General features: G+C 42.9%; 7 protein-coding genes and 2 long non-coding RNA genes across 34 annotated transcripts; 4 read left to right on the forward strand and 5 right to left on the reverse strand.

The window, feature by feature from the left end:
- The first annotated feature begins 27779 nt into the window (after positions 1 to 27779).
- Positions 27780 to 31113, forward strand: LOC133278887 (lactosylceramide 4-alpha-galactosyltransferase-like). The gene has a single exon (XM_061472096.1). The coding sequence runs from the start codon at positions 27792 to 27794 to the stop codon at positions 29013 to 29015; it is 1224 nt and encodes a 407-aa protein (XP_061328080.1). The 5' UTR covers positions 27780 to 27791; the 3' UTR covers positions 29016 to 31113.
- A 9437-nt stretch (positions 31114 to 40550) lies between these two features.
- LOC133278888 (lactosylceramide 4-alpha-galactosyltransferase-like) lies at positions 40551 to 45407 on the forward strand. The gene is made up of 2 exons (XM_061472097.1): positions 40551 to 41629; positions 43893 to 45407. The coding sequence occupies exon 2, from the start codon at positions 43944 to 43946 to the stop codon at positions 45000 to 45002; it is 1059 nt and encodes a 352-aa protein (XP_061328081.1). The 5' UTR covers positions 40551 to 41629; positions 43893 to 43943; the 3' UTR covers positions 45003 to 45407.
- Positions 45408 to 46838: 1431 nt separating this feature from the next.
- LOC133278889 (poly(U)-specific endoribonuclease-B-like) lies at positions 46839 to 56476 on the reverse strand. The gene is made up of 7 exons (XM_061472098.1): positions 55936 to 56476; positions 51078 to 51177; positions 50490 to 50586; positions 48740 to 48861; positions 48541 to 48653; positions 47760 to 47913; positions 46839 to 47337 (listed from the first exon to the last, which is right to left on the reverse strand). The coding sequence occupies exons 1-7, from the start codon at positions 55944 to 55946 to the stop codon at positions 47080 to 47082; spliced, it is 855 nt and encodes a 284-aa protein (XP_061328082.1). The 5' UTR covers positions 55947 to 56476; the 3' UTR covers positions 46839 to 47079.
- Positions 56477 to 60638: 4162 nt separating this feature from the next.
- On the forward strand, positions 60639 to 80693 carry LOC133278890 (NADH-cytochrome b5 reductase 3). Its single transcript, XM_061472099.1, has 9 exons — positions 60639 to 60705; positions 66022 to 66153; positions 68724 to 68796; positions 71282 to 71388; positions 72645 to 72774; positions 74456 to 74539; positions 74670 to 74755; positions 76939 to 77038; positions 78628 to 80693. Exons 1-9 carry the CDS (start codon positions 60685 to 60687, stop codon positions 78798 to 78800), a joined length of 906 nt encoding a protein of 301 aa, XP_061328083.1. The 5' UTR covers positions 60639 to 60684; the 3' UTR covers positions 78801 to 80693.
- Positions 80694 to 84203: 3510 nt separating this feature from the next.
- On the reverse strand, positions 84204 to 85062 carry REP15 (RAB15 effector protein). Its single transcript, XM_061472382.1, is given in 5 exon segments — positions 84204 to 84636; positions 84638 to 84817; positions 84819 to 84860; positions 84862 to 84927; positions 84929 to 85062. Coding segments are annotated over 5 exon segments (546 nt in total). The 5' UTR covers positions 84979 to 85062; the 3' UTR covers positions 84204 to 84428.
- Positions 85063 to 86420: 1358 nt separating this feature from the next.
- On the reverse strand, positions 86421 to 199318 carry PPFIBP1 (PPFIA binding protein 1). 20 transcript variants are annotated; one of them, XM_061472107.1, is made up of 31 exons: positions 199274 to 199318; positions 166563 to 166638; positions 136819 to 136980; positions 134616 to 134821; positions 124042 to 124128; positions 123100 to 123213; positions 122416 to 122547; positions 116203 to 116295; positions 115616 to 115708; positions 113721 to 113835; positions 112407 to 112439; positions 111047 to 111108; positions 110255 to 110330; positions 108423 to 108580; positions 107340 to 107470; positions 105674 to 105727; positions 104711 to 104771; positions 103630 to 103659; positions 102345 to 102516; positions 100874 to 100906; positions 98498 to 98639; positions 98105 to 98233; positions 97134 to 97284; positions 95831 to 95942; positions 95628 to 95716; positions 92985 to 93107; positions 92033 to 92158; positions 90981 to 91169; positions 90248 to 90427; positions 89826 to 89891; positions 86421 to 89084 (listed from the first exon to the last, which is right to left on the reverse strand). In XM_061472107.1, the coding sequence occupies exons 3-31, from the start codon at positions 136880 to 136882 to the stop codon at positions 88998 to 89000; spliced, it is 3108 nt and encodes a 1035-aa protein (XP_061328091.1). In that variant the 5' UTR covers positions 136883 to 136980; positions 166563 to 166638; positions 199274 to 199318; the 3' UTR covers positions 86421 to 88997. The 20 variants fall into 20 exon arrangements, with proteins under 20 accessions (XP_061328091.1, XP_061328092.1, XP_061328087.1 ...); XM_061472108.1 differs by having other exon boundaries at positions 104723 to 104771; positions 110246 to 110330; positions 199274 to 199317; XM_061472103.1 differs by having other exon boundaries at positions 110246 to 110330; positions 199274 to 199317.
- A 7543-nt stretch (positions 199319 to 206861) lies between these two features.
- On the reverse strand, positions 206862 to 209660 carry LOC133279033 (uncharacterized). Of its 2 annotated transcripts, none has more exons than XR_009746752.1 (3): positions 209493 to 209660; positions 209194 to 209338; positions 206862 to 207145 (listed from the first exon to the last, which is right to left on the reverse strand). It is a non-coding gene; the product is annotated as an uncharacterized LOC133279033 (long non-coding RNA). The 2 variants fall into 2 exon arrangements; XR_009746753.1 differs by lacking the exon at positions 206862 to 207145 and adding an exon at positions 207169 to 207697.
- A 12234-nt stretch (positions 209661 to 221894) lies between these two features.
- BMAL2 (basic helix-loop-helix ARNT like 2) lies at positions 221895 to 260088 on the reverse strand. 6 transcript variants are annotated; one of them, XR_009746717.1, is made up of 18 exons: positions 259823 to 260088; positions 251697 to 251844; positions 250375 to 250410; positions 247791 to 247829; positions 245410 to 245567; positions 242566 to 242645; positions 241746 to 241838; positions 239725 to 239842; positions 238749 to 238892; positions 236829 to 237069; positions 235813 to 235919; positions 235066 to 235216; positions 233843 to 233898; positions 232932 to 233040; positions 227200 to 227287; positions 225392 to 225500; positions 223709 to 224133; positions 221895 to 222295 (listed from the first exon to the last, which is right to left on the reverse strand). XR_009746717.1 is itself a non-coding variant. In XM_061472124.1 (17 exons), the coding sequence occupies exons 1-17, from the start codon at positions 260067 to 260069 to the stop codon at positions 223997 to 223999; spliced, it is 2061 nt and encodes a 686-aa protein (XP_061328108.1). In that variant the 5' UTR covers positions 260070 to 260088; the 3' UTR covers positions 221895 to 223996. The 6 variants fall into 6 exon arrangements, 5 of the variants coding, with proteins under 5 accessions (XP_061328108.1, XP_061328113.1, XP_061328109.1 ...); XM_061472124.1 differs by having other exon boundaries at positions 221895 to 224133; XM_061472129.1 differs by lacking the exon at positions 259823 to 260088 and adding an exon at positions 259459 to 259600 and having other exon boundaries at positions 221895 to 224133.
- On the forward strand, positions 259823 to 267038 carry LOC133278897 (uncharacterized). Its single transcript, XR_009746718.1, has 2 exons — positions 259823 to 259950; positions 266448 to 267038. It is a non-coding gene; the product is annotated as an uncharacterized LOC133278897 (long non-coding RNA).
- Positions 267039 to 268554: the final 1516 nt, after the last annotated feature.

Consider the following 268554-nt stretch of genomic DNA (forward strand, 5'->3'; position numbering starts at 1 on the left):
GCTGGTTTTGTTCTTACAGCTAAGGTTATTTAAAGGCTTTCAGGAAACTTTCAACTTAGATAATCTTGCCTGTGTTTGCCTGTGTTGTAGCTTAGTGGTACAAACTGCTGTGGTCATTTGAAGCTCTAAGTCAGTTGCCAAAAATAATTATTTAAATCCCAGCAGTATTACCTACATGTATCCAACCACATTAAAAAATTAAAGGAAGTTTTCAATCACAAAGTTACGCAGTGGTTACTTTCTGAAATCGACGGTGTGAATTAAAGCCTTACAACGGTGTTTGCGCTGAACCTGGGAAATGGGTTAAGTCTTTTGTCACCTTGCTGGAGTAGGATTTGAGGTTAAAAATTTGTTAAAAACATTATGCAAATTCATGGAAACCACAAAATGAAACCAGTCTGCCCTGATGAAGAAATAAAGGAAACAAAATATATCAGCAGCATGCAAATAAGTAGGGCATTTTTGAATGCTTTATGATTTGTGAGACATTATCAATTACACTGGGGGGAAATGATTTAAAATACATAAAAGCAAATGTTTGATTTTTAATTCTTTTTTTTCTCTGTACAAGACGCGCCTTATTTGTGTCATTCATCCTACCGGCATTTCTACTGAACTGCCAAGCAGTTCACCTGCCCAAGATGAGACAATACTTGATAGGCGTTGAAAAGGCATGCATGATACTTGCCTGGGCTCTAGCACCCCACTTTTGCTTGGTGAAAGTCTCATCCTATTGTGCAATGTTTTTCCTGCCCAAGACACTTCTCTGTCACCATGTGGCGTTACCGGTATCCTCTTCGTGTTCTTTCCTGGGAGGGGAGGAGGTTTGTGGAACCTATCTGGTTTTAGTTGGGTTCTTGACAGCTGCTTGTTTTCTAAATGCAAGTGCTGGGAAGTGATGGCCCTGGCGGGAGGGGCCTGCACTGCTGAGGTGGCCGGGTTGTTCTAGGCTGCCAGGGCTGGAGGGAAGAAACCCCTACGAGAAGGATGCGCCTCATCATCCCTGTGTCTGGCTGGAGTGATGCCAGGGGTGCCTGCCATGGGAGCTCCGCAGAGGAGCTTCTGGCTTGGTGCCAGGCGGTGGGAGGACCTTGGAGGGAAGGACTTTGTGCTCTGGCAGTCATTTGCAGCCTCCCTGGCAGCTCTCACGAAGCCACTGAGGGCTTCTGTCCTGCATCCCTGCCCTGGGCTTTCTGTCACAGCAAGAGCAGAGACTGTGGCTAGAAACCAGGACAGGGTGGCAAGACAGGGAAAGACCAGCAGTTTACCGTCCTTGCCTGGGAAACACAGACTGGGGCTTGAGAGCCTCTGGGCTTCAACCAGTCTCTGCCAGAAGCTGCTGAAAGGGTGACTGAGCAGAAATGTGGGAGGTGCACACACGGGCAGAAATAAGGGACAGGCACCAGCCCCCCAAACTAGACCCTCATCTCCAGAAGCAGAAAGTCCAGAAACAGCATCACAGCAAAAAATGACTTCTACAAGCTTCTTTGCTCATCATCTTTACTTTACAAGCTCTTAGTCCTTCCTGGCGGGACAGTATTAACTATGTCCTGTGTCCCTCGGAAATTTTACCTTCTCTGTCATGTTTACCCACATCACCACCTCCTCCTCTCCCCCCACGTCTTTTTTCTGTCTAGAGCTATCTGCCTGCGCCCATCTCTCAGCAATCATTTTTTCCAGTTAGGCAATACTAGCTTTTGTAGCCTCTGACCTCTTGTTCTCAGCACTTCTATCACTCATCCTTTTCTGCTTTGTTTCCTTCCCCTCAAGTGATTTGCCTTGTAGCTATTTTTAACAACATGAACCCAACCCTTTAAGGCACTGTTTGTACTTAGAGTGGTGGTTTGCTTTCTCCCATTTCTAATGACATTAATACCACTTACACAGTTTCGGTTCTGTGCTCAATTTCTCTTCATTCCCCTAGACCTAATAGATGAGTGCAAAATAGCCTCACGAAAATTGTCATCCACGGGTTTTCACAACCCTCAAGGCTGTTTCCATGGCGGCAGGAGGAGGCCTCCAGCATGTATTAGTCATAGTGACTTCCCTCCCCTCCTCTCCGTTCTAAAGATATGATGTGTTCAGTCACCCACATGGCTGGTGTAGGGTGAGATCCCGCTGAGGCTGGTGCCTCCACTGGTGGCACAGATGTAGGTGAGACCTGATGCAGAACACCAGCTCGTCCCTCTCCTATGCCCTTTGCTGGTTATTTTGATGTTACAGTGCTAGTCCTGCTGGCAGCACCAACTAATTCAAATTTATGCTCCCAGATGACCAGTTCCAGCTCCTCCACCTGCTGGGGGTGGATGGAGAACTGAGGCTCTTGGAGACTGTGGCTGTAGGAATCATTCATGCTGATGTGCACCATGGACCAGGCATTGCTGCTGGGATCTGGTTTGAGATTGACACCTCAAGTCCGTGTTTGAGCTCCCTTCACAGCTGGCAGAGACCCTAATGTTGGGCCCACGGGAGCATCTGGTGAGCTTCTGGTTGGTGTTGCCTGGATGCCTGTGGCAGGAGAAGGAGCTTGGGCACATCTGCCCCAAGTCCCACTCCCCACACGCCTTAATTTCTTCTTGCACAGCCATTAAATTGCACGGCTTTGAGCAGCAAATATTTCCAGAAGGAATTAATAAATGGGGTGCCTGGCACTGACGTGGTTTTGGCCATGATGAGACTAAGTGTGTGTCTGAGTGCAGCTGGGACATGCTGCAGCTCCCCAAGCTGTTGCTTGCTGCATCCCATCTCCCAAAATGAGCATCCCTCTGCTGCTCCTGGCTCCTTCCTGCCCATACTTCTACCCCGCTGGTAATTGCTTTTACGCTATGTACACTGGCGCTTGCTGCTGTCTGAGACCGTGTAAGCTTTGTTTTACAGCCGATGCAGTGTGCAGGAATGGAGCCATGGCATTAAGCGTGAAAGCTTTCTTGGCCAAGCTGGGCAGAGAAGAAGCCACTCAGCCTCAGGATCTCATTCCCTTGGCTTTGATGGAAAACAATGGTGGCTTCTGGAAGCGATTACAAACACAGTCTGCAGGCTTCAGATGCAAATACAATGTATTGCTTGAAATGAGACGTGATGGGCCAGCAAGGCGGGAGTGCATGCACCCAAGGCTGGAGACACTAGGGAGTGGGCAGAAATGTAAAGGAAGGCATTACTTGTGTAAATGCATAACTGAGTGACAACTGCTGTGATCAAATGTAGCTGATAGAGGAGAGCTGACACAGCCAATCAGTAGCAGGTATTTAGCTTTTTGCCTCATCTCAAGCATCGCCCTCTGGCTTCTTTCTCTTTTTCCTAAGCTTTCTAAACATCCATGGAAATACAGTTCAAGACTTTCATCTCCCCTTTCTCTCAGTGAAAGCTGTGATGCTTCACCTTTTGCAGGACCCAGCAGCAGGCTGGATCTGTGCACATCTCCCCGGGTTGCAGTGGGTTTCTGCAGCCCGGGAGGTGGATTTTAGCAGCAGTGGAGGCAGCAAGTGTGCAAGAATGCAGAGCAGCTCAGCTTTGTAAGGCCTGGGTTGCAGCCTTGGCTCTGCACCTCTCTGGATTAATGCACATTATATTCCCCTGAAGGAAGATGGGTGGTATGAAGTCCAAGACACCTCAGGCAGTGAAAAAATGATGTCTGCTCTGACTCATCCCCAGGACACACTTGCCTGTCTTCATCCATGAGAGAGGAAAAGCCACCTCACTGATTTCAAAGAGTCAATGGGATGCCATGAGTGTGTGGGAGAAAGCTGCAGCCCCCACTGCGCTGCAGGCAGAGAATGAGGTCCCGGGCTGTACGAGAAGCGTATCTGCAATGAGGGCACATATGCAGGTGTTCTTACTCCAGCTGCAGCCTGTCGTTTGGTAGCTTTAATACTGGGCAAAGGGAGGAGTTTTCTGCAACCTCACAGAATTTCAAGCAAAAGGGGGCATCACTTTGGGAAAGCATCAAAACTGTGATGGAAATGCTAATAAATACGAGTGAGTACAGACTTTTGTGGAGACGAGCGGGTCCGTCGTGCAGAGCAGTGTATATACAGCTATGTGAATAATTCCATTTTATCATTAGTTTTGGGGGAAAAAACGGAGAAGAAAAGTTTCATTCTTACTCAAAGCAATTAAAAAATATCAGGAAAGAAGAAAAAACAAAGCAGAGAAATATGTTTTGTATTACACTAAATGTGATGTTCAGCTTGCGAGACAATGTTTTCTTTCAAGTCAGAGACCTTTCAGTTGGAAGACATATCACTTAAATGAAAATCAAAAAGAGTGATCAAAACTGCTAGGAAGAAATTCTCTTTTCTCTGACTCTTTCCTAGTATTTCTCCATTTGTTTTTTTGGCATAAAGAGTCTGGAATCCACCAAATGTTTTGTGGGCATCAAATCTGTACTTTACGCTAGAAAAAGCTGCTTCTGGGTTTGGTGGGGTTGGCTTTTGTTGTTGGTTGGTTAATTTGTTATTTTTCCCTGGCCTCTCCCTTACTACATGCATGGGATAAGTTACAGCCGATTTCCCAAATTGCTTCCAGTCTTCCTCCTCCACTGGTGTAGGAGAGGAGAGATCTCCTCACGGGGGATGTCTGGAGTGAAGCAGCATCCATAACCCCAAGGGGAAAGCCCAGTATCCCCATATAGAAACACAGAGGCATACCTAAACGACATACAGACTGGGCTCCTATGCTCTGCTCCTGCCTGCTTGGGTCAGGATGGGAGCCTACACACTGCTCCAAAAAGTCTTTTACCTAATTAAAGAGCATCAGAGATGGGTGAGAGAGAAAAGAAATAACTGGGGTGCCTCAGACACGCACCAATTTAGCCATTCCCTCAGAAGCAAATAAAGGAAATCCCATCTCTCCATCTCAACCCAGGCTGGCACGAGGTCGAGTGCCTGCGCAGGTCCGCAGCCTCAGAGGTGACCTTGGCAGGAGCCACAACAATGGCATCAGATCCCTGTGCTGAGGTGCGGCTGGCCTGTGTGCACACACCTCTATTCCCTGGCACGTTAAAGCCAGCCTTTATTTGCACCGGTCAACAGTGCTGGCAGTTTCTGTTTGCTTTCAGCTCAGGCCAAACAGTGTCCACAGTGTGCCCAGGTGAGCTGGTGTTACTGTGGATATAAAGAGCTTGCCGCACCCCGACCTGAAAGGCTATTCATGCAGCACCGGCAGCTTTTCCATGCATTGCCCACCGCTGCCCTAAGGCTTTTTTTGTCTGTATTATGTCTGAGTTGCCAGAACGTTCAGCAGGGCATTTGGAGAGTAGAGGGTAATACAAACCTGACTTGAAAGAGTGTGTTATAAAGATGACTTCACCTCCTACATTTTTTGTTTCAAGGCATCCTTTTTGACAACAAAACTAATGCTTAAGAAATTCAGGCTAGAGGAATACGGTGAAGCTACACAACAGAAGCATCCAGTAAAGCATCTTTAGGGGGATTCCTGTTATCATGAGAGTATTCACACTGTGCAAAATCTAAGTTTTCACTAAAAATTAATTAAAAAACCCCAACCCTTGCACTCATAGCTAGGGAAATGACTCAAAATCTTTGTGAGTAGGGTCTTACTTCTGCCTGAGCATCTACAAAACGTGCAGCAGCAAGGATAATGTCCCAGTTCCCCACAGCTCTTCCCACTGTCCAGGTGATGAGTTGCTCCCCCTTTTGCAATGGCTGTAACCAGGGAGCCTGGATGCCCCACGGGATCTCAGATGGAAAAGAGATGTGAGAGGGGGCAACCAGCCACTGACACAGCAGATGCCCGGTTGGGTTTCTTCCTTTTTTGTCTTTCTTTCCATCGTCAGAGTGGGCAGATGGAGGGCAACTTTAAGCTTCTTCGTCACCTTCCTGGTGTGAGCATCTCCAGGTAAGAGGATGAACAGCTCTGACCCTCCAGCCTCTAATACAGGGACATGGCCACCATAGCTCACCTGAACAGCCAAAGGGTGTCCTGTCATGGAGGTCCATCAGTGGGCCCGGTGTGATTTTTGACAGGATCCTCTTGCCCTCAGCAGTGAGGTGGGTGACACCTCCACAGGAAAGCACCTCCAGCCAAAAGGCAGTGGCATGGCCAAAGCAGTGCAGGATGAGGAAGCTGTGCCTGAACCTGGGTGCCTGCAGGGGAAGGGTCCATGAAGCCAGGCAGGGCTAGAGTGGCCGCGCATCCCCAGCCACGACCACACAGGGACCTACCACTGGGTCTCTGGGGAGTAAGTGCCATGCTTCGGGCTGCTGGGGTTGGTCAGGGGCCTCCTCTGCTCCAGAAATCAGTGGTCAGTGACAGGCAAGGTCTGCCCAGGCAGGTTTTGCATGGGCTTGAATTTTGGGAGCATGCTTAGGAAGCTCTGTGGGCTGCCTGTGTTAGCTGCAGGTCTGTTGGGAGGAGCACAGTAGTGCTGCAATGCCCTGTGTAAAATGGCTTGTGCTCCCCATTTGGGTCTGAGGTTTTAAAATATTTCTGTAAAGACTTGTGTTGCAGCTGCAGCGCTCTGTTTCCTCTTTCTGATACCTGAAACCGCTGACACTTTGCATAGACAGCGTGTGTGATACACGGTCACGGAGGAGAGCAAAATTCAGCAGTTTGATAAAGCAGCAGCTTCCCCAGCCAGGCAGATGGAAATCGCTGTGCGCTGAATGGATGGGTAACATCTCCTTGCCCAGCATGGGGTTCATCACTGTTTCTCTGTAATTCGCAGAGTGTCATGACTCAAAGACCGTATTTTCCTCATCAAACACATTTTATGTTGAAATAATGGCTGTGTTGCCACACGATTTCCTACACTCTTGGAAATAATGAGGTAAACCTTCGGTGGGAAGGAAATACAGGATAAAAGAGACATTTGGTGATCCCCAGGCAGAGACATTTGGGAAGGCAGACCTGAGCTGTGGTAGGTCAGCCATATGCTCTTGTCATGTCTTTTCCATGACTATAACATTGCATCATGGAGCTGCTCTAGATAGCGCTGCAAAGTGATGCTATCGGTAAGTTTTACAAATAGAGAGCCTGGAAACATTTTGGAGATGTGCATGTACAAATATCTGCTTATCTAAAGTGAGTATTTAAGTGCCATTGATAAATTTAGGAAGCTTGTAATGAGACCTGGCCTGAACTTTATGGATTGTACTTTCCTGAAGGCAAAGGCAGGATTTTATTAAGTGGGCTACATTCAAATGGTTAATAATGCACCAAACTGCTCAGCTGAGGGGAAGGGGTTTACTTCCTGTGAGAAACTCCTTTGAAATTACCTTGTTTTGTGTCAAAAGATACATGCTTCTGAGCTGTACAGGATTTTGTGGTTGCACTGATGGGCATCCCAGCTGATGCAGAGAGAGGTGAAATGCAGCAAATTTGATTAAAGGGCTGAGGGGGAGCTTGTTCACAGTAGGGCACATCTGCTGAAGGGGCCTATAAGAAAGATGGGGAGAGACTTTTTAGCAGGGCCTGTTGCAATAGGACAAGGGGTGATGGTTTTAAACTGAAAGAGGGGAGATTCAGGCTGGCCATGAGGAAGAAATTCTTTACAATGAGGGTGGTGAAACACTGGCACAGGTTACCCAGAGGGGTGATGGATGCACCATCCCTGGAGACATTCAAGGCCAGGCCGGATGTGGTTCTGGGAGCCTGATCTAGTTGAAGATGTCCCTGCTTATTTCAGGGGCTTGCACTAGATGAGCTTGGAAGGTCCCTTCCAACCCAAACTGTTCTATGATTCTGTGATTCTACTTCAAGTGGTCCCATCTGCTCTTCAAGACTGATGAGCTCTGGAGATTAAAACCTTCAGCTCCTCAGCTTGCTGTATCAAAGCAGGGTTTTGGAGGATGGGTGAAGACCGAGTGAAGTCATTGGGTTTCTGTTATCAGCACACACATCACTGAAGGTAAGGAAACGCAGTGGCAGTGGCGGTGGTGGTGTGAAGGAGCCACTGGTAGCCACCCTCATGACAGGTGGTGGGGCTGCACATGAGCTGGTTATGTATTTCAGCCCATTCTGGATGCAGGTGGGAGTGAGAGGCTGGGCCACCCACAGATGCACTGGGGGAGCCGATGTCTCCCTTGTCTTTTGGACTACGGCTTGCCCACAACAGGGGTGCCTCAGTGTGCACAATCTTGCACCCTGCACTCTGCACTGCAGCTGGGCACATGTGTCTGGCTGGTCCTGCACCAGTGGTGGGAACACTCAACTTCTGGGGGGTGATGGTACCCCATCGGTATGGATGGGCCACCAGCCACTGGCAGCCCCTTGTTGGGCAAAGCCACGCACAGAGACAGGGGCAGAGGCATTCCACCCCCTTACAACCTTTCCTTATTTGTTTCTATCATGACAACATGATTTACTTTATCTATAAATATCCCGCTGGCACAGGGAATAACGTGCTGGATGACATTTCCCAGATGATCTCATGTTCATGGGTGAGGTGATCCCCTGGCATCATTAGAAAAGGGAAAAGAATGTGATTCGCAAACCCCGCACACCTTTTCCTGAGCAACTTAAAAATCCTTTCAGGTCCATCCCTGCTCTCAGGACAGAGCAGGAAGAGCCCATTCCCCACATTTTGACACAACTCACAATCCCCTGGCTGAGACCCAAGACTCAAAACCCATATGCTGAAAAAAACCCTGTTAGGCAGATGGCAGTGGGTGGCCTTTCTTCTGCTCCCCCCTCCCCTTACCCTTTCCTTCATTTTTCTTCAGAAAAATGTTTTTCCTTAAAGGTGTAGGGGGATTTGAGGGTTAACAAACTTAAAACATGGCTGCTGCTGTTACTTATTATGAGTTTTGGGTTTTTTAAATTTCTTAAAGAGCTATTCAAGGCATGCATTTACAAGCTACCATAGAGGTTCAAAATGCTCTGTGTATTTTCAAAGCCTTTGGAAGGAGCATCCTGACCAGGCAGCGCCAGCGGACCATGCTGTCATTAGCTGCCATGAAGTTGTTCAGAGGAAGCGATCTGCCTCCTGCAGCTGAACAAGCAGGATCACCAAAGGGTGCCGTGAAGCTCCTGGCTGGCTTCCCCAGGAGCTCAGCATCATCCCTGCAGACTGGGCTGGCTGCAGGGCCAGAGTGAGAGGCAGAGCTGGATGGGATGCCCCGGGAAGGGCTGAGCAGGATCATCCACACAAGGAACCATGTGCTTCACGGGGTGATGGACCAAGCTGTGTGCAACAGAGTGTCCTGTCCCTGCACAGTGTGCCTGGGACATGGCATTGGGCATGCAGGAGTGCTGCTGAGGTGCACTGCAGGGGTCGGTGGGTATGTCTGCCTGCCTGGAAAGAGCTTGGAGCAAACAGATCAGGTCAGTGGACAGATGTTACCCCACTGAGAAGGGACAGCCAATTGGAAAGGTGAGGAGACTCTGGATCTCGAGCAGAGGGGATAAGCAGAATTAGCAAGGTGCATCATACAGGTGTGCAGCAGGTTTGTGCTGACTGCAGGAACCCGGGGCACTAAGTGCAGCACAGTGGCCTGGCAGAATAACTAAATATTTTCTGTGAATCCAAACATGTATTTTTTTACTGTAATGATCTACTGATAGGAAGTTGCTAGCTAGGATCCAAAGACGCCTGTGCATCTGCAACGATGTAGGTATCCTCAGAGCCCCAGAAGGGGTCTTGGCTGTTATTTTTACATATTTGTGGAACATGTAAGAGCACAAGAAGGCAGCTCTGGCCTCAGTGACCATGACTAACAGCACTGGCTCCTGTACCTGACCTGCTGGCAGCTACCTCAGCGACAGCTGACGTGCACATTGGGAAGCCCCTTTTGAGCCATCATGGTTCACAGTTTGGCATCCTCAGAAGCTTCCCTGGGTCAGCTCATGTTTGCTTTAATAGATTGCTCCCTTGGGAGCTGCTTCCTAGGGTCTCCACATCCCTGTTCAGCGCAGGAGCCAGGAGCAGGTGACATGAATGCAAGGGCTGGGTCTGCAGGAGGAGAGCACTCAGACCACATGCACTGGCAGTTGGCAACCCCTCGCTTTGCTGCTGGTCTTTGTGCTATTACTTATCCTGGCTCTCTTACTGCTATCTGTGTGCAGCAGCACTAGGGGTTTTGGATGGCTCCGCAGTCACAGGGAGGTTGGCAGGGCCATTTCCAGCTGCAGGAACAGGGATGTTGTTGGGTGACCATTCCCCAGGCAGGAGCACTGACCATGGGCAGCAAGAACTGCCTGGCCACAGCATTGGTCCTGGAGTTGAACAGAGCAGAAGGGGCATAAAATACACAGAGAGGCTTTGCCTGGTACCTGTGACATTTCTGTGAAGAGGAGCCCTGAAAGTCCTTAGGGAGCGCATAAGAAGGATGGAGCAGGAGAGACTGACCTGGCTGGGCTGCAGCTGCTTGCCATCAGCACCAGGCATATTGCCATGGAATGAGTTCCACTTTGGAAAGAGCTGAAGGTGCCTTTTTTAGGGCCTGTGCCTTTACTCATGGAGTAAAAGGGCTGGGAAGAGGCAGGCACAGAGACCATGCTCTCAGCAGATGTTGGCTCCAGGGGGATCTCTAGAGCTGTGCCTCATGGTGGCGCTGGCATTTTCTGCCTTAGATGTTCTTGAGGAAAACCTGGGGAGGTATGACCCCCTCGTTGAGTCCTTTGAACCTCACCTCCTCATGACACACACAAGTGCAGCCTCTCCAGCTGACCATCCCCACACTGCTAGTACCACTGCGCTCAGCTCTGCTGGTTTTAGCTTTGCTTTATTTTAGGTTCATTTTATTTCTGTTAATCTGCTGCAGATTGGATGGTGTTTTCATTCCCAAGCCAGGGAAAGCAAAAATGTGGACTGCTTATCAAGGCTCCCCTGCCTGATGCAGCTCCCCAAGCAAGCTGTCTGTAGTGGGCGAGCACTGAGCATGGCAGCTTTGAGGAAAGTGTGAGCTCCTCCTGTTTGCACCAATCTCCTGGTGTGGGGGACATCCAACATGCAAGGGTCTCCTAAACTGACCCTAAGGCTGCACCTGCTCCAGGCTCTTAATCCTGGAAAACATTTTCCCAAGACAGGAAGAACCTGTCTTCCCAGGACTGGGAGTCCTGCAATCATGAAGGGGTGATTAACTCCTAGTCTGCCCCTGCCACTGCAAGTAAAATCTCTCTTTCTCTCTCTGTTGTTGTATCAAGGGCTTAAGGCAGACCTGCCTGATGTTACGAGTGAATATAGGAGTTATGCACCGGTCAAGAGGAGGAATAGCGCGGTCCTGACGTGTTTACTGACTCCATGACTACTGCAGAAAGCCATTCTGGTTTTTATGCCCACTCCTCCTTCCTTATCAATCCAGAGGTGGCTAGGACGAATGATAAGAGGAAATGGCAAACATTACGCATGCGCTACCAATTCCACTTTTCAAGTTAAAACCAAATGAAATTGAGCCTGACACAATGCCCAGGAAGGACACTGAGGTTGTTGAAAGACCATTAAATTTGAAGGAGAGGATGAGTTGCAGAAAACCTTATGTAATCAACATCAGCTACCCACAACCTGCTGGAGATCCGGAAACCCTCAAGAAACAGCAGCAGTTCTGTGTACGAACAAAAGGACTCTATTTCACTAGTTAAACACTTAGGCCTGATAAGTGAAGTGTGTTGGCATTGCTTGTTTCAGGGGGAGGGAAAAATCCTCCGTGACTGTGGTTTTCCCTGGCATTTCGGTTGTTCTGTTAACCCTGCTGTCACACCCCATGCTGGAGCTGGATAGATTTCACTGGGAGCCAGTAATTTCTGTGTAGGTGTAGTGAGCTTTTTGGCTTACACAGCCATGCGTAGCACGTGGCTAGGTCAGTGCTTAAGCACCTGCTAATCCTTTGGACTCTGGCTCTGGCCTCATGCTTAGGAGTCTGGAGCTCTGCTCAGCCAGACCAACAGGGACCAAGGTGGGACCAAGGAGAGATACCAGCAACAGGAAAACCAGACAAATTAGCCCAGACAAATGTCAAACCCTTTTCAGCACACAAAGAAGTGGAAAGTGTGCTCTATTACACAGTATCTCTGTGAGCTGGCTGATGAGCGTGAATGTATCCATACCTATTCTTGTACTTGAGGGTTTTTTTTTGCCTGTTTCACAAGTTAGTTTCAGTGGCTCAGATATCTCAGACACTCAGATGCTGCTTTTAAAGTTTCACACCAAAATGCTACATCTACTTCATATGAATGGTACATCTACTTGAATGGAAATGCCCACTCAGACTACACCATCCTCACTCTGGAAGGTGCGTTAGGACCTTGAGAGAGCAGCCCCAGATCAAGTAACAAGCCAGGCAGGTATTTTGAAAATGGACCTTCTGGGTCCACCCACGTTTCTAGTCTTAAATGTATTTTACTTCCAAATAGCCCCAGAGTAAAAACCCCATTTTAAATGTAATATTTAACTCAACGAATATCCTTAAAGACCTCATTGAACAAGCAGTAACAGAGGATTTTATTGATGACCTTTATTTGTGTAAGAACACAATGGTCAGTTATTTTTAGGACTATCCTCACTCTCTTAATTACAAGCACACCCCAAAGTAGATTAAGGTGTAAAAAAACAGTATTTCATTGCATGCTTCACTGGAGCTGGGAGATGCTGCAATTGCTCTCCTTACGTTAGGAAAACTCCACGTTATGCTCATGGATGGTAGTATTAGTCTGATAATTGATTAACAAACATATGTAAGCACAGGGAGAGGGGAGAGTCAGACACTGTCTGTTTGTAACTTAATCTCAGTGCCCAAATCAGAATCACTTGATTTCTGGGAACTGGCAACTCTTACCGACCACTGCTTTATAGATTAGGGCCCTTACTATTAGCTACAAAATTTGTCTAGAAATCATTGCTGTAATTGGTGAATCAGTTTGGGATTTTCCAAATGGCCTTCTGGCAGGAAGGAGTAAATTTCAGTGAATATCAAGATTAAAAGAAAATATGGTGTGGGGAAATAAAGGTGGACAAAAGATTTCCAAATTGGGCACTTTCTTAGCAAATGTTTTTCTTCCAACTTAAAGCAATTATTGCTTTTGAAACATTATTTGAATTTCAAGTTCTTTAAATACAATAGAAATTAAAATGAATCAATACAATCAGCACAAAAATTTTAAATATATTCCAACCCAGCTCGGTGGTGATTATTAATTCAGTATTCCTTTACTTTGGCCTTGGGCCAGGGAAAGCTTTTGCAATCTCAGGCTCCTATAGAGAGGGAAAAACATCCTTGATTTCTGCGTATTCCAATGTTTTCAGATCCTGCAGCTCCCCTGCTGCCAGCTGCAGATACATGGGGGTCACCCTTACCAGTTCCTGTCTCAAGTGAGCTTGGCTGCTAGAAAGCTGAATTGGAGACACACTTGGCCTGCTCTTGTGCAAAGCAGATGTCTCCTGGTCTTTAGTGCAGCTGAAAGCTCTTACACCTGTGGCAGTATATCTCCCTTTGGGTTTGAATTATGTAGCAGACATCCTGCCTTCTGCCTGAAAGTACCACGCTGTTCCAATTCCCCTCTTACCATACCTTCATTTCTAATCCACTTGCTGAATATGGCACCTATCAATATGCTTGACTCAATTGGCCAGATTTATCAGAGTGCATTCCTTGTTTGTGCATACTGATCAATACATATGGCAGTGTCCTAACAACACCAAGCTAATGCTTCTGAAATGATTTAATCATATCTGCCAACTTTATTTAAAAAAAAAAAATCTCTTGGTAGAGGCTCAGCAACTTCATTTCAAGGGGTGTCTGCTAGGAAAACCATTTAGGGGTTTTTTATTCTTCTTTCCTCTCACAGAAATTGGATAAAGAAAACCTGGCATCAGGAGCATGCTCCGGTTTTGATGGCATTGTGGCTGTCCCTTTGGCACTGTAGCACAAAAATGGCACGTGGTTTAAGGGTCTCAGTCTCCAATCTGGCTCTTCTCAGAAGACTGGATAAGGGCTGGTGGGTGAATCATGAGAGGGTTTGACCTGCTTTTCTGAAGAGAGGGTTTGCTTAAAGCCAGTGCCAGGAGAGACAGCAGGAGTGAAGCCAGCGGCTGAGCTTGAAAAGTGGGAGAAAGGAGCAGCTCTGCACCAGATGTCCCAGGGCCTGCAGGAGGCGGCCTTCAGGCAGGTTAAAACAGCCCCAAGAGCAAGAAGACTGTGCTCTCGGTTATGCCTGTCAAGGAAAAGGTACGTATAACGGCAGTAAAGCGTGAGTAATACCTGAGAGACCGATACTACAAGGGCTTAATGATGCTGCTGGCCTCCTTCCTCCTTCCTGCACTGCATGCAGGCAGCCCAAGCCTCTGGCATGTGCTTCCTCTGCATGAATGGACAAATGTCCTTCCTCCTCCACCTTGCCCAAGTTGAAGGACGTTATAATCTAATCACTAAGCGCCAGCCATGCCACACCCTTCTCCCTACCCACTTTTGATAAGTCAGGCTGAAACCAGTGCTGCGATTACACCTCTTTCATGGGAATAGTTTCTGCATAAGCTCTTTCCAGCACCAGCACCTTAGCGGCTATCACACAGACCTTTCCAGCAGCTGGTCTCAGCCTTGGTTGGCTGCTTGCTGGCTTATTTTGAAAAAGGGGTGAGGATGAAGCCACCTGTAATGTCATAGCAACCAGCTCCAGCAGCTCTCCTCTCCCATTTCAAACCAAAGCCACCTCTCTGGCTGACAGAGCAGGTAGGAAACTGCTCATCAAATCAAAACCAGGCTAAAAGTACTCGGAATCAGTTTACTCAAGTGATTTTTCAACTGCGAAATTAGCTCACAGGTGATGCTGCTCTGCTCTGCTAGGTGCTTTGGAGGAGGGTTTGCATGGTGCTATGTTCTTTATGGTGGCTGGGGGTAGGTCATTTGCCTTCTGCATCCTGACTGAGCTCCCTGAGACCAAGCATACCGCAGATCTGCTTTACAAGCAGTGCATCCTTGGGTTATTCACCAGGTCACTCACATCAGTGCTGTAAGGCAAATCCAGACCAATCCAGTGGCCATTCAGGAACTAATAATAGAGTGGCCCAGAGGCATGTGGATCATCCAAGTTCTGCTGCTTAGGTACATCTCCATGTCCAGAGACCAAGACTTCACCATCCCTGCTGTAGCAGCCCCACGGGAGCTAAATCCTGGCTCAGGCAATCTTCTGGAGACATTTCCTGGCTTCTGATCCTCCTTCCCCACTTTGTTACCATCCCGCAGGGTATCTGCATACACCAGAGCTGTGCTCACCCTGCACTCGCCCTGCCAGCTCCCAGGATGTGGCTGTTTGCCCTTGTATGCACGCAGCCCAGCTTCACAAACCCCACTGCGTCTTCCCCTGTGCTCAACATCTGCTTTCACCCAGGGATCAGATGAGGAACAGCATCCCTGGACTCAGCCATGGGCTGCTGAGGGTGCTGCTCTTGCAGCTGGGAAACACTGGGTAGGAAAGACCATCAGGAGGACCATCTAGTCCAAACCCTGGCTCCACAGAGGGTGAGTGAGTATTTACACCTTCAGTAGCAACTCTGACTTGTTAATCCAAATTCTACTCAGGGGGGCAGACAAGAATATCTTGAAATTTATTTGCTCTTCAAATTTAATTAAGACCTATTCTTAGAAATATTTTAATATCATTGGGGAAAGGGGTAGTTTCAGACTACTTAATTACAAGGAAAACACGTTTTTTGTTTAAAACAATGCAAACATTTCAAGGAAATGTCATAGGTACCCTGTTTTCTAACACATAAGTAACATACTCTACCATGGGAATTGTAAAAAAACAGGGCTGGAAGGCATCTGGAAAGAGCTTGTGTCCAACCTCTGCTCCAGGAAGGATTACCTTCCTAAACCATCACTTAACCTACCTCCCAAAATCTCTGGTGATCTTCCCATGCAGTTTACTCCACCCTGTAGTCAAAGTGCTTTTCTAAACGAGAGCCCTAATTTCTCTTCTTTATTCACGCTCATTAAGAACTTGTTAAGCCATCATTTGCCAGGAATAATTTAGGTAAAACTTCCTCCTGCCTGAGGGTAGGTATGAAACTTGCTTTGTAACATGGAAGCAGCTGATCTGCGGGTTTTAACTGAAATTTTGAGTTTCACATCTTTGGTTCACTCTTGTTAGCTTCCTAATCCTCTCCCTAATGGTGGGGAAAGCTCCCAGCCCTTCCCTGCTCCTCCTCTCCGAGGTTTACGAGCCCTTCAAGCCGTGAGGTCTCTGACCAGGGTCGATTTAATCAATCCCCTGCCAACCACCCACACGCATCGTGACTTGAGCTCCGCTTGATACATCGCAGCGTGACAAGAGGTAAAGCCGGGATGTAGAGCGTGGATCGGATTGACAGCTCCCGACCAGCCGTGGGTAGAGGAGAAATTCCCGGAGGTGGGGAGGAGAGAGCGAGGTAAAAAAAGAAACAAAAAATCCCTACAGCAGTCCGAAGCGGTACATTATGAATTAACTCCCAAACCACCTCCCTCAGGGCAGCAGTGGCCGTGCCCGGGGAGGGGCCGTTTCCCTTTGCCGTCGGGACGGGCAGTGCCGCTCCCTCCGGGGCACGGGCCAGGCCCCGCGTCTCCGGTGAGTAACGGGTTCGGTTCCCCGACGGGACTGCCCTGGAAGGAGGTGGCCTGGGCTAGGCCGGAGGCGGGACCGGCGAGGGGAGGGCGGGAGCCGCTGCTGATGCTCGGTGCTGCGGGAGGGAGCCGCGGTGCTCTGCGGACGAGGAGCGGCGACCCCGGAGGTGAGCAGGGATGGGGGGACCGGGGGCAATCGCGGGGTAACGGGAAGGGCGGTGCAGCCCCGCGACGAAGAAGCGGGTCTCTGATTGCCCGTGAGCCGAGGCTGGGTGGCTTCGTCCTCCTCGCCGCTTAGGAAAAAGTGTGTTTTTCCACGGGGAACTTTTCCATGAACAGTCCACGGCGGTGGTGGGCAGCAGCCCTTACGTGCGGATTGGAGCCGACCTGCCCGCGGTCTTGTTCCAAAACTGCTCTGGTCGCCTCCTCGGGAGCAGCGTCTGGGAGGGCTGCCAGGCTGGAGACGAATGGAATGGAATGGACAGACTAGCAGCCGTGCTGCCCTCAACCCCCGGGCATCTCTGATCTGCTCCGTCCGGCTGCCGCGCGCGGTGGGAGCTCTGCAGACAGCAGTGACCGCGGTCCCGGCAGGCGGGGAGGTCTTCCCGGTGGTAATGAGGCATTCCAGCTGAAGCTTGTAAAGGGGAGCTTCTCTTGGATCCCTGCACAGCTCTGTGAGGGTTTCTGCTGCGCAGGCAGCGCTGTCGCGGCGTGCTGGCGAAGGTGCGGTTGAATGTAGCAGCCGCGGTGAAAGGGAGTTGCTTGTACAGTGCCAGTCCCTGAAAGTGCTCCATCCCACTTGAAAATGAGAGCATCCAACTTGAGAAGGGCTCAGTCAAATGCTGATGATGTGAGTCCGGGTGGGATGGCAGCAGCACAATAGAAGGAGAAAAGAGTTGGATGGGATGGAGAAATATGGAATTCCTCTCTGACAGCAGCGACGGGCTGGCTTGGGTGAGAGGGTGGAAAAACAGCAGAAGTGGTGGCAGAGGAGGATGCAGTCGGTCGGCATGTTCCCAGGCAGACGTGCCCTGAAAAACGTCAGAGTCTGGGGTAAGGTCTGAGGAAGAAAGACCGAGACTTGCAATAGAACTGTAGAAACTCTTCCTGTGGCAAGAAGGGGAAGAAACCCCCAACGGAAGAGGTGTAAGAAAATATGTAACTCTTACAGTAGTAAGTCTCACAGTAGTAGGACTACTAAAACTACAGCTGTGGAAAGGCGGTGAATTCAGAAACTTTGACTAAGAGTGAACTATCCCAGTGAAAATAACATGTTGTTTACTAACATGCAAGAAGTTTCCCAGAATAGACTGGATATTGCTTAACCCTGAAGAAACCCTCTCTAGCTTCTGCTGAGCTCTGATGGGTTTGCACTATTTATTATTCATGGGGTTTGTTGCATGGAAGACAGAGATCTTAGGAAACTCTAATTCCTCTTTTTTGGTTCTTGTAGCAATTCAGCAGCATCTCAAGTCTCTGTAGGAGGGAGCACTGACTAGGGAGTCGTACATGAAAGCCATCCTCTTGTTCGTGCACTTGACAACACAGAAATGGCAGTCATCCTTGAGGGCCTGAGAGTGTAAAATGTTGGGTGAAGAGCAGTCTGTCTGCCATGAATTAGTTTTAGTGTGTAGTTCTGGTAGCCATGCCCCAAGTTCTCCTTCTCACAGGATTTCTACTGGCTCTCAAGGCACTGTCTTGTCTCCATCTGACAGTGGCTCTAATTAAGTTTTATCTTCTCAGAGGTATCTGGAGGCGAAGTCCAGTAGCTGCGGACTGTGAAGGCCTGTGTGCAATTTGGTGTTACCACACAACTAAGTTTCAGCAATATTAGAAGGATGCAGACCCCTGGCTGCCTGTTCTTGCATCAATCTCCCTGTGCCAGTGTTTGTGCCCGTCTCACCCTGCAGTGAAGCAAAACCAGTTCTGGGAGCTAAAGAAGTAAGAAAACCAAATTCTGCATCAGAATGGACTTCTTCATGCTTTAGCTTTCAGGGCCAGTCACAGCAGGGTCAGAGGAGCTTCAAGGAAAAGCCTGAGGAGGAAGCCCAGTGTTAGTTACCCAGTCAGTTACCCACTGCCCTGGTTTTGTTGCATCAGCAGCAGATGCTTCGGCTTGAGGTGCTTATGAGTAATTCTGCTTCCATCTTACTTTTGCTGCAGTTGTTTGGTCATTAGTATAGAGAGAAGCAACTGTGTGCCAGTCATAGTTACCATATAAAACCATGCCTATTCCATACATAGAGGGGAGACCAGAGAAGAAGTGTATAGGGCTGGATAAGCCTCGTTAACAGCACTGTTGTGGCTCCATTATGTGATGGCAGGAGAGGCTGGGGACACCCCTGTTGTCTGTTCTGGCAGGCCCTCAGTAAATTAGCCTGGCTGTACTATCATTTAGCTCCCTAAGAGCTGCAATTTCCATGCCATTAAAAGCTTGGACTCTGTCATCTGGCTTTGAGATCCCTTTCTCTGCTCTCATCTGGGGTTCGTTTTTTCTCACAGGCACTCCTGATCAAAGCAAACACTCAAACTCCTTATGTTGCTGGGCTGTTCAGATTCCATAACAGATTCACAAAGTTTATTTTGTGTAGTGCTTTCACTGGGAAACAGGTGATTCGTTACCAACTCCCTTCTTTGCTTGCAACTCACTTCTTCACTTGTCTCCTCTGGCTTTTACAATTACCTTAAACTTGGGCTGGGAACTCTGCTTAAATGAGGTCTGGTGGAACTTCAGATTATGGCATTGTGAACCAACTGCTCCCCTGCGAGCAAAGGATTAAGCATAAACATGTTAGTATTTAGATTTTTTTTCTATTAAAAAGGAAAATGTTTACATAGTGTTCACATTCTTTATTTTTGTATAACTGCACAAAATCTCCAGCAAGATATAGGGGTTAATATCTCCCAGTCTTTAATATGTTCAGCCTTGCAGTGGCTCTGTCAGATAGGAAAGCACTTCTTCCGTATTCACGGGAGGAAGGTTGTGTTAGAGACAGAAGAACAACCCCTGAGATTGTTGAAGGAATTTAGACATCAATTTCCTTATGGTTTCAAGTAGGAGGTGAGATTTATGTTTGGGTTTTAAGGGACCTGTTCCTTGGCCTGTAAGAAGGCTGTTCCAGATCATTAAAATAAATAGAAATGCCCTGAATCCATGTGTAGTCTACTGTTGGACCATCTTTCCTCTTCCAGTATGTCTCTGGATTTTAAAAACTGAAAGTGCAGTACAGATTAGAAGAAGGAAAAATCACTGTATATCAGTCTATTAGGCTTGAAGTATTTAATCATTAGTATGATCTGATATGCTGCATCTCTTCACTTGGATGCAACTGGGCATCCAGCAGCATTAACAACTGACTACCCTGTAGAAGAGGACAGCATCTTCAACACGTTTGCAAGATCCGCTATGAAGCCCTTGCATAAGCTTGTAGGCAGCAGTAATACTGGTGATTAATGGGATTTGCACACTTGCTGACCAGGTATAGTTCTGACTTCCATATTCCCACAGTCTCCTCGTATGTGCACATCATTTCAAAAAGCTGCTCCTTTTCTAGCCACGTGCCAGTGTTTTATGGAGTGGTGAGGGTTAAAATATTGTTTAGACTTAAATTTCATACATAGCTTTCAGTCCTATTATACTATGAGTGTGCATGGCTTTCTACAAATACAGTAATGGGAAACTACTATTTGAAAGCTGCTGGTGGCAAAGGGCTGTATCAGTTTGCTAGCTGATCTACTGCTAGCATCTGTCGCTTTTGTTTGTTTCTATTTTCCAGCCAAATCCTGCCTTCTATTTACTTTAAGTATTGATGAGGGGGTTATGTGGTCTGTATCTTGAATGCTAAAGGCTGTGAGGTACAAAACGTGCTCCTTTCAGTTAAAGAAGACCTAAACACTAAGCTCTACAAAAAAAAGCACTGGGAAACTTTTCTTGAAAGGGTGCTGAATAAGATGGCCCTGTAGTATTCTGGGTAAAAAGAAAGAGATCGGTCTGACTATGCACTCTAGCTGGGTTCCTGATGTTGCCAGGCTTTCCATACCCAGGTCTGTCCATAAATGCTCCTCCTCTCCTTTGTGCCACACAGTGACCCTGGCATCTTTCCTTGCTCCACTGCACTCATCGCATTGCCTTGTTCTTCCACTGGGATGTGATGCACCCTTTGGAAAGGCCACCATGTTTCCTCGTTAGGCTACGATCATGGAACATGTTGCCCAAGGGAGCTGTGAATGCTCCACACCTGGCAGTGTTCACAGCCAAGTTGGACAGAGCATTGGGTACATGGTTTAGTGTGAGGTGTCCCTGCCCATGAGATTGGAAGTAGATGATCTTAAGTTCCTTTCCAACCCTAACTATTCTATGATTCTATGAATGGCTTCATACAGACTGACCTGCATCTGCTTCCATATAATCTGTATCATGGGAGGAGAACCAAAAAGCATGGGATCAAACATGAGTCCTTTGTCCACCACTCTGCTGTATGCTGTCTTATTCCAAGTATTTCTAAAAACCAGCCTTGACCATAACTCTCCACAGCACAGCACACAGTAACAATTCAGAACATCACTTCCTACTTACTTTTCTTGGCAAATGTGGAAATGTGAAAGAGCAAAGGGATAGAAGTGGAGGGACAGTGCAGAGCAGTGTTGTGTATGGTCTTTGCACTGAGAGATGATGCACACTTTGCTTTGACAATTTGTGTAGTGTGTAGCTCTGTTTTTTTCCTACTTTGTTCCTGGTGAAAGCTTTGTAAGCTTCTGTTTTCCACTGTGCTGGAAAGGAAGGAGATTCATACCTGTAGCTGCCCTGAAACAGTAACTGGCAGCTGGGATTTATGTAAACTTTTCAGCAGCCATTTTTGGGTTTTTTGGTTATACTTAAGGGTGCCTTAACACCAAATGTATTTGATGGGAATAACCCACTGGTTATTCTAAATTCCCTTAGCTCTAGATTCATAGAATCATAAATCATAGAATCGTTAGGGTTGGAAAGGACCTTAAGATCATCAAGTTCCAACCCCCCTGCCATGAGCAGGGACACCTTACGCTAAATCATATCACTCAAGGCCTTGTCCAGCCTGGTCTTGAACACTGCCAGGGATGGAGCATTCACAACCTCCCTGGGCAACCCATTCCAGTGCCTCACCACCCTAACAGGAAAGAATTTCCGTCTTATATCCAACCTAAACTTCCCCTGTTTAAGTTTTAACCCGTTACCCCTTGTCCTGTCACTACAGTCTCTAATGAAGAGTCCCTCTCCAGCATCCCTATAGGCCCCCTTCAGATACAAACTTAATATATTTAATTTGGTACACCAAATGTTATTTAAAACTCTACCTTGACAGTTCTCCTTTGATATTAGTTTGAGACTTTAAAGATTGCATGTATTTTCTTGTGACTTTTGTTTCCAGTGCTTTTAGAGGAAAAGCTATAGGTGCATCCTCCCAAAAAAAACTTGTCATGTCTTTCTGAGATAAACAAAAGCAAGGGCTAAAATGTGTCAGCAGAGAAGAATGGAATTATGGCTTTGACCTTCTTCATGAAGCAGCAGTAGAAAGACTCTGAATCTTTTCTAATGCTAATTTGGGAGAACTTGGTATCAGGGAGCATATTTAACAAAGCATTTAAGACCAGCACTTAACCTGGCCTGTGTAGAAATGCTCTAAACTTCTGCTATACCACCTTCAATGAACTGCAGCCCAATCTGCTGTATGCAACCTCTTCAATGGCATGCTTTGTGCCTTGCTGAGCCAACAGCATATTGCTTCAGCCATGGTTAACTAACCATTGGGGCTGAATTAGGAGGTGGTATCTGTCAGCATGGGAAGGTCACTTTCTGGGATGGATGTTGTGATTGGTGCTGGGGTGTGACACACTGTCCTGCACAGAAAGTACTATACTAAAGGTACTTGAAAATAACAAGTTTATTCCATGGTGTGTGCACCACAGTAAATTAACTCGACAGATCTGGCCCCTGCCCTGTGGGACTGTGCAGTCTGGATTCCATGAGGGAGGACCTAGCTCTTGACTCTTCATTGCTGTCATACCTGTTTGTTGCTAAATCATCTCTGTGTTGTCCCAGCAAAGTCTTGAAGTGCCCCTTTCTGACAGGGCCAGGAAACTCTTTGCTCAGAGCTCATTCGTGTTTGTTTTACTTTTTAGACCCAAAGCATCTCTAAAGTAAAAACATGAGTGCATTTTAAACAAACGCAGCTGCATGTTTGCATTGGTGTGGCAGTCATTTCTGTGGTTGCAGTCATTCCTCTTGCTCTGTCTCAGCAATCAAAATCACTACATGGGACTTCAGTGGCGTATTACCATCAGCTATCTTGTAGATTCAGGTAAGACGTGATAGGAAGATGACATAATAGGAGACATGATAGAAGAAATGGAGCTTTTGCTCTAGCTCTGGAGGTGCTTTCACTGCCCTGGAGGAGCCTATGGTTTCCCTGGTGATTTTGCTGTTGCTGCTGAAAAAACAGCTGTTGTAACATGTTGCACTTATTTACTGCCTGAGATATCTCTTGTTCAGTTGCTGAGTATCTTTAAAAGAAATCAAACTCGGATGTTATTTCCTCACTGTTCATCGGAGAGAAGTGCTGAGGGAGCTCTAGTGCTCTCTTAACTACTCAGCCTCAGGTTTGTGCTTCAATTGAGCTGCTCTGTGTAAACTAAACCGCCAGAAAAGCTTCGCATTTCTCTTGTAGGTGAAATTTTCTGCCTCGGATTCTTGGAGGAATCCCCGTTTCATTGGGAACTTTTCCTTAGGTTGGCTTAGCTGCAACACAAAGCCTTGCTTTCTGAAGGATGTACGGGTAGGTGGCAGTGCTGGTGGCAGGCTTGTCCTTACCTTCCTTCTTAACGGGTAGAGCCCTTTCATGTGCTAAGCAGATGTTTAGTGTAAGCTGTCGACAGGCTTGAGCAAGTTATAAAATAAGTTCTCTGGAAGGTGAAGCCATCAGTGCATTGTTTGGGAGCCCTTTCCACTGCAAGTAGGTAAATGGTGACATGACACAGTAACTCTTTTTCTTTCTTTGTTTAAGCAATTTCTAAATCATTGTTCAGGGAACTTTTGGAAGCAGATGTTACCACACAGGGAAATAAATACATGAGTCATTCAGGAAGTCAGTAACCTTGCCCACTACAGTGTTCTATAACCAGTTTTGTTTGTGCTATGTAGTGAAGGACTGTTCACCAGTTGGTAATCCGACATTCAAATCAAGATTTCATCCTTACAGGAAAAAAACCCAACAATTTAGGGACTTCTCTGTATTTAAACATTGCAAGGTACCCTGTATTAGCCGTAGCTGGCAGGGTGTGGGCAGCAAGAAGTTGCAGGGGTAACCTGTGTGGATAGGGGCCCTGTGCAAGTTCCAGCCAACTCCAAACCAGACAAAACCAGTCCATTGCATATCAAAACTGCAACTGGTCAGAGCAGCACACAGTGCTTCTGTTCAAATGTATTGAAGAAAGCTGTTAGGGACAGGAGTCACAGAAAGGAGACGTGGGAGGAGGCACATGAGGAGTCACAGAAAGGAGACATGGGAGGAGGCACATGAGGAGACACAGAAGGGCCCACGTAAGGACTAATAAGGGAGGACAAATGTGAGGATGAAAGAACGCAGACATGAGAAGTCATGAAAAAGTGACATGGGGGAGGAGGTGCAAAAGGACGTGTGAGGACAACAAAGGAAACACAAAAGCAAAGGAGACAGGAGGAGATGTGAGAGGAGATACAAGGGAACATGCAAAAGGAGATAGGAATCATGTCTGGAGCCATGATCCTGGGACAGGGACACCCTGAGGGACTGTGACCCATGGAGAACATGTGCCAAGGCAGGCACACATGGAGGAGCTGCAGGTTGTGGGTGAACTATGCTGGAGCAGAGGAGCAGTAAGAAGCAAGGAGCAGTGGGGGAAATGCGAGATGCAAGAAGCAGCCAAAAGAAATTGTCATGCAGTGCCCCATAGCCTCCTGTGCCTGTTACCTCACTGAAGGAACTGGGACAGACTGAGTGTAACCCACAGTGAAAACAAAGGGAAGTTGAAACAGGATAGAGGTGAGGAGAGGTGTTGTGCTGAAGATGAACCTGTGGAGAGAGGAGGAAAGGTGTTTCCCAAAGTGTTGTTTAGGTTGATGTGTTCCCATCCACTACCCCCCCTCCCCCCCCCCCAGTATCTGAATTTGTAATTAAAAGTTTATGATAATTTGTAATAAATTAAATTAAGTTAAATTCTCCGAGTCAAGAATGTTTTGCCTATTGCAGTCTATTCAATATGCTGGGGTGTAATGTTTAGCAGTGGCATGGCCAAACCCCATGTTGATGTAATCTGTGCAAAGTTTCCCCAATCTCTGTGTGAGACTGGTGTTGCCTCTGTATTGCTGTGTCAGTGCTTTGGCATTTTCCCAAACAGAGCTTTCTAGAGGAGGGCCAGCACCAGCCATTTGCAGGAATTCACAGGTGGTGATCTTTGAACAAGTTGGCAAAAGCCATACAATAGATGCAGTTTTATTTCCAAAGCATTATCTTCTGGCTGTGAAAGACTCATTGTGGGGCAGAGCTGGAGCAGACATCTGCCGTTGATGGAGGGGAGATGACAGGGTCTTGCTGCTTCTTGTAACTATAAGGAAAGAACATGCGTGTCACCCTCCTAGAGTCTCAAGGAAAGTAGAGGGTACGGAAAAGAATGGCAGCTCACTGATGTGGCTGTTCCCAGGCACACAGGTGCCTGGTGCTACCAGCTGGATGATGTGTCATTGTCTACCCTCCAACGAAGTCTCTCTGAAAGACTGCAGGTATGTTGAAGACTCACAGGATGATGAAGAAAAAAACTGAGAGAGAAAAAAATATCAGTGGAGATTTTTCTTTTTTTTTTTTTTCATTTTCTTTTTTTTCCCAACTGAAGGATGATTAATTTGAAATGGAAAATTCTGTTCTGTTATTAAGCTGACCCACAGCTATCTGTAGCAGGCATAATGGAGTTCTCTCCTATATTCTGCACATTTTTGGTTTGTCTCACAAAACTTCTGGTTTCACTGTTGGATTGTATTGGTTTTATTTCTTTTAAATTATATAAACTTTTACCAAAAGGGCAACAGAGATTAAAGCAGAAAAGACACTAAAATGTTTTGCATCTTTTGGACTTTATTTTTTTTAATTATTTTATTTTCTTTAAAGAACATATTCCTTGTGAATCTTTACTGGTTTTGATTCATTAAGAGCCTGGCACCACTTTGACGATGGAGGCTTTGAGGGAGGCATCGGCACATTGATGACAGTGGCCTTCCATTAGGCTGTGCCTTGACACACCTTATTTCAGACTGTTAAAGGCTATTTCTGGGAAATAAACTCTTTATGGTTAAATCTATGTGTGGACTTCAGAGATCTAAATTTTAGGCCTGATCAGGACAGTCACACTAGGCTTGTAAAAGCAGAAATAGCACTGTGTATCCCAACTTAGCTGCCTGACAGGAGGGTACATATATAGGTGTCATCCTACACTTGGGTCTGGCACTGTGGGTGGAATAGTTGGGAAGAGAGAAGAATGTGTCTTTTGAAGATGATTGCTGTACTGAAGGCTCACCAGTCATAGTGTTCAGTTCTCTTTCACAAAGTGTGAAAGGGTTTTAAAGGGTGAAAGAAGAGAAAAAGACGTTTGGTGTTTGGTTTTGGTTTTGTTTTCCAGTGAAGAAAAGTGTTAAGTTCCCTAACCTAAAGTCTTGAATATAAAATTAATAGCAGGGTCAGGAATGGAGGTAGTGTGTAAAGGAACATAATGAACACTACCATGTTGTGGAGCTTTGTAGCAAATATGGGACACAGGGTGGTTATTGGGGAATAAATGGAAGGGAAACAAGTACCATTCTGTGATTATGGGCGATGAGACCTCTTGACAGGAACAGATGATAGCCCTGGGGTTTTATGTGACTTCTCAGTTTTGGGAAGGCTGGCTTCTCCTCTTGGGAAATGAAAAAACTCAGAAGCAGCTGTCCCACTCACTGTCTGGTGCCAGGTTCAGTAGTATGGCAGCAAACTGGAGGACAGAAGAGAATCTAAAATTACATTATCTGAGATTCTCTGTGTACAGGTCTGGTTTGAAAATAATGGACTGATGTGAAAATATAGACTAATGAAGATAAAATGGACCAACTGCTGCATTTCCTTACAAGTGGCAAATACAGTATGCACTCAGGGAACTAAGGGTCAGTCTTGGTTTGTGATAGACAAAGGAAGAGGTTTGACTGTGATTTATTTTTTTGAAGTAGAGTAATCTTTGCTAGAGGACAATGTATCATACCAGATCCAACAGCCCAAGAGAGGTGAGACTGCTGCTGCTCTGTGTCCAGACAGTAGCGAGGCTGAAGATGTATTCACCAGGCACACACACACACACAAAGCACATACATACACTGTATATGTATGTACCTATGCATGGCTGGCCGCACAGCTTGCAGGCAGACACTTGGAGCACCCACATGAACATAGGCAGCACTGACAGCCTCATCCTTCTCCCTTCTATGACTGGACAGGGTGGAAGTCCACAAGTGAGAATATACATAAGTGTTTCCCTCCAGCAGCTGGGTTTAGACCCCAGCTGTTCACACCCCAGTATGCACAAGTGTACACAGATTTGAAATCCCTCACCCAGGAAAGAGTCAGAAAGGAATTTAATAAGAAGACAAGACAGCCTGATCAGGCATAGGACATTACCAGATAAGTGTACTGACCAGCAAGCTATTTACCTGCATCTGGCCCTTGTAATCCGCTTACATCTCTATTTTCCCACTCTTGTTCCTTACAAAATCATTGAGTTAAGGTCTTGCTCAGCCTTTGGTTCCTAAATATAGTAATTCCTGTGTAATTCCAAACTGTTCTTCCCCTGCAGCCCATAATATGTCCCACCCCTAAGCTGTAACCCCCTTATTCCAAAGGGTGATCTAGAGAGCTGCTTCTGGTGATGGGTTTCATGCCTGGACAGCCCTGGGATGGGCTTAGACATGGTGCTGGTTCCTCTAGGGTCCTTAATGTGGGATCCTGCCTGCCATTTTGTGCTCCTCAAGGCTTAGGGCAGGTGGGACCTTGAGGGGCTGATGGGCCCTGTGATAGAGCTGGCAAGGTTTATTTGGGCTCCCCCTCCTGCCACTGTCCCTTTATGCATTTTGTGTGTGTGTAGATGAGCTTTGTCACATAACCTTTCAGCCTGAACATGCGCTGTTGTTTCTAACGGAGCCCTGTGGGCATGGTGGCAGCATGAAGAAGCCAGGATGCTTTTTTAAAGGTGACTTAGTTGAAGCACCCTTGCATGAAGGAGAGTTCAGCATGCGGCTCTGCCATAGCGCTGTCTCAAGGCTCGAGGTCTGTTGCCTTCCCTGTCAATATATTTTTCTTCTTTCCTCCCCTCCAGATCACGGCTGTCTTGGGAGAGCAGGCTCTGATGGGAGCAAGAATGCTCAGGATGCCCAGCTGCCTCCTAAAACTGACCAGGGTGGTGCTCAGCCACAAGCTCAGGGCTCTGTTTATCCTTGCCTTTAAGTTCATGTCCTTTGCCTCCATCATGTTGTACTGGAGAATGGCAGAGGACCCTAAGGGCAGAGGCCAGCTCTACAGCTTGCCTGTTGAAATCCACTGTGCTCACTCTGTGCCTTCTCCACACTCCATTGCTGGTGGGCCCCCTCCTTCCCCAGGGAATGTGTTTTTTGTGGAGACATCGGAGCGAACTGACCCAAGTTACCTGTTCATGTGCTCTGTGGAGTCAGCAGCGAGGACGCACCCTGGGACAAGGGTCGTGGTGCTCATGAAGGGCTTGGCAAACAGGAACGCCTCGTTACCCAAACACTGGGGCTTCTCGTTGCTGAGCTGCTTCCCCAATGTGGAAATCCAGCCCCTGGACTTGACAGAGCTTTTCTCTGGAACACCTCTGGCAAAGTGGTACTTGCAGGCTCAGCAGCGCTGGGAGCCTTATTTCTTACCTGTCCTGTCCGATGCCTGCAGAATTGCCATCATGTGGAAATTTGGTGGCATCTACCTGGACACAGACTTCATTGTGCTGAAGAACTTGAAGAACCTCACCAATGTGCTTGGTATCCAGTCCAAGTACGTACTGAATGGGGCCTTTCTGTCCTTTAAGCCCAAACACAAGTTCATGGAACTTTGCATGCAGGACTTTGTGGAGAACTACAACAGCTGGATCTGGGGACACCAGGGCCCACAGCTCCTAACACGTGTGTTTAAGAAGTGGTGCTCCATCAGGAGCCTTCGGAGTAGTACAAGCTGCAAAGGAGTGAGTGCTCTTCCCCGTGAGGCTTTTTATCCCATTCGGTGGCAGGACTGGAAGAAATACTTTGAAGTGGTCAGCTCCTCGGAGCTTCACCACCTCTTTAATAACACCTATGCAGTGCATGTATGGAACAAGAAGAGCCAAGGGACAAGATTAGAGATCACATCCCAGGCTTTGCTGGCTCAACTGCATTCTCACTTCTGCCCTGCCACCTACGATATCATGAAGAAGGACTCTGTACGGCAGTGACTCAATGGTCAGCTAAGAGATGTTGCCTGAGAGCTCACAACTCTCCCCAGCTGTTCCATCACAAATGAACTTTCTTTTGAAGTGAGGAGGTGAGAGTTGAGGATAAAAGCCATTTGTGGGGTGTAGGTAGAGCCTGAAGCTTCAGCCAGTGTCTATGCAGCTCTTTGTCTTGACTATAACTGCCTACCAGTAACATTTGTTTCTCTGAAGGACTTTTCTTCTCCTTTGGTCAGGCAAAGAAATCTCAGGAGAAGAGCAAGTACCGGTCCACTTGTGACAGCCTACATCAGCCTTTCAGAGGAATAAGGCCCCTTTCTGTGGCTGTAAACCTGCAAGAGGCCCTTGTAGAAATGCGTATCTCATTGACTGATTCATAGGATTTCTAAAGCGCAGTCCTCAGAGCAATGGAAGTGCAGAAGAGCAAAGAACAGGAATGAGGAGCAAGTTAAGGATGTGCTAGAGAAGGTGCCCTGAGAAAAATGTAGAAGAAAACAGACAAGAAAGAGCTAAGGCAGCTTCTTTTTCTTTTCTTTCCTTTCTCTTCTGAAGTTTTTGGTGGAGGAGACTTTCTCATGTCTGGTTTGAGCAGGCAGCAGGATGCTGCAATCTCTGTTTAATGTCCTAGGTCTAAAGATGTAAAAACCTGGCGCAACTCAGAACATGAGGATCTCAGTCCAGCTCGTTGTTTAGAAGGAGCTTTTGTGAAGCAATGACTGATTTTATAGTAGTGGCAAATTAACACCCTGTGATGAACAGGAAAGCTCACCTAAATCACGCCTTAAATTGTACCTGACACAGGAAAAGCTGAACTGTCTTTTACACTGAGTTTGTCTTTGTGACCAGATGTCTGTAACTGCATCTAAGAAGCACCAGATCTTTCAGCACTTGGATGGATCCTGAAAGAAATGCATTATGTTTCCAAATATTTCCAAGGTTACAGAGAGGACAGATAGGAAACCTGTACTGTCTGAATTCGTTTATGAGTCATTTATGGTGAACATCTTCAAGTAGCCTGCAGTACTCCTGCAATTCACTGTCTAGGAGTACAATTCTCTTCTAGAAGGTCTTGAGAAAGACAGTGGGAAGTTTTACTCTTCTCCCTGAGCATCTTCCTGAATTGTAGTGGAGAAAATTAACATATCTTTCACAAGATGCTGTTGTGCCTTTGAGGGTTCCCACCACAGAGGCAAGCTTGGACAAACTGTGGGAGAAATCTGCCCCTTTATGGCCAAAAGGATTTACCGATGCTCTTACTGTTCTTGTCAGAAAATAGTGGGGAAAGAGCAGTGAGAAACAAGAATATGACCAAGACCATCAGCATCGTTACATCTGGACCCCCCCACACTCTAAAGGGGATTGGTAAAGCACATGAGCTTGACACTATGATAGGCTTAATGCAGATGGGCAAAGCATTGGCCATTTCCTCTTGTACTGTAAAATACTTTCTGCCTCCAGTGTGTCTCCTATTCTTAAGCTTTGGAACAGCAGTGGGGTGGTCCAATGGCCCCTTTGATGAACATAAGTCAGTCAGATCGTCAATGTCAGCTGGCCTCAAAGTGAGAGCTCTTTCACATGGTATTTCCTGCAAACCCTCTGAGTGTGACTCAGATGATTTCTAGGGCTGCAGTTGTCTGAGGCCTCTTCTGTTTCCCAGGTTAACCAAAAGCAATGTGAGGTTTGCTCAGTTCAGCCAAAGCAGTGGTCAGAAACGTAAAAGATTGTGCATGCAACATTTCTCTGTTTTTTTCTCAGGTTTGTCTCTTCTTTGATGAGACTTTTTTATAGAAATGAGAGAGACAAATTGCCCATAATTTTTACGAAACAACTCCCTGCCCCTCAAGGAACATGGCCATGGGAGCTTAAGGAGGATGTGCACTACTTGTCAAATGCTGAGCTGTCTGGTGTCGATCGGAGGCTACTGCTGCTTTGATTGAATGCCTGCCTGTGAGCCTGGCAGGGCATGAGGCCTGTGCACATGTAGCCACTCTGGAGTGAGGGAGGTGCTGTAAACACCCCTCCAGTGGCTGGCATCACGCGTGTGTGTGTATATATATGTAGAGCTGCCCTTTCGTTCTGCCCAGTTTTATGGTATATCCTGGAGCCACTTGAATGTCTGCAGCTCTCCCAGCACTGAGTATCTTTAAGAACAAGGACTTCGTGGGGAACCAGGAGATCTTATTGACTGTATAAGCATTCTTCAACACACTAAGTGGTATAAGTGGATGCTGTTTTCACTCTCTACTCCCCCTGTCACTACTCTGTGGGTTTTTTTTTCACTGCTTTCTTTAGAAGCAGTTGCAAAGTTTACAGCCCTGTTTAGTGTGTGGTCAGTAAGGTGTGGTTTCTCATGTAGTTCCTTCTGTTTTGGGCTCTTTGGGCTAAACAACAGCAATCTTAGTAAGCTATGAACCCGTACCACAGATGGTATAATGGTGGCTGGCAATCATGAAGGTGTAACATGGGACTATACTGTGGCAATACCTTGAACTGAATATGGGAGTATTTGGGGCTCCACTGCAACGAATATCTGTCTTGATGTAGCACTGCTTATTCTAGGAAAGTGCCTTTTTGGATAAATGTACTGGTTTGTTTTTGTTTGTTTGTTTTCCCCTGTAGAGTCAATGTTCTGAGGTTTGATAAGGAGAGAATCAAACCAAAGCAGCCTTTGGCCTTTTTTCCTTTGTCTTGTGAAAGAAAAATAAATACAGCTTTTACTATTTCTTCTGTCTACCAAGATGTTCCATTTTGTTCTGTGAGGCGTTGGTGGTTAAGTCTGAGCAATCTGTTAGTTATTATGCAGAAAAGCATTTTAAAGTGTGCAGTACATCAAGGAGAGAAGCCAGGGGTGCGGGCTGAAGATGCAGAATTGGACATTGCAACAGAAGAGGAGTAAGGAAGGATCAGTAATCCTGGACCTGGTCTCCTGGGAAAGGACTGAAAGATTATTATTTCCCCTGTGCTGGCTGGGAGCTATCCTATGTCAGGAGCTCTTGTATTGTGGGGATCTAGGATGTGCAATAAGTTGTAATGCTCTGTAGGACTCTTCCCCTACCACCACATTATCCTCCTCCCTCTTCCTTCTCCCTTCTCCAAAAGTGTGTAGTCCAGGGAGCCTCTGGTACAAAGTAGTTTAAGAGCCCTTCTTGTGGGAGAGTGCAGCTACCTGCCTTAATCTTATATATTGGGAGCTGTGGTCTGCATAGGGCTGCTTTGTCCTTAGCAGGAATGAGGAGTTAAAACAAAGGTCTCCACACGATCCGTGTGGATATGCCATTTATGAACACCAGCACCCTGGTCTTCCAGGTTCATCTCTCTCAAGTATCTGAGATCATTCCCTCTATGCAGGTGGCTTGTGGTCTCTGTTATCTTCTTGCAGCCATGCCTGGAACTCAGGTGAACAGGCATAGTCCAGAAGAGAAAACTACAGGAGGAAGTCACTTCATCTGCACCATGCCATTACAGCTCAGTCTGAGATCTTGGCCTTTAAATTTGTGTATACTGATGGAGCCAACTAGCAGCTTGCCATGGCCCTGCAGTATGTTGGTAGAGGCATGACAAGTAAGAAATTTCTTTTCACGAGCTGGAATCCATATATGGGAGAAAAGTCTGGCAAGTTACATGCGAAAACGCTATAAGGCTATAGAAAACACTGTTTGGAAAACAATTTTCAAAAGATATTAAAGCTACCAATGTTGTTGTTTGTTTTTTTCCATCTGTCGTTATTTTTTTCCAAAGAGCAAGAAGCCTCCTAGAGAGGCAGAAGATCAATAGGAGGTGAGAGATTGAAAGGGAGTTTAGAGACTGGTTTGAAGCAAATCAAAATTCATTTCTACAGGTAAGAGAAATGTAGAGATGATTCTCTACATTGTAATTTCTCCTTGTGGGGGGTGCATGCCAGTCTCTTGCTCATGGCATGTCAGGACTGAATGAACAGATTGATGATTAGATAGATTTAGCTTAGACGTTAGGAAGAAATTCTTTACTGTGAGGGTGGTGAGACACTGGCACAAGTTGCCCAGAGAAGCTGTGGCTGCCCCATCCCTGGCAGTGTTCAAGGCCAGGTTGGACAAGGCTTGAAGCAACCTGGTCTAGTGGAAGGTGTCCCTGTCGATGGCAGGGGGTTGGAACCAGATGGTCTTTCAGATCCCTTCCAACCCAAACCATTCTGTGATTCTACAATAGGAGCTGATGGGATGCATCCATGAGTGCTGCGGGAGCTGGTTACTGTCATTGTCTCACAATGACATATGTGATGTGATGCTTGTAAGGTCTTACTTATTGGAGGAAGTGGAAGGAAGCAACCGTCACTCCTATCTTGCTTGTCTTCAAGATGTGCAAGGAAGAGAATCCAGAGAACTACATGCCAGTCAGTGTCACCTTGAGCCCTGGGAAGGTTATCCTCCTGGAAGTCATCAACAAATATATTGAGAACAAGAAGGTGATTAGGAGTAGCCAGCATGGATTTATAAAAGGGAAATTATGCCTGGCAAAACTGATAGGTTTCTATGATGAAATGTCCAGCCCAGTGGATAGGGGAATTGTTTACTGTGACTTTTGTAAAATTTTGACAGTGTCTCTACAACAGCCTCATAGACATACTGATTCAGTGTGGACTACATAAACACAGTGAGGTGGATCAAAAACTGTCTGAACTTCTGGAGTTGAAGGATTTTGATGAATGACACAAAGTCCAGGTTGGGGGCAGTAACTAGTGATATACTCCAAGGACCTGTGCTGGGGCCAGTACTATTTAATGTCATTATTAATGACCTTTATGACGATGGGATGGAGCACAACCTTGACAAGTTTGCAGATGATGCAAAACTGGAGGAGTGGCTGATACACAGAGTGGTCGAGCTGCCCCTCAGCAAGCTGGAGAAATGAGCCAAGAGGAATCTCACTGAGTTCAACAAGGAGAATCTTAGCTGGTGGGGAATAACTCCATGCACCTGTGGACAAGAAGTTAACCAGGAGCCAGCAGTGTGCCCTTGTGGCAAAGACAGCCAACACCCTGCTTAGGCTGCGATACGTAGAGCATCACTTGCAAGGTCAAGGGGAGCAGTCGTTCCCACTACTCAGCACTGGCGAGACACATCTGCAGTGCTGTGTCTGGTTCTGGGCTCCCCAGTTGGCTCAGGGGTTGGTGTAACACTGCGCTATCTCCTCCTAGTGTTTTTTCACAATTGATGAACTACTGGCAAGATCACTTACCTGAAATTGAGTATGCCTGGTTTGTTTTGGTTTTTTTTTTTTTGGAAGCTGTTACATCTCTTTAGCTTGGAGAAGAGGAGACTGAGGGGTGACCTCATCAATGTTTACAAATACGTAAAGGGTGAGTGTCAGGATGATGGAGCTAGGTTTTTTTCAGTGACAGTGATGTCCAGTGATAAGTCAAGGGGCAATGGGTGTAAACTGGAGCATAGGAGGTTCCATGTGAACATCAGGAAAAATTTCTTTACTGTGAGAGTGACAGATCACTGGAACAGGTTGCCCAGGGGGGTTGTGGAGTCTCCTACATTGGAGATATTCAAGGCCCGCCTGGACAAGTTCCTGTGTGATGTACTCTAGGTTACCCTGCTCTTGCAGGAGGGTTGGACTAGATGATCTTTTGAGGTCCCTTCCAACCCTTGGGATTCTGTGATTCTGTGATCTCTATCTTAATTCATTTAGCAGATTTCCTGCTCTAAGTGTAATGGCATTATTGAGCATTTTTCACTCATCTTAGACCGCTGTCTATTGTATTTAGGAAGACTGAAGCAGAACTGAAAAACTCAATGATGCTGCCATGACTGACTGCGATTTTTCTGTTTGCGGCCTTTACTTAATGTTGCAAGCAATACACAGAGGCCATACATTTTTTTCTGGATAACTTCACTGAGATCAAGCTATGGTCACTTTCTGTACAGTGATTTGGGAATCAGCAGCTATAAAAAGCCTGCAGTGTCATCTCTTCCTACAATGTGTTTTTTTTTTTTTTTTTGCAGAAACATGCTATTACCATCCTCCAACTCTTTGCTGTGGCTTGCTTTTAATTCTTCTCACCTCATGGAGTGTCTGTCCAGCACTGCATTACAGCTCTATGAGTGGATCTTTTCAATGTTCTTTCTTTTATATCAGGAGAAAAGTCAGTTCTAAAAACCATGTAAGTGAAATTGGATATTGCAGGGTTCGCTCTGGAAAGGTGAATCTGTGATTAAGCACAAAAGATGTAGTTAAGAGACAGGTACCTTAAGAGCCCTCTGTCTATAGCTGCAGTATTTTATGGCTCAATCTAATATACCCATTACGATTAGGATACTCTCAACTCACCTCATGCACACGCGCTTTGTCTGCCATTCTTTCTAGGGTCAGAAGGAGGAGCTGTTGCTTAAATGCTGAGTACTAGGGGAGTTGGTAGAGCAGAGTGATGCCAAAGAGCATGGTGACAGGGGTGAATCCATCAACTAGCTGCCCTAAACACTATATATAAATAATATACTATAAACGAAATACTATGGAAATTTGCTGGTGGATTCATCCCTATTTGTCATCGTGCTGCTCCTCCATGTCTAAAAGACTGAGGAGTCACCCACTGAATGTGGGTATTGTCAAATCCTACTTCTTCTACTCTTTGGTAATGTACATCTGAGGAAAATGTAGATCTTCAGCTGACAGGTCTCTAAAATACTCCTACCAGGCTGCTTGTAATCGGTGATATTGCTCAGGACCCTTAGCAGCTATCTTGGTATGCAGCAGCACTTTGCTGGTCCTTTTTCTTTCTCTGTTTTTTGTTCTGAATTCATAGCAAATTTCCATACCCCCTCCCAGTGCTTTTCTGTTCATATGTCCATATGCTTACTTGAAGGGACATCACTAACCTCAAGGGTACCTGGTTCATTTTCCCAAAGACAAGTGGGACTGGTGCAATCACTTCTTCCAAGGCTGATGAGAGCTATGATGCTGTCTTTCTACTTGATGTACCTTAAATGTAGCTTTAGAATAGTATAATGACATAAGGTAGTTGAAGTTGCATTAAAATTATGTGACAAAGACAAGCAATGGTAAGACAAAGAATGAAGGGAAGGTATAGCACTCTGCAGGAGTGATGGTTAAATTGGCCGTAAGAGGGCACACCTATTGCTTTAAAATGTTGGCTGTGGAAGGGACAGTTCAAAGCATCTTGCTCAGCTTAAGATACAAAACCATCTCTAACCAGTCTTTCTTGTAAATCCACATTTAAGCATGTTCTGGAGGACATGAAAGAATTACATTCTCAATCCATTTTAGTTAATAATAAAGGTAGATGTAGGTTATGTTTCTCTTACAGGTTCCCTTCTTCAAGGGAAGGCTCTGGCACTCATCCCTGTGGGTTTTGTCACTGCTGGGTGAGATGGGGCAAATGTGGGGACCAAGAAAACCAACACAAAGAACACACAAGGAGGGAGGGCAGTGGGAAGGTTTGGAGGACAGAGGATCCACGTCATCTCCTCTGACCAGAGAGCCACTAGGATTGGGTGGTCTTCCAACAACCCTAGGGATGTGCACTGCATGCAGGTAGGCTCGCAGGACAGGCACTGGTTATTTTTCTTTTAAGACCGGTTCAAAGAGCTCACAAGACTGGAAGAAGTTTCTCTCTCTACTTGGGATTATGTCAGCTGAATACTGTCACCAGGTGTAGTTCCTCTTCCTACACTGTGGGAACACTCAGTCACAATTCCAGCTTTTGCAAGGGTCCTCTTATTTGGGAGTATTGTGAATTGATCAAACATTCAAATCCTAAATTGGCTCTTCCTGCTGTTTTCTACAGCCTCAGCAGCTGCCTGCTCAGTAGTTCAGCTTCTCTCCCCACAGCCTAGAAGTGCTTCCCTGCACTCCATAGGCAGGCCAGCTTAGAAGAGAGCATCCTGGTCGTCAAGACAGAGAGTGTATTTAAGGGCAAGGATGAGCTGTGGGAGCCAAAGTTACAGACACTCAGGTGATCACCCTTCCTGGTCCCTGTGGGCAGGTGACCAGTGAGTGTCTGGGTATTTGGGATCATTTGGCTTCTGTCTGGCAGTTTTATTCTTGCACGTTAGGCAAAACAGAATCTTGTCTGTGCCTCTGTTTCTGTTGCTCTGTGTTCTCCTTCTTCTCCCCTTTTGCTCAGCAGGTACGTGTTCATAGCTAGATGATCCCTTTTGCACCTTTTTTCCTATAATTTTCTGCTTATTTGCAGGTATATCTAGCTTCATAGGTTAAATCTGCTCATTACCTAGGCATAAGCTGTATCCATTAAATCACAGAAGGAAAACAAAAAAAAAAGTCCTTGTTCACATCCTTAGTTTATATTCTACTCTGCAAACAACGCTTGCAATTCTGTAATATACATAGCCACTTGTTCCCGATCACCTCTAGCTTAGACAGTTATTTATAATGATTATACAAAAGTTTAGGCCTGGAGGTTTGAGAATCACCAGTAACGAGTAGTGTCCCTCAGGGATCGGTGTTGGGACCGGTCTTGTTCAACATCTTTGTCGCTGACATGGACAGTGGGATTGAGTGCGCCCTCAGCAAGTTTGCCGATGACACCAAGCTGTGTGGTTCGGTTGATACGCTGGAGGGAAGGAATGCCATCCAGAGGGACCCTGACACACTTGTGAGGTGGGCTGATGCCAACCTCATGAAGTTTAACCATGCCAAGTGCAAGGTCCTACACCTGGGTCGGAGCAATCCCAGGCACAGCTACAGGTTGGGCAGAGAAGAGATTCAGAGCAGCCCTGCAGAGAAGGACTTGGGGGTGTTGGTTGATGAGAAAATGAACATGAGCTGGCTTCAGTGTGCACTCGCAGCCCAGAAAGCCAACCATATCCTGGGCTGCATCAAAAGGAGGGTGACCAGCAGGTCAAAGGAGGTGATCCTGCCCCTCTACTCTTCTCTTGTGAGACCTCACTTGGAGTATTGTGTGCAGTTCTGGTGTCCTCAACATAAAAAGAACATGGAACTGTTGGAACAAGTCCAGAAGAGGGCCATAAGGATGATCAGAGGACTGGAGCACCTCCTGTATGAAGATAGGCTGAGAAAGTTGGGCTGTTCAGCCTGGAGAAGAGAAGGCTGCGTGGAGACCTCATAGCAGCCCTCCAGTATCTGAAGGGGGCCTATAGGGATGCTGGGGATGAGCTGTTCATTAGGGACTGTAGTGACAGGACAAGGGATAACGGGTTAAAACTTAAACAGAGGAAGTTTAGATTGGATATAAGGAAGAAGTTCTTTACTGTAAGGGTGGTGAGGCACTGGAATGGGTTGCCCAGTGAGGTTGTGAATGCTCCATCCCTGGCGGTGTTCAAGACCAGGTTGGACGAAGCCTTGGGTGATATGGTTTAGTGTGAGGTGTCCCTGCCCATGGCAGGGGGGCTGGAACTTGATGATCTTAAGGTCCTTTTCCACCCTAACTATTTGTCTTGGTTTAAACAAAGTCAGCCACAAATCATGCAGTCGCTCTCTCACTCCCCCCCTTTTTGCCCTCCCCCTACTCCCAGAGGGATGGGAAGGAGAATCAAAAGATGCAACTCCCACGGGTTGAGATAAGAACAGTTTAGTACCTAAGGTATAACACAGATCACTACTGCTACCACCAATAATAATAATGATAAAGGAAATAGCAAGGGAAGAGAATACAACAGCTCAGCACCAGCCAACTGATAACTCGCCCCCCCAGCCCAACCAAGCACCGACCGATACCTAGTCCAACCCTGCAGTCCACTAGCTCTTCCAGGTAACTCTCAGTTACATCCTGGGCATGATGTGCTGTGGTATGGAATACCTCTTTGGTCAGTTTGGGTCAGGTGTCCTGTCTCTGCTTCCTCCCAGCTTCCCCTCCTCCCTGGCAGGGGGTTTTGGTTTGGTTGTTTGGGGTTTTCTTGTTGGGGTTTGTTTTCCTGTTTCCAGCACTGCATTGGTTAGCTAGGATTTTAAATTTAGCGAACAAGGTTGTGAAAATCATATACAGTAGTTTGCAAATCATGTACTGTCAGAAAACATGCATTAGCAGTTTTCTTGCCTGTCCTGAGTTCAGCAGTAGCAGTCATTTTTCCCCTTCTTGGTAGCTGATGCAGTGCTATGTTTTGACTTTCAGCCTGGGAACAGAGCTGATAACAAGGATGTTTTGGTTTGGCCAAGGACTTTGTGAGCCTCATGCTCTGCCAGGGAGGAGGGGAAGCCGGGAGGAAGCAGAGACAGGACACCTGACCCAAACTGACCAAAGAGGTATTCCATACCACAGCACATCATGCCCAGGATGTAACTGGGAGCTAGCCGGAAGGGCTGGGAAACGGCAGGGTTGGAGGAGGTATGGGTCGGTGCTTGGTCGGGCTGAGGGGGGGCAAGTTATCGGTCGGCTGGTGCTGAGGTGTTGTATTCTCTTCCCTTGTTATTTCCTTTATCATTGTTATTACTGGTGGTAGCCGTAGTGATTTGTGTTATACCTTAGTTACTAAACTGTTCTTATCTCAGCCCGTGGGAGTTGCATTCTTTTCGATTCTCCTCTCCGTCCCTCCGGGAGTAGGGGAAGGGAAAGAAGGGAGGGGGGGGTGAGTGAACGAGTTACCTGACTGGGTTTAAACCACGACATTGCCCTGTAGAAGAAATTCTTGTGGCATGTGAGTGTATAAAAAGCCTTGTCAAACTCTGAGAGAGCCTCAGTATTTGCCTGTTTCTGCACTGTTATGAGAAGGAAGAGCATTACATTCCTTTCACTGGAGTATTGAACACACTGTGGAAAAACAGAGGCAGGCATGCCCACGTCAGCAGAAGGACTAGTGACCAGGCCCAGGACTAGGGCTAGTGTCCTCAGTGACTATAATAAGATGTCACTGGTGATCTAGTAAATGGATTATGCAGGGTCATTCACGCAAGCTACACAAGCAGGTAAGTGACTTCAGGCATTGCTGCCTGTAATGGGAACACAAGTGCCTGTACCATGGACTTTTAAAGTTAGGTGAGATAAAGCTGGCTGTGGCTTCTACAAAGCCTGGGCAAAGCTGATGCAGTGATAGACCTGAGAAGTACATTGGCTGACCAGCTGGAAAGCATCTTTGCAGAAAAGGACCTGGTGGTCCTGTGGGCAACAAGCTGACCAGGAGCCAGCAGTGTGCCCTTGTGGCAGAGGCAGCCAACAGCCTGCTGGCCTGCATTCTGTAGAGCAATACCAGCAAGGCCAAAGGAAGCAATCCTTCCCAACTGCTTGGCACTGGTGAGACACATCGGGAGTGCTGTGTCAGGTTCTGGGTTTCCCAGTAAAAGCGAGACACGGATACACTGGAGATTATCCAGTGAAGGGCCACTAGGATGAGAAAGGGAATGGAGTATGTGCTGTGTGACGAGTGAGAGAACTCTTGATCATTTTTCTTTAAAAAGAGCAGATTTGGGAGGGGTCTTGTCAAAGTGTATAAATACCTGATTGAAGGTGGCTGGGGCAAAGAACACAGGCCAGGCTCTGTGGAATCCAGTGATAGGATAAGACATAATGGATACAGACCAAAACACAAGAAATTAGAATGAAAGGAATGGTGGTGAACCACTGGAAGAGGTTGCATAGAGAGGTTGCAGAGTCTCTGTCCTTGGACAATGTTGAAAGCCAAGAGGACATGGTCCTGAGCAACCTGCTGTAGGTGATGCTGCTTTGAGCAGGGGAGTCAGACAAATGGTCTCCAGAGGTGCCTTACAACCCCAGCTGTTCTGTGACTTTGTGACTAGATAAGACCTGACCTGGGGCCTGGAGAGATCCATCGATGAAAGGGCTGGGAATAACATAAGATGCCTTCCACAGACCTTCCCTAGTATTGGCATCTTATGAGTCTATCCAGGGTGCTGCAGTGCTTGGAAGGATGTAGGGAGGGGAGAGTGGTCGGGACTACATAGACCTGACATTTGTTGCAGCCAACTTGGTAGAAACTGCAGTAAACGCTACACTTAGTGGCTGTATGGATAAAGGTGACATTTTGTAAATGCGTGAACATGTCTTCTGTAAGGGACAGTCAGCTGCCATTGAGTACAGGGACAAGGGGAACCTGTCAAGAAACGAGGGACACCTGAATTTGGCAAAGTCATTCAATGAAGTATCTGATGTAAGAGGGAGTATTCTCTAATGAATGACTAAATTAATTGGTCTAAAGAGTGTGTGTTCAAAGGAGCATTCAGAACTGAAGTCTTGGGGTGGGAGGAGACAGTGATGTGAAACTCAGCTCAGTTATCATGGCAGCTACCCAAACAGCATGAGCACTGGGAATTCTAAGCAAAGGAGAAAACAAAACTAACCGTTTTCCTGTCGTAGTAGAAAGCTTAATGTGTAGCGATAATGGGTTTCGATTCCCTCTTCCTTTTTGAGTGTTGGTGCTTTTTTTCCTCATCAATTTCAAACTAGACGGGTTATTCACAGCACAGCTGCCTGATCTCTGTATCAGCCACTGTAATAGCTGAAGGTATGATGTCACATCCTCCCCAGTCTGTTTGCTATCTCCATGTGTTCAGACTACATCTCTATTTCTTTTCAGAAAAAGGAAGTGCAAGAACATGGAGTTGTAGGTGCTCTCAGAGACACTAACCTCTTGAAAACCTCCAGCTGAGCAGTCACTTCTGTGGTGTCTTGAAAGCAGGAACAGGTGAGTAGTATTTGCAGTTTCTGTGCAATGGGACTTGTAATTTCAGAGGAAGGTAGAGAGCCACATTTCCTGCGTTTGTTTTGTGAAATAGATGGACTGGCTAATGCAGCGTCTAAAATGTCCTCTTATCCACTGCAAAAGCGGGTAAGAGGATTTCTGAGTGTATTGTAGTAGACGTTCTTGCTCTTACTAAAAATATGCATGTAACCTTGCAGCTTGATCACCGTTAGCGCCACTCTTTCCTGCTTCCTCTACAGCAAAGACTCTGTCCCCTCCAGCCTGTACCTCCTTTCTCTTCTAAAGCTTATCAAGCTAAAAATTATTTACATGATTTACCACAGTTGTGGTGTGGAGGGAGAAATGGGTATGTAAAAAAACAGTATTTTGTTTTCTTTGTTTTATGTTTTTTTTTTTCCTGCCTGTAACACTCACAGCACATGCTGGTGTTTTTCTTCAGGAGAAAAAAGTGTTCCGCAAATCCAGACCTGATGATTTGTGTACTGGCTGCCTCTTCTCTGTCCCCCAAGCCCCACTGCCTTGTGAAGGGAGAGTGGTGGCTGTGTGCTGTTGCACTGGAAACCTCCCAGTGTGGCTGACAAGCCATTTTCTGGCTACATGGATTGTTCAGTGTGTCACCCAGCCACAGTACTTAGGGATGAATGACAAATGGATTGTGCCAGCTTGGTTCTCTTTCCTGTCTGTTTGGTTACAGCTGGTTGATTAAAGCTTTTGCTGTATCCTGAAGCTCTCTGTTCTGGATTATGGGGATCTGGAGATGGAGCAGAGGGAGGCAGGAGAAATCATAGAATTATTTAGGTTGGAAAGGACATTTAAGATCATCAGGTCCAACTGTAAACCTAGCATTGCCAAGTACATCACAAAACCACATCCCTAAATGCCACCTCTACGTGTCTTCCGGCATAGCGACTTAACTACTTTCCTGGGCAGCTTGTTCCAATGCTTGACAATCCTTTAAGTGAATAAATATTTCCTGATAACCAGTCTAAAACTCCTCTGGTACAACTTGAAGCTGTTTCGTCTCATCCTAAATGCCTTGCTGCTTCTTCATGTGCTTTTGTGCACTGATCTTTGGGGCCGCAGTGGTGCACTCAGGAGGTGCTGGTTCTGTTTTCCTTCACTTTAAGGGAAGGCAAGGGCCGAAATACTGATGCTAATGCTGAGAATGTAGCTAGAATGACTTCTTTTTTTTGTTGTTGCTGTCAAAGAGAGAAAGTAAGGATAGGGTGGAGGTGGGATTGCATATCCATCACCTGGCAATTCCACAGGTCACAGTCAGCATGGCCTTTTCATCCTGGGTTGGTGACCATTTGGTTAGACAGCACCACCTACCAGAGGAGGTAGAAATGAGGACTTGGCAGGGGAGTAGGGTTGGGAAGCAGCCTAGAAACTCTCTCTACCTAGTCAGTTCTTATCCTTACTGTCTGCATCTGCCTTCAAAGCTGCTGCTGCTTTCTATCAATTCCCCTCCCATTATTCATCCATTTTGCTACCCTACAGTGCCATGAAAAATGGGCCAGGCTCTATGTAGGGGCAGGCGGTTGTTTTTGAAAGGCAGCAACTGCTGGATCAACAGCCTGGGAAGCTGAGGGCTCTTGATATGAACTGACAGAACTGGGGGTTTGGTATTTTTGTTTGGCTCTGGAACAGGCAGCTTGTGTATCAGGAGAAAAATACCATAATGAGAAGTTTTCATCGGAGCAGCAGATCCACACAATAGCTGTTGACAGAGCTCCAGGAATATTCATCAGGTTCATTCCTATTTCCTTGTCCTAGGGTTTTTTGCATATTTGTCTCATGTACAGAATAACCTGAAATTCTAGATGATAGATAAAGCCTCTAATGGTGTTCCCAGTTTGTTGTGCACCAACGTGAAGGCATGCCATTTGTGCATCAAATGCCATATGTCCTTCCAAGCAGCAAGCACAACTTACATGGGTAACATACATGGACAGAACTGAGGATCAGTCTGGGTTTGTGATACACAGGAAAGAGAGACTTGTATTTTATGTTTGAAACATGGGGATGCAAAGATGGGCAGTAGTTTCTGATGTGAGATCTGAAGGCCCTGTGACAATATGGAGAAGCCAGGAGACTGTTTCAGAAATGACCAAAAGGCATAATTTAGGCATGCTGCCCTGAGGTGGCAGAAGGAGAGTTCTGCTGTGCCGTGGTGTTGTCCAGAGGCTGTCCGTGGTCTGCTGCCTTTTCTGTCAGTGCCTTTTTCTTCTTTTCTCCTCTTCAGATCACGACTGTCTTGGGAGAGCAGGCTCTGGCTGGAGCAAGACTGTCCAGCATGTCCAACTGCCTGCCAAAACTGACCACAGTGCTGCTCAGCCACAGGCTCGGGGCTCTGTCTATCCTCACTGTTTCCTTTTTGTTCTTTGCTTCTGTCATGTTCTACTGGAGAACTGGAGAGGACGCTGAGAGCCAGCTCTACAGCTTGCCTACACAAAGCAGGTGTGAACTGGTTTTGCCTTCCCTTCCCCATCCTACTGCCAGTGGGCCCCCTCCTTCCCCAGGGAATGTGTTTTTTGTGGAGACATCGGAGCGAACTGACCCAAGTTACCTGTTCATGTGCTCTGTGGAGTCAGCAGCGAGGACGCACCCTGGGACAAGGGTCGTGGTGCTCATGAAGGGCTTGGCAAACAGGAACGCCTCGTTACCCAAACACTGGGGCTTCTCGTTGCTGAGCTGCTTCCCCAATGTGGAAATCCAGCCCCTGGACTTGACAGAGCTTTTCTCTGGAACACCTCTGGCAAAGTGGTACTTGCAGGCTCAGCAGCGCTGGGAGCCTTATTTCTTACCTGTCCTGTCCGATGCCTGCAGAATTGCCATCATGTGGAAATTTGGTGGCATCTACCTGGACACAGACTTCATTGTGCTTAAGAACTTGAAGAACCTCACCAATGCCCTTGGTATTCAGTCTCAAGATGTGCTGAATGGGGCTTTTCTGTCCTTTAAACCCAAGCATGGGTACATAGAGCTTTGCATGCAGGACTTCGTAGACAATTACAATGGCTGGATCTGGGCGCACCAGGGGCCAGGTCTCCTAACACGTGTGTTTAAGAAGTGGTGCTCCATCAGTAATATCCAGAGCACTATGAGCTGTAAAGGTGTGAGTGCTCTTCCCTCAGAAGCCTTTTATCCCATTCCCTGGCAGGACTGGAAGAAGTTATTTGAAGCCATCAGCCCCTCAGTGCTTCACAAGCTCCTTGAAAACACCTATGCAGTGCATGTATGGAATAAACTGAGCCATGGGACAAGGTTAGAGATCACATCCCAGGCTTTGCTGGCTCAACTCTATTCTCAGTTCTGCCCTGCTACATATGCAAAGGTGAAGAAGGACTCCTGAAGATCAGCCAGGGCCTGCGGTATGACCTGTGGACCTTTGGCTGCAGGGAAGTTCTCCAACCTGAAGGACACTCAGTGCCTTTCACCTTCCACAGAGCAGGTATTCCGTGTGACAGCTCAGTGATTTTGTACCATTTCCAGTATCTGCCTCAGACCCTACGTGCTTCAGATGAACCAGAACCTTATTTTGGACTCTTTTGCACTTCAGTAGCTCTTGGTGCTGCAGAGAAAGGTGAATTTGTTCATCAGTGCCTATCAGTTGCTGGTCTATTGCTGTTATCTCATTGTTCCTCTTGTGTATTATACCTCAAAAGCCTCTCTGTAGTTTCAACAGCTGTAGGAACCCTTGGCTTGTTCTCTGTAATGTTTCTAAGTATGTAAATAAATGCCAGGCTGTGCTATAGGACATGGGTTACTGTAGCTTAGGACCAAATTCCATGAGTGGTAAAGCCTCCTACGGCTGATGAAGTATATGGGGAGTATATGAAAAATTCTTAAAGAAAGGGAAAACATTTTAAATCCCTGCAGGGGTCTGTGTAAAGTCTTTCCTGTTTTCCAAAGGTACTTTATTTCATAGAATCATAGAATCATAGAATAGTTAGGGTTGGAAAGGACCTTAAGATCATCAAGTTCCAACGCCCCTGCCATGGGCAGGGACACCTCACACTAAACCATGCCACCCAATGCTCTGTCTAACCTGGCCTTGAACACTGCCAGGGATTGGAGCATTCACAACTTCCCTGGGCAACCCATTCCAGTGCCTCACCACCCTAACAGTAAAGAATTTCTTCATTATATCTGATTTAAACTTCCCCTGTTTAAGTTTGAACCCATTACCCCTTGTCCTGTCACTACAGTCTCTAGTGAAGAGTCCCTCCCCAGCATCCATACAGACCCCCTTCAGATACTGAAAAGCTGCTATGAGGTCTTCACGCAGCCTTCTCTTCTCCAGGCTGAACAGCCCCAACTTTCTCAGCCTGATTTTTTCCTACTGTTTTACATTCCACAGCAATAGGCCAATTTTTCTGGTCCTCTTCAGGAAAACAGACAGACAAAAGCAGTTTTTACCAGTGTGACTAAAGATCCTTGCTTTGTTGAAAAAATCTTGTGGGATGTGCATATCTAACCAGTCCTTGACACACTGAGGGTGTCAGTATATGCCTTTTTCTGCATTGCTATGGGAAGGAAAAGCATTGCATTCCTTTTCACTTGAATATTGAACACATTGTGGAAAAACAGAGGCAGGCATGTCCACATAAGCAGAAGGACCAGTGACCAGGTCCAGGACTAGGACCAGGTGTCCTCAGTGATCTCATTACTGTCACTGGGGATCTAGTAAATGGATTATGTATGGACATTCATCTAACGCTTATGCAGGTTACACAAGCAGGTAAGTGACTTCAGGCATTGCTGCCTGTAATGGGAACACAAGTGCCTGTACCATGGACTTTTAAAGTTAGGTGAGATAAAGCTGGCTGTGGCTTCTACAAAACCTGGGCAAAGCTGATGCAGTGATAGACCTGCTGTTGATCTGATGGATCTGATGACCATTCTCACAGCTGAAAGCATTTCCTATGTGTCCAAGGCACTGTAATTGTAAAAATGCATTTGAAATTAATGTTGTATTAAATGAGAAGAAAAGAACGTCTGGTTCTGTTTGTGCCAAATCAAAGTTCCTGTCGGAAGGCAACATGTAAGCAATGTGTGATTATTTCTTTTTCAGATATGCAGTAGCTAACAAATAAGAGAAATATGTATCAATTTTAATATGACCTTTCCCTAAATTCCATTATCTGTTTAAAAGTATAGGGTTATCATGCATAAAGGAAGGCTGATGTAAGTTTGATCCAGCTTTTAATATGAGCAGAAATATGTCTCAAGACTTGTCAGACACTGAGCCATGGCACACTGTTGATTAAACACTCCATTGCAGACCAAAAGCAAATGAGTCATCAATTTTTACTCAAAATCAGTTGTATAAAGCAACACCTCAACTTACTCTGCTATTTGGTCCCTATTCCTTTCCCTTCTCCTCTTTCCCTACCCCCCCAAAAAATGTTGCCTGATCACTCTAGGTACTAGTCTTCACTACCAGTGTTGAGGAGTACTGGATATGCTGTTCCAATGTGGTGACCATGGCGGCAAACAACTATCTGTAGCTTGTATTCCTCTATCATCACTGTTTCACGTGTGACCTTTCCTTCAGACAGCAGGAAAATGATGGTGTAAAGGGCAAATTCAAACTCCGGGCTGACACCAATAAAGGTGCTTCCAATTGGCTTGACTGAGCCCTTCCAGCTGAACTGGATGCTCAAAACTTGGTCATCTTTGTCAGGCTGAAAGCACAAATAGAACAATGAATTATTTCCGAAACAGCTGCAGCCAGGCAGATAGAATTTCTGACTCAAGATTTTTGAGAGCATTGTGAGATTCAGTCATCCTTGCTTTGCCAGGGTGTTATAGCTGGAGCACAGCCTTTTCCCTGTCTTCTGGAGAATGTGTGATCATTTATCTCAGTTAAGTTTCAGCAGTGTTGTGATTCTGTAACCACCATTACTACTTTTTAAAATAGGGTTTACAAAACAAAAAAAGAAGCTAGACCTGAGGGCATGCTCATATTTCTTCTTATATACACCTAGGCAAATCAGATTCAAAACACTTGAGCCTATGATGGCATTGTTGTGCCTTGATTCATTGCCACAGCTTTTATCTCCATATCCATTTGTCTTACTTGCAAAGGCACCCTGCTTGTTCTTACCCTGGTTTTGTTCTTCCGAGTGACATATCCCCTGTAATCGATTTGGTTGCGCTTTTCCTGAAGGTAAAATTGCACCCAGTTGTGCAGACCTAATATCTGTTTACCACGCCTCGTTTCTCCAACAAAAACATGTTCAAAACCACAAGAATCAGGGCTGTAATAAACCAAAGAATAAGGTTTATTTATATATAGGTCTCTCGCACTGTTTAAACATTTAAATAATTCAGATGGGCATAGGTGAAAGGTAAGATGTACAAGCTTGGTTAGGCTGATTTATGAGTAGTTTTTTTATCTGTCTGGATTTGTTAGGTTTTCTTTCTTACTTTGCACAAATATTGCAATAAAATCTAGCCACAACGTCTTAATTGGATCATGAAGGTTGCTAGTAAGTGCCACAGATGCATCACTGCTGCTTATCCAGATTTTAGCAGGGCTTCTGGCACTGTCTCCCATAACAGATTCATAGACAAACTGACAAAGTACAGATTAGAAAAGTGGATGATGTGGTAGGCTGAAAGGTGGATGGATGAATGAATATATGTCTGTGGTTGAAGGCCTGTGATTAGGGACATAAAATGCAGCTGGAGGCAATTCACCAGTTGTGTACCCCAAGGGTCAGTACTCCTAGTATCAGTAAGTCTTTAAACACAATCTCTGTGGGAGCAATGAATACCTGAGGCTGTCTTTCAGTCCTTTGTGTAACAGACAGCAGTTTGGCTTATATATTTACCTAAATCAGAGAAGTGGAGAGATTAGCAGGGGCCATATCCATTCAACATACCTGTCTCCTCTTTTCCTGGGGTAGAGCTGGAACCAGATGTCATAGAGCTGATGTTTGAAATCGGCAACGTTTGGCTTTGCTAGGTTTTTTTTAAGCAGATATTCATGAGCTAGCTGAAGGATAGAATACCAGGATATATGCAACAGTTTAGCTTTTAATTCAGTGTTTTTAGTGACTTAAAAATATCTGTGTTACTCACTTTCATTACTTTTGTCGCTAAGATAGCATCAAGAAAACGATTGTTTTCAGCTATTTCTTCTGGAGTCACTACCTCTGCTACACCAGTTGATGTCTCATAGTTGTCCAATAAGGAAATAAAGGCTGCAAAAAAAAAGAGAAACTTTCAGCATGCTCATTCTGATGAATGAAGGCTTAATAGTACCTGTGATCCAGACACTGGAGAGTGCCATAATGGAAAGATGCCACATAATATGCCTTGACAGGCCTTAGAGAACAATGCTGCTTTATTTGTCAAGTTTCATTCTTGGGTACATTGTTAGGTGTAAGCCTGGGGGTGACTACAGGCTAGAACACTGCTGGACTTCTTTTTAAGATAAACAGCTCACTATTGATCTTCTTTATGGAACCAGGTGCTGAAGCAGTAATGACCTTATTTCTGGCCATCAAAATTACAGACAACTTACAAATTTGAACTAAGCTGGTGGGAGGCTTTGTGAGCCTTAGTTCAGGAGAGGAATAATACAGCATAAACCTATACAAGATGGCTTGAGCTTGGGCATGTGGCCACTGAGCAAATGGGTTAATTTTCTCCTTTTCACCCCTTTTGCTCCCTGCCATCACTTCATCTACTCATGCTCATCACACCAAACTGATAGAAAAGTACATGAGGTCAAAAACCTAAGTAATTCCCTGCCAAGTTAGTGAGCTGAAGGAAGTTGGTGTAAGGTTTGCTGAGTACCAGAGCTGCCCTCACTTAAGGACAGGATTGTGTGGCTCAGAGAGGAGTGGGGGGAAACAGAGAAAACCAGTGCTCCCCATTATGCCGGCTGTTTGATTAAAGTAACTCTATCCGGAGAAAAGAAAATCAGGGAAGGAAACATGCATTCATAGACATGCTTGAAGTATAACCTTCCACAGAGATGCAAGCAGTAGCTGTGGACTTTGTGTTATCTGAAAGGGCTAGAAGCTGTGAGCAAAGGAGAAAAGATGACTGACATCTTTATCAATACCCAGAATAACATCAAAGCAATGGTAAGCCTCTCTTCCATTTCACTTTGTAGTGGAAGAACCACAGAGAAATTTAGATCTGGCTAAGGACAAGGATGTTCTGCCTGAGGCTACAGGTAACATCCATGCAAATGTTGTGGGAACTGGAGCACCTCCCGTATGAAGACAAGCTGAGAAAGTTGGGGCTGTTCAGCCTGGAGAAGAGAAGGCTGCGTGGGGACCTCATAGCAGCCTTCCAGTACCTGAAGGGGGCCTATAGGGATGCTGGGGAGGGACTCTTCATTAGGGACTGTAGTGATAGGAAAAGGGGTAATGGGTTAAAACTTACACAGGGGAAGTTTAGATTGGCTATAAGGAGGAAATTCTTTCCTGTAAGGGTGGTGAGGCACCTGGAATGGGTTGCCCAGGGAGGCTGGGAACGCTCCATCCCTGGAAGTATTCAAGACCAGGCTGGACGAAGCCTTGGGTGATATGGTTTAGTGTGAGGTGTCCCTGCCCACGGCAAGGGGGTTGGAACTTGATGATCTTAAAGTTCTTTCCAACCCTAACTATTCTGATTCTATGATTCTAAGTACTTTCAAATTACATAAGGCCTGATCCTCATCACCATCTAAATTAAATAGGATGTTATATATTAGCAAACACTTAAAACCCAACACAGATTCTTCATGTCATTTCCATCATTAACAAAAGAATGTTACTTTTACATTTTACATTAACAAGAATGTTAATGATTTACATCATTAACAAAAGAATCTCACTTGCAAAAGTTTTTATGCTCTTCAGGTGCTCTTCATTTACGTTGTGAAACAGACGTCTTGCTGCGCTGTCACCTTGCTGCACAGCACCTGCTTTTCCCTAGGAGAAACATTAGAGTAAGACAATGAAAGAAGTAAGATGTCCTTAGAGGAGACAGTGCCTGCCTTTATAATAATCAAAACAAACCCCATAATGCTTTTGGGATTCTTTGTTAGGAATTGTCTTCCTATGAAATTTCAACACCACAGTTTGCCATCATCTGCATAATTGGAAAGGTTGCACTCCATCTTCTCCTCCAGGCCACTGATAGAGATATAAATAGGACCCAAGTTAAAAATATATTTATAATATATAAAGATATATTACAGGACCCAAGACAGACACCTGAAAGACTTTTCCACTTGGAACCAACGCCCAGGTAGCATGGATCATTAATGTGTTCTCTGTACTGTTCCCTCTCCCATTATTAGGAAATCCTGCCTATGCATTTAATGGAAAGGATAAAGCACGGGCAAAATGATGTTTTGCCAACACATTTTCCTATAGTACCATATTGCCCTTAATCCTTATGTGACTTAGCAATTGGTTACCTGCAAATCAATTGTGTAGTCTTTCCCAGGCATAAGGCGGTTAACATCCATATCCCACAACTCATTGAAAATTGTAGAAAGTTCATGATTTAGGGCTTCCCTGTCAAGAAATACAGTGAAAAAAGATGTGTGCTGTTATTTCTGTAAATTACTTCTAGCATCTTCTGATGTCACTCTGTGTTCTGGATTTCAGCTTTACATCAGGAGAGCTTTCTCTTCTCCCCCCACCTTCCTGTCAGTGCTGCTCTAAAAAACATAGAGCTCACGGTTCATGCTCCTATCTAAAGAATGCAGGTAAGCTATAAGAAAACTTGAGCCTTCCCTCAGGTTATTTTAGAGTCCTTTTTAACAAAATTTTTGCTAATAAGCCTTCCTGCAGTTTTCCATGCACTGAAATAAATATGAGGATGGTGGTGGTGTTTCATTCAGGAGCATTCTATGTACAAACAAGCAGTGTAAAGCAAGCAGGAGACTGTTATCAACGTGTAGCAACACTACACAACAGAACAGGAAGCACAGGAAGCAAAGCATTCTGTTTTCTAGCAGCAATCTTTTATACACCCTTCCTACCTTCCTGCAAGACGCCATGCTAGAGACACTTTCCTTCACCCATATGCGTGGTTATCCCAGCAAAAAGTTAGTGATGAAGTGTGACCAAGACTCATTTTAAACACAGGGTCTGCATACAATAAAATTCTCTCATGCGCTGATCTCTGATGCACATACAAACCTACCCAGGCTGGTCCTTTCCTCATTTTAATAGAATTTTATCCTGCATAATAGCTTATAGTTTTCAGAAGTCTGTCCATCAATAAGATTAGGAAGGGTTATTATTGTGATGAACCACCCAAAAGTACCTCCAATTTCAAGGGCATTAAGTCTAAACTAATACATAAGACCAAGACAAAGAACAGAGTGAAGAAGAAAGAGAAGTAGATTAATTTTCAAATGACTCACAGTTCAATTAATCCATTACAAACCAGCACATGCACTGATGCCCAGAGAAGGATTGCTTGATGATTTTGTATTTCTCCTCCAAAGTAGATGGCAAGTAAAGAAAAAAATGTGCCAACATTTGTCAACAATGGGCATTTCTTTCAAATAATCATTTGGGCAACTTGCCATGATTTTAACTGATTCTCCCAGACTGAACCAAGGCACTTTCAAGCCCAACTCTGAACCTCCTAAGTGGTTACTGTTACATCTTCTCCTTGTGCTCTGGCCAGGATGGAGAGGCTTGCTGCATCCTCCTGCCAGTGGCAAATTCCATGCTTTTTAGCAGAAAAGAGCAAACAAATATTGTGGTAAGCTGAGAGTCTTCTGATGTGCCAGCCTTGATGTGAGCAGCTTGAGAGCCAGGAAGAGCAAAAAGCCAGCTAGGTGGGCACCTGCCCATTACTGGCAGTGAAACAGCAGAAGTCAGAGCAGAAAAGAGGGCATTAATCAAATGGGGGGAGGAGTACAGCAAGATTTTATGAGAATTCTCTTGTCCTGGATTGCACTTCATGGCTGGCTCAGAAACTACTGGTCTAAGCTGTATATCGAAAGAAACAGAACCAGAAACTATCAAACTGTGCCTGTAGAACTGAGACTTCCTCTCCTCCTTCCATTATTGAGCAATCCTTTTTCTCTGGAATTGTCTGTGTGACTGTGGGATGGAACTCATACAGCCTAAGGTTAGAAGCTCCTGAAAAGCATAAGCAATCTGCGCTTAGCTACTTGAGAGCTTGTTGCCTACAGGAATTCACATCCCTGAGGTAAGAGTCAAAAGCAGCCAGCTGACATTAATGCACCAGATGATAAGATGCAGCAGCTGAGGAGCATATGAACATATGTGGTTTTATATTATATGCAGTATTAGAGTGGGGAAAGAAACCTCCTACAGAAGGGTGGGGCAGACAACCATAACTACTTCATCTGCCACAACTCAGCCTGCCTGTACTGGAATGTGAGCCGTCATGTACCTCAGCTATGCTGGAGGCACCGACAGGCTGGTTTTGCTCAGGTTCTGTGATACTTTGAGATCATTGTTGATGGGAAATCTACAAGGCTCACTTGAATTTCGAACTGGGCTTGAATAGGTGTCAATACCTGAAAAAAGGAGAAGGACTAAAAATTCTAGTATATGGGAGCCAAAGGATATGTTTGTTGTTAGGGTTAAACATGAATATGAAGGAAGATTTTGGGTTGGAACAAGTACTTGCATGGATCTTACAGTGGAGCAGAAGGAGGCTGGCACAGAGGAGCCATATTCAGCCCTTGCCCAAACCCCAGGCTCTGCTTATACTGCAGAAGTGTGGCTTGTGGCATCACATTATCAATACTGGCTATGCAGCCCAAACGAGGCACCTGCTCAACTTCATGTGGAGTTAGCCTCAAGCTGTACCACAGAAGCCACTAACAGCAGCATTTTTATTTATTTTCAGCCATTCATTCTTTCCAAAGTCTCGAGAAGAGCCATTCCTTCTCAAAAGAGCTTACAAATCCACACTAAGCAGAAAACTGTTCATCTCACCAGCTCAGCTGAAGTCCCATCTTCAGGATCGGCAAATTCACAGAATAGGACTGGAGATGTTTTTCAAACTTCATGTCTACATTCATGTTACCTCGGACTGACCTAATTTTATTGGAACACTTTTCTCTTGTGCTCTGCACTCTCCTGCTGTCTATTCCTCTGCATCAGGCTTATTCTATCTATTGGAGTGCCACCACGTCGTGTTTAATACAGTTTTTACTTTGGAAGTAACTACCAGCAGCGGATAGGAGCCTGCTGTCTGATGAACATGCAAGGTATGTGAAACACTGGGGGCAATGTCAGTTGTTTGTTTTGGGGTGGGATGTTTTTGTTGTTGGTTTTTTTTTAAATATATATATTTTGTTCAAAATACATACTATTTTATGTACATATATTTTAGTATGTATGTATTTTGGTAAAAGCCACCTATACAGGAAATCTGTCATTCCTTCAACACCTACTGCTCATTAATTGCTCTTGGCAGATTTGTCCTGTTTTCATAAAGCCTACAAGGCCCTGTTTGATCTTTCCTCCTCTAGAAATGTTATGGAATATTGCATGAGCTTATGGAGGGAAGCTCAAGGTGTCTACTCAGGAGAGGGTTATAGCAAAAGCATACCTACAGATTTCAAACCTCATATTTGTTTAATAAGTATACTTCTACTAAATGTATTCCTGCATTCAGAAAATGTGTCCCAAACCTCTATAGTCACTTAACATTATAAAATAAAAAGCCTTTTCTCTCCTTCTTCTCTGCTGGGTGCTATCACACTATCATCATGAACTTTTCCTCTCCTTTTTGTTGACCCTTTAGTTCCCAGAGCAGAGGTCCTGTACACATTGTAACTTCAGACTGAAATAAAGAAAACTATATCTCTGCCAAAGCAAAGAACTTACTCAGTGGCTTACATACTCATCTTGTAAAAACTCTTTCTGGACAGTCTTTCTTCTAAAAATGTCCATAAACTTAGCTTACATGTAAGAGGTGAAACAACTTCAAACAGAAGCGGCCAAACGCCTTCATGCAAACCCATGACACACAGCATTTAGGTAAGATCTTCTTGGGAAAGAGTATTGTGTATTTACTCTCTGCTCTTCCATACAATTACATGTATGACTCAAACCAGAGATTTTTATCATTAATTCTCAATCCTCTCCCTGTGCTGAAATCTCTCAGTTGTTAGATCTATGCTGGATAAATTAGGGGATAAATTATTTCTTTGCAAGAAGTCTGTCCAATTGGATTTTATTCAGTTGAAGTCTTGCTTAGATGTGCTTATGTGCACAAACCACCCAACAACAAGAACACTAAGTCTGCACTTGTAAGAGATGAGAAAACTTTTTTGGGAGGCTCTTTGCAATAGTAACTCCATTGCACCAGCAATGTGGCTAGAGCAAAAGAATCTAACATCTCCATTTTGTTGCAGCTTTTGAGTGAAACATTAACATGGTGTGTCTGTTTCGTCCAAGTTATTTTCTTCTATGAAACCTTCATTCTATGCAAAACAATGCCCCAAGAAGTCTTTTATTGCTATAAATCAGAAATGACTCAAGACATGAAGCGAATTAAAAGGTCAGTGGCAAATCATGTGAGCAAGTCAACAGCGTCAAAGCAAGAAAAACATGTCTTGCAAATGGGTCAGATGAAGCCCTTCAAAGAAGGTTTGATTTAACATCTCTGAAGTAAATTTACCTTCAGCGATCCTTTGAACATCATCCAATTTTAAAAAGCCTTTAATCGTGGCATAGAGAAGAAAAGCATTTGGAAAGCCTGGTGAGCAGCCATTTACAGGAAGTTCCCAACCATTTAAAAAAATTGGTTCAAATGTTGTGAAATACATGCGTCAGCTTATATGGTTAATAGAAGATACAAACAATTATCTTGATTTTCCTCTTCTGCCAGTGTATACGTCTTTTACTTGAGTCTAGTGATATTTTTCTTAGTTTAAAGCTGGTAGATGAAATAGCAAAGGACAAATAATACAGATTTTGTAGGTGGGAAGAAAAATGTTGTCTATGGACAAAATAAGGGTAGGCAGTTACTGGGCAAACACTTTGTCAGAGCCCTGGGAAGGCACGGTCATGTTTGGAGAACCAATTCTATGTTATCAGCTATGTTTAAGCAAAATCTGATCTCAGCATGAACTTAATTTAGCTAAAGCAGCTTATGTTTCACTTCTCTCCCATTTCGTAATCTGAGTTGGTGAAATAGAATGGAAACAGGAAGTGGGGTTACTGCTGTGCTGCATTTCATGTAACTCCCTTTTATGCATCTACCAGAACAATATATCCCATCCCCGCTGCCCTTTGCATTAGAGAAGCATTAGTATGATTTTCTCTTACCCATTAGCCATGACAGGAATGAGTTATTCTCTCAGCAAACACACTGAAAAGGGATAAGGCAACTGGAAGCTCAGAAATCCTCCTGGTAGTACAAAGCATAGAGCTGTCTCCCTTTTATACTCCGTTTGCTAGCTGAGGACTGTCACTCAGACTGACAGGCAGCTCAGGAACGCAAGGGAGAGGCAGGAGGTGCCAAACCCCACAATAAGACATAGAGTGTAAGGACAAAACGACATCTCACGCCTCTCTCAGTGCAAGCATGCACAAACCAGGAAGTCAGAGCCACCACTATCAGGCTCCTGCTTAATTTTATCACTGCAGGCAATCAGTATGGTAAGGAAAACAGAAGGTGATGGCAGAGAGACACATGGTGACCACCACCTTCTCCACCTGGGTTTTCAGATACAGTTTTGAGATCCTTGTATGAACTTCAGACATGAGTCACAGCATTATATCTAGATTATTTGTTAGCAGATTTTTAGATGGCTGGAAGAATTTTGGCCCTGAAATAAACACTGCAAGTCTGAAAGCCTTGACTGAAATGGACAAGGCCATTCTTGACTTGCTGTTCTACCTACAGTTATTATTTGACAATAAAAAGGAAGATGATAATAAACAGAGGTCGCAAACATTACAGGTGGGGAAGAAAAACAATTTATGCTTGTTTATTTACAGCTTAAATTGCTAGTTACAACCTTGTAAATATTTGGAAGTATTATAATCAGGAAATATTGTATAAAGGCAGCACTTTGCATGTACCACTGGAAGCAAGTGGTGGCAGGTGCTGGCAAGTGGAGGTACCCACTCCAGTACCTGTCCTGGGATGCATGCATTCATCATATGGCTAAACTAACCTTCAGGTGGTTGAATGCTTATTTTTGTTTTATAATTTTAAAATTCTGTTCTTCGTAGCTATTAATTTCAGAAAACCACAGCTTTAGATTTAAACTGTATATATGCATACACAGAAGCCAAAATGGTTTGATGTTAGGCCACCAGTTATAGAAATGGTTGTGTACTTCTGGTCCATGTAGCCTTCAAAGAATCATATTAGAGCCAAACAAAGCTCCCAGTAGTGGAGATACCTGACACATGGAAATGTACAGGGGACAAAACACACAGCTAGCTCACTTAAAAGTGAAGATTCCTTCTTACATTGGTAGGGGATACTTATGTATCTCAAAACTGAATATCCTTAATTTTAACTGAAATTTTCTTTACCCTTTTTTGTTAGTATTTATTGCAGTTCTGGGTAAGCAAGGAGAAAAAATAACAGTTCCTGAATGCAGGAGTTATTTCTCTAGGCTTTAATTTAAAATACAAAAGCCAGTGGGTATAGTCTATCTGTAAGAAAGTTGCAGCTCCTTTATTCACACTAGCAGAAGGAGCCCTGATGGGAGCCCAGGGAATTTCCATTTACAAGCAGCAGCATCAGTGGAGTCAGCAATTTTCAGTTAATATTTGATAAAATTACAGGTCAGATCAGTAGCATCACTAGTAATTTCATAATCATGTACTTAAATCTCTTGTAAAACTTCTATCCTATGATTTAGACATTGAGCTAAGAAAAACTTAAGGATCCCAAAGAGTGTAAAATGGTGTAAACACTGCCAATAGAAACGAAGCGCTGATCAAAGGCAAATGAGATTGGTGCAGAATCTGGGTCATTCCTGGGTCTAACACAGGCTGTAAGAAAACCTGTTCAGAGAGCACCCTTGCTAACACCATGGGTTGGCTTTCTCTACTGAGAAGATCAAACAGTGCTTTGTCAAACTGGGGACACTGTTTGCTGTGCAGGAGCTAAGATCAGGTTTTGCCTGCTCTCTGTTCTTCTTGTCTGGCACAAGGGAAAGGGGAGAGTATTTAGCACTGTCTCACTCACATGTGAACAGCATTTCCAAAGAAATAGGGCAACAGACTTGTGGAAGATGCTCTGCCTGACAAAACTGCCACCTCAAGCATCAGATGCTGACCTATAGTAAGGTCAAGGATCAAGGAAACCCTGTGAATAAGACCTGTTTCTAAAGCATGTAGGCATCTATGTGCATTTCTGGCCTAAGTATTGCACTTTTCCAACCAAGGTAGCCAGTGGATAGGTGCTGGTTTTTTCACCTCTGGTCAGGTGCCTAAACTTGCCTGAAGAGGGAAGAGGCTTGTTCAGCATTAATTTAGACATCCTTGGTGGATCTAGAGAGGGTGAGTGAGGACACTGTGCTTTGCGTTCTTCCAGACCAAAGCAGCCAAGAGGGCTCACACATGCACAAAGGGCTGGAAAGGCTCACTAAGGAAGACTGAGTAAAAGCTGGCAGCTAGAACAAATACAGTGCAGATTTATAGCAGGCTCCGTCCTTTCCCCAGAGAAGCCTGAACAGGCCTTTGGGTCATGTTTTATGTGTGGATATAGGGAAAAGGAAAGTTTGTGAGACACTTGAGTTTGCTAGACATTCCTATGGGAGCTTTAGCTATTGCTTCTGAGTCTCTGCAAACTGACCAATACTGAAAAGCATCCAGACATGAGCCTGGCCTGGTTAGTGGGAACCACGCCAGGTCAGAGCTCACTGCGAGCAGGGACCGGAGAACATAAGGACTCCACCCTTCCCTAAGTGGCAGTGGTGTTATAATCCCTTTGTTTACTCAAGAGTTTCTGGTGCAGCAGCTGTCGTCAAAGCAAAAACTAAGAGGATTACATAGCCAGGCGTGTTTCTGTCATAGAAATGCCAGGAAAAAAAACTCCATTCCTGCAGCTAAATGTCTTCAGCTAGACTGTGCAGTGATTTGACTTGCTTACCTTTAGATTAGTCTGTTAACCTTCCCTGATTTGACAGTGCTAATTCCAAGGTTTAATAGGTAAACCATGGCTGACTTACAAGTGTTCCCACAGCCGCACAAGCTGCCTGCACAGTCAGCAAACCCATAGGCTAGGAGAAAGCAAGTGCTTGGAGGTGCAGGTGGCTCAGTACCCCTGTGTGAGCAGAGGGTCTAAGGCAGGATTTTTCTTATTTTTTTTATTTATTTATTTTTTTAATCCTAATGTTAGGACTGTGAAGCATGTACCTTCCTTGATTTTGTAAGCAGGAATTGTGTTTAGGAATCACTGCAGCCTGTCTACTGCAAGTAAAGATATCTTAATTACAGAGGTTTGAAGCATTTCACATTTAGCACGTTTGCTTATTAATCATTATTTTGTATACATCGATGTAAACCAGGATTTTAGGCGGTCTGGCTGAAACAGCCTGTTTTGTTGCACAGCTCAGTTCTTGTGTTTTTCAATAAATATCACCATTAATCACAGAATCACAGAATCATTAGGGTTGGAAGTGACCTCTGCAGATCACCCAGTCCAACCCCCTTCCAAGGCAGGGCCACCCAGAGCAGGTTACACAGGAATGTGTCCAGGCAGGTTTTGAATGTTTCCAGAGAAGGAAACTCCACAACTCCCTGGTCAGCCTGTTCAGTGCTCTGCCACCCTCAATGCAGGGAAGTTATTCCTCATGTTGAGGTGAAACTTACTGTGTTTTAGTTTACGGCCATTGCTCCTCATCCTGTCGCTCGGCATCACTGAAGAGAGTCTGGCACCATCTCCTTTGAGATACTGATCTGCACTAATGAGATCCCCTCTCAGTCTGCTCTTCTCTAGACTAAACAGGCCCAGCTCCCGCAGTCTCTCCTCATAAGAGATGCTCCAGACTCCTGATCATCCCTGTGGTCCTCCACTGGACCCTCTTCAGTAGCTCCTTGTCTTTCATGCACTGAGGAGCCTAGCACTGGACATAGCACTCCAGATGTGGGATCACCAGGGTCGAGTAGAGGGGGAAGATCAGCTCCCTCGACCTACTGCCACACTCCCCCCAGTGCACCTCAGGATGCTATCGTCCCTCCTGGCCGCAAGGGCAGTTAATGAATCAGGCTGTTGGCTGTCACTGGCCTAGATGAGATAAGAGTAGATTCGCAGGATTTGGAATTGCATTGCTAGTGCAGGGCATCCTGGCACCCAGGGCACCTTTCTCCTACAACTCTGTGTCATATGCAGGTGCAGGCTCTGAAGCAGTATAAGCTCGGGAAGTTAAGGCTTGAGAAATTTGTTTGATATAATAATGAATTGTGGTGCTGACATATTTATGTTACCCTCTTTTTTTTTATCTCGACAAAATAGTGGGGGCTTCGATCGCTGGTTAGAAAAGGAAGGTACTGTAATTTTATTACCCTTGGTTTCCCTATCATTATTTATGAAGTTAATAAAGGGCAAAAGGGCGTTATGCATGAGGAGTGGTGACGCAGTTGGGTCAGGGGGCACTAATAAACACCGCACGTGTGCATGCTCGCACAGCATGGGAAACCGAGACTACCGGTTTACACGTCCTTGCCACCCGCAGCGCCGCCTCAAGGGCCGGGGACCAGAGCCCGCGCTTCGGCCCAGAGCCACCGGCCCGAGGAGCACTAACAGAAACAACGGGGGCAAGCCCCCCGCCACGCCGCTCCGTACCTCCCCCAACCTCCGCAACAAGAAGTTGTCCGCCGGACGAGGGGCCCCTCCGCTAAGCCCCGGCCCCACACCTCCGGCCCCGCCTGCGGCGGCAGCGGGCCCTGGCGCTTCGGCGTGGAGCGATTTCCCCCTGGCGGTCGCACGGCGCGGCTCCGGCGGCGGCCAGCAGGGGGCGGTATGGTGGCGGCGCTGATTGGTGGGGCTCTGCGCACCGCCGAGGGGCGAGGTGCGGTGGGCGGTGCTGTCGCGGGTAGCCGGGGGTTGCGATGGGGGCGCCGCTCAGCACGGTGAGTGAGCCCTGCGCGGGTCGGGGTGGCGCCGGGCGACCGGACCTGCGGCTGCGGGCGGGGGTGGGCGGCTGCGTGGCGCTGCCTCCTGCCCGCTCCTCCCGCCGAAGTCCTGAGCGAGCTGTGTTCAGGCCCCGAGGCCTGCCCGTGGGGAAGAGGAGAGACGCGGCCTTACCGCTAGGCCTTCAGGGCGCCAGGGCGGGCTGTGTTGGTGCCGGAGCAAAGCGGGGGGCCGCTGGGCGGGGTGACAGGGTACCCCAGGCCTTTGCTGCCTCCGCTGCCGTGTGCCCAGCCGCGATGAGGTGGCCCTGGGACCTCCTCAAGGCTGGCGTGGGCTGGGGCCCGTGTTCCGATATGCGCACCCTTTGTGTGTGCGAGCTGTGATGGTGAGGGTGCTGTGTGCGGTGCTGTGGTGTGGTGTGTGTGGCTACTCTCCGTTCCGTTCTCCGAATCATTTTTCAGCACTTGTGCTGATGGCTTTAAAGCCACAAGCCTAGCTGTTGCTGCTGTAGTGGAGAGCTCTTTGGGGATCATGTCTGCCGAGCGGTGGATTTGCGGTGCTGTTAAGTGTAGCACGCATCATAGAATCAGCTAGGTTGGAAACACCCTTTAAGGGCATCATGGCCAACCGTTACCCCAGGACTGCTAAGTCTACCGTGAAAGCGTGTCACTAAGACCATCTACATCATTACCCTCTTCCTGATGCAGCCTAATATGTCATGTCTTTCCTCTGATGCGTCTGCTCAAACGTTTCTGGCTCTGGGTTTGTGAGAGGAGCAAGACAGAGCTGGACACAACATGTCCTAGTTTGGGTACAGTTGGTTACTAGGTTACATGAACAGAAGAGAATGAGGCAGATGCTAAAGCTGCAGAAGAAATGCTTGTCCGTTAATCCTTTCATCATTTTTTAAAGCAGATGAGAAGAATGTTTAAAGTACTAGAACTAAATAAACTGCTCTGTGTAGCCCTGCCTTGGTGGGGGGGTTGGACTGGATGATCTTCAAAGGTCACTTCCAACCCTAATGATTCTGTGAAAATCCCTTAAAAGTAGGGTCTAAATGAAGAAGTCGAGCCGAGGGTATAAGAGTAGTCTTGCCAAAGCAGCATTAGGTTTGTGTGTTTGTAGGGCAGTTGGGTGGTGGAGTATCCTGCCATAAGCTTACCTATTTAACTGTGTCTTGCTCACAACGCCTTAGTGGAAGGGTCTGGTGATCTCAGTGCTATGGCTTTTTTCTTAAGGCCTTTTTTGTTATACTGCAAAGGTCTGTTTCCATTAATAAAAATTCTTGCTGTATTACTGGTTTTGTGATCTCTGTTAGCAAAGATTTGTGCAGCTGGAAACTGTGAGTCACCAGATCTTCATTTAGTGATTCCTGGCCTTGAGGTCAGCCAGTTGTACCTGTGGCTGCTCTAGATCTGATGCAGCTTCCATGATTGCAGTGCAGTTATCATCATAAATGTCTTGATATGCTCTGTGATAAGAGTATATAGATCAGTTTTAACCCCAAGAATGTATTTCTTGGCACGGATAACTTTTTATAATCATTCAGCCTTCAGTTCTTTGCCTGTTTTCTGCCCATCAGTTGATACTTCCTGAGTAAGGAGCTAAAATAGCTACCTGAATTAACTGGTTTGCTGTTTCTTTACAGGCTAAATCCCATTAGGCTTTTGCATTAATTGACCATAAATAACAAATTGCCTTCCACAAGGTGAACACTGTGCTAAAAGTATTTGTCAGAATTAAACTTCATTCTGTACCAGGAGACTCAGATATAGTGCGTTGCTCCAAAAAGTGATGATGATGCTCATGTGGGGGAACAGTGTTAATGTCATTTACTGAACAGCTGTGGTAGCTTTCACTTAACAGCTGATGACCCAAAAATATTTGCAAAGATGGGAAAAGCACTTATCTGCACACAGGTGAAGAAGCTGACGTAGAGGTAGTATTTTGAAGCTGCTCTTCTCCTGTCTTCCTGATCAGCTGTTACTGGCATACATTAGTGTTGGAGTTGGGACCAAGCCTAAGTTTTTTTAATTCAGTGATTGTCAGTTTTGTTAGACCACAGCTGTGCTTCTTTGGTCTGTTTTAGATGCCTGCATCTGTAAATGAAGCTAGTTTATTTTAACATTAATGCTTTATTTTGAAGCATCATTTGCTGTGGATTCAGCTTGCTGTCTCCAACAGGTCTCATGCATCTGTTGCAGTTCTCATCAGGAAGTTTATCTGCTGCTCTGTCATTTTCTTAACTTCCCTCCCCCCTTTTTTTTGTGATTCAAAAGTTCTTTCTGGAGCTAAAGTAATCTGGTGGATCTGTATAATTAAGGAATAATATTCCTCTAAACTCCAGCTTCTTCAGGAACAACCTGTATGGAGCTGTTTCAGTATTTTCAAATAAAAGTGAAAAAGGCAGTGTGTGCACAGCATGCTGTGTCTTCAAGCTATACCAAATGTTGATACGTTTTAAGCCCGTACAGCAGCATTTTAAGAAGAGATAGCTTATGTCCCTTTTTTAATTTTACATTTGCCACAGTTTAGTAATAATAATGTTGCAGTGTTTATAGCCTCCTGAGAACTGTCACGCTCACAGAGATGAGGTTCTAAAATACTGGTCAGATCACTTGAAAACAAAAGTGAAAGTTAACCAGGCAGGGCAAAGATGTGCACTGTATACAACCTAAGTACTTTGCTCCTCACCTTGCTTCCCGTGGTCATGCTTTCCCCCTCTCTTCTGTTAAAGCATTGAATACCAAATTACAGAATTGGTGAGGAGTTTTGTAAGTAGATGATCAGTTTATTCTCCAGTCCTAAGTTAGGACCACATCTACCTACACGGGTGATTTTGTAGGTTGTTACAGCGTTTATCTAATCTGGCAGAACATGTCCCTGGGAACAGGCACTGGAAACCGAAACAAAGGCACAGGCTTGTAGCTGAGCATGGTCGTGGCAGGCTTTGCGCTTGTAGCCTGTGGGTGACCCATTTTCAGCCCTGTAGACCCACCAAGTGGCTGAGGTGTCTGGTATTGGGTGGGAAGGTGACATCTTCCTTCCATCTTGTCCACAAAGCTGTAGTTGCAGTGTTGTGGTCTCTTCTGTGCTTTCCTGGGCTGGTGTGGTCACTCAGTCTCCCAGCTAGGTAGCCTGTGCATGGTGTTGGGCATGGAGATGGTGGTGTGATGGCATAACCTATTCCCATCTTGTGGGGCTTCAGCCCCTGGGGTGAAGTTCATCCCTGCAACAGGCTATGCAATCACAGAATCATAGAATGGCTTTGGTTGGAAATGAGACCAAAGCATTAGGCCTTAGCTGAAATAACTTTACTTTTTAGCATGAGAATGACTTAGCACCTAGACATGAATGCTCACTCAACAGGGGGCCCCCTCTGAGGGTGGGAATCTGCCCTTCTGGTGAGGCATGCTAAACAATACATTAGAATTTGGGCCTGTAGATGGCTTGCATCTGGTTCTGTAAATTGCTTCTAAGCAGGGACATCTCTAATGGTAAGATACGATAACAATTTGAGCAAAGAATTAAGCATGTAGCTCCAGGTATTAGCAGTTGAAAGCTAAAAGGTGATCAATAAACTGTCACTGTAGCCCTAACTGAAATGTGCAGTAGGATAAGAGGACTACAGTTCTATAACTTACCAAATTGTATGTGTGGATGCTTTAGGTAAAATTACATCAAGATGAGAATGTAAAGTATAAAAACCCCTGAAATTTACTGTGCTTTGGAGACATGTATGGAGGTTTGAACCGCCCCGTGCTCCTGGTGCCATTAAAGGTCTGTGCTGTGAAGTGATTTCCTTGAATTAGAAAGGACCTTAAGATCATCTAGTTCCAACCCCCTGCCATGGGCATGGACACCTAAGACTAGACCTTGTTGCCCAAGGCTCTGTCTTGTTGCCTCCAGGCGCTGTGATATAAAAGGCCCAAAACAGTGGCATGAGTTAAGTGATGTGGTTGAGGAGCCTGTCTGCACATCCATGCACCAGGGAGCGCAGAGGCACAACAGTATGGGAGGAGCCTGGGTGATACCCTCACCCAGCTACTCTCGGGTCCATCACAGGAGAGCAGCCAACTCATGAAGGTTTACCTCCATACAAGTGCACACAAAGAAACACTGGCAGGCTGGGGACCTTCCTAGAGCTGTTTGGGGGAGCCATTGCCCCCTGGGTCAGGGGTGAGGCAGGCACCAGTGGGAGGCTGGCTCCCCTTGAAGGCTGGGGTAGCATGGGATTTAGGGGGTGAGTGTTTGGGGATTGTGGGACCTTTAGGGGAGGAACCAAAGGCAGGGATTGAGGCCTTTGGAGAAGTACAAATGTGAGGAAAATAAAAGGATAAAGGAACAAAAAGCGCTGACCCTGTGTAAACAGGCCTGCTCTGTAAGCAGGCTTGCCTGCCTGCGTCCTGCAACCTGTCAGCATAGTCTGTCCTGTCCTCATTAAACGCCATAGCTGCTTTTCTGGGGAAGGGATACTGCTTTGCATGCATGGATCTTTGTGGGAGTGTTAAGTGCCCGTGCCTGGAGCCAGACCATGGGCAAGAGGGCTTGTGTGTCTGTGGTGCCAGCACCCAGCACGAGTGTGTGATGGTTAGCAAAGGTCAAGCTGGACTAACCAGTAACTGGGTGAGATGTCATGGGAGCCAGGTGTGTGTGTATCTTGAAGGGTGATACCGCAGTGCATGTGATGGTGTGTGAAGGGGTCTGTGCGAGAGCAGCTCACGCTCAGATGTGAGCGACTGGGGGGACTGCAGTCTGGGGACAGCTGCTCTGGGGACTAAGCCAGCTACTGGTGAATTCACTGTGTGCACATGCCTGTGGGATGTCTTTTTTCCCTGATCAGTCAGGGAGGGGATCAGGATGACAGTCATTGGTGCTATTTGTGTGAGCCTGTCTGTGTTGATCAGTGTAGCCAGCCACATGTATATTTGGGCGTGTGTTCTGTATGTGTGCCTGTGCCTGCTGGGCGTACATACTCAGCCTTGCTAACAGCTGGATCTGGGGACCAACTGTTAGCAAGGACATGGAGCTGTGACAGCCTTGCTTCTGTCAAGCTTCCAGGTTTGGCAGGCCTCCTGGTATGCCAAGTACCTCAACGTAGGAGTAATAACACTAGGTATTTTTAAAGGAAACTATTAAAGTAGATGGTTTGTTTTTAAATACCTCCTCTTCCTTCTCATATTAGTACAAAGAAACACGTTTTCTTCTGGGGGTTAGATTGTCATGTCAAACTACTGTATTCTTTCTCACCAAAGTAAAAAATAACTTTCTCTTGTTATGCACATGTGTCTAACACTCTTTCTGTATCGCTGCAGTTGGGATGGGTTGTGACATACCCATTAAAGCTCATCTACACCATCTTCCAGAAGTTCTTCAGGAATCCCCGTCCTGCAATTACTCTGCAGGATCCTGAAGTGAAATATGCATTAAGGCTGATTGATAAGGAGGTAAGTGAATGTACAGTGCTGAGCATGCCCTCTCCATGGGTACTGTAAAATGCTTGTGGCTTCTTAAATCTTGGGTGATGTTGCAGCAGGCTGAATACTTGCATTTTAAGTAAATTGGTTATAAATGCTCATTGCCTGGTGTAACCAAGATCTGCACTTCTGCAAACAGCTTCTTTCCAAGCAAGATGAAGTGGAGAATTCTGTTTTAGAGATGACCAGACTTGGAGTTTCTGTCACGTGTCTCATGTCATGTGGTACATCAGCAGAAATTCCTACACTCTGTGCTGCTGGGTTCTCTATAAGGCAGAGTTATGCTGTCAGGCAGAGCAGGCAGATTTTTCATGGTCAGTAGTGTTCAGCATAGTAGTTGTCAGACCTATGTTGATACTGATTCCTGTTACTGGATTTGTGTATTCTAATGTGTTACAGGAAGAAAGATGTTTAAAGGTTGTAGTCATGACAGTACCTGAGCTGTTTCAGCTTCTTTTTCTCTCTGATAAAAGTAGAAGCCATTCTGTATCTCCCAGGCTCCTCAACTAGGTTTCTAGATGGAAGTCATGATGCTTTCAGGGGTGGACTCAACTTGAGGGAAGAAGGCCAAAGCCATAAAAGGTGAAAAGTCCAGATTACCCTTGGATAAACTCACCATCAAAAGCATGAGGTAGAAGTCTTGGCTTTTCTGGTGTAAAATCACACCTGAAGACATTCGTAGTGTTGACTTTTTAAATCAATGAGCTAGTCAGAAGGTTACCGGAAAAGGACTGGATCAGAGCTTTGTTTGATGTGTAGGGAGTATGCTGATAGTTTGGCTTTCATTTGTTCTGTTTGTCAAAGAAAAGGATTACTGTCATTCTGAATCCTGGGTTTTGTGGGAATTGAAAGCTTCCCTGTGGTTTGGGCTGGGTGCCATTACTGAATTTATTTCCCATGTGTACTGCAACAATGCTATTATTATATACTCCCCACTTTTTCATGAGAGCTGTAGCACCTGGTTGCAGGTACAGTCTGTCTGACCTGCAGGAGGGGAGGGCAACTTGAGGCGCTGCACATGCCTCTGAGAATCAAGCTACTTGCAGGTTTCTGCTGTAGCAGTTTATAACAGAAGGGAATTCACAGTGCACTTGATTTTTATTTTTTATTTTTTAATAAATTACTGATTTTTTTTCTCACCTTGTTGTTATTTTGATATGCCTTTTTCAAATCTTGGGAACAGCTCTTATATAGCCAGGTCAGATGCTGCTGCTTGTGGTACGTTGATCAGCTGGGAATATTTGACTCATGGGTGTTTATAAATTTTTTCCTGAATGGAAAATGTGTCCTGGAAACAGAAATTAGTTTTGAAAAATAACAACCTGGTACAATAAGTGCTAGTATCTTCTAACATCTTGCCAAAAATCTGGTGCAAATGCTCTGATCTTCAAAACTTCTGATTCCAGGCCAGGTTGGACGGGGCTTTGAGCAATGACAGCATCTTAAGATGAAGGATTTATTGGCAAAATCCAGCTTTGAAGTGGCCTACCTGATGCTGAAATCTTCATACAGAAACAGCAGTAGTCAGTGTGAGAGCAGCAGTGTTAAGTCCACTTTAGCTGTCTGGTGGATTATTCAATGGCAGTTACTGTTCCTGAATAGATACAAGTACAGAGAAACTCTTTTTAGACTGCCACTCAGTTCCTTTCTTTGTTTAGCATTTCCTTTAAAAAAGGGCTACAGTATTTTCTAGGATGTTTATGAAATTTGCTTTAGAAGGGTTATTATTTCCCATAGGGCTTTAAAGAAAGAAATTGGTGAGGAATTAGGCCGTATGTTGTCCCTTTTTCTTTTTTCTGACTTTTTCAATCCCATGAATGTCACCTGATTTTTAAGAGGTAAAACTTATACAGGATAAGAAATAGCGTTTTATTTACTCATTACCAAACTATTAATCAAGTTACAACATTCCTGGTAAAAGAACTGTCATTATTTTATAATAAAAGTACCTATCTAAATAGAGAGCTCTTTTAAATTGTAATTAAGTATTAGTTCCATTTTTATGGAATACAGTTTTCTGAAATAGTTAATTCATCTGATTTTAATACATCAAAATAATTTTTTTTGGCCTTGAACTCACGTATGTTTAAACTTAAATGAGAATTGAAGAGCTGAGTAATTTCTGTCCAGTGGCCTTCTTGCAGAAGGCAGTGTAAATGTTCATACTGTGTAGAAAGTTATAGTTCAGTCTCAATCTGCATATGAGTATGTTACTAAGTTTTGCTATTCACATGTAAATATAAAAATCGGTACTTGCATTTGTCTGCTTTATTTCTATTTTTATTTCTGTATTGCTTCTAAAATACCTTGAGATAAAATTAAGTTTTCAGGGAGTTTGAACAAAGAGTTGACCTCTGCAGGATTGCCACGTTCAGAGGAGTTTGTATTTGCGTTATGCAAAAATTTCAGTTAGGATGCTGTTCTCCCCCAAATATTCAATCCTGCAGGAAGCTAGAGCAGTGCACTGGTTTTGCAAGTGAAATCACAAGAATTAAATCTCAACAGCATAGCTGACTGTTCTGTTCATTTTCCTCTTTCAGGAAGTTAGTCATGACACAAGAAGATTTCGATTTGCTCTCCCTTCCATAGATCATGTTCTGGGCCTTCCTCTAGGTATGTGCTGTCTGTCCTTCCTGAGAATCCATGTGTGGTTAATTATATTATGAGAGGTTTTGGAGGGATTTTTTTCCCTACATTTTGAACTGTTGAATTTGGAATACTGTCCACATAGTTTGAGCTGGTATTTAGAGCTTTGCAAGATTATCCTCATGGTGTGAGTCATCTGCAGGGCCTGAACTCTTGTGTACTTACAGAGGGTGTACATCCAGCTTGTTTCTGTGAAGACAGTAGAAACAAACACTGGTCTTTACTTGTTTTTCCAGTCTCAACATTCCAGTGTGTGTTATTCCCATGGTGCTTGGCCTCAGTGGTCCCTTTCCATCCCTTGAAGCCATGTTCTCTGGAAATTCTCCTCTAACTCATGTGGTTTACCAGATGATCTAGTCACTTCTGAATTTGCAGCCAGTCTCATGGAACTTCTTAATCACCATGTAGTAGATGTTTCCTTAGGCCTTGCCATGTGGTATGTTGCCTTCCATAATAGCTTAGTGGTATTGTTTTCTACTGCTTATGTAAAGAACATTTAATTATCACTTGTGTTTAATAGGGACTTCTGCTTTAGCAACCGGTTGCAATGATCTGTGAATCAGGTGTTTCAAGGTAGTCCTATAGCACCTTTCTAGCATTACACTCCGTAGCGTTTAGGTTCCCTGTTGTTTGGGATGTATTACTTTCTTGATCCTGCTCAGTAGCCATGCGGGCAAAGCTAGTTTCCTGCCCTTGCCCCCGATGAGCATTGAGGAGCGAGCCGTCTCACCTCTCTAGTTGCTCTTGTCCTGCATACTAACAGAAAAGAAGCCATCTGGGGTGAATTTGGCCTGCTGCATGCCATGGCTTCGTCCAGTGTTTTAGTAAGGTCAGGGCAGATCAGCCAGTTACTTCAGCATTGCTCGAGAAGGCATGTCCCTGGCCCTGCGCAGTCCCAGGAGCAGCACAGTCATGCTCCCTAAGGTCCTCTGCACGGTCTGATCTGTGGGCAAGACTTGGGAAGGGAGGAGAACTAAAAGCTGGTGAGGGTGGTGAAAGCAGCTGGGAGCAGCAGGCGTGGCAGCCATGGGACAGATACTGGTGTGCACTCTGCATCTTTAGTCCAGCACCAGCATTTCGTTTCTACTGCCAGCTGGGGTGTTAACAGGAAAATAAGTGACTCACTCTGAGTAAGAGTGGGATTGTGTGTGGACCCATGGGGAGGCTGCCTACTGCTGTCCTGTCAGGGTGGGGTAGAGCTATAACAAGTAAGAGCCTAAGGCATGTTTTCCCTTTGGAAGGAGCACCTTTTTGGGATTTGCACCAATTGTTGTGAGACATGCCCCAGCAGTGGTCCTGTCTGTCTGGGTTCACTGTCTGCAGTGGTTACTATGGGGCTCTTCCTGGAGGAGGGGGTGGTGAGGTCACCCCTAGCCTGGAAGAGGAATGGGAGGTTGCTGCTGCAGCTGCCTTCAGGCCTTCCCTAGCAGGAAACATGAGTGGTACCAGATCTGTGTAGGTTTTGCTGAGAGGGTTATTTGAATCGCCTTTACATGATGTCTTCAAGTGAGCTATGGTTGCTCATTTCCCAAGTTACCAGGTAGCACGTCTTCATTCACCCACTGCTTTGCCTTACTGGTCCTGTGGGTTGGCAAACTGGTAAAATCCCCAGTTTGTGTTCCCATAGCAGGCAGATGAACTGCACCATCTTTGGAGAGCTGCATTCTATCTTAAGAGGTAGTTTGTTCTGTTGACATAGTGGTGACAAAATAACAAAGACCAAATCCTCCCCTAGGTATTCTTCACTTGGGTCTCCTCAGTATGTTGGGATTTTATAGGAAACCCTTTCGAAAGTGTTAATTCTAGGTGGGTTTTTTTCATCAAAAGCGTGGACATTGAGAAATGAAACTGTTTGTAGAGAGTTCAGTGGATGTGTGACAGATTGAAATGTGATCACTGCATTCAGATGTTAAGCTGGAGAAATAGCAGAGTTAGAAAAGCGCTTTATATCTAGGCAGCCTGAGCAATGATGGCTAGAAGACCTCCTGATAGACATGAGCCATTTGTGATCAAAGTAAGTACAGTTATAAACTCAGTTGTAACAAAACTGTTAAGAGCTTATAACTAACATGTTAATAAAGAAGCGTGAACAGAACTTGACAGTTTTCCCCTCCCGAGTCCTTTTTTCTTGCTGGCATGGGAGAGACGTGCCACATCTTTTGCAAGATCTTGCATACAGTTAGAGCTTTGGGTATTGTAAAAGCCATTAGAACAGATGTGATCGACACATAAAATCAGCAGCAGCATTGTCTGTCCTTCCAGATAGAACCTGTGCATGGTTGAATGTACAAGGTGCTACATTCCAGGAGCATGAGAGAGGGAAAAGTGGCTCCCCAAAACAAGGTTGTTAGGACAACTTTGACACAGAGTTTGCAGTCTGTACCAAATCAGTACATCTACCGAAAGAAAAATCTTTTGAAAGCCAACTGCTTTTTCTCTTCCCTCCACGCAGGACAGCATATCCACCTGTCTGCACGGATTGATGGAGCTCTGGTTGTGAGACCTTACACTCCAGTTTCCAGTGATGATGACAAGGGCTTTGTGGATCTTGTTGTTAAGGTGAGAATGTCGCAGCTTCTGACCTCACCTTTACACTTGCAGTGCTATGTGAAGTCTGATGTGCTGGCTTCTGTTCATGTACATGCCACTGCAGATTTCCACTGTTTTAATAAGTGATCTGGAGTTACCTACAATCCATATGGCATTTTGCAGGCACTTCTGCGGTGCGTGTGTCTCATGAGATGCTGTGTAATTTTCTGTATTTGCATATTGCAGTTTTCCAAAATCTGTGTAGACCTGCAGATGTGTACACACATTTTTAATCCTTCTGAAATAAGGAATTAACCCGGCCTGAGCTGCCAATTTCTTCTGAAGTGAATGTAACATGGTCACTATAACCATTAAGAATGGTGATCATTATTGTTACTGATCCAGACAGAGTAAATGACTGATTTAATTGCAAGAATGTGGTTTTGAGTCTTGTGATAATGTACTTGGGTTTTGTCTCTTGCTAGCTGGACTAAGCAGATATATTTAAAGCTGACAAAAGTTTAAAACCTGAATATCTGCATTGGATTTTTTTAGTATTTTTCTCAAGTGTTTTTTTTTTCTTCTTTACAACTAATAACAATTTATTCATTTATTGTGAAACTGGACATGAATTTGTCTTGTACTACCTACTTATCTTCATGAGCATGTTGTTGAAGACATGACAAGGGAAAAATGTAAATCTTTGACCTAAAGAGACCCTTCTTCCCAGTGTGGCTCTCCATGCATGCAAATGATGCTGTTCTTGTGAAAGCGTAGCTAGTCTCAGCTTGAACCCTTTCACATCCATGGGATTTAAAACAAAAAACCCCAGCAGAGTTCCAGCAGTGTAACTACACCCACTGATACCTGTTGATGAATGGTTGAATATTCAGTTAGTTGATGTGCACTTTTTTTTGTTACTCTAACTTCAAGATGCAAACAGTTGGCATCGCAAGAGCGATGTTTGGGTACATCCCTTTGCAACTGAGCTGTCAGGGATCTTTCTCAGAAGTTAGGTTGATTGTTTAGAGATACGTTCTATGTTACAGAAATACAGTGGAGAAATTGCCAGACTGTGTCCAACCTGATCAAAACTGGGGTAAGAGGGGCATTTTAATCCTCTTCAGAAAACGCAGCGCTTCTCTTTTGTTGTCAGTCAATTCTGCAAGTATTCCTTTATGTAGTAATTGTGTTCTTTGCACGAGGAATATGGGTACTGAAATATTTGAAGGGAAATGCTCATCTTTGAGCTGTGAGATAAATTGCTTTATTGTTATTTTTAACAGGTCTACTTCAGGGGTATCCATCCGAAGTTTCCTGATGGAGGGAAGATGTCTCAATACTTAGACAGCCTGAAAATAGGGGATACTATTGACTTCAGAGGACCAAGTGGCCTACTTGTCTATAAAGGAAAAGGTAAGGCTGACTTGGAAGATATAATTAATCCAGACTAAACCATGCAGAAAAAAAGTCATTATAAAGCAATAGTAATACTGATCATGTTTTTTTCCAGCTGGATTCAAGTCTATATAGCATCATAGAATCATAGAATGGTCCCTGGGTTGACAGGGACCTTTGAGGATCATCTAGTCCAATCCCTCTGCAATGAGCAGGAACATTTTCAACTATTTCAGATTTCTCAGAGCTCTGTCTGACCTGACCTTCAGTGTTTCCAGGGATGAGACATCTACCACCTCTCTGGGCAACCTGTGCCAGTGTTTCATCACACTCACTGTAACAAAAACGTCTTCCTTATATCTAGTCTAAATCTATCCTCTTTTAGTTTAAAACCATTACCCCTTGTCCTGTTGCAGCAGGTCCTGCTAAAAAGCCTGTCCCCATCTTTCTTATATGCCCTTTTAACTACTGAAATGCAGCAATAAGGTCTCCCTGGAGCCTTCTCTTCTCCAATCCCAACTTTTTCAGCCTCTCCTCACAGGAGAGGTGTTCCATTCCTCTCATCACTTTTACGGCCCTCCTCTGGACCCACTGGAACAGGTCCATGTCTTTCCTGTGCTGAGATCTCCAGAGCTGGTTGCAGTACTCCAGGTGGGGTCTCATGAGAGCAGAGGAGCAGAATCTCTGTTGGCTACATTTTAATTACAGATGGCGCGTGAACTGAACATTGGCTGTCACCTCTATTTATTATTTGGGCTGGTACTCTCAGTATACTTGCCCTCTCCCACTAGACGTGGGTATTCTTTGCTGTTGTTAGCATCTCTGCATAAAAGAAATTGCTAATGCCTTAATTAAGTCAATAGCCATCTTGAGGGGGGTTGTTACATGACCATGGAAGTGCTTGTTCTCAAAGAAGGCAATACTCTGCTTGCTTATATGGACATAGTTTATATGCTGATAAAAACACTTTATATTTGTGCTGTCCAGTGCTAATATCTCAAATGAAAATTAACTTTATCAGTAGGAAGTACTTTTATGTCAATATAAAATATCTCGCTTCAGCATAGTGCAGCCACAGATGTGTCACAAAAACCTTCTGGCAGCTTTGTGAGAGCAGAACTCAGACAAGTGTTTTTCCAGAGTTTGCATGTTGTGTTCATATTATCCTGGATGGAGAGAGGTGTGAATACAACAAATACAATATTTTGGGAAATTTCAAACTGTCATATTTGGCTGAAACTGGCACATAAGCTCAAAAAGAAGATATAAATATACAAAAAATACGCCCTGTGTATTTTGGTTTTCCCTTGAAATAATATGCATGGGGCAGATAAACTCTCTGAGCAGATTGATTCCTTTGTGTAGAACTGTTTTCAGAATCTGGGCTTCTGAGTATCAGTGGTGGTTTGGGACATGAATAAATAGAAATAAAGGTAGTGGTGACTTGATGCTATAGGCAGGAATAAGTAATAACCCATGTCAGTGTCTGATGTCATCATCATGTCTTTCAGGCACTGATTATCTTTCAGGATTTGTTTTAATTTGTGGCATCTTCACCTTTGTCTGTTTCCTGCTTGTGCTTTATGGAGGGAAAACAGGGTGACAGGGCTGAAACAGAGTCAATTAGCTGAACATGCTGGGAAGGGATCACAGGCACTGTGTCCTGCTTGTTTTAATGTTTTCCATCTTCTCTCTCCAGGCACATTTGCTATTCGGCCTGAAAAGAAAGCTGAACCAATTACTAAGACAGTGAAATATGTGGGGATGATTGCAGGTGGGACTGGTACGTAAGATTCATCCATGGTTTCTGGCAGCTGGGAGATGTATTTGTACCTGTTTTCTCTCACACGCTCACTTGCTTGCTCTTTTGCTCCTTTGCACTCTCACATCATTGGCCTGCCTTTCTCTTTCAGGGATAACACCTATGCTGCAGATCATTCGAGCAATCGCGAAAGACAAAGATGACCCCACCATTTGTCAGCTGCTGTTTGCTAACCAGGTAATTCTGTCCTTTGTTCTGCTTATGAAGTTTTAATTAACTAATGGAACTCCACCCAGCAAATGAAATTCTTGCTGAGAAAGCCTGGTGCAGGAATACAAACCCTGAGGGGAGAAGTGAACTGAAATGTCGGAAACTTACCCTATAAAAGGACTGTAATGAATTGTGGGTTTAGTGTTTCTCAGAAATGTCACTTTCCTCCCAGCTAATGCTCCCTTTCCTGTGTCTCGTTGTTTCTCTTTCTAATTCAGTTTATAAATGTTTCAAAACTCTGCATTCCTTTGTGCAAGTTGATAATATGTAACAGACTTTTCAGGGCTGTGTTTGTGAGTGGTGGAAACATGAAAGAGGTGGACATGTGTCTCCTTCAGCAGTCTTAACTCCCAGCTTTGCAGCAGGGTTTGTATGTGGAATCTTTCCGTTTGAGAACACCTTAGGTGAAGCTGAAGTTAACAGTTGGCTCCCTCAGCTATGGGTGTTGTGATTTTGCACGGCTGTTGCCTTTAATTTCCATTTCTTTTGTCAGTTCTTCATGTGTTTCTATTGCTCTTTGAGGTTTATCATACTGCTGTGCTTCAGTGACCAGGCAACCCAAATGGTGGTGTGCTGCTGAACTACAACACCTCTTCTTTCCCTGATATTTTTCTGATGTCAATCCTTTGCTTTTAAATTTCTGCATAATAATGAATATTTGGTTTTGGAGTATGAGCCATTTTTTGTGGTGAACCTTACTGCCTGCCTGTGGTTTATTATCTTCTTTTGGTTCTCCTCTGTCATTCCTCATTTCCTTTGCGCCGCATCTGAACTATAAACCCAGGGTTTTTCTACCCAGAAGCTATGATGCAGGTGCAAACAGGAGCCCTGTTCTGACGTTTTACTGCAGTAAAGCAGCTCTTTAAGTGGCCTGCCGGTGCCCTCTCGTGCTGGCTGGTGCTGCTGCAGCAGCAGCTGCTCTCTGTTGAGCCCTAGGAGTTGGCATAAAGTGCAGTCAGTGTCAGGGCAGGAAGACCAGGATTTGCCATGAGTAATTAAGAATGACTAATATGGGGCTAGAGCTGCTTCAGTGACATAGAAAACCTGTTGCTTCTTGCAGGGAGGACTTGGGGAATAGTTGCCTGCGTATTAGCAACAGCTTGTGTAAACATCGGTCCTTGGCTTTAAAGAGTCCTTGTACCCAGTAACTGCACAAATATAAAGCAGCCTCATGACAAATGGTCAGTCAGGAAAGCCTACAGACTAGATGGTTTTAATATTTTTAATAGTTTAAAATATGGCTGGTTTTGGGTTGTTTTTTTTTTAAGGTTGTCAAAACACAATTTATTTTGGCCCTCCTGAAAGAGCTGTGTTGGATTGCAGGTGGCAGTGTACGTGGGCTCATACAGTGCTTCTGACCAGCATGCTCTGAATTGGTCAAACCCAGTAGTAACTTTTCTGGAACATGTGCAACTGCAGAACCAGAAATAAGCACCTTCTCAGCAATAGTGGCTGGCACATTGCTCCTTACTCCCACAGTTACAGACGTGGTGGTGTCCTCAATGCCAAATTACGAAGGCTGCAGAGAATAGTGCCACTTTTAGTCTCTACCCTTTTCCCTCCTTCACAAACTGCAGCTGCTCTTAAGGGAATAAGGCCTTCTTTTGTCCTTCGGTGATGTTGCATCATGGCGGAACAGAACTTGGTACCCTGGGTAGCTTTTATTGTTCCAGTCAGAGCTCAATACTTTTCTAGTCATTTGTTCCGCATCCTGTTTAAAAAACAAGCAACCCCCAAATTCCTGACTGAATGGCATGGTATGGAGGGCTAGGGAGATACTTGTAAACAGTCATGGTTTCTTTTGTGATTAAAGTTGCTTTTGTAATAGGAGTGCTAAAAGAGGGCTTTACTCTTCTTATGCTACCACTAATTCCCTGAACAAGGCTCTGTGTTCTGTTAGAGGTTTTCCTTTGTTTTATTTTTTAGGGGGAATGCATTGCGTGATCAGGATTTGGGAATGTTATGAACCTTTTTATTAGCTCTGCCACGGGATAGTCATGGAAATAACTTGTGTTTGCTCTCTTCAGCCTGTAAAATAGAGTTGAATAATGTGTTCCATCTCACAGGGCTGTACAAAAGCTAATGCTCTGTGGTCGTCTGAGGATTGCACTTAAATGCAGAGCATAATCATTATTTTCCTTATCCTGCAGACTGAGAAGGATATCCTGTTACGGTCTGAGCTAGAGGAGATCCAGGTTCAGAATCCCGGTCGCTTTAAGTGTTGGTACACGCTGGACCGAGCACCTGAAAGTAAGAGCTACAATGCTACTTCCACTGGAGCTTAAGTTATGAGTATTAATGCATGTGTTTGCCAGGAGACATCCTATATTGTGTGCATATTTCTGAGCTCCTTTCTTGCTTAATGTATTGTGTCTGAATGCATCCAGTAGCATCATTCTTCACACAGTGATGCACAGAAACTCTCAGGTGTAATCAGGCAGTGTTTCCAAAGCTCACCTCAGGTAATGGTAGTGCAGTGTTCCTCCCATGACTTCCTCCCATGACTACACCTGAGTATTTACCATTACCTACTCTGGAAGGTGACCTTCCTTTCTCCTTCCCCACAGACATAAATGCAACATGTTATCTTACTGTCTCATTCATGTTTAAAGCATGCATTAAGACAGCTGCAGTGGAAGTGTCAGGGGCACTGTCTCACAGAGATGTGGCCAAGTGCAGACTCCTACCTAGCTGTCATTGTATGACAGGCAGTTCATTGTAGCTGATCTTCCTAGGCAGCAGAATTGCCTTTGTATTAACAGTGCTTTTCACTGAAAATACTGTTCCAGCTTGGTTCAGTTCAGTTTTAAAGATAATGAGATACAGTTGGCTGGTCTAGGTAAGAGGATGAGTGTGCTACCCTCAAGGGGTGCAAGGTTGAGGAAGAAAAGGCTAAATACTTACTGCCGTTGTGAAAAGGCCTAATAGGAAAATGACAAGGAATTACACGGAAACTGTCTTACCGTTTCTCATCATGCTCACCCACATCAGGATAGATTCACATTCCTATTCAGTGGTAGTTTGGGACAAAGAAGCAGAAGCCATATACTTTCTCTTACCTTGTGACTAAGCATACACCTTCAGTGGGGTTGGGAGAAAGGTCTTGCCTTCCCTACAGTCTGTTGCTATCATGTCATCTTCTGCAATTACTGGAGAATCCCGAAATTTCTAATTATTGTTCCCTTTCTTTGGTAAGTGTGAACTGATCTTAGCAGTTGCGATAAAACTTTCTCCTTACACCCCCCCCGCCCCAACATTGTTGTGCAGACTTTCACTGCCATATGTGGAAATGGACCTAAAAGTGGAAATTTTTGGGTAACCTGTGGGAGAAAAATGTGTCAGTCCTACTGTGTACAAAGGTTTGGGTCAGCAGCTTTTTGTATCCAGGGCTGGGATGAGAGGAGTAAACTTGAATCCTAGCATTAACCGATGGCACTGTGAGTGTTCCAACTGGGAACCACTTCATCAGCTAGATTTTCCTTAGCGGACTAGTAAACAGTGGGGTGAAGAGGGTGGATGTTACTTCATAGTGCTGAAGCTAAAAAGATTCGCATTCTGTTCACAGCTCTGCTTGAGATTTCCCTGGGGCTTTTAGCAGGTTTTATTAGAAGCTAGCTCTTGTTTTCTCCATACATCAGTTTTGTGTCTTAAAAGCGGAGGTGGCAGATTTCCTGTGTAGCATAACTTGAGGACACTTGTGCCAGTGGAGTGTATAAATGCTACAGTACAGAATGTTACTAAAAAACACCCAAGCCCCCATGCTTCATCCTAAAGTGACATATCTGTAATTTCTTCCTTTTTCCCTCATTCCCCTTCCCCTTCTTTAATTTTCTTAACAGATTGGGAGTACAGCCAAGGATTTGTGAACCAAGACATGATCAGAGAACACCTGCCCCCACCTCAGAATGATGTTCTGATCCTCATGTGTGGACCTCCTCCAATGATCCAGTATGCCTGCATTCCCAACCTGGACAAACTGGGCTACACTAAGGACATGAGGTTCTCCTTCTAAAGAAGGCTGGTCTTCTGTAGAAGAGAAATAAAAACATTTAACGGGGAACAGGGCAGAGTTACAGAGATTGCTGATGCACAGTGCTGGGAAGCTACATTTACATTAAAGATGCTTCATTTTTTCTGAATCTCTGGCAACTAAGACACCTAAGCTCAACTCTACCAAAACCTACTGGGTGCTGCACAGAAACATCTGTGTTGTGGAAAGGTGGCTGGTGCGCAGTGCTGGGCTTGCAGTGTGAACTCCATCTCGGGAGGACAGCATAGCTGCTTAGGGCAGTAAACACTCATTTACTCTTATCTCTTAAAAAATGGCAGTAATACCCTCCTTCCTAACACTGTGCACACCTAGTATTTTATTTGGGATGGAGTATGAATATATATAGAATGTACTGGATTATTCTCTTTGCTTAAGCCAAATTTTAATCCTTACAGATGATTTCACAGTATGAGGGCCAGGAGTGTTTGCCTTGATGCATAATCTTTGCAGCATCAGGAGCCTAAGAATGCTTGTTCAGTTGAAGGATAATTAACCATTTATTGCAGTTGCTCAAACTGCCTTGTTAATCAAAACAGAGAGGTAGGCAGTGATACAAAACTTGTTTCCTTTGTGTTTTGGAATAGCCTCTCGAAATTGCAGACACTTTTCCAGCTGGTCACAGTTCTCATCCCTGGGCAATGAAAGAAACTAGAGAAAGCAGATAGGCTTTCTGTAGTGTTCCACAAATAGCTGGAATTTTTTGCTTGTATGTGCGTAGAATATTGGACAAAAGATACTAATGTTTGTGTTTAAAATAGCGGATGATGCCATAGGAGTACAGAGTAGTTCTGCGTGTCCTGCGCAGTGAAAAAAAAAGCTGGGTGAGAACTGGATCTGGTTCTAGTTTCTTGTTTCCCAGAGATGGATGTGGAAGGACGGGAGCTCAGGTTTTACTGCCAGGGTGGGTTTCAGCAGGTGGGGCAGCCTCAGATGTGATATGCATACAGCTGGCGGACTCACCTGCGTGGTTTGCTCAGGCAAAGCTCCAAAGGGTTTTGCTTGGTAAGGATGCATGGGAACAGCCTTAAGTCACCAAACTGACAGCAAAGTCAAATGTCTCACTGAACCTAAACCTGTTTCTTACATGCTGTTTACTATAGCTCTGATTTTTTATTTTAATATACTTCTTTTACAGCAGCTTTTCCCCTAGTCTTTAGGAAACTTAAGGCATCTTGTGTGCGGAACCTTCCACTTCTAAGTAATGGAGATGCTGCTGAGATTAGAGCTGTCCTGCAAAGAAGGAACCTATGAAACTAAAAACCATATTCTTGTGATGAAATCAGTGATTGAAAGGATGTTTAGTCAGATATGAAGTCTTGTGGGTGCTAGTTAGCTGCTAAGTGTTGGTGTGTAATACCATTTTGTTAAAGATTCGGGTAGGTATTTGAGGTTCTAGCTTGCCAGGTTTTCTTTTGTGCCTGTACGACAGATGGGTACTGTGCAGTTAAAAGGTTAATTTTAAGCATGAATTAAGAAGAGAAAAAGATACTACAGTTAATTTAAGGAACCTCAAATGGATAATACTGTTCCTAGTTTTATTAATTAGACGCTTGCCTCTGAAGTCTTGAATTTTTGCTGTGTACTTCTGAAACTTGTTCTTTAATAAATACTGTGTTCCAAAGTTCATACTCAAGTAAGTTTCAGTCCCTTCTTAGGAGGCAACAGAAATACAAGAGAAATTATCTTGCTGCTGATTTACATCATTGTGGGATACACACAGATTTTCCTCATCAGTTTTCTTGTGAAAAAATAACTGTAACTGATCACGTCTCAACTATTTTGTGTTACTTACTCTGCTTATTCAACTACTGCCTTTTCTTTCCCATCTGTGTAAGAAATAAAGTATCTTGCAGGTAGTCACCTGTGTGTTACTGAGCACATCGTCTTTAACCTTGTAAGAGACCAACTATAATTGTAAAACACTAGAAAGGGAAGGTTCAAAAAAAGGAAACAGAAAGCCCATTTGATTTGTTTACTCAAGTGCTTCTCTCTTCCTCTGTTTTGAGTGTGATGGAAGCAGCTGTATTTGGATGGCAAGTCAAAGAGTAAGTTGTCTCAGTTTTTCTCCCTATCGCTCCAATCTCCTCTTTTTGCCTTTGTTTTGTACATCTTCCTTGTGAACATGAGGCTCTTTTAATAAATAAAAAGAGGGATTTTATATAATCTACTGAAACAAAACTGTGTCACAGTCCCTTTTGCTTATGGTCCTGCACTAGAGCATCTAAACAAGTCAGTGGTAAAAGCTGGGCTTGCATACTTAGTTATTTTCTTCGAGCCAGTTCATCTCTCTTACAGAAAAGACGAGTGTTCCTCCAGTTTTCTGACAGGAAAGGTATCACTAAGGTGTGTGTTACAAAGCAGCAGGGGAAACGGAAACCTTCCACATGAGAGGCATTTTGTGGAAAGCTTCCTGAGAGAAACAGGATGAGAAGGGCTGCTGCTGCTGCTTTGGCTTCACCAGAGATGGGTCCCCTTCACTTAACGGCTTATGGAGCTTACTTCAGTTTCCTGAGCTAACCATAGAAACTAGAGTCCTTGCAGCAGCAGAAGGGAAATGTCTGGGCAGGAGGGAATGCAGGTTTTATCCTCCCAGGGTGTGGGAGATGGAAGAGACAGCAGAAGTGCACTGGTGATGGATCATTCAAGGCGGAAGGCTCGGAACTCTGTGTGGCTGAGGGCTAGGATGGCTATAGATGAAGGCCTGTGCCAGGCAGTGTTCACACAGCTTGGGGTATGCAGACCATGCTGCACCTTTTGCCACAGGAAGGGAAGGGAGGTTTGTGCCAGCCACTATCTGGAGTAATAAAACCCTGGCACCAGGGGCCCAGATCTTCTCTGCTTGAGTTGGAAACTCCTGGTGGACCCGGGTGGGGTGGCTATCTGCATCCTGTGATAAGCTAATCATGCTTCTTAAAGTTTCTTTAAAAAGGATGGGGTGAGGTGTTCTACTGTTTCTTATTATGAAGACCTACCTGGCTAAGCTCACCAGCCAACAGCAGCAGCACTGCAAGTATCCTCTTCTGGTAGCCTTTCTTCACTTGAGCTATGCTTCCATGAGATCTTGAGCTCAATTACAGTCTAAACTATGTAAACTATACATTATACGAAACTATACATTAGCAAATGATGCCTAAAGGAAAAACAACAACAACATGACCCAACCCCTTCACTTTGGTTTTACTAACCAACCTTATTATACAAATTATGATGGGATTAAACTGCCTGAGGTCAGCACCTTGCCTGGTAAATCAGTGTGTGTGGTTACAGAAGCACATGGTATGGCTGTGACTCACATGAGCTGAGACTGCAGCTTGGCTGAATAAATGAACATTGTCAAGGTTATGTTGTTAAATACTTGGTTGTGTATCATCTTCACCATTAGCAGCCATGATACAGAGCCCGGGCTAGTTTCCACCATTGCTGAGGGCCCGGGCTCCTGATCCAAAACCCACAGGGTGAAGAGTGTAGTGCTGCCTGGGCAATGTACCCTGGCTCCCAGGAGAAAGACCAAGCCTGCATGATGTCCCCAAGGTACCAGGGATGCTTCAAAGAACATGAATCACATTAGCACCTGCCCCAGTGTGTAACTGCCATAGTTGGAACTCTACATAGTCCAGACACTTTGATTTTCCTCTTCCAATACCAAAAAAAGCATGCAAAACATCCAAAGGAAAATGCCCAACCAGTTTTCAGAGAAACAGTATTCCTGCAGAACTGAATAGCTTAAGAGACACATCCTAGTTGCAAGTAAGATATCAATTTAATGCAAAATTAAAGCTCTTTATAAACCAAGCACTCCTGCTGCAGCACTGGTTATGCTGTTACTTTAAACAGGCAAAAAAACCCCAAACCCCAAACCAATACAACTCTCCTGATTGATTGCACATATTCCCACTATCTGTTGTCTACATAAAACTATGCATGTTTTCTATGTAAAGAACTTTCCCCTTTGCCCCACCAAACCCCTGCTACAAACAAAGAAACCACAGTGATGGCAGCTCTTTAAAAACAACTGTTTTGCAATGAACTATTTTAAACCCCAAAGGCCTCCCTTCTCCATACCCAGCTACATTTAGGACTTGGCAAAAATCTCACAGTTCTACATGTGCTTATTGCAGTTCACCTTTCAGCCTCCACACCTATGCTATGGAAAGCTGTCTAAGTAATAGCCTTTATTTCTCAGCTGCTGCAGCTTCCCCATCCTAGCCCTCAGCCACACAGAGACCCTTCTCCCAGCCTTCCGCCTTGGGTGATCAATCACCAATGCACCTCTGCTGTCGCTTCCATCTCCCACACCCTGGGAGGATAAAATGTGAATAAGCTTTTGAAATTACTTTTTTTCTATTAAATAAAAGGACTAAACTTACAAGAAAACCACAGGCAGAGGAGCTTTGCAGTGACCAGACTATTCAGACCACTACAAAGTTGAGTTTTCCAATTTGACAACTGATCAGGTCTTCCTTCCCTGGCTAACAGTGGCTGAAAGAAGTAATTACAATGGTGCAATCCCAAAGTCTTACTCTATCCACTAAAAGCAGAGGGAAATGGAATAAATCAGTTGCTAAACGCAACCAGCCACTGAGCTACTCAAACCAAATTCAAAGCAACCTGATTTTGCCTCCTCCAGACTTCTGCTCTCTACCACGTGTGGTGAGGAGTTGCCGCTGCTGCCATGAGAAGTGAAAACTCCCACCCGCATCTCCAGGGCCAGGTTTTGTCTGCACTCGTTGATTTTTAACCAAGTTTTCTGTAGCACCTGCCACTGCCTTCAGCCACTCCTTGCCCTCACACAGCCACTCGGCAGGAACAGGCCTTGCAGCTGGGACTGACCCTGCCCCTGCCTTTCAGTCACAGTGCTGAAGCCCTCCAGAGCCTGGCACTGATCTACTATTAAGGGACAGGCAATAGGTTTCTCATACAGCCCATTTCTAGCCATTTCTAAGAGGAAGGGCTTTTACCTCTTAGGAACCAGCTCACGCCTCCAAACCAGCACTTCTGAGCTCTGATATTGTCCTTCAAGCTAGGTGCAAATCTTGACCATTCCATCTTATTACAGACTCAACCTCCTGTTACAGAAAAACACTTGCCACAGAGGCACCAAAGGCTGTGAGTCAGCTCTACCATGACTGCCCAAAGGCTTAGGGTGATAAAGCCTTCACCGGCTCCAGCCAACACTTAATGTCTGGTGAACAAAATGTTCTGTAAAAATGACTTGCCTTCTATAAACACATTTTTCTGGCAGGTGAGTCCTGTTGTTTCAAACCTGGAGAGACTGACTCAGCTTGGCTCCTGCAGGAGCCAAAGGAATGTGATGGTTGGAGGGGAAGGTGGGAATTCAGGGGGTGGAGGGAATGTTGTGTGAGAAGAAAAGCTGGAGGCAGCGCTGAGCCCCACGCAGCCAGGGTGCCAGGGTGCAGAGTGCCACTGCTGTACCCAGTGGTTTACAGGAAGCTTATGTACAATGCTGCCCACCTCCTTCAGTCCAGTTTTCGTGCCAAGGCAGTTTTCCAACATGCCCTTTGTGGGCAGGAAGCCGTCAGCACTGGTGCCAAATTGCCATAGCTCATCCCTGCCCGACAGGCGGTAGTTTTACTCCTCCTTGGCAATGCTGTCTAGCATGACTCCTAGGATGTCCTTGGGCTTCCCTGGCACACCAAATACGATGAACAAGCCCAGGCAGTCCTGTCCCACCAGGCGGCAGAACTCCACCAGCTTCTCAAATCTACTCCTGTTCTGGAAGTGCTCATCTGCCAGTGCAGCTTCCCAGCAGCAATCCTCCACCACCTCAGCTATGGGAAAGCTCAGCCAGCTGTAAAGCCTGCATGGCCAGTTGAAGTTTGATTTGCTTGTCAGCTCCAGACAGGGTCCAGATCCAGTCCACCCCAAACAGGGAAGACTGCTGCTTGGTCATTGTGCTAGTCGTGATGCGTTCCTCCACCCCATTTTTCAGCCAGAAGCTGATGAAGTTAACCAAAAATCTCACTCAGCGTGTTTGTGGCTGGCTGGAATTTGCTCTGGGGATCCAAAGTAGCTCTTCAGCCTTTGGGATACATGGACCACACCTCGGCTGAAGACTTCACAGATGATGAGTTTCAGCCTTGTTCTGCTGGCTGTCCTTGTGTGAGACCTTCTGGCCCATTTTCCATGCAGGAGGTCACTTCCATAGGCAGACCACCTCAGGGAAGTCCCTTCTTATTCCATCAAAGGCTATGTAGGCACTGGGTTCAGCCAGACCTATTGAGCATGCACATGGTTAACCTGCCACCCTCCTGCTGAAGGTCATGGCAGTGGCAGAGCTGAGCCCCTGTGAACCCGCTGCTGTTCTGTAGGGCAGGCAGGCTTCCTCCTATGTGTGTCTCTGCAGCTGACTGAACAGCAACCAGCCTGACAGGCCCAGTGGCTTTCACACCTACTGAATTCATCTTTGCTTGTTTCCTTGTTGTTAATTCTGGCACCATTCCTTTAGCTGATGCTATCTCATTCCAGACTGATCTTACGCCTTTGATCTCTTTCTAGGACTATTACAGTGAAGTCATTTTCATGGGCACAGGGTGTTTCCTGGACATGAAACAACCTTTTTCTTTTAATCACCCCAAGAAATGCATGCATCCAAACCTGAGGACTTCCACAGGGTGCTTGAAATGACACAGTGGTCTTTTCTGATGGGCTGTTGCCTGAATCCCAGTATTAACTGCTGCTATAGTTGTACCCTGGCAGTGCACACGGAGCAATGGCCATAAACTGAAACACGAGAGGTTTCACCTCAGCATGAGGAAGAACTTTATGCTGAGGGTGGCAGAGCACTGGAACAGGCTGCCCTGTATAAGTCCTCAGGTTTGGAGGCATGTATGTAATTTAAGCAAACAGAAAAAAAGCTGGGTTTAATTTCCATAGGCTCTTGATGGATACACATCTATCTTTTCCTCATTACTGTAAAAAAACAGACAACAACAGTTTATTATAGTCTAGGTTTCAAAGTGTTTATCCTCAGTGTTCCCAAGGAAATGTTCATCTGCTGGTTAAGAAAAGCACAGAAATTAAGGTCGCAAGAGAGGGATCCTGCATTTTCTGGTCTGTTATCTGGGCTATGCTGGGTAAAACCTTGATCATCATACATACCTTCATCCCAGCAACACAATGCAGTAGCTGGAGCTCCCATGACTGATGAGAGCTGTGAAGGCACAGGGACAGGAACGACACCTGGGACCAGAGAGACAGTAGCTGTATAAAGGTAGAAGGGCCAGAGCTGGTCTTTCCTTTGGCACCCTGTGAGGACTCCCTGAGGAGTACACACACCAAGCAACAAGAAAGCGCTTCCTCATCACACCATAGCAAACAACCCGAGATGGTTCAAATCTGATTCCAGAAATAAGTAAAAAGACTGAGGGTAGTTGATTTCTTAGCTGTTAGCTGAATCCTTCTGCAGGCACTATCGATAATCAAACTGAATCCACAAAAATGTGCAATTTTGCCCCTCTTTCTCTCCTGTGTCTTTTAAATAGAACAAAATAAGCTTCCTATGGAAACAAAATGGGAAAAAAAAGGATATTATATTAAAAAGGAACCAGCTTTCAGAAACACTTGGCATTTTCCACAGACTTTATTGGATTTTACGTGGCAATACACAATAGTTATGTTGCCCTCTTCAAACACACACAAATTTAAATACCCCAACAGTATCATTGTGTGCACATGCACATATAAACTTCCTGACTTGATCACTTGCTTTCATATTCCAGCCCCATAAAATAACCAAGGTTCAGAGGACAGGCAGCTTTGAAGCGATGACCTGACTTCCAACTGGTGAATGCAGGAATGGGGTTGTTGGGAGCAGAATGCTGCTTACACTGGACTTACTTAAACCATCATCTGCCTTTGTTGATAGGCTAGCACTGGATTGAAGAGAAATCAGAGACTATTTGTGCCTATTTCAGCACATAATATTGTGTCAATGGGTCCCCTTATTTTTTCCTGTGAACGTTCAGTCATATTCACTAGTGAGATCGACCCTGGAGGAATACTTTAGCTCAGAGGCCTGCACCATGTCTTCTCAGTGCTGCTGCAGCATTTGGGAGAGCAGGGTCTTAAGCTCAACTTACACATGAGTAATAACCATATTACAGAGTATTCACAGAAAGCGAGCCCTGAATTCCCATCCCAAGCATCTGCACGCTAAAGCTGAGAGCAGGCGTTCCACAATGGGGTCTTTTCGCCTGAATAAAATGGCTCAAACACCCCCAAGACTGCAGAGGAATAATCAACAGTCAGCAAATTATTTACAGACAGGAATTCGTCAGGAATACTGAATAAAGCTTCAGTTGGGATCTGTTTGTCGATAACTGTTAAGCAGCACAAACTATTTTACGTATACATTATGCCTGGCTCCAATAACTAAAGAGAAAATGGCAGCACTTGATATTATGTGTAACACAACTGGCCCACATCAAGTTTTTCATCTTGCTACATAAATAATAGCCTATGCTGCACATCCTTCAAAGAACCAGGCTGGCAACAGCTTATCAAATTACAATAATACAATGCTAGAGCGTGTCTCCAATCTATGCCAATCTATGATGGGAGCTCCCTGGAAGCCCTTGAACCCTGAACCCTGTAAGAACCTTTCTTCTTCTCCTAGCTTTGGTAATAGTGTTTCATGGACACCCACAAAGTCAGCACAGATCTGACACCCCTTGCACCATGTCAGCAATGTGTTGGGAACAGCCTCACTTCCAGCAAGGACAGCGACGAAACAAGCCACAAACGCTTGGTACAGCAACACACCACCGCAGGGAACAATTCCAGATGTACTTTTTTTGCCCTTACAAAGCAAAGAAGCTTCATGCCATTGTGATAAAATACATGCAATGTTCAACACCGTACGAATGACCGCTGTAATAAACAGAGTTACATTTCTGCCATTTGCTTTTGGCTAGGACACCTTGCAATACCCAAAGTCTGACAAAAGATTTGCACTGGCTTAGTTATTAAAATCTGATGATCTTCAAAAGCAGAGGAGCTGTGCTTTGGGAAGGTAAAATGATTTTGATAGCTGAATTTTGGAGAAAAGGTCCCACCTTAGGTTTAATATTCTGAAATAATATATTTCCTATACATTTCTCTATATAACTTTATACTTTTTTGCAACTACACCATCTTTACGTTAGTCACAGCACAGAAATATCTCTTCCATATGCAGGGAGTACTCTCAACGCAGAGGAAATTTTTATGGCACAGAAGTGTTAATCACCTTGTTTGGATGCTCTAACTACTGCTGCTGGGAACAAGAAAGAAGATGTTTTAAAATGTGCAGCTCCTGCAGAGTCACTGCTAGAAGAAACCTGCTTTGTAATTGTTTCATCATCCCAAATGGAAGATCACTGAACTGTGCACTTAAGTAAAAAGCAATGAGAGAAAACAGTTCCAAAGGTCAGCCTGCCTTTTCCAGTAACCAGCTGGTATGCAAACTGGCATAATTTTTTTTACAACCCTCTCCCTTCCCCCACACCTCAAACTTTCCATCACTCTCTCTCACAAAATCTAAATTTCTGCTTTTATATGTACTTCATATACTTCTTTTTTCCTTTTTCTTTTTTTATAAAACTGTATAAAAATAAGAGCAATAGTCAAGAGCAACTGGGGGGTTTATGCAGGGCATGGATGATTAAAATTCTACATTGGATACTGTAGGAAGGGCAGAACTGCATTTGTGCTGAACAAATGAACTTCAAAAAGAGCAGGAACATCTGTTTTCAGCTGAGAGCGTAGAAAAAGCTTGTGCATGATATCTACAGACACAATACTTCTACCTAACAACTGTTAATTTGAAACAATATAAAGTATTATCTGAGGCCATGAATAAGCAAAAGGAGCACTATTATACCACATAAAATTAAATGCAACATTCTGAAACATAATCACCAGTTTGTACATTAAATATAGTAAAAACAATTACCATTCACCAGTGTCAGGGTGTTTCTTATGGCAACTTTAGAGTAGGCACCTTTTTGTTTTCCTAAATTCTCCAGCCCCCAGTGTTACTTCTAAGAAACAGAAGCAAGAGCAATGTAATGTACATGATCTGCTGCCCGTCATGTAAATGATGACGTTTCTTGCACATACGAAAGTGAGTGAGCCTTTGCCAGTGCCTGGTGGTTACTGTCACACGTTGGAGTCCTCATCTGTTATACTGGTGCTAGGAGAGCGAGTTGCAAAGTCTTTAAACATTTCATCTTCCTTCAACATGTGCTAGAAGGGAAAGGAGGGAAAAGTCAAGGTTCAGGCCCCCACAACTGAAATCAGGCACTTGGGATGGTCCAGTTCTGTGCCTGGCAGCAAACACCACCATCAGCCCTGCCAGCCGCTGCTTTGCTCTGCTGAGGACATTTATCACCCATGCTGCTGAAAAGCCAGCTCACTGCTGCCTGCTGGCCTAAATGGCTCGGGGAGCACAGGCTGGAGCTGGGCTTCCACCCAGAAAATGTGCTGCGATCCTCAGCTGGCCACTCACCACCCAAGGGCAAACCACTGACCTGTGCCCTCGCCAGAGGGTGGTGATTCTGTGAGGAGAGCTGGCAACCATGGGCCACCAGCCAGCAGAACCTCCTGCCACAATGGGCAAGTATCTTCTTACAGCACCAAGTTTTCTTTTCCCCTCCATCCGTGTACAAAACCCAGAGAACCTCAACTAACCCCGAGTTTGATGAGGCTTCACTATACCCATAATTTACACTGTATATATTTTAGCCCTCTGAGACCAGTAGGCTAACCAAAGACCAAGGCCTGCCACGTGCTGAGATTGATCAAAGCAACTGCCCCCAAACTACAAAACTCAGCTGCTTGACAGAGCCGCTAACAGCAAAAAGAAGTTGTACTTAGTGTATTTGTATTAAACAGCATCACTATTTAATACTAGTGACTGCCAAGGGGTTTATACCCATCTTAGAGAAATAGAGATCTTATTCCACAGACCCCACTTTTAAGCCTTACTGTCAAGTTGTTGATGCCTTCAGAAAACACTCCTATTTGCCTCACTGTTCCCTCTGAATCTTCCATCTACAAAAAAAACAGTGAATACTGAATCAATAATAAATTCATTGTATGCCATGACAGAGTGGCAATTAAGTGCAGCACATAATGTAACTGCTTGATTACAGCAATAATGGTCAGAGCAAGGGAGGAGTGTGCACCACCAGGAGAGAAGAGTTATGCCAGAGTAGGTCCTAAAGTCGCTGCATTCACAGCTTGAACCTCCCTGGGCTGAGAGACACTTTGTTAGTAATGCTGTGTGACTGCAAGCAGCCAGCACCTTCACAGGCCAAAGCAAAAGGAAGGCCTCCCTGGCAAAAGCAAGGTTTTCCACCAAACCTGACAGCACAGTCAAGGACTCCAGACTGACAGAACTGGCTTACCTGCTCCAGCCTGTCCAAATCATCATCATCATATACTCGGATATCCAGGCCAGGCTTAAACCCCTTCTTTGACCCACTTCCAGATGCCCGTCCCAGCTCCATAGGACATACATACTCTTCCACATCATCTTGCTTCTTCTTCCTCAGGCTTCCAAAACTGCTGAAGGCAAGCTTCTTTGGCTTACAAGTGAAGAGAAAATTGACAATCAGCAAAGAATTAACAGATCTCTTACTGCTGCACTGGTGTTTCAAAAATGGTCAAAACCCCAGTACTCTAATAAATAAAGATCTTCTAAATAGCTGTATTTCATGCTAAATGCATCTAAAAGAACAAGATTTGTCCCCTCATTCTACAATTGTTAAGACAACACCATTTAAGGATCTCAATGAGATCAGAATCCCACTGCATTAAACCATGAGCATATAACTAGTAAGAGGCAGTCTCCCTTCTAAGACATCTTACAGCACAGACAGAAGGACAACTACAACAGTACTACCTCTTGTCTGTGCATGTGAGAGGCTGAGGTGTGGTGCATTCATGTGTCAAACATGAATGTCAAACAAGTGTCAAACCCAGATCTGTTGAGTTTTGCTTTCATGCATCTTTCATTAGCATCCAGACCCTTTTCCCAGATTTTACTGAACTGCTCTCCAAACACAGATAAAACCAGCACGATGGAGATCTAAATTCTTGCCTGGAAGCTCATGCACCAACCCAGAACAACTGACTTACCTTTACTTTGGCAGTGGCTGTTAAGAGGACGTAGTCTGGGGATTCCATGGCTTCACGTTTCTGCTGCTGGGCTTCCTGACCAATAAGGAGGTTGAAATGAGTCGCCAAGTGCCGTCTCAGCAGTGTTTTGTTTGGTGGGATGTTCAGCAACTGTGCCATGGTTTCTACATTGAAACGAGGCTCCAAAACCTATTAATCAAATCGCAGAGAATCCAACTGAAGCCAGTACTGTGTGATGAGGTCTCAGGTACACCAACAGACAGGCCTGTCTTGGTCACTTCCTAAGACTGCTTTGTGGTTTTTGTTTGTATATTAGAGGAAAGACACAACAAAGAGTGAGAAAAGAGAGTTAACTAAAGGACTGATAAAACGCTACCTCCAGGCTTTCCTTCTTGAGTTATCAATAGAAAAAAAGTTGGCAGGTAAGAAGAAAGGAACAGATAAATCTACCCTTAGCTCATATAACGTGTGAAGCTGCCACAAAATGTTTACCTGCTGTCCTCTTTAATTCGGGAAAACGTAGCTAGAGGAATCATGGAAAATAAACACATGTAAAATGTTTGGAGTAGGGATATTCCTTTCAATCACCACAGCAAACTTCTGCAAGTGTAAGTCTTGTCTGGAGTTTGTGATGGTAATTAAAACCAATCCTGGTTTGACACTGAAATTGTAAATTTTACAGAAGTAACAAGCCTTCCACACAAAATGAGAACATATCCAGGTCTAGGACCAGATCTAAGAAGGAAGACAGTGGCTGTTTAACAGCAAGATAGCAGTGTACAGCACTGTAGGACAGAGGGTGGAGAATACCATACACAAATTAAATTGTGAGGAGAATACACATAATCAAACCCATTGCTGCCCATGCTAATTCTGCCCAAGACAGTCATGTCCGTTAAGAAAAAAGGCACTACATCTTGACAGTGACTTCTCACTAAGCAGGATAAGAAGATAAAGAGTGTGCAGCACAGATAACACCAGAACTTTGCTCTTGCAATTCTCAGCCATGTGTTTTTTTAATAAAATGGAACAAGCAAGCCAAAAAACCTTACCATCAGTCCCCCATGCACACCGCTCCCCCGCAGGTTAGGTGCATACTCTGCCAGATCAACAGAGCGTAACCACTCCATCACGCGATGGTTGGTCCATTGGGTGACCTCGGAAGGTGTGACATTATTCTGTGAACAGGAGAAGCAGGCAGTTAAGGAGACTTCCCATCTCAGCTGTCCCAGCCCCAGTCTTCACTGAAACAAACCTCTCCTGCCCTTCATGAATTCAAGCCCACTTTGCACTTGAGAAAAAAACAGCCAGCTCTTTCTGGATTGCTGTCTTGAAGCAATACCAATATGGCCATGGGTCTGGACAGCGGACAGGTCTGTATTATGCTTCACATAATTTGATCACCTGTTGTGCACTAGGACTACACACAATCTCTACCAATAGAACTGAAAATTTAGCTAGCTCCATGAGCTGCTGTGCTTTTCTTGCAGATACACATCATGAATCTAAATCCAAGCTTCCGGGTTGCTTCATCATCCATTGCTCTATCCAGCTTCCAAAACAAACTGATGGTAGTCTCCTGTTTGGTAAGAGGGCCAAACTTCCCCTTTTAGACAGAACATTTTGACACAACCATCAATATTCTAGAGAGTTACACAAGACTTACGGGAACAGTGCACTGAATTCACAATGATTTATCTTCCAGACAACACATCTGAGACTAAGCCAAAACAGCCAGCTGTTGGTTAAGAAGAGAAGCGGGAGATTTGGCAAGGGAAACATGAGTCTGGGACCATGGCAGGTGGAGGAAAGTAAGTGGTATTGCAGGTAGTAGTGGCAGAGCATGAGACCAGAAGAACAAGATAAGAAAAAGGAAAGCGAAAATGAAATAGAATGAAATAGGAAGGAGGCGACAGAAGGAGAGAGCAGAGCAGGAATAACTAGAAACACCAGGGGATAAAAACCTAGAGGATTCCTCTTCACAGCTTCATCTTATGGCAGTACCTCATCAGACGGCCTCCTGCGGAGGCAGTTGGGCTCAAAGTTATTTATTCTCAAAACCTGAATGGCTCTCTTGATGCTGAGGTGGTGGAGGACACTGACAACTTTCAAGGACAGCAAGTCATCCTGTCAAAGAGGAAGGAGAATCAAACATAAACACACTTATTTGTGGAACAGCACCCAACTGGAGAAGAGTGCTTCAGACCCTGGCTTAAAAAGACACATCTGATTGATATATTCTGGATTAAGATTTTAATATATAAGACATGTGATTAATGTCAAACCATCAGTCCCAAAAGAAAAGCTTCCCATGTTGCACTGTACTAGCTCCTGGGTGATGTCTTCCCAATAGGGTATAGAGCTCTGCAGGGAAACTGGGGTAACAAGGAGTGAAGAGGGTAAGATGACACACCCTCAGCCATCCATTTAGAACCAGGACAGCTTTCCAAACACAGGGCATCAGACTCACCTGGCATCTGCATTTAATCCTGCCAAAAGTATTAATACCACAAATACCCAGCTAAAAGTTTAACTGAAAACAATAAATTACCCTGAAAATTGAGGCATTCTGTATGGTTAGAATGTAAACAGAGAAAAAGAAGAAGGTGTGCCAGGTTGGTCTCCCACAACTGCAAATGCTAAATCTTTCATAAATGCTTGTCACAAATGATGGAACGATGGAAAGGGTGACCATACCCAGGCTGCAGAGAAGCTCAGTTTAAGTCGCCTTTGCCCCAGCTCACTGTCATGGTAGGTCCTACCTTGCACAGGCACTACTGCACACACATGAAGTGCCTCAGAAGTCCAATTCTCCATACAAGTTGGATACAAGTTGGCTGACTTGATACATTTATACATCCTTGTGTCAGGGCTAACCTGGCTTAGTATGTTTTAGTATTACTTATGTGCTATGAATACTGGACTCTATTTGGTCAGAATATGCATGCTACATGCCTTCACTGTCAACCTATTATTTTTCTTTCCTTTTTTAACACAAGAAAGACCGACTGTTGAATACTAAAAGTTCCCTACCATTACAGCCTATACTGCATCTTAACCCACATTCATTCTCATTCAGTTAATACAGTAGTAGTAATGTCTCCTAACACAAGACCAAGCTCTACTATTTTATACTAGTGTACAAACCCCAAACCCCACACTATATAAGCAGTGAGGATTTAACATTTGACCAAAATGGACTCAACAGCATAGCCATGCCAGGTAGGTGAGACACGTCAGTCCTGGGCAGAGGGTGCAGTTCCTCAGCAGCGCTGCCTTACAGGAGGAGAACGAGATTGAGCAACCTTAGGCTTTCTCCCAGTGCTATTGCAAAGCCTAGACAAAATATATGCAAATACTGCATAAAAAGGTAACTTTCAGTCTGTCCATGGCATGGCTTACGAAAGAACAAGAGTGCGACTGATTTCTTCTTTGTCATAGAGAAGGAATTAGTATTAGCGATGCTTAGTTTGCATTTCTGTCTCCAGAGAAGAAAAAAGGTCTTATCTCGTCTTAGCCGAGACCTTACACAAAGGAAACCTGCTGGGTTGGCTTTACCTGACCAGCAGTAAAGTGGGATGCTGCCGCTGGTGCTAAGCTTTTTGAAATACATAATGCAAAAGCTATTAAATGTAGCTTGTTTTCAAACAAGTTGACTCTTAAAACTAGAGTCTTCTTCAAAGGAAATGGCTTGGGTTTTTTCCACTTAAGCACCCACATGAATAGGTAAGTAGACTGAATGTTTGCTCACTGAAGAAAAAAAATCCACCTGCTGCTACTAATTAATAACAACCTGAACAGCAAAGGCCCAGCTGCATGAACTGTGACCACAGAATCTGCACTTCTGTGTACTTACTAACACTGCCTGAGCACATCAGTGTCACACGCAAATGTTCAGCACGAGATCCCCCATTTCTTATGTGTGGGTCTGGGCTCTTGCTTACTATGTTTGCTTTTCCACCGTAAGATAGTATCTTTAAAGCTGGAAATAATATAGGAAATACCTGCAGGTGAGCAGCAGTATCAGGCCTTCTGTTTTCCATAGGTTACAGATTATTAGCATTAGCTTAACACAGGACACCTACTGCAGTTTCAAAGGGTCCTTTAAACACTGCAGTGAAGCACACAGACAAATATGGCATTCTGGTTTATCCTTGTAGCAGTAGCAATGCCTCTGACGCTCTGACCTTCCTCAGCATTCTCCCTACGATCATCCAGAAAATTTGAAGACCTGATTTATGAACCATTCACAGAATCACAGAAAGGGTTTTGTGTTGGAAGGGACCTTAAAAGACCATCTAGTTCCAACGCTCTCCAGCCCCCAGAGCTTCCACTAGACCAGGTTGCTCAAAGCCCCACCCAACTTGGCCTTGAACACTGCCAGGGATGGGGCATCTACACCTTCCTTGGGCAACCTGTTCCAGTGTCCAGTCCAGGAGGAACATGAAGGTTGGGACGGAGAGGTTGGAGGGTGTTATGTGAATTTAATATCTCTGCAGTTGCAACAATAGGCTCAGTGACAACAGGGTCTCTCTAGTCTCACCTGGTCTTTAGTGAGCTATCTGGAGGTACACCCGTGTGCATAAAAGCAGAGTGGAACTAAGAACTTGAATAAGATATCAGAAAAAAGAAAAGCAATGTACTTACCACACTCATGTAATGGAGCATTCGGCCATCCACCTTTCCTTCATCAAACTGGGTCTTATACTGGGGGAGGCCAATGTCATCCAGCCACCCTAAGGCAGAGACAGACACACTAGTGTGGTAGCCAAGTTCTCGTCCTTTGGGCCCCAAGTTAGCTATGATTAGGAACCCCTAAGCTGCTGCTTCAGCATGTAATAAAATCTTACTGGTAACCCAGTGGTAATCCAATTTTCCATGATTGTTTTCCTCTTCAGATCCAAGTGCCTGCAGAGCAAGCTGAAGCTTCTTCCGATGCAATGGGTGCTTTATCCCAAGCTCCTGTGAATGGAAGGAAAACAACAAATCTAGAGACAATACTGTATTTTATTTCTCCCTCTGCTTAATCATAAGTGGTTTCAGAGACACTGCACACAACACTTGCTGGTGACTTGGCAGGTGTATTTTCTATTTGCTGAGTATCAGCATCATTTAGCACATGTTCAGCATTAGCGAAAGGCCCGCTCACTGTGGTGGGCTGATTTCAAAATACGGTGGATTCCAAACTGCACAAAAACATTGGCCATAATATTCTCATACCAGTTAAAAAAAATCCCACAGTATAGACCATATTAGCATTCAGAAAAATGCTTGATGGGACTACTTCCTTCCCCCACCCCTTAGGCAGGTAAGCTTAAGAGATTTATTTAGTTAAGAGCATATGAAAGCCCCACAAATCACTAAAATTAATGCTTCCAAATGCATAACACCTTCTATAGTTTAGTTGCAAGTGCAGCCATTCTAGGACCTCTTCAATCCCATATACACTTCCACCAGTGCTTGCTAGTCAATGCCACCTCTGATAACACCATTACATGTCACTATGTGCATATCACACTTTTCTTACTCCAGCTGTGTTGTAACTACAACTCTGAATTATCCCACTGCCTGACTGAGAAAACCGGCTATTTGGTGAGTGACCTTTTTAAAAGCTGAAAATTCACATGTTAGTGAGTACTGTGAATTCAAAGTATAAACTGCATCAATTTTTTCTCCTGTTTCTAATTTCAGAAAAAAGACAACTTTGCAATGATTTAAGACAAAGAGACTGACTGCCTTGTGTGTAACAAATCCTTATTCCTCTGTGCAAAATGGGCAGAAAATACAATCAGACCAAACCAGCAGCTTTTTACACCCTTCTCACACAGGCATAAAATAACTGCACCACACATGACTGCTAATGAATCAAGGCTACAAACCCATATGATAATGAAGCACTCTCATGTGCATATTTTTAGAAGGTGGCATAGCCAACTGGTATGTCCATGCTTAATGAAGTTAAATCACATTTAATTATTAGTTTAATTACAGAGAATTGCAATTCAACTAAAAAGAGACATATCTGGCATCACTGCAGATGACAATATTTTAAAACCTCATCTTGTTTTATTTTTATTTTTCCTGGGCGCACCTTACAGACATGATTTACATGCACAGAAATAGCAATGGTTTTGTGATTCCAACATGTCTCACCTTTTCCAGATCCTGCTGAGAAGCTTGCAGAAGTGTCTGCCCAGACAGTATCCAGTGTCTGCCATTACTTATGTAAGAGCCTAGCCCTTGGTCCTGGAGCCAGTTGCAAACCTGCTCCTTTGTCCACTTTGCGAATGGCATGTCCAGCTCACTACAGAAGATTTTACCAAAAAAAAGACTGATTAATCCCATGCCTCAAATCTCCTATTCTCATACATAATGATAAACCCCAAACCTAAGCCTAATATATTAGTATTTTGTGGGAACTGGGACAATCTCTGGGGAAGAACATGCATTGTGGTCAGCTTCTTTGTGAGTCTCACAAAGAAGAGGGTGTCTCTATTCAAGGACAGCTTGGATGGGGCTTTGAGCAACCTGGTCTAGTGGAAGGTGTCCTTGTCTGTGGCAGGCAGCTGGAACTAGGTGATCTTTTAAGGTCCCTTCCAACCCAAACCATTCTACTGTTCTATTCTATGATTCTGAACTGTTAGCGCCATGAAGTGCTGATTATTGCTGATCGCCTGCCACTACCACAATAAGCACAGTCTATATATACTACTGTAAACAACCCCTTTGCTGCCTTGTGCAACTAAAACCCTGAATTGAGATCATGATTTTCCACATTAGCCTTTAACCCCCCCAAAATGCACCAGAAAACATACCAGAGGAATATCTGTCATTGCCATGTGAGGGCTCATGCCCTGCTTCAGATGGCCTCATAACTGTACTACTCTGAAGCCATGAGCAAGGAAGGCTCCACTCTGCAGCAGGACCCCACCACCCAGCAAACAACCTCAAGCCTACAAAGATCATCTCTGAAAGGAGGACACAGCCTAGATCTGCCTGTTTCTGTCTGTCATGAGAGGAAACATTTCATTTCATTTCATCACTGCGCTTCTCCTTTAGGTCCCATGCTCAATCAGAGCTGCTGGGAAGGCAAGCACCAGCATGCTTTGCACCACTTGTCTTACTTGTGAGACTGCCCCAGGTCTCGAGACCAGCCCAGTCGTGGCCCTGCAGTTGCTCTTGTCCCTCCTCTTTTGAACTCCGTCTCGGACATGTCATCTGGGTTGAAGGTGGTAGACTGGCTTCTTTTGAGTCTAGTTTAAATGGAAGAAAGCATATTCACATTTGGCTAAGGAAAAGGCATGCTGCTACTACTGCAACCAACGTAGTGAAGATCTCCTACTCGGGGTTTGTAGCTCTTCTTCTACCTGCTGTCAAATGCCATACTGGCTCCTGCACTGGAGACAGTAAACTATGGAGCCATGCACTGGAGAGGGGAAAAAGGGAAGATGTGTTCCCAGCAAACCCCTGTGCAAACCCTGTCTCTGGAGAATAGTAATTTCTCATCTTTTACTTACTTCCCAAATAACCTCTTGATTCCCCTGGCCTTTTTCCTGGAATCCGGAGAAGATGGTGTCATCTGTAGACTATCTGCTTCTTTTGCGCAAGGAGGCAAGCCAGCCAGATCCAAGTTATCTGCAGATCCCTTCTCCGTTTCAGCTGTCAGAAAACAATAGCCCCATGAAGACCCACTCAAGAAGCACTGGACAGACACACTCCTGAACTCAGGAACAGCTCTTGCTAAACTTATTGAGAGCCACCACGTTAAGGATCTAGGCCAGAGAGGGATGGGAAAATCCAGGAGAATCAACATGTGTTCCTCCTTCAAAGGCCTGACTTGGGAACACTCCAAGGCAAGGCTCTGCACTAGTTAAGTGCCTTGCATCCAAGATGGTAAAAAAACACCTTGTGAATCAATCAGTGAATTAAGTCTGGAGTTTACTCTTCTCGGGGAGTGCTCCTACAGTCCTTTCACAGACAGAGCCAAAGCACATGGATCTCCAGAAATAATTCAGTGCCATGGCAGGGAACCAAACCAGGAGTCCCCAAAGCACAGAAAAATAAATAATTTCCCTGCAGGCATCTTTCCTAATAACCTGCAGTATTCCATAAGTTCCCCATCAAGGAAATTCCAGCAACAAACAACTCCTGTCCCAGGAGCAGGAGGGCCCTTTTCCTCTCATTTCTGCAAACTGTGGAACATTTTGTTCCTCTGCAGAGAAACACCATAGAATTTAGGCTCTTTTTGAACTTGATCTTGAGTGATGCACAAAGCCTCTCTGATTAGAGACCCTACACATTACCACCCACTCTAAAAACATTAGCTCTTTGATGTGTAGCTGTTGTTTTCTATGACAACAAACTTGAGGGCTCCTGTCCCCAAAAGGGAAGATGTCACAAAAGCCAAACTTACAAAGAAGAAAATTATTTTAAGATCATTTAAAATAACTGCAGTATCTACTAGGCTACATAAGCAGAGATGTGCCAGCAACTGCCAGATAGCTGAATTAAACTACCATGTGGAGTTTATGCCATTTATTTGCTGGGAAGCAGTGACAGCATGAGCCTGTTCAGATGAAGCAGCTATGGCAAGGCAGCCTGCAGCAGGCTGACAGTCAGACCTGTAACCGTTTTTACCATGTTTTAACACAGCTGTTTAGTTAGATGACCAGTATTTGGTTTTGAAATGGACTCTTAGGCTTCCAGGAGGAAACTAAACAAGTTATGTGAATCAAGGCAGAGCATATATTGCTGGGACACGTAGTCTCAAGCCACAGAATTAACACTGAGGTGGCTGCAACGTGCCACAAATGGCAAGAAACTGCAGGCTTTGCCAGCTGGGCAAAGTTTAGATGATTCAGTCCGAATACATTTGAACATGTCCCATTTTCCACTAATGCTTTAGATGTTAAACCTTGAAGTGAGGCAACAAGGTTGCACAGAAGATTATTTATGGGCACTCTGGTCTGATCACTGTTGAACACCTGCCAGTGAGGGACAGCACTAATGCCAAACCAGGCTTCTGCATGTGTGATTTTTGCTTTACTTGTAGAAGAAAAAGTGCTAGCTTAGAAAAAGTACAACTGAACAGCTTTCTAGACAGAGAATACTAGGACAAGGTTGGGTGCATTAGTAGCAGAGATTTGCGGGTATTGCAATATTTGCTCCTTGTACCTGACTCCCTTCCACACACTGACACAACCCCACAGAACACTCGACATTTAATGGGCCACATGGGAAACCAAGAAGGCTGATGGTCTCTTCATCAGCAAGGGGCACACTGTGTGGCTGTATGACAACTCTGCTTGCTAAGGTGGGACCCTGCAAGTCTTACCTGCCTTTGCCACAACCACCCAGGGAACACTCACATCACTAGACTGGTTTTTCCTATGTGAATGGCTCAATCCAATTTGCCCTAATTATTTCTCATTTGTTTATTATATAATAAATAACTGCATCTTAGAAGAAGAATTACGTATCCTACTCCCCAGCACTCCCCACAGTGAACACCTGGGAAATATACCTCATTCCCTGCTTCGCAACCCTTTAAGCTCTCTCCAGGACAGATGAAAGCACAAAGGTGCCTCTGGTACTTAAACATCACAGATTCTCACCTACTACTTTGTCTGTGGGTAACTTTGTGCTCAAAGTTACAGCAAAGGTCTCTGCAAATTAACCCGCAATCTCTCATTAGTAGCAGTTACTGCGAAATGGCACAGCTGACTTTTAGCAGAGGGCAGATGTTACATGAAAACTCCTTTTAGTGATGGACAAAAATTTCAATGCAGAGCTCTGGTGTCTAGTTCTTGTTTGAAAAGTGTGTGGCCATAACCAGCTGTTAGCAGCAGTCACAACACAGCGCCGGTACAGGTAGACATGCAGGACTACTATACCTAAAGTAGGTGCACTTGCACTTCGACTGCGATCTTCAGATATCCAAACAACGCACATAACCACACGCAGCACAACGGGAGAGAACACGCAGAGGGACAAGGTAAAACACAGTTCAAAACGTACATCAGCAAAATACAAGACAAAAGGAGGGGAGTACATGAGACACATGCGCCACACGCAACGCTGAATTCACACAGAGATTAGGATTACCATTTCACTGTTAATCCCCTTTTTAAAAAAAGAAATGCAGTGGAGCTCTACCGTGGAGAGGGTAAGAGCACCGCAGTCACTTTGGTGCAGGGAGGTCACTTGCTCCATGACACATGGGGCATGTGACTCACACGGGCTCTCATGACATGGCCAAGTATCTGGACACCAGCTTTACAGATTTCAAAAGCACTGAAATGTGGATAATATACATAACTTACTCAGATTTACAGGACCCTGATCTAGATGGTCCATCTCCCAGTCCTTTATGAACAGTCACAAGTACTCCACTTTGTTAGACAATTTCAGGATGAAACACACAATTACACAAATGCACACATGAAATAAACCAAAGCTAAGAGCCTAACCCTCAGAATAGACTGTACATGCATTCCAAGTAAGCTAGCAAGTTTCAGTGCTATGTCACAGGCAAATACGGGTAACATATAATAAACGTGTAGGGATGTTATTTCTTTCCAAAAAAAGTCTAAAATTTTCTTTGAGTAGGTAAGAACAAGACACTTTTCTGCTCAACAAAGCAGAAGGTATACCCCTTTGGGTTTCTGAAAGATAGCGATAAATTCCTATATCTCATGCAAGATAAAGCCGAAAACTTTACATGAATGGCAATAGATCTGATGCACCGACTCACTTGATACTGGAACAGCGGAAGACTACTATAGCAGTGCAGTGAATGCATGTAGCTTTTCATCTGGTGGCAACAATGACTCCAGCATTAAGCAGAACATTTTGTTTATTTCTTTGTTAAGTGTAAATATCATCAAATGACAACAACAAAACAACCTCCCCTCCATTCCAGGTGAGCTTGAATAACTTGTCAATCCTCTTCCTGTTGTCACCATCGCTTTTGCAAGGCTGCTTAAATACACATAAAGAGGAAAACTGAGGCTGCTGCCTCATTTCTGTACATCTGAAAATCTACTGAAAGATAAACTGAGGATTTAGCCAGGAGAAAAAAAAGACCACAAATCCCATGTGTGAACTACTGCCAGACAGCTAGCATTTCAAAACAGCATCAATCCACTACAAGGTCCCAGGAGAGATACAACAGCAAGGCTGAAACAGATCAAATACTTCATTACATCAGTGAGGGTTTTTTTTTGTTGCTGTTTGATATTTTCCAAACCTTCTACTGAGAAAAGTGCCACCAAGTCACAGTGAGACTAAGGCTTCTTACAGTTACAGAACTTATTAAGATTGTTCAAAATACACAGAATTTGCATGCAGGTGCATGATACCTACCCAGATTGGGGGCACTTGCAGTCCTCTTGTTATTTTTTATCTTGAAAAAGCCTCGTCCAAACGAAGATCTGGCTTTACGGGTACCAAAACTATCCTCGTCGCCTGTGCCACCATGAGAAGGAGACTTTGGAGGGAGGGTTGCAAAATTATTACCTTCCACAGGAGGTTTAACCTGCTCAAGTTAGGGATAAAAGATTCAGTATCAGAAATTGCTAAAGGTCTTTTGAGAAAGACTGCAAAATGACTGCCTACAGATATTCTGAAGAGTCCCTCTCATTTCTTATTACAAGAAAACAGAATGTAAAAGCCATAAAGGAAAACATAAACAAGATCTTCATTTCAATATGTTCAGGAGCCAAGATTACTATCACTACTTTCTAAGAGTAACATGCCTTTTTAAAGATGTTTCTCAATTTCTGCAAGGCTGGCTTACAAGTATGGACAAGGCAAAAATACTGTCCTGGAAGGCTTTGAACTTTTTCAGCTTTCTAGGCTTTCTGTCTCCCTCACTGCTAGATGTAGGAGCAGTGGGAAACAAAAGAAAGAGAGGAGATACCCACAGTATATTGGTTCTCTGCCAAGTGCCAGACAACTCTTTCTGTCTATCACTGCTCTGCAATATCAGAATTAAGGGATTGATTGACTATGTCCAAGCAGGCAGTATAAATACCAGGACTTGACATCAGACACACTTCAACTGTCTCTTTAAAAGAAGGAGGGAGCAAACCCATTCACAATCCAAATATTACCCTTTGGCTCTTGCTGAATCGATACAGTATTGACCCTACAAGAGGTATGTCATTTTTGCTTGGATCTTTTTATAGGTAATAATTGTTGCATGCAAACTATGGTCATGTGGTAACTCCAGGGTAACCGTTCTGCAATGACAGCCTTTTTCAGACCACAGTTGCTAGTCACAGAAAACAATCTGTAAAGCCAAAGTTTTTTAAAGAGACACTAATCAAAGGTAATTACAGGCTCAGTAAAATACTTAATAGTTAACTTTGCTAGTTATCTAGTGGTAGAATATGTGGGGGAAACATTAGCTTAGATGGCAACCTTATGCTCAACCAGACTGAAAGATAATCCATGTGTGAGAAGACAAGAATGTGTGAGACACTATATGCCTGACACTGAAGGGATGGTGACAACCATCATATACTCCTCGCTATCTTGTCTGCAGGTCTGCTATTCCCCCTCTGGAACTGCATGCCACAATTTCACAAACTGAGCTTTTCAACACTTGCTCACTGCGTGCTTCTCCATATACACGCACACACATTACCTCTGTTGGATTCTGTGCAGAGTCTCTGTCCTGTTTGGAAAAGATTAATAAAAACATTTAAAAAGTCATGGTTTATAACCAGCATTCGTTACCCTGAGTTAAATTCTGACTGTAATACCCTTCCTTGCCTATTTTTCCTCTCCCAAAATAAACCTCTTCAGAGCTGTATTTCACACAGATTAATTCTTGCTTTCTTTGAGGTCAGTGAGCTGACATGAAAATATGGTTGCCTTGCTTTACTTTGTAAAGGATTAGCTCTGTACTTAATTAGCAACATGCAGTCTGTTAAGGCACTAGTGGAAATAGCTGGAATCAGACAGGGCAGAAGCCAAGCAGATAAAACATCTACAGCCTCCACTCCTTGGCTGTCCAAATGAACAAAAAAACCCTAACCCATGAACTCCAGCTGTCATCAGCAAGTTCTGGTTACATTTTCAGTCCTGTCAACATCCCTCCTGAGCTGTAAGGCACAGCTCAGCAGTTTGGGTATCAGGGAACTCGGGAGCTTTAAAAAAATTCAGGCTGTCAAAAAAGAGCACAGGAATTGCCCTGATTTAGTAACATTGTTAGAGGTTAGCTGATTTTGATCTCTTCAAGAGACCTAAACTGAAGCTATCACCAGACATACAAAGGCTCAGTATTTTTTTGTTCCTGATCATTTAAAATGTAATCATCCCAGACTGTACATGCATTAATTTCCACAGCCTTCCAAAACCGTTTGCTTTAAACAGAGGTAGGAAGTGGTAGTGGGACTTACTTTCCTCTTGTATGAAATCAGAAAAACCTATCAACTAAAAAAACCCAACCTCATTATCTGAGGAAAAACACAACAAGAGAGTCTTCAGTAAATGTCTCAAGTAAAAATCAAAAAAGCTCCTGTGTTTTCACGAACAGATTTTCTCCTTTAATAAAATCTGGATAATGTCACATGTATGAGACCATTGCTAACAAGTGACATGAGGAGTCCTACTCTGACTCAGAATTTCTCAGAAGGTGGCAACAGAGTGTCCACAGGGTCACTGTCACAAGAGACATCACTCCTATTTCTGCAGGGATGGGAGGAAGTAAGAGACCAACCAACCGCTTCAGATATCTCTTTTCTCAAACTGCTCAGACTGCTGGACTTCTGCAGCGAAGAAGTTCTGAAACAACACAAAAACCAAGTTACTGGAATTGAATTTGCAAACATAAACACACTTTCAGGAATCAGCTTTAAAGAAAGCATTATAATACATGATGAGATATACTAAAACCAAAATTGAATTAAGGCAATCAATGCACTAATCAGAGCCCATGCAATATGATGAGATACTGTAAGAACCTCCACATCACAATCAGCAAACTTGCTGAGGGCACACTCAATCCCACTGTCCATGTCAGCGACAAAGATGTTGAACAAGACTGGTCCCAACACCGATCCCTGAGGGACGCCACTCGTTACTGGTCTCCAGCTGGACATTGAGCCATTGACCACAACTCTTTGTGTGAGGCCATCCAGCCAGTTCTTTATCCACCCAGTGGTCCACCTATCAAATTGATGTCTCTTCAATTTAGAGACAAGGATGTCGTGTGGGACAGTGTCGAACGTTTTACACAAGTCCTGGTAGATGACATCAACTGCTCTATCCCTGTCCATCAGTTCTGTAGCCCCATCATAGAAGGCCACCAAATTGGTCAGGCAGGATTTCCCCTTAGTGAAGCCATGCTGCCTGTCACCAAGCACCTTGTTGATTTTCATGTGCCTTAGCATGCCTTCCAGGAGAATGTGCTCCAAGATTTTGCCAGGCACAGAGGTGAGACTGACTGGTCTGTAATTCCCCGGGTCATCCATTTTCCCCTTCTTGAAAATGGGGGTTATATTTCCCTTTTTCCAGTCGTCAGGAACTTCCCCTGACTGCCATGATTTCTCAAATATGATGGCCAGTGGCTTAGCAACTTCATTCGCCAGCTTACATGTGTATGTAAAATGGGTGGGGATAGGGGGGTTCAAGTTGACAATCACATCTAAATATGTTCCCTAAACATTTCTGATTATGATACTTACACTGGACTATCACACAGCTGAGTTTCTGGGGAAGAGCCTAGTGATCTTCCTTCACTGCAAACAAAAAAAGGTATTAAAAAAGCAAGACATTTGGGGATCCCATCCAAATACCTTGCTGATACAGAAAACCTATCATCCCAGCCTGCTTTAATCCTGTTTTCACTTCAGCTGTTATGGTACTAACACACTGCAAATCTTCTCCTCTACGGTGGCAAGTCTTGTAAAAGATCATAGAATCATAGAATGGTTTGGATTGGAAAGGACCTTAAGATCATCTAGTTCGACCCCCGCTGCCATGGGCAGGGACACCTTGCACTAAATCATGTCACCCAAGATAAAGGACAAAGGTGAGCTCAAGAGTCCCAGAAAAGACAACTTGCATTGTAAATTGATGACAATACTGCACTATTTAGCTTAAATAAATACTGAGGTTACAGCCTGTGCAGCGTCTGCAGCAGCACCAAGTAGTGGAGGTCCCTGCCTCCCTCTCAGTCACCCCAGTGTGGGGAATTTTGCTGCTGATTAGTGCTTTGTTTGTTTTTTCCCAAGATGGGACACAGATGAAATCCCTGTTGGTGATGGCTAGAGCTGCATGAGGCAGCTAGGAGGCTTTCCCTGACTGGAGATGGAAAAATCACACATCAACTTGTGCTTGCACTTATTTTTTACAACGAGATTGATGATGGTTTTACGCCAAATAGATTTCCTTGGCTTCAGATTCTTAGTATTTGATACTCAATTAGATAAAGCCAGGATTTGGACCCAGAATTAAAAACCCTAGCACAGCCTTTGTCTAGCTGTGAGTCCAATGCACTTTTTGGTACTCCTTGCAGTGCCAGCCCACATCTGCAGGGACCAGGTTTCCTTACCTGGGTGAGGAGGGTGCAGGCTTAGAAACACTGGAGGAAGCTGAAGGCCCCTTCTCACCCCGGAGGCAGCCACAGGGTTCAAGCAGGGGGGCCTGAAGGTGCCACAGATCAGGTGCAGCCTTGCACCCCCACCCTGGGCTCCCTTACACTCTCCAGCTACACATTTCATCTGGCTTTCAAAACCTCAAGCAGGGCTCTCATGAGTGAGTGAAGAGGTATCTCTGCATTTCATCATGCCAAAGGACAGCAGCAAAAAATATCTCTTTCTCTGGTCTTTTGAAGTGCCGCTTGGGTTTCCCCCTGGGGCTCCAGTAACAGCTCAAGGTTAGAGATGGACAGTCCTTTTGTTGCAGTTTTGGCAGTGCCTTACATCAATCTTCAGCAACTACAGAAAATGCCTGATGCAAATCATCAGGAATGAACCTGTGGCTAGCACAGCCAACACTATCTCAGCCAGACCTAGACGATGTAAACCTAGATAAAAATAATGATTCTGTGTCCTTCGTTATACGAGATCAGTTTTTCTCTCCTTCTGTTCACTTCTTGCAAAGCAGGTGGTATAGAGTCGGAGTGCTGCTACAAGCAACAGCAATCAAACTAATACTTGTTTACTGAAAAAGATTTAATCAAAGCATTTCACAAACATAAGCTTAGTTAGCTATAGCTAGTCCAGTAAATGCTAGCCTTGCTTAACTGACTTAATGACTTGTCAGCATAATAACTGACAGAATTTTACTCTCAATAAATGCCCCAGAATATTGGATTTACAATTGAAAAATACATGGAAACAACAATACCTCATTTCACTTGCAGGATCTGGCTTAGGCTGTGTTTTCAGTTTCTCGGCAACAGTTTCTGAGCTCTTGGATGTTGATGAAAAAGAAGGGATTGAAATCTGTAAAATACTGGTGTGGATCTGTAAGGAATTCTAGAAAGAATGAAGAATATGTGTTACACTGGTTTGAGCTGAAATTAAGCAGTCGAAAATTAAAAAACAGTTACAGATAAACTATGAAAAGAAGGATCTGAAATAAGGTTTTTAAAAGCAAATACTTTCTTTTTATTGTAATACAGTGATTCTTATTGTAATACAGTGATTACTTCCAAATAATAACTTGGAAGATGGCACTGAAGATGAAACATGAATGACTGCACAGATCACTACAGCACAAACAAAAATCTCACAAGTCTTGCAAAACTGCCTGCTAAATCTCTCTCTACCACAGACCCCATGAAGGGTAGCTCTTCGCAGGTTTACTCCTGTCCTCAGCCGCACAGAGAATACCAGAAAGGTTCTAAACACTTAATTTAGTTTTCTTCATGTTATATTTCTGCTGTTTAATTAAGTCAAGTCCCTGTTCTGACTCAGAGCTTTAAGAGATCTATGGTTTTACTACTGGAAAATGCGACTGTAAAAATTAGAGATTGAACCACAACCTTCTTATCATTTAACTGAAAGGGTGTAATGGTGATTGCATCCTTTTAAATATGACGAGATATATTAATTAAGTCCCAACATGTTTACTTGGAGTTCCTGAAAAATTAAACGCAGCTCCTAAAACATTTGATATGAAAAGTAATTCCTGTGTTCTATAGGGAAAGTAGTTTGGGCCCATTCTCCTGACAAATACACCTATTTGCTGTCTCCTGACCACATTTGATGATTAAGAAAAATAAATTTAACTGAACTTAAATGTAACTCCTGAGCAGCTTTCACAAGAAAACAAAATTCTCCAAAAGGATATGGGACATTACTGAAAACTGTGCAACCCCAAAAGTATCTTTTCAGGAACTTGAGTTTTGGCATCTGTAAAAGGAATCCAGCACAAGCAATGTTTTTAAGGAGTGATGGCATTAAATGAGGAAGAAAAAAAGGATACCTCTTCATGAATATTCATGTTAAATTCATCATGGACTGGAGATGCTGTGACTGGGGTTGGAGATGGGCTTTTCTCTGGGTCAGTAAGACTTGGTGTGTCCAATAAAGCCGTGGAAACAGACCCTGAATTCAAGAAGTCTTCGCTGTCACTTTCCTTACCTGAAGGAAGGGAAAGAGGCTTTACTTCCAGTTACATAATGACCCTCACTCCCATGCATGGTGCAGCCAGCATGCTCACTTATGGGCCAAAAAGGGAAGAGGCTAAGGATTCTTCATTTCTTTCTTAGGACAGACTACAACAGGTAAAAGGAAGTCATTGCTGAATCTCGCTTCCCAATTCAACTACCAGAGCACAGCAGGGTTAGAGCAGAGGGAGGACATACATCTGACAGCAAAAATCCCAGCAAATGCCCTTGGGGCATTTAGTGAGATCTGTTTCAACACACTGAATAAATTGGAGCAGTTACTGAATTGAAGTTAATGAACTGGAGCAGTTATTTCCTGTGCTATGTTCTGGAATTTCATACTAAATACTTCTTTTCCCTTATTCACTAGGGAAAGACCAAGGGTCAAAGTCTGCCTGAAACTTCAGACGTCTCTATGGTTTCTTCAGGTTACCCATATGAAAAATGTAGCCTACTGCACAAGAGTCCAACACCAGATTTTAGGTGACTACACTGTTTGCAGACTCCCACAAACTGAGAGTCTCAGTTAAATGCTGTAGCCTGCATCAGCATCTGGCATTCTCTGCTCACAACGAGCAACTTGCTGCCCCTGAACTGCTTCAGTACCACCAAAAGGCTTGGATTTCCACACCTGTCATCAATATCAGAGCACTGACAAGAAAAAGTTCTGATGTCTTTTTTAACATCCTCCTGTCTTTGAATGCATAGCACTGCATGAGAGAGTAATTCCTATTCAAATTTTTCAATGCTCAAGCAGGGTGTTTTGCCCTCATATCCACACTTCCTCTTTCCTCAGTGATAATGTGCTTACATCAAACTGACGACCACCTCAACATATATCACCCTTGAGGACCAGAAACTCCTGGATCTGGAAACCTTCACCAGTCTTGAAACATATGGAATGGACCATTATACATGACATATTACAGCGACCATTTCAGCCCCACAGTTAAGCTCATTATCTGACGGCAGAGAAGGGTTTTTTTCATGTGTGTGTGGAAAAAAAAAAAAAAAAAGGTAGGAAAAGCCAGTTTCATCCCCACTGCAGTAGGGGAGGAGAACTATTCCACAGCTGCTGCATTTGATGGTGTTTGAAGGCTTCATTACATGCCAAAGATGTGGCGTGTCATCACAACACAGTCCTGGCAGCACATCCACTTTGCTACAGACGTTTCTGCAGCTCTTGGGCACTGCTATTCCAGGGTGAGCAGCCACTGGGGTGGTGCTGGCTTGGCTTGGCTCGTAAGAACACGAATGCTCAGGCATTGCTCTGTTCAGCTACCAACTCCTTCCCAGGAACACATGCAAGAGGGGAACAACAATTTTTAGCAGTTTATGTAGTGGCCAGCCCTGAAAGGCATTTCAGAAGGCTATGGAAAGAGCCTGACAGTTTATCATATTAAAATTCATTTTACAAGGGGAAAATAACCAATGTGACAATAATAGTCACTAGCACCAGCTAGTAAATTGAACAGCTGCCTGGACAAAAAATGCAATTTACCAGTTCACAGTTGAAGAATTGGCTTTTCTCTGCCTAAGAGATGCCTCCAAAGATAGGAAGTCTGAGAGTCTAACACTACCACAATGCACCTAGAATTTAAATGAGAGCAGAGTTTAATATCTTTTGATTGTACAATACCTTTTTTACCTTGAGCCAGTATTACCATGTCTTGAACTTTCTTGTACCTATTCAGAGACTGCCGAAGCTCTTCTATCTTCCGATCCTAAAATAAAGGAAAGCTGTGACTGTGCTTCTTCCTTCAGCAAACCAAAAATAAGAACTATAAATTCTAGACATTCTTCAGTTCAATTGGTTGTGATACCAAAAGAAATAGGAAGTGTGGATGGGACAGGACCCAGAACCCTGAGAGGCTACGAAATGTCAAAACCTGTATTTAGTAAACACTTAATCTGCTTAATCACCAGAATTGTCCCAGCCTTGAAAGTGGATTTCAGCTCCCTTATTAAGTCAAAGGTCGAATATAATGAATCTTCCATGTACAAAGAAAGCAGTAATCAAAGGATTTAGGGCTTTGGTGATCAAAAGAAAACATCCTACAAAAGGCACATGCATATGAATGTGCAAAATGATACATGAAAATAGTTTATACTTCACAGAAAGCTCTTTTGGAAACATAGCCTGTGACAGCCCAAGGGACTTGTATGGAGCTCTTTACATTTTCAGAACACAGTATAAATTGCCGTCACACAGAACTGAATGACACAACAGCGTAAGTACTCTGTGCACATGCAAAACAGGTCATAAGTGCCCTATTATAAAGGCACTGTTGTGCTTCTGAATAGAGTGAATCACTGATTCTTAGAAATTTGATTTTTTAATTGGATTGTGACAAGTTCATATGTGAAGATTTTCTTGAGAGATTTCTCTTAGATTTTCTTAGAGATTGAGCTCAACCTGAAAAAATAATGACTTTGATACCTTCTCTTCATTTGCGGCCATTAGAGATTCTACCGCCTTCTTCATTTTCTGCACCTCTATATCTAAAAGCACAATACAGTTCTCTAAGTCAATTTAAATTAAGACAGTGTAAGAAAATAAGGAAAATAAATAAATAAACCAAAACTAAAAGCAACTCAGTAATAGCTGAAAGTAAATTTACAAACTAAAAGACAAAACATAAGCCACTTAAATTCTATTTTAGATAAAAATATACAGAAGAAAACCCTTTTCTTCAAAACCTTTTTTTCTGACATTTTTATCAAGGAAATTATAAAAGTCAGGAAATTTCCTTACCGACCCTCCAAGCTTTAGGAAAATGGAAAGGTCAAGAACTAAACTACTGCTTGATTTTCATTATGTCCACCTTTCAAATAGAGAAACAATTGCAAAACAAAAAGTCCAAAATACAACATTTGCAGTGCTGTAAAACACACCATCATTACAGCAATCAACAAACACCCCAAACAGCATCTCAAAACCCCACTATACAAAGCAGTAGGATTAATAGATATGATGAAGAAAGCATTGTGCAGCGATGCTTAGTCTTAATTCAGTATGAATGTAGAAATGAGGACAGCACAATGGAATGATACAAGTATTTGCTGTGATGAGCAGTCATGCTAGAATATACATTGTGGTTCAGACTTGGAAAAGGTCCCTAATACAGATGACAGTGTTCTGTGCTTCATCTATAATCCTTATTTACAAGGAGTATAAATACATGGAAACATGTATATTCTAACAAGGTTAGATTTTGGAGGTGTTCTGGACTGGAAATTCAGACAGAATGGAAAGAATCTCCATTTTTGCTAAAAATCTGCCTTGCATAAATGAAGTAAACTTTAAATTTTGTTACGAGCACAGGCTAGAAAGCATTTTACCTTGTTTTAACTTCCTAAAATTTCTTGGAAAACAAACAGAGTGGGAAGAACATTTTCCTCCTTAATGAAATGCAAGAAGAAAATGAGCTGCCTGGCTGGCTTTCTAGATGAAAGGCATTTAGACATATTGGGCTAAACCAGCAACTGATCCAGTTTCATTCAGTTATGCTAAATGAAAATCTGGTTTATTGGGTAGCAACTGCATTTCATTGAAGCAACTGCTTTGTGAGTCTTCTGAGATCAAATCTTTATCTATAAGCTTTGCTTGATAAAACTTTGTATTTCAAGTCTGATATATCCATCCTTAATCTGAAATTTTACTGGAAGTGTAACTAAGGGTTATAGATGATTTAACCTAACAATGTTTGGTAAAGGAGTTTTGCAAACACATGCAGAAAGCTATTCTGGAAAGCACTTCTGAAATGCAAATGCTTGTGGAAAGACACCAGAAACCTTACTTTTATCTTTGAGCTTCTTTTTACAATTTTCATCTGTGCAGGAAAATCCATTGGATTTGAAATTAGCATGAAAGTTATGACATTAAATAATTTTTAACACAATTTTGATACTTAGGAGTTCATATCCATCATGTATTAGTGCAAAAGCAAGCAGTTCAATTTCAACCTGCACTCCCCTGGTGCCAACATTCCTAATGACACAAAACAGTCCCACCGCTCTCATACACAATTATTTGTCTCGAGGCTATATTTTGCAACTGTATGTTTTCACTTCTAAGGTCTCAGAAAAGATGTATGCAGATAGGTTACTCTTAAACCAACACTCGCCAAAAGTGTTACTTGGTAAAAGAGACAGATTAAACTACTGACAAAAGCCAGCTAAGTGATAAAGTATGCATTTTGTTCAGAAAGCACAATTCAGCTAATGAAGCAGATAACCGGTGTTATCTGCAAACGACATTACTTAATATTGTTCCAAGGCGGAAAAGACATGGCCCATCATGGCAGAAGATCTCTGCTGAGCTATGTGGAGAACTAAACTAAAGCTGAGAACCAAAGGGTAATGGGAGTTCAGTGTACACAGCAGCCCCAAGGAAGAAAAGCCCCGTTTAAGTAGTCATAAATGCAATAAAGTCAGACCTTATTCACATTTAAGTGCTCTTAAAAAAAAAAGTATGCTGAAACCAGATCATGTTATTAAATAAAATGTGACAACCTACACACTGCGTTTCTTCCTCAGGTCAGGGGAGGAGTCTAATCTCTTGTGGCTTTATTCCTCTAAAGAATGTACTTTAAAAGCACCATCTTCAAATCAGCAATAAATATCAGTACACAAATCCAGAACCAGTCCTCAATTTCACCTACTTATGGCTAGGTCTGCACTGAAGGGTCACTGGAACACATCATACTTTAGTCTGTAGTACGGCTTTTCCCCTTCCTTACCAGTATATAAGCAAAGCTCAGCACAGATATCCACAAAGTTTCGTTCTCAGTGTAATCTTTTTGGGGAACTTGAAATTAGTTTAAAGATTTCTTTGCGACCATAAACTGCTACTTTTGAGACTCCATGCGAGCCATGTAAAGAGCTAACTAGGGATTGCTTAGGCTAGTTTAAAGTTGATCAAGAAATTGACACTAGGTTCAACAGTTGCATTGTGAACAGCCACTAAATATATTAAAAGAAGTAAACAAGGACAGAAATGATATAAAAACTGATGCTTTTATCTGTTATTTCCTGTATAACCATTCACGGAAACATGACCTCAGTTGAGGTGACTGAAGAGGACATGGTGATAGATGCTCCCTCCTTCTTACCTCTGTCCAGTATTTCAATTCCTTCTCCTTTCAGTTTGCAAACCAATTTTTCTTGCAACCTTTTCACCTCAGCTTCCTTCTGCTCTAGTTTGTCTTTCAAAGCTAGTAGCTCATCCTGTAACAGACACAGAATCTCTCAGTGACGGCTTCCACAAGCATCTGAGACATTTCTGAAATTCTCTCCTATGAAGCACAGTGCATAGGTCCTCAGTTGGTGAAAAAGACTGAGGGCCCCCTGACATTTATACTGGCTGAGGGTACATCCACAATGCAGACTCTGAACATCACTCCAGACCACTGAGTCTGTAAGATGGCAAAATCATGGGGGCTATGGTCCAAAAAGTGTCAGTCTCATGGATAACTGAAAAAAAGATTTTTCATCTAAATTTAAGAAAGACAGACTAAAGAAAAAACAAAAACCAAAACCAGTTTTCATATTTATTTAACCTTGCAGAGGCAAAAAAACAGCGCAGGTGATGAGACTGAATGCTAAAATTTACAACACTTATTTTTGGTACTTATAGGGCATTTTGCATGGTCAAAGCTGGACAATTATGGAACTGTGCTTACACCAGGCTAAGGAGAGTTTCAGAAATAACCACTGCTTCTATGAAAGAAAAATCAATCACGACACCATCAAGCACATAAACACATACTGGAAAGCAGTTCAGACAAAAATGTGGTATCTTTGCCACAGTTTGGGTTTGCTGATCAAGCATTAGGAAAGGAAACTTGGAGTTGAGATTCATGGGAATAAGACAGATGGTGTTTGGGGGAGTTGGGGTGTATTAGATAAATGCTGTCAAATTTTAACTTGGATCTAACCATCTGCACTAGCAAGTGACTGGCGCAGATCCATGCATTTAACTTTTTAAAATTCAAGTCAAATCCTACCCAGTTTAGTAACATGTTTCTTTGATGTCCGAGGATATCTTGTGCAACTGCATCATCAAGACAGGACCCTCAGTGCAAATGTACCCAACACTGAAAATTTAATTTGTTCAGTTTGTAAACAAAGCAAAACAAGGAAAGACTCACAATTTTGGCATTTAGAGCTTCTAGCTGACCTTTTAAATCCTGAATGAGATAAACCAAACTAGAAGACTGTGGCTTGGGTGCATCCCTGAGCTTCCCTCGAAAGGCTGGTTGCAAATGTATAGTGATGTCTGCATCCCAAACTATGCCCCACACTACAGAATTCCCTTAAATTGTTTCCTGTTGGCTATAAAGCACCAATAATAAAAAAGAATATCAATTAAAAAATTGTCAAGAAATCAAAGCTTCTTCCAGAACAGTGGTTGGGCAATACAATCCTCCAGTGTTCCCGCTTGGTACTGATTTTGATGGGATTTCTGCTGGTTCTCCAGCAGACTCATGGCTCTCCAAAACAAGATCATTTCATGGTCACTTGAGAAGCTGCTGTTATATCCATAGGCAACTAAAGTTGCATGTGGTTGTTGGTGAGTATTTCTTCCTCTGAATTAAAAACAGAATATGTAAATGTACATGTGGGAGAGGGGACTGTATAAAAGAATCACTACTTTTTTGCCAGTTTTCATGAAAAAAAATTCTCTAAAAAGGTGACGAGAAGTTCTGTTTGAATAACGGATATAAGCTACAGAAGAGGCAATCTTCCCTTGGAAGGAGAATGATTTTAACCCAAGTCTAATTCCATTATGTGTAACCTATGGAAAGTTCACAACACTAAAATCCTCTCCCTGTTTACAGGGAATAGCTACAGAGCTTTCCACATCTAATTGGAAAGGGAACACTGCATATCAACACACAGCAATTAATGAAAACAGAGCATGACAGCACGATGCAAGACAGGAACTTAAAACGGTGGAACATGAAAGATTCAAAACAGCCCCAATGTCACCCAGTAACTACTACACCTTTAGCATCTGGCTTTTTTGCTCCATCCGCTGCTTTTCATACTGCATCTGACCCACTTTGATTTTCATACTAGAAAGTTTGGCCATTAAAGACTGGTAACAGAGACAGAGGAGTGAGAGAAAACTAAAGATAGAAAAGAGACAAGGCTAAATAGCAAAGAGAAGTTAGACAACTTACAGAAACAGACTGCTAGAATTACTTAGGTGAATGCTTTCTCTTCAGAAATCCCTGATTTTTAGCACACTTAGGAGAAAATAAATGCTCATCTTTGGCCTCACCTATGGCACACACCTTACTTACTGCAACTGGTGACTCTTGACATATATGAAATAAGGGTCTAAACAGGTAATAAATTTAACTCTTCAACAGCCAGTTGCATGGGAAGTTATTATTCATAAAAACAACACACAGAACTGAAAATCATAGAATGAAATTTGAAAATAACTATTGTTGCTTAAATGAGTACCATGAGGGCCTGAGTGGGCTCAGCATTTTGCAAGGTGCAGGCGAGGACTTGGGAGAAGAGAGTAAACTTCTAAAGCCTGACTTACACCCATCTCTGCTTCTTCCCTTCAGCCTCACTTACTTTGGTCGTTTTCAGTTTTTTCTCATATTGGAGTCTTTCATTGTCCATTTCTCCCACTCTCAACCGCAATTCATTTATTTCCTGGATCAAATCCTGAGTGAGGGGAAAAAACAAGACCAGAAACAACAAAGTAATTCAATGAACAAAACAGAACAATAGCTACCCATTGGCAGGACCATAAAAACAAAGCAGCAATAAAAGGCACTCCGTACACAAAGACACACCACCCAAATTCATAGCTAAGTCAAGCAATTCAGAGCTTCTAGATATCCCGGAACTGTATTTCTCAGTTTCTGCATTACTGAAGAAGAGGGCAGAGAACAAAGGGAGACATAAATTGAAGTTGTGTTCCCTGTGCTGAGGACCAAGAAAGGCCTACAGCCTCTCTCACTGCTCAACTGCTTGCATGTCTACTGCTATAAGTAGGCAACAGAAAAACATGGTAGCTGTCCTTAAAACACAGCAGCCACATCCTTCCTTCTCCAGACTTGCCAGCTATCACCCGCCTTTTCAAAATACGAAGTGATTACAGTTTAAATCCATGTTTCTGCCACACATATGAGCCCTTCTAATGAGGGCTGAGTGGAAGAGCTGTCACTGGTGTCTACAAGCACAATGGCATATGTTTTTAAGCATCAGTGGTGCCACTACACCTGAGCTTTGCAAATTCAACCTGGTTTGGAAGAAACTTGGAGCCACCACTAACTCACACCTGAGCTCCTCAGAATGCCTTGACCTCCTGGTCAACCTCCTGGAGAGACTTAAAAGGTCTGGAGGTCAGCCCCGAATGCCACCAGTTCTACAGCTCCCTTCCTGCCATGATCAAATGAACACTTGAGTTTGAATGCCCACCAGGGTACAAAGCACTCATCCTTCAAACCTCCCTGTCCTCTAGATGGGAAAATGGGATCTTAAGTGGCCAGCTGCAGACCTGCAGGAAGCCTGAGGGACAGCCAGGACAGAGGGTCCCTCCATAAGAAACAACAAACCACAACTTACTGGGAAAATGTTCTTCCTGCTCAGCAGGGAAACACATTAACAGAATGCTGTGGCTTTTGCACAACCCAAGAGCTGTCCAGCAAGCTTCTGCCTCATGTATACCTCACTGACCTCTAGTTTATGTATGGACCCAGATCAGTGTTACATTTGTGCGAAGAAAAAAAAAAGGGGGGGGGGGGGGGGGGGGGCAAGGGGGGAAAAGAATTAAAAATTAAAAAAAAAAACCAGTTTCTCAGCAGGTACTGTAATGCATTATCATCACCAGGAAACTCTTCAAAGGAGAGCTCTTCATGCACCTCAGAAAATGCAAGAGGACCAGAACTCCAGTATAACATCTTTTAAACTATCAAGAAAATAGTATGATACTTAGGTTTGCTACATGGTAAGGCAAACCCTATCGATGTCACACAATACTGTACACTGAGCTAACAACTATAACCACATTTTTGTTTTCAGAGCTAATTGTACAATTGAGATTGCTAATTTATAAATTAACAAGCCAGGAGCTGACATTTAGGGGGTGCTCACGGGTCCCTAGCAATACCGACCTTCCAGCCCTATGACACATTTTCTGAGCTTACAAGCCTCTGGTTATTAATTTGAGCCTACTGAATCTGATACCAACAGAGCAACATCTGTATTTCTTTAGCAAAACACAAGCTCAATTAGCAGAAGTCCAAGGAAAATTAAAATACAGAACATTCTGATCCTATTAATAGTTACTACTGCTAATGTATGACTTTGAACACACCTGCAATTCCTCATTGATTCTTCAATGTGTGACCTTTGTAAATCTCATCACTCTTCTAAGTATAAACAAACATGGGTGTCAGTCTGCATGACTAGATTAATTGAGATGTTTCTTACAAACATCAAGTGTTTGAGATCACTAGCAAAACTATGTTCCCAGGTCTGATGGTTACCTTTGACACTATGCCAACTGATCTGCCTGAGGCTTTTCTCTCCTCAAGCCATCATTTTTGTTTTTGGCAAAATACTGTACCGTTTCCCACATGTTAAACAGAACTAAAGGCCAGTCCTTACAGCATGCTTTGCCCTAAAAATATTTTCTACTACTCTCTTGCAAGTGTAACATTAACTCATGTTTTAAGTTATCTACAACGCAGTAACTGTAAATTACATTCCCTCTCATCTTTCTGAGGCAGAGGACTACATAAAAGATTTACCAGGTTCTGTATACAGACCCTCATTAATATAAAGAAGGTGGTCAAGCTTTGCATAAATGAGCAGAGGAAAAAGACAAGGCCCAAACAGGCCTGTCTCCCTTGAATTAATCATAGAATCATTAAACAGTTAGGGTTGGAAAGGACCTTAAGAACATCTAGTTCCAACCCCCATGCCATAGGCAAGGACACCTCACACTAAATATTTAGCTTTGGGCAAGCTACCAGAGGTAGAGATTGTCAATGCCACTGAGGTTCCCTAAAAATCCTAACCCTCCCAGCATATTCCATTTTCCTGCTTGCTGCCCTGAAACATTTATCCTTTTCTTCCACTATTCTCTGTTCAACTGATTTTGACTACAAACCTTTCACATCTTGCCCCCTCCTGCAAAGCCCCAGCAAGGAGATCACAGCATCGTCTGAAACCTGAAGGTGTCAAACATTATAACTGCTTTATAATGCAGTTATAATGCAGTTATAACTATATAACCTGAAGAGCTTTAGGGACCAGTGTGATGTTTGAGATATGTATGTCCCCAGGTCACTTCGGGTGTTGCACATGTTCATCAGAATCTGAGACCAGACCAAAAATCCACTGAATTCCCTGGCTGATTTGGATGAATCAGCAGTATAAGTCACCCACATTGCGGACACTTTGCTTGCATGGCAGCTGCTTTGCTTGCATCTAGTACATCTTTTTCAGGCACCCACAAATGGGTTAAAGTACCTGCCCTGAGAATAAGTCATGTTCCTGTCTTAAAACCCTCCAAAATAGGAAAGAGCCATGAAGCGGTTCTTTTCTGATCCAGTCAGGTCTCTCCGTGCAAACACCCCACAGCTGTTCCTTGCACGGACCCATGAATGGAGCTGATGGGTGGGACATAGAGACGCCTGTTTCCAAGAGCCTTCTCCTTCCCTGCTCGTGTTACTTGTGCTTTTCCTAGCAGGCCAAGAAAGGCACAAAAAAAACAATGATAACTTTAAGCTTCAAGGGTCAGAGGCTTCCTTACAGACACTAGAAACCCAAACCACATCCGTCATTTTGCTCCACTCAGAAATTCATCTGCACAAAGGAGACTGGTGGTGTTTAAATTATGAAGAATTCCCCATGAGTGAGCCAGTTTACCCTCTGGCTCCCGCTTCAAAGACCATGTCTGGTTATGGACTCCTCCCTAAATAAACTCCCTTGTACGATATTTTCTTACATAAACTCAGCCCAACTCAGACCACCCGCGCTCCTTTAGGAAAATAATACTGGTGTCTGCTGAGAAAGTGGAAAGACTGGAATGATTTGAAGAACAGAACAATTATAAATCTCTATGAAGCACACAATTAGCCTTGGAAAAGCTGTGTATTTGTGAACATCTAGACACTAAAGTCCTTGAGCACAAAGGAAAAAAAAGCACGCAGATCTAATAAAGCATCTGTTTAGAGAAAGGATGGTGAATAAGAGAAGCCTACCAAGCTGGAATGGGAAGCTGCAATGACAGACATAAGTAAAACTTAGACAATAAGAAGGATTTGATCCAAATGGTAATTCTGCAGGAGACCTGAGCTACACAAAAGTTGATGTAAGATGTCAATGTGTTTTTTTCATTTTCACTTCCTTTTCTCTAAATAAAACCAGAAGCAATATTCATAGTTTTTCTTTCCCATTTTTGGGTACAAAATTTCTTCCATTTTGAACACCTCATGTAAATGCCATCATGTGTTTTACTGTATTTTAAATATTCATTGAAATATTTAGCTCTGCTGAAATAATTGATCATCTACTACTTCGAACAGGAATGTAATTAGATTAACACTAAATAAAATACTGTGAACAGAGAATAAGCAGTCTCCAAAATACCTGACAGAGATTTTGCATGGCTGAGACCCATACAACTGATTGGCCATTCATTTTTCCACTTAACAAAATGGAAATTAAGATATATTATCCCTTTTATAGTGTCAAAGCCTAAGCCTTTTTACAGCTATAAAGTGTTGAAACAAAGAAGAAACGACACAGTAATTTCTATCACACTAAACTATAATCATTCTGGTTTCCAAAGAGAGGGAGGAACATTCTAGTAGTAGTTCATTAGTTCTGGCATAAATACCCAGGAGAGAAATATATATAGCCCCTAATCATAGTAATTACTTTTTAAACATAATTTAGGTTATCTTATTTTTATCAGAGTCCTTAAGCTTATTTCAAGGTATTTCAAAAAGAAAGATCTTCACAGCTGCCATGCAGGTAAGCCTGCACAGAGCCTACAGAGTTGCCAAGCGTGTTGTGGTCCCCACATTGTAACCACTTTCCTGGGAACAGCTCCATGTTTGACTTCTTGGTATGCGGAGCCGTGCTATTAAATTGTGGAGAGAAAGCTGTCTGGGCAAGGAAGGAAGAGAAGGCTCAGCAATTTAATCATATTCAATAAAAATAAGGATAGAATGAGAGGGAGAAAATCACTCAAAGCCCTATCACTTTTATTACCTGTTTTGGAAAGCACAAGAAACCACAGGGTGTTTACAAATGGAGATGCAGTAGAATCCTATTCTGAATACACCTGCTCACTGCAGTCATTTGGATCAAACATCACCTCCTAAAATCATTTACTGCTGATGTCAACTCATTTATCTATCATTTGGGCTGCTTATGATAGGTGTCAGTATACAGGTAAAGAGCTGTTATTCATGAAAGAGCTGAGGAGCACTGTGTGGGCAGAGAGACCTCACAGGAGTTGTGAAAGTAGCCAGCTCTTAAACACACCTCCTGTGGATGCAGAGAGCCCTTCAATAGCTCCCTCCACCTCATCCCCTGCCAATTTCTCCAGTATTGCCATGCACAGTACTCACCTGGACTGCAAATCAGCTGCTTTTAAGGCAATGCTGTGATCCTTCACATAACAACTGGTATCAAACTAGAGGAAAAGCTAATGGGAGGCAATATGGATCCAGTCCACACTCAGATGATCTACACTGCAGGAACGGACACTGTCATCACTACCTAAATGATCACCACCTTTCAAATCTGAACATTAGTATTTAACCTGTGCACTTCTGTGAGTCTGCAGATTACTTCAGACAGGTTCAAAGAAAGCAACTCAAGAGCAAGCTTGATTTTTGCTCTTGTGCTTGCAATACAAGTGAGGAGTGACCCTTCACTGGAAAATATGTAGGAAATTGGAATGGAGTTGGTAAACTACTGACTGTAGTGGAAAGGGCAATTTTTGTCTCCTGTAATGACATTACAGCTTCTTTCTTTCTAGAAATAAATGACAGCTGGAATACCCACAATATAAACATCAGGCATTTCAGCTCATTTATGAACCCAGAATTGGAGATTTTGTTCTGCTTCCTAGGCAGACTCCAAGGGGTTTCTGATATTGGGTAAGTCACCCTGGCAGCAAAGTTCAGCCTGATTCTTAAATGCTTCCTGGAAAAACTGGGTTTGCCCACCTGCTTTGAGGCTTTCTGGCTTCAAACACAAGCTAGGTTCAGCTACACAGATCTGCAGTGTACAAAGTGCAAATGCCTCAAGGCAAATGGTGCCAGGGATGGTAGCTCCACCTGGCACTGTACACTGCTGGACTCTTGGCTGTGGGCTTCTGTAAGGCTGGAGTTTGAAGTGAGGCTTCAAAATTACCTCACACTAAATCACCCAATTCTCTCTGTTACCCAAACCAAAAGTTTTTATTTTAGTATGCTGTGTCTGTGCATGTGCATGCCTTCTGTACTTGCAATGGGTTTAAGCATTTGCCTCAAACACGCGTTACTAAGAAGATGACAGTTTCAAGTTGTGACAGGAGACCGCAGTATGTTCATGATTTTATTTAAATCCATCCTAAATGCCATCCCTCCTAAGATCTGGTGGCAAGAATCAAAAACTGGTTTGGGAAATCTTTCTTTGTAAAACCAGAGTTTACCAAAGAGGACACTTTTTTATTTGAAGAGATACATGTTTTAACCTTAAGGATGAGTTCCCCTCCTGCCTGGCAGGAAAAAAAGAAAAATCCCAGGAAATTTTATTCATTTGGGTTTTACTCACCTCTGTGTCTCTGAATCTGTCTTCATAGTCCAATCTATCCTTCTCTACAGATGTAAGCTTTAACTTCAGAGTGGAAATCTCTGCCATAAGATCCAGCTTCTGAGTTTCAAGGGATGTTCTGCTTAAAAGCTCCTGATTCAAGATAAAGAGGAAGAGAACAGAATTATATACTCAAGGGGAAGAAGTCAGGAATTTATTTCTGCAGCTGAAGGCCTCTTTCATGGGGAAAAGCATCACCCTCTTCCTTGCACTTATCTGAAGCCCTGAAACACAGCTATTATCCATCTGTCGGACTGCAGGCACCCAGAACGCATCTGAATTACAGGGGCACTACCATGGGTTGGCTGCCAGGATGAGAAAAAAACTTGTCTGTCACCACAGTTGCTCTGAGCAGCAAGGAGCTTTGAGGGGAATCCACCCATCCTGCCAGAGGGTTTAATCCAAGTCTCTTTGAAGTTCAGTGAGGAAAGGCGCAAAGAAGAGCAGAACTGGATTCCTACAGTATAAAGCAGCACTGACATTACCATGTACAAAGACTATAAAACAAATATGGTAGAAAATTACCACTTAGGAGACATCAAGGAGTACAACACCTTGAAGTGTACTGCTGTCACTGAAGCAAAATGCAGTTCATTAAGACAGAACGAAGACAGACAGCAAGACAGACATGGGGCTGTGAAATACCTGCTGCAGCATCTCTTCTGTAGCATTCAGCTTTTCCCTGTGCTCCTCCAGACAGAACTCCAGATCCCGAATCTTTTCTCCTTGGGCCTCCACCTGGTCTGTAAGCACACTTACCTGCATAGTGGACAAAAAGGCATGTTCATTTAGCACCTTGGCCCATGCCATATGTGTCACCTGAAGAACTGTACGTGAGTAGCAGTGCTGGTTGGGCCAAAGATTAAATGGGACCATGGGGGAGGAAGAGCAGCAGCACAGCTGTCCAGTGGAGACAACACATGGCAGGAAAGGAGGGAAAGCTCTCCCCTCGTGCTTACTGGTATTTCAAACACAGTTCTGGCAGCCACATTACAATTCTGTATCCCCCCCCTCCCGACTTGTCCTGGAAGCTTTCACAAGGGATGGCTGCTGCATCTCACAGCCAACAATTATGCCTTTGCTGTGACAATACATTAACTGAAAACCCACTAGCTCCTACCTAATAACCAAACAGCTAAATCTCACTGCATGTAATTTATTCTCCTTTCCAAGTGATTGCACATAGTGTACCGTAGCATACAGCTTCTCCTCTTCTGAGCAATAAAAGCAAAAGAGGTTAAAACACATGGAATGAGCCCGGGGAAGACCAAGGCAACACCTTTGAGACTGCAGACCAATTCCCATTTTGCCACATGAACATAAAGAAGGTGGTTGCTCTGCAGATCTGCTCAGCTGATAAGATTCAAAAAGAATTCAGATACACATAAAGAAAGGCCTTAGATTTTTTCATGCAATCTAAATTCACACCTATTCCTAATCAGGGCTAACTCTCAGGTATCAGCAAGCTTTCTGGACATTGTCCAAGACAACACAACTGCCAATAAGTCCTCAGAGGTTTTATCACATACTATTAAAAAGTCTCATGAATGCAAGAGCAGAAAAGAAATAATCTAGGTGACTACTCACTTGCAGAACAAGAGATTCCTTATCATTTTCCAGACGAGCCAGCCTTTCTTGATATACATCTCCATTCCCAGATATGTGTCCATTAGTCTGAAAAAGGCAGCAAATATTGTGTAGTCAGCTATCATACCAGAAGTGTTATTCAGTGCTATCAACAGACTTCAAGAGTATTTTCAGTCTGTAGAGTTCAGGAACAGATTTAAACCATTCTCAGGCCCCCACAGGGTTACAAATCAAGTAAACTGTCAACTAAGGATAGATCACCACCATCCAGGACAAGAATTGTTCAAGCCTTAAAGATGAGAAAGAAAGAACCTTCTGGTGACCCAATTCTGCAAATTTCACTTACTGTGCATTCATCATTTTGTTAACAAAATTTGTGCTCAATGACGTACCATGCTAAGGCAGACTTACAGAGAGACAAATACCCTGAGACATTCAGCAAGTGAAAAAAAATCAAAGTACGATTTACAAAACGTGCATTATGCTTTCTGCGAGTCAAACACACAGTAACAGACATCATTTTACATCAGGCACATTTTACTGGGTATGGGTGAATGTCTGCACTCTAAACACATCTCTTTGCAAAGCTGCCTGAGGCTAAAGAGAAACAAGAAGACATGTTAATGCTATCAGAGAATTCAGAGGAATCAGCAACTTTCTTCATAATAACTTCAATGCTGTTGAGAAGCAAGAAGGATTTTCACTCTATCCATATTCAAAGCTGTCTTCAAAGCACTTCGTGATGGACGCCACAATCAAATCTCTGCTCAGAAAAGAAATTCTTGTTCCCATCATTGCATAAATTGCTTAGAGGAGTCTGAGAAGCTGCTCTGAGATCCAGTGTGCTCAGCAGAGTCTCCCACTGACGTTGAGGGGCCTTGATTTGCTTCTGAATATATGATAAAAAGAAACCATGTGACTGATCCATGTGCCCTGCCTTAAGAGGCCACCACCACTTAGGAGCTGTAAGCCTTGGGTTCCTGCTTTGAATCTCTCTTTCAAGCAGTTCATTTCCTCTGATCGCAGAGGGTGCCTCAGGAAACCTGCTAGCTAAAACTGTGTTTCTAAGTTACATGTCTGACCTTGAGGGGTGGGAGAAACTGCCTCATCTGAAGTTGAAAGAATAAAATTCCCACCAGCACCACTCAAAAAGCAGACATGAAGCAAACAGAAGGGGATGCAACGTATTTGGCCTCAGCGCTCTCAAGAAATTGGGCTTTGTCCTGGGAGCTTTTAAATCAGTATGCAGTAGCAAATGTCTCCCCAAAGCATACATGTGTAACTTTGTAAAAGTGACCTGAAATTCATAGAGCAACAGCAGACTATGGAAGTATGCTCTCTGGTGATTTGTACCAATACCTCGTATCATAATGATAACCTGTATCTGACTTCTTTAGCAGTAAATTACTAGGCCTTCTGACCATCCAGACACTAAGCACCAAGGCACAAATACTCTACATTTCTGAATTTGCCTTTTCCCCGGCATCTAAAACAATTTAGCTCATGCCATAGAATTTCCATTCAAGACTGGCGAGATCTAACAGCTTAACTAGGCAAAAGAAGCCGAAGTGCTTCCAAAATAAACTGGTTAGCTGCTCAACTAGCAGATTATGCTTGAAATTTTTTAACTTGACTTGTATGTGAAATACAAATCCAAGACTTTTGCATACTTCACTATTCCGTAGCTCCCTTCTCATTTAAAATCCTTCAGTACATCTCAGGCACTACTCAATCTCCATAAGGACAAGCATCTGTATTTTGCAATATACAACACAGTTATCAATGGAGTGTGGGCGTGTCTGATGAGGAAAGTGATATTCATCCCTCATTGCAGACGAGGTGCAAAGATAACCCTCTATCCTGCCAGGGATAACACAAAAGTCCTTATCAAAACACAGACCCAACTCCCTGCCTCCCAACCACCACAGCAGCAGCCTAACCACCAAACCTCCTGATACCTCTAGTCAGCGTAACCAGTCACAAATTAACTAAAAACAAATACTGCATGAAGAAAATACGGGGAAGTAAGTATTGGTTTCACACTACGATGAAAACGTCTTTATGATGCTGTGAAAACCAACGAGGTGTTAAAGCAGAACGTTAGTCACTGTGCATAGCATCTTGCCAGACACCTTTGTTGTTAAACTCTGTTCACATTTCTCAAAAAAAATCCTGTTTTGCTCAAGCACATCATACTTGGCTTTAAAACAGGAACATTTAGAGAGTGTGAGTTCAGGCTGCAGCTGTACAATGTCATAAGAAAGAGGGGGGAGGTAATGGGAACCCCAAACAGGACTGGAGTAAGGGTTATCTTCCACGAGACCAAATATAAAGATGTCTTTGCTGGCTGTTGCCAGAAATATGTTGTAAAATCTGCATAAAACCATACCTCCTGTAATACACCAAAACCAGAAAACTTTGTGTACAATACAACAGCAGTTTGCTTTTTTTGCCTGAAATACTGTAACTTCTGCATAATACCTGGGACTAACTCTTCATTTTAGGTATGAAAAGGCAAGAAAGTCACCGACTTTGGTTTCAGTGGGGAAGAAGGTAAGAGCTGGAGAAAGGAAAACACTGAAAAGCCATGGCAGCTCTTTCACAGAGCAGCTGCCCCAGCACCTATGGTGGTGTAGACACCAGAGACCTGCAGGCAATGGCCATAGATTGCCTTCCCGCATCTCTTCTCTGCACTGTCTTCAAAGGCAAAAAGTTGATGCCTGGCAAGATTTTCTTCCCAGACAGATGATGAAGGAAGAGAGGAGAAGAAACAGGGGCAGGACTGAAGAGAAATGGAGATGGAAGTGCCCTAACACCAGATACGGGAAAGTAGTGCAGAAAGAAAGAGGGTGGATGGAAGTCCAATGGGGATGAACGGGCTGCAGGGAGGTTTGAAAGATGCCAGGAGATATGGAAAAGCTTTTTCGTGGAAAAGCTGTGTGAGCAATATTTGGTCTGTCCTTCAGGAGGAGTTTCTCCCCACCTGGGGACCTGCAGCCTCCCCTGGGACTACATCTGACAACTACTCACCCTGCAAAGCTTTGACAACAGAAAGAAAAAGAAAGAAAAAAAGAGGAAAAAAAGGAAAGTAAATATTTGATTCAACAGCCACTGCAAGCACATTTGCAGCACTTGGTAGCTCTGGACCAAATTTGTATCATCAAATTCAATACAGGATTATCACAGTTTACTAGCTGTGTAAGACAAGCTTTGTTATTTTCCAAAGAAGGCTCTTTTTCATCAGCAACTTAAAATCTATCTTCAATTAAGTGGTCAGATTTTGCATATGTTTTCAATTTAGGGATTAACTGCAAAACACTGTATGGCACGAAAGTGCAGATTTAGCAATACCAATCTTAATCCTAAAAACAAAAGAACAGTTGTCATGATGCCACAGAGGCTTCACAAAAGTTTGAGGTTAAGCATTTACTTAAAATGCCTTTTAAGATCAGACCAAGTGCACTTAAAAATGCTGCAAGATTAATCCATAGCTAATCTGTTAAACACATGTGTAAGCTCTGTCTGCAACCATGTAAGTGTAAAAAGCCACACTGCTCTGGAGGGAATTATTCCTGTAATAAGTAGATGCATCACCAAACTTTCACAGCTTGCCTGCCCTCAGTCTTTAATCCCTTTTCCCTGGAAGTGAGTTAGCATTCCAAACCGCAATAAAGTTTCTAATAGCTGTAGTTTTAAACATCCTGATATTAATAATAAAATCTGCTTCCTCTCAGTTGCTGAATTCTCCTTTAAACATAAGACTCATTTTTAGCCTTCTGCAGCTGATACCCTCATTTCCCTTCATTTTCTCTTCTGCTTTCCAGACAAAATAAGCAGCACAAATCACATAGTTTTTGCTGTAGAAGCAATTTGATTTGCATAGAAGGAGCTGCCACTCCACAGCATGATTTTCTTTCATGGCAGATTGCGCTTACTGTTTCGACCACTACAGTCCAGTCAACAGTTGGGCAAGTGAGCCGTCTCTGACATCTTTCCTGACCATCTGGAGTTAATTTAGAGCTCATCAACATGCTTACGCTGTTCAGATCATTATAATACACATTACCTACGCTTAGTTAAGCACAGCTACTGCTGTTCTACTTGTTCACTCAGTTTTGGAGTCCCTTGCAGGGGAACTCCCTCCACCCTCAGCTACCTCAACATCACTTGGTGTGCCACAAGCAGATGAGACCCTCCAGGGTTTCCTAACAAAGTATTCACCACTGTTTCCGCTGTGATACAGGACCCTGACAGCTTTACCCTCTGTAAGTACTGATTTCATCCCAAATTCATACTGGTCAAATCTGTCTGAAGACAATCCATACCAGAGTTTAACCTATGTGTGTGGGAGCCTACTGCTGCCCTCCCAAACCAGCATCTCCTGCATTTTATGCCTCCCTACTCATCGTACTGAATACCTGCAGCCTGCTTCACATGCTCCAGCAGCAGGCAGGCAAACATGCTGCTAAGCTTTTCCTGAAGTTTACAGATTAGCTCCTCCTTAGAGAATGAGCAAGGAAAAGCAACAACACAAAAAAGAACCAACATGAACCCACGCAGTATATTTTGAAGACTTCACTACAGTAAAAGTGAATTCTGAAAGAAAACTAGCGTAAGACAGACCTTCACTCTGAGCAATTTACCTGAAACATTTTCTAATTATAACTAACACAGCTGTTGAATAGGGAAGATGCAACTGTTTTAAAACATTCAGTTTCTTCAACAGCAGCTCAGCTGGTATCCAATGCAAGAAAAAAGATGAAATGCTTATCCCCTACCAGCATTGCTCAGCTGTGGCTTGTCGCTCGGAGAAATGCAAGAGCCAGAACAAACACAGATAGCCTTACCTTATTTAGCCAGACACAGTGCCCGTGAATGTCCCAGCTATACTCCATGCTGGTCATGACTATCTTCATGCATTCAAGGATGCAAGTGACTGTGGCAGGCAGCCGAGGCTGAAAGCTATAGCCCCAGCACTGCAGGCGCCTGCTGAGCTGAGTGGCACTGTCAGGGCTCCTCTGAACCAAGACAGAGAGGTTAAGTGAGGCAGGTTTCCTCGCCTAACCAAGGATGGAGGCGAACAGTGCAGCAGAGCGGGAGATGTGGGAAGCAGAGCAGTGAAGGAGGAGCAAGCAGCTCCTCTGGGGAATTAACACATCAAAGCCCAGGAAGATCAACCCTTTTTCCAACCTTAGCCTGCTGCCGGGATCCCAGCTCACAAAGGCCAGGCAGCAAGGCAGAGGAAGATGCAGGCAGTGGGGCACAGAGCTGTGCAAGCCTGACGGAGAGCAAGGACAGCCCCACGCAGGTGGCAGATGGCCATCTCCACCCTTGCTCCATTCTGAACAGCACAACCCCCTCCTATGCACCCTCCTGGTCCTGCAGAAATCATCCAATTCAAACACACATGAGGAAAGAGTGATTCTGATCCCTTTGCCTGATTACACAGTAAACAGGGAGGGAATTTTCTTTTCCTGATGGGCTTTTAACTGTAAAAGCCAAAAAGAACACATGTAATTTCCTTGTATGTGCCAAGAAAAAGAGGAACAAAAAGGCTGACTCAACTGTCCCGGGTCTCATCAGTGGCTTGTCTCAAGTTTATGTCATACATACAAATGACGTAAAACGCAACAGTAACAACCAATTTCTGTCCTCACTTTTAACTTCCAGTTTACCCAGTAACAGCAGCAACGTAACAGATCCTTAGCATTTCTGACCATAGAGCCTAGCTCTGGGAGTCCTGTGATCATCTCAAAACCCACAGCTTTTATTATTAGAAAGAAATATTGAGAAATGCAGTTGATAGATAAAAATCTCAAAATCATGAACACTGAATAAATCAGAACAAAAAGGCAAAGCAGAAGCTGTGGTGTTTTTTTTTAAGCCAGGCTGATGTATTTTGGATTGGGAATGGTGATTTTCAATGGCTCTACCATCAGGGCTGCCCTATGCTCCAGTGCAGGACAGCATTGATTGTTCTTACTGCCGATGAACTCATCCATGATGCATGAAGACGGCACACCAGGACATGCTATAAATGAGCCTATATTATCTTCCAGTGTTAAAACCACACCAGCCTGGATGATCACCTTTAGCAAGAAGCAGGGTCCTGTGTTTCAAGAACTTTGAGAGGTAGATTTCTCACGGACAAAAAGTCCGTGAGGCAGTTTATGATGACAGACTGAAATGGTATCACAAGGCTCCTTTCATATTGCAACTTGAGGAGGGACCTCAAACGGGTGTTTAGTGGTAAATGCCTATGTGCCACACATTACCATAGGACCTTTCGTTAGCTAAACTCAACATAAGCAAAGGCTGAGCCACATGAATGCATTGTACACCCACACTAAGACAATCAAACAAGCTTTGGTTTGAAGACAAGATTTTTTCATTAATAAGAAATATGAGATGGTTTCTGGCTAGCCAAACCGCTTCCTCCACTTGGGAATCACCCTGTTGTCCAAATAGGCCAACATATCTCTGTAAGATTACAAGCTATGTTTATCCAGCCAGGAAAATTTCTCTCTGAAATCTAATATCCTTATATTAACTCTCAATACTGCCAGCCACTCTCTGGAAGAATCAACTTGTTGAAGAAGTGTCAAAATCTGAGGCCTACCTGTGAGACGACAGATCTGCTGTTCACAGCAGCAACACTCTGGCTTGCACAAGCCACTGTTGGTACCACAGCTCAAATTATCTATCTATTGTGATCTCTGGATGAGCTGAAAATGTTCTTAAAGAAACCTTTGGAGGCCATCTGTTTTGCTTTGATGATCTTACAGTTATCAGAAATTCACTTCTGGAGTGAAAAAAACCACCCATATATATAGATATTCAAATTCAGAAAGACACCTCCAAAGCTAAAGCCACACTTGTACTTGCTGTGGACTTTAAAGAAAAAGTATTATTCTGGCTTCTTCATTCCAGGAGCACATACTTTAAAGAGGAGAAGGCACTCAAAGGGACACAGATACTCAAGTTCTGATCAGGAGCTTGGGGAAGCTGGCTCTGAGGTGTGGGAAGAGACTGTCCACCCACCTCTAGATTACACTCTCCTTTTTAACAAGACACAGTTGGTTTCTTCTTTCTGAGAAGGTTGTTGCATAAGGTGTATTTAAAAACTACAAACCAAAACCAAAAACACTGTCAAGAAAATAATAACCAGAAAGAAAACCATCTCTTGTTTGTTTCAACTGAAAAAAAACCTAAACAACATTCAGGACTGGGAGCAAGGTTTCTGAGAATTATTTTTCAAGAGATGGATCTATCAGCTTCCAGCTGGACACAACAAGGCTGCCTCGGTCTTGCAAAAGGCAGAGTAATTTAAAATGGTCTTGTTCCTGGTGATGATGTTACATGTTACTCACATGCTATGTATATTCAAGCAAGCAGCTCCATTTGCACAGAATACAGCACAACAGAATACATTAAACATTTCTGTTGACCAGGAAAAATCTGAAAAAAACTCCAAAATTTTGGAATATAGTCTGGCTATGGATTTCAGGTCTGGAATACAGTGAAGGCACACAGTTCCAACACGTCTCAGCTTAGAAAAGGTCTCAGTCTCTTTCCAGACTTTGAACAAATGGGCTCATTTGTAATTTTAACCATGACATTCACCTGCCCTCCATTTGCATATGGAGACGTGAGCAGGGTTTCAGCAACACAGAGGTCAGCATGAGCTGCAGAAGGACAACTAGAAATGATGTGTTACAGTTAAACTGGCTCATTTGTGCAGCAGAAAGCTGCATGTGCAACTCCTCTGAACTCCCCCTGGGGACCATCCGATGGATTCTCTTGGCAGAGCTCTGTCAGATGTCCGGGCACTGTACGTGCACTCTGGTGTCACGTGGCCATCTGGCATCCACTAGTTAAAAACAGCATGAGGAATTTTAACTTGTTGGCCCTTTTTGAGTGCTTGCATAGGTTTCTCGAACACACCGAGAGGAGCAGAAAGGAAGCAGTCGCTAAGATGTGGTACAGGGACATGGGGCAGCCAATTTTGGCATGGCAAAACTGAACACTGTGCCCCATCTTACAGAAGCGAGCAAGTCTGGGAGGCTGCTGTCAGACCCTTTTCCCAAATAGGCCATCAGCGGTTTCCCTGCCAGGGCCAGAAGAGGATTTTTCTCTTGTGACACACTATGTGGCAGAAGCAAACACTATTTTTGTTTTCCTCTGAGACACAAGAGACTTGCTTACAGCTTCAGATGGGATGTCACGTACCAGTTCCAGCAGCTTGGAATAGCCCAGTTGGATACTTCATGTGTGGAGGATTAAACCAATCTCAAACTAAGGTGTCTGCCCTTCCTCGGTATGGATGAACAGAGTTGCAGAAAGGCAGGAGAGACTGGTGGCACCTGCAAATCCCACTGCAGCACAGTACAAAGTGTAACGTTCAGTCTTTCCCACTAGGGGCTTTGAGGATTCCAGAGAGTACAGGAGAATAATTTGAGGCGCACTGGGGAGAAACATAGATGGAATAGCTATTTTATGCAATCTTTCATACACACAAGCCCTGCACATCCTTTCCAGTGCTCAGGAGGCACTAAGATGAATGGCACAACAGAGTGCCTTCTTCTCCCAGATTTAGCCCATGGCTGCACTGAAAACCATTACTGTCTTGCTGACAACAGTGATCACATGGGTCTGAAGGACCTAATTCCAGATACTAACGGCCAGACATCCCTAAATCACACACTTGCCATCACAACTGGCAATGACTGGCCTTCACCTCATTAATCTCAACAGGCACTGCAAGCCTCCAGCCACACTGCTGGGTTCCTTTACTCCAGAATAACATGCGACTGATCAGCATCACTAAGCATGGACTACTGATGTCTATGCACATCACAGGGAGCATTTAATTTTCCAAGGCTGTTTATCTGGCATATGAACTTTTTTTATTTATAAAGGCCATACTTGCATGAAACCTGTTATGTCCCTTGTTTTCTGCTCCATGCAGAGCAGAGACTAGTTACAGCGATGTTCACTGCTGTACATTACACAGGAAGGAAACGCTGATGTTAGCAGGAGCTCTACATGTTTTAAAGATCTGACTTGAATGTCACTCCCATCTCCTCCTCCTGATGCCAGAGTTGGCTGCCATGCTTTGACAGCGGGGGCGAGATCCAAATCCCACTGAAAGCAGTGGGAAAGCTCCCACGTGCTTCATTAAGTTTCAGGCATTTTCAAGTGAGTTCAAAGCAAAAGAGGAAAAAGCAAAAAGCTCTCCCCTCAAACCTTTTTGCAAGAGCTAGAGAAGTGATCTCAGCTATGCTAGCCTGGGTGCCCATTTCTTCCTGCATGCTCAGTCAGCCCATGTGCTGCTAGATGGCACAACAGGTCACCCTCAGCACCAGCCACAGCTCCCCAGCTGCAGGTTTGGCACACACAGTCCTGCATCACATACCCTGGGCTGCAACCAAGCAATGAACTAAATCTGTATATCAAGATAAAACCACAGCAAGATCAGCCGTGGCTCCAGGGTGACTGAACCCTTTCTGAGGGCGTGTGATGCCCATCCTAGGGAGGGACCAGGCAATGATGGCCACCTATCCCAACAGCAGCAATGCACAGGGTGCAACACAGAGCCAGCCTTCATCAGATCTGACATCCCCATTTTGGCAGCATGGTGTTACCTTATCCAACACCAAGTGTGTGAGACAGCAAGACCCAGACGCTGCTGTTGAGACAGATTTTGCAAAATACACAGAAGTGCACAGCCACCACTGTTGTCCTAACACCTGCAGGCTGACTTAAAATCTAAAGCATGGCCCTTAGAAGTCTTGATTTCCACTGCTGGAGCTTCCCCAAAACCCCCACACCCAGACCACCAGAACACAAACCCTGCCACAGACCATGAGTACAAGGACTTGTCTTTGGCCCTGCTAGGAAGTCATCAGTCACAGGGCACATGGAAGCAAAACCAGTGAGTCCTTCGAAAATGATGCCACATAACTGACCTTCTGACAAGCACAACGTTTTATTTCCTGTGGTAGTCTTCGGGTAGCCTTCACTCAAATAATATTTGATTTTCAGAAAAACCAAGTCTTGGGGAAAGATCAGCTTTGGCAGGTATATTCTGGTGTATTTTCAAAGCAAGGTGACCAAAGCTGGCAAATTCACAAACACAAAAAATAAAAATTTGGTTTGGTATCCAGATTAAAGGGATACTGAGTTTATACCACTAACTTCTGTTATAAATCCAGTAAGGAAGTTCAGTAACAACACTGGTCCCTGTAGAAAATATGCTGCCAAAAATGCTTTTTAGTGAGAAGTTCATACTTCGATTCATATGTCTTTCTCTGAGATGAGTAACTGGAAATTTTTTTGCTCCCTAGATTGAGTCATAGTGGTACATCAGAGAAAGCACAGGTCAATCCACTGCAGAAGGTATCTCAAGAACAGTTTTTCCAAGGCCCCACAACAGCATTTCCAAAACAAAATTTGTTCTCTTTGGTTCTTTGAAACCTACTCTAAAACTTTAAACACCTGCATGAAAAACAACTCAGGCTCTGCTGTCTGAGACAATCTAGCTAAGACACAGGTGAAATAAGGCAACACCTTACCATTTGACTTTGGAGCCATTCAATCAGAGCCATTGCCGTCGAGTCCGGGACCTGGCAGCGTAGCCCCTCCCTCTCATCCGCTTCCATCATCTCCAGCAAGCCCCTCAAGTCCTCTACCAGGTGCAGCGCCCGCAGGCTCCCCATGAAGGGGGAGGTGGGGGACTGGCAGTCAAAGATGCCATTGGAGTACTCCAGTGCCTTTGAACCTGGAGGGAGCAAAATCACATGGGGTCAGGCACAGGGCAAGCAGGTCAGACACAGAGCAAGGCTGAGAAATGCTATGCAACATTTGATCCCAGCAAGCAAACTCAGCACTGGTGCTCAATTCTGCTTGCACCGTGTAGCAACTCAGAAAACGGCAAGCCCTTGCTGGCGTTCCCTGCTGGGAAGCTCCAGCAGGAAGGAGGTGGACTGATCTGACAGAGGACATGCATGCCGTAACTGTGCCCTTGGGTTCAAGGAACAGGCTGGGTTCCTGCTCCCCAGGATATATCAGAGGCATAAAGTACTGGGGGATAACAGGCTCTCCTAATGCTTTGAGTCACCCTGTAGGGGTTTGCCTGACCCAAGTCAGACAGTGATAGTGTCCAGCGGAAACTATGCTCTGCATTTTTTATGTAGGAATACGTCATACTGTTCCAAAGCCCTGCAAAGTTTCTAAAAGAATAAGGAAAATTATGAAGATAAACAAAAAGACCAAATCACTTCTACACGAGAGTAGATTTTAAACCCAACAGTTTGACATGGCAGCACTCACATTTGCATGTTAATAAAGAGAAAAATCTCTTATTTGCATAAACTCACAGTATATATATTTGACCTACATTAAAAGTTGCTATATATTAAGTAAGGAAGGAAACTATGAATTTAGGATTAAGGTTGAGTTAAATTAACTCAGATAATTCCAACTATAATTTCAGCACACTGATTTGTGACCTTAATGCTGTAATGCCTGGGCACAATGAGGTATTTAACAGAGCATCCTTTGTACTGTCAACTTTTTGAAACTACAGTGATATGCCATATATTCACTTCCATGAACTTTCATTCACCTCATCTTGCAAGTCACAAAATTCAAGTATTCTGCAAATTCCCTTTGAAAGAAATGAAGATGAAAAAAATCCCCAGAACAGCATAGGAGTTTATATCCCTCCCTTTGTTATACTACTTTATAGGTGTGTACAGACATATGGATAAATGAAGTCTATGGTGACTTGAACAACCCAACATCACATTTTATTTTTATATTAAACCTCATCCTGCCATAACCAACTTAAGCTCTTGGACACACGGATACATGATTGGATCCAAATACCAGTATCTACTTATGGAAATTAATAAAGTCACAGCTTACATGTATTTTTAGAGATCATTACGATCCAACTGAATCCACTGTGTTCCTGCTATGTGTCCTTAATATCTTTGGGAAAACTGCAGAGAAAAGTCATTATCAAACAAAGCACGCACTGTATGGTTATTTTTTCCCCAAAGGGAAATTACTTCAAGTGGAACTATTAAAGACTTTATAACTGTGTTGCTAGTGTTGCTATCCCTGCAGACTATGTTTTTTTTCAGTTTAGGTAGCTGTTTGTATAACTCTGCTGGAATAAAACTATTAACTTCTGGCTGCTTTGCTCCTCTGTGTTTTGTACTTATTTTCTAAATCACTAGGCTCACCTTAAAAGCAGAGGTTGTATACTTTGCAATGCCTCTCCTTGGTCTACTTACAATTTATAGGTACTTATAAAAAACTTGGATGTTCAAGGCAGCACCAAACCAAATGTTTGGGCTCAAAGCGTTCCAATTTTGAAAGAAAGGAAAATTCACGTTTTAACTCTCTTTAACTGAGAGAAGTTCAGAGTAGTTCCATCAACTTACTCCTTCTGCCTTGCAGCAGCTCTTTAAACACATGCATCCTGGTTTGAGGCGTGCCTTGTCCTTGGCTTTCATGGCGCTGTGTGCATTCAATCACTTTAAGCAGCGTTTCGATAGATGGCAGATGAAAAATTACAGTCCATTTAGCTGTGTCTGTGTGTGAGTCTGTGCAATCCCTCCACTGTATTTACCTGTAATCTCTAAACTATAATGGAAGACACCAAACACTATTACCGGCACATTCCTTTCTCACCCTGAAACTCTGCCCTCCAAGTATAAGAAAGGAGGACTGGAACAGCTAAATGAACAAGTGGCCCCAAGTATTTACCTGCTATAATGCCATCCATCTGCTCCAGAGCCGCAGCGAGCATGTCACTTGCATCACTCATCATCTTTTCTCTTCTCAGGAACGATCACCAGTTACACCATAAGGAGCAATCAAACACCAACAGCACCAGTGGGATCCAGAGCCTCAAGTCTGCAATTTAATCTGCAAAAGAGAATTTAATTTCACTACATATTCTCTGAATTCAGACACCACTGTCACCCGACCAACAGGAAGACTGGGGCTGTTTGCTGACCACAAGACCTGGAGGTGTTCCATCACCAGGCATGAACTGGCATCAAAGAACCAAACCACCAACCCAATAATGCGCTTCCTACTGTTGGTCAACTTGTGGCCTGCTTTGCCTACAGGTCCATACCACTGAAGGGACATACCACAGAGCACCTCAGAATACCACATGGCACTTCAGGGAAGCTTGCATAGAAGACCCAGTCCTTTGATCACTAAAAGGAAGCTGCAACTCAGCAGTAAACCATGTGTCTATCTGATATACTTTTTCTCCCCAAGAATTCGCTGGTATAGAAAAAGAGAAGTCTGACCATTTGCCCAAGATTTCTGGATGTCTGACAACCCAGAAGTCCCAGGCATGCAACTATTTGCCTACAGGCAGGATATCTCAAATGCCCATGACTCGCTGAGCATTCAGAGACTACCTCTCCAAAGATGCTGCTCTGAGTTTAGCAGAGATTCACGCCTTAATGATGCAATCTGATTTTACCCTCAAACTCTGAAAGCCAGAAGTGGTCCCCAGGGGAGTATTTCCAGCAGAGACTGGAAAAGCAAACCTGCCTGACCTGCTGCCTAGGCAGGCAGGTGAACTTGTAGGCCTGAAATCCCCATGGGCTACAAGTTAAGCACATACTTAGGTACTTGGTTGGAGTGGAGCTGCAGAGGTCAGAGGTGGACCTCCACCCCAGTACAATGGACACACAAGCCACAGAAATAGCCCAGATTGCCATGGCTTTAATCTAGGGCACACGAGACTACTTCTGCTATAAATACAGTTAGGGAACAAAGCTAAACAAACACCAGGAAGGAAAACTCGCTTTAACCTTTTGCATAGCCTGCCATTTGGTTTTTGTATTAGGCTGCACTGCTGCTGACATTTGCCCCAACATAAGCAATTAAGAAAGTTGTTCACAGTACCTCTGGCATAAGTCCTGGAAAAGAGTCTGCTAAAAACCAAACCAAAACACAAATTCATTCAGTTTTTCCCTCCTACGAGTCACCTCATTGGTTTGACCCAGCTGAAGTAGCCAGCTAGCTCTGCTGAAATGCTATCCTTAAAATGCCAACATTTCATCCTCCATAGCAAAACTTTTATTACATGAAGTAGGTTCAAACCCTAAGGTAACTTTTGAACACAGACAACCATGCTTTTGGCTAATGCCTTGCTATATTATTTAGGTACTAGAGTAAGAAAAGCCAAGAGAACTTTAAAAAGTCAAAACACCTGTAAGTCAAGGTGTTGAAAACTTACAAAATTCATTAGCATAGTAACTGAAGACTTCCAACCTTCAAGGAGGAAGCCCCCAACTTTAAGCACAATGTAAATACTAAAATTCAAACAGTACAATACCTGCCATAATATGCAGATCCTACAAGACATTAGTCCAGTGCCTCTATGCCTAATAAATATGAGCAGAAAACACAGCTTTTGCAAACTTGCTCACTTGGGCAATACTGAAGAGAGTCTTGTTTTTTCTCCTTTAGGGTATCTTGGTTCCGATAATCAGGTCCTGCTCAAACATGGGTGCCTATGAACGCAGGCAGGGTGTGAACAACCACGGCAGATTTCCCTCTGAAGGCAAAGAGCACACAGAGAACGTCCAGGGCTGCTGCTGGCCCAAGCAGCTGTCCTCACAGCTCTAAGTGGCAAAGGACCAACGATGCAAAGCAGCCACAAACCCACAACAGCCAAATACTGTTTGGGAATCAGAAGTGCCTATGATTTTTCCTGATGTGCATAAACACCTCATGGGGGAGTAAAGTACACGGAGCCAGACTCTTCTTACTGGCGCCCAGTGGCATGACAAGAGGCAATAGGTACACATTAAAACACAGTAAATTCCACTTAAGCATTAAAGAGGAAAAAAAACCCAAAACCAACAAACAAACTCAACAAAAAATCCCACCTTAAATTAGAAAAAAAGAAAATAATAAAAAAGCTTTATTACTTCAAGGACAGCAGCACTGAAAAGAGTTGCCCTTTTGGGGGTCTCCATCCTTAGAGTAACTCGCAGCCCAACTGGACCCTGCATGGTGCAGTCTGCCCTGGGCATCCATCCCTGCTTTGAGCAAGGGGTGAGCAGGAGACTGCCAGTAGTGCCCTCCCATCTCAGCCATCAGTGAGCTCAGTGCAGCTCACAATCAAGCATTAAATACAGCACCGAGCAGGCTGCCTAGGAAGAGCTCACTGTAGGCTAAAAATGCCCTAAGGAACAGAGTGCTTCCTAATCACGTTTGTTCACAGTGCACCCCTTGTTTCTCACCTTCTGGCTAGGAAAGACATTAACTCGGGGCAAGGAACTGAAAATTTACACTCGCATAATAAAGCCATGGCTCACAGGCACACAAAAAATACCATTCTTGTGCTTCATCCAGGCACAACCAGCCCTCATGTTTCCAAAAAAAAAAAAAAAAACCCACTCCTTGCTTTTCTTAAACAAGGGTTTTGACCACTGTTGCAAAAAATCCCTAAGGCAGCTCTACTGGTGAGAGCAGTAGTGTCAGGCAGTGGTACCAACAGCATCCATGAGACCACCAGCATCTACCCCTCTGTTACCCAGTCCTACCTCCAAGGAAAGACAGTCAGTCTGCACAGTGCTTTGTCCACTGCTACTGCAAAAGGAGCCATGCTGCTGAGAGCAACAGTGAAATATTTTAAGATAAAACTTAGTGAAGCAAGACCATGCAAACACATTGATCTCCGAAAACCCTTCCATCACTTACAGAACATCTGCTAGTAGCCTGACCAAGCCTACAGCTGAGAAACTTGGCAAGATGAAATAAAAGAACAAAAAGCCCCCAGCCGAACAGCTGGAGATTGACACAACAAAATCCCATTTTCATGGTTATTTGGTCCTAAAAGTGGTCACTGAAAACTAGCCTGGAACAGCACATCCTGCTCTGGCCACCTTCCCAGCAGAGTGCAGCACATCTAGCAGTCAGGAAGTAAAGCTGCTGTAATAGAAAAATAATATTGGAGGCATCCTTCCCCACTAAGGGCATAGAACTGCTTTTATGCTTTGCACACCATCACTGGCACATGAGGAACAGATGGGCAGGGAGTAAATCAAAGACCTTATACACTAACAGACCAAAGAACCAAACTGCTTGGAAAATGAAAAGACAACAAATGGCAGGAGGAAGAGGGTGGAAAAGGGGGGGTGAAGTTAAAGGAACAAAATTATTAGACAGAAGTAATGTACCATCAGCCCTTTGTGGATTACAGGAGAAAGGACAACATTGAAATACCAGTGGATTAATCCCCGTGCCTACTCAAGAGGCACAAAGACCACCTGACTTTGCAAACTTTTGAGGAGCCTTGGCTTACCAATTAACACAGCAGAGCTTTCCCAATAATGTATGCTCCTTCGTACTCTTTCCTTTTTATGGCTTTGGTCTAATAGAAATAAAACCTAACAGAAAACATAAGGCTTTGGGTCTTTTTGCTGTCAGTGATTAAGGAAATCTATGCAATCAGGTAACATAAATGAAAATCTATCTTGGAGAAGCACAATGGATCTCCTTTGGAAAATAAGGAATAGATAATATTTCAATGATGTCAAGCAGTTTAAATTCCTTGCATCCACAAAAGTAGAAAGGAAAAAAAAAAAGAAAAAAGGAAAATCATCATTTTAATACAGATGGATCTATGACATGGCAGATGAATGAGAAACCAAGGTGCACACAGGAGACAGAGAGGCAGACACACAAAATCCACCCCTGGCATAATGCCATCGAGACTGCATCTGGGAGGGAAGTCCTGACTGTTGTACCCTGTCTGACAGACCACTGAAAATAAGTTTTCCCTTGCTTTCCAAGAAAATGATGACACTTACCTTCCTGGGTGCACAATCAGTGCAAGATGGGGCAGGAGGGTTGTTTTTACAGAGGCAGATCCCCCTTTTATTGTTCCCAGCTGAAAACCTTGCTCATGCCCACAAGAATAAGCATCTCTTCATCGAGGCTGTACTTACAATCCACCATTAAAAAATAACAATAAACCACAAATACAGCTACCTCCACTATCAGTTATGATTAATCTTATCACTACCAGGCATTTCTACCATATCCCTGGCTGTTACAGAGATGATGTTATTTGGTCTTACTTGTTTAATGTCCCTTCCTCTGGTTTGAGCACATGAGCCGGTTGCTAGGGCTATGCTGTTCACTTTTCAGTAGGTGGAGATTTTTTATTTTTATTTTTGAATGACATATAAACCCTCCAGCTACAGTGCTCGTGAAGATGTACTGCGACTGACTTACAGAGAAAACAAAACACTGCCCTGCAAATAAATCCAAGGAAAGCCAGAAAAAAAACAACGGGCTTTGTGAATAGGAACTGCAGTCTGCTGAATGCAAACAGGAAAGCTGCTTGAATACAGATTTCAAAATCAGATTTTTAATTAAGATGGCAGACTTTTTTTTAAAAAACAAGTAAAAAAAGTGCTTAAACATTTTACATACATAGGAAATCACAGTTTTCCCTATCCGGAGGCTGCCTCTTTCCTAGATGAAACACCACACACAGAGGTATCTTGGGGCAACATCTTCAAGCCTTTTTTTTTTGTTTTAATTTTGGGGTGGTCTCACCCTGATGTCCACCTGCAAAACACACCACACTTGAAAACCCAGAGGTTTGCAGAGCTGAGCAGAATCAGCTGCCTGCTAGCAGGTCTGAAAGCAAAAAGCAGACACTATGCCCCCACATGCAGCCTCTCCAGGAAAGGGCAGGGGTTGGCCTTTTCTCCCACTCACCTTCCTCTTCGTACACATAGAATTACAGAGTGGTTCAGGCTGGAAGGGACCTTATGGATCACCTAGTTGCAACCCCCCTGCCTGGTTTGCCAATGCTCAGCATTTGGAAAAAAAGCACCAGCGACACATTATTTTTATATGATGCAGTAAGATGAGTGAACTGAGTTTCCGAGCTCTTCCATTCCTACAGAACACTCCTTAAACCAGGGGATTTTTGGTACACAGAAATTAAAAATTTTGATTAGGGGTTGTTTCTGAGAGCTGTAGAAAGTAAAAAAAAGGATCCACAAGAAAAGGCTGTTACCCCAAAGCAGTCTACCACAAAAATACAACGAAAAAAGCTGGCCAATTCAGTCACCTTTTACGGGGAGGATGGTGGGAGAGACCTGTTCCACAGCAAAAGACAGATCTCAAATTTCACCTTGCTGTCAAAATTAATGTCCCTCCTCCACTCTCAGTCCTATATGAGATGACTGCATGAGAAGTCTGAAGCATCCCTCTTGCTCCTCAACAGTAAAACAACACATCCTTAGCAATTAATCAATCTTTACAAGATAAAGGTCTATTCTATGAAGACAAATTTCAGACACATAATCGCATCTATTTATTCTTTTTTCTGGCAGGCCAGAAGAGAAACACAAACATGCAGAGACTTATTTGCAAAACACATTTCAATCACAAATAAAAACAGCTTCAAGGGACTTCACTCTAAATCCCTGGCACAATTTCTCATGGGACGTTTGGAAGATGCTCAACTATAATGTCACCAGTCAGTAGCATTTTAACACTTAGTAATGAATATATTCAGCTAGTTTACACTAGAAGTCATTAACATTTATTTTAACACAAAAAATTACTCCATTTCCTATATTCCAGGCCTGAAAGAATAAACTAAAAAAGAAAATGGATCCTGCTGTATATATTGCTCTGGTGTTTTGCAAGAGAAAAACAAATTAAATCTATAAAGTAAAATTAGAAATGCTGGAAATATGTTAAGGGACTAATGTAGAGAAGTATGTTAGCATGAGGCAAGGACAGGAAACTAGTTATGCCCCAAACATGCTTTGAGCCACCTAATTCAGGCATTTACCCCCTTCCCCAAGGGGAGGCCCTGGCCATGACATGGAGGCAGGTTTCTGTGCATGGGGAGGTATACACAGCTTATATGTGTATACAGCTTATATAAACACCTCCCTGGCAGCTCCTCCCATGCTCTCCTGCCCCAGTATGGCTGAACAGCTGTTACACAAGCAAGAAGGCCTGGTGAGAGCGGGAACGTCCTCTTGGCTGGTCCTTCCATGTACAAGTCCTCCATTCCAGAAGGATGGCTATGAGTAGCCCTGGCCCTGAAGCAGCCTTGGCCTCACCAACCTGCAGGCTCAGCACTGTCCAAGAGCCCAATACTCAACCATGCAAGAAAGATAAACATTATTATGAATTCGACCCAACTCAAACATTGGCAGAGGCTTACTTCAACTGATAATGTCTAATTATATATATACAAATTTATTCTTGAAGTTGCTGAACTCTAGTCTATTACATCAAAGCAAAACTGTTCTTGTATTATCCAAGACTACAAAAAAAGCAACAAATGTCCCTTTGCTCCCTAACTCTAGATCCTTTCTTTGTTCCCCGAATTTCAGTATTTCTTTATTATACAATAAACGTTATTTCCTTTAACTGATAAAAATGAATGGAAGCACACTGAGGCTGAAAGCCCATCCCATAGTACATTAGGAATATCTTGAAATAAAAGGTATCAAGCCATAGAAAAGACTTAAAAGTATTTTAAGAACGCACAGAAGTCCTTCCAAGATATAACTGTTTATACCTGGGGAAAAACTTACCTCAAATCACACAACAACTTTTATTACCAGCCAGCTAAGACGTGCTCTGCACTTCACCTCGAAATTTGTTAAACACATTAGTTGTGATGCAAAAGCTAAGCCTCAACAAGATAAGCACCCTTCAGATACTTTGACAGAGATGGATACGCAGTAAACAGCTTATATAAACACCCAAAGTCTCTGAGTCAAGGTTTATGGCTTGGATTCATATCCAATTACAAAACAAACCATTTATTTTGGTCTGCAGTATTGAAATCATTCTGGCTGCTTATCTCTGCTACCCTGTTCTCCAGCAGCTCTTTTTCTGTTGTAAACGAGTTTAAAAAATAGAGCAGGTGACAGGTCATGTTGTTGTGTGATGCACAAGTGAGCTCTGTGATCGGTAGAAGACACAGAGGCAGCTGGAGCAGCTGTACTTTACCTGCAAAGCAGCTGTGTAATGCAAATACCTGTCTGCAGACACTCCTCAGACGCACTTTCACTCTTTACACACAAGCAATACAAGGTGAAACGCAAAAAACCTCAGAGATATACTTGCCTTTAGGCTGTTCACGTTTTACTGAATAACCTTAGTAAATGTTTCCAACTACTCACTTTGGAGAGTTGAGAAATTAATGCGCTATTTTCTCACGTTTTCATTGGGTCTGTTGATTAGAAAAACAATTGAGATATTCATTCCTCACCCCAAGACTGCTAATGCAAGCAAGGAAATGCCACACATTCCCCAGCAACATGTTATTGACACGCTGTGGCCACACAGGCTATGAAACAAAAGAGGCACTGTTGGCTAAGAGTCCTAAAGGTAGTTCTTCAAAAATACCTCAAAACCACCAAATCCTGAGCGCAGACCCACATTTAGATCTGATTTCATAGCTCACGCCACTTTGTTTCAATGGGCTGGATCCAGAGATCAAATTTACAAGCTTCCAGATTTGAAAAGGTTTGGGCTTTACATTTTGTACCTCCATGTCTATGACTTTACAGATCCACAATTTCAGGGCTGACACAGCACAAAGCAAAAGTAGAGAGCACCCACCATGAAAAGCCCAGAAAGCAACTAAAATATATTTAGCTTGAATAGTATTTTCATATGTGTCTGTAAAACACAAGAGAAAACCCAATACCTTGTAATTCCACAGCATCAACTGTTACATGGAGAAAATTTGCATGTAAGTCCCAGCATTGCATCCTTCCCCTTCTATCTGCCTCTGATTTTGCTACCTGTCCTGGGTTCAGCAGTAGCAGTCATGTTTTTTCCTTTGTGTTAACTGGTGCAGTGCTGTGTTTTGACTTCTAGTTTTGAGAACAGCGTTGGTGAAGCCGATGTTGTCGGTTGTTGCTAAGTGATGTTTACCCTGACCAAGGACTCTGTGAGGCTCATGCTCTGCCAGGGAGGAGGGGAAGCTGTGAGGAAGCAGAGACGGGGCGCCTGACCCGGGCTAGCCGGGGAGGTATTCCATACCACAGCACGTCATGCCCGGGGTGGGGGGTAACTGGGAGTTACCCGGAAGGACAGGAGCTTCCGGGTGGAACTCGTTTTCTTGGCCGGTGGTATCGTATTCTCTTCCCTTGTTATTTTCCCTTATCATTGTTTTAGCTGATAGTAGCGGTGGTGATTTGTTGCTGGACTGTTCTTGTCTCAACCCGTAGGAGTTGCACTCTCTCGATCCTCCTCCCCGTTCCTCCGGGAGCGGGGAAGGGGAGAGCCCCGGTGCAGGGAGGGGGGGGAGATGAACACGGACCTTGATTGTTGTCAGCTCGGCACCACTCACTGGGAGTGAGTGAACAAGTTACCTGACTGGGTTTAAACCACGACACTACCTTAACATCTACTTTTCTGGAAAGCAGTGTAGGATATCTGAAGTACATGCTTTGCATATGAGGATACTTCTGTTTTTTAAAGACCATGATATTGGAGAACTTGAGGTTGCCAGTACCATCACTGATTCACCAAAGATCCCTTGATAGAGCATGATTTGCCATCTTTACCATCTTGGCATTTAAAAAAAAAAGCAGGGTAAAATTCAACATGGTTGAGGACTTCCTCTCCTCCCCATATACTAGAATAGGGCTGCATTTTGAAGAGAAAAACATAGGGAGAAAACATGAAAAATAATAAATTGGAGGCCAATTTTTGTCTTTTTTTTTCTCTTGCTTACCTCAAAAACATGTGGGCCTCTTACCTTCCTTTCTCCTAAAGCCCTTTGCCAATACTCGGTAGTGTTGGTAGTACACCTGGGGATCTGAGAAAGCCTACATCAAGACAACCTGCTTTAGGCAGCATGTGGCTCTAATCACTATTAAAAATGGACCTTTGAGATGCCTGAAATATCAGATCTGCACTTCAAAACACAGACTACAAATTCTGAATTAGTCCTCAGCTTTGAAAAGGCCTAAACAGGTTCACGTGCAAGACACATTCTCAAACGTGCAGGTTTGATGTCATCAATAAGACAGCAAAGGCAAACGCTGTCACCTCTGCGTTTTGACAGCTGCATGCTAACCCACTGCCAGCCAGAGCAGCCGCAGTTGAAGACCCTGCAAAGCAACACACTGCCCAGCTGCCTCTTGCCCAGGGAACGCAGCACTGACAGGATGCTCTCCCCCATCTCTTTCCTCAGGAACAGCCTGAGTTTGATGCCTAGCTCTGGGGCCCCGCTCTCAAGGCCACGGTGAAGACGCACTCACAGACATGGCTCTTCCCCAGTACTGTCCTTCCCACACTTTCTCTTGACCTGCTTCTGTCCCAGGATGCAACCTCCAGTCCCTACGACAATGCAGCCCAGAGTCAGATAACTAGGGATTTCAGTAACACTGGAATAAGCAAAGCTTTCTTATTCTTCTTCAGCCAGTGGGCGGAGTGCTGTTGATTTTGTCCTGCTTTTTCAACACCAACATTTCAGCGCCAAGAGATGAAGGACAAAAGCCAAGTGCCCTCAGCATGAGGAAAGGGTCCTTCTCTTTCTGAAGATAGGCTGAGAGAGTTGGGCTTTTTGAGCCTGGGGAAGAGAAGGCTCTGGGGAAAACTTGTAACAGTCTCCCAGTACCTAAAGGAAACCTACAAGAAATCTGGAGAGGGACTTTTTACAAGGGCATGTAGTGACAGGAGAGGAGGGAATGGCTTCTAACTGACAGAGGGGAGATTTAGATTAGATATCAGCAAAAAATTCTTTACTGTGACTGGTGAGACACTAGCACAAGGTGCCCAAGGAAGCTGTGAATGTTCCATCCCTGAGTATGTTTAAGGCCAGACAGGATGGGGCTTTGAGCAACCTAGTCTAGTGGAAGGTGTCCCTGCTCATGGCAGGGGGGTTGGAACTGGATGATCTTTAAGGTCCCTTCCAACCCAAGCCATTCTATGATTCTTCTGAATGATGAATTGATGAGTAGCAAGCAAACAAATCCCAAAGAAACTACTACTACAGTACAAGTTTAAGAAGCCAAATGCTGTCTGCACTGCTGCCTAATACACAGCATTACTTGTCTGGGGCAGCTGTGTCATGCTTACCCTTGGGCCAGCCTTGCTTCACAGTGCAAAGGCAATTTTGCAGCTAGGACACAGAAACCAGCTCTCTTGCTGCCCACTCCTGCTTCATGAAAGCCTTTAGTCAGTTCTTCGGGCTCTGAGACATCCTGTCTCAGCCTCTCCTTGTCAGGCTGACACTTCCTCACCATCCCTTGCAGAAAGACGTTTTCATACCCTGGAGCCCTTTGTCCTCCAGCATCACCCAGGGCTAAAAACTCAGTGAGGTCTTGGCTGAGCTGTGGCTGTGGCTCAGAAGAGCTCACAAGAAAGAGATATCAATGCTAGGGGAAAGGAAACAATGCTGGCATGGGCTGGAGGATTATGGGGTACAAGTAATACAGGAAGGTAAGAGGACTTACACCAGCAAGATACAGGGAGGCAACAGATTACCATCAAGCCAGAGCTGCAAATTCTGCAGGAACAGAGCACGAATCAAACCTGGCCCCAGTCCTACCGTCTTCCCTTTCTTCTGCCACAGGAAAAGGAAGGAAGCTAGGAAGACAGATGACGGCAGGGGAAAAGGAGACTTCTTTCTGCTTCTTCTTCAGTAACAGAGACCTAGAGATGGAAGGGAGCAGCCACTCTCCATTCTTTGGCCAAGCCTCCATGCATATATGGGAGAGGGAAATACCCACCCCACCGCCCATGGCCCCATTAGCAAGATGAACAGAAAGTGCCAGCTTTACAACAGAGGAAGATGCAGCTCATGAAATGAAGAAAAATCTTAGCAGTCAGAAACTTAAGACATGCTCGCATCAATGCATGTTTGATGCCAACTGAGGACAGAACTGCAGCTGCTACAAGCCTACTTAGATTTCTGTGGCATAACAAGGTTACTGAGACTAAGGTTACTTGCTACAGATGATCTGCTAAGTGTGAAACATTTTGTTTTAATTACATAGAACAATGCCAAATGTCTGTTTCATTAGATATAGCAATAACTTGTGGTTTATTACTAAGCTTACAAACAGGAGGCTGCCAGTAGAAGACAGGACTATAATGCACTAAAATAGAGAGTAAAATAACTTTTAAGTGATGCGCATGAAGTTTTATAATCCAGTTGCAATAGTGCAGTGCTAATGCACCTATAAACCACCTGGTTTGTGTACCCAGTGCAGTTTAACCGAAACAAGAGGCTGCAAAGCTTTCTCAGGCACCAGGATAAGCAGTGGATGGGGTAGCACACACCACTTTCTACTGCCCAGCCCAGAGGTGCCATGATCCAAGTCAAGGAATCTGATGCAAACTTAGGTGTGGCTAAATCAATACAACAACAATAATGCAGAAATACTGCCCTGGGCAAAAGCTGAATTGTCCATCTCCATTATTAAGTATCTGCAATGTGTTTAAACCAAGCTACAACTCTGATATGCCAGTGAGATTTACAGACTCTGTTGGAAACCCAGTTACACACACCAGAAACCTTGCAATATCAGATTTCTCCCAAAACTCATGATCTTACAGTGAGGTAATTCCACTTGGATTTCAGTTTTCATTAAGAAAGAAAAAATACTATGTAATCACATAGTTGCTGAAGGAAGTTTGATGTGATCTGAGAATATCCTAGAAATTTGAACACAGGAAGTCCCTTATTTGACATGTAATATAGTAAGGCATAGAAGGGATGTGACTGGACAGGATCACCTGACTCTTTTTTCTTAAGTCAGCAATAGAGAAAAAAAAAACATCTTAGGCTGCTTAACTGTTTCCCTTCCCTCAACTTACAGATACAGTTAAAACAAAGGTTCAAAACCAAGTCAGTTAATAGTATTTTAATTAAAAGTTGCTTTTATAACATAAAAAGACCAAAAGTACCCTCACTGCTGTTTTGTGTTTGTATTGGGAAAAAGTAGTTCTTGTGTAACTTCATAGTTCTCTAACTTTCCCAAGCCCCACTGTAACAGAAGATAGTGAGCATTTAAGGTCTGCCTAGGCCACGATTTATACACATCTAATTAGCTCCTCCTGCACACAGTCACCCTGGAGCTCTTGGGACTTGCTAATGTAATTCCTGCAATTAAAAACTTTGATGCCAGAATCCTTGTTTGCCAAAAGGAAAAACAACCCCTCCCCCAGCACAACGGGCATGTTTTTACAGGAGTGGATGCCCAACTGTAAAAAAGTTCAGATCCAAGATCTGAAACGCTCCCAAAATTCAAGATATTTGAGAGCAGTCTGTAATCCAACAGCCTGTTGCCTCCCAAAGACTACCATGCCCCCACTCCAGTAGATAAACCAATGTAGATCAGAAATTTTGGGAGCTTAACAGACTGCGGTTTTATCTGGCCTTACCCAGGGATCTGTGCTGGACATGGACTCATGTTGTTGGCAGGGAAGCCGAAGTACAGAGCTGCCTGAGACCGTGTTAACTTCTTACTGTGTCATGGAGGTTGGCAACATAGAAGGGTGAAGTTTTGATTTTGTACTAGTTTTGATTTCCCATCATCTGCCATGATGTGAATTCAAAACTAGTACAAAATAGTTCAATGCATTCTGACAAGCAACACTCAACAGTGTTTTGGATGAATTAATGATCTTTAGTATTTCCATACAAACGTTCCTCTGAATATATAATCTCAAGATAAAACTTCAAAAATCTCAAGGGATCAGATACACTTTTAATGCTACATTTCTTTGAAGTATTTTCCCTTTGTATTTCAGCAACACTTCAAAGTTTTCCTACTTAAATACAAATCAAGTTAGACATCTAATGCTTAAAGAAGCAGACATTAAAAATGTTTCACTTTCCCAGACTTCTTGTGGGGGGTAAGATTCAGTCTTGTAGAAAGGTATATATTAACCATGTGCCAATTTTCACCATTTCTCATTTACCAAAGGTAAATAAAAACAGGGGAGAGCCCCAGTCCCATCCATGCCTGAAGATCCTGGTCCCAGTGAACAACACAGGTTTAAGCTGTAGGATGCAAACAGTCTTGCTGAAATCAAAAGGGAACTTGTGATCACTAGAAGTGCCCAGTCCATGAAGGCCACAGGAGGAAGGAGGTTGCAGATGGGAGAAACAAATACCCACATGTACTGTCAAAACCTTTATGAAGTTTAATAGGGATGAGCTGATAATCTTCAATTTTTTTTTCAGAGGCAAGGGGGAAAACTCAACAGGACTCTTAAAACACTGTGATAGTTGCCAGTGAAAGGGAAAGGGGGTGGCTGGCAAGATGTACCAGGTCTCTGTGCCTCAACCAAGGACCTCACTGAACCAGCTGGGAAAAACAAAGGACCTAGAAGTTGTCCTCTGTTACCATGCCAAAAAAAACTGAGCCAAAACCAAGTCACAAAAGTCCACCTTAAATAAACAATAGTAAACAAGTCATTATATTTTTACATCACCACCATGAACAGCAGCTTCCTCAGCAACTGCGTGAACACCTAGTGCCAAATCCCACGTGGCACACATGGAGGCTCAGGAGTTACCTGGAGATAAGTCTTGATTGTTCTCAAGCACTAGAGAAGTTTTAAAAGGTTGATTATTGCTTCAGATATAATAGATCTATGAAAAGAACTATTTTAAAACTATTGCCCCTATATTCCCCTTTGTTAAGGCTGACTATTTTTCATGTGTTTATTGAGCCATCACCGGAGGGACTGTTTCTGATTCAAGCTATATTTAGCTCTGAAGCACTGCAGATTTTGTTTCCCTGGCTAAAGTTAGGATGGGATCCTCCCTTAGAGGAAGATCTTGCTCTACTGAATGGGAAGCAAGCACTCAGAAAGTCTAGTCTGGGCTTGCAGAAGACACTGGTGATTCCAAGGCCCTGATTACAATGATCCTGCTGCTTAAAAACGGAAGAGTAAATCCAAAACTGTCAAGAATGTTTACATACACAATAGACTTACAGCTTCATCCCTGTTTAGGAAAAGAAACATTACTTACTTCAGAATGTAAACCATCATACACCTTCATGCTGGAGTCCCATCACAGTGCACTTTCTCTCAGGGACAGATTATAATTTACTACTGCCCAGTAACAGCCTGCAGCAGAGTCATCTAAGTGGCTTGTCAGTCACTGGACAGAAACAGGAGCAGATCTAAATCACAAGTGTGCTGAATGCTCACAGAAAGGTCCACTGTGCACCAAGTCCCCCCCACCCAGCGGCACTACAGTAATTACCCTCCTTACAGCATGGAACTCTGCCACTTGCATCAATGGATTCATCTACACCAAGTAACCCTGTTACTTTTGCAAATGATTTTCTATGCATCAGTCAACATGAGCGTGTTGCCTCCAGTATACTGCAATTTTGCAAGGGCTGAAATACTTTGCAAATACTGTGTTACTGAAGTAACACTGCTATTAAAGGGTTTTCTAGTCCAAAAAGCAAGACTACAAGAAAGCTCTAACTGCTTAAATGCTGTAACACAGGGACTTCTCTAGGACAAACTTTCAAAACCAGCCACTGCAACTACGGCTAAAGTTTGCTAAGTTGGGTGCTCCTGCAATTCACTACACGCTTCAACTACTTTACCCAGGGAAACAGCCTTACTTGATCACTGAAGATAAATGCTGTGTGCAAATAAGGGGTAAGTCCAACAGGAAGCCCTGTGGAAACTTGTGGAAATAAGTACACAGACCATGAAACTAAGGGCAAGATTAGTGCCGTTAAGCCTTAAAACAGTATGTTGCCAATACATTGTATTTCATTAACAATGATTTTCCCAATTGGAAAATGCCTTAGCTTAAAAAGTGACTGAAGGAAAGAAATTTACTTATTTTTTGAGTTTAAGATATATTGCAATGCAATCTGAGTGGAAAATAATATTAAACTTGTTGCCTTAAATACAAGTTTATGAGAAATGCCAAAGTAGTGCTTTCCAAAATAACATTCCCTACACAACTCCTGCTATTATAGGCCTTATTCTGCAGTTTATGTTCTGATCTCCCAACTTTTCCAACTCTGTTTTTCAAGCTAAAGTAAAAAATCTTTGACAGAAGCCCAGCTCCTTAATCTTGTGAGGTGAGAATAGAGCAGAACACTCAGAATAAACCTCAATTCTATGAAAAAAGCTCAAACAAACCAGAACAAAAAAACTCAAACAAAAATGAACAAATGAACAAAAACAAACATCACCCCAAAAATTTAAAAAGCATTGTCCACATGGCAGATCCCTGAGAAAGTCACAGTCTCCTCATTTTCTTGATAAAGTTTTAGAAGAAAGTCCATCTTATATATTTTATAATGTTTAAGAGCAATCATCACTCCAGTTTATCTAAATTCCAATTGAACATCCAGCATTAGAATTATAGAATGGTTTGGGTTGGAAAAGATCTTAAGCTCATCCAGATGCAACCCCCCTGCCCATGGGCAGGGACACCTTCCACTAGACCAGGTTGCTCAAAGCCCTGTCCAACCTGGCCCTGAACACTGCCAGGGATGGGGCAGCCACAGCTTCTCTGGGCAACCTGTGCCAGTGCCTCACTACCCTCACAGTGAAGAACTTTTTCCTTATATCTAACCTGAGCTTCCCCTGTTTAATTTTGAAGCCATCACTCCTTGTCCTGTCACTACAGTTCCTAATGAAGAGTCCCTCTCCAGCATCTTTGCAGGCCCCCTTTCAGGTACTGGAAGGCTGCTATAAGGCAGCCTTCTCTTCTCCAGGCTGAACAGCCCCAACATCCTCAGCCTGATATGATTAAAATAAAAGTTTTCACATGTACATTCAGAAAAAGAAGAGAGAAAAAAAAAGAAGCAGCCAGAATCAGGTATCTCTGTGTGGTAAGAAGCACATACATCGCAGTGGAGGTACCTGAGACACACAACTGGCCTTTGAGATTTGTTTTCTGTCTTTCATTAAAACTTCTGACAGTTCCAAATAGCAAGCTCTTTTTTCCCTGCAAATGTCTCAAATATCATAAATGCATTCAGGCTTCTCACAGTATTTTAATGAAATACTAGTTCCCGCTCCTCTACTTGACTTGCAGGCAAAATCTGCCATTTTAAGGAGATAATCTTAAGCAGCTTTCTGAGAAATGTCAAGAATACAAAATTGCCGTTTCTGTGCTCTGGTTTTGTTGGTGGGGTTTTACGGGTGTTTTTTTCTCCCACCTCCCCTAATAATCCATTTAAATTGTCTTTAAAAAGAAAGTGGAGCACTATCCAAGATGAAGTAGTGTGATGTGCTGTATTTTACAAACTGCAAGACCTGAATCAGTACTGCCAGCTAATTAAAAACCTTCAAAAAAGTAATTCCCCATGTTGCATTATTGTGTCTAAACCTGAGCGACTTAGGAAAATAACAGGAACAAGATAACTACTTAAATGGCATCCCATTTTTCTAACCCAAGCCTCAGTTATCAATGAAATGATTGATGATCAGTCACACTTCTGACATAACTGCGTGACTTTCAAAGCTTCAGCAAGCCTACTTTAATGTTACTCAGGCAAAATTTGCTTATGATTTATAGAAAAAATTTTGTTTAAGTAGAAGATACCTTAACTTGCTGTTGCCATACTGCAATACCAGCTCTGTCCTCAGTGCTGAAGATCATTCCCAGTTTTGGACACTCTCTTCCAACTCAGCACAACCCAGGACACACCCCAGGCCAAATCCTGCCTCTTGTGTTGATGCTGCAGGAGGCCCTGGCTGTGGCAGTGGTCTCACTGGGAAAGACACTACCAGCTTTTGGGGGGGCGAGGTGGGGTTTCTTCACAAAGACTGAGTTTGGGCTCCCTTGCAGCTTAGAATTGGGCAGGACTAGACTGCTTATGCAGCTTACACTGCCCAACTACTGAACCAGGAAGAAAAAGAGCCAGAGGACACTCAGGTATCTGAAATAGGGGACCCATCAGTGGAAGGATAAGGTCAATATTGAAGAGGTTGACCTTCCATAGAGGGAAGTAATTCAGCACGAGTGTGTACTTGGCACGTAAGAGGCAGGTCTAGGTAAGGTACCTAGGTCATCCCCGACACCATGTGCTTCAAGGGCAGCCCGCTGAGTAAATAGGTAGGAAAGCCATCCTGATCTGACCATGTGCCTGGGAGCCTTGGGAGGAGACATTCAGCACTGACCCCACAGTGAGTGACCAGCAAAGGGGCTTGTGCCCAGAAAGCAGTGCTCCAGCTACAAGGGCTGCTCTGGAGGCTTGCAGGAGGAAGGAGGGAAACCAACAAATCCTGGGACAGAGAATTTCTTCAGGTCTGAAACCAATTGTGAGAAGCCACGGCCAAACAGCCACAATACTCCTTCCAGCCAGAGGAAACATTTCTGGCTGCAGGTGAGTTCCCACACCAGAGGCACTCCTCAGGATATACTTGGCAGTGCTTCTGGTTGCTGAGACCACCTGCTCTGTACTCACAAGCCACCTCACACTGCAGCAGCCTGCAGGCCCAAGGCTCTCCTGGTACTACAGTAGTGTGGCCCACGGCAGGAAACTTCCAGCTTAGGTGGGGAGAGCAATCTTGAACATCTACACAGCAGTCTGCCAACAATAAGGGTAGGTCTATGCTCTGAAAAATACATTATTTTCCTAATTCCAGCTGCCAATCTCAAGAGAGCTAACCTGACTGAAGAAAGACATAAAGATGAAGTAAATTGGGTATTAAATCAAAAGAAACTGCTTAGCTAAACCAGTCGCTCTGAAGAGCTTAGGTTACAAGTTGCTCACCTGAGTTGAGACTCCTGTTACTCTCGTATTCATGGCTATTTTTAACATGTACAGCCTGCCTGAGTAGAGCACATGTTCATTTACCTGTGCAAAATTCTCACCAGTGGGAACTTCTTACTCATGGGAAAGCAGGGAGAAAGACACACTCCACGTGGAAACAGCATCCAGGAATCTCAAGCACAGTTCCACACTGCTACTAAGGCCACACTTAAGTGTGGATGGATATCCAATCTGTGACTGAGCAATCATTATCTCATGAGAATGAGACATAATCAATGCTATACCTGTCTGCAGATCCCAAGCAATTCATCTTCAAATCATTTAGAACTGGGCAAAGTATGGGCAAGACGTGAATCAAGTGCTATTTCCCACTAACACATTGAAAATAATACAGTGCTCTTCCAAAGAAAGAAAGTATCAAGTAATTAACAATAGACACACACCCCCAGCACTGCACACATGCCAAAATACACATGGCATCACAAGGATGTCTCCAGTATCTTTGTAACAGCAGCGGGTTCCTTGGAGGTTCTCTTGTCCAAGATCTGTGACCCAGCCTGTTGCTCCTTTGCTTGCAAGACCTGACAAGATCCCAAGAAGTTGATGTGGCTGTAGGCCAGCAACCCTGTGCTGTACTGTGCTCCAAAGAGCCATATGCAAATGCCTAATGAGGGTAACATGACTAAACATGTTTTGTATCCTGTTGTAATGCCAGCAAGACTCCAGATTTCTTCTAGATAATACAGGAGATAGCAACACAGCCACATCTCCGTGCTCCATGGTGTGGGTCACAGTTTTCACTACAGCTGTCATAATACACTGTAAATTATAGACAACACACACCCTTAAGAATGCAAACCTCAGAACTGTCTATATCTTTTGCAGTAGCAGAAATTAACAGATGTTGACAACTAATCAGATAGTAAAAGCATTAAAGGAGACAGACACAGTCTACTACTACTATTTGTTGTGTTTATACATGGTTTCTTGCCATAATAACTGACTACACTAATAGTTTCTTCTGATGTAGCAATCTAGCTGGGCTTCTCCTTCCCGTCCTCCCAGCATGCAGTTATTTCAGTTGCTCAAAGCACTGCTGCCCCCACCTATAGTGACTGGTGATCATCACTGGCTGACAACACTGCTGAACACAGAAGCATGCCTTAAATACCACACCCAGGCACCAAGAGACCCCTTGGCACCACACATCTGATCCAAATGAGAGATTGCAGCAACTATCCACAGCACATGATACCCCATTCCTGCTGGTCTGTGCACACCACTCCTTCTCTGCCCAGAACACTGCAGCACAGATGACAGAGGTCTCCTGAACAGGAGCACAGCTGCAAGCAGGTCCCTAAATGAAACAATGAGATAAGCTATAAAGGAGCAGGAACATGCAAGTGAAGTCAAGGCTAGCTACTCTAGATACTCACAGGATGCAAAGGTGTCAAACAGTGTCCAAAACTGCAAGGGAAGCAATGAACAGCAAGCAACCAGAAACAGAGGGGAAAGGAAGGGGAAGGCAGTCATAATGGAAATTGGGGCCAAGGCCTTGGATGGAAAAACACCAAACCCACAAAGCCCTGAGAACACTTGCAAGCTGGCAATTGCAGATTGCATTTGCTCCCTTGCCAGACTATTTTGGGGCTGAAACACTGACAGCCAACAAGGGTCTCCGGCAGATAGCAAAGATGTGGCAGAGTGGCAGCCCTTACCTATGGGATTTTCATCTCATGTGGGGAGCTGGCAGCAGATACAAATGAGAGCAGAGCCACTGTCAGCTCAGTATGGGTTTTCCCAGCACCTGATGGGATGCACAACCCTATTTTCTGTCTGTACACAGACAGAGCTGGCTGTTCACTGCCTAGACGGCAGACCCACCACAGCTGCTTTACTGCCTGATGGGGCTTAGGCAGAATGACATACAGGGCACATCAAGTCTTGACTGATGGGCATCAGGCCAACCAGGCAAACTGCCCCTGGCACTGAGCTTTGTGAGTATAGCCAGGACTGATTGCCCAGTCCCACAGCAGAGTTGAACTTTCCAAATATTTTGAACAGCTCCTTATCAGCAAAATGTCTTCACAGCAGCTCAGCATTTCAGAGTGTTTATAATCTGGTCCCCTTAAACTCGATCAATAATCTAGCTGAACCACAGCCTGAAATAGAGGCAGTCTCTATGTCAGCACAGGATCTTTTCAGCAAGACCCACCCAGGCTGAGATCAGCAAGTTGTGTAAGCCCACATTTGACAAGCATGCTCCTTAAGGCCACTGAAGTCAACAGGTAGAACACTGGCTTCCTGTTTCATAAGTGATCAAAACAGGACCTCAAAATACAGACCCTGACAGCTTTGTGTAACTTGTGGGTGCTTTCAGTAGTATCAGGTCTGTGGTAATAAAGTTCACAGTAAAATAGCAGCTCTCCTCACCTTGACTGACTTCAGTCCATCAGCTGCCAGACATTACCTCTGCCACAAACCAAACATGAGTAAGTCTCCACACACACCCTGATCATTGTGGCTTCAATCTTCTTTCCTTCTTCACTTAGGGGCATTACTGGAGCACAGCTACAGTGGTGAGGTGAGGGGGTGTTTGGGTCCAAAGGAAAAACCAAAGGTACAAAACTCAAATCTGCAACAAAGACATATTCTCTTCCAATATGGATCTTGCTCTAGATCACTCTGGTTCAGTGATGTGAAGTGCCATCACACAAAAAAGCAACTTCTTGATGAAGATATTTCTAGGTGATATTTTCTTCAGGTTACACAGAACCACTGTGACCAATCGACTCCATATAGAAAACAAAACAAAAAATGAATCAGGGCAAACAAAGGCTGCTCTATCATATGAGAGAGCTCACATGGTGGGAGTTCAGGCTGTGACTGCAGAAAGGAATGAGTCAGGCAAAGCTTCCACTGAAGTGCCTGGGTGTCTGGGAGGAAGCTGACCCACCTCGCCAGCACACAGACAGCAACTCCGCCAAAAGTTAACAGCCTTTGCCACTCATGGCAAGGAGCAAAATGCTGGCTACTCAGTTGTCAACCTGCAGGGCACACAGCCGGCAATATTAGTTTCCTTAGTTTACCAGGTACTGATTAACTATTGATGCCTATATGATTATTAGTTTCATTGTGGTTAAGAACAGATGCTAAGGGCATGAGAAAAGGAACCTGCAGGCATCAGAATATTGGCTTGGTTAAACAAGGAAGATGTTTCAGATATCTGAGCTCTTGGATGACACTTACCTGCCATAGAAAGGATGATTCTGCTCCCAAAATGCACATCTTGTCCTCACCAGTGCTACTCACTGTAGGTCTCTGAGGAACTACTTCATCTCTCTCAAACCAGGGGTTTAGTACTGGGGGATAAGCTAAGTCCCTACTGCTTTGCTTACTCAAATCACTGTGCACTGATCTGCTCAGGGGGAGGAAAATGAAAGAAGGGTGCTTGCTAACCTACCACCTCGTTGCACACCTCAGCAGACATACATCAGAGGAGAATCAGGCCTTCAGGAAACTAACAAACAAACAAAGATAGGAGAAAGTACAGCAATCATTGTGCTATCCTAATGAAACTGCCTGAACTCTCTAGTCTCACCATTAAACACTAGATGATTCAATTCAATTTGATCTTTTCTCATAAGGCAGGACTACTTCCTTTCCTCCTTTCTTACAGTAACTCAGATTTGTCTATGTCCTATTTTTGGTATCTAAATTAAGAATATTGCTCATAACAGGATTATATGGCATTTATTCTGGAGAGTAAGATACTGATACAGCTAAAAATTCAGTATAAACACCGCGTGGATGTAAGCCATGACATTTATATACCAGTTTAATAAGCACTAAGAGGAATTTCTGATGTAGGGCACATGATACTCCCTTCATTTCAAAGGCAATTATTTTAATACCATGATTTAAAAGTGTGATGAGTCCTTGAAAACACTTGCAGACAGACAGCTTTATCAAAAAAAGCTTCCAAATCCTGAAAGGACAATTTCAGGTGCATCTCCGGTTTCAAGATAAGAGAACATGTGGGAGTGAGCGTATGGGCTGGCCAGCAGATAAGCAGGCTGAGAGAAACATCAATTTTATGCAGTATGGATCTGAGCCTCAGACAAACTGAAAGGCTCAGGAAGATTCAACACAGTGCTCCTGCTTCAGCCCATCCCCGGTTGTAACCAGCACCATTTGTACTGCCCTTGCTGCCAGGAGAGTCTGCATCCCCAGTCCCTGCTCCCAGCAGGTTTCTGGAGCGGTCTTGCTGCCAAGAGTGGCCCTTGCTTTTCACCTGGAAGCTACTGCTCTGTTAACTTCAGAGAGCTGGCTTATAGCTTTAATCAAAAAAGAGAACACAGCCAGGCTCCCTGGTTATCACTTGTCAAACCTTTTCAGCATCAACTCAGCCTTTCAAAAACAAGAGAAGCAAAGAACTGGCCAATTTGTTGCAAGGACAGCTGGAAAGATGGTTTTCCGTTCAAGACCTTAAAAGTCTCCAGCACTTTCTAACAGCAGTTTGATGCCCCAGGCAAAAAAAGAATGCCTCTTCCATGCCCCTTTGAGCAAGAGCCATTCACAGACCTGGGCCATCACCTTGAAGCCCCAGCCAGTCCCAAGGGAAGGCATGTGCCTGCTGGCATCCTACACACCCCATGGCACAACACACTTTCCTCCTAAACCATCAGTTGAGGTTGCTTCCTTTGAATGTCAATTCATACTGCTTAATTTTGCAATCAAAGATTATCACCTGTCTTGCTAATCCTAGCATTTTCCCAAATCCACCCCAAATCCCAGAGTCATGTATGTCATAAACATACTACGCTAAGCAAAACTATAAAAAAGGGGGAAACAAGAAGTCCAAGGTTTACATGAGGGTGTTGGGACATGGGCAGTTGGGCAGGCAGGTTTAAAGTGGAGGTTGCAAATTTAAGATCTTAAAAGTCAAAAAATACTCTGTATTCCCTCATGTTATTTCAGAATAGAGTTTCTTAGTTAAACTAATATAACTGCAGAGGTCAGTAATCAAGTTCACTATGGGGAACTGTATTGGCTCAGGTACCCACCACAGTACCTGCCCTCCACTCTGGCTGTGATCAGCTTTCTGCTGCCATCTCCCATTTCTTTCTTTCCATTCAAGCTGATGTCCCTTCTCCTACCACTCTCTTCCTTCTCCTGATACTCTCCCAGTCTCCTGAGTGCCCATGATGTTCATGATCCGTCTGTAATACATGACAGCTTCTCCCTCATCTTTGTTACTTGCAAAGAGCTAGGAGGAAGCATGAAAAAAAACAACCCAACAACCAAATCCCAAACAACTCTGCCCCCAGCTCTTGTGCATAGCACAGCCGCAGCAAGGCAACAGCAGGAGAAGCCCTCTTCAGCCCCACAATTATTCTGTTGGACTTCGGGGCAATGGTGCCCTGCAGAGCTGCTGCCATGTGGGGCCAGATGCAGCATCCAACTCTCAAGGCTCTGCTGAGCAGAAGAGCACACAATTCTTCTCACAGCTGAGAAGTTACCTGAATTTTGGTGAATTTGCACAGGAGGGGGGGGGGGGAGGAGAACGAAGAAGTACATAGTTCCCTACATAGTAGCTCCCTCCCTCTCTTTAATTTCAAATACCAAAGTAACACGCAGTGATACTGAAGTATCTCAAAAAAAATTCCTTGGTAAGGGTATCAGTGTGATCTGAGCAACTTGCCCTGAACACATTCTTGGAAGCTCTCACCAGTTTTGGATACAAGACCTCAAAATATTACAAAACCCAAATTAAAACCAAAAAAAATCACCACAACAAAACAGCCCAAGGCAAACACACAGGTCATCACATGCTGAGCTGCTGAGGTTTCTTCTGAAATCAAAGCCTAGTAAGAAAGTTGTCAGATGACAGAGACACAAAGACCCCAGCACAAGTGCTTGCTCCCTGCAAGTAAAGCATGAAAGCCTGCATACCAACTGCTCTGCACCTACTGCTGCAAAGCCTGGGTCCCAACCCAGCCCTGAGGATTCCCCAAGCCCAGAAACGGAAAACCATCCAGACTGATGAAAAGCCACATTCAGCTCCTCAGAAAGTCAGCTGACAAGTAATCAGCAATTTGGGTATCACGAGAAACACTGGATGAAATCAGAGCACTGTGAGCATGCTGTGGCTCAGGATAGATCTGCTCAACACTGTAAAGGAGGACATACAAATAAGGTATCAGCTACACAGGGACTTGAAGAAAAAATACTGGCTAGGATGCCTTGGTGCTGCTGCCCATCACTGAAGGTCTCATCTAAGGCCTCAGGATATCTGTCCCACCCATCAGAAACAGAAAACTAAATATAATCTTGGAATTAAATCTTGACCCCCCCTAAAAAAGGCTCAGCAAAGTTTTACATCCCCAGATAGAGAGCATAGCTGCAGAAAGCTGCTCTCTCCACTGCTTTCACCAGCAGGGCATGCCCAGAATAAAGCTGTGTTAAATCATGTAGATATTAGCCAGAAGTTTTACCAAACAAGGCACCTGAAGCCAGGCAGAAGGTGGCCAGGGAAACTCTGAGAACCTGTGGAGAAGCCGCCATGGGATTTTGCAAAGAAAGATGAAAAAATTCTTTGTGCAATTTCTGTGCTCCGCTGCACCAAGCCACTTCTCACCAAGAAGGTTATCTGTCCTCCCCAAGAGCACTGAACCATTCTAATGCTCCCCGGTGCTCCAAAGCACCGCTGTAAAAAGCCAGAAGTCCTGAAAAAATGAAGTTTTAACTAACTTTGAATAAGCAGTCAACAAAAGTGTTACCATGACCTCCTGTGTAACAGAAATCATAATCCCACAGTTCACTACTTACAGCACTCATTTTTTTCTACATGGCATGCAACACATTTGGGGGTCTTCTTAGCTAACTAAGCAACTGTAAATCAAGTCCTACAGCCTACAGCAGTTGTATAACATTATTCCTGTAAATGAAGTAATCCCAGACACCACCCTAAGCCAACAGCTTCCACTGCAGCCCATGAAGGGGAAAAAAAATAAATCCTAGCATGGCTTGCGGTAGATGAGACGAGGACTCGTTTCTATATATGCCATGTGTTAACACAGTCCCCACTTAGGATGGCTCAATTTTCCCATCTCAGTCTCAGATGGAAAACAAGATGGGGAAAAAATATTTCACATACTACAGAAAAGGCTTCCCCTGCTTCTGGTTCAAGAGGGAAGAGGAGGGAAGGAGCAGAAGTGACACCCTCCCCTCCCCAACAACCCTAATCCAATTCACACACTGTTTTGCCTTTATAAACTCCAGACAATTCCTCGCATACCTCCAACCACACACTAAGAAGTGACAATCACATCAGTAAAGTTAGATGACACACTTAAAAACAAATACCAAAAACCCACCACCAGCAAACACATGTAACTAAATAGCTCACAAAGTTAGGCAAAATCGTTAAAGATAAACAGCTTCCCTTTTCCTCAATTTTTTCTTTCCTTTTCCTCTTCTGTAGTTTAAAAAGGAAAAATGTGCGGCGCTGTCACAGAATAGCAAAAGTCAAGAAGCTGGGAACTCAAGCTGATTTTCTTTCCCCTTTCGTGGTTTAAGGTCACTTGATTTCTCTTTCACTTTCCCCATCTGTAAAATAACAATGAGAAACTACTACACAATGTTATAGAAATTATTCAATTCATAGCCATATAGTTCTTTGAAGATGCAAACAAAGTGCCAAGCATTATTACTAGATGATGAAATGATATATTTTCTCCCCCAAGCTATATAGAGGAAAAAGGACGCCGCGCAAACAGCCAACTATATTCCTAATGAGATGCAATACTCAGAAAGTGGGACATCTTAAAAAAGATTAGACAATCTTCTTCCAGCTCACAAAGATAATTCCCAATACATAAACCTCACAGGATTATAAATGTAGAAAAGAAACATATAATTTGACAAGGTTTCTGCAGACAAAATAAGCTTGTTTAAATAAACAGAGGAAACAGCACATTCTCAGTCTTGGAAGAGAGCAAAAAGAATTTCTCAAAGAAGTAATAAAAGAAATGAAATGAGATTTCAAAGCTCTGTTTGGGATGAATTTATGTTTTCTGGATCTAAAACAACTGTCAGGACTGGGAAAGTCAATTAAATAAAAAGGACCGGATGGGAGGGAGGCAGGGAAATACAGTGTGCAACAGAGGTCACATGCTAGATAAACAGGGCAGTACGCTAACTATTTACACATAAATACAACTCCCTTTCTCTCTGCAGAGATTTACATATATTAGAGACACCATCAGTACTGTGGGTGAGTGTAATGTTAAGTTATATTACCCAAACCACATTACATAAAATGCAACAAGTGTAATAACATCCAGCTTTCTGCAAGCAGCAATACTGCCTCTCAGAAGGACGGGAGGAAAAAGCAACCCGAAAAACCCTGCCTCCTTCCACCCCCACCAGGGTGGCACTCTCCTTCCCCATCCCCTCCAGTCCAGGATCACTGCTCAGCTGACAGGCTTATACAGGACACGGGGTGTCATTCACACAAGAGAAATGTTAACTCGGAAATTAAAAAATAGATCAGTGGCTTTAACTCCTACCGAACCCAGCAGCAAATTAGATCAAAACTGACCTTTGACCAGCATCCCCATATCATTTAATGCCCTAATACCGCTCCAACAACACACTGGGCTATGACAGAGGGAGGTCTGGGCAAGGGGAAGGCATTACATTTCTTACAAGTAAGTAAGTTTACTTTGCACTGGACCATTTGCTGTGCAGCAGCCTCGGGTTAACACGTCAGCATGAAGGCAATACCCCTGCCCTACACACCCTGAAATTGTGGCCGTGTAGCCTGTGCTGTGCCTCACACCTGCCCCACTGCCATGCTCTGCTCCCAGGGCTCCTCTGCCCATGCCTGCCCTTGCGCACACAGTACAGCCCCTCTGCTACAGCAACCAGGCAGGAACAGGGCTAGGGATGGCCTGGGGAATCCTTGTGCCCCAGCCACAGGGAGCATTACAGCTCCCCTAAACATGGAGAGCAGACACAGGCTCTGGGGAATGTTTTAAATCGTCACTATTTTGAGTTCAGCACAACTATTAAAAGCCCAAGAAAAGCTGTGTGTGGGCTGGACTCTGCAGGACAAGTCAGCTAGTGCTAATAAAGGTAATATTGAGTACACAGAAATAGCCTTGTACTTCTTTCCTTCCCATATTCAACATGGCAAAAAACATCATCAAATACTAATCTCTGCTATTTGCACACAGGCACTGTAACAGGGTGGACTGGACATGTGCTATTTCAGTGCTGCATGGGCGCACCCTTATCTCAGTTCAGGACACTCAGACAACCTGCTGCCACCAAGCACAGACTTTAACTCAAGGCAGTCCCAAGAACTGGTGGAGAAGGTGAACATGTACCCAAAAATCCGCTAGGAAAGCAGCTGCCACAGGAAGTTACTACTGAATCTGGCTACACGGACATAGTTAAGTTTCTGTGTCTTCATGACACCACACTAAAGCATCTCTCTCCACTAAGGCTTGTTTTAAAAGTCTTATTTAGCTTTTCTGGGTTATTCATAAATCCTGCCTTACTGTGGTCCATGGTTGGACTGACAGCACACCATGTTTTTAACGCAGTGCTTGCTGGGGGGGGACAATAGGATGGGAAACCGTGCTTCTACAGCTAAATAGAGGCAGCAGGCAAAGGCACAAAAACTCTACTGGAAACACACTCGTGTATTCTGTGTGGTGAAATTGAAGCTCAGACATCTGGGCTGAACTTGAGGCAACCCAATGAGAAAGCCCGTGTTCCTGGCTGAGAGAAACAGACTGCAGCCTGAAACACAGCCCACTGCTCCTGTAAGTGCTGAGTCAGGCACGGGAATTTCTTGCTATCCTGTTAGGAGAGGCTCTTACTTATTTGTTTAACAGAGAAAGCAAGCAGCAGTCAGAGAAATCAGCTCCAGCCTTCCAGACCAGTTGCTGAGGGCAACAGGCCTGACTCAAACAGCATGCCTCCAAATACCAGAAACATGCCACCGCTGGAGTTACCAGAATGGAGAAAGAAGAACTGAGCACCTGCTCCTAACAGCCTAGGATGGACATGGACACACATCCCTTTCCCTGAAGCAATAGCTCAAGTGACAGGGAAAACAAAGCAGATTTAGGTCCTAAAACTTCTGCTGCTCCTGAGGAGGGGAACCAGCACAGCATCTGGAGAGCAAAGAGGTAGAGAATTCAAGCACAGGCAAGACATTTACACAGTGATGCCAGCAGATCAAAAGTCTCCAAACACATCCAGCAGAGCATGGCAGCCAGCCAACATCGGACTTCTAATGATGCTTTTACAGCTATGACTGACTCAATTCAAGCTGGAGTGCAGGGCCAGCTGGAGTGCAATCCCTGCAACTGTGATAAGCAGCAATAAAACTGAAGAAATGTGACCAGGATGGGAGACAGTAGAGCATAACCACTTCTGGAGCCAGCAGACCTCTGATTAAATACCCAGGGAATAAAAGCATTTGGCACTGGAGTTTAGGGTTCATGATAAACAAGGAGCAGCATCCACTTCTTTCCAGGTCCAGTGTGAGACCTTGAACAGTCTGTGAATCCCATGGAGGGCTCACACACAGCGATTTAGTGTGGGAAGGGCCAGAAATCCAAGAAGAGGCACCTCAAAGGCTATGGAGAGGGAAAGGGAGTAAAAGAAGGGAAATAATATTCCAAATTACACACCAGTCCTTGCACACCCTGTGCCAGCAGTGAGGCTAGGGATGCAGAACAGCACTAGGGAGCGGCAATGAAAAAGCCAGGAGAACCAAAGGATGCAGCATGCTAGTAGACAGCAAGTGGCTGTACTGAGTATGAAAGAGTCCAGCAGCATGAGTCAGCAGGGACCAGCAAGGAGCTGGGACCTCAGTGGTGGTGTTACAGGGTGAGCACCTCCCATCTGTGGGGTGGGTGCATGGCTGAAGTGCAGATGCAGCAATTTGACACAGCTCTCCAGATGAAATTTAGGATGCTAAAGCATGCTATATCATACTGCAATATCCAAACCAAAGTAGATGAGAGATAACCAGTCCCGAAACAAGACTGCCAGCTCTTACATGCACTAGGCTACTTGGATCAAATCAGTCTAGACTGAATGCAAAATGCTGCTCCTTGAAGTCACCTAAACCAGGTCATTTCCAAGGGCTAATGTAACTGATAAGTCTATCTTGCTGAATGTGTTTTCACATGAACTTGCCCTGGTAATCTGAAAGCTCTTTGCAGCTCCTCTGCATGTTGACACAGACCTGCTGAATCAGATTAACTGCACATGCCCAGCACAGCTGCATCACACAGGAATGGCAAGTCCAGTGGGCCTTGTGCTGGAGCACTGGTACTCCCTGAGCCCATCATATGCCACAGAACAGGTCCAACTGAAAGTTTTATCTCTTGGATAATCAAAATATACTTCATTACTCTGCCACAGTCCGTATGTGGACTTCAAATCCACCACCTTTAAAATGTGGAAAGCCTCCCTGAAACTAACCAGCAGCTCAGGCTGTGTTAAGTGATGGCTATCCTTTAAGATACCAAGTAAATGGATGTCTATACAAGCAGAAGCAACATGACATTCTTCTACAACTCCTGCTGGAAGCCACATACAGCATAATTTTAATGACATTTGAAATAAAAGCGTAAAGGAGCTGTTATGTAAGGTTTCAAGAAAAAAACAGCAGATGCGTAGACAATAGATATCAGTGATGTGGTGGGTTAGATTACTCACCCAGAGGAGCAGACTTAATCCTGATCTCCACTGTCACTCTTCAGCAAGTACCATTGATCCATATAAACTTCTGACACTAAAGAGAAAGAAATTAAGAAATGTAATTAATCACTAAAAAGTTTGAGGTGACTTAACAGTGATATCTTACAGAAGTTTATTGTCAAGTGACACCAGATACAGGAAGCACAGTGGATGACGTACATAACAGCATTAAAAAAGCCAATACCAAGAGATTCAAGGATGGCAACTGATGTACAATGAGGAAATGAGCTTGTTTATTCCAAATAATTCCCAGCAACATTATTTCTTGGTATTGGGTGGGCCTGTGCCTACCCTCCACATCCCCAGCTGATCACATCTGTATAACACAAAATGAAGATGGTGAACGATGCCTTGCAAGGCTTCCTTCTCACTATTGTGACTTCCAAAAAACCCAGTAGCACCCCATGTTGCTGAAGGTCTAGAGATCAGAGTTTAAAGTCAAGTCAGAGCAGCCCATAGTGCTGAACCAACCCTATAACTCATTCCCAACAGCTATTTCTGAGCCTCTTTACTATTTTAGTAAATCAAAGATGTTCTTTGTTACTGTGGTTTGACAGAAAGTTTTAGTCATGATACTCTCATCTACAGATCGTGGTCAAAATAAGAGCTATTTGGTGTGGGAAGCTAGACAAAACTGTTCCAGGAGAAGGCTCTGGATAAACTCTGAATTTGAAAAAGGGAAGTTTGGGAAATAAAGCCCAGACCAATAACAAAAAAACCTCCAAACCTAGGCAATTACATGAACTTCCATTAGAAGAGACTTAAGAGTAAGTCATATGTGACTACTCAGTGAAATACAGCTGGCAGAAGGATTGAAACAACGAGGAATGATTCAGTATAACCCACCTGAGACATTGCATCAGCATGCGGAGATGCTGCTCTCTGAACAAAAAATCACACCAAGAGCAAGAACAGACCTTGACAAATTGATACAAGCTCAGGACAAGCAAGCAACATGATCAGAAAACAGAGAAGATAAAAAAAAAACCAAAACATGCTGGTCTAAAGTGACACAGATAAAGTTGACTTTGAGCAACAAAGACCAATTGCAAATATCTGGAAGGTGTAAACTAGAACAGAGAGAATTCAGCCCGTGCATGATGGAGACAAGCACACACACACAAAAAAGGGGTCATTTTCAGGTCTAGATATGAAAAAGCTGTAATAGATGGTCTCAGGGCACATAAATGACTGGGTGGCTCATTGCTTCTCAGAGCAGTATTTAGACTAGACTGAACAAAAACACCAGGGGAAAAAACCTACACCAAACACAAATGACCGGGACATATGAGCTTGTGCAAGCAGACTCTTTGTCACAGGACTTGGGGCTTCAGGCTATTGCAACAGAACAATTATGTACTGAGCCCTGTGCAGCACAGGAAAAAAACATCTGTCAGATGGAAAAAGAGACAAAATGTGGTAGGGCAGGGAAAAAACAATATTTGAGGTTTCTATAAAGGGTACTGCAGAATGTCACGTATGAAATTACAATGATAGGGGAAAAGAAGATAGTTAACAGTGTTATTTTAGCCTGCTTAAAGTAATACCAAGCACTGAAATGGAAAACCTATAATTAGATAGAGCTTCTTCCCTTCATTACAAATATTTGACTCCACTGAACCAGGTGAGGCTCACAAATTGACAAGATCTTTGGGATTCCCATTGCCCAGAGTGCCCACAGGCAGCAGTCAGGCAGAGGGGAAGGAGATGTGGAGCACAGCGGCTGCAGGATTTTGACACAGCGCCCTGCTGTGTGGGGCCAGCTTGCTGTCATCGCTGCTCTGTCCCTCTTGACACCCACTTCAGCGGCGGTCAACAATCCTGCCCCACTTTCCTCATCCATCTTCTCCAGCACAGGGAAGTCCTGGCAGTTTTTCAGAATGAAGCTCCCACCCCACACTGCTGTGTCTGTCTCCCTCCATTGACACTGTCTTTAAGCACAGGAGAGTTATGCTCCTCATGAGCTCTGATAGCCAGTTGATTGTTCTTGCCAGCGTGGCATGCTGGCAGCACCACAGCTATTCACAAGCCTCTCTACCCTGACTATTTTGGTATATCAAAGATGTTCTTGTTACTGTGGTTTAACAGACAGTTTAGTCATTTCCTTCTCAACAGAGTCAGAGTTACACATGCACAGCCCACACCGCAGGCAAGCTGTATGGCCACTCGCTATCTAATGAAGAAGGGAACACTTGCATTCCTCAAAAGTGAACTAACTGCCTTTGACCCTACCTTGTGAGCTGTCATCACAAGGATACAGTTTGTTTCAAAGGCTGCTAGGGAAGCGGTCTACGTTTCCTGCCCCCTGCTTCCTTCCTTCCTCAAACTCAGTTTTTACTAATGAACTTCCTGTGCTGTTTTTGGCTGGGACAGAGTTAATTTTCCTCATAGTAGCTTGTATAGAGCTGTGTTTTGGGGTTGTGCTGGAAACAGTGTTGATAACGTTGGGATGTTTTAGTTACTGCTGAGCAGCGCTTACACTGTCAAGGCCTTTTCTCACCTCACCACTCAGTGAGTGGGCTGGGGTGCACAAAAACATGGGAGGGAACACAGCTGGGACAGCTGATCCCAACTGACCAAAAGGACATTCCATACCATATGGCATCATACTTCAGCATATAAAGCTGGGGGAAGGAGGAAAGGTGAGGACGTTTGGAGTGATGGTGTTTGTCTTCCAAAGTAATCATTCTGTGTGATGGAGCCCTGCTTTCCTGGAGATGGCCGAACACCTGCCTGTCCATGGGAATTGATGAATGAATTCCTTGTTTTGCTTTGCTGGCATGAGCAGCTTTTGCTTTACCTATTAAACTGCCTTTATCTCAATCCACAACTTTTCTTGCTTTTAGCCTTCTGACTCCCTTCCCCATCCCACAGATGGGAGTGAGCAAACAGCTGTGTGATGCTTAGCTGTTGGCTGGGCAACCACACCACTTCCCCAGAAAATCTCAGACTCTCTCTAACCCTAGAAACAAGGAAAATTCTCTTGCACGCCCTCACCTATAAAGACTCTTTTCATAAGTAATTTCTATAGGGCTGGCTGTGACGTTCACCCCAGTATTTCTCCTGTCTGAACAGGACACAGAGATCCAAGTGCTTTACCCTGCCAGCTGCATTAGGATGCCAGGAAGGCTGACAGCCCCTGAGGGAAGTCTGGAGGCTCAGGGATGCTGGGTGAAAACTGGGACTTGTTGGCACTTCTGGGAAAGGGTTGAGGTTTTCGGGTTTAGCTGGAAGGGTAAATTACCACCCATGAACGGCAACCAGGGCAACAGCTGCTCTTACTTCACACCCGATAAACGTGCCACAGAGCCTGAGCAGAGGGCAGGCGGGCACTTCTCCAGCTGAGTTCAATCCAAGTTCAATTTCAGTATCAAAGAAACAACCTCCCAGAAAACCACACTCGTGATCCAGAGCCCGTTTTTTGGAATGATCATTTAAGAAGTGTGAGGCCAGGCAAACTAGGTGAGATAAAAGTTAATCGGGGTTTCTGCTTTCATACAGAGAGCACTGCGAAGTATAGATAACCTCGGAGGAACCTTTCAAGTATCCCCAGGGAAAAAGAAAAAAAAGGTAGTTCAAGATAAACATAAAGACAGACAAAAGAAGGAGAGGTGCACAACATAAACATTTGTGTCCCTTCCAGACAATAACCTCTTAACCGGGATGAAAACACAAATACCAATCCCGCAACTTTGTATTTTCAGCAATGATATTTTACCTTGCCAGTCAAGGGTTTTCTACAATAGCCACCCATTTCTTTTTCCAATTCAAGAAGCAGCTTGCATGCAATTACATGGTGTAGGAATTTAAACAGGATACAATCCTGTGCCTAAAGACCTGAAAAATTCACATTGCACTGTGTTTTCTTTGTTTTCTGTATTTCTTTGCTTTGCTCCTGCTGGAAGCTTTGTTTCAGGAACATTTTTGGAAGAATGCAAAAGTTCTGCCTTGCCTAATCATATCTGACGAAGAAAAGAAGGGCTTCAAGTTACAAGATCTGAAAGAGCCCCTCCTCTCTATTTAAAGCTAAAAAGTGACTCTGTTACACGGGATCCAGAGCACAATTCAAATTACTCCTCCTTCCCACACACCTGCTTCATGTCTGCCTGTCTGTGTTTCAATTAAAAAGCTACTATGACATTCTTCCTACATGTTTTAAAGAAAATTCCACAGGCAATAGGACTCACAAAAGTTTGTATTTAAGTATCTTCCACCACCCCCTCTGATCCCAAAGCACTCCAGGAGCTAAGCCTCCTACACATGCATATGTCTGAATCAACTGATTGATTGACTGCTTGATTACCATGTTTTATAATCAGACCATTTACACGATGAGGACAAGTCATCTGGCAATGGACTTTGGACTTCCAGCACCAAGAAATCACACAGGAACAAGGGATCTGGGCAGAAGGGCTGTGGCTGCTGAGGACAGCATCAGCAAGCAATCAAAGCTCAGCCAGCCACAGGAACCAGCACAGAAGGGGGCGGCCACGGTTTCCCAGACAGGGAATGTTTCTTGAAATACATGGTGAAGGTCAAGACAAGCCACTCTGCCCTGCAATGGAAACACACACTGCGTGTAACACTGACCCCTCAAACCCAGCACAGCTGCCTCTCCAGGAAACATCTGACAACAGTTAGTGCTTACCCCACTGGTCAGCAGCTCTGCACACATCCTAACCTCCTAGCCCTTCACAGTGGGGAAGCAAAAGTCTCCATTTTCTCAATGTAGTATTGCTTGGATCTCATTTGACAGCCACCCCTTTCTGCAGCTTGACTGCCGGGAGAAAAGGTGGCAAGAAGCCTCCTCTGCTTACCCTCTGTCTGACACGTGCACAGCATGAGCAAGTGCTCAGCTTCTTCCTGGCACCCTTTACCTGCAGCCAAAACACCTCTTCCCAAAAGCCCAGACACACTTGCAGCAGCTTGGCCGAGCCATGGCTTCACAGGGGCTTCCACAGGTGCCCCCACACAGACACAGCTCCTCCTTGTCAAGACATTCACAGGCATTTCTGCAATCCCACTATTCAGCTTCCCCCAGACCTATATAAATTAGAAATTTTGCAGAACATTCAGTCTTTCCAATAGTAATAGATATTGGAGTAACACTATACTAATATCAACGATACTAATATAATAGTTGATGAATTTCCCCATGTTGGACACTTTTAAGGGTGCTGGGCCATCTAGTTTCGGTCACGCTTCGCCAAGAAAGGTCAGACCAGATGATTCTTGAAATCCCTTCCAACCTGGTAATCTCTGATTCTATGAACACCTAGCTCATCCTGGGCATTACAAAGCACCTGCATCAAGGTTACATTGAGAAGATTCTTGCTTGAGAAGCGTATTCGATGCTTATGAGCTCTGCCTTTAGTCTGTGTTAATAGGCCATTTTTCCTTTATTTTTTTTTCCTCTTTAAAGAATGAATCAATAGCTATCAGATAGAACCTGACTCAAAAATTTATGAAGGAAGATTAATAACATGTACATTTCCAAGGAATTCACCAGTGCAAGCTTATCATGTCCAGTTAACCTGCCTTTGAAAGGTGGGTGGAGGATTTAAAATCAAGAAGCAAAGCAATGAAGAAACACTCATAGCTTGAATGATTTGAGGAGCTAATGGTTTTCCATGGAAAAAAGTCATCAATACATGTCTTATTTTGGTACACTATATGGTACAATTTTTTGTAAAGGCCTTTAGGCAAAAGCTGGTTTGAACCTCAACAGAAGTAATCAGGGCTACAGCTTGAGTAATTTCCCCATGTTTGTATACATCACCTGTCCACACCAAGTATCATCCACCAACACACAATCTCTCTTACATTTAAATCACTCTGTCCCTGGATACATTTTTCAGCTGCTGCAAAACACATAACGGGTCTCTTATTTACGATGGGACAGGGTAGCTGCACCTAGACAAACACATAAACCACAGATGCTGTAGACCTTATCTTCATTTTTCTACAAGGCTGTATACCTCTTGACACAGACAAAAAACACACAGCATCCACATGAACAAATCAGTCTCGTTTTGGATATTACTACAGCCATAGCTGAAACCTGAAACGGTACTTGTCCATCTTCAACATGCCAGACTTGATCTTAAAAAACAAGTTTCAATCCAAAACCAGGGGGTCTGGCACACAGAGAAACCAAAGTGAAAACTAAAGAGACCTTAACAAAATAAACCACATAATTAACTCCAGTGACCCAAGCTGCTGCTATCTCATGCAACAACATTTTCTATCACAAAACAGTACATTTGAACAATGTGCAAGCAAAAATGTCACTGAATCAAAATACTAGCATTGGAGGATACAAACAACAAAGCCAATTGCCACAGCAAAGAAACACTTTCTGGAAGTATAATAAAATACTATAAATAATCTACTGAGTCAGAGAATAACACCAGACACGCCATGTAATGCAGTACTTGCAAGACCAGCAGCAAGAACAAACTGCACAAGGTTTAAACAAAAGCTTTCAAACCACCAACTTATCAGATTTTAAGTGAAACTAGACATGATTTATACAAGGAAAAAATTTATGACTAATCTATAACTAATTTTATACTAATCTCCAAGTCCATCTCTAAATCTGAGCACCACTCTGTGCAATTCCTGTCAGCTAGTACTTGGTTTTAATTCTACATGCCAAAGCAACAGGTTATGTGGTTTGTCATCTGTGAAAATGCAGACGACAGTTGACAGTAGATGTAGAAGTGACTGGAAGATATGGAAGATTATTTGATGAACTTAACTGCAGATCTCACATGCAGTGCCCATGTTATGGAAACAGTGTGGTAAGATGCAATCAGATATGAGAGAATTCAATCTCCTGAAAGACATTTTCCACAGTATGAATTTCGTACCACCAAAGACTGGCTTTGTCAGTATTCTGCCTCCTTCATAGATATGTCAAGTTTGCTGACACCAAGGTGACTAAAGCCATTGATCCTGTTCATCACACAGCAATCTGGTGTATGTAGGGTGGATAGCTATCTTCAGGCACCACTTCTGTCCTTGTGCAAATACCAATCAACCAGCTTGTCTCTCAAGCAGCCCTCTTTCTGGAAGCCAAGAGGCTTCAAGAGTTTCATTAGAGGAGACTGCTTTTTAGGGTGAGACAATCACAATGGGCTGTAACACTGCTACCACTAAACTAACACGAAAAGATAATGAAAGTGTTTTCTCTCTGACAGGCACCAGTTCGGTCTTATTCTTTTACATATGCAAAAGAGCCAAGAAAAGCCTCCTTGTGCCTCTTGGAGGTTTATGGGACACCTTCAAACCTGGCATGTCCATCAAGTGCCAAAAGGCACTGCTCTGGTGTTCATCTTCTTAATTTGACCGGTGTTGCCACATACTGGTTTCTGTCTTCCTTCCCAACTCTACTAGTAAAAACCACAAGACATTCCTTAACAAAAATGGATCCAGCTCACACACAAGGTTTGCCATAACATTTTCCAGGAAAATGCCTGCTCTTCAATTAGCCTGAATTGTTATGGGCATCCTTCACTTTGAAGTTCAGTCAGAATAATACCCTGCCATTTCTAGAAGGAACTTAAATAGCTCCAACAGCACAGACTTACAAAATTGTGTCAGCGAGGCAAATCATCTAAATTCTGTGTTTCCAGAGCTGAGAAGTGAGGTGGAAGCTATGCAAACAGCAAAACCCGAAAGCAGTTACCAGGAAAAGAAACAAAATAAGATCTTGTTGTTGTTGTTAAGAAGAGGCAGCCAACAGATTTGAGTTGAAACCCCTAGAAATTAGGATCAACATAACTACATGCTTTGTCAACTTCACACGTTTTATACATTTATTTTTCTATTTCTCCAAGCAGACACTTCAGTTGTTTCAACCCTTTTAAGTTGCTCATATGCTAATATACATGCACACAACAGGATTCAGCTGTCGTGTTTTCATATGCACTGCAAATAATCCTAAAAATACCACTTCTACTAATCACATTGTTCCACACAGTTTGAAAGCACATGATTGCAGAATAAAACCCTCACCAACACATTTCCGGCCTGAATTCTAACGGAAATGAAGCTTATGTGATAGTGTTGTTTGTCAATCCTCGCCCTATTAAATTTTCAACTCGCTAGTCAATTTTCACCACATCTGGCAGAAGGCAAAGAGATCTGAATAGGTGTCACATTCTTTGGGAGAAATTGTTATGTATGTAGAGGAGACACATCCAAATTAACCTCACACAGAACTGAACTGCTGCAAGAACTCAACAATCCCCTGCTTTCAACAATCTATCAGCATCTGCACGTGGGCACTCAGAGCACATTATCAGTTCCTGTGTGGCCAACGTAAGAGACATTGGAGAGAAAGCACAGACCAAGCCAAAAAGGAGGGAGAAGATGATCTGGAAATAAGGGACAGTGAAAATGAAGAGGTTCAAAGAGAACAAACACAGGTCATGGTAGACGGAAGGTCAACGCACACAGGGAAATGAAATATTTTGTTGACTCTGCTACCTGAGGGATAGTTGGCAGCTCTTTGCCATCTCCATACCTACAAGCACAATAAACATCCTTTCCCTGCCCTCCTTCCACTTACTGGAAAGGTTGCAACACACTGTTCTCCCTGTGTTTCGTTTTTAGATACCCACAAATAATGCTGGATGCTGCTGGGTTCTCCTGGATCCACAAATGGCCCATGCCTTCAAGCTGGCAGATGGGACAGGAGCGGTGCAAAAGCAGATGAGCTCACATATGGGAAAGAGCAGAGGCAGACTAGACCCACCTCAATCCACCTCTGTCACAGCTGCAACAGAAAGAAAGATCCCTCTCCACAGCTGCTCACCTGCTCGCCTCTCCTCACCTACAAACTGCAGCCACCTTCCTCTTCATCCCAGGAAAAGAGAAATGCACACTGCATCCCACAAAGCTAGGGAATGGAAGCAACCCAGAGGCACTACTGAAAGATGACCAAACAATACTGTTTGCAAGGACTACAAAGGGAACAAAAGCTTACAAGCCGAATCGAGATTACTTGCAATCTATGTGGGGTGGTTTTGCCCTAGAAGCACTCAACATCAAAAACCTCAGCTATTTGGGGATAAAGAAGGCCCATCAAATCATCCCTGCTTCAGAAAAACAGGAGGGCTGAGGGCCTCCTGTGACTAGAACAAGCAGTGACTACCCTGAGAGGTGCCAAGCAGCCAGGGCAGGCAAGGGGAGCACACTGCAGGGCCAGGATGTACATCCACCCCCAGCCAGGGCTGAGCAACCTGAGGACAAGTCCCACAGCTACCAGTGGGAACTGAGGCTCACCCCACTCCCTCTCTGCCCTTAGCAGTTAGCGGCTAGACAACAGGAGATTTTATTTGCCTGTGTTCTTAGAAACGAACACTTCTGCACCATTAAAGCAGAATGCAAACATCTCATCCCCATGCCTCCACAAGCCTTTCTGGTTTAGTTTGATTTTATTCAATCTTCTTTATAACCAGTCTATTACAGCACTTTATTTAACGAGTAAGGATGCTGCTACCAGCATTAAACACCCTTTCACTGACAATTAGGGGGCATTATCCTTAGAGGAAAACCTTCATTAGCTTTTAGTCTCTTGTGATAACAGAAAAAAAAGCATTTTTTTCTCTCCAGGGAAAATATCAAAAATGCAGTACAAAACAGAAAAGATGCAGGCAGAGCAGAAGATTCATAGGATAAACAAGATGCAAAATCATTTTTCCCTTCTAGACCATCACTTCAAGTCCAGACACCATTACACAACAATCATCACAAGCATCAGCTTGCCCCTATGTTCTCCACAGTCCTGATACACAAACCATGTCTGCAATAGCAATCCACTTGTTAGAGGGCACTTTATTCAGCCCTCGGACTGAAGCCTTGTATGACCACAGCTGACAGGCTCCACGTGAAGCAGGGCTGGGATGGCCACAGCTGCCTAAACAGTTCCATCACTGCAGCAAAAGTGCCAGGCCAAGAACAGTATGTGTCCTGACAGCAGTGTGAAGACACTGGTCCTGTTAGGAGATCTGGATTTGTCCTGTGATGAGATGATCTCTCTCCAGCTGCGATAGTCTGGCTCTACTTATTAATAGCAGTGCGCTGGCATCTACAGCCCAGGGCTCCAAGCCAAGCGCTGCAGCGTGTCAAAAGCAAAATGAAGAGGTTTATGGACTACAGCTTTGAAACACTGGGGCTGGGAGCAAAATAGACCCTGAGAATTAAATTAAAGGTATCCAACAAAAAGAATAAGCCTTGAATCGCAATGGATTACCTCTGACAAATGCATCATAGCAGAGCCTGATGAACTGTGTAGGGACATCTGACCCAGAAAGCAGTATCTTTACCTAAAAGCTTTCCACTCAACTTAGTCCTATTAAACTCTCTTACTTCACCCACCCAGTTTTCACTCTTACAGAAGAACAAGCAGCCCTAACCACCATAGCAGCCAAGCAGAAACTAGTTCAGTGAAAGCTAGTTTCATATTTCACATGAAATATGAATAAATATTTCATATTTAAGTGATTGGTCAGTTTGCTTTACGGAAGGGAGGTTGTTTGGTCTTTTTTTAGGGAAAGAGGCAAACTTTGTTTAGACTCCAAATGAAAGTCAGATATGAATGAATTACTTACAAGATGCTGAGGGCAAACAAGTGCACCATGAAGTATATGTTGCATTGCATCTCCATTTAGAAATCACCTAATAACCATCTTTCCCACAGGGGACAGTTAATATTAGAAGCCAGATACATCCTACACAAGGATGTCTCTATTAAACATCCCACACAAAGATGTTCCTAGAATCCAGTAATTTAGCAGAACAGATTTTTAACTGCTGTGTAAAGTTTGGGTGACAGCAAAAAGACTTCAACTTCACTTAAACAGATTATTTTCCACCATGTAAACTGGGGAAAGGACCATCTTCAGGACCATATTTTGAAGGGTGGTGGAGCAGAGGGAGACCTCATCACCTGCACAGAAGTACTGGGTGAAACCTAAACCTTTCACTGGAAGACTGCAGAGCCCATCCCCTTGAGCCACTCCTACAAGCATGTGCTGCTCTCCCATGGAGGGGATGGTGGAAGCAATGGAGATGGGAGAAACAGACATGGTCTTCTCAAAGAAAGTCACTACCATATCTCTCACCTTCTGCAACCCAACCCACCCCTGTTTCTGTGCACGGTGATTTACTCTTGCTAGAGCCCCCTCCACAGACAATATGAGAGATTCCTTCAGTGATGGTGTCACATAGAGAAAACGCTTTCAGGTGACAGCAAGTTTCTGCCTCGGTTTCTTTTATCCTCAAATATCCCAACAGAATCCTATAAATTTGTGGAGACAAACAAAGAGCCTTCCATACTTGACCAAACAGTAAAATACAGCTCCTGCTTTATCTACCGGGCAAGTCATCACTTGCTAAAACACTGGGGTTTATGGAGTATGGTACAGAGGAAGACATAAGCACACAGGTAAGTTGCTCTGCATTTGTACCCCAGTGGCTGTCTTAAGTGCTTTTACGATTGTAAGGAGTCAGTAGTTAAGATTTTCGTTACGAACAGGAGCACCACCCGAAAAAGAGGCAAAGGCCCTTTTACTCTGATTTCCACCAAAAACCCCAGCTACTCAGCTCCAACCCAACTTCCACTTCCCATTCATTCCTCATTTACTATCTTGTACACTCCTCAGGCATAAAACACATCTCTGACCCCAGCAAAGACAAGGTGTAGCAGATGTCAAACTTACAGAACCCTGAATTTAAGAGGATGCAAGTCAAAACGAGTATCAGACAGGACTACGTAAATGCTCTACAGAGGGTGGTCTAGATAAACCAGAAAGCATGAGAAGTGAACTGTAGAGGAGGACAGATTGGGAAGATCTGTATGAGCCGTGTGTGCAGTGTTGAACAGCTTGCTGCACAGAGAAGCCGGCAAGCTCTCTTCTGCAGGGAAACGTGCCTCAAGTACAGGGCTGCCAATGTACACAATCACATTCTTTTTAATTCAGGATCTTTTTCCCTTTCCTTTATGCAAGCTGGGGACCCACAGGCCGAGAAATCACCTGCTGCAAGATGAAATTACTAAGACATCTTACCACAGATGCTGCCAGGCTCATTAAACCACAGTAACCCTTACACACGTGGCAGCAATGCAGCTGGTGATAATGCATTTCCCCTTCCTGCTTACATCACTGATTCTTACTCATTAGAGCACTTACAATCTTTATATAAAATTCTTTTATGTAGCCTAATCTGCCAAGAAGTAATTGGTCTCCTCCTCCCCTGGTAATACAAATGAGACAGAGCTGTAAAGTGATTTCATTTGCTGTTTATTCCATGGCCCCCCTTCCCAAAAGTTTCTTTCAGATGTTCTGTATGAAGCCAGATACATTTGGTCATTAGAAAAAGTCTCAGAGTAACCCAATGTTTCATCAAGTTTCATGGGGAAAGGAGGGGTAATTTAGGAAGCTTTACATCTTTGAGTTTACTTCACATTTCTTGCCAAAAGAAATCCATGAACTTCCTTCTTTCAAAAAAACCCACAAACCCAGACAACACTGCAGAATTCAACTCTCCACTCAGAGCAGGGTAAATGGAGTTTATCCAATGCTCAGAAAGAGTCGCACTCATGTAAAACAAGCACTGGAAGGACACCATGACAGATGCCAGTACCACAAGCAGCAGGAGGGTGATGCAGATCTCCGTCTACCCTGGCTCATTTCACCACTGGAGTCACAGCAACGCTATCTGGTAATTACATTGCAGTGTGGTCTGGCAAGACACAGGCTTCTGGCTTCACGTTCAAGGCTCTGCTGCCAACTCATACGGGGGCTCCAGCACATCTCTTTACCATATTGTTTCAGGCTTCCCTCAGGAAAAGCAAGAAAAGACAGCTTAAACTCAGAGCTGTTACTCTATGCTAAAACTACAGTCCTCTGCATGCAATCCAAACCTTAAAAGCCAATGTCACTACAGCTTTTTCAGCATTTGGTTGGACAATAAATATGCCGGATGCCCGAGAGGTCACAGCTGAAATACTCACTGTCCTGTACTACCACTCCCTACAAGTGAGTCAAAAAATAGGGAGTACAGATATGTCTCCCATCTTCGTTGTAATTCAAGTGCTTTTGGCTGAGCCCTCAGAATTTCTGTCAACACTCACCAGGGAAGGGAAAAGTCAATCACTGACATGCAGCATCTCATGACATACAAACATCATGGCTTTAGCTGTTTAAAACCATTCACCCCAAGCAAAGAACAGGCTGTTATTACAAACTATGTAGAGCAAAAATAGTGCAGTTTAAGACAAAAGGGAGAAAATTATTAAGAGTAGAACAATTCAGACAGGCAGTATTTGTAAAAACCTTCTACATACTTCCACGCTTCTGTTTCCAGTCTTTTCATATTGCAATGAGTTTTATGTAATTACTAACTAGATACTGAGAAACTTAATTGTACTGTATTAACAGTTAAGGTTTTGACTTCCTATCCAAGGGCTCTACTTCTTTTAATTAAAATTACACCAGGTAACATTGTTAAGACTACGTCAATCCAACACTGTGAAGTCAGCTCTAATAAATGCAAAGGTAGTCTTCGAGCCTTTATACAAGGATGCTGATACAGAGTTAAAAATAAGCTTTGTTAGTGCAGACAAAATCAAACAAATACGCAGGACTTCAGGAAATGGTTTTGAAGGCTGAACTTTACGTAATCCATCCTCAGTGTCCTTTCAAAGGGTCAATGAGCCACTAAAAGTCTCCTCAACTCCTTGCTTAAGTACAGTGCTTTACAATAACGTTTTCCGTCAGATTTGCAACAGATTGAGGATTGCAGCTGGGATTTCCCATATGGCAGCAGTGCAAACCCAAGAGCTGAAATGAGGCATGACCCAACGGCGCTGTAAAGTCAAGTAAGAGAGCACTGAACAAGATCAACAGGAGAGTCTGCTAACAAAGGCTAACACTGAGCATTTTCTCTGTCTGAACATAAAGGAGCTGTTTTGATTCAAAGGGCATTTCTTACAGGGTTACGGCACTGACTTAATGCAGCACCGCCTAAATATCCATTTCCTTGAGTCAAGGCTGGATGAGTCCCAGAAAGCCGAGTTCTGACTCTCACACTTGCACATCATGAAAGCAGATGAAGAAGGTGCCAGGGTAGGGCTAAACCAATTTTGAATGCTTTCCGAGTCCTTTCATGTCAGTCACAAATCCTTTATAGTCGGCGTTGTGAAGACGCAGTCTAGTCATGAACCCCGAGGGAGAACGATCCAGACGTACATATACCCATTGATTCAAGAGCTGGAGCCATTTGCTGCCCCCAAGCAGCTGCAATTACCCGCGGGATGGTCTGAAGGGGCAGGGTGTGGTGGGAAAAAGGAGGAAGGTTGAAGGAAGAGAGTGGCCACCTGAGAGCACTCCCTGAGCAGGCTGCCTCTAACCTGGGCTGGAGGGAGAGGCTCTCCCTGCTGCATGGCTGTCCCATCGCTCTCCTGCTCCAGCAGGCCAGGCCAGGGAGGGAGAAAGGCCGCTTGGCATGCAGGTATATCTGGCCAGCAGTTCCTGACTCCAGCAGGGAGAGATTGCTCTGGGCTGGATGGGGCAGCAGGGAACTCTGCCCAGCCCCTCACCAGTCATCCCTCCAGCTTTTCTCAGTCTAAATTTCGTGGGATTGTTCATCCTGGTGAGTACCTACCCCAACACAAACTTAAAGCCCCATGAGGCATTATAGCTGCAATGGCTAGGAACTAATTTTAGCAAAGTTCAGGGCTTTCTGGAAAGTAGAGCCAGGAATATGACAGGCCTGTATGATCTGTCTCACTGGTCCTTCCAGCAGCTAGTTAATTACATCACTATTTTCCTAACTAATAAAGGTCAAACTATAATTTTTGTTATTTTAGATTTATAGTTTCTCTCAAATAAAAGGTATTCTTATGCCAGGAAAAAGCAAAAAGGAGATTTACCTGCCCTACAGCTACTGTAGCAAACTCAGCTCAGAAAGAAAAAAGAAAGAAACTGTTATTTCCCTAGTCTTTTTAAAAGGGGAGAAAACAGTGGACAAGAAGCCATGATTATTAGCAGACAGAAGGAAAAAACAAAAAAAACAAAAAACCCTAAGAAAAAGAGCAGTGAGAGCCTTTATTCCCAGGAGATCCTTTTAAAGAATTTAGACTCCAAGTGATGTAGCTGTACTTCCTGTGACCTGCAGCATTCAGTTTGGGAACACAAGGAAGGTCACCGCCTTGGAACAGCTCAGTACACCCACGCTGCACACGTAGAGCACTCAATTCAGAAATGCAGAGGGGCAGAGAGCTACTGCGAGCGCAGGAGAGGAGGACTGCTGACCTGTGGAGCAGTGCAGCAAAGGGCACCCGCTGAAGCTCACACACCGCAGCAGGCTTCTCTCTGGAATCCACTGGAGCAGAGCATGCAGCAGAGGTGGGAGACAGAAAAGCTCTTTAAAAACACACAGTTAAGAGAAGTCCAGCTAGATAACACGCACACACCATCCTCACTCCCAGCTTCAGGCAGGCTGGGTATGTGGAAGAGAGATGTTACCAAGTTGTAAATTTAGTTCATGACGAACCATGCTGTATTAGCATAGTTCTTGCTATTAAAAACATTTGGAAATGACGCAAGCAGCTATATGCACAATACATTTCATAATGACCGCACAGCCTGAGGAACGTCACTTGATGTATTATTGATAGGAAGCCACTTCTGAGGCGAGATGGCCTTTGAACAGCATTGCAGCAGGAGGGTAGGGTACAGGGAAGGAAAATGACTTAACAAGAATGCTGAACTGCTTCAGGACTTAGATTAACAGACTAATTACCTGACCTCCCATTTACAAGTTCAAGCACAGCAATTTTAACTTGAGCTGGTGGGAGACACTGTCAAGAGTTTGATGAAGCACATTTAAGCAATACCTAAGCACGAGTGCAGGCAGGCAACACTCAGGGATCCCTAAGTCCTACAAGTTTTCCCCACTATTTTCCCCCAGCCATGCACACAGCTACAATACGGTGATACCCTGTGAACAAATTCAGAAGGCAACATAACTTTTTAATATATATTTACATATAATATAGATGTACATATTTATAAGTGTACTGCTATATATAAATACAGCAGAGCATTCAGACGCCTTGGCATCCTGCAAGCACAGCTACTGCTATCCTTCCTTCAAAGAATGCCCAAGATCACTTGAGCTCAACTCATTCCAGAGGGGCCAGCTCCACTGGGATACACAGCTCGGACCACCTCTCCCCACAAGCTCTTCTCTTCACCACTCACCAGGACAGGGGTGGGAAAAGCACCATTCAGTACTTCAGGCACACAAGCCCCTCATCACTAGCAGGAGCCAGCTTAGCGTGTGTGAGCTACGAGCTTAACTCAGCTCTGACAGACATCTGCAGGGAAAAAAAAGAAGTGAAGTTGCTGGCCCTATGAAATAGAAGGTGGAGATAAGGCTTCCCTAGAGCAAGGGGGCATTTCATCCTGAATCGGAATCCCCCAAGTTGGAACCCAGCCAGAAAGCCCAAATAATAGCCCTTCTGCTCACAAAACTACCACTGAACCTTGACTGTTGATGAGCTGTCTGGAACACAGTTTTAAACTCATTGAAAATACAATGGGGAAAAAAATCCTGCCTTCCATCACCCCAATAAGTCATTAAGTCAATGCTTTTCTCCATTCTTGCTTTGCCTGTTTTTCATTACTCGGTTCTTCACCAATTAAATACTTTCTTTAAAAATGACAGATTTTAAACTGGTTTCTTTCAATGCATATTTTAATACTTTCCCCTTGTGCATAATGCAACTGGAAACCCTTAAGTATTGCATATGTATAGATATGGAAATTTTGCTTTTACCTAGATTAAGTGTTTGCATTGTTTCTTTGAACCATCCAGCTTGTGTCTTTTACAGGAAATTACATTAACACAAAGCATCTTTTAATAATTGTAAGAGTTCTCCAACAATTCAATTTGCAAAAACACAGGCCAGCATTCTGCACTATAGTAGGTGGTTTATCCAGCGCTTTGATGGAAGATCTTGTTCAAAGCCTTGTCCAGAAACTTAACACCACCTCATACTATTCCACTGATGCAGTCAATGAACAGAAAACAATTATGAGAGCACAGCCAAGCAACTGTTCGCAGGCAAAGTTGTTTCAGTCTTAAAATTTGGAAGTCTCTGGCTACCCATTAACATAATCAAACTGAGCTGCAGCCAGGATGAGCTCCATGAAGGCAAGTTTATACTAATCTGCTTTATTCTGCTTTCCTAAAATGAAGCCAGCTCTCCATTGCCAGAGGCCTCAGCCTTGCAAAGGACGGAGCTTGGCAGCTCCAAAACCTGCATGGGGTCTTGGCAGGGAGTCTCCAGTACAGGTCACCTCAGAGGATACACAGGAGAGGGATGAGCAGAAGAGATGCAGAGAAAGAAAGACAGCATCAAGGTATAGAGAGGACTCAAAACAACAAAGAAGCCCCAGGACAAAGGCTGCTACATATATGTGAGCAGTCGCCCCTATTGAATAGGTAAGACCATAGCCAGACGCAGCAGCCCAAGCCACAAAAAAGCTCTTGCTTCAATGCAGCAATGTCTCCACATGCTACTTGATCACCTATGCCTCCCTAAAAAGCAGCACTCCCACTCAGCTGCACTGTCTGTCCTTGTACACCACACGAGCTCTGCATGCCACATACCCAGGCAGCCCTGTCTTGGAGGTGCTTGAGATCCAAAAGTAGGAAGACAGTTAACAAGCAGGATAGTAGGAAAACAGTGAAAACACAGGAGGCCTCAGAGGGAGCAAGTGGCAGAGCTACAAACGGAGCTCAGTCTGGCTCCATCCACCCAACAGCAGCTCCAGCATGAACACAACCAGCTTTTGCTGCAAATGCCAAGACACAGAGCATATTCCAAACAAATATTCTTTAAGAGGCAAAAAGAAAAAAGAAAGATGCCTCAGTTAAGACTTTTGGGGGAACTACTTTTGCTCCTGGGTTCATAGGCTTTAGCCTATTTTTAGTAAGCTGTCTTTGCAGATGCCAAAATAACATCTCTCCCCCTCTTTAATACACAGCTGGACATGAATCTTTGCAGCCTGACAGGCAGCATCTGCATCCAGCTTCACAGATGTGAATTACAATAGGAAATCTCGAGAGAAAACCTCTTCTCTGGAAATCCAAACACAAGTAGTTAATATGGTCCCACTGCTGAGCATACAGCACATGGGAAGGAGGGACCCACAAGCGCAGAGTCAGAAAGTTCCTTCCCCTATCCTTTACTCCCAAGCAGCATGCTTGAAAAAAATCAATGTACAATTCAAACACTGTGATACAGAATTGCTCCTTTTCTCCAATACAGGCACTATTAGCACACAGCACTGCAGCTAAGAATCAGCATTTTGTTTGGAAACTGCCTCTCTTTGGCCATCAGAGCTCTGCAGAAAGGCTGCAAGTTTATTTACATCCACCAGATCCAACATGATCTCTGTGCAGGCAGGAGAGGCAGCCAGAGCATGTAGATGCTGCTTTCCCATGGAGAAGCACTGCTGCATTCCCGTGCAGACCCACAGTTTGAAACTCCTAGGGAGCATCCATCCCTCCCCACTTCCAGCCCTGTGAGAAGCAAGTGGCATTGCAAACCCTCCAGAGAATCAGGCTGCTCTGACTGTTCAAGCCCAGAGTAAACTGGAATGTAAAATTACAGCAGTCCACCTCATGCCTCAACTGCTCTTTGACACCAGCACACTTCCCAGAGCATGCATGCTCTTGTATGCTTTTTGTTCTTCGTGAGGCCTAAAAACCTCACTGGGAGAACTTTGCCCATTCCAAAGACACAAGCCAGCAAAGCCCATGCCTCTGGGAGCTGACTCTGACTCCATCCAGGTAAAATCATCACAGCCTCTGAAGGTTCCTTAATGCCATCACTGCTGGGAAGTCCACTGCACCCTTACTCCAGTAGTGGGAATACACTGGGAAAGGGGCACAAGGGCCAGAGCCACCCCCAGGTTTTCCCACTACTGTGGGAAGAGCCAAGTTCCCCATTGACAGTTGGGCCACCAACCTCCATCACTGCCTGACCCCTACAAGAGGCTCTGCAGCAAGAACAGGGCTGTCGCACATCCACTCCAAGGCTGCTCCAACTAGATTAGTTTCCCCTGCTTTCCACATGCCTGCCACACACTCCACTGTGAAGCACAAGGAGGAAGCAGGTATACTAGAACAGCTTGCAAAATCCTGTCACATAAGCAAACCAGCTCCAGTTTGCCCATGTTAGCAAGGCACGCAACCTGACCTCTCCCTTCTCCATGCCTCCTCAACCACAGATTCAGCCTGAGCAGGCCCACATTTTGTTCAGCTACTTTACTTCATCTCTAGCAGCCTTCTGCTTCCCTGTAGCCACAGTCCTCTCCCATAAATCTACCTCATTTCTCGCAAACTCCTACGCAGTGGGCTTGGCATCCTGGCTTGTTTCAAACTTCACTCAGCATCATACAGGCACAGCCAACTTTGAGAGGAGCATTCACTTCCCATTCTTCATAGTCTCCAAGCTATGCAGCATATTGAGTCCTTGCTGTAACCTCCTGTTTATCACAGAACAAGTAACAGTTTAATTTGGATTAATTTCACGTATGGCTTCTATCAGACCCTGGAGAACCTCTGGCTGTCCTCACACTTCTGCATAAACATCAACTAGATCCAGGCATGAGGCTCTAGATAAGGGACAAAATGTCTGCTTCAAAGCTTTGCAGCACAAGCTAGACAAGAAGGATAAAAGAAAGGACACTGCATAAATTACAACACTCTGAATTTCCTTGTGTGCCTGTGGGAGACTGCAGGTACAAAGGGCAGGGACATGGGCTTAGAAGACAGACACCACGGCAGATGGCAGTGCAAGTAAGGAGCATGTCCTCCAATAGGACGGATGGAGGTATCTGAGGATCACACACTTCAGCTGCCAATGCCACTCTCCACAGCTCTCGGGAAGGGCCAACAGGACAGGGGATGCTGGCTCCATCCAGACAGCAGCAAAGCAATGCAAGCTTGCAAGACAGCCAGCTGCCACACCAGTGATGGCCAGCTAGCTGGGCACATCCCATCCAAAACATCACAGCCTGGAAGGGAATTTTTTGTTATTTTTATATCAAGAGACAGTATTTTGCACTGTGCAGTTTTATCCTTGCCCCTGTGATTTCTAACTCTTCAAACCAGAAGGTTCACCAGCTGCAGCACCTGGCTCTGGAGCAGTTCTCACCACCCAATAAGCCCACCTCTACCCCACCAGCGCAGCGCAGTCCCCCCTGCATTCTCTGGGGGCCTGTTTCCTTGCCCTTCACTTCCACACCCAAAGACTTCAGCAGCAGAGACCCACTGCTCCCTCCATGCAAAGGGGGCAGACCAGGAAGCCCTCCTCTCTTCAGAAATCATCTCCCTAACAACTCACCCAGGCAAAAAGGACAACAGTAAATGATCTCCATTTGGGCCATCACTGGTCTGCATCCCCATCAGCCTCTCTCCAGAAAAACATGGCAAGTCAGACAATGCAAAACTGAGATCTCACTAGAAGCAGAAAGCAGTATTTCAATCGCCTCTAGCAGATATCTCATGCACTGCACTGCTATTTCTTGTGCTGCTTCCAGCAAGTAACATCTTACCCACAAACAGCCAATGTCTTAGGGTGAAAAGAGACAGCAAACCTAATGAGGTTCAGAGGAAAGGCTGGGGGTCCCAGTTCTTCCTTTTAACACAGAAACACAGCCTCCCCGTTTTGCTACTAAATGCAGGCTCTGCAGAAGCTACATGAACACAGCTGAATCTAAGGAAGGAAAGTGCTGTTCCTCATCATCCTTAGCCAAGCCCTAATTACTGCAGACATAGAAAAATGATCTAGCAGAGTTAGTAAGAAGAGTAATTAACTCCAGTATCACAGCCAAATTCCAGTTTAGCATCAGCAGTCCAGCTGGATACACTGTCCTAAACAGCTGGGTCACCGATCCTAAACTATTGCCACATGTGCTGTACCTTTCCTACCCCCTTTGCTCCCTCCCCTCTGAAAGAGGTACTGAGATACATCAGTACATCAGGGCAAGTCCCTACAAAAACATCGTCTTTTTTCAACTGCTTCTGCATTTACACATGCCTGACAGCCTTGCATAAATGCAGCAGCCCGAACTCTGCAGCCTGTTATTTTTATGCCATGCCCCAAAGTGAATTGAGCAGCATAAGGCACAGATGAGCACCAAGCACAACCTCACATATGTTTTGACTACTGCATTTTCATACCAGCACTGGGTTTCAGTAGGAGCAAAGTGACTTTGCAGGACAGCGTGTCAAACAGCTTCTCTTTACAGAAACACAACAGGGAGAGACCTTTGTTGCAAAGAACTCAAACACACAGCAACCACAATTTTTTTTCATCATATCTCAGTGATATGCTCACTGATGAATGAATAAATCAGTATTTACATCAAAGGCAAGTTTTCCAGTTGGAGGTTATTTACTTTTGCCTCAATTACAGCAGCTCTGGCAAGCTAACTCAAGATACAGATGATGTACAAGCCAAGCAGCAAGTGCTCGCATGCTGGGAACTCTTCAAACAGGAATAATTCAATCTTTTTGTAGGCTCACCCCCGCTAATTTGCCACAAGCTGTCTCTTTTCAGCTGCTACACGAAGCACAAGAAAAAAAAACAAGCTGGATTAAGCTGGTAAGTTTACAATCAGTTCATCTACTGCGAGTTCAGGTCAGTTAGTCTGCTACATAAAACAAGTTAATTTTTTTCAGCTTCACAGGGTTAAAGAAACAAAAGTTTATTGCCGTAACCAAACATTTCTCACGGGACAAGTGTGCAGCACTTACTTAGCTAATGCAAACGACTTTCAATCCGCATGCAAGGAACGTATGGGATAATTGTAGGGCACTCTCTTCCACCGACATTTTACAAGTATGCTTTAGGTAGCTATGGAGACGTTACAGCCTTCTTCATTTTGCTGTCATAACTAGACAGCTGTTGATTTCTTTGTAAAATTCCTTGGAAGAGTGGGGAAGGAAGGGGGAGTTTTAAGTGTCACAAGGTCTGAGAGTAAGAAGTTGAAGAAAACGGTAACAGATTTCAGATGGAGACAGCAGCACGGAGGCTCCTTACAGGAGGTAGCCTTGAACCCCAGGTACTGCTTCAGTCCTTCTGCAAGCAAGGAGGTAAGCATACACTACAGTAACAGAAGGATAGCCTCCCAGACAGGTCCAAAAGGAAAAGCATTTCTAGCTATCACTGCTATCACCCTGCACAAAAGGAGGCACTGTCCAAGGGCGTGCTGTGGTTTTGCTCCAACAGAAAGCTCTCCAGAAACATGGTGGGTCTCCATCCTTGCAATCACCATGCTGGGCTACAAGATGTTCCCCTCTCCCTCCAAGCAGTTTATGTGGAAGCCCCATCCTCAGCAGGCCTTGCAGACAATCAGTGCCTCCTCTCCACACTCCCCAGCCTTATCATAGATGAGTGCTTGAACAATCCTGCACCTCACCCTCCTTCCAACAACAGCTCAAGAGCTTGCTGTAGCTGAGCAAATGCTGGTCCTTAGCAGCCAATTTCATCATGATGCCCAAAATGATCCTGAGAGAAATGCCTTTCACTATATTGATACTTTTATGATCAAACATTTTGGCATATGAGGATTTAAGACCGCACACTGCAACAAGCAAGTCTGAGACCAGAGATACTGACCTGGAAAACACTGTGTTGCACAGATAAGGACTGCAAATAATTATGGATTTAGGTCCCATTCAGAAACTCCCTTAGTAATGAGAACAACAGATCAGGCTCCTAACAAATTTTTCCCTTTGGATAAAACAGAAAGGAAGGCCTGTTCGACCAAAACATTTTTCTTGCATTCATCTTAGACCCAGTCACAACAATGGAGGCAGAACCTGCAGAATTATCTCTAACACCAAGCTGCAGGAAGTTTACCAGCACCACCCTGAAAACAAACGTCAATCTTCTCATCTCCACGCTACAATTAAAGCCTCAAGACCAAAATGACGCTCTTAAGCAACACTGCAAATGGAGGGAGAGCAAGCAATATACTGCTGGAGCATTTGCACCTACCACAGACCTGTTATTGCTCCTTTCACATAACCATCTATGCAAGGACATCATCAATACTGCTTTGTTAATTCCTGTGAAGGCTTGAAAAGGGGGAAGGGTTAATCATCCTTTAACTGCCAAGAAGCAGTGTGAGGAGTGCCTTTACTGCCCTCGGGGCATATGGGTGCCACCAGCTGCTGTGGGTGGAAGCACTTGCTCTAGACAGCACAGACACTTTCACCACCCTTGGTGACAGTCAGATCACCCTGCACTCACAACGCCCTGGTCACAGCTTTGCCACATACTTCTGCAGCTGGCATTACTAACTGGCAGCCAGTGAGGCCACCAAGCCCTCGTGCCCACCAGTGTAATGCTGCACCCGGAGTGGGGCAAGTCAGCCATGGGGCTAGCCCAGGGCTTGCCCATCCCACAGCCAGCTGCTCTCAGTTACTACCCCAACACCATCAGCAGCATCCCAGTTTCACAGCAGTGCCATGAATCTGGTTGCACACCCCACCAGGTGCCATGGGGTACAGCCCAGCCTCAGCCACAGCCAGCAGATGGCTACATGACCCTTCCTGGGGTACCAGAGTGGAACGGCACACATCCACACCCCAACCCACCAGCAGTGCTCCTGCTCACTTGGAGAGCAGAGCCACACTGCACACACCTCCCTGGAATCCCACACCAAAACAGCCTTCCCAAGCAAGGGCATCAAGAAGAGAGGCACACCCCCCCACCCAGTGTCCAAATTCCTAGTAGTGCTGCACTTCCCAAGGATACCTTCTGTCCAGCACCATCAGAAGTTGTGGTGGTCCTGCCCAGCACTACAAGGAGGTCCAATACGAGCTTCAGGATAAGTGAGGTAATCTCCAACAGGATGGTTTTTTTTGGTTAGGACCTGGTAATTACAAGTTTCATATCCACAGGAAGGTGCAGACCAAGGTAAGCTACTCTATGCTCTTTTTGGAGGAGGAGAAAGAAATAATAAGCAAAACAGAAAACCAAACAAACCAAACCCACAAAGTACAGAAAAAAATCCCAGCCTAAGACAAGAAATTCTTCTATATGGAAATAAGAAAAACAAGTTCTTAGAGCTAAATTAAGCTAAGCCAAGAAACATAAATATGCATTTCTGAACCTTGCCCTGATGCTTCCTTTACAAATATAACAAATCAGAAGTGCTGTCACAAGTTAAATGAGCTTCAGTTAAGTAGAGGGGGAAAAAAAATGCCGACGGCTCTGTGATCCAACTGACAAGCTGTTTCAGGTCTGTTCTGATCCAAAACCAACTTCCCAGAGACTTAAATGAAGAGTAAAGAAATAGTCTTCATTGCTTAATCCTGCTTTAGAAGCCGGACAGAGGATACTACAACAAAGCTAGCACCTGAACCCACCAGGAGACATCTAGCTACATATGCTTTTCCTGGAGATTATTTGCTCAACACACCCACCACTTCTTGAAGAACTTCTCCGTGCACACAGCTGTGGGCAGGAACTGGGAACACTTAAGTGTGCCTTGGCTGCTCCAACATGTCCTTATACTCCTCCCTCTGCAGAAGCTACTAACCTGCTGAAATTGTCTGTAATACACATTATGCTCCAGAAGAACAGCCATTTGAACTTGGACCTTGAAAGAAACCACTAAGGATAGCTACTTCAGCCTCCAGCTGCAATGTGAAGGTTCCCCACCTTGCAGCACGAAGGCCCCCAGAAGGTAGGGTACACAAAGGACTTGTCAGCTATGTGCAAAGCTATCTGTGACAGATACTGCCAGTGTAGGAGACAGAACATAAAGCCCCCAGCTGAGCAGCACAAGGAGTACAGCCATCAGACCACCACCTCCCACTGTAACATGCGTTTTGGATAGGGAAATCAATGCAGTCCCCAGCACCAGGAATGCTCCCTGCTTGCGCAGACTCATCCACACCCCAGCCTTCGCCTCCTCCTGCATCCTGCACACAGTGCCTCTTGGAGGCAGCACACTCCCCACCTGGCTTGCTCCCAGTGCTCCTGTGGGATCAACAAGGATGGACCCGTACTACATTTCAGCGCAGGTTTATAAACCTAAGCCAGGGTGCTAAAGGAGACACTTAGATTGCACAAGAAAAGCTCCCAAGTCAAGGCAAAACAACACAATCACACAGCTGACATCTATGGATACCCATTTGCGCCCAAGAGAAGAAGGTCCCAACAGGCTATATGGTCCCTCTCCTTGCCAGCATCTTGTCTCCACAGGACTTCTTCCATATGAGTAGACTACCTGATCCAAGCCTAAGAGAAAACAGATTCTGGCAGTCTCCATATGGCAAGAGTGATTCTTACAAACCCACATCAGCTGTGTCCTTGCTAAGCTGTACAGAACCCAGACCACAGTACTACAGCCGCTATTTTCAGAAACACGGCACATTTTGAAGATATTTTTCCTCACCTGCTCTTCAAGGCAGACTTCAGTTATCAGCATTACACTCTGCCGAACCTTAATTTGATCCTACAGACACCCTCACATGCCAATCTCATGACATCCAAAAACATGCATCCCAACCTCCAAAGGGCCGGCGTGTTCTTCTCTACATCCCGTACACTCCCTGCGATCTGTACTAGTCTAAAAAGCCAATCTCCTTCAACAGCACTTACAGGTTTCCAAGGTTTCGCAAGGGCTGCATTTCTGTCTAAACTTGGTACATTGTGACAGGTAGTGAGTACACATACTTCATGGAGAAAATACCAAGTCAGGACTTCAACAAATACCTACCTAGACTTTCTGAATTATTCTGGATCCTCTGAATGGACTACAAGGTCCCTGAACTCTGGAAGTAATCAGAAATTAACTTTCACTCCCATTAAGACCTCTGCTGTGGAAAGACACTTAGCAGCACACCACAGGCAGTCCAAGCACACTTGGCAAACACAGCACATCTTCAAAGCAACCAATGTACTGCAAGCACTTCCAATGGAGTTCTGTGCATGTAGCAACCACACTCCTCATGCCCTCCTGCAAGGTGCCTGGGACAGCAGGTAACCAGCAGTAAGGCACAAGCCACAGGCCACAGGCCACAAAAACTAACGGGAACAGCACAGTCTGCAATCCATGCCTTGGTCACTCCTTTAAGCACAAATGTGATCATAACCCTTAACCACACCTTACCCCTTCAGACAGAGAAACCGTTTCTGCCAAATTCTATGTCAAATGGCAAAGGCCAACAGAACAGCCTTCAAGTCACTCACCGAACCGCTCTTCTTTACAGCAAGTAATGCCATTGCCATTATTAGTGACCTTCCTTCTGAATTTTAGAACTTGGTGTGAAATCCTCAGGACCCATGCTGCGCTAGGCTGAACCCCTCAGCCTGTGAACACCCAACCACGAAGCTGGGCGAGAACCAGTCTCCCATGACCATGCCTGCTGACAGAGCACACTGCGGTGCTGACACAGCATCAGTGAACAGTACCACCCTTCCTCATCCCCAAAAAGATATCCTGGTGCTGGTTTGGTAATTGCATGTTTGTTCTTGTTTCTATCATTTATAAAAGATCACTACAGGGGAAAGTGCTGAAAAAGAGGAGATTAGGGCATTGTTTGTTTGTCAGTTTGTTTTTGCGGTATTAAAGCTATTTTTCTGTTACCAACTAAAAATTGCTTACATTGTATCTCCCTTCACCACCACTGCAGTGTCCATGAACTATTTGGGTTATATACTACAGTCATATATAAAACATACCCTATACCTTTTCCTTTGATTTTTGTTTAGAATTGATTAGTCCAAGAAAAGGCATGTAAAACCAAATCATTACCATTTCCTTTTATTTTGACACATCTGTTACGGAGCAAGAAAACAGTTATTCTCCCAAACCTGCCACATTTGGAGCCATGAGAATTCTTTGATTTAAAACGTGCTGATTCACACTTGTGGTTATCAGATTTTTCTGGTCCAAGACATAATTACACAGCTGTCTTTGACAGCACAAAGATTCTCCAGTTTAGAGCTCAGATACTGCAACAGCCGGCTCAAGTCTGAGCCTTAAGTTTTCCAGTAATATTTAGGAAAAAGCCTACAAAGAAAGATGCAAATACAAATCCACTCTTGGATCTGTGTACTTGATCTTAGAGCCTTTTGTTCACTGGTGGCATTTGATGGGATCTTATTCACGCAAGAGCTACATCCAAGAGTTACAACACTGTGCCTACTGGAAGTGCGATTACCATCAAGATGTATGCAAATGGCTGCTTAAAGTCACACTTTTTGTCATTTTTATCTTACCTCAAACACCACAAGCCAGAAACTGCTTAAAAGGCCTCTGGTCCTGATTCTCTGACACAACCTGCACTGCTTAATGACATGGAATAGAAAACAGGAAAACGAACATCCTTACCTTAACACAGACTGCGACAGAGGTTTCCAGCCTGGTGCTGGACAGGAGACCTCATCTCCTCACCTGAATGTTCTCATATAATACAGGGAAATCAGACTTTTGCATCCTCCGGTGGTTTTAGCAAGATTCAGACTTGCACCATGCTTCCAAAAAGAAAGAAGAACGATTTTGGTCTTCACCAGGAGCCATTCCTCACAGTCCTGAGATGACATGCAGAAGATGGAAGACGCAAGGCATGAGGGCGAGATTTAACAGCATTCCCCCTGGCAGCACCTCTAATGAAGAGCGCTCTGATGAAGCATTAGCTCTGTCAGCCTGGAGGGACCAAGCACGCAACAGAAACAGAGCACAGGACCCCCACCCAGGGGTATGTCAGGTTTGCAAGACGGCACTGTACAACTGAAATGCCTCCCAAGTTCTCCATCTGCCTCCCCCATTAATGAAGAAGATGGCCCAAGCAGGGGCAAGGAGAAGAGAGGCTTTAGTTGCAACTGGCTGTAAGACCTGTATCTAAATATATTTCCACTGAAGAAAGAAAACAGCTCTTTACATACTGGGTTTATCTTGGCCTATAGACAGAAACAAGAGAAAAGCCGTTGGAAAAAGGACAGACCTTTATCCCACCACACTTTCCTCACATACAGCAGAAGTCGCAGAGGAACAAAGCGCTCTGGAAGCTAAAGGATATCAGGAAATCATAAATGCCCATAGCAAGAGCAATACACATCATGGGCAAGCAACTGCAAATCCAGGGTGATGACTTAATCATTAGCGGAAAATTCCTACACCCTGAAGCAGAAATAAAGTACCATCTTGCCAGCAAATACTACTAGAAAAATAACAAAAAGCCACTATCTTCAGCCTGAGCTGACCCAACACACAAGTCAATTTGTGAAAGAAATGGGAAAAAAAGGGGGGAGGGGGAAAGGATGCATCATTTCCTGCATCTCAAGGTGTGTTCACAGCTGAGCAGCCCTGCTAGGGTGCTCCAAACAAGGAGAAATCCAAAGCAAAGATCCCACCAGAAACCCACCAAGACACATTACCTGTGTCTTAGCATGATCATCTGTTATCTGAAGTTGGAAACAGGCAACAACTGCAGATAATGGCTTTAAGCTGACAAAGGGGAGATTTAGATTGGACATTATGAAAAAATTATTCACTATGAGGGTGGTGAGGCAGTGGCACAGGCTGCCCAGAGCAGCTGTGGCTGTCCCATCCCTGGCAGTGTTCAAGGCCAGGTTGGACAGGGCTTGGAGCAACCTCGTCTAGTGGAAGGTGTCCCTGCCTATGGCAGGGGGGCTGGAACTGGAGGATCTTTAAGATCCCTTCCAACCTAAACCATTCCATGGTAACAACTGCATGGCAAGATAAATACTATCCTCCAAAAGAAGGAACAAGCTTTGACTCTGGATCAGATGCTGACTTTTCCCAATGTTGGGCAAGGGATCTAATCTCTTAGGAATAACACGGAGTCTTTATTATGTTACGCAAAGATTAATGCTTGTAAACCTGTGATGTTCAAAGAGCTACTTGAACAGTAAACTTTACTGATTGCTAAAGCTGCCATTAAATGGCCACCTTTTCTCTATTCACACATCCCCTATTTAGCAGTCAACTTTCCATACTAAGATTTTCCATCCAAGACACAGGGAAGGCTGAGGCCCTAGTCCTACTCAAACTGAAAAGAAGTCAGTACAAATGCAAAGACTGACAAAGGGAGAAACCTGGGCACAGCACATCTGCTAAGGAGACACCACAATATACTGGTTAGGCTCTGGACACACAAACATATACAGTACGGCAAGACAGGGAAGGAATTTATACTAGATGCTAAATAAATGCTAAGTGAATGTCTCAATATAAACACCAGCAGTAAACAGAAGGCAAGGCAATGTAGTTTACCTCTCCTGAACTGGATCCAAGAGAAAAGCCACTAATGGCATGACCAATGGGACATCACAATTACAAATGAGGGGAGGAGGCTTTATTCAGCCTAAATATAGGAAAGCACTCAGTGGTTTTATGTATGAAGGTATTAAGTGTTTTTATGTATTCTTAATGCACAGCTGTATGCACAAGCTCCACACAAACAGGAGTGAACGCAACAAAACACACCTGACCCTTCCATAAATCTGTTCCTTACATTAATAAATTTACAGATGTGGCTTGGCCAGACAGAAATAGGTCAGATAATAATTGTGGAGCTTTAAAGAAGTGACATAACTTGAGTTTTGCTTTGAAGCCTGAAAATAACAGCATGAGAAGAAGCCATCCCAGGTATACCAACCTAACTTGCATATCACCATTACAAGCAGAGACAGAGGTTACCAGCATGCAAATTCAGCTGGGGGGGGGGGTGTGGGGGTGTGTGTGCTTTACAGACCCCCTCTAACACCACAGGAATTTCCAGGATACTCCATTACATCCCTAAATCCTGCCTAGTATTTGGGCTCTTAACTTTCCCTGTTGAAAACTACCACAAACCAGTGGACTATCAAGTCACAGGCATTTATTGCTTGCACTCCTCTGGGAATCAGGGACGCATTTTCAGACTACCTGAACCAGACTTGTGATCTGGTCACCTCTCTGCACTCCCTCCACCTTCACAGAAAACACATAATGCAAAGCACAACAAAGGAAATTAGTCATTCAAACAAGTTTACAGTAACACCATCTTGTCCTGAGTGTAAGCCAAAAGTATATTTTGATGCAATCACACCACTGTTAAGAAAGTGACTAAACCTTCTTTGGTTTTAAACCTCTCCAGGGGAAGGATTTTCACTCCATTGAAACTGCTCCTTGAAGTAGTGAAAGACAGAAGCCCCATTTGGATGGACTCACGAGACACAAAACCTCCTGAAGGACACCGTACTGTGCACCTTGTAACACGCAGCACCGCCTGCCTGTCCTCAGGCCATCCAGACCTGACCAGTGAGCAGGGACCAGACTTTGTCCTCCTCATCACCAGTGAGCAATAGGACCAGACAGGCCAGCAGCACCACCTGGGAACCTCAGTCGCTTGGGAATGGCTGTAATTTCAGGAATGTTAACAATTATCCTTACGTTGAGACGGGTTACAAGTGAAGTCTCCCCATATACTGCCACAGATGTTTACATCAGGACCCCATTCCTTCCTGCAGTGTGTTTTACACTGTGCAGTGCAACCCAAAATGGAAACCCGACTTGGTTCTAAATTGGGAAGAAAAAAGATGAGATTCACCACAGCGTTCTGCCCCATGTGACATCCCTGATTTCAGGGCACTCCACCCTGTGTTCCAGGGAGAAGCAGAAATGTTACTCACCAGATTTTCCAGAGTGTGAATCTGCTGCAGACACATGTGCACAGGACACATCAACTTAAATATTCCTCAGCAGACCTGATCCAGCAAATGGATGAAAATCCAGGGCAAAACTCACTGAAGCCAAGGAAGCACTTGAATCTGGACCCATACGTATGGGCTCAGGCTCTTGCCCTTATCTCATTTAAGAGGGTCAGAGTGGCTGCTGAATACCTAACAGCACCTTGTTGAAAGGTGGCATGCCTCAAAGCAGGAGCAATGCTGCTAAAGAGAGAACTCCCTGCTAAGGGCCCCGTTCCACAGCCCAGCAAACAGGTGAAGCTCTCACTGCTTTCAGGGAGGAGAGAAACATCAACTTCATACTCCCTGCACAAAACACTGCCCTTAATTTATAAGCAGCACTGCACGCCGCTGACAGCCATACTCGCGCACAAACCAAACGCTTCCCTCTGCTTCTAGGAGCTGATCTATTTGATACAGATTTTCAAGAAACTGTGCGGAATCCTACTGTCAAAACTCCCATGGGACAGGTATTAAGCCAACTAGAGAGCATTTCGACCTTAATTCCTTACTGATGTGAAGAAGTTAGAAAGCCAACATCCTTGCTGCATTGAGAACAGAGTTTAAGCAGATTTCAGTTTTCCTGGTTTCCAGGATCCCTCTCAAACCAATGTGCCATGCTGCTTCACTGAGCACACTGGCTTTACTGAAACCCTTACTTGCGGTTTTATTATAATCACGAATCCCTTTTATCCTTCACCAATGTAAATCCTCAAGATATAGCTGCTACCTTTAATAGAAGCAATAAATCTGGAGTTGGCACACTGAAACATCTTCCTCTCAGTTATTCGATCATGTAAGCATGGAGAATATTCTCACTCTGTGACCCATTTTTGCTGTTTACTTTTTGGAATGCAGAGACACTCGTATTGCTCAATCACGCTGCCATTGCGCTATGTACCACAGCTTATACACTGTGCTGTTGGTAGTATCTGCACTTGGGCCAAAATAGGAGCCAGCACTGTCTGTGAAGGCTCAGACACCACCAAGCCCAAGTCCTAAACACTCCATCTGTGTTTTTGCACGAAATCAGTAGTGCTGCACCTCCACGAGAGAGCACACACGTCGTTGTACCACAGCCAAGCGTTTAATACCGAAGCCGGAGCTTAGTTTCCCCCCCCCGCAGACATAACTACATAGGTGTAAAGCACTGTTTTACTGCTACAGCCAGCATGTGAGCTAGCAGAGCTGTTCCAGCTTTTAGAAGTCACAGACCTAAAAGAAACAGACTTAGGAGAAATAATTACAGGATGTAAGAACCCCAGGCCTTAAATCAAAACACGTTTGGTAGTTCAAGATAAAACTCTCAACTGAAGTTTTTCAGTGCTTGCGGCTCAAGTGTCCCGCTAAAACCCTAAAAGATTAAACCGTAGCCTACCGCTTCCCAAAAGTTCCTTAAAGCACTTAAGTAAACTACAGGAGCTCAGGAGCCCATTACCGAACCTTCCTCTGAAACCGCTCTCCTTCCCCCTTCCAGCCAGGATGCAGCACAAGCAGCACGGGAATACCTAACCGCAGCCTTAAGAAAGGCAGGGTTTGGGCAGGGGGAGGAAGGCTGGCGGCGAAGCCCCTCGCCGCACCCCGAAAGCTGCCCGCTCCGGCGGACACGCGGCGTATGCCCCCGCCCCGGGCTCCCGTTCTCCGGGGCACACATGCTGTCGCCCGGCGGGGCAGGCGGCCCAGGCCCACGGCGGTGGGGGAAAGTCGGCCCCACTGCGGCCCCGACGGCGCGGCGGGAGCCGCCGGTGCGCGCAGGACAGCCACGGGGAGGGGCACGGCCCGCCGGGACACAAAACTACCGCAGTTGGTGCGATTTCGGGCCGCGGAGCCGGCCCTGGCAGCTCCTCGGCGCGCCCCTTACCTGCGCCCGAACTCTAGCGGGCCCTCCCGGGGCGGCAGCACCTCCGCCTCTGCCGGTTCCCTGTAGCCCCCACCGCCGGCCGCGCCGCGCCACTCCGCCGCCCGCCCCGTCCCGGCCGGTCCCACCCGCCCGCCCGCGCCCCGCCCCGGACCGCCCGCAGCTCCGCCTCGCACACCCCGGCAGGGACCCAGGGGCCCGAGCTGCGCCGGGTCGGGCAGCTCCGGGCGCCAGCCTAGCTCCCCGCCCCGGGGCCGGGCTTTCCCGACGGGGCGGGCGGCACCGCCGGGCCGGGCGGAAGCTCTGATTGGGGCCGACAGCAGTCATTCGTCGCCGCCGGAGGGCGGGCTCGGAGCCGGGGTCGAGCTGCCCCTCTCCTCGCTCGGTACATTCAGGAGCGGAGCCGTACAGCTAGCGGACTCGGGGGCTCGTCTTCGCAGTCAGGTCCAGGCGACTAACTTCACTTTGTTTTGAGTCGACCCAAAACTTTTGTATTTCAGAGCTCTTATCCTCTCTCCAAAGGCTGGGTTAGACAAAACTCGTCATATAATGTTTTCGCGTGTGGAAAAAATGATTTGGTTGTAGCTCGTTTCTGACCATAGCTTTTAAAAAAAAGTGGAAATTTCCATTCAAAAGCGTGTTGGAAGCAAACATTCTGGATTCCCAACAAAACAGGGAAGGTACCGTTTGCTGTTTAAGCAGTTTGCAAAGAGGGTGAATCAATTCAAAATTTGCTTTTTTCTAGCAGGTTACTGGCCTATTGCATTGGCCACAGTTGCAGTTAAACAGGGGGACCAAGCTTTAAACCACAAGAAAAGAAATGCATGCATCCGTGCAATTAAAATACCTGATTTTCTTTAGTGTCTTCTGTTTCTAGTGCTTCTCCTTCAAAACTTCAGTGACTAACTATGGGGTTTGATGCTGTAGCGTCAAATCCTACAGCTGGTCTTTTTGCCCATTTTCCTCAAATCTTCATAGATTCTCCAGTGTGTGCTACCGGTTTGTGGTCAGCTAATGGGCAAGTGCTAGCACCAGGCTGAATCCCAGGGCTCCCACACCCAGTGCTGTATCCCTCCTGGAATGCCTGCAGTTGGACTTGCCCAGTAACAAAGACTGGGAACAAATACTGATCTCCACTGAGGTCCAGTATTTATCAGCCTTTGCATTCTGAATTGACTGTTCCATCGATTCCTTTACTTACACTGTAATTGATTTTTAATTCAAAAAATGAACGTGACACAACTCAACATGACCTGACAGTGCGCACTTGCAGCCCAGAAAGCCAACCATGTCCTGGGCTGCATCAAAAGGAGCAAGACCAGGTTGAGGGGTTCTCCCCTTCTACTCTGCTCATGTGAGACCTCACCTGGAGTACTGTGTCCAGCCCCCAACACCTGAGAGACATGGAGCTGTTGGAGAGAGTCCAGAGGAGGCCACAAAGATATCAGAAGGATGGAGCACCTCTCCTATGGACACATACTGAGAGAGTTGGACTTGCTCAGCCTGGAGAAGGCTCCGGGGAGGTCTTAGAGTGCAGCCTTCTAGTGCCTAAAGAGGGCTACAAGGAATCTGGAGAGGGACTTTTTACAAGGGCATGTAGTGATAGGACAAGGGAGAGTGGCTTTAAGCTGACAGAAGGGAGAGTTAGATTAGGCATTAGGAAGAAATTCTTCACTATGAGGGTGCTGAGGGGCTGGTACAGGCTGCCCAGAGGAGCTGTGGCTGCCTCATCCCTGGTAGTGATTAAGGCCAGGTTCAATGGGGCTTGGAGCAACCTGGTCTAATAGAAGGTGTCCCTGCCCATGGCAGGGGTTTCGAACTAGGTGGTCTTTAAGGTCCTTTCCAACCCAAACCATTCTGTGGTTTTAAGTGAAGATTCTTATTAAAGAACATAATGCAGGAGGACTTCATTTGTCAGGATGGCGTGTGATGTGACTGAGAGCTCTCTGAAAACAAATCTGAGCTGACAGAATGTTTCAAACAACTGTTTGAATTCTTTCATCAAAGAAGATACCTTTGCAAGTTAAGACAAGTCTCTGATAAGGCTTTCTGGCTTGCTTATCTCTCATCTCCCAAAACAGCTTAGCCATTTTTGCTCCAGGCTGGTTTGCAAGGAAAGGTTGATTTTCTCCACCTCTGTGAAAACGCAGGAGCCCTGGAGAAGTCAATTATCTCACTCATCTCTCCTGTGAAGGCCACAGGAGGTTATGATGATAAGTAAAAGTATTTTCAACATTCTTCACTGCTTGAGGAGGAAAGGGAAAGAGCTTTTCCCTCACTTTGCGATGGGAACACATCCTGTCTCCGTGGTTACAGATCAATAAATGGCATTAAGCCTGGTATTTCAAGAGCTGTCAGGCATTTTGAAGGCACAGCATACATCTTTTACATGATCTTCTTCAGGTGACACTTTAAGTCTTCAGCACATTCACAGCATGGTACAACTAGGGATGTGGTGTTGCAGTGCAGTTAATTTTCAGCTGGACCTGTGGCTTAGGCAGACACTCCAAGCCTCCAGGATCACTGGCAGGACTTGGGTGTCCAGTGTGGAAGCACAAGCAGGACCATTCCTTCCACTGGCAGTGACTCTCAGACAAAGCCCCTTGCAAACCAACAGTGAAGAGCACTCTTATTAAATCTGCTGTGCATCTGTTCCGGGGTTTTGCGTATGCCTCATTGCTGAGTGATACACAGTGCAGTTTTTAATGCAGTTATCCTTACTACATTCTCAGCAGCATTACTATCTCTTCTTATACAGTTTAAGTGACTCACTTGAGTTCATTGGGAGTGTTAATGACTTGTTGTGATCCAGATTCCTTCTTCCTTTGGAAGCCATCTGGGTTTAGCAGCACGATGGTCATTAGGCCCCTGGCTCAGTATCAGTGCTAGCTCACAGGCAGGGCCTTGAAATACAAAAATATCCATGTACATTGCAGCCGGTTTTCGTTATACTTTTTTTAAACTTTAACACCTTGTTGGGCCCCAAAAGTTTTCCTTTAGACCAAACCTACTCCCCAGAATCCAGCAGCTGAAAGATCCAAGGGTTCTCCTTTCCAAAGGTCAATGATTTCACACTCAGGCTGCACACAGCTTTCATTTCTGGACAGCTCCGAAAGTGGATTCTGTGAATCGTTCTCTTTATTCCCAGCCGGGTGTTGACCCCCAAGCTAAGCCAGGGTGTTTTCATGTCAGGTCTCTGCTACAGAGCCTCCTGGCACAGTTGTGTCAGCCAGAGCTGTGATGACATAAGATCCTTTGAAGGGAGAGCTGTGCCAGCAAAAGCACCTTTTGCAGTTGGAGGTATAGGCAGAGAAAATGATGGTTTTGTCCAGGTAGCTTATTTTGCTTCAGGAAGCTGGCATTCACTCTCTCAGCAAAAGCATAGTTTTACTGTTAGAAGCTGCATATACCTTGGAAATGGTTGCTCTTCTGACCATCTATTGTAGCTATGCTGTCAAAGGTGTTCTGGCTTTCAGCTACCTCAAGTATCCCAACTGTTAAATGTTCAATAGAGCTAATTGTTTTAGCCAAAACCTTGAGCTTTGGTACGATGCTATGTTCAGTCCTGGAACAAAGCACTGCACAAACAATTCCTAGCTGTCAAATCAATAATGTAACTTTCCTCCTTATGTTTGAATTCCCCTCCAATCTCTTCCTAAAAAGGAGAGGAGGAGAGGAGAAATTCAGTGCCTGAAAGATCGCCTGAAGTACAAAATGCTGAAGTACAAAATGCCCCCAAAATCATACCCTTAGAATGATCCAACTTCTGACCTCGGCTGTCCCTGAGTATTCCCACATACAATCTTTTGAAAACACTGTAGGAAAAGCCCCACAGACTGAACCTACTGCTGAACTGACAGAAGGGATGCTGCGTTGGCTGTGCTGTGATGGCTGGACAGACCTGCTTAGAACTGAAGTTCTCCAAATGAGCAGTTTCATAGAATCACAGGATGGTTTGGGTTGGAAGGGACCTTAAAACCATCCAGTTCCAAACCCCTGGCACAGGCAGGGATACCTTCCACTAGACCAGGTTGCTCAAAGCTCCATCCATCCTGGCCTTGAACGCTGCCAGGGATGGAGCATCCACAGCTTCTCTTGGCAGCCACTTGCCTCACCACTCTCACAGCGAAGAAAGTTTCTCTCTAGAAAGAAATAATGAAGAAATTTCTCTCTAGAGCTTCTAGTTTACACCCTCCAGAAAAATGAAGACTGTTTAAGAAAAGACCGATGTGTTCGTGTGCATGGGATTGTTTTAGGTGCCCCTAATCCTCTGAGGTGGGATTACCTACAGGCCTGAGAGCCTGCAGCTGCTGTATGGGGTGACATTGCAGCAGGAGGAGGCAAAGTACTTCACCTTTCTATTTGCGAATCTGTGATATAGGGGTTAGTAGCGAAATCCATCTGTGAAGAGCCTTCCAGAAGGCTGGATTAAACGGAGTCTCCCAGAAAATGCTGGAGAGAAGATGCTATTTCACACATGTGTTGTCTATACTGTCTTTGGTAAGGTGCTTGATGTGGCCATCACCAGCCTATTAAGATGACCAGTTTTGTGTATTTTATCTGGAACCTTGTGCAATTGGCCCCAGAAAACCAAGAAAAAGCAAACTCAAGTTCTTTCTCAAATGGGCAAGAAAGTTTCCCATAAAACTTCACACACCCATGATGGTGAAAAAGTCATTAGCTGCAGGAACTTTTCCAGCCTGAACACTGAGATGAACCTCAGAGATGTGTCAGTGTGTATCTGGAAATCACAAGAAGTAGTATTACTAAGGAGAAGATGCTGCACATTTTATGTAAAATGTGAGCGAGAGAAAACATCCTGGCATGAGCAGGAATCACAACAGGCTCAGCTGGAGGAATCTGTACGTATTCGATGGCAGTAGCATAGCTGTTGAAAAGATTGGATGTTTCAGTTGGGCTTTGTCTTCCCATTATTTTGAATGATTGCTGTCATTAAAAGCAGGAAAGCAGAGATTACAGTTCAAAAGTTTTAAGTTTTTAAATTTCTGCATAAATACTATGAAACAGTATTTTTCTCTGCCTGGAGGTCTCCCACTCACTAGTTTAGCTGTAAGTGTATGTATACCTCAACTGGGCTGAAATACTCGTAAGGTTCATGCACATGCAGTTTTCACAGCACTCTCTTGATTTCTGTATCATTGGTTAATTCTTACACTTGCACTCATGAGCTCCTTTCTGGAATAGTCAATAAAGATGACTGCTTGATCAAGAGCTAGAGAGAAGCCCTTTGGGTAATTAAAGTGTTTACCTTCAGACACAGGAAAAAATGTTCAACAACTTAGTGGTGTAAGAGCAGTCAGTAACTCTCGTACAGGTAGTGGCACTAACTTTGACTGGTAGACTTGCTATGGAATGTACCACATAAGCACATCTCCACTGAAATACACACACACGGCTTGCAGCCAGCAAGGCTAATACCCATGTCTGTGAAGTACTGTACAATGTTATCAGAGGACAGCAGGCATGGTGGATGCAGCAGGACATAACAACCCTGCCAGAAACACAGTTTGTAGCATCTGCCTAATCTGAAGGAGACCTTTCTCCTAGATACAGCCAGATTCATTCCTTCTACAACTCACACTGTTAATCACAGCTGACCTCACCACTACCCTTCATCTATGCCTGGCCAGTGATGACAAGTGTCATACCTAAGCGTCTAGAATCTGTGCCCCAGCCACTAGGGTAACTCTCACTTTTTATTTCCCACTAATTCTGAACTCATATTGCTCTGGTTTGCCTAGCAGTGCATGCATACAGACATGGCATAATCACCTTTTTGTAGCTTTCATAATGACTTTCACATTCCCATTCCCTGGCAAAATGTGTGGGTTTTTTTTTTTCCTTAATATTTTTCCTCAGTTTCTCAGATATCTCTTGGTTTTGGCATCAGCTTCTAGATTGCACTGTAATGATAAACTGCCAGTGCTACTGAGTGCAGCCTTTCTACAGTTCTAAAACCAGGCTTACAGGCACGCCCAAAGGCCTTCTAGCAGAGCTCTCCAGCATGTAAAGCCCCAGTGCTGTAATAAAGTGCCTTTGTTAAGAGAATCTCAAATATTGCATCCTACCACAAGGATATTACCCTCTCCACAGTGCCAGTGAAGAAAACAAGGGGTGAAGAGGGATGTAGCTCAGTTCATGGTATAACACTGTACAGAATCTCCTGAACAAACCTCTGAGCGAGGTAGTACATCTGCATGACATGGAGTAGCTGAATAGCTGCATTCCCACTGTCCAGTCTTGCTGCTGCACAGCCCTCAAAAGCAGCCATGGTACAGTGCCAGCCCCACTTCCAGAACAGCAGATATCTCTGACTGGCACACTGTACACATAACTGTAGTGACTTACTCCAGATCACACAATGAGTCAGTGTCAAAGCTAGCTCAGTCAGCTGGCCTTCAGGCTCAGGCTTTAAGTGGTCCTCAGGAGAGGAAAACGATGTGGGTTCAGACATTCCTTAAATGCTGGGACCGGGAGGGCTGTGGGGGAAGGTGACAGCATCCTGCCTAGACTAGAGCAGGAGCTGGTTTTGCCTCCCATTTCCAAGAGCCCAAAATATGTGCACCTTGTTTGTTCCGGGACTGCCTGCTCTGGAAACGCCTCTTGCTGGTGACTCACTGAGGTGGGAAACAAGGCCAGGCTCCCGGGCTGAGTCACCCCAGGCACACACAGGGTAGGAGGGGCTGCTTTCAGGTGACAAGCACCACCCATGTTTATCACTCGAAATTACTAAAATCTTCTGCTCTAAACCAGAAGGAGATAAGCAAAATCTTAGGGGCTGAGGAGGACAGTCACCAAGCTGTCTTACTGTACCAGTCAGTGCGGTAGTTGCCACGCTCCAAGTCAAGTGGCAGACAACCATAAAACACGGATTATTTTATTCTGAAAGCAAGAAGAGAGAAACATGGAAAACAGCTTAAAGAAGCACAAGGAGATTGCGATCATCAGTTTTATGCTATCAAGCCTGGTCTCCCTCTCTCTCTTTAGAGAGAGATTTTATACCTTAGGAGTGAGGAGAATAAAGCCTTCATTCATGGAAGATAGGTATTTTTTTAGGTTAGAAAAAAATCACAATGATCTTTATTCTTCACATCACTTGTGAGCCCTGTCTTCTTGTGTTAAAGATAAGAAAAGACAAGGGTATTTTGTTTAAGGGAGCAGTAAGTCAAGTCTGAGTTAGTATGGCTGATATGAACAGTTTATAAATGGAACTTCACTAAGCCTATAGAATTAAAAACATTTGCATTATTTACCTATTTACCAAATAATTTCAGCACCATTCCTTAGACAAACAATGGAGAAAAAATTAAAATCACATTTCTGCATTCTTGTCAGAAAGTGTGCAGGAAGAACTGAATTTCAGTTGTCTGCTGGTTAACAGGAGAAATAGTTGCCTCTTCCCATTACAAAAGTTTCTGAATATATTACTGAAGTTATTACACAATTTAAAACTAGATATCAAAATGCTTTTTCAGATTGCATTTATTCAACAATGTCTCTATTAAAGCTGGTTAAATGTTTTAACTTCCACCCCCAAGTCTTGATTTTGACATTTTGAGAGAAACAGCAGTGTGTTTGGGATGAAGAGATTAATATTGAGGATTTTCATGAAATTAAATATCCCACAATAAGCAAACTAATATGAAAATCAGAATATAGATATTATGTAGGAATGCACTAGTATTTGTTCACCATTTAGCCTGTCAAAACAGTGCTGACCAAGCGAGGAGAAGGCTGGGATGGATGTACAGTGGCAAAACCAAATAGCACACAGTACTGCCAGGCTGTGGGGTCACTGTCTTGTTGAGCTGTACCTTCTGGTTCATTTTAGGTATCCTGCTGCCACGGCAGCTCCTTCACAGGGACAAGACAGACAGGCTGGATGCAACACAGGTCGCAGAAGTGAGTGGGCTTGTGAATGATGAAAGGTTAAACATGCAAAAGAAAAAGCAAGGCATAGAAAGCACACAAGCCTAACAAAACAATGTAAGGGGGGATGAGTGAATGTGCATCTCAGATGAGATTAATTATACTCTTGAGTCTAATCTTGCTGAAGATGGAAGGCACACCTCCCCTGGCAGCTTGGCTTCAGGAAAATACCTTCAGCTGTCATACCTCGTTGGCTAAATGCCATTGTGCAAAACGGTTTTACTAGCCCTATCAGCTCATTAACGAACAATTTGCTAATGCAGAGGCATGAAGGCTGCGATCCTGCATCAGCAGTCCTGTTGTGGCAGTTTTGTCTTTGTGCCAAAAACTTCTGAGAACATCGTTAAAGAGACAGATCTCCTTTAATTCGAGTAACAGTGTGCCATGCACTGCAGGTTTCATCAAGACCTCCAAGAGCTGAAGATCTGTTTCAGTGAGAGCAGCTATCTCCATCTTCTATAAAAATGTTTTTGCTTCCTAAAATAAACATTTTGTCTTTAAAAGGTTCTTAAAGACAGTTTCAAATGTAAGTGATCAAAGTTATGTCATTTCTTCTTAACATCTGTGGATATTTCTTCTAATCCTGGGTTCTGCAAAGAACTATTTCAGCATTTCCAAATAACTGACTCTCCAGTTCCCGTTACTCAGATGGCTTCTTGTATAACTACAACAGAACTCCTATATTTGCACATAAACCACCTTAAAATTCAAACAAAAATGTCAGGAACTTCAGACGCGAGGCCTTTAATTCATATACAAAATAAGTGCAAGGAACATTCAAAAGAAGTTTTCAATCCTTCTTAGGCATCCAAGGAATGATATTTTCATATTTAAGATAAATCAGGAGTCAGGATTGACCACTATCTTTCAGCAAGTGTTTTGCAAACATCAGTCTCCCCCTTAATCTTGGGAAATCAGGACTTCAGACTGCATGATATTTTAAAATCTTGTTTTCTTTGAAAGTGTATGCATACACTTGCATATAAGTAAACACTTAAGCTGGATTCATTAATAATTCGATAGCGGATTTAAGATATAAACCTATTTAAAATAAAGCTTTAAATTCTTACACTGTGTCTTAAAACACAAGTTTCATATACTTTATGAAAATGAATGAAACAATTTTAAGGTGTAAACCGTAAACGTTTGCTGTTAAAGCTTTAAGGAACATAAAATCACTGAACTAATGGAATTACCATCTGAACATCTGGAACAAGAATTGGCTGAACTGAACCAGCTTTTGATAAAAGTGATTTTTCTGCATGTGCAGAAAGAATATTGGAGCTGAGCAAGTTGAATAATGTGAAACAGAAATAGCAATAAGTTCAAAGCCGAGAAACTAACTGGGAAGTACACATAAAAAAGCATGTGTTCCTCACCAAGCTGTGAATATAAGTGAGGAACAAAAGCTTCGTGCTTACCTTTGGAGGGACACTGTTCAGCAGCAAGCGGTTTGACTCACTAGCTGCAAACTATCCTTCTAAATCCTGTTTTAATGAAAAATATACCATGCCAGGCTTTGCATAGTTCTTTCTGCAGACAGCAGGCTTGTAACGGTCTGTGTGCTTAGCTGAAAACATGGACACCAGGGAGAGAGGGCTTTGGAACAACGCATGTGCACTGAGAACTGAGCCAAGAACTGAAACAGACACTGAACATGTAGGCACCCACCCGGGCTGCTTGGAAGCAGAAGGCTTTCACCCTTGCACATGGTCATTGCAGGGGTAAAACAGCGGCCCCTGCCACGTAAATCCTCCGTTTGCTCATTCCTACATGAGATGGGTACGTAATTTCTTTGCCTCCTTTGGCCCAGGCTTAGCTCGATTTGCTGTGTGCAGCTCTGGGCAGGCTGGCTTCTCTTTGGTTCCTACAGCTCTTGCTTGTTTTTAGTCTCAGGACTCATATGTGAGTTAGTAACAGTGCCTTTGTCTAAGGGAGAATGATATATGTGAAAATAAATATGAGGTACATACGCTCGAAAAAGATGTTTCTGAACAATGTGATGAATTCAGAGCAATGTGAATGTATTTCCTGTGGCAGCAGGTGACCCCTCAGAGAGATAGGGAAGGGGGTGTGTGGCACAGTTAGTCACATCCCCTGGAGCTGGGACAGCAGAGACTAAATTAATGAAGCACACCATCAGCAACACACATGGTGGTTCAAGAGGGCCAGTGGGGCTTGCCATGCCACCTTCTCTGCCTGCTCGGCCTCAAGGAGCTCGCTGAGAGCCATGCCAGGCAAACCTCTACCAAATAAACCAAGCAACCCAAACCTTCCCACTCAAGCAAGCCAGGAAATGAATCTAAGCAGCAGCCTGAAGCTCCAGAGACATTCCCCCACCTCTGGTCCCAGGGGTGTCCGTGAGCCAGGACAGTGGGGACAAGGCTGGGCTCAGGGCCAAGGCTAAGAATGGCTCCAAAATGGCACCATGGGCTGTGGGGCCTGGGGGAATGCACTGGGGTGGATGAGGTGTGCCGGTGCAGCCAGGGCATAGCATGGCCCCTGGTAGGAGGTTTGGCTGTGTGTAGCTGGGGCAGAGGACCCTGCCAGCTCACCTGCAGCTGTCAGGCCCAGGTCCCGCCATGGTGGCCAGCCTCTTTTCCTTGGCATTTCATCGTGAGCTCCTTTTAACAAACTCATTACAAGAAAGTTACAGCAAAACTTTTCACACTGACACCCCTCACCTCACCACGAACACGGGAGATCACAGGGACTGTTTCAGTAACGCAGGACAGAAATGATGCCGCGTGTCCTGTGATAGAGCATGATGGGGAAAAAAAGACTTAAAAATCACAGGCCTTTCATGCCCTCTGTCATCATTCAGCCCACAGGATCCCTGCTGGCTACAGTGATCAGTTTGGGTGTGTTGTGGCATTTTTAAATTCAACTTATTTTACACACAGAAGGACACTGAGGCAAGCTCCACTCCTGCTTCTTGTCAAAATTACGCAGCTGATTGCTCCTGCATTAGCTGGGAGATGCACATCAAAGGAGAACTGGGAGACTGGCATGGGCCCCCAAGCAAAGTGAGTTTCAAGCAGTTTCAAACAATTTGACTCATCCAACCCAAATGTAGCCACAGTATTTGCAAAAACAGGGAACCAGAAGCGAGTTCTCACTCTGCTTAGAACTCATGACCTCTTCCCTGCCCTAGGTCTCAAGACTTACTTAAGCTGGAGCCTGCTCTTGGTGGGGAAGCAGCTATCTCAAGTGTTGCTCAGGCCTGCCAGTAGCTCCTGGAGTTTCACAGGGGGAAATAATCTCTTTAAATAACAATTTGAACTTCCAGCATAAATAAAGCATTATTGTGAAGATGGTTGAATGAGACTCCACAGCCTAATGCTAGGGGGAGGATGAGAATGAGAGGAGGTAGCTTGGAAGGAAATGAACAGGGAGGGCAAGTGTACTGCACTTCCAAAATGGGAGATGTGCTCACATGCACCTCAGATGGACATGCACTGTTTATAGTGACTCTAACACCACGGGAGGAGTTTGCTTGTGTGCCCTGCTGTCCCTCACAGTGCCCAGCAGCTTCTCCAGCATGGGAGTTTAAAGAGGAAACCAAGGTAAGGACAGTGTCATGTTGAACACGAACCAGAAAAGAGATTGCCAAGAGACACAATGGCAATCTCCAGTCATCTTACCCTTGTTTTTTTCCTCCATCTCTTGCTATAATCTGTTGTAGATGCTTCTGTTTGAAACTACGTAAGCAGCTTCTGGAGGCAAGAACCTATAATATAACTGCAGGAGACCGCCGAGCTGTGCCTTCATCTTTATGAGGTATATACCCTGATGGCACAGGAGGAGCAAATGCATCTCTTTGACACCTGAAACTTACATCTGTGCTATGTTCAGCAAGGGTTGATATTTGTTGGTGCCTGCAGCAGATCTGCTAATCTGCTTGAATGCTCCCACTTCATGAAAAAAAAACCTTCCAGCTTTTTAGACAAGCTCTGTAACTTATAGGAGGGAGGAAACGTCAAAACAGCAAGAATGATATTTAAAGCAAAGCACTACCCGCCAGAGCAGGCAGATCTGGAGGGGATGTTTCTGAACCCAAGCTAACACAAACTTTGTTTGGAATAAGGTTCTGCTGCGCGTGCACCAGTGCACTCACGGGGGACTTACCTGGCTCTGTGGCTGTCGGTACCTGTTAGTTAAATCAAAGATTCCCCATGGTGACATATTAGGCCAGATGCTGAGAAAGACAGTGCTACTGCCATGGGTTCTGTATGGATGTGCAAGCTGGGCAGCAGGCATGGTACCCAGGAGGATTCCACCACCTCGAGCCATTGGAGCTCCTTGCACGTTCCTAGCCTCTGCTGTGCACATAAGATGGTGAACCTTCACCATCTGCGTTCTAGTAATCAGGACCATCATCTTGCACTATTTCAGAGAAACCTAAATGCTTTCTCTGGCCTAATATGAGTGCTGTCCCACCTGATGGGAATGTTCTGGGTGACTCAGCAACAGCACGGCTCAGCTCAGTAACTGGCAGCAAATGAGGCACTGAGAGTCATGACTTTAGGAATCTCATTAAAGTAAAGGTGGGATTTTTTTCACAGAATTCCTTATCCTAGCTATATGTCAAAGTAGCTGCCTTGGCTGTAATATCCGATGATGAAGAATGACTTATCAAGGTCAGGCGCACAATAGAGGTTAGCTGCATCTCATAGAGAGAAGTGTGTAGATTCAGGTACTTCTACACACAGCCTTCTCTTAGAGAGTTCGAACTTCTCGAAGTCTTAAGAATTAACATAATTTTACACTCCGCATACTTCAGGGAACATGTGCTAAAATCTCCTAAGGGAACAGTTACAAGTACAGTCCCAGAAATCTCCCAGGTAAATCAGCAATTCCCAAGCAGCATGTTTTGGCCATACAGATTTTAGGAGACGCTAAAGCTTCTACAGTTTGTATTAATACATGGGGATAGCAAATCTACAGCTGCCACTGGCACTGTGCTGCATTGCAGAATTACATCTTCAGTGCATCGTTACTTAGGGTTGAATATCCAGCTATAGAGAAGACAGCTGGGTGGGCTATTGTGAGACAGGAAATACTATAGATAGCAGCACAGCACAGGATTTACTTTTAGCACAAAGCTCATCTTCATATGCCATTTTCTCCAAAACCTTAGAAAGTGAAGTCACAGGAAGAACTCAGACTTACTGTCAATCTGGTGAGATCCAAACATAAACAGTGATTTCTGTAACAAAAGCATAGGGCTAATGTGCACACAAGTTCTTGTTTTCTTCAATCACAGATCAGCTCCATATGCTGGTTTGCCAGTTGACAGCTGTGTCCCAGCTATTGATTAAATTCTAATTAATCAAGCTGAAGAATCGTGTCACTGCTTGCAAGCACAACTTGTCATACACAACTTAAGTTTGCTGTATTATACTTGTGCTGCTTTTCAAGAAGAGCTACCAACAAAATCGGGACTTTAAGGATGCAGCAGTGCTCCTTATCGGGCAAGGACAACAGCAGCAGCAGACAACAGACTTCTCAAGGTCTTTGAAGTCTGGCCATTCCAGTGTTCTCTGATATTCCTTTTCTTGGTTTTAACATACTACTACACTAATTCATTAACAAATTGGAAAGAACTTTCCATCCCATACCTGAGCTACAGCGCAAGCTACAACACTGATTTCCTTATATTGCTATGGCATTAGCTATCTACTCTATACATTGTTCAGAAAAGCAGCCTTAGCTTGACAGTAATTACATTTGGCAATTATTAACTCTCCATATGTGCTGCCTTCTCAGGTAGGAGAATATCACTAACGCCTGTGTCCCTCTGCCTTGTGCACTTTATGGTTGTTCTTATTGTAACAATAAAGCAATTATTCTAAAAAAAAAAATAAAAAGGCCTTTGAAGTGTGGAGTACTTTGAGCCTTGTTTTCACAGGTGGGAAAGAGAGACAATGGTATTCAGTGAAGTCCAAAGGTCACCCAGGTTGCCTGCAGCAAAGCAGTAAATAGCCACAGATATCCCAATCAGGCTAGTTGTTTAAAATGCACAATTGCTGAATGCAGTAGTCTTGTGTATGTGATGTGAGGTAGGTAGAATACAAATAGCAGTGGAAGAAACACACACACACACACACACCCCCCATTTTCCTTCTCTTTTATGTATTTACAAAAATGTCTGCACCAACACACATCTTTGAATACAAAGTGCATCTAAAGAGCCTGCCTTAGCTCCTATTGAGGTTGAGGAAAAGCCCTCAGTAGCCATCTTGAGGGCAAATGAAGCTGTAGGCACTGATGTTAAAGCACTGGAGTCCATCATCTGCCCAGCCACTGCCAAGAGGCAAAGCTACCGCTATTGTGATGGTTCACTTGTGCCCTTTACCCAAATGCATGAGATTTTATGAGTGATACAGTTTTGTATGGCTGATGGTCTCAGCCTTATCATGCCAATGAAAACAGCAAGTAAGTTGTTTTGCTTTGGCTCTAGGATCCTGACTGGTTTTGAAATTAAAACTGAGAAGTCATGGTCTCAAGAGCCTTCCTAGCTTGCTTGTCTCAGCTCAGCATTTTCTTTTTCATGCCTGCTCTCATATGCCCCAGTTGCAGGGATCACCCTCTGCCTGGAGGCTCCAAGAACCATGAATTACAAACATATGTCACTCGCGTATCACCCTTTGATTGCAAACCTACTAAATTAATGGGAATCAGAGCCTGCAAGTAGGGACACCCCAGTATCTGAGGCATAAGCACTTGCATCCTACAAAACAAATACAACCACAACGGGTGCTGTGCCATAACCTGGGTTTGCAATTTTGGCAAAGCAGCCAAGGAAACTGAAGGTGAATTTCATGTATCCTCTTAGGCTGAGGAAGTATCTCTGCGTCCAAGTCGAGGTGTGTCAAGAGATCATCCATATGAAAAAATACACGGATAGGATCTTTTATCACAGCCTTGGGACAAAGGCATTTGATGTCTGTATCCAAGTTTCTACTTCTGTAGAAGGACTAACATGTAGGTTCAGGGGGTAATGACTGAAGTTGCACCACTTCTAAATATACACAAACCTATATACCTTAAAAGTACTTATGCAAAGTATTATTTTTAGTCTATATTGTACCAGTCCTTGGAGTAGAGAAGCTTCATTGGTGACATTATTAATCCTTGTTATTTTAGCATTAGGAAAAGATGAAGAAAAAAAGACCTCACCTTCCAAAACTACAGCTTAAAGACCCACAACATTAGGATTTGGTGAGCTTCAAACAGCAGTAACACCCATGATACCCTAGCAGGGCTTCAGATATGACGGTCTAATTCCTCTTCTCAACATTAAACTCATTTCAGTGATGTAATTCTGCCATGGTACTGACAAATAACCCCAAATGAAAACCCCGATAATGAGATTTTGTAGATTAAGTTAGTCTCACTCCAGGATTCTCATTATGAAGAGTAGGTAAAAACCTATTTGAATCCTTCTTCAGACGGCAGATGAGGTGAGACACACACAGCTCCAACTTACAACATACAGTGAGATTGGGGGTAGTGCATAATGCTCACACAGATGTATCAGTCTTGTTGAGTATGTCTCTGTTTTAATTTGCACTTGTCTTTACAGCAAGACTTTCTGTAAATGGAAAAACACGGGTAGGTGCAAGTGACTGGTGAGCAGTGGGTATTTTTGAAGAAGCATGAGTTAGGCCTTCACTTCTCATGGAAGTGCAGCCAGAGACAATACCTCACTCCATTACACACTCTGAAAATACAAGCCAAATGAGAGTACTAAACTCACTCTTCCACAGAAAGGCTTAAGGAGAGGAGCGTGCATAGTGAAGCCAGCTGGGAGACTCAAATCCCAACCACCAATTAGTCTTAATTTTCCTTACCATTCAGGTCTGTATGAAGATCTTACCTATTTGGAAAAAAAAACCCATGACTTGAGCAGTGAATGATCAGTTTTCATCTTGAGCTGGAGTACAAGTAAGGTGATCCTTTCAGGACAGACTCATTCTTTCTTGTGAACAAAGTGTGCTCCCTTCCTCAGTCTCCTTCTGGCCCCATGAATCTTTCCCTTACTCCTGTACAGTGGCATGACCTTCCACAGGCAGGACTGGAAAACATATTCCTTTCAGTTTATATGCTTTAAGAAAGTAAGTTAACTGCTAAAATAACACAGCAATTGTAAGAAGAGCTAGATATATAACTATATATATATAACTGTATCAGCTATATAACACCGGGAACTGACAGGCAAAGTTAAAAATGTGGAAGTGCTATCCCAAGCTTACAAAAGGGACGTCACATCTGCTTAGTAAAATGTGTAGCTATTTCTGTATGTATGGCTTTGCTTAAGCTAAACCATGGCTGAATTCACATATTTATCCTGGTTTTGCTCTTCTGCCAAGTTTCCTATTTCAACAGTGGAAGCTCAGCCCGTCGTTAGCGTTTGTCCTGAAGTTTCAGCAAAAGGCCCTTGAACTTGTGGCTGATGCAGAAAGAACTCAGTGCTTTGTTAGTGTTTATTGAACTGTATTCTCAATCCTGTTAAGAATAAGAATAAGAAAATCCTATTAATGCCTTTTCTAATGTTAACGATCCTTTGAAGAATATTTTGACTGAAATTATTACACTAGAGATCAAATCAAGATTTAAAACTGAGTTGCAGTTTTAAACTGCAATTTTACAGCAATCTCAATATAATTTTGATGCCGGCAACCTTTGCTATAAAGTGATTTTTTCTTTTTTTTTTGCCTGTGGCTCCACCTGTTTTTCTGGTTTTCTCTTTTTTCCTTCCAGTGCAGAATTACTGTGCTGCCACGAGCTTTCACTTAAGCACCAACCAAAGAAGCAATTTAACTGTGGAGTTCAATTCTGCCTTGTACACCCCAAGTGCAAATATTTATTTAAACATGTAGCTAATTCTAAGCAGAGCTAGTCAAGTGAATTAAGCTACTTACATTCATACATCTGTGAGATTAAGTTTTTAGGCTATGTTTACACCATACTGAGTAGTGCTGTGTGGAGATACCCAAGCTGGTGGAAGACAAGGCAATTAGGTCAGTCCTAGAAGCTTTGCTATCATAATTGGATTCTTTCTAGGATTTCACTGGTGTGCTAATGGTGCTGTACCGTGCCATATACAAACCAGCCTGTTCCGAACTAACCCTGGACTTTCTCAAGGCAGTACTGCACAGTGTTATCACATCATTAGCAGTAGCACTAAAACAGGGATTCTTCTGCAGGAAAATGCTACATCATTTTAAAAGAGTAACAGTGTCCTATCATATACAGCAGATATTTTTAAAGCACTTGTTTAACACCAATTATTGGTTATACTATCTCCAGCTCAAAATCACATATATAATCAACATTAGGCCACCATTTCAAAATTGAAGTTCATAAAATGAACATCTTATGTAGAATTCCTCCTGAAAGCTACCAAGGGCTGCAGGTTTTTAAGCGATGATTCAATTTAGCCATCAGGAAAGGGGGTAACTATAGCAAATATCATGAAGACTACAACAATTTATGCCTTTGCGAAACCTTTTCTATTAATTTTAAAACGTGGCATATCTTAGCTAGAATACAACTTGTATTTCCATCAAGATGCTGAAAGGCAATTTGAAAGCTCTTCAAAGGCATAGCTCCCCGAGATCACAGAAACACACTGCATCCTTAGTAGAAATACTGGAGAACCTTTTTGCTGTTTGTTGTTTTTTTTTTTTTGCATGAAATAAATTATGTGAAATGTGAACTAAGGTTATTGCTTTGACACAAACATCTTGACAATATGCTGTTTTGAGTATAACTTGTTTTCCATGTGATTAACTGTGGCACTAACCTTGAGTGCAGTACGTGAGTATTGCTTTCTTTTTCTTTTGCTCCTTAGCTATTACCAGCTGTACATTACTTAAATTTATCATTTCCTGAAAAGCTACAACATTTACAAAGCTTAGTCTTACTAAAAGATGCATTACTATATCTGCAAGTGACAAGTTCTGCTACGATGATCTCAGCAGCAGCCTCTGTGAATTAGATATTGATTTATCTATCTAAATGCCCATATGTCTATCCAGTGTTAACTGCAGGGGGGAAACAGGAAAAATACATCCTGTCTGGAGAGAGGATTTATACCCAGCCCATTTTACTACTTTGCACTTCAGTTTTAACAGTCACCTTGCAATAACCCTTAATATTGATCTTGGCCACAATGAAGTCAGAGGCAAAGAATTCTACCGATTGTTATGGAGTCAAGTTTGCGCTCAGTTTTTGCTAGTATAAATCAATTACAAAGTTAAAGTCCACTTGTGACTTATTAAAAATCCTGTAAACTCTGGTCTGCATTCTCAGTAAAACTCAACTTCCAGAAGAGCCAAAATTGCAAAGAGCTAAAAGCTCATTCTCTATTACAGCTATTTGAAGGCTTGGAAGAAGTTTCTTTCCTGAGCCATTTAATGGCAAGGAAGGGCTCAGCCATCCATTGGCATACACAAGATTACGCTGGGCATTTGACTGAATCACAAAGAGAAGTGCTTGCAAATTTCCTTGCACATCAGTGACCAAATGAAAATACTTACGAAAGTCTGATCACTTTGAAGGAAAACACAGTCCGATCATCCCGTACATCACGTGCATCATTGACATACAATGAACTGAATTAGGACTACCGAGACCACTTAGAAGTTCTCTCCTGTGAAAAGCTTCCCAACATAAAAATGTAAATTACTGGACGCTAAATGACATGCTCCAAATTCCTTGTTCCAAAAAATACCTGAGCAGCTTTGACTCTGTATTTGAGCGGGACAGTCCTCAAGAGCACGAATTTGAATTTTGAAAGCCTCATTCCCTAGGCTGACAGCAGCAAGATGAGGAGTTAGAAATGGTAACTTGCAGTCCTCCTGAAAGAGATCGTGTTTACTAACGCAAACAAGTTGTTTCAGCGATGCAAGCTCCACTCAGCACTGTACCCAAGCCCTTCCAGATTGATAAGGTGAAGTTTCAAATTCTATTTAGATAATCCAGAGAAACCTAAACTCAACAGTTTTGGAATGGGTTGGATTGTTCAGTGACTGCCTGGAAAGGGAGCAGTTGCATACTAGCCTAAGCAGGACAATAATCCACTTGAAAACATTTTCCCCACAGACTGCTCTCAATAATCCTCTTCCCCATTTTTAAAGTTACTGACCCTTATGCTTATCACCAAACCTGAAACCACTGAAGTGACTGTGATAAGAAAGCTGACCAGAATCAGTAAATACTGGGTTTAAACACAACAAAGATGGAGATAGAGAAGAACAAACAATCCAGCCCTCTTTATCACAAAGGAATGGACGGAGCACCCTGCCACAGCCCCACGCATATAAGCATCTTGCTTGCAGCACGGTCTAGAATTGCATTTTAGATTAGTTTTATAAGTAATTATCCTGACTGTTTTGGTTTTCTTGGGGTGGAAGGGAGGGCGGGTGTGGTGAAAAAAATGTGTATTTTTCCTGCAACTGTATCTGGAGTTTCATTCCATTTGATCTTTCTGTTTGTCTGCAAACTCCCACAACACTGGAGCACTTCCCATGGCTTTCTACCAAAGGAACTGTAAGGATGCTGGAATAATGACCTCTGATTTCTGAGATACACAACACATGTTTTTATCCTGGAAACTTCAAGTTCCTCACAAAACTTGGGACACAAAATGCCTCCAAGAGTTACAAAACACCACAGGAAGCAAAATACATGGGTGTTTGGTATATTCTTTTTTTTTTTTTTAAGACAATCTAGAGGCAGGCTGTAAATTACCGTAAGAAACCACAAGCAAGACAGCTCTGTAAAACTGGAGGATTTTAAAAGCTTTAGAGCTGGGGGTCCATAAAGGGGGACTGTCATAAAAACCTAACTAGTCATGCGTACCATAGAGACAGAAGGTAAGAACCAACTGTTGCTGTCTCTTCCCGTACCAGAAGCAGCGACCCACAAATGAAGTAGTAGCTGCAAACAAAGCTAGCAGAGTTTGAAGAGAGAAGTGGCTCTTCCTGCCACAAGGAGGAGGCCTATGGCACTTCCTGTTAGAATCTGCAGATGCAAGTAGTTTCCATGGGCTCAGTGGAGGGGTGGTCAAACAGACAAGCTTGGAATCAACATCCTTAAGGGTTTACCAAATGGGCAAACCAAATTGAGCTCAGGAAATCCCCGGAGCTGAAAGCAGCTGAAGCAGCTGCTGTGCTTATCCTATTCTTAACTCTTCCTTTAGGAGTCAGCTTCTGTCCATTGCTGCCCATAGTAGAATGGGTAGTCTTAAACACCACGGCTGCTCTTATGTTCCATGCAGAGTGAAGTGGAACCAGCCCAGAGTGCTGCAAAACAAGTCTTTAGCAGCTGATTTTATCTTGCTGATACAACACTAAATTCATCTGCCTGTTGTTGTTTTTTTGTGTGGTTTGGTTGCTTGGTTTTGGTTGGTTGTTGAGATTTACCATCTCTTCATGATAACAAAAACATTATCTGATACTGCAACTATATCTGCAGGGGAAAGAAAGTATTCTTAAAGACCTGGCAAATTGGGCGTATATAAAGTATGAGGGATTAAGAAACCAATTTGCTCATCCTATTTTGACAAGATGAAGACTAAGGAGGGAACCACTCCCGTCAAATAATTTTTATCAACTCATCTTAAACGACTTTGTCTAAACACTACAGCCCCAGTAGGATTGTCTTCTCTGTGATACAGCCCTATCTGTAAGATTATGAAAGAAGTAATCTTTGAAGTCAGATTTATTGTTTAGAAGTGTCGCATATTGCACAAGATATTATATAGTTCCAAGTTCTGCTGCTCACCTTCCACTCTCCTCTAGAAACACACTGATACACTTCATTGTTACAAAAGAGACCACTAATTGTGTTACTTTCTCTAGTCGTTCCAAAGTTTCCTGAGTTTTTGACACATCACTCATGTCAAGTCATGAATCTTTGGGTCCTGCAAATACCAGGGAAGAAAACTTAGCACCCAGACAGGGGCAGCACTGTGAGAGCAACAACCAAGGAAGACCTTTGCCACAAAACTGTTTATGATTTCCAAGGATTGTGTGTTTATTTCTGGAGATTTGACATGAAAACAAACGAAGAGTAAAAAGTTACCAGGAAAACTTGCTGCTTCCAAAGGACGTTCTGTATTTGCACAGAACAAAAATCATTCTCATCAGGGATAGGGGAATAAAATTACCACCTTCAGAGAAGTCCTAAGTGGCACAAAGCTTTCCAGCTGATAACTACTTCCTGGAATTCCAAGACATTTTATGAATTTACATGATCGATGACAGCTCACAGAACAGAAGTAAAAGACTAAGTGGGAAAGGCCAGAAGCCAGGGTCTGGAGGGAATCAACATCACTTATGCGAGAATAAATGCTTCATTTCATTTGGATCACGAACAGGAATGCACTGCTGTGAGCAACCACTAAAATAACTAACTTTAGCCTTCTGTGCTTGTGAGTAAACCAAATTTTCCAATACTCTTAAAAAAGCATAAGATCCACAGAAAAGTCCAGAACTACAACGCACCACAGGAAAGAAACACGGACTGAAGCTCTGCTTTGAACCGTTCAAGAGCACAGCACTTGGCTAAACACTACAAGGAAATCCCAGAAAGGAGCTGCATCCAGGAGAGCTCAGAAAGGATCCCTCTGCCCCCACACCACCAGCTGTCAAATATCATTACAGGAAATGCAAAAAATTTCCTAAATAAAAGGCTTAATGAGATTCATCGCTGTAAGGCATGAGGTATTCCGAAACACTTTTAATCCTGTGTGCCACATGGCAGTCCAGGCCTTTCTGCAGTCTGCCTCTGCTCCAACTCAGGCTGCTGACAACCAGCTATTGCCCTCTGCCCAGCCAGACCCCTTGCTCATTCCAACAATACCCAGATGGTATTTGTCTCTACCACCTTCTCATTCCCTGCTCCTAATTCTGAGAATAATTTTCTCACGTTTTCCTGTCAACACAGGAACTAGTTTCCCAAATAAGCTGCTGCTTACATCTGAACTCCTCTCCCATCAAGATTTTCTTATCTTTAATTCTGTATGTGCCCTCAGTAACAAATTAGTTGACCTATCTCCAAGTACAACCCTGATAACTAATAAGGCTTTTAAGAGCCTGTTGATACCTGCTTTATCACTTAGCATACCTACCCGAAACAAGACTCTGGAAGAATGCATGCATTCTGTTTAAACAGCATCTTTCAGGTAGAGCCTACAGGCACTTTCATTTCCAGATGTGTTCCAGTGAAGCTTCAACACCAGGGTTTTTAGTACCCAGAAAATGGACATTGGTTTGGATTACTAAATTATCATGGCTAGGGAACATCATCTTGAGCTACTAAAATCCTCATTAGTTCAACCTCCCCATTTATATTTTCATGGAAGGAGCCTGGGATCTGAAAGCATGTGTACTTCGTATTTAACAGCAGTGCATCAAAATAACATTTCATTGACCTGACTTAAACACATCTGTCAAAAATAAAACCTCTGTCAATATCTTACTAGAATTGTATTGGTACACAAACAGCAATAAGCACATACCATCTCAACTGTATTCAGAAAGTGTGTTACCTTCATCATTACTTACAAGTCACACTTTTTCTGTAAGACTGCTTTAAGCCACAACAAGTCACAAATCGTAAAGGGAGACTCTAATAAATTAATTGAGAGCCACAATACTGATCATTGCAAAATACTCCAAGTCACATTTTTGGTTTTATTTTTCAGGGAAACCCAAGAAGAATCAAAAAATAGTGGTTTGACTCTAGACAGTTATATAAATCTTGTGAAAGAGTGAATATGCTCCTTCAATAACAACATCTGAACAGTTTTCAAAAAAAAACTATGTCGAGGAAAGTCTGCATAATTTCAAGTTATTTATTTACTCATTTATCTGTGTTCGCTGCAGTATTTCTTGTTTCATTGTTTATTTCTATAATTAAATACAAAAAAAGAATGCATTTTACAGTGGCAAAACCTGAAATTCTCCAAGTTCATTTATACAAATAGAGTTCGACCAATTCTTTAAAAGCGCCAGTTTATTTTTCTCATTTTTCTCCATGATGTAGCCCAAAATCCATTGTCTGTGAAGAAACAGCAAAGTTTATTCTAATAAAGCTAGCGAACAGATAATTTTGGCCCCATGTCTGTAAAAAAAAAACAAAACCTCTGACTGCAGGAAATCCCATGCAAAATCTATAGACTGAAAAATAAAAATCAACCCAACAATCCGTTCTAGAAAATCTGGACAAGATGTCACCAAAAAATTCATCATTTGCAAATAGGTACATATCTATAAGATACAAAGGTGCTCTGCCAAAGCATATGAAGAAGCCAGTGCATCACCAAATGACGTATTCCTTCAGGAAAGGGCCGTTATCCAATAGTGGAAGCCTGACATCTAGCGGCTACCACATCCATTTGTGCACACACGTCGGCCATCGCAAAAATAGCCAAATAGGCTGCCTCCCTTTAGTGTTAAAACAAATACCACAGTGCTTATGGTAGTACCTGTGGTTAAATGTCTGTATTACATATGCATGTTTTGAGTATCTTCAAATGCTTTCCTTTCACTACCCGAATTTAGAAACCAAAACAAAGCAGAAAACTGTGCTTTTATGAGCTATAATTGATGCAAAAAGTAATCTAAACCCTTAATACCAGAGATAAAAGATCCCGTTTATATATTAATGCTATATTGTTCTAATACAACCCATTAAGTGCCATGTTCTTGAGTAATTCTCTGTAACTGGGTTACAATTCTTGCAAAAGCTGTCTCCCAAAAGAAGGTCATCCTATATAGCATTTACTTACACACAGCACTATATTACACAAATACTTTTAAAAGTCACAGACTCAAGCAACAGAAAATCACCCTAATCTCTCCAAAAACATGGAGAGGACAAAAGATACTATAGAACATGTTTGCACTAACAGACAGTGCTAGCCTCACGCTGGGACCAAGACAATCCAAACTTCTCTAAGTTAGTAAATAACCCGTGGCGAGACCAAAGTGCTTTATTACAGTTCTAGCATTACTTTTCTTAGGTTCTGTGCACTGCCCCTCTAATAACACATTACAAATAATACAAAATAGTAATTAAAATTTTGTTGATCCTTTCTTACACCCTTATTATGTACTGGAGAAATGACCATTTTTTTCTCAAAACATTATTGTTATGGTGCTCCAATGCAAATCCTTGCTCCCAGAGCTGTATGCTTTATTTTTACTTTTGACTACAAAAATTGCACTTCTGAAAGGACAAGGAATCACAAACTGCTTCATTTGAGTATTACAATACCTTATTTTACAAGTGTAGTGTGTGCAATTCATCATTGCAATGAAATTTAATAGTTACAAATAAACTGTGTAAGTACAGTACATTCTACAGAAAGCAACATGGATAATCAATATTCTACCATTTGAAACAAAAACAATAAATAGAAGGTTTAAGTATTAAAACTAAGAAAAAGTATTCCTGTACACTGTACAGTACCTTTTGGTTAAAGCTTCTTAGCAAAAATATAGTGTTTTAAGCATTCCAGTTACAGATGGTTCAATATTAAAATTTCAAGGTTTCCCCATCATGAAAAAAATATTGCATTTTTCCATAGGTGCATCAGAAGAAACTGTCGCTCTCTGAACAAGGCTTCAGTCTTCAGAAATATATAGACAGTAAGTATGAATTCAAATGAGACATTACAAAATTATAATACAGTACTGAGGATGTATGGTTGTTGTGCATTACGGATTGTACATTCCTTCTTATTTTGAAAAAGCAAAACTAGAGAGCCCATTGTATATCACTGAGTTCCGCTGGATCCCCAAGTCCTCCATCAGCCTCCAAGTAGTTCATAAGAGCTGTCATAGCAGTGTCATCATTTTCACATATTGCATCAAAGTCCAGCTGAGAATTACCACCTGTAAAATTATTAAAACATTAATGCAAGCAGTACAAAGCATGAAGAATATGGTAACTTTCAAAACATATTTGTTTTTAAATAGCACCTTCCTCTGAAGTTAAGGCAAACATATGTTAAAAAAATAATCAAGTAATAGAAATAATGGCTATCCACAAACGGTTACAAGGACATAGATAACTTGATTTAAGACAATGACTGAGGTCTTTGGCTGATCCCTTGGACCACCTCCAACTGCTAGCTAGCAAAACTTGTATCCATGCAGTAAAGTTCACATCACTGAAGGAGAAAACTGCGTTCTACTTTATGTCACTTTAGTGAGAAACACAGTTGTGTACCTGAATTCTCATCTGATGTATTCTGCCAGATGAACTCCTGAACCTTAAGAGTTGCTATGTGTTAGCTCTAGAAATGAACACTATACCCTTGCCTTTAACAAAAGTAAGGTAAAATGCTTTGGCTCAAGTATCCATGAAAAACATTTCCTTGCCTATCTTAGATAACTGTTGTTGGTTTGGATTTCTTTTTCAAACACTTATTTGAGGATTAGCTGTTTTTTTTTTCCTTTGGATTTTTTTAATACAAAGAGCTCATAGTGAAACTGGAATAAAGTTGTAGGTTATAAATAAGTAAAGCTCTAGTAACGGAAATGAAAGACGGAGATGGAAAAGTTTCTATGAGATGAAATACAGCATAAGCATAAACGTTACTTTTATAGCACTTTGCCTTTTATATTAAAAACAACACAATAGAATTCTCCTCTTACAATGCCAGGGAATTCTATATCCAGACAAACCGCTGCTTTAGTACACACTTGAACTAAGGGATAGGGAAAAATAAAATTCTTTCTAAAACGTTTTGACTAGCCATTTGTATTGACTATTCACAGCTTGCAGTTAAGAAAGAGATGAACTGCTTAAAGGATGAAAGTTTACAAGTTCACAAATTACAACCAGTTCCATTGCATTGAAATTCTCTATTTTCTTGAGAGAGAACTAGTAAGTACCTAATTAAAACCGTGGCAATGGTAGATTTCTATTACGCAATGTTATTTTTGTCACAAAATTCAATCACCGATCAAACTTTGCTGCTTGTCTTCCAATGATAACACATCAGTTTCAAGTCCTCTCCTCTTCAGACAGACAAACGTCTTTACAATTTACACATGGTTGTAAAGTTGTGCACTCAAAAATTACACCATTATCAGAAATGTCTTCATGTGCAACCCTCAAAATACCTACAAGAGCAACAAATCTTACCAAGGAGAGGTTCATTACTGGGATATGGACTAGCACCCTGGTTTTGTTCTGAAGTCTCTGTAACTTCTGACTCCGAAGGACATAACTGAATCAACTCTTTATTTGGCACCTGAAAGAACAGAAGTAGTAAAAAGGACAGAATTAAATCCTGAATTTAGTCACAATTATTACATTTCAGAAACTTAAATCACTGTCAAAGTATTAAGAACTAACTAAATTAAGACTATGCAGATCTACTGAATTTAAGAATAATTTTTACATAGCACTGGACTTGGCTTAAGTAAAAGGTGCTACTTATACATCTGTATAAGTATACTTTACAGCGATAGCATCTTTTTTGAGGGTTCAATATTCAGCAAATAGATCCAGCACAACAAATTGTACTGGTATATACATTCCACGTCTAGTACCATAAACTACAAATTCCCAGTGACACCATGTTTGTCAATGTTGACACATTCTAGCTAAAAGATAAACAAACAAAAAGACCTCCATACCTCCCATGTTCTATATGCATTAAAGCATATGAATTATAAACTTTTCTCTATTGTTTTGCATTTTGTTACCATCGTGATAAAAATCTTTGCTCTTCAGAAAAATTAGGCTAGCAACGATATGGATGGAAGTCATTCTAACCCAAACATACCAGGAAAAAAACCCAACCTTTTTAAAAACCTTTTGTTAATTGTTTCATGTAACTCCAACATGCAATTTAAGTTTCTTGGGCGGCCTGGCTTGTGTATATTCTACAAGGAAATTAATAAAGTTTAAATGCCTTACAAAAGCATTTTAGGAACAAATGGGATATCAAAGTATAAAAATAAAGAAAAACCTTCAATGATTACAATGAAATTATCCTTATGATGAGATGCTGCAAGACTTAGAGAGTTTAGTATATATGAATTCAACCAACTCTTAGGGAGAAAAACCTGCAGTAAGGCATAGGAGAATTGGTCATAAAAAAGGGAGGAAGCCAAAACAATCCCTAGTCCAGAACGGAATTGTTAGGAAATGGAAATTGCAATGGGAAGACAGACTGTCTTTAAATGGAAAAAAAATTACATTCAAAGAAATGCTGATGGAGAAGTAAATGTCTTTTCATACAGTGCACAACACACAACACAGCATGTACTTAAGAAAATATCTAATTATTCCATAGGTATGGTCAGTATCTATGATAGTTATAGTTTGTGGTGTTACCAGCACTATTAGATTAGCAAAACAGCATATTCCATCAATTTTTAGAAGACTAAGTTTTTACTCTTTTTTATTTTTACTTTTTTCAAAGTAAAAATTTGAAACATTCAAGAACTGAGAACCTACAGCAAAGACTTTTTAAAAGGGTCTTCAAGAACACTAAAAGGACAAGTTAGAGAAAACAAGAACTAAGATTTTATTTATATTTAGGTTGTCAACAGGTAAAGACATTTCTACCCTCTGACAGTTTTTTAGCAGAAGTTTTAATGCAATTCCAAATCCAGAAAAGTCCTTATCACATGAATCGCATTCATATTTAGCATATTGGTAGAGCTTCAGCAGAGATCCTAATAACTGAGTGGAGACTGCAGTGTTCTCAGGCTTGGGAATAGACCCCTTAAGACTAGAACTGATGCCCCTGTAAGTGAGGATGGAACTTTTAGTGCTGTTGCATCTCTGAAAAGATGTTCACAGTTGCCAGGGGGTTGGGCAATACCTTACAGGGCCTTTCACAAAAATGTAAGTCATGGTAATTTCATTCCAACAGAGGCTTTAAGCTAGCTGACATTAACGTTTTATTTTCAGATTTTTACAGGCAGTGACATACTCACATTGCTGCAGTTTACAGTTAAAGCTGGAGAAGGTGACTTTCTCAAGAGATGTGATGGACTTAACTCCTCAGATGGTGAAGAATGTAACCTAAAATTGTATATGTTTAGTTGATTTATCAAGTGACATTGATCGTCAACTGAAAAACAGCCTATTGCAGAACCCACCAGACCTCCCCAGTGATGAAGCACAAGCCAGCTAATCTGAGACAATGTTGTCTTAAATTCTCCTAAAGATTCCAAATCTCCTGGTCCAAGTTTTGATAACACAAAGACATCAATAAAGGCCAATGGTCATAATTACTTGAGCACACTTTCATTTTTTCTGTTGAATCACCAGCACTGGCAGACCAAAGAGTAACAGGTTTCAGAATCATGCACACCGAGACAAATAGGTACATTTCAAATACATCTAGCATACAGACAACATAAGGAGGTTCTGCTAAATGATAGAGAGAAAACAACACATACTTCTAACGTTCCCTCTACTATTATTTATATATTATATATATTTATATATATTATATATATCTATATATTATATACTATTTATACCTGTCTTTCCATATTTTCAAATTATTCCAACTAAAGACTTTTTTTTAGCAGAATTCTTGAGATACTGCTCAACCTCCCTCACCAAATGTGCCAGATACAAAACTAACAATGAAAGTGTCATAACATGGCCCTTTGAACAGCTTGCTCCCATAGAATCATAGAATAGTTAGGGTTGGAAAGGACCTTTAGATCAGCTAGTTCCAGCCCCCCTGCCATGGGCAGGGACACCTCACACTAAACCATCTCACCCAAGGCTTCATCCAACCTGGCCTTGAACACCTCCAGGGATGGAGCATTCACAACCTCCCTGAGCAACCCATTCCAGGTGCCTCACCACCCTTACAGTAAAGAACTTTCTTATATCCAGTCTAAACTTCCCCTGTTTAAGTTTTAACCCGTTACCCCTTGTCCTGTCACTACAGTCCCTAATGAAGAGTCCCTCCCCAGCATCCCTATAGGCCTCCTTCTGGTACTGGAAGGCTGCTATGAGGTCTCCATGCAGCCTTCTCTTCTCCAGGCTGAACAGCCCCAACTTTCTCAGCCTGTCTTCATACGGGAGGTGCTCCAGTCCCCTGATCATCCTCGTGGCCCTCCTCTGGACTTGTTCCAACAGTTCCATGTCCTTTTTATGTTGCGGACACCAGAACTGCACACAGTACTCCAGGTGAGGTCTCACGAGAGCAGAGTAGAGGGGCAGGATCACCTCCCTCTACCTGCTGGTCACGCTCCTTTTGATGCAGCCCAGGATACGGCTGGCTTTCTGGGCTGCAAGCTCACACTGAAACCGCCTCATGTTCATTTTCTCATCAACCAGAACCCGCAGGTCCTTCTCCGCAGGGCTGCTCTGAATCTCTTCTCTGCCCAACCTGTAGCTGTGCCTGGGATTGCTCTGACCCAGGTGTAGGACCTTGCACTTGGCATGGTTAAACTTCATGAGGCTGGCATCAGCCCACCTCACAAGCATGTCAAGGTCCCTCTGGATGGCATTCCTTCCCTCCAGCTTATCAACCGAACCACGCAGCTTGGTGTCATCGGCAAACTTGCTGAGGGCACGCTCAATCCCACTGTCCATGTCACTGACAAAGATGTTAAACAAGACCAGTCCCAACACCGATCCCTGAGGGACACCACTCGTTACTGGTCTCCAGCTGGACATTGAGCCATTGACCACAACTCTTTGTGTGCGGCCATCCAGCCAGTTCTTTATCCACCGAGTGGTCCATCCATCAAATTGATGTCTCTCCAATTTAGACACAAGGATGTTGTGTGGGACAGTGTTGAATGCCTTGTACAAGTCCAGGTAGATGACATCAACTGCTCTACCCCTGTCCATCAGTTCCGTAGACCCATCATAGAAGGGCACCAAATTGGCCAGGCAGGATTTCCCCTTGGTGAAGCCATGCTGGCTGTCACCGACCACCTTGTTTTTCATGTGCCTTAGCATGCCTTCCAGGAGAATCTGCTCCAAGATTTTGCCAGGCACGGGGGCGAGACTGACTGGTCTGTAATTCCCTGGGTCATCCATTTTCCCCTTCTTGAAAATGGGGGTTATATTTCCCTTTTTCCAGTCATCAACTACCATCTACCCTTGCTCTTCCTAACTCCCAAAGGACAAGGCTATAGAAAAATTAGGGTAGCCTGGATGCTTCTGTTTCTGTCATTTCATCAGATCTGAAATGTGCTAAGGCACTGAAGGAAAGATAGAAAATGGATGAATAAATAGTCTATCAAGAGCTGTTTGTGGTGAATATTTGTTTTCCCTATACTCCAATTTCCTATGTGCCATTTGATAAGCACTACTGACATCTCTAAAAGCCAGGAGAGAAACTCCAGACTGAACAGAATGTTTTAATTGCATTGCTGTAACTGAACTGATCATTCATTAGATGCCAATTCAATTCAAATATAGCTGTAAATAGAGCTGTAGGCATAGTCCTGGAGTTTTTAAGAAAACTTGATCGTGCCTGATGCACAGCTTGAGAGCCATCTGTATCTTACTGGTATTAAAAATGCAGAGAGCAGATTCAGGTAATAAATGCACTCATCCTACTGGATTAGGTTTGTAGTCAGAAAGGTATTTGATGAAAAGCAGCTGCTGTTAGCCTCTGTTGATCGCTCTTTGTCCAATTCTGATTCCTTCAGTGTGTGCAAAATGATAACTTGATTTCACAGAAATGAGAAATGAAGAAATAGCATGAAGTTCTGCTCTTCAGCAGGAAAGAAACACAGCCTCGTTTTCAGTAACAACTCTGGAAAAGTGAACTACATCTGGGTGCAAGCAACTACATCCAGACATTTCCAGAAAGTCAGTTCTTACAGACTGCTTGTGGTTCTTAGAAACACAAATACCAGGACTTTCAAGGTGTAGCTTTGAAGATTTTCAGAGGAATACATTCATTCTTTCATCATTCAGCGAATTTAGTATTCATCTACTTCAACTTGTTTCCTTAAGCTGATGACACACATATGCTCACATGGATAAGCATTTTCAGCAAAAGTCAGGTCATTTCAATCAAGAACATCACACTGAAGTGTCTGAAGCATCTAGAACAAGAGTGCAATTAAGCTTTTGGGTCATGCATGGGATCTTAACAGTCAGAGATGAGAACTTCTGCCAACTTCTTCAGTCTTCAGAAAGATATTAATAGATTAATTTTATTATTAAGTGACTCTCCTTCTGTCTAGGTGGTACTGATGAGAGGACATTAACAATGGTATTTCCAAAATGTAACACCCCATCTTTGCTGCTGCTGGTATCAATCCTTTTTTTGTTGCTAGTGCTTTCTTCCTCCTTTCTGGAGAATTCCAGCAAGCTGCCAACGTGCCTTGTGGTGGATTTATTTTCTGTTGTTGTTAAGTAGCAATTTTTTTCCATCACAACTGAAATATTTATTCTTTTCTTCCTTGCACTGAAAATTAATGTTTCCCTGTTCAATTTGACTATTCTAGTAAAAGGATGTGGCTTCACAGTTGGAATGCAATTCCAGAATAATGGAAACAGAGTAAGAAACATCTACCACTTTCACTCATCACACTCTTCAGCTCTGACCACGGTTTTCACTGTTTCAGAAAATTAAATACTTTTTTCTGATGAAGAGACTGCTGAAAAAATGATGGTAATCCTGGACTTCAGCATGGATTCATGAAGGGGAAATCACACTTAACCAACCCTACAGCCTTCTACAAGGAGGTGACTAGCACAGTGGGTAAGAGGATGGCATTGTACGTTGTTGATGTTGACTTCAGTAAAGCTTTTCACACTTTCCCTTAACCTCACAGGTGAGCTGATGCTTACTTCTGAAACAGCAGAAACTGACTTAAGTGATGGCACACTGATATACCTATAGACTGGAGGACAACAGGCAGTGCAGCCCTGCTGAAAGAGACCTGAGGCTTTTGGTTGATGGTAACCTCAATGTTAGTCAAAAACATACCCTGACAGCCAAGTAGTATCCTGAGGTGCTTTAAGCTAACCAGTCAAAAGAAGGGATTGTCCCACTATATTCAGCATTGGTGTGGACTCACCTGAAGTACTGTATACTGATTTGGGCTCCACAATATAAGGATATAAAAATATTAGAATGTGTCCAAAAGAGGGCAACAAACATGGCAAAAAGACTAGAGGGCATGACTTCTGAGGAACAGCTGAGGATATTGGGTTTGTTCAGCTCAGAGGAGAATAAGAGGTGACCCCATTGCTGTCTATGACTTCCTTATAAATGGAGAGCAGAGAGGGAGGTGCTGATGTCTTTTCTCTGGTGTCCAGCAGCAGGACATGGGGAATGGCTTAAAGCTGTATCAGGGAAGATATTAAGAAGATCATCTTCACTGAGAGGATGGTCAACCACTGGAACAACCAGAGAAGTGGTCGTGACCCCACACCTGTTTGGACTTCACTCTTAAATATATGGTTTAACTTTAAGCTACCACATGTAATGTCAAGAGTTGGACTTGATCCTCATTGGTCCTTTCCAACTCAGGATATTCTAGGATAGAGACCTATTTCTTATACCATTACCGTTGTTGCCAAAACTGGTGTACTTATTCCTGGAAGACTTAGTATTACTACTCTTTCAGATCCAGTTGCAAAACTGCAAGTGGAAAGAACTACATGAGACCTTGAAACGAACTGGTCTGTAGACAAAAAATACCTTGCCATTTGTTTACCTGGTACTGGAATTATAAGATCTAAAGTCTGAGGGACAGCTTCATTACCCAAAACTAAGACTTACATAACTTCTCCTGTGCTGATGACAGTACCGTTATCCTAAATCTGACCTTAACAAAAGTAGTTAGATCTGATGAAGCCTTAATTCCTAAAAGAGTTGCGAGTGAAACAGACTTTCTGTGCATGTGCATCCCGAAGTCATGAAATTAGGGGGCTCAGAGACTTCTTAAAAATTGTTTTTAGACAACAAATGATACAGTACAAACTGACATAGAGTAATATGGCAAGTCAGGCATCACATAAAAATACTCTGGGTACACACCACAAAAAAATACTTAAGGTATCTTCACATTAAAATTATGTTTCTTCCTTTCAAATTCCTTGCCTAAGCTGTGTACCTGCTAACACTAGTTAGTTTTAAAAGGGCCAATCTTTAATTCCCAATTTGAATCTTGTATGGATTCCCCTTTGGAATGATGCAGTGAGGTTTTTTTTAATCTATGGATGGGTATGGGAGGGAATTGTGCTATCACTTTTGCCTGCATTCAGGATAACCAGGCAAAGGACAATACAGGCTATGAAAGTGCTCCATTGGGTACTGTTTCAAGGAAAGTTCCCCTAGCAGAGCAGCACTATCAGAAAAATACAAACATTACTCACAGACAACTGATTTTCCATTCCCAAATGATTTATCTACCCATTTCAACATCATATGAAGCAGCTGCACCACAGTTAACACTTTTGAAGTCACAATTAAATAATACTTTCACTAACAAAGGAAGCTGCATGCCCAGAACAAAACTATTTATTGACATCAGTGATGCTTTCTGACATGTACGAGACTAACATTAGATTATAACCAATCAGTATCTCATACAGCCACTGCTCAACCTAAAAATATTTATACATATAACACAATAAAAACGAAACTTGAACAACCCTCACATACTGCCATATACCTCTTCCCTATCTTTACTTAAAAGCCTAATGCATGATGTTAAGCATTTATTACCTTTGCAATTCTAATATTTCATTTGCAATTTCAGTTCCTATACTTCCAGCACCAAGAACTGTTCCAGAGGACATTCCAGGTACACTTACTAAAGACTGTTTTACAGCATCTACAGTTAAAACAAAACAAAACAAAAAGAAAGCCTTAAGTCTGTAGCAGTTTCATTACAGAGCAAGGACAATCATGCAAGGATTCATTTTAAAGCAGTTTTTGTTCTATATCTCTTATTTTCAGAAATTAAATTCTTCAAAACACTGACTCATGGGAGAGGGAGTTGTCTCATTTGTAATACAAAGATAAGTTTATAGTGTATTTGTGAAAACTCCCGATCTCCATGAAATTAGCTTTAATCATTACCACCTCCAGTCTTACAGACAATGCAAAACACATGAAACAAAAAACCCATTGAATTTTTCAAACTGAAAGCAGTTATTAAACAGAATAATTTCAAAAGCAAAAATAAAAAGCCTTATGTAAAAAAAGATAAAAACCTTATATAAAAAAGATAAAAAATATATAGAAATCAGAATCCATGCACAGCAGAAAAATTTTAACAAAATATGTATCAATATCAGCATCACCCTCTATTCTATAGGTAAATTCAGATAGTACAATTGCATTTCTTCTGAAAACAAGGCAAGATATGAACAGAGGCTGTGACAGAGGTATAATATCCTATCCTATATTATAGGATATTGGTATTATAGTAGCTACAGTAGAAGCTGCTAGAAGGAAAAGATATGATATAGGCTTTTCTGATCAGAGTTATGTGAATGATATGAATTAGGATGCTGTGAGTAACTAGAAATTTTCACCAGAATTAGCTTTAAAAATAGTTAGTATTTCCTTGTACACAACCTAGAATAAAAAAGATTCCATGCACTATGATAACTGTAAGAAGCAACACTTGCCTTCTGCAGGCTGGGAACTGTAGAGGACCTCATCTTCAGCTGACTCGTTATGACCTCTAAGATTTAAATGAATTAAATTATTTTAAAGACCCCAAATCAGCAAGTTTTTCACAGGGAAACCCCAGCATATTTATGTTTGATTTCAAGAAGAATTTTACACAGAGAAAAAACTAACATCCTCAAACTAGTAACATCTTTCTATGCTCAATACTTTGTACTGTTTCTGAAGCATTGGGTGAAATATCATTTTCACTTATTCTCCAAATAAAGAAAGGCCAATATAGTTGTCTGTGTGCCATGACAAGAGAACAAGAACACTATATTTACTACTAGGAGGCAGACCAGCTAACCAGAAAAAAATGCTACAAGGACAGGCCTTTCACCAGCAGCCTCTGCCTACCTTCCTTCCTCCAGACAGCTGCAGATGCCCAGAGCTCAAGGGCAGGCAAAACCGGCCTTTGGCTGTTGGATAGCATAGACTGCTTTAACTGCTCTTCTCTGTCTTCTTGAAGAAAAAGGACATGGCCAAAACAGACATGTTGACTTAACACATGAACCAGCTACAGAATGGGTAAAAGGCCCCTTTGACATCTCAAAAACCCAGTCATTGGCAAAGATCCTCAGGATCACTGGAACAACCAACCCAAATTATAACTCATTTGCAAGTCACAGAAAATGAAAAAGAATTAAAAAGAAGAATTAAATACAGACTTTAGTGTCTCACAGGCTCCTCTCCTGCAATCAGCTTGGAGATGATCTTTTTGTCCTGCCTTGCATTTCTACAGTCTATCAGTCACGCTTCTCCACATTCTCACATTCAGTAGGTAGGGTAACATTTAAAATTAGGTCAACTGACATGCAGTCTTGTAAAACTCAGAGGGAAAAGCAGAACTAATTTCACAGTTCCATTTATTCATATCTACTTTTCTTAAAAGATCCTTCATTTCTGCCTTTAAAGGAATTTTTCACCTCTTTTAGTTTTGTTGGTTTTTTTTTTTTCTACTGGGAAACAGCAGAGTTTTCAGAGTCAAATCCATGACTTAAGCCTGAAATAAAAATAACCGGTGAAGGCAAAAAAATGTTCTTCCAGGCTACTCAACCACTTTTTGTGCAGTGCTGATATTTTCTAGTCTTGTTCTGCTTCTTAAACAGGTTGCTTCCTGTTAATGCTAACTGCAATTAAGACAAAAAGATAACATGGGGAGGTCATATGAATTACTTACAATACCACAGTGTTGTTTGATACAATGTATTCCAGTTCTTTGGTCCATGGATTCATGAAACTAAACCACTGACTCTTTAAAGTAACAAAAGTCCCATCTTTTGCTCTAAATTTGTAGGAATTTGTAAATACTTTTTCTTTATTCTGCAACACTAAATAAGAAAGGAAAGTTATAATCACCATATTTATTCTTGGAAAGATAAAGTTTAATAACAATAAAAATCTGTTTCATAGCATCATAAAACCAAAATGGTTTTGATGGCCAGTAACACAAACTAAATGCCAGAACAACTGACAGGGCAGGACCCTTACTAAACCCAAACTACAGTTTCAGCAATGTTATTAATCTTAAATTAAAGCCCAAGTAGTATGCTTCTGCAAACCGCTAGTAGGAAGCCTCCCAACTTCGTGAACTATCATAATCAATGTCTTTAATTATATGATTAGCACACTTGCTTTTCAGGATTCTTTCTTCATTCTTTTAAAGAAATTAAGCAGAGGGTTGAAAGAAGCATTAACATTATTCCCTTGCAGTTAAAGCACCGCACCAAGATCCAAGGCAACAGAAGTTTCTCTCTGCTTTTACCACAAGCTTTATGCAGGCATGTCTTAACACAGATGTGGAAAAGGACAATGCTAAGATTGTTTAGTTTTCTTAATTCTCAGCTTCTGATATTTGATTTGTAGAGTTTTCACACAGCAGGTAAACGCAGTTGTAAGTAGTCTGGGAAGACCAATTATTTTGTACCTTCTTTATGTTTTTCAGCTAGATGATTGTGATCATCTTGATGGCAGTACTCATAACATGAAGTTCCTAGAAGCTCTTGTGGCAGATACCCTAAAATTGCTGTTGCACTGTTAGAAATAAAAACATGAACTACAGCGGATTCAAACAACTGCAAAGCTGTTTTCTTCAGTATCAGATAAAGCAGAAAATTAGTATGTAAAGAAACAGATCCTTGTATTCATGTTTGGGAAAAAGATACAGCATTAGTATAGGTCTAAAACAACAGGAAATATTATTTGCTGGAAATTATCCATTTGCAAGGAATGACAATTAAAAGACAAAATAACAGTGTTTAAATATGCAAACCACAAGTACACACAAAATACTTTTGATCATTAGGTCTTCCCATTAGACAATCAATGGCCATGTAGGAGTCATTAAAAAACAACCAACCAATCAGTAGTTGAATTTTGCTCTGCCACTTTAAGGAATAGGTTTAAACTGTCACTGTTAGATGGTAGACAAGATGACCGAAAGCAATAAAAAGCTTCCAGTGACAATAATGACTCAGTCTCTACATCAAATAAAAGTCTGCTATAGGAAGTTCAGGAAATAGGAACTTCACTTTCACTTCTAATGAAATAATTTGGTACCTCATTTAGATAGAATGTATTTGTTCCAAACAGTAAGATTTAAAGAAGTATAATTTTTGGTGAAGCATTTATTGCTTAAGTCATATACATCACTATGAAGCTCTAACTTGAGGTTTTTTCTTTATGAATAAGTAAGTACATGAGTGCATTTTATGACACTTTAATCTTGCTACCTCACCTTTTCCTATAGGACAATACACTTACTTTTATACATTACATTTTGTTTGACAAAAAACCAAAGCACAAGTACTCATAGTTTCAAAATGAATTGCACCTAAAAACTCTATCCTGTCTGCGAAATCACAGTTTTGACCGAAAGGATGAAAAAAATTTAACTTGTGGTGCCACTGTCATTTTCTCTTCATTAAAAAACAAAACGCTTACCGCTGATCTACATAAACAAATTTTCCATCCATGGCAAACCGTGTAACAAATTCTGTTGCTTTGACTTTTATCTCTCCACTCTTCTGCGGAACAATATAAGGGTGTAACCTCCCAATTGCAACAAGACAGTTAAAGTTACTACAGTCCTTTTCCACATCAGTTTCCTCTTCTACTCCCACCTCATTAGGAGGCCAGTTCTTCATATACCCAGTGCAATGAATGGTACAGTATTTTCTGTGATCTAATGAAAAGCAATGAAATAAGAAGCAGTTACGGTTCAAAAAGTAAACTGAATTACCTTCTTTTATTCTGTTCACTGTAAGACCACAGCAACTATATTTTATGTTTACCTACAACAACTGTACAAAACGATAGATATTTTTACAGAGTACTTTTAAATTAATTTTGTACAACTTAATTTCAGCTTACCTGGAGAGAGCACTTCTAACCCTATGTAAGATTTAGGAAGGTAAGTTATAGGTGTTGTAGTTCAAACACAGTCTCACAGAAATAAAAGTAAACCAACCGTCTGGTAACCCACAGATCACTTTTTCTCTTTATATGGTTGCATATGTATTGTAAATGAAAATGAACTAGAGAGGCCCTCTGTAGCTTCCAAATCAATTCACCTTTTGTGAACATGATGACCTTAACATACTGCAATTGCTAAAAGAATTGGTCAAGAGAGCAACCCAAAACGACCCAGCTTGTTTTCTATTTATCTCAGGCTTCTGAAATCCTCAATTCTCTGGGAACAAAAATATTTTATAAATCTTAAATTACAGCTTACACTGTCATTCATCCCTATGGCTGGTAGACTCTCTGATGCCTATGTAACATACAAATACCCCCATACACATCAAGGCATAGAGATGACATTATGTGTCCTGAACTATCTTTTTTGAACTATCATTCAAAAAATTGCCAAAGAATTCTTGATACCTCCATTCTGAACAAATTATGCTTTACGCAGATTCAATTTCCTATCAACTATGCAAAATGAAAAAATAAATTATCTACTATGACTTTGTCACAATTTCTCAGACTGTCAAAGCGCCTTCTCTGAATACTGCTTTCCTGAAAAACATTTATAACAGTTAAATTCTTATCTCACACCAAGTTAGCCGGCACACCAAGGGAGACTGCATTCTATTTACTTACAATTACAGACCTATTTACTATTACAGACCTATTTTAACATTTACTATTGTATAGCATATCTCAACAGCAACAGGTTACACTGAAAAACAAAAAAGTAGGAGGATTTATTCAGGGACAAACAATTTCAGCACACCTTTGCAAAAATCAATACTAAGGTATTAAACAGAAGCCAAAAATTCCATTTTAAAAAGATCCATTCACTGAAAACTTTACAAGAGTCAACTGCTGTACAGGCATACCAAAATATGAAGTAGATTAAAATTATTGCAAAAAAAAAAAAATGGAATTACACTGATAAATTAACTTTTAATAGTAGAAGAAAAAAGAAAATCATACTTTTAAGTACACAACACAGAAAAGTAAATTAAAAAAAAGTTGGTTTACTTGCTTTTTTCTTTCAAAACAGTAGATTTTGCAGGCCTTATTCACACAGGTATCTTCAAGACACAGGTTATTTAGTTTTCTCCTTCTGATCTGCTCCAGTGCTTTACAAAATTTCCCTGAGACTTCTAAAATTTGACTACAACAAACCACGCACTCTTAAACAGCCACTATAACAGGTTCCTCCCTCCTTCTTTTCCAGGAGCAAATAGGGAGGAGAAAGAACACAATTAAACTGTATTTCTAGTCGCTAGTATGTATCTACACTCTTTACAGCTACTTTTGGTGATAACTACAAGGGTCACACTACTGACTCAGAACTTGAACATACCAATTTCAAGACAGAAAGCTCCCACCTTATCTACACTGTTTGAATACCTTTCTTATTTGAGTTGGGCAAGCATTCCTTTTCTTCTTTGACTGTGGTCCTGCTACATTTTATCCGACAGAAGAAGGAACGGCGAGCACCAGAATTCAGTCGAACTGGTCCAGCTTGAAAATCTGTGTGTACTTGCAAGCCAGCTTACAAAAGTTCAGTAAAATAGTTTAAAAAACCCAAACAAACAAAATCCAACAATAAAACTTCAGAATACAAGGACTTTTTTTCATTTCAGCTTCCAGTACATTTTCCTTACTGTTTGCCTGTCTAAATTTGTCCTTACAATTAAAAATGAGAAAAGTTTAACTTAAATAGGGCACAGAAAATGTGACTGTCACAGAGATTCAAAAACTAGAAAGAATTATGACACTATTTTTAAAGCCCCTTGATATTCTGAATGGTATTTTAATAAATAAGCTTTATAAACTTTCAACTTCTATTTGGTACAAGGAAAAACTGCAAAGATGCTGATAAAAGCCAGCTATTAAATAGCTATTAGCTGCACAATACATAATGCTTTCCATATTAGAAATAACTGTAAACAAAATAAGATTTGGTTAAATTAGGATTGACACTTAGCATTTTCAGAGAAGACAGTGATTCTTGATATTGAAGTATTTTATCCCATGTTCGACTACATCAGGTCTTTTGTATTGACAAGACCTATCAAATACAAGAAAAAAAAGTAGTATGCCTGGTAGGAAGAGCATCAGACCACATCTTGCTAAATGTTTAACAATGCAGGTTTCAGTAATTCTTATTATCTAAAAAAAAAAATCTTTTCTGGGCTAGCTTTGAAACTGTAAATGCATTCTAAGCAGTAGATAAGCAGTCAAGTATGTTTGGTTCACAGAAATTATACCTCAAGTTTGTACATCTATGCACATATAAACACATTAATATAGCCTGTATAATAACTAGATTTATTAACATGCCTTTAATAAAAAAATTTGAGCACTTTCAAATATGACTTACTTTTCCCATCTACGAGCTTCTCCCTCGGAGAGACATCCGAAGAAGAAAGTTGCTCCTTAACTTTTGCAACATCTTTTGGATGCAAATAATCAAACAAACTTTGTCCAATTAAACTGGCCTATTTAAAACAAAATAAAAAACAAAATCACCACCCCCAAAAAAAAAGTTATAAGAACCACATCATTTTAGAACATGACCCTACACATACTACTTTTCTCAGAAAAACAACTTTCTACACTATTAAAAGTCAAACCTCCCAGTTACTCTAACCATCAATATTTTGATCCTCATTTAATTTCCGTTAATATTTTTAATATACAATTTTTATAAAAACAGGGTAGTAAAAGCATTTTTTTACTTCTCCTTTGAAAAATAGCAAATTTTAGCAGGCATTAAGAAAGTTCTGTAAAATCAAATGTTAAATGTTTTATTTACACACATAATATGATTTCTGTTAACAAGCAGTATGCTAGATTTGAATTGCAACTAACTTTGGATCCACACTACTTGCTATGTGATCACTGCATACATAAAAAGGGGAGCACTTTTCCAATAAGCCAGAGTCAAAAATTAGTTTAATGAAAAGCACCTAAGAAAGCAGGATAAATGTACAGCCTCTTTCATTAGCCTAGCCCCCATCTAACCCAATTACCAAGGGAAAATGCTGAAAGGGGCAATGACCATAAACTAAAACAATACAAGTTTCACCTCAACATGAAGAAGAATTTCCTTACGCCGAGGGTGGCAGAGTGCTGAACAGGCTGCCCAGGGGTTTGTGGAGTCTCCCTCTCTGGAGACATTCAAAACCCTCCTGGACACATTCCTGCGTAACCTGCTCTTGGTGGCCCTGCCTTGGCAGGGGGTTGGACTGGATGATGTCCAGAGGTCACTTCCAACCCTAATGATTCTGTGATTCTGTACATCACTGAAATGCTAATAGCAGCCTTGTCAAAATATACAGGGTGACATTCATTACCTACAATGACTCACAAATAAGTTCAGGAATTCATGCATTAATAAATCATATTCTCTGAACCTCTTTGGCTGGAACAGCAAAGATCTCATGGGTCTCAAAGTAGGCATGTCTGATGCTAGAAACTCAAACAAGTATTTTTTAGTCCTTCAGTAAATTCAGTGCAGAAGTTTGATAAAAAATAAAATATATCTCCTTTATGCTTGTTCTCATGATTAATTTTACTTTCATTTTAAAAAGATGTAGTTTTGGTGGTTTGGATTTGGTTTGTTTTAAATAAAACATTTTTAAAAATCTATAAAACATATGTATTAGAGTCCAGATTGTTTACTCTTCTGCTTATGAAGAAAATGGAACATATCACAAAGGGTTTCAAAGTTATAGAACTAGCCAGATGGAAGAACCAACTATTATAGCCTCTATTTTCAGAGAAGAAGTCATAAATATATGAACAAGTTATTACGCTTTGATTATTTGTTGCTATTGTCCATGATGTTCAATGTCAACTACTGTAAGGTAATTATATTTTTCCTATTTCTCTTCTTTTACAGGCTAAGATAAATCACAAGATCTTGGTTTCCTCCAAGAGTATCTATGTAGATAGTTATTGTGGATGAGGTGTTACGTAGTGCATCTGAGCATAAAGGCATTACCAAGGAAAGCTTTAATTAACTTCCACTATTTCAATTTTCCTTGGCCTAAAAAAAAAAAAACCAAACAACCCAAATCACTTCACCATTTAAAAGAAAATCTCTTGGGGATATAAATGAGGACATCTTCAAATTATCCCTTCCTTTCAAATTAGTAGTTTCCTTAAGGATGATCGATTGACATCTGGTGCTATTACTGAGGTCAGGAATACTGAGTAATAGCAGTTGCAAATATTTTGTTTTGGATACTCACTTACTCTGAAGGAGGTTAAATCAAAGAAATTCCAAGGAATTATATACATGGACTGTTTATAGCAATATACATTAAAATGTAAAAGTTTAAATATTCCTAAGAAAATGCAAGCCAAAAGCAAACCAAGAAGCTCAGTTATAACCACCTGATCATAATTCAGTATTTTGCAAACTGATTCCGAGACAAACAGAATTTTTCCTCTGTTGCACCCAACCACAAATAGGAATCCATCTGCTGCCTGAAAATACAAGGATACCATATTTTAAAATATACATTTAAAAAATACAATGAATATTTATGACTACAAGGAAACATACTTTTAAACCTGATTTAATTAGCCAAATTATACATCACGCTAAAGAGCAACTAAGGTTACAAGGACCAAATCAGACCTTCAGCTACAGATAGCTAAAGTTTCTTAAACACAGCCTTGGGAAAAGAGGTGACCAGCTGCAAAACAGCTTAACTTAGGAGTCATCTTACAGATCTTGGCAAAGCCTGCTATTGCAGCAAAAGGAAAAAGAAAATAGCTGCAAATGAGAGAGTAAAGGGGTGCTGCTATAAGACAAAGTGCAAAAGCAAAGATTTTCTTTAGGGTATTATTTCTGCATCTTTTCCAAGGTTTAAAAATTTAAAATTAAGGAGAGCAAACAACTGAAACTATATTTATGTGTAATTAAAAGCATTCTCTATACTTGCATACAGACTTCAATAGCAACATAAAAACCTGTATGTATTAAATATGCAGACTGCATACAAATTTATTATCCCTTCAGGGGTTGCTGTCTGCCATGCTCACAAATCATCTTCTGTACCACTTAATGAAAAAGCCTGTACAGTGTACAAAGTTTATGAACTTAACAAGTACAACAAAGCACTTGCCTGAAGAAAAAGATGGGAAAACATTCTCCAACTAAAAACTCTATGGCAAGCTGTAATAAGGACATAATTCCACTTCCACTTACCCTAAGGATTAACTGTCGGAGCTCATCATCCTTTAGAAATGAAGGTTTATACCGGACTTCTGTATAGGAGCTAGTGGAACCTGGTAAGTAGATTATTTGCAGGCATAATGTCAAAAGTTACATTTTAAATTTACTTTAACAGAATTATACTTGGTTTGTATGTTGGAAGTTTTTTTGCAATCAAAACAGCTTAATTAAAAAAATTCCAAAAATATTATAAACTTCATAAACACACGCTAGTTAATGAATACAGGCACACCAGCAGTTTTTTCCTGCCCTTCACTTGGCATAAACCAAGGAAACTTCTGTTCAGATATCTTTAATGCATTGCTAAAGAAAGGGTATTATGAGAACTGCATTTTCTATAAACATTTCATAGGCCTATTTCAGAATCCTTAACATTCTCTTAATCTGAATAATTCCAATGCTTTCAATTGACTTCTGGCATGAATATTGCTTCATTAGCACTATATATCCAACAATTCGTAAAACACTTTGTTGCAGTTAAATCAAGTGTCACTAAATGTAGTGAGACTGACTCACTACATTTACTGTTCTAGCACCCATGGCAAAAATAACTCAAAAATAACTTTTAACCATTAAAAGCATTTCCACAACTTCTTCTATATTTTTGAGGTATATAGCAGTTGAACTTTCCAGCAAATTTCAGCATTCACCATAATCTCACATAGTATCCTGTACTTTCTTAAAGCATTTCTTTTAAAGATACGTGTAACAACTGTCTCAGATGGAGTCCAGTTTTCGTGTGCTACTGTTAAAATACAAATGTTTTGAGCTGAAGATTTCTTGTACATGATTGTTTATGCTGCAAGTGCAATTACTGCCCTGCTAATTTCTTTATGCAAAATTCTCCTCCTGCTTGGACCAATGGAACTCTAGAAAATCTTCCAACCTAAATTATTCTATGATTCTATTACTGTCGAGTTAGTAGAATAATTTGTCTCCTACACTCCTTTGACTTAAGTCTAATGGGGCCCTTATTAGATATGCTTACTCATAACCAATTTCTTTTTTTTTCATGCAGACAATCTTTGATCTTTTCTTGCAGCTGACCAAATTATTATGCTGAAACAGTGATGCCAAAAACCTGAAATCTTGTGTGCTGCTGGTAGATTATGCAATATGCAACTTGTATTTGGACATTCCAGCACTAAACCATTCACTGAGATCGATGATTACTTTACAGTTGCTAGCTGACTGAGAATACAAATTTTTGATACTTTTTTCTTGGTACTCTGTTGTAGTTTAACCCTAGCTGACAACTAAGCCCCATTCAGTTGCTCACTCACTCACTCCCCCACCTCAGTGGAATGGGGAGGAGAATCAGAGAGAAATAAAATAAAAGGTAAAACTTGTGGGTAAAGATAAAAACAGTTTAATAACTGAAATAAAGTAAAATATAACAACAGTAAGAAGAATAATAAAAGGAAATAGAAGAGAGAGAGCAATAAATCATAAGAGAGACAAGTGCTGCACAATACAATTGCTCACCACCCACTGACCAATACCCAGCCCAATCCGAGCAGTGATCAGTCCCTTCCAGGTAACTCCCCTGGTTTATATACTGGGCACGACATGCTGTGGTATGGAATACTGCTTTGGCTAGTTTAGCTCAGGTGTCCTGTCTCTGCTTCCTCACAGTTTCTTGTGCCACTGAGGGGCATGAGAGCCTGAAAAGTCCTTGATCAGAGCAAGTACTACTTAGCAACAACTAAAAACATCAGTGGGTTATCAGCATTGTTCTCAACCTACAGCCAAAACCACAGCACTGTACCAGGTACTAGGAAGAAAATTAACTCTATCCTAGCTGAAATCAGGACATAACTCTCTAATATTTCATGGTGTTTAAGACTTTAATGGAATGAAAGTGTAATCAAAGTCATCAATACTCTATTTGAGTATTGTCTTGAAACATTCCTTTTGACTACTATTCTTGCAGGAGGAAAAAAAAAAAAAAAGTTTGAAAGATGACTATACCCAAACAACTTTTTCTTTAGTTTTACACAACTGGTTTTGGCTTTATGAAGTTACACTGTAAAAGACTTGAGTTCTCTGTGCTCTGCACTGGTGCAACTACTTACATTAGTTTCTTTAGGTAACCATTCACATAGCTTCCCATTGTTGAGGAGACTTTTTTCCTAATCTCACACTGGACAAACAACTCATCAGAAGCATTTGGTATTTTTTTTAATGATTTGGTCTTCAACTTAAACCCTTCCCAAGATTCAGCTGTTTGGGGGTTTTGTTTTGTTTGTTGGTGGGCTTTTTCTTGTCAATGGTTTCTAACAGGATGTTCTAAATTTTGAAGTCAACAGATAAACATGAAATTCCAATATAAAGGGTTGATGTAATCACAAACATGGGAATAACAGAAGAGTATGTGAACTATTTGCTTCTGTATTAGCAGGATAGCTGTTGGCATCCATACAACACCACAGGTATTCCTGTTGAAGAAGGTACGATGCAAAGTGGAGACATCACAAAACACATTTATTTTGGGGGCTGGAAAATAATGAAAGACAGACTTGCTTCATCATTGTAATTTTAAAAAATAATCAAGGAGTAATTTGACTGCAAGTCATACCCCTACAGACAAAAAATATCAGACACCAAAGGGTGACTTTTTTCCTGCTGTACTAAGCAAAATGAAGAAATGAAGTCCTGGAAGCCACAAACTTAAATTTAAATGAAGAACAGACTCAGAACTGAATTGAGCAAGGAAATGCAAAATAAATGACCTTTGATTTATTTAACATCAAAGAAGATACGGATTATGACTCCTGATAGACCAAGGACTTTCAGAATTAGTTCCCTAAAACCCACCTTTTAAAGATTTTAAGTGTTGCACAGCCATCCGTAACACTGTAAGCTTGTCTAGCTTTCGTGCCACTGGATTGCACTGAGGTATCATAGCAGATAATTCCTCTATCAAATTATTCATTTTGTCTCTTCTTCGTTTCTCTGTTTGACTGTGAGCCTCTCTAAGAAGAAAAAAATATTTTAAGAAAGATGTAGAACACATTATTTTCCTGATAATCTTAATCAACTAAATTTTGGGAATGGAACATATCATAAGAAGCACTGAAACAGCTTTTCATACACTACTTGTATTTGACAATTAAACTGGATTCACTTGAACAAAGCAGAAATGGTCACAATAATGTTGGGAAATATTAAGGGGGAAAAAGTATCTCAAGCAACAACTTGATTATCTGTGGCAGGAACAAGAGGCTATGAAAGCTTACAAAAGCTAAAATTCTTCCATTGACATCAAAGAGTCATCCCTGACACCTTATTGTATACCAGAGAACTTTTGATGTCATTAGTAATCACTGGAAGACATTTCTGTTCCCTGGCCCTCTATCTACCTGGCGGTCCTGTGTAACCAGGATGGGGTATGCATACTGATACTTTTTTTTAAAGAAAGAATGCTCTCAGCACTTGCTAAAGCATCACTGAACTCTGTTCTGCAATTTCACCAGAGCTATTTCAGAAAGTTTTCCCCTGCATTCACTGGATAAGGCGGGTAGAAAGGGTTTCAGCCTCTTTGCACATGTTGTGTCTCAGGTTTCATCTTTTGGTAAGCCTCTGTCCAAGAACTCAACCACAGAAAGAGAGCATCTCTTCCCGGACAATTTTCATCAGAAAACCCCTTCTAAGGCACATGACAGTGCACATCACAGCCATATTTATACCTCAGGTCATCTTCTCTTTAATTCTTTCTAGTGGAGTATCTTAGCTTTTCTAGCTGGTCTCTTCCCCTTTAACATTCTCCAGCAGATCAATCATAATTCATTCTATTCCCACCTTACCCAGAATACAAGCTAGTTACTCAATTAAAAAAGATTACTTTCCCTTCTGATTGAGACTAGGCACAGTGATAGTTAACCAAACTGAGGGACAACTGAAACTCCTCCTTTTAGTCATACTATAACAGAAGGTATTAAAGGTAATAGCATTAACTACACCTGGCCTGTTCAGAAAAAAGAGAGTACCATTTTAAAGACCTTGCTGTCTATTATTTTTATTATTTCTCCTAAAAATAAATCCCTTCTCCACACAAATAACTCTGGTCATTATCCAAGCAATTAGCTTTTCTCTCTCCAAGGACTCTTCAAAAAATTAATTTTATCAGCCTTCTCTTTCATTCCTCAGTTACAAAGGGGAAGGAAGAAAAACAAGTTTCCCAGTAAGCTTGAGAAGAGGAACACTGGAAGAAGATAACTGTTAAGCAAACCACCAAAGAATCTTCTGTTTATTTTTTTTCCCCTTCAACTCATGAACCAAAACTTAAAGACATGAATTAACAATACAAAATGCAAGTTACTGAAGCAATGTACAAAACAATCTTGTCTAGCAATCCGGGATACTACATAAAGAGAATTAATTTTGCAGTTAAACCAAAAAACCCTGTAAACGTATTTTGGAACATTTTCATTCCTTCCATTTTATGTAAATTACAGGAACACTTCACAATTATTTGCTAGCCTTCTTTATAAATAACGCTTTTGACAGAAGACTGGATTATGTATTTCTGCCTTGACATCTCTGTTCACATGAGAAATTAAAGACACTATTTTTAAAACAACTTTATAAAACAGCTCTAGTTTTATTAAGTGGCTTCTCTATCATTTCAAATATTTGGATGATTCATGACTGCATTCAGTCACACAGCATTTCAAATCTTACAAGTGCTTTATGTGAATTTCAATTTGGATGCAGGTAAGATGCGAATTCGAAATGCAATGGCAAACTTTAAATAATTCCCTATTCAAAAACTTGTTCCAGAACAAGAACTGTCTTAAAAGAATGCTTTAGGTGAATCCATTTTCAAGTGGGATAAATTTTAAATGCCTCCAAGTGCAGACAAGTCGAGAAAAAACAATTCTCAAATGCATACAGACTGAGTATCAGCTCCCCACTTTATATGGAACTTCAGTGTACTGCATTTAAACCTCACTGTGAAAATTTCAACCTCAGGTTTTTGCTAAACCATCTGACAGATTCTGCAATACATTAAAATTAGTAGGAAACAAAATCCTCAAGGAGGCTCTAAAAATTACTACACATTTGGGAGGCAGGGTGAGGAAAAGTTCACTGTTAAGTTTTTGATAGTTTTAACGAATGTTACCAACAAACTGATATTTTACTATTGTGAATATTAGAATTTGCTAGCAAAATGTACTTTTATTATAAATTAGTACCTGAAATCTTTTATTTTAACATGTTCTTCATCTTCACTCCTAGACAAAACAAAATACAGTTTTATATTGCATATTTAATACTAGGCATTTCTTTCCTCCCAGGAAATTGAGAAAATACAGAAAATGCTACAAATTTACTATGGCTCTAACACAAGTGAATCCACAAAAATTCCTAAACCAAAAATAATCTAGAAAGTGAAGCATAAGAGACCAAAGCATAACTTCCAATATTCCATTCAGCTATGTGAAGATGTTATGGGGATATTTCATAATTATGGGGCTATTTTTATCATGGAGAAAAAAATTAATGGAACATTCAAATAACTTAAGTCCAGGCTTGATTTTATTTGTTTATATAAAGTTTACAAAAAAAGAGTATCTGTTCATGTTTTTATTTCCAAAATCTTATTGTAAAATGATAAAAAAAGCAACCCCAGCCTACACTGGCTTTAAAATACACTTTAAATGCTTATGGTCAGAAAATGTAAAAATTAAGTATTTTCATATACCCGACAGCAATGACTGGAAAGTCTGTAATAAAACTGTAAGTGAAAGACAATCATAGTCCTTATATCATGAAAAACACTTGGCAACAGGAAAATATAAAGGATGATTCAAACAAAGGCAATAATCTTTCTTCTTCACTAAGATCACTGTATTATTCACCACCATCTATTAAGAATTTCAGAACATGGCCTAAGTTACTTTGCCAATTCAGTTTGCATGATTTGGTACTTGCAGGGAGGCAGTTTCCATACAAATACTGGGCATTCTTTCTTTGAAAGACAAACTGGTACAAATAGTTTTAGTCCTTCTATAGCAGTTCTTCAGCTATTTTTAATTCAGCAGTGGAAACACTTCATACAGTAGTCAACTCCATTCTAGAGGAGAGACCTGCTAACCTATGTCCATTTTGGAAGACACATTTGTTGTACCAGCAGGATTATAAGAAGACAGGCCAATCAGTCAGCAGCTGTTTCCTATGAGAAATGGAAGTAGGAAGTAGGACAGTTGGAGATTACAACTTTAGGAAAGACCCCAAAAGCTGCTTCCACCTGTAGCTAAGCACTGACACCGGTGAGGTTCCAGGAGCCAGAGCCAAATTAACACTGACTCCAGCTCATCACCCTGAGATTTCACTGAACCCAGGAATCTTCTGGACAGTCTGATAAACCCAAACATGAAACTAGGTTGGGCTCAGAAGATGCTAGGATTTCTCCTCAGTGAAACTGTCAGTAATAACTAACTTTTTCTTTCATTTTAAAAGAAACTTTTACCAGAAATGTGCATGTATTATGAACTCAAACAGAAGTTATATTGTCTGACCATAAGAGAAGGGGTAAGGGGAAGCCAGACTAACTGCAGTGCAGCATGTGGCCTATTAACTATATCTCCCTTCTCCCACAGGAGCTCCACTTGGAGAAGAAAGTAGAGCAAATCTGCTGCTTTACCTTGCACACTGTGTGCAACTCTGGGCCCCATAATTTAAGAAGGATGTGAAAGTCCTTGAATGAGTCCAGAGGAGGATAACAAAGCCGGAGAAAGGACGGTAAGGAATGCCCTATAAGGAGCAGCAAAGGACTCCAGGTTTGTCTAATTTTGAGAAAAGGAGGCTCGGGGGTGACCTCATTGCTCTCTACAGCTTCCTGAGAAGGGGGTGTGGAGAGGGAGGTGCTGAGCTCTTCTTCCTGTATCCAGTGATAGGAATGTGGGAATGGTTCAAAGATGTGCCAGAGGAGGTTTAGACTGGACATTAAGAATCATTCCTTTACCTAGGGTGGTCAAACAGTAGAACAGGCTTCTGAGAGAGCTGACTGATGCCACAAGCCTGTTGGTGTTTAAGAAGCATTTGGCAATGCCTTTAACAATATACTTTAACTTCTGATCAGCCCTGAAGTGGTCAGGCAGTTAGATTATATGATCACGGTATGTCCCTTTCCAACTGAAACATTTTATTCTATTTCATAAAAAAGAACAGTGTACAGCTAGATATAAACCAATACATTTTCTAAGTAAGGTATCCAGATACAGAAATAGAAATCACAACAAAGCAATCATGTAATTAATAACTATCCTGTAACATATATACACAAAGGGTTTACTTATGCTGCACAGCCAATCTTAACTCTGGTTTGTCACCTTGTAACATCGTAGCACTATTTAACATAGTTGTGGTAGTTCTATTTTAAAAAGCATGCGACAAGGTTAAAACAAAAAAAGCCTTTACATGCACCAATCCTAGAGGAGTACAAAACCTTTCCTCCACCTCCCTAGTCTTCTTATTTAGGTGCTGCTTTTCATTCATTCCCATTGAGGTAAGGCAAGCCTTAACTTGAACGCTAACAAGTCTGGTAAAGTTATAAGCAAGCCAGAGTGTCTTTTTAGAAAAAAATATTAGAAAACCTTAACATTGCATGGACCTATGCATCCTGTTAATTAGCTGTATGTTTATCACCTTGTGCTGTATGAAGACCTGCTCTTAAACAAAGCATTCTTTAACATAAGAAACCCACATAGCTCATCTAGCCAAACAGAACACGTTTTTCACACTAAACCCAGAAATGGAATGATTTATAAAACATACCTTTTCTGAAGCTCACCATCAACTTCAACTGTATCTCTGCAGAAACAGGTAATTATGTTAAGCAAAACACAGTTTGAAGCACAAAAACAAGACTTGATGTACCCAATGAAAAAAGTCACAGAAAAATTTTAGTGGATTCCACTTGATCAGTTATTTTCAGCAAGAACATTAGTTTTTAGAAACTAATCACTAGTTCTGATAAAATAATGCGTTTTCGATTAGTATTTCAACTTGAACTTGTTATGACAGAAGTTTCATTAAATCAGAAAGATATCCAAACTTCAAGGAAACATTATTGATGAGCCAGCACTTTTACTGAACAGGTAAATAAAACCCAAGAATGGCAGCATGGTTTTTTTTTTTCAGAAACTAATGTATTTCTGGAGTTTTCAGTGATCTATGAGATACATTTGAATCTCCAAGTCGACAACTGATACGTATCAACATCCACAGTATTGCTACATTCTGTAGATCAATGGACTGTATGTAAAAGAAGCAGTGATTAAAAAGACTTGCTTTAAAAATCACAAATACATGTAGATTTCCTACTTTCCCCCTTTTTAAATGTAGATTTTATGCACAAGTTTGGAGATACTTGTAATGTATTAGATCTACAGACTGACTTTTGTCCCTTACTTCTGGCTGATTAACACAGTTTTGATTGGATCACTTTTAAAAGTTATTTTTCTATGTAAATGCTTATTTGGTTAACTGTCATCTATTTTGCAGTTAAAAGAGGAGAAGGCAGCCGAAAGTATCATCTCACTAGTCAAGCGTGACCCACTTAAAAAAAGACTGAGCACTACTGTAAGACAGTTCTCTTTTTTAGGTCACAGGTCTATTTGCGCATTTAAGTAAAACGCTGCCCTGGTCACTGAAGAAACATTTCTGATTCTTCGGTACTAGATCAAAGAGCTTAACTAGTAATTGTGTTTCACACTTTAAGGTAATATTCTAGTGTGAGACTTCAGCAACTTAGTACCAATTTGCTGCAAAGAGAACTTGCCTTTACTAGCAGGCAAAGAAGGGGGGAAAAAAAAAACAAACAAAAAAAATAGTTGGGATTGAAATTTCAGCATTAGAGACACACTACCCAGACACTTCAAGCCAGGAAATTGCATTATAGAATCCTACACATATCCCTTTGATTTAGGGATTATTTTTGCTATTTTTAATAAATCAGGACAGTCAGAGAATGTGCTTGGAAGAAATTGCAATAAATAATGGTAATAAACAAAAGAAAGAGGATTCAACACATTGCGTAAGTAACAGATGAATGTCTCAAGTTTATGTTGAGACACATGCAGAATTGATTTACTTACTGGTTATCAGAATCGCTTCCTTTGCGCTTCCTTGGAATCTCAGCCACAGAAGCATTGAAAGAAGTGGTGGTAGCAGGCTTAGTTGCTGGATTCATGTGGCTGGGTACTCCAGAAGCAATGCACGAGTTTCCATCTATTGAGAAATTATCTGTGAATGAGGAAAAAAAAAAGCTCAATGTCCAGTTAGAGCTGTATTACCATGTATGCATGGATTTTCATTTGGGAAAAAAAAAACAAAACAACAAAAAACCCAACAGTTCGGGAGTAGCTTCTATGCCTCTGACAAAAAAAAAAACCACAAACCAAAAACATAAAGGTTGCACTGGTACCACCTAAGTACAGAAAAAAGTACATTGTCTTTCCACAGTCCTGTAATGATCTCATCAACCCAATCAACACACCAATGCAACATAAAATACACCTATTCTCCTCCTCATGCCATCTTGGCAGACTACACTTATAATTCCCCAGTACCTCAAACATCTTGCTGCAAAATCACAAGATGTGGCATTAGCAGAACAAAATACTGCAACTAAAAGTAAATTAAATGTAGAGAGTGAACTGTGGTTTTTAAACAAGCTGGATATCTGAAAAATGAAAGTTTGCCATAACAATGTTTCTGACAAAATCTGTAATTACACACAGTATTAGTCAAGTAATTAAGAAGAGTCTCGAAAGCTTGACAAGTTCTACCTCAAAGTTCCCTTCACAATTTTCTTCCCAAGGAGAACCATTTTGTTTCTGGGAGGGACAGAAGTCACAAGCAAAAATAATACTAGTAACCTACTGAGAAAGAAGAGTCTCAAGAAACCTAAGCTCTATTACACTTTTTCCCTACATCACTGCAAAGCTATCACAAAGAATCACTCAACTGATGTCTAGGTAAAGATCAGAATTAACTCTGTTCCAGCAAATGCAGGCCCTCCTTTAGGCTTCATGTGCTAGTGAGGCAAGAATCCTATGTCATACATCTAAAAACAATAAAGCATTAACTCCATGAAGGGACAGATGAGGGACTGAGAGTGGTTATTTAAGGATGCGAGCATCTCCTAGTTTTAGCAGAAGGCAAAACCCAAGATGAGTGCTTTGAAAATCTAGCAGGAAGAAAATCTGGATATTTTATTGTGAGGTTTTTCTCCTTTTTTTTTAAACACTTGTGCCGTCTGTAAATGATAGGTAAATATGGACAAACAAAGTGATACACAGTATATGTTTTTTTCCTCTTAGGTGTAAGCACATCTTACACTGGAAATATTTTCTAGGTTCTCATTTTCAGTTGGAATATGACTCTGGAGAGTTACATGAAAATAGGCTAATACTTGAACAGCTTGCCTGGTCTTCCACTAATCCTCAGCCAGACTATATGGAGTTAGCCCCTGTTTTATTTTAGAAAGCTCTTTAACTCATTAAGTCACATGGGAAGTTTCATAAAAAGAGGTGGAAGCTCAAAGAATCAATAAATACTTGACAAGTAACAGCCTTTGGTCATCTGCAACAAAAAGAAAGTTACTTCAAATACACAACATATTTAAGTTGGTGATATTACAAATATATAACATCACAAATACTACAAGGGCACAAATGGCAGATGCTTGAAATATTTTTATGATTAATCAGCACTTCGTAATAGTCTTAATTTATATTTATACTGTAAATCCATGCAATTACAAAACAAACAACACCCTATCCCCCCCCAAAAAAAAAACAAAATCCCAAAGGAACTCTGTATTTATAAAGAGTAGTTTTAATTCACTTAGTTCATAGCAGCCTATAATTACTAGATTAAGTTATCAAAGTATAAACATACTTCATGAATATTCGTGAAGGAGTACTTACTGAACAGAAACCTACATGTATCAAAGACAAGAATGCCCTCAACACAACAGATCCTTCAGTCCTGGAACAAAGCAGGACAGAACAGACCCACTGACCTAAATACTCCTTCACACACAGATGGCCAGCTTGCTTTCTAAACCACTTCCCTTTAAAGGCACAACATGAAAGGCACCATTTAGAGCTTTTCCAACTTAGCCTTCATATTATCAAAATACTGTTTTTTGACTCACACCCAAGCAACAAATTCTGAATACTGCACTTCTCCACATTTCCTAATAATTCTCTTTAACCAAAATACAAAAACATTTAGATTATCAGCAATGATGATCTGTTACGAACTTCTGCGCTAAAACGTTTACGTGATAAATTGAATCCTGTCACTGTGACAAACTAGATGCCATGTTAAATGCCACCTAACTAAATGCTGGTAAGATAGCTGGTTGTTCTTAGACAAAATATAAGGTTAAGAATCTGTATTGATCCCCGACATGTACAGTAGGTAGCATATATTCCTTATATACATTCTTTCAGATTCTCAATATAAATCCCAAACAAGTAGAGAAATAAATTTAAAGCTTCAGAACTATCAAAGATAGTAGAAGAGTATTTATTTGGAATTTAACAAACAAGAGTAAATCTTTTTAATACCTACTACTCATTGAACAAGAAGCAGACAGAGCATAAAGCTAAGTCAGCTTCAAGAAGTCAGTAAGAGCTCTTTAAAATAATATCTTAGGACTTTATAATAGCTATCATTATGGTACTAGGTGATTCAAGGTCTATATTGCAGTCTATAATGAAAGATTTATTTACTTCTCTGGTTATACCATTTTGGGAGAGCTGGATAAAGGATTTAAAAATCTTAGGGTTCACAAAGAGAATGGGCTTGGATGCACCCCAATAACCTGGGTGTGCCCCTACAATGGGAAAAAGATGGATTCTTACCTTTCATTTGCGCTCCTGGCTGACTTAGTATCAAATTCTGTCAATATTTTCATACTATTGACATCAAAACCAAATACCCCTAAGAACATATGAAGCAAAACTAAATGTCTTCTAATTTCATAGCAGTCTTGCTTCTTGAAAAATATCATCCAGGAAGACTATTCATTATTACAAGTTTATTTTCCTGGAAAACCAAAATCAGTAAATTTTTAAACAACCAGAAATAGTTTAATTCAACTAGAGGTATTTTGTTTTACCACTCCAAAGGCTATTAGTTACACTAGTCTGGTTTGCAAATCAAATAAAATTCCAACTGAGAAATGACAATAAAAAACCCCAAAATGTTCCTTTCAAAGTTCTGCTAATGCCCTAGCACCGAATTGCAATTATTTGAATTGTAATAGTAAGATTTGAATTAGAATGGTAAGTGAATAGTTCTTCAAATACATATGTCTATTTATGATGTTTGGCTCTCAGTACAAAGCATATATGCTTATCTATATTAAAAATTAAAATTTTAAAAGCATAATATGCACATCAGGACAGATCTCTGAAAAAAAAACAGGTGTTGGTGAGGAAGTGAACAACTGCAAATGAGCTGCATGAAACTACTGTTCAGGTGTGGGATATGAAGTAAAGACATACAAAATCAGCTATATTCCTATGTTCAGCGTAAGTCACATGCAATGCATTAAGAAACAAGCTTTGGGAGACTCTATGTTTTTCCAATTACTGACAATAATATTTTCTAAACGCATGCCACATTCCTGAGCTGTTTTCTCCACCAACAGCTTTAAGGTTTCCAGTTCCTAAACAAACACGATCTATTAGAAAAGGCTTATGGCCAAACTCCACCAGCCATAAAAGGTGAGATTCATCTGAACAAATAAAGATGTCCACATCTGAAAGAGGCATTCTAGTCCCTCTTGGAGGGAAGAACACATTTCTAGGGTGATTCATCTCTACCTAAAATAGATTCCTACAGTTGGCTAGATGAAATACAACATTTCTAGGGTGATTCATCTCGATCTAAAATAGATTCCTACAGTTGGTTAGATGAAATGCAGTCCAAGAGTGTTCAGTAATTATACAAAGACCAAAGTAACTAGCTCAGACTTGGGTTTCTACTCTGTGGACATCTAAAGATAAATGAGACGAATTCCACTGAACGTGGCTATTAAACCATCATGCAATTCTTAAAATACACCAGCCACAGACAGCACCTGTTTGTGTCACATGTAACCAGTTTAAGCGCAAGACAGTATTTAAAATGATTGCCTTAATTATTCTGTACAACCTCATGACCCACTCACCCTGCTATGAAAGGTTAACTTTTCTGGCTAGTTTACTCCTCATAGGCTTTCCTAAAATGCTACTTTAGACTTTTTAGACTCGTCAAAAGGAAATCATAAAAGATATGCGCTTAAAAAAATCAGCAGAAAAATACAAGCCATGTAAGTATTAATGAATTTAATAAAAAGGCTGTCAGTCAGCCCCATTTAGCCAGTTTATAAAAAGAACATCTAAATCCATCTATCAGGATCTTACAGTAAAGTATACTTGAAATAAAATGTCAATGAATAAGTGCATTTATAAAACTTACGGGTGGCGCTCTTCATAGTCTGTGAAAAATGTACACACCAGACTTGGAGAAAGGTCGCAGCTCTGCAGCTGCTTAAGTTAACAATGTGGTGACACTAGCACAATCTTTCTAAGAATAAGAAGGCACTTTTAATCCAGCTTCCTATTTTGAAACACTTTCTGGCAGAAGGGAGGTAGAAGAAAGAAGCTGCTTTGAATTGAAATTTTTAAGACCACAGATGCCATGGACTATTACACGTGCATTTTCTAAATGTACATTCCTGGCAGACACAAAAAACTTTACTTACAAATTCAAGCTTTGAGAAGTTTAAAGAAGTCAAAACTATGTTAGAAGTGACTGTAGTTAAAGCAGCACATAACGGTTCTTTAGTGTCACCAGGTGAGTTACTAAAACTGCAATCTACTCACACAAGCTCATCGGCTACGTCTACAGTAGTAAATACAATACCATAACAGCAACAGGTCAGTAGAGAGAAGCAGCTGGTTCACAAGCCCCTGTTTCTAATTTGTAAGTAGTTCAGGGAGCTTACACTAAATCACATTTAGTCTGGTTCACTGGGCCAAAAATCCTTACAATGCATGTATTTGAAAGCTGTCTGAGAACAAACCACTGGTTCAGTCCCTTATGTTTGGAGTTGGAGTATGTTTGGTATGTGCCTGGAGTGGCCCTAACCTTGCTACAAAAAGATTCTAGTTTAGTTTCTTCTGAAAGGAATCCAGTTCATTTATACCAAAATTGCTGTTCAAACCAAACCCATGAGCAGGAAGTGGGGAGGATGGGATTCAGTTCAAACCAGTGCTATTGCTCTGAACCAAAATGCAGATGTGCACACAGACTCTGAGTACTTGCGTGATTTCAGCGTCTCAGTCTAAAATCCTTGGGAGCACACAGTCATACAAAGAAGCAGATATATATGTATATGCACTCAAATCTAGGCAAAGAAGCAACCTACATTTTCTAAACTAAGGTACTACTCGAGATGCCAAGTTGGATTCTTACGTTTTGTCAAATTGACATGTGGGTTTTTTTAAGGCATAAGATGTCTCTGATTACCTAAGCAATTACAGAGTTATCTATCTATACATGCAGCACAGAGGGTAGCTAGTGAGTCAAATAGTTTCAAATAATTGTATGTAATGTAAAATAAATTGCTTTATCTTAATATGGAGAGTTTGGGCTTTTTTCTAAAATTATTTTAATGAATTCTTACTGCAGATTTTCATCAGAGAATGGGAAAACTATACTTATATGCTACATACATACAGGACCGTATGAGGAAGGAAGTTACAGGTGCTGTGATATGCATCTGTTTACAGGTCCTGCAGATCTGAGCACCTATAAAACAAAGAACCATATTTTCTAAACAGGGATGAGAGTTGTGTTAAACAGATTGATTGATTTTAGAGCTTTAAAATAGGCCACGAAAAGCATCTTCAGACTAGTTATAGCAAGTGGCATTCATGTCATAGCCCACAGTATCTCTTACTGAAAGTACGGGCAACAATTTTCATTGGAGTTCTGAAAACAGTAGGAATGTACCACCTAAAACATTTGGGGTTCCCCCCACCCCCATTTTATAAGCATGCGTAATGCAGGAGCAAGATACGGAAATTTCAATAATGAAACCATCTTATCATTCTATACAGAGAATAAACTCTTACAGGTTAATTTAAGAACATTGGATTTGTTTTTAATATCACAAAATGACGAAAGGAAAAATTACAATATCCTGAATTATAGACATTTATATCAAACATTAACATGGGCAACTTTCCACATCTATTTTTACCACTCAGAAGAGTAGTCAAGAATCACAAGCAATTAAACACCTACCAGTTAAACAACACATTTACTTAATAGATTTCAAACACCAAGTATTTGGCCAAACCTATTAGCGTATTAAAAAGAAGACTGTAACCAGCTAATGAAAAGGTACTACACAAGCCCTTGAAAGACTACCCTGCTTTCCCAGTCACTTTCAGGCTCAAACCAGGTCACTGACAGAAATCAAGAGTCTCATATATCCTAGCTCATTACTGTAAAAAAAACCAACCACCCCACCTCTCTCTAATCAAACACAGACAAAGGAATGGAGGGTAGCTGTTTTCTTATAACTTTTTGATTCATATTATTGCAAAATTCTGATTCTCATCAAGTCAGCTGCAGAATTTCCATGGGTTTAGCTGGCTCTGGAGTTCAGAACAACAATCCACTTCCCACAGTCACCCACCAGCTTATTTCTTCTTAAAATGAATTTGATTCTTTGTTGATGTGAACTGTCCAGTTTACAGTTTGCTTTATATAATGTGCAAGTATACCAACAATAATGTGTACACTCAAGTGAAAAAACCCTGTTTAAGCAGCTAACCCTAGTGTGCACCTATTCCACAAAAATTAAGATACTTTTATCTTAAAACAAAACCAGAAAAAAAAACAAAACAGACCCGTCTCTTCAAAATCCGTTAGAACAGGTATAAGCATGGGTAACAAAAGAAACAAGGGAGGAGGGCTTCTTTCACAATCAAACATGAAAGCCTATGGTTTGTTGCTTTCCCAAACAAATTTGTAAATAGAAATGTCTGCATATTTGGAATTTTCCTTATTTTGATTATTTCCTTTCCCCACAATATGTGCATGATATAGAAACGATAAAGCCTTATTCTAAGCACAATTTAACAGATTGCCAAAACTCTATCAAAACCCCCACTTTGTTTTCAAACATTAAATTACTTGCTACAAAATCCTACCAGTTATTTACACAATCAAGCAGCAGAGGCAGAATAATGCCAATCATTCTAAACAACCAGGATACTCATATACATTAAAACACATATAACCCAACGGACGTTTAGGAAACAACTATTAAAAACCTGTAAGAACTCGTGCTAATGAACAGAACTGCAGTGATGACTTGGGAGAGGTTTGCTCACTTGTTTCTCAAAACCCCCTGCAAAAAACCACTTATTTCACCTCGGGAAAGCAACATACTCGTTTCAAAGCAGGAGGAGCACGAACAGCTGTCGATGGTTTACAACTAGCCTTGCTTTAGTAGCAGAAAGTTATGATTAAGAACAAGGAAGAAACATCAAACCCTGGTCACCATACAAGCGTGGGCATGCACACACACACACAGAGTCAAAATCATGGTACATAAATTACTACATTATGTTACCTAGCATATTAGGAACACATAAACCAGGCAAATACATATCAGAAACAACAAACTACACACTAAGTTACAAAAGCCATGACATTTTTAGTCCACGCCACACAGTGCGGTGACACATCTGTAACAAACAGAAGCACAGAGTGAACATTATACTCGGGAATTCTCTGTGAGTGCACAACATAACGCCTGGTAACACCCACCCTTGGTACGTTTACTGAACTTCACCAGGAGAAAGGAGTTTGCAGCGTTCAGGTTACAGTTTGAGCCAGCCGGCGCGCAGGCAACAGCGTGAATTCAAACAAAACCCACCACAAACCCTCACCACCACAGAGCGATACTGGGAACCTGACTAGACCGACGTGCCCCCACAGCAGAGCTCTATCTCCCTGCCCTGCACCTCGGGCACCCACAGCCACGGAGGGCTCGCTTGTGCCATATCACGAAGGCAGAGACGGGCAGGCACACCCCACCCCACCGCATACCGTACGCGCCCACGGCCGCCCCACACACAGCGAAACAGCCACTACAGCGGGGCAGAGGCCACCCAGCGACCGCCGCCACCCCCCACCCCACCTTCAGGGCCCCGCCGCTCCTCCTCGGCCCCCTCGGCGCTTCCCGCTCCTGCCTCGGCCATGGCGGGCGGCCCGTGCCACCGCTCCACAGCGCCCCCGGCCCCGGTGGCATGCAGGAGGTGAGCTGAGGTGAGCGTGAGCAGCAGCAGCCGCCGGTCCCGCCGGCCCGGGGGAGGGCTCAGCGGCGCCCCATCGGCCTCCCCCCGCCTTGGCGCCGCCTCAGCAGCGCCGCCATCTTCTCGCGACATTTGGTGCCTTCCCGCGGAGCTGGGCGGTGTTCTCCCGTTCCTTGAGCAGCAGGGATGGGGGAGACGTGGGGTGAGGGCTGAGGTCCGCGGGAGGGGGTTGTGGCAGTTGGAGAGACCACAGCACACCGCAGCACACCACACCGGCCGTGTTGAATGTATGGTGGAGGTGGCCCCGCTCCCTCCTGGTATGTTGCAGAGCCAGGGTAGGAGTGGGCCACTTTGGCCTTTGCTGTCTGGGGAAAAACCTCACAGCAGCCTTCCAGTACATGGGGAGGGACTTATAAAAGCAAATAGTGGTAGAACAAGGAGGAATGGCTTTAAACTAAAAGACACTGGATTTAGACTAGGTTTGAGGAAGAAGCTCTGCACGATGAGGGTGGTGAGGCACTGGCACAGGTTGCCCAGAGAAGCCGTGGCTTGCCTCATCCCTGGCAGTGTTCAAGGCCAGGTTGGATGAGGCTTTGAGCAACCTGCTCTAGTGGAAGGTGTGCCTGCCCATGACAGGGGGGTTGGAACTGGATAAGCTTTAAGGTCCCTTCCAACCCAAACCACTCTGTGATTCCATGAAAATACCAAAATTGCTTTGTACCTGTGAACCTGATAGTTTTCAGGGTACTGTATGGAGGACGCCTTGTCTGAGGAAGAACTGTGATCATGGAATAATTTTAATTATGAAAGGCCTCTGTGGGTCGCCTGGTTCCGTGTGTGGTCAGAGCAGGACAGAGAACAGTCACACCTACCAGTCAAAAAAACACAAAAATAGGGTTAACTTCTAGTAGTATATTAAATTGTGTTAGTAGACTTGGATTAACACTAGATGCACAGGCTGTAGCTATATTTTTTGCTAATGCCAGGAGTGCACTTTTGAAGTGAATCTGCCCATCACCCTCACTGCACTTGGGTTCACATCTTGGAAGAGTCTTGGTGTGTGCGAAGTGTATCGTTTTGAGCAAAGACCTGAAGAAGCACTTTCAAGAACATAACATGCTCCAGCTCTGAACGGACATTGACTCCAGCAGACTCCCTTAGAGCTAGTCTCAAATGAAACCTCTGTAACAGGATGTGGGCATCAGGACCTCAGCAATACCTGTTCCATTTGACAGAACCTCTCTTACTGTCCTGCCCTGCTTGTTAATGTTTAATACACACTGTGCTTGCTCAGTTCCAGTCGTAGGTGTAGTAGAACAGGCTTTCACCTGGACCCACACATCCCTGCCCGCGCCATCTTCATAGGTGCACGTGTGCCCGCTTCTAGCTGGTGAACTCAGGTATGAGTGATTTTTACATGTACAGTGCAGCTGGTATCACTTACCAGTAAGCCTGGATCTAATTATTGGCAATGTGTGTAAAGGAAGCTACTTCTGCAGGTGTACTGTTTAGTGGGCTTTCAGAGCATCTGTTGTTAGTAGTCCTTTGGAAATGACAAAGGTAGCTGTAAGTATTTTAACATTCTTTAATATCTAAGGTGTTAAAATTTACATGAGCTGCTGACACATGCAGCCCTGAACTCCATTTGTGCCATCTTTTATACTCTGTGAAGCTCCCAACACAGTTTACGCTTGACATGGAATCACCCTGTGTATGTGGAAGTGGGCAGCTCAACATCTAGCCCATCATTATGTCCAAGGATTACACATGGCATGTGGAAGTGCCAAATGGGTAAGCAGCTCTAATAGAATATGCTTGCCTGGGCAGGGAATTGTGGGTTCCAGCTGGGGATGTTGCTGAACAAATGTACTGTGACAGTCTCAATGCCCATTTTTTTCGTAAGGTGCTTTGCAAGGTGCCCTTGCAAACTCAGCTTTTCATCTCAGAATTTTAGCTTCTATGCGATCACACAGTTACTATTGCAGTGATACATATATTCCACTAGGCTGGCTTCAGCGGGCCTTACAGAATTTGTATTGGACAATAGCAATTACAAACCACTTCTGCCTTAAGTGAAATAAAAAGCAGTAGGATTAGCTAAAAAACAGGAGCTAGGGTTGCTGTCTTTGAGAAAATCATTATAATTAATGCACATTTGTTTTATTCATGTACTACAACTGATACTGGAAAATATTTCTAACACTTTGTTCCTAGGGGTCTTAAATGTCATATTTGGCCCTGGCAAAATACTCTTTTTGCCCCAGTTTTAAAGCTAGGAGTTCCCTCCTCCAGCTTTGCATCACCACTGGACGCCCAAACGTGAGGGAGATTTCAGAAGAGTGAGTCAGTTGTATCGACTAAAACATGTTTGAGAGACTCAGTAACCACAGAACATTGAAGATGGCCATTGTTGCAAAGCTCAGTGAGATAAAGAGTTAAATAGTTTCAGAAAACTGCTTGAACAAACTTAATAGCTTAACAGCTATTAAATACAAAAGCCCTCCATATGAGGACATTCAATGAGGACATTTAAAATGCCTCTTCTTTTTCTTTTTAAGTGACTTACTAGAAACAGAGCTAATGTACCTTATCCATATTTTATTGATTTTTTTTTAGTGCAGCAATAGAAGTACTTGTAATTCAATGCAGAAATTTTTGGCACTTTATGATATGTCTAGGTCAGAAAATCAGAGCAATCTCTTAGCAGTATTTCTGCCTGTCATGTTGCTTCTGTGCATTTCTCTTGATCTCATGGTCAGTGTCACACCTTGGCACTTAGGGAGTTCTTGTAAACATAATGTGCTCCAAATCATTAACAGAGATTCTAGACATCATTTACTATACTTGTTTCTTATTCAAAGGTGATGACTGGTCTCTATGGAACATCTCATACATCTCGTATATGACAGTAATTGGTCTTTATAACACATAGTTAGCCTTGAGTCTTGGCAGAGTAGGATCCCAGTTTATATAAGGCACTGATTTTGAACAGGCCACACTTGATATTTTTGCCCCATTTTTAGGTGAGCGCTTTCTCTTGAGGAGCCTTTACCTATAAAATACAGAACAGAATGCTTTATGTAAGCCTCTTTTTTCCAAACAACTTATACAACAACTTGCTAAAGGGGTGAAAATAACAATCAAATCTCAGAACAATTAAATAATAGCCTGAGACTAAGCAGTTAAAGAAAGGTCTCTGTATTATTACTCCTTTTTCTTTTCAGTAAATGATTAATGACATCCAAAGCATAGCATGTCTTAGCTGTTACGCAGGACATGAGGAGCGTGCAGTCAGCATTTCCCTGAGATACCATCTTGAAGAGGATGCAGATTGCTTTGTGTATTTGCTAGGGCCAGGCTAGCTGCACGCATGCCACACTTAAGAGACTTATTTCGTAAGCTGAAAGTGACTGGACAAAAGCAATCTCCTCCTTTGAGGGAGCACTGGGAGTCTGTGTAATTAGAGTGACCTGTATTGCTTCACTTTGAAAACATACTTGGGTGACTGCTTAGGGTGAGCTAACCAACTTTTTTCTGTTGAAACTTTGTAGCAGTAAACCAAAGTTACTCAGCATACCTGTAAATAAAACCACAGATTTTTCACAGACTTCTCTTCCAGAACACAAGTGTTTGTGGTTTCCCCCCAATCATGGTATTACATGGCTCAAAGTAATGTAAAGAACAATCCCTGTGTCTTGAAATCAAGTGTGTTTTTATACAGGACACCTGAACCAGATAGCTAGTTAGAAGAATGAATACAATAACACACATGCACACACCATGATCAATTTACTTTGAGATTTCCTAACCAAGTTAAAGTAAGTCAAAAAGATTAGCATTTTCCAAAGTGCCTACTTTATTTTGGAGTCCTGGCTGGTGAGGTTTGTCCCCACAAAGTAATTCACTTGCTTGTAAATTTCTTGCCTAAAAGTCTCTCAATTTGATGGTGCCACTTTTGACTTAAAACCAAAATAGTACTCAGTTTTTAAATAGCCTTTTCATTCCTGGCCGAAACTGGTATTTTCTGAATGTATGACAAGAGCCTAACATCTGATGTGTCTGAAAAACAGTATTGCTGTGACAGAGCTCTACACAAGGATAAATAAAGCTGCTTAAGGCAACTGTTGAAATGAAAAGCAATGGAATTGTGCCCATAGTGTACAACTGGCCACCTCTAAGCTGAGTCCTACCTCTCTAGGCTCAGCAAGATCCCACCCAGTGCCTTTTCTGCTGTGACTAAAGGAGAACAAAACCAGCTGTGAGGGCAGGGCATCTCCAAGGACAAAACATCTTCTCTTGGGTTTGCATGCAACTAATCTGTGAACCTCCAAGCTGTAGTTGTCTCACCCACCTTGCCTGCAAAGGTCCTGACAGTGCCTTACATGACAAAGCTTTCTCCTTGGTTAAAGCAGACTTGTCAGATTTTCAAGTGTTGATAGCCTTGCATTAAATAGCTGGTATAGGAGCAATGTGAAGATACAGACATGTAAACCACGTGTAGTCAGTCTGTGCCACTGAGTTGAGGCAGACTTAACTGGAGAGGTAAACCCAACAACTGTGGCACAGAGTAGGCCCATAAGTATGTCTAATGTCACTCAGCAGAACTGTGCTCATTGAATGCATCGCATTCATAGTTCACTACCTGAGTATTTCATAAATCAAGAAGTCACGCTGATCCCTCTGCTTCCTAGAATGTGCAAAATCCATACCGGGGCCCAGTTATGTACTATGCTCTTTCAGAAAAAGGCATTAAAATAAATTACACACTTTGCAAAGTTTCCTTGAGGCATTAGTTTCATTTTGTTTATTAAAAAAATAGGTAATATTTTCTTCTTTAATAGCAGAGGTGCCACACAAGTTTGTCTCCATTGTAATGTGAAGCTGCAAGGCATCCTCTTCACGTACTGCCTTTCAACTGACTGAATTGCGTAGGCAGTAGAATCTCCTTGTCTTATTTGTAAAGGATACAGAAGCAGCATCAGCAAACAGCTTGCTTTTGAGACCATCCTTGTTCACTGGTTTCTTTGGACCTTAGATAGGGATCTTCGGCTGACATTAGTGGGAGCTGGACAAGACCTTGCAGGCAGCCTGCTGGATTAAAAATCTTGAGATGCATGTCTGGTTTAACAGTGATTTGCACTGTCATGATCAAAAAGTCACTCAAGTTCTTATCTGACTCTTCATTATTATTAAATAGATACATTGAAGTCAGAAGCAGACTTTGTAGAGAAATAAAGTGTCCAAGAGCAGGACAGCTGTTGCAGTTTTTGAAGAAGTCCTGATGCTAGAGAGACATATCTTCACATCAGTGTTCCCATTTCAAGTCTCAAAGTTTTGTGGATAGCCCCATGTGCACAGGCATGGGGACGGGGATTGTCTTGGCACCTGCTTCCTGTTGGAGCTCCATTACCTTCATATTGGTTTTAGATTAGACATTAGGAAGATTTAGGTAGATTTAGATTAGGTTTTAGGAGGAAGTTCTTCCCTTTGAGGTTGGTGAGGCGCTGGCCCAGGGTGCCTAGAGAAGCTGTGGCTGCCCCAGCCCTGGCAATGTTCAAGGCCAGGTTGGATGGAGCTTGGAGCAACCTGTTCTAGTGGAAGGTGTCCTTGCCCATGGCAGGGGGGTTGGAACTAGATGAGCTTTAAGGTCCCTTCCAACCCAAAACCTTCTGTGATTCTACGATTCCAGCATGAACATCCACACCGACAGGCAGATTCTGAACACGTCCCTGGAAGGAAACAAGGTGTTACATAGGCTTGGTGCATATGTAACACTTGCTATCTGTACCTGCCATCTCTGATTCAAAACGTGGAGCAGGGATTGTGGTTATGCTTTTACACAACAGCTTCAAGGTCACAGCACGTACTCAGCTGATGAGCTGCCCTCTTAACATCATCTAGTTTTGTGGCTAGGAAATGTAAGAGTCAAGTTCAAAGATTTTATCTTTGGAGCATGGAGGATGGGCAGAGACCCCTGGGGGGAAGGAACTGCTACCAACTGAAGGTGGACTGCATGGGGACAGCACGTATAGGGAGCATGTATTCCTAGAGGAGAGAGAAGCAGCAGCAGATGGTGACTCACTAGAAATGGATTAAAGCAGCTGCTACAGAAACAAGATGTGGCATCAAGGGTCAGTTCAAATCAGAAACAGACTGCTTCTAGCAGAGCCTGACTTGATTGGGAAATGAGAAACCTGGGTTAATTTCCCTGCTCAGCATGAGGAGGTTCAAGCCTACACGTCCCATTTCCCCAGAGAACAGTAACCTCCATGCTATCATGTAACCTGGAGAAAGGAGGTGGTGGGAGGAGTAGGAGGCAGTGAGATAAACTCTGCAAGTATGAAGATTCATTTCCCCTCACAGTGACTGTAGAAGTGCTCCTGTGTGAAGAAGTGTACAAATCCCACTGCCATCACTATTGACAGAGAAGAAATTCAGTGTATTATATATATACACACATTAACTTGCCCTTCAACTATCCTAACAGCTCATGTACCTGGTTTCTTTCAGGTAGCAGCTTCTTTGAGGCAGAGTGGTGTTCTGTGAGGCAGAGCCTGAACCCAGCTTGGCTGACCCACTACAGTCCACTGGTACCCACATTTAAAACCTGCTTTCATCTTTGAAATTCAGCTATGGAATAGGAATTACAACCTCTGTAATACTTAAAATTTTCATGCTTGATAAAAAAAAATTACCTTAAAGGTTAAGACCTTCCTGAACTGCAGAGATAAACGTGTCGGACTGGCACTGGAAACCACTATTGTCATCACTCCCAACAGCAAGAAAGACTGTTTTGAATACTTCTCCCTTCTCTTTCCATAAGAAGAGCCTCAGGAAAGATATTTTCTTGTCTAGAGCACAACTGTTTTGCTTATATGCAAGATACATTTTGTAAAAGAATGAAGAAATTAAATATAGTAGGTTTTATACAGCATGTTTTATAAACACTATGTAGTATTTAAAAGTGGTTGATTTAAAAACAAGAAACATTTCTGCACATGATGAATGCATAGCCTTTATATTTGCCATTAAAGTGCTGTATTTTTGAGGAATACTAAATTTGGTAATGCAAGGAGATAAAGAACTAAGCCTGCTTATCCTTACGATACATAGCTCTGAGATATGATGTGGTTACTGAAAAAAATGTGTAATCCCGTCGAATAAAATTTGATACAATTTTAACAGGATTTTACATGTACTGAGAGCAGCAATTCTCAAGTGGAAGGGCCTCCAGAAAGAAAGGCCAGTCACCAGCTGTGAGTTCCACTTTCCTTTCAGCTGCTCAACTCTAATATTTTTACATGACTATTTCACACCTGTGTCTGCGGCTGCTGCTCTAAACTCAGCAAGAAAGAGGGAACAATAGGACAAAATTATTTCTACAGTGAATCAGGCCTCCAACTGCCCACAGAGGCCTTTATTCTATAAATCATGGCCTACAGGGAAGAAGGTCTCTTGTGAAAAGCAATAACCATTGTAGAAGTAACTTCACATGACTGCACTCGGTACAAGATGAGCAATTTCCGTGATCTCTACTTTCTGATTGAGAGAGTAGCGCCACTGGGGTTTTCACTATCCATGGAATTCAGGATGAGATACACAAAACAGCCCCTCAATACCTGAGATGTTGCCCGTTCTGGAAAATAAGCATTTGAAGTACATGGTGTGAAAGAATAAAACCAGCAACTTTACAAAAAGAATGCTACTTTTATTTTCAAATGCTGTAAAAAGCCTCATATAAATTTTTATAATGCTTCTATGTAACTTTCCCAACCACAACTAATGAAACAGTCTAGGAAAAATATAGCAGTTGCCATTTCGACTCCAAGAATGAGCTGCTGAAAGATATCAACATTAAAAGGACAAGGTACAGTATGTTACAATGCTTGTAATTGCTCATATTATTGAAAAAGTGAGAGCACTTCCTAAGCATTAGAGTATAACCGGGCTAAACTGCAGTATTCCCTACTTGCTGCTGCACAGAAAGAAAATCACCTCTTTAGAAGGAGCCGATGCAACACCCTGTGTACTGCTTCTGCCCATTTTTCTTAGTGTGGAGAGCTTTCAGCAAGCCCCTTTGCACTTAGGTGAATTCACCCATGTCAGATGCTATTATTCCATACTGTATCCAACGGCTCAGGTGTTTGAACAATTGACCTATAAAAATAACACATAACTCTCCAGCAAGGCAAATTCAACAGTGCAAATGCGGTATCAACAATATTTGATTTCTGAATGCTGGCAATTTTTTTAACTCCTTTTGCACATGAAACAACCTCTGCTGATGTCCTGGAGCTAAGGCCACTCACTCATGCTGATAGGAGTGCAAAAGCTCAGCTGCGTTTCCCAATCCAAGCTTCCTCCCCAGTTTCAGGGTATTCAGATCCAGGATTTGGATTCAGGCTCACCCCTTCCATCAATGCACTCAAGTTTTCTCTGCTGGTATGGGTTAACTTCCCAGCAAACCTCTGATTACAATTTGCATACACAATTCCACATTTTTAACAGAAGTTAACAAAACATACTTCCAGAAAATAATTTTTCACATGGTTGCAATCATCAAGCCATTTCAGGATCTTTGGTACTCCAAGAATAAGAAAAATAAATGGCACAGTGA

The sequence above is a fragment of the Pezoporus flaviventris genome, unplaced genomic scaffold, assembly GCF_033815535.1.
Source record: "Pezoporus flaviventris isolate CSIRO_AGI_PZ_B2104156 unplaced genomic scaffold, CSIRO_AGI_Pfla_v1 ptg000070l, whole genome shotgun sequence".
In the NCBI taxonomy this organism is placed as follows: domain Eukaryota; kingdom Metazoa; phylum Chordata; class Aves; order Psittaciformes; family Psittacidae; genus Pezoporus; species Pezoporus flaviventris.

Excerpts from the sequence above, each read along its gene's own strand:
- LOC133278887 (XM_061472096.1), top strand. The coding sequence starts at position 27,792 with ATGAAGGAGAGTTCAGCATGCGGCTCTGCCATAGCGCTGTCTCAAGGC.
- LOC133278888 (XM_061472097.1), top strand. The coding sequence starts at position 43,944 with ATGTCCAACTGCCTGCCAAAACTGACCACAGTGCTGCTCAGCCACAGG.
- LOC133278889 (XM_061472098.1), bottom strand. Across the intron at positions 50,587-51,077 it reads ACTACACAATTGATTTGCAG|GGAAAAGCAGGTGCTGTGCA; the intron begins GTAACCAATTGC and ends TGTTTCTCCTAG. Across the intron at positions 48,862-50,489 it reads GAGCATAAAAACTTTTGCAA|CCTTTATTTCCTTATTGGAC; the intron begins GTGAGATTCTTT and ends TTTTTTTTGCAG.
- LOC133278890 (XM_061472099.1), top strand. The coding sequence starts at position 60,685 with ATGGGGGCGCCGCTCAGCACG. Across the intron at positions 68,797-71,281 it reads TGTTCTGGGCCTTCCTCTAG|GACAGCATATCCACCTGTCT; the intron begins GTATGTGCTGTC and ends CCCTCCACGCAG. Across the intron at positions 72,775-74,455 it reads ACTTGTCTATAAAGGAAAAG|GCACATTTGCTATTCGGCCT; the intron begins GTAAGGCTGACT and ends TTCTCTCTCCAG.
- PPFIBP1 (XM_061472103.1), bottom strand. The coding sequence starts at position 136,882 with ATGATGAGTGATGCAAGTGACATGCTCGCTGCGGCTCTGGAGCAGATG. Across the intron at positions 111,109-112,406 it reads AAAGAAGCTCAAAGATAAAA|ATATAGAGGTGCAGAAAATG; the intron begins GTAAGGTTTCTG and ends TTGTGCTTTTAG. Across the intron at positions 100,907-102,344 it reads TGCAAGTGCCCCCAATCTGG|ATCGCAGTCGAAGTGCAAGT; the intron begins GTAGGTATCATG and ends GGATATCTGAAG.
- BMAL2 (XM_061472124.1), bottom strand. The coding sequence starts at position 260,069 with ATGTCGCGAGAAGATGGCGGCGCTGCTGAGGCGGCGCCAAGGCGGGGG. Across the intron at positions 250,411-251,696 it reads GGAAGCGATTCTGATAACCA|AGATACAGTTGAAGTTGATG; the intron begins GTAAGTAAATCA and ends CTGTTTCTGCAG. Across the intron at positions 225,501-227,199 it reads TAACTGTAAACTGCAGCAAT|GTGCCAAATAAAGAGTTGAT; the intron begins GTGAGTATGTCA and ends CTGTTCTTTCAG.